This window comes from Staurois parvus, unplaced genomic scaffold (genome assembly GCF_062004578.1).
Source record: "Staurois parvus isolate SC_StPar_1 unplaced genomic scaffold, SC_StPar_1.0 ptg000362l, whole genome shotgun sequence".
NCBI classification, from domain to species: domain Eukaryota; kingdom Metazoa; phylum Chordata; class Amphibia; order Anura; family Ranidae; genus Staurois; species Staurois parvus.
Genome location: NW_028318158.1, coordinates 7,131,226 through 7,419,583, shown reverse-complemented (window position 1 = coordinate 7,419,583; position 288,358 = coordinate 7,131,226). Strand labels below are relative to the sequence as shown.

The 288,358-nt window shown below is 43.4% G+C and overlaps 3 protein-coding genes across 5 annotated transcripts; 2 read left to right on the top strand and 1 right to left on the bottom strand.

The window, feature by feature from the left end:
• The first annotated feature begins 51,806 nt into the window (after positions 1 to 51,806).
• On the top strand, positions 51,807 to 170,978 carry WDR26 (WD repeat domain 26). 2 transcript variants are annotated; one of them, XM_089685070.1, is made up of 15 exons: positions 51,807 to 52,477; positions 95,359 to 95,458; positions 95,610 to 95,666; positions 121,976 to 122,050; positions 129,038 to 129,174; positions 131,081 to 131,178; positions 137,063 to 137,219; positions 139,974 to 140,112; positions 142,880 to 143,020; positions 143,799 to 143,918; positions 147,803 to 147,948; positions 149,167 to 149,245; positions 157,969 to 158,098; positions 159,334 to 159,519; positions 160,353 to 170,978. In XM_089685070.1, exons 1-15 carry the CDS (start codon positions 51,807 to 51,809, stop codon positions 160,376 to 160,378), a joined length of 2,262 nt encoding a protein of 753 aa, XP_089541196.1. In that variant the 3' UTR covers positions 160,379 to 170,978. The 2 variants fall into 2 exon arrangements, with proteins under 2 accessions (XP_089541196.1, XP_089541197.1); XM_089685071.1 differs by lacking the exon at positions 121,976 to 122,050 and having other exon boundaries at positions 52,034 to 52,477.
• A 2,431-nt stretch (positions 170,979 to 173,409) lies between these two features.
• Positions 173,410 to 187,429, bottom strand: CNIH4 (cornichon family member 4). Its single transcript, XM_089685073.1, has 5 exons — positions 187,271 to 187,429; positions 179,585 to 179,653; positions 178,945 to 179,057; positions 177,456 to 177,596; positions 173,410 to 175,928 (listed from the first exon to the last, which is right to left on the bottom strand). The coding sequence occupies exons 1-5, from the start codon at positions 187,337 to 187,339 to the stop codon at positions 175,901 to 175,903; spliced, it is 420 nt and encodes a 139-aa protein (XP_089541199.1). The 5' UTR covers positions 187,340 to 187,429; the 3' UTR covers positions 173,410 to 175,900.
• A 370-nt stretch (positions 187,430 to 187,799) lies between these two features.
• Positions 187,800 to 268,847, top strand: NVL (nuclear VCP like). Of its 2 annotated transcripts, XM_089685068.1 has the most exons (23): positions 187,800 to 187,936; positions 194,387 to 194,460; positions 197,795 to 197,847; positions 197,962 to 198,049; positions 201,475 to 201,532; positions 204,938 to 205,201; positions 207,936 to 208,062; positions 208,204 to 208,280; positions 210,346 to 210,480; positions 213,626 to 213,727; positions 219,526 to 219,643; positions 219,731 to 219,875; positions 226,435 to 226,681; positions 227,163 to 227,381; positions 227,673 to 227,777; positions 228,113 to 228,175; positions 229,558 to 229,677; positions 236,105 to 236,204; positions 249,151 to 249,257; positions 252,927 to 253,003; positions 258,403 to 258,491; positions 265,973 to 266,043; positions 268,577 to 268,847. In XM_089685068.1, the coding sequence occupies exons 1-23, from the start codon at positions 187,835 to 187,837 to the stop codon at positions 268,619 to 268,621; spliced, it is 2,586 nt and encodes an 861-aa protein (XP_089541194.1). In that variant the 5' UTR covers positions 187,800 to 187,834; the 3' UTR covers positions 268,622 to 268,847. The 2 variants fall into 2 exon arrangements, with proteins under 2 accessions (XP_089541194.1, XP_089541195.1); XM_089685069.1 differs by lacking the exons at positions 187,800 to 187,936; positions 194,387 to 194,460; positions 197,795 to 197,847; positions 201,475 to 201,532 and having other exon boundaries at positions 197,964 to 198,049.
• The last annotated feature ends 19,511 nt before the right edge of the window (positions 268,848 to 288,358 follow it).

The following is a 288,358-nucleotide window of genomic DNA, read 5'->3' as shown; positions in this document are numbered from 1 at the left end:
TGATATACTAAAGGCAAATAGACTGTGCAGTCTGCAAGTACAGCTGCTCCAGAGCTTAGTAAATGAGGTAAAGCTTGCAAAGAATACCCAATCACATGCAAGGAAAATTAAAAAAACAGCATTTTTTTCTTGCACATGAGTGGGTGATCGAAGGCAGCCAAGCTTCTGCTCATTTACTAAGCTCTGGAGCAACTGCACTTGCAAAGTACACAGTCTATTTGTCTTTAGTATATCAACCCCCTTGAATCATCAAAGTAACATTTAACCACTTGCTGACCGCGCTATAGCCAAATGACATCATAGGGTGTCATGTGACATTCTCCCAGAACCGCGCCCACTGCAGCGTGCTTGTTGTGCTCTCTGTGATTGCTGTGTCCTATGCACACAGCTGATCACATGTCATGGTAAAGGGCCAATCACAGAGGCCCTTTACCATGTGATCAGCTGTGTTCAATCATAGTTGATCACAATGTTAACATACTTGTCACTTATCAGCAGTACTTTCCTCACGCTGTCACAGCATGAAGATAGTACTGCTGATAACCGGCAAATGTGAAAGGAGACATCTACACTGATAATAAGGGCACTGATAATTAGTGCCCTGACTAACAGTGCAGCCCCAACAGTGCCCATCAGTGCTGACAATTAATGCCAATCAGGGTCCATCAGTGCTGCCAATCAGTGCCCATCAGTGCTGCCAATCAGTGCCCATCAGTGCTGCCAGTCAGTGCCACCTATCAGTGCTGCCTATTAGTGCCCTTCAGTGCTGCCTATTAGTGCCCTTCAGTGCTGCCTATCGGTGGCCATCAGTGCCAGTCAGTGCTACCAATCAGTGCCCATCAGTGCTGCCAGACAGTGCCACCTATCACTGCAGCCTCATCAGTGCCTCCTCATCAATGCCTATGAGTGCCCATCAGTGCTGCCTATCAGTGCAGCCTCATAAATTCACATCAATGAAGGAGAAAAATTACCTGTTTGCAAAATTTTATAATAAAAATGAAAAAAACTTTTTGTTTTGTTTTTTTTAATTTTCAAGCTTTTTTCATTTGTTTAGCAAAAATAAAACACCCAGTGGTGATTAAATACCACCAAAAAAAAAGCTCTATTTGTGTGAAAAAAATTATAAAAATGTCATATGGGTACAGTGTTGTCATTAAAGTTGCAACAGTGTTGAAAGCTGAAAATTGGCCTGTGCAGGAAGGGAGTATAAGTGCCCAGTAGGCGAGTGGTTAAACATTTATTGATCACATCATACTGGTAAAAGTGCAATGTTTAGAGACCACGCAGGACCCGTTCTTCAGGCACGTGACCCCAAAACATTGGAAGGAATTTACTAAAACTGGAGAGTGCAAAATCTGGTGCAGCTGTGCATAGAAACCAATCAGATTCCAAGTTTCATCGTCAAAGCTAAATTGAACAAACTGAAGTTAGAAGCAGATTGGCTACCATGTACAGCTGCTCCAGATTCTGAGGGCACCAGTTTTAGTAAATCTCCCCCATGATGTTACAAGTTCTCTGCTGGAAGTTGCTACAGCGCCTGCTTACTTCTTGCCATTTCTAGGAACGTGTGGATGGGAATATTATACAAGGTACAATTTGGGAACACTTTTTTTGTTAAAAAGGTGCCATGCGCTGGAAATGTTTCATACCACCATGAAATACCCAGACCCTTTTTAGCTGGAAAAAACAAAGGCAGCCTTTTTTGTTCTTTACTCTCCTGGTGTAAGCTGCCAAATGACAGGTGCACTTTAATTTTTTGGGGGGGAGATTTACATACAACACAGACAGTAATAACACAGACACCTTGGGTTGTAGGACCATTGTACCCCCTGGTTCTGTCTCTGCGTTGCGAAGTTACACTAGCAGCAGGTGTTACCATAAAAGCGGTGTCTGCCGTGCGTTACCTCCGGCAATGATCAGCACTATAAAGTTCACTGCTGGGATCTGTCTGTCCTACTTTTTTTTTCTCTGCACTGATGTCAGTCCAGAAGTGAGAGTATGTGCTGTTTCATCTTCCTCTGTCCTCTGTATCTAACCTGAGAGAAGCCTAATCACCAATCAGTTCTGCTTCCAAAGCTGAAATCACCAGCGCATTGACACAGCGGGAACCAAAGACAAAAACTGGAGCTGTTACATGAAGCTAAAAAATAAAAAATAATTATTTAAGGCACCAACTGTGACAGAAAGAAAATATATATAAATACATATAAAGTATGACGCTGCTCCTAATTTAGTGGATGCCTATGGTAGTGTAAATGTGTAATATAAGTAGGTAGGCGCTACAGAAAAATAAAATAAAAATAAATAAATAAAATAAAAATAAATGAAATGTGCAATTATTAAAAGACTAGTATCACTATATGCCTCTAAATAGAACCATCAGAGTTTAAATCGGCCCGCGGTCAGTAGGGGGCCCCATGAGATGCCCCTGGTACCTTTTTCATAGGCTTTTTTGAGTTTCGGCAAGGACACAGGGGCCCCATGATCCCTTATTGCCCGGGGGCCCCATGAGTTGTCAGTCCACCCCTGGATCTTACTTTATCATCATACGTTACTTTTATTACTTTTATAACGCCGCACATCACTTTTATATTAGTATCACTACATGCCCCTAAATAGAACCATTAGAGTTTAAATGGATTTCTCAAGGTGAGCACAGACAAACACACATGTGAAGGAATCAAGAGCAGCAAGGAGTTATCCTAACCTCCAGAGAGGGAGCCTCCATTAGATCTAGAGGAATGCACCCACCTATCCCATTCAAGGGAACTCTGGAGCATCCTGATCACAACCAGCTTACACCTTAGGATCCATCTACCCACAGAGGAGAGGCACCAGATCCCTGCCATCACCCCATGATGACCATTTGATGACATCAGGATAAATTTATAACGCGCATTTATTTGCGCTTTCTGGTGCGTGCGCATTGCTTTTACACCTATATTCACCTTCTCCAGGAAGACACAGGAGTAATGAGCACCTTGGTCACCTGATGAACTTATTTATGACTTATTATGATCAGTGATACTTGATCTTACCAGGGGCGGCCTCACCATTTGGAAACTCGGGCACTGCCCGAGGGCCCGGGGCAGGGGCGGTCTGACAACTCATGGGGCCCCCAGGCAATAGGGGATCATGGGGCCCCTGTGTCATCGCCCACACCCAAAAAAACCTATGAAAAAGCCAATGAAAGGTACCAGGGGCATCTCATGGGACCCCCTACTGACCCCGGGCCCTCGGGCAGTGCCTAAGTGCTCCAATGGTCAGTCCGCCACTGCCCCGGGGTCAGTAGGGGGTTCCATGAGATGCCCCTTGTACCTTTTTCATAGGCTTTTTTGAGTTTGGGCAAGGACACGGGGGCCCCATGATCCCCTATTTCCCGGGGGCCCCATGAGTTGTCAGTCCGCCCCTGGATCTTACTTTATCATCTTACGTTACTTTTATTACTTTCTTAGCGCCGCACATCACTTTTATATTATCAATTTCAGGGTTATTTTGGTTACCTTGTGCTTGGCTGCTTCCACTTTTAATGTGATTTGTGTACTCACATTTACCTATTTTACACATGTAGTGATACTAGTCTCCTAAATAATTGCACATTTGACTTATTTTTATTTTATTTTTATGTAGCGCCTACCTATTTATGTTACATGAAGCTGTTCATTAGATTTCTGGCTTACAGTTTCATTGTTAAAGCTGAACTCCAGGCAGACAGCGAAATACATTTGTGTTTATAAGGAAAACAATGTCTGCTCATGGTGACTGGTTTTGGAAATTTCCTACAGCGGAACTTAACTGTATCTGAGCACCACAAACTGAAAACACTATTTAATTCATTTTTAATACTCAAAGCAAACTCGCCCATCCATCCATGTCTCTGTTCTTTAATTAATTGACAAAACACTTAAAAAAACACCCCTCTAGCATTTGAGCCTGTGGCCATCTTGAGTAAGGGCAGATGATTCACGCAGCATTTACTTCCTGAAATCCATCTGCCCTTAGCTCAGGCATTCAGGCAACCCTCCCACTGCCCTCCTCCAGATAAAAGAATAAAGTGGCCATGAAGACTCCTGGGATATATGACATTATATTGGCCTAGGCCAGAAACCAGGAAGCAACTGAAGAAATGTAAACATAAAGTTTAAAACAAGTAAATATAATATACCTTTCTATTTACTAAGCCTAGCAGCATATGGATTAAAAATAGATAATGTTGATTGAGAACGTTTAGTTCTGCTTTAAAAACAATTAGGAGGAAATTCACTATGAAAGAGATCTTGGCATTATTGTAAGCATATCCTCCCACTACAAGCCCAGCAGATCAGGAGAGGAATGGCTAGTAAACAATATCTTACCTGCACCCCTGAGTGTCAGTCCTGATTCTCCAGGTTCAGTGGCGTACAGGGAATGAAGCAGCTGAGGTTTCAAATGATTATTTTTTTAAAAAAGACTCCACCTTTTATTCTTAAAGTATTACTAAACCCACAACAGTAAAATCAGTCTGTATATGCAGTAAAGCATGCTTGTTATACTCACTGTGGAACCTAAGGGGTTAATCCTCTGCATTGCGTAAAAGGGCTGATGATGCTGTCTTCTCTGATCCTCCCCTTCTTCCACAGTCCCCAATCCATGTCCAGACAGAGGGTCAGGGGTTATGCAGTCTTATAGGACAATCAGGGGAGAATGCAAACTCTTCGTACAAGCTTTAACCAGTGCTCTGCTGGACACTGATAGAAGTCACAAGACTGCTATATACTGCTAATGAGAAAAGGTATTTAGCAGTTTATACTGTATTTATTGAAATAACTGCATTTACATGTTCTGTGTACTGTGGGAGACCAAATCTATTGAATGCAGGGTGCTGGGTTTAATATAACTTTAAAGAGCAGGCCTTGATCTCCATGTCAGCGATTTTGCCTAGGCTGAGATGATGTCATCAGTTTGCTGCCTACAGGTTTTCTATTAAAAATTGAAATTCTTTACCAAGGTGCTGACAACACATGCATTGCACTTAGCTGTTTGTGACCTAATTACTTTAAAGCAGACCCAGGAGTATTTTTCAATTGTGAATGAAATATATATATATAGGAAAGGTTGCTGACTTTGGGTGATTTCTGAGCAAAGGTGGCCATGCACATTGTTTAGATCTGTATTTTAGGAGCTTAAGAGCAGCATTTAGAGGTATAAGAAATAATGCCCTAAAGCTGCTTTTGGAGAAAAGATTATGAGCATAATTTATGCACAAATGTGCATAAATGAGCCTAAACACACATAAACACATGTTTAAGCATATAAATGTATTCTAGTGGCTAGAATAAATGAATATTCAAGCCAATAAATGTGTTTACGCTCATACATTTCTAAACGTCATACAGCTGTAAGCACACATAAATGCACATAAACACGTGCATAAACGCGCACAAAATTGCAACACTAAAGGATTTTCTTCTAACTTCTGGCAGTATTTTGGAGCATAAACCCATACTCCCCTGTGTATAAGGCCTAAACGCTATGTAATGCCAGTTTTATGATTTAGGCACTCTATTGCGTATGAGAATACTAAATACAATACCTGGTTGTCATGCTGATCTTTCTGTCCACAAGAAGACAGACAAGGAATACTGACTTTTTTGTAACCCTTTACTTAGCTGCTTGCTTCATCTAGATCAGTGACTCAGAAGTACTAAAACCAGGCACATCCCATCAACTAATATTTTCCGAAGAAAATCACAATGTCATCTCAGTATCGCTTCTGGCAAGGTGTACTTACAGTATATGTAAACCAAATCATTTAAATCTCATATAAGGTTTAACATGTTGATATTAATGTAAAAGTTGTTTCAATCTTTCAATATGCAGTGTAGCACTACCCCCTTAGGAGTCGCTGAGTTTTTTGGTCCCCCTTAAGCTGTGCACAATCAGGCAACACACATTTTCTTCCACACTTTACACACTGGAGACAGTAAACGGTCCCTGAGCTTGGTGTTGTTGTTTTATTAAAGGGTTAACAACTTGGATGGGGTCTAGGGGTATATGGGATGCCCAAGGAAACTGTAAACTTAGAGCAACTATGTACAAAAATGTGAGTCAAAAATAGTCTCTCCTCTAAGAGCATCCAAAGCTCTTTGGTGTACCTCCTCGGACCCCAGATAAATCCTCCTCTTCACCCAGCTGCCTGAGGGTATTCCCTGGGCAAGGGGACCCAAGAGCTGTAATTTTAGAACAGTCCCAGATGAAGACTAGTTGAGTATTGCGTCTGACCACCCTCCCCCCTTATCTGGCCAAGGGAGTGTTAGAGTACTCACTCAGGCTTTCCCTGTTTGTTTGATGGGTTGGTGGTTGCCTTTAGGCCTTATGCTGGGCTGGCTCCTTCCCTGCTTCACAAGACGTCCTCCCAAGGAGAATATGAGACAGAGGAGATCCTCCCTTCCAGAATCCTGCCTGCAGGTTGGCTCCCCTCCCTCGGGCCCCTTCCCAGGTTTCTCACTCTAACTTTCCTCTCAGTCCATCTTCCACCTGAAACTGCCTTCACTCTTCCTAGGCTCTGTGATACTTAAAGGTTGCTTTGGTCATCATGCTCAGCCTCCTGCCAGGGGATTGGCCAAGGTCCCTCAAGCATGCGGATCCAAGAATCCTCCATCCCTCCCCCAAAAAGTTCTCAGATTTCTGGAGAAGTGGGAGGACTCCAGAAGTTCTGACCTTCAGAACCTCCTTACCCTGTCCTGAGGTGAACTCCTGCCCAGGGGTGGACTGGCCATTTGGAAACTCGGGCACTGCCCGAGGGCCCGGGGTCAGTAGGGGGCCCCATGAGATGCCCCTGGTACCTTTTTCTAGGCTTTTTTGAGTTTGGGCAAGGACACAGGGGCCCCATGATCCCCTATTGCCCGGGGGCCCCATGAGATGTCAGTCCGCCCCTGCTCCTGCCTCACCCACAGGCTGACTCATCCCAGACTGATACTTATCCTTTGCCTAAAAAGAAAACAACAAACAGCTATCTAGCTAACCTGGAGAGTGTTACAGCAGCTTATATAAATAATAAAACCTGGTTATCCTACCATGAAGGTCGCCAGGATGACAGCACTTTGTCCTGGTCTCCTAATTCTGCTCCTGTGTTATCACCCTATTGCATGGGGTCTATGAGCTTGATTCACTACAGGCAAATAGACTGTGCACTCTACAAGTCTATTGCAGAGCTTAGTGAATGTGGTGAAGCTCTGTTGGTTTCCATCATCCAGTCCTCTTTCACCTGACTGGGTATTCTTTACAAAGTGAAGCTTCACAACATTCATTAAGCTCTGAGGAAAATTAGTGCATCTGTACTGTCAAAGTGCATAAAGTGACCATTTTAACACACATTACTCAGGCACTGTTGTCACCATCACGACATTCGCTCTGAGAAATTAGTGATGGGCCGAACATCCCTCTATTCATGTCATGGTTGAACATTTGAACCTAATGAATGTTTGACCACGAACTTCGAACTTAATGCAAGTCTATGGGACCCGAACTTGTAAATTCAGAAGTGCTCATTTTGAAGGCTTATATGCAAGCTATTGGCCATAAAAGGGGTATGGGGACTTGGGTACTACCCTGAGGGATATGAATCAGTGAAAAGAAATGCAAAAAGTACCATTTTTAAAGGGGTAGTCATTTTTCATTGCTTAAAGTAAAAAAAAAATTAAAAAGTAATTTAAATATCATGCCTGGGGGTCCCCTTATACTACCTGCAAAGTTGCATATCTGTCAGAGGAAAAGACGAGGAAGCCTGGGCAAATGCGCCAATGCACAATATGGCCACGCCAATTCGCGCAAAGAAGTGGGCATGTGCATAGGCGGGCAACACATAATAAAGCATTCCTGTGCACGAAAACACACCAGCACACGCAGGGTGCACTAATTGCTGACACTCAGTGGCCTTTATAAGGACCGTAGCTCTGCTCAGTGATTGCTGGATTATTGTCAGCCCCTCCTGTTCCTGTGTTCCTGAGTTTCCTGCTGATTACCCTTACTGACCCGACTTGATCCTGACCTTGTTCCTGTCTGCTGCCCTGTGTATGATCCCGGCTTGCTCCTGACCTTGTTCCTGTCTGTTGCCCTGTGTATGATCCCGGCTTGATCCTGACCTTGTTCCTGTCTGCTGCTCTGTGTATGATCCCGGCTTGATCCTGACCTTGTTCCTGTCTGCTGCCCTGTGTATGATCCCGGCTTGCTCCTGACCTTGTTCCTGTCTGCTGCCCTGTGTATGATCCCGGCTTGGTCCTGACCTTGTTCCTGTCTGCTGCCCTGTGTATGATCCTGGCTTGCTCCTAACCTTGTTCCTGTCTGCTGCCCTGTGTATGATCCCGGCTTGCTCCTGACCTTGTTCCTGTCTGCTGCCCTGTGTATGATCCTGGCTTGCTCCTGACCTTGTTCCTGTCTGCTGCTCTGTGTATGACCCTGGCTTGATCCTGACCTTGCTCCTATCTGCTGCTACTCTGTGTATGACCCTGGCTTGATCCTAACGTTGGTCTTGTCTGCTGTTCCATATTGATCCTGGCTCTGGCTACTGACTACTCTACGCATCCTATGGGATCCACGTGTTCTCTGGAGAAACGCATCCTGCAACTAGAGCACTCACAGGTTCCATCTCATCAGGCATTGCCAAGCAGCAACACCACTGGCAACCCGTGCTTCTTTGGGCACTGCACCTCCTGTTTTCACCTCCAGGGGCGCACTGCACTTAGCCGTAAGCGGAGCCCTCTCTCTATTGCAGCCTCCGGTCAGGTACGTGACATCTGTACAATGTATAGAACCTACTTCAGCAGGACTGACATTTTTTTTTTAATTAAATTTTTATTAAAAACAAAAACAGTGTGGGTCACCCCTAATCCTTACCAGACTCTTTAGGACCGTACAGTAAGATTTTTTTTTTAAAGTGCGTGGGGTTCCCCCTAAAAGCCATTGCAGGCTCTTTAGGCTTGGTAGGACTTTTAAGGGGAACCCCACTTCCCAAAAATAGGGGGGGAGTGCATGGGGTTTCCCCCTAAAATCCATACCAGGCCCTTTAGGCCTGGTAGGACGTTTAAGGGGAACCTCACCCCCAAAAAATGGGGAAAGAAAGGGTTGGTCAACCCTAAATTCCTACCAGACCCTTGATCGGAGCACAGAAAAGGAAACAGGAAAAGGAGGGGAGAACAAGCGCTCTCCCTCTGGCTTACCAGGCCATGTACCCTGGTCATGTGCGTTGCTTTGGCCAATCACAATGCACTGTGAGAGTGCAGTGCATTGTGGGGCATGGCAAACAGCCCGCTGAATGCCCATACTGTTCATACATTCAACTCAAACATCAAGGCCATCACTATGAGAAATGACATGCAACCAGCATTGGGGTACATGTAGACAGGATGGCACTGCAGAGAGCATGCAGATCAGCAGCACTAAGATGCAACACAGATCTGTGTATCATAAAATATGTGATTCATTTATGTTACACAGTGCTTTAGAAAAAAAGGGGTTGATCTACTAAGGGCAAATAGATTATGTACTTTGCAAGTGCAGTTGTTCCGGAGCTTAGCAAATGAGGTGAAGCTCTGCTGACTTCCATCATCCAATCAATTGCAAGAAAAAAATGCTGTTTTAAAAATGTCCTTGCATATAATTAGGTATTTGTAAATTGAAGCTTTACCACCTTTACTAAACTCTGCAGCAACTGCACTTGCAAAGGGCACTGTCTTTAGTAAATCAACCCCTCAGTGTCACTTAGGGTTTACATCTAACTGTTTTCAACATAATTCAGCACCATGGACAGTCCAGTCCAATGTATGTGTTGTATGGTTTGCTTGTCTCTTCGCCTCAGGTTGGAAGTTATGCAGCATCAGGGCTAGAACCAACAGGTTGAGGAACAGCTTCTCTCTGATGCTGGGAGATTGACCAATTCCTACTGAATAACTGCTACATTCTTAGAAATTATTATTATTCATCCTTCCATTCCTTTTTTTTACTTATGTTTACATATTTATTCATTTTTATTTTAAATATTTATTAAGCCTCCTTCACACAAGTTTCTTTGAAAATAGACTGGTTGGGGGTATAAATGCAGCTGAACCAGCCATTTTTACTGCTCCCTAATCATCCAACTTCAAAGGAACATGTTGGTCACTGGGTTGAGTACACAATGCTGTGGCCACAATGCTTCGCATCATAGTATTGCAATTTGAACTCAGGAGACAGAGTTTGGATTGTGGAACTCCTTGCCAATCTTGCCCTTTGAAGTCAATGGGAGTGTTCTGTTATGTTGTGATGTAGTAGTTCAATCAAAAATCCCTGTTGTGCTGTACAGAAAAAAAACAGTCATTCTGGAGACGGTATTATCACCTGAACACCAGCAAACCATCCTTGCTGTGGTCTGTTTAATGAAAATAATGAAAATAAAAAGCATTCCCCCGAGATCTCTAGAAGCTTTTTATTTAAACAGATGAATGTAATGTTGAATGTAACATATCTAGGTGAAATGTGAACTGGCATGACAGTTTGATTTAGTTTTTTTTTAAATGCACCTGGTGTGAATTTTCCCTTTAAATGTAATAAAGGTCTTTTTTTTATAACCCCTGTCAGTTTTTTTTTTTGCTATCTGAAGGGAAGATTTCCCTTCACTTCCTATCCCATAGCCAAAATGGAAAGTGAGAAGAAATCCCTCCAAAATGATAGAATTCCAGAGTGTCACCAGTGTCCCCATTGGAAGATTTTCACTCTATTACTGTTCCAGTGCCAACCCAAAATTTGGTATTTTCTTTTAAATTCACTTTCGTTGATAATGGTAAACAGGACAAATAGAGAGGGGAATCTCCCTAACAGGGGCACAGACAACATTAAAACCTGACAGTGTTCTGATCTCTCTTCACTCTATCCAAAACTAAAAAAAAAAAGTTTTGCCTTTAGTTACAATTTAATTACTAGATGTTTATATACTAATGTTAGGTTCTCTCTACGGTTTCAACGTTCAAAATTTTAACCATACTAGGGGGAGTACAACTGGGGGAATCAATGGTGGTGAACGATCTGGGGATTCTGGTAGATCACAAGCTTAATAATGGCATGCAATGCCAAGCTGCGGTTTCTAAAGCGAGCAAAATCCTCTCTTGTACTAAAAGAGGTATAGACTCCAGAGAGAGAGATATCATATTACCCCGGTACAAATCATTAGTAAGACCTCATCTGGAATATGAAGTTCAATTTTGGGCAACAATTCACAAAAAGAACATTGGGGAACTGGAGAAAGTACAGAGAAGGGCAACCAAACTGATAAGAGGCATGGAGGAGCTCAGCTATGAGGAAAGATTAGAGGAACTGAATGTATTCTCTCATGAGAAGAGGAGAATAAGGGGGGATATGATCAACATGTATAAATACATCAGTGGTTCATATAGTGAACTCGGTGTAGAGTTAATCACCCTGAGGTCATCACAGAGGACTAGGGGGCACTCCTTACGTCTGGAGGAAAAGATATTTAATCTCCAAACACAGAAAGGTTTCTTCACAGTAAGAGCTGTGACAATGTGGAATGGACTCCCTCAAGAGTTGGTTCTGGCCAGCTCAGTGGATTGCTTTAAAAAAAGTCCTGGATTCTTTCCTAGATACACAGAATATAACTGGATACTAACATTTATAGGTAAAGTTGATCCAGGGAATATCCGATTGCCTCTCGAGAGATCGGGAAGGAGTTTTTTTCCCTGCAGGAGCAAATTGGATCATGCTTTGCTGGGTTTTTTTGCTTTCCTCTGGATCAACTTTGGGTGTAGGATTATAACTTTTTTTTTTTAATGGTTGAACTGGAAGGACTTTTGTCTTTTTCAGCCATACTAATTATGTAACCATTAGGCGAGGTTGTCGCTTTCCTTATTACCGTGTCCTTTTTGAACAGGTGAGTTAAAGCCAAGTTTTCCATGGCAGTAGAATCAGATCTGCAGAGACAGTAAAATAAAATGGGATCTTTCATGCAGTTTATCATTTGTGCAGCAATTAAAGCCCATCCTATATATTACTGACACAGAGTAATGCTACTTTCAGAATGATGTCATTTAAATCGGTCCAGAGACACCAACTGGAGGATGCCGAGCCAGAGGCCTGAAACAGCTGCTTTATTTACATACCACAGTATGACGATCTGATTTGTTTTCCTCGATAGGACAGCTCAATCTGCATAATGACCAGCTACAGTTCTGGCACTCTCTGAATTATGTGACTGAGCCAGGCTTACCAGTGTATCAGATTATACCGTCTAGTAGACAAAAGAATTACAAAACAACTTGAAGCATTAAAAGATAAAAGTGACCATAAACAGCCCAACATTTACAAGAGTTGCTCCCAATGTAGAGCCGTTCAGGCTACCAGTCTGAATCACCTAGATCTGTGTATGTGTGGACAGGGCCACTCACCCTGTATGTAGGGGTGCCTTTTTTTGCATGTGTGCGGACTTGTCAATGCCCGGGACCAGGTGAAGTTCTGTTCATGTGACATCAACATTATGGCAGTACCCCGGATTAGAGGCGAGCCACACACTTTGCATAGCAGTAAACTGTACAAGACTGGATCTAGCTTATCTGATCTGGGAGTGCAGTAAAAACAGTCAGGGGGCATTATATCAATAGTGAGACAGAGATGCATGGAACCAATATTCCCTGTCTGCTCAGCACGCTTCTGTACCAGGGATTCATAACCTGGAAGTAACATCTGATAGGTAGTGCAGATGTGGTGCAGCAGTGAACAAGGAATGCTAGCATGTATTAGGCTGTCATTAGTTTAGGCTGAACCTGTGCCCTCTTATATCAAGTGTCCTTATCAGAGTCCCTTCTTATATCAGGAGTTTTCCTCAGAGTTCCTCCTTACATTAGGGCTCCTTTAGGAGTCCCCCCTTACATCATGTCTCCTCCCCAGAGTGCCCCTTATATAAAATGCCGATATCAGAGTCCCCCCTTAACCAGTTGCCGCCCAGCCTATAGCTAGATGGTGGCAGGGCAAACAGCTCATCCCTCCAGGTGGATGCCATATGGTGTCTTTCCAGGCATGCACATTGCGCATGCCCGCAGGGCCGCGCAGTGGCGCGATCTGTCACCGGCTGTGTACCTCTGACACGGCTGATGACAGATCTGTGTACCGGCCCCCGTTGCCAGTACCATGTGACCTGCTGTAATCAATCACAGCAGGTCACATGACAGTTGTATACAATGGATGGCTTCCTTTCATGCCATCCATTGTATACTAGTGTGTCTAGCTGTGAATGGTCACAGCAATCACATGCACAAGCTGGGCCAATCACAGCCCAGCTGTGTCATGTGATTAGCCGTGGCCAAATCACAGCTAAGCACAAAAAAAAAATTTCATTCAGGTAAATGCTTGCTTATAGCAAATAAATCCTTTGATATAAGCAAATTGTGTGAAATAAAAAAATACTGATCACTTCCCCAAAGTTGTACAATGTTACTATGGTAACATTATACTACTTTGGTTATAGTGAAATATGAAAAAGAAATCTTAAAAAAGAGAAATAATTGTAATAAAAAATTAAAAATAATAAAACAATGAAAAAAAATTATCGATTTTTTTTTTTCGTACTGTCACCAGTCAGTGTCCCTGATCACCACCATGCCAGTTATATGATGACGCTGTACTGCACTGGTGACAGTATGTAAAAAAAAAATAGTGAAAATCATTTTTTTAATTTCTTCATTTCCGAAAAATTATGACAAATAAATTACAACTTCAAAAAACTCGCCATGCCTCCTACGAAATATGTTGGACTGTCTACTTTGCAAAAAGGGGTCATTTGGGGGATATCTGTACTGTTCTGATATTCTTGGACCTCAAGAAATTAGATTGGCTGTCAGTACTTCAGGATTGATCAATATTCAGATCTATACCATAGTTTGTGAACTCTATAACTTTCCTACAGACTAAATAATACGTCCCAATTTGGGTTATTTTCACCAAAGAAATGTAGCAGAATTCATCGTGGCCTAAATTTATGAAGAACAATTATTTATTTGCAAACGTTTATAACAGAAACAAAGAAAACGTGGGGTTTTTTCTTTTCAAAATTGTCGGTCTTTTTTTGTTAATTTAGCAAAAAATAAAAACCCCAGCGGTGACTAAATATACAAAAAATAGTGCAGCGCTAACAACCTATACTAAAATACAAATGAGATAAATGGAAATATCACATATAGAATGCACAATAAATATTCAGTGTTAAGTGCTCATAAAATGAATACTATGTGCAGCAGTCCATAAATGCCAATGATGGTGAAAAATCACAGCAAAACTCCGTGAGGTGATCACAGTGCCACTCTGTGTGCGGTCAATCCACAGATGGCCAAGATGGCCCCTCACCTCCTTCATGCGACCCTCTGGGCCAAACAGCTATGTAGGTGACCTTATACACCCAATAAGGTATCATCAAAGGATGGAACGTTGGGATAGATCCCTCCAATATCTTCTCCTATCTCCTAGGTACTCGATTCCACAAAACCGTTTAAGATACCATTAAAAACAAAGAAGATCCTCCATAGTGTAATCCAGTTTTAATAATAACATGAATATAAATAAAACTCTGAGGTCACTCTGAGGAAGTCACGTGGATCGTGACGTAAACGCGTTAAGGTACACACTGACATCATTTCCGGCGGCGCGGTGACGTCATTTCCGGCGTTGCCGCCATTTCTGGAGGGATTGTGGAGCAAGTGGAGCTGCATGCATTTCTTAGCATGAGAACCATGGAAACACACCCATGATATGGGAAAAAGCTGATCTTTGTCATTTTACATGTGAGTGGGCATTTTATTTATATTCATGTTATTATTAAAACTGGACTACCACAAAGGGAGGGGGGGGGGAATCAATCGGGGGGAGAGGGGTCTGAGGCTGAATATGTTACACCCTAAATATGGGTGTAACATGTAACATGTTCAGAAAGGTGAATTTATCCTATAAATGTGTTTAATAGGAGACAAGGTCAGAAACTTTAAAAAAAAAAATAGGCCCCCAGATGGGTTATCCCATAATGTGCTAATTTGCACCACATACTATCACATTATAGCAGGCTTACACATCATAAGGTGCCCCCTAATGCTACACTGTCACTGATCCTCTGGGTCTTAAAGATAAAACAGACAGAGGCACGGGATCCTAATTAAAATTCACAGTAGTATTTATTCAAATATTTAAAAAAAATCACACTTACATCTAAAGTATCTGTATATCAGCAAGGAGTGTAGAGACCAAGTTGGCCCATCAGTGAGGCTGTATACAACAACAGTTGTATACATCAGAATCCCAAAGCCATCTCAGAGGGATATGCTCAGTGAATAATCAGATGTCCCCCTAATCCCCCCTCCCTGCACATATACCCCCTAATCCCCTTCCTTGCACATATTTCCCCTAATCCCCCCTCCTTGCACATATCCCCCCCTAATCCCCCCTCCTTGCACATATCCCCCCAATCCCTCCTCCTTGCACATATCCCCCCTAATCCCCCCTCCTTGCACATATCCCCCCCTAATCTCTCCTCCTTGCACATATCCCCCCTAATCCCTCCTCCTTGCACATATCCCCCCAATCCTTCCTCCTTGCACATATCCCCCCCAATCCCTCCTCCTTGCACATATCCCCCCTAATCCCTCCTCCTTGCACACATCCCCCCTAATCCCTCCTCCTTGCACATATCCCCCCCCAATCCTTCCTCCTTGCACATATCCCCCCAATCCCTCCTCCTTGCACATATCCCCCCCAATCCTTCCTCCTGGCACATGCCCCTCCCCCAATCCTTCCTCCTTGCACATGTCCCCCCCAATCCTTCCTCCTTGCAAATGTCCCCCCAATCCTTCCTCCTTGCACATATCCCCCCCAATCCTTCCTCCTTGCACATGTCCCCCCTAATCCCTCCTCCTTGCACATATCCCCCCAATCCTTCCTCCTTGCACATGTCCCCCCCAATCCTTCCTCCTTGCACATGCCCCTCCCCCAATCCTTCCTCCTTGCACATATCCCCCCCAATCCTTCCTCCTTGCACATGTCCCCCCCAATCCTTCCTCCTTGCACATGTCCTCCTAATCCCTCCTCCTTGCACATATCCCCCCCCAATCCTTCCTCCTGGCACATGCCCCCCCCAATCCTTCCTCCTTGCACATGTCCCCCCTAATCCCTCCTCCTTGCACATATCCCCCCCAAATCCTTCCTCCTTGCACATGCCCCCCCCAATCCTTCCTCCTTGCACATGCCCCTCCCCCAATCCTTCCTCCTTGCACATGTCCCCCCCAATCCTTCCTCCTTGCAAATGTCCCCCTAATCCTTCCTCCTTGCACATATCCCCCCCAATCCTTCCTCCTTGCACATGTCCCCCCCAATCCTTCCTCCTTGCAAATGTCCCCCTAATCCTTCCTCCTTGCACATATCCCCCCCAATCCTTCCTCCTTGCACATGTCCCCCCTAATCCCTCCTCCTTGCACATACCCCCCCCAATCCTTCCTCCTTGCAGATATCCCCCCCAATCCTTCCTCCTTGCAGATATCCCCCCCAATCCTTCCTTCTGACACTCGTCCCCCCAATCGCCCCTTCTTGTACATATCACCCCCCCCCCATCCCTACACACACACACACACAGTTTACCTGCACCCTGCCTCCTCCAAGTCCCTGCAGAAGGAAATGTGTGCAGGGTGCAGGTAGTTAAACTATGTCCAGTCCGCTCCTGTGTGTGTGATGTGCTCAGTGGAAGTGTGCAGCACTGACAGTGAGAGGGCACAGTACAGCCTCTCTCCTGAACACAGATCACTGCACTAGGATGTGCCCTCACGTCCTGGGCCGGCCCTGGGCACAGTACAGCCTCTCTCCTGAACACAGATCACTGCACTAGGATGTACCCTCACGTCCTGGGCCGGCCCTGGGCACAGTGCAGCCTCTCTCCTGAACACAGATCACTGCACTAGGATGTGCCCTCACGTCCTGGGCCGGCCCTGGGCACAGTGCAGCCTCTCTCCTGAACACAGATCACTGCACTAGGATGTGCCCTCACGTCCTGGGCCGGCCCTGGGCACAGTACAGCCTCTCTCCTGAACACAGATCATTGCACTAGGATGTACCCTCACGTCCTGGGCCGGCCCTGGGCACAGTACAGCCTCTCTCCTGAACACAGATCACTGCACTAGGATGTGCCCTCACGTCCTGGGCCGGCCCTGAGTGTAGGAATGAGAGATGATACTTGGCCTTCAGCCGTCAGCCAGGGGAGGCACAACAGAAATCTGGGGGGGTGTAGCCCACCCCAGCACCCCCCTAGATCCAGCCATGGTCATGAGGATAGGAAGTAAATCTCCGCAAAGCTCATTAAAAAAAACCCTTTGTTTTCCAGAGATGGGCTTTGGCCATCTGAATCCCACACATTTCCCTGTCATCTGTGCCCATTAGAAAGATTATCAAGGAACACAATACTTTGAATAAAGAAATCTCTCACTGGAGATCACATAACCCCAGTCATTCCAGCAGCAAGAATCCATTTGAAAGAGGCCTTACATTGATCTAGCATGGACCTAAATGCTAGTATGCATTTGCCTTACCTGTGGGAGAGCTGTGGAAATGGAATATCACTGTAGTAGTTGCCGCTACTACAGTGATCGCTGCTGTCTTCAGGGTTCCATGCCAAGCAGCCTGGGCAGCTGATAATGGGGAACCGCTGGCACCCCTATACATGTCCTGGAATCCATAAGTTCAACATGGGGACCCATGCAGCTTATAAGCAGAAGGAGGGGTGGCATTTACTAGAACCAATCCCCTGTAGCTCCCCCCTTCAGCAGCTAAGCTGGTGGGGGGGAGAAGAGGGGAAGCCAGCTTGTAGCTGCTGCAAGGTGATTGGTTCCAATAAATTCCACCCCCACCACCCTTATCTGTCCCAGTTTCTCTTCCTTCTGCTGCCTGGGCCCCCCTGTGTGCTTCACTGGTCCCCCACAATGCTACTGGCTTCCTTTCCTCTCCTTCCTGCCAGCTGCTGCTGGAATTATTTAAGGATGGAGAGCAGAGGAAAAGGCAAGAAAATATGTCATTTACCAGCCCCTACCTTTTCTGAATGACTACAGTGAGTGATCAGTAGTGATCACTCACTGTGTTCATTTATATCTGAAGCATAGTAAGCTGTGCTTACTATGTTTTAGTTTGTGAATATACAGGAAACTCTGAGTTATTCCTGTTCATTCATTTTGTGTAGCTGAGGCTGCAGAGATAAAGATTGAGGATTGTGTCCTCAATCTCTTTCTCTGTCTTAAAAGTGAGACATCAGGGGTCTGTTTAGGCCCTAATATTTCACCAAATCCCCCCCAACAGGGCTGTTAAAAACAGTTATAAAAAATAAAGTTGTATAAAATAATAAAGCAATAAAACTAAAAAATAACTAAAATTTAAATTTAAATTTTAAAACATAGTAAATTTTTTTTAAATAATAAAAAATAAAAAATGTAATTAAGAGCTAATTCACATGGGTTCTCTGGCCCATACAGTGTGAAGGAGTGGTTTGTTTGTGTGGCTGGAGCCGCTGTTTCTCCATGGGGATGCAGCGACTGTATGAACACAACTGCAGGTCCTAACTATGACAGGTATGCAGGTGTGGGTGAGTGGCCCCAAATGCACACTGTCTGTGTTTGGGGCTGTACACCTGCACCCACATACCAGTCAAATCAGGACCTGCAGCTGTGTTCATACAGCTAACAGATAACATTGGTGGTCTGCACACAGCCACATAAAACAAAACAAGGATTCACACTACAGAGGCCACAGTGTCCATGTAAAACATTTATCTTTTAAATTTAGCAGGAATTTTGTAAGTTATGTTGTGTTTGTGTCCAATAATAATGATTTTAGTGTATTTTTTGGGAAAATATTGTTTTGATATTTTTGAGAAGTGGGGCCCTGTCAGGTACGCTGTACAGGGTCCTGTGATTTCCAACCGCGGCCCTGCAAGCAGCTGCCCTGCTGCATAGTAATTACACGGGGTCTCTCGAGCAGAATGGGTGCCATTCACAGAACACCTTACATTTTGTAAAATGAATGCTGTCCTGTCCTCTTTTCTAGGATGGACCAGCCATTAAGATGAGTGTACCCTAGACAAGAGCTAATGCTGCACATGCGCAAGGCTCAGAAGGATGGTGCTCACACTTGTACCACTAGGGGCCATTTTTCCTTCTGTCTGGTCCATCCTAGAGAAGAGGACAGGCCAGAGCTGTGAACACTATCAGAAGTCTTTGGGGCAGACGTCACTCCATGCGCAAATTAATTACAGGTATGGGAAGAGCATAAATGTATATTTAAAAAAAAAATTGGATTAGTTTAGCATTATGGAATGGTGTTCATAGACCATATAGGGTATTTTTAACCCTTTATCAGGTAAAAGTACCTTCTAAGTCTGTTGGAAATGGTATATTAGAGTACCTGAGAGTGGTTTAACCAACTTGTACAAGTGGCATGCTGCAGACAGAGCCAAATCCACCCTGACAGCAGTGACATATCATGTGTGGGTAAAGAGCGTGAGCGAGACTGCAGAGGACAGAAAGATTCTCAGCTTAACATCATCTCTCTGAACACAATCGCATCACCTCCTCCCCATCTTCTGTACTAGCGGGATGAATCAAATGTTCCCAACCTGGAGATTAAAACAATCTGTAAGACTCAAACAGGACAGATTCCAGACCAACACTATCAATACTCAGCTCACGTTTCTTTTTTGTTTAATGACAATTTTTAGAAAATAGAATAATGGCCTGTCACAAGTTTGAGTTTGAAAAGGGTGAATTACAGTTCTAAAGGAAGTATTTAACATCCCTTAAATTAAAATGAACCCTTCTCCCATTGGGGAGATTTCCTATCATTTTCTGTCCTGGAGGTACAACAGAGTGGAAAAAAATATCTCCTAATTTGAGGGAAATCTCTTTTTCTTTTTTAATTCTTTATTAATTTTCAGCATAAAAAAAGAACACAAACCAACAAAAACAATAGGCTATTCGTGTTGCCAGCGCTGGACGTTTCACACTATTGTATTTTTTAGCCTCTGCCCTCTCACCATCTGTGTCTGTGTCCATGAGATCTTGAAGTATATCTGGAGCACAAACTTTTAATTTTAGTTTCGGATAGAGTAGGGGAGGGTTAAACCACTGTCACGTTTTCTTGTTTGCCACCTGTGTCCAATTGAAGAGATTTCCCTTAATTTCTTGACCTGACAGAAGGTGACGGAAATATTATTTAGCCCTGGTTAACACTAATTCTTGACTCCATGCTCTGAGACAACAAATTATGTGTTTCTGTATTCAGGTGCCTCAGAGGATGATGATTCAGTGGGCCCTACAGCAGGAGCTCTTCCCGGAGGTCTGGAATGTAAAGGTAGAAGAGTAAGAGGCGCTTGTGGTTCATGGACCTAAACAGGCTGTTTGAAAGCTGTAGGCCAAAAAATTACACTCCTTGTTCCACCCATGACCAACCTTCAATAAACTATTGGACCTCAGAGTGTGCAAGTCAAAGATGGAATATGGTCCTCAACCTCCTGCGACCACGCAGTTTTGGCAGACTTGATCAACCACTGAAACAGACCCACTCACGTGTCTTGCCTCTTGAACCAGGTGTATGTTTTGTGTACACTCTAGTGTTCTGCTTCCACATGGATTATTTCTGCAACAGAGGGTACCCAAGCTCTTGACAATATGAACTGCCAGGCCACTGACTAGTCAAGAGGAAATATTGTTCTATGATACTCTATGACAGGGGTCTCCAACATTTCTAAGCAAAGGGTCAGTCTACTGTCCTTCAGATTTTATGGGGGGGCTGAACTGTGGCCATCAGTGGGAGTAAACAATTCCTCAGGCTTGGTGGTCAGTAGGAGCATGTGGTTAGTAGGAGGAGGGATAATGCCCATCTTTGTATTGGTGGGAGGAATAGTAGACTATCATTAGTGATGGTGGGGGAATAGTGCCCCATCGTTGGTATTGTTGGGAGGAATAGTACCCTATCATTTGTGTCAGTGGAAGAAATAGTGCCCCATCATTGTTGTCATTGGGAAGAATAGTGCCCCATTGTTGGTTTCGGTGAAAGAAAGAGTGCCCCATCATTGGTGTCAGTGGGAGGAATTATGCCCTACTACTGGTGTCAGTAGAAGGAATGGTGCCTCAACCTTATGACAGTGGAAGGAATACTGCTTCCTATCAGTGGGAGAAATAGTGACCCGAAGGCTGGATAAAGGCAAGCAACGAGCAGCATCCAGCCCGCGGGCCGCAGTGTGGAGACCGCTGCTTTATACCATACCCCAGTATAAGACAAGACCATTCTTCCAGCAGTGTCTTGTAATAGCTTCAGTCTTTCTCTAGGACTGGGCCACCACCATGGCCTCTATATGAGAGCTGATTCACACGTGTATGGTGCAAACTTAAGCTCAGGTTTCACAGCTAATTGATACAATAGCTGTTCACAGGTTCATGTCAGGTTTACATCAGGTTCAGGACAAGATTAGCTAAGGATCTTATCTTGTTCACACATAAGCAGTTTAGAAACTGTTCCCATAGATGTCAATAGCCTGTAATCTGCACCTGAACTGGACCGCACTGCTCAGAAATCGGACAGGACTCTTTTTAAAACCTCACTAAATCAGCACAGCCAGTGCACCGGACATATGTGAATAGGCTCCATAGAAAGCAATGTTTTTTCACATGTCATGCATATTGGATGTGGTTCAAACCGCATTCAATCCGCATATATGTGAATGGACACTTAGGAGGGCAACCACTGATTACTCTTTCTGTGTCTCTGCTAAGTTATTCTTTTCCAGTACAAAGATGAGGTCCATCCAAGGCCTGCCCTTAGATCTTCCTGCAGCCAAGCTAGAGATTTCCGTCTCTTCATTTCACATGACTGTCCTAAAGACTTATGAGAAAAGGTAAGCATAAAAAGTAGGAAAAAAAACATAGCAGGTGGAGCCTCAGAGGCAAGAGGAGAGTTCTAGGGAGCAGGAGGGGAGAAGGTAGAGGTGAACTTTAAAACAGAGACATAAAAACTTGCTTACAAAATTCATAAGTAAAGTAATCAGAGTGGACTTTCTAGCTTTGGCAGCATTGCAATGTTTACTGGATAGCATTAGCAGTTGATTAAACCTGTTGCCTGGAGTTTCTTGTTAATCTGACTTTGATAAAAAGAGCCACTGGCAGATGTTTTGTGTTTCAGAACAGCAGCAGGAGATATGCTGACACAGAAGAGATTCTATTCAGCCGCATGCCTTCCTAATATGCGTCCCAGGAGGTCTGAACGGCCAATAAATTAGGCAGGTGCCCAGAACTCTCCCCAATGTTTAATATTGCGGCGCCCCAAGGGATTATAATAAGGTTCACTTTCACAGAAGAAGATGAAATGAACTTTAGCAGGAAATATTCTTGTGTCGGCTTTCCTATATTGAAGTTTTTAAAAAAGAAAAAACATTAAAACTGATTTCATCTTCCATCAGAGTTCAAGAACAGGATGCTCAGCAAATGAGGACGACGACACAGGGTAAGGAAGGGTAAGGAAGTAAGCATGTCATTTCCAAGGACACTTATGTTGTAATAATAAAAATAATTGTGTCTTATGTTCCCGACTGAGCAATGGTGTGTAGATTAAGAATGATAAGAATGCTAAAACAAGCTTGAAGTGGAACTTGAGTTGTAAAACCAGGATATTGTTATAAAGTATATGTAAACCCTAACAATGAACTCTTATTTGTTGGGTGGGTGTGCCACCAATGAGGCAGATTGAGGCAACTGCCTCAGGTTACACTCATCAAGACATGGTGGAGGGCAGAATTGTCTGGGCCCCAATACTGTGGTTCCAGGCTGTCCACCCACCTAGCCCAAACACAATGGGGTCATGGGTTTTCTTTAAAAGGGTTCATTTTTAGGAACTCTAGTTACTTTGTTCCTATGGACATTATCCATCACAGGTATGGACCACACTATGGCTTATGTGTGTTATCTTGTCGGAAACCGTGAGGAAGAATGTTATGTTGCTGCAGCACAGCCCAATTCAACCTAAGCCAAATTATGTGAATTGATTCTACATGTATGAGAAGATTGATGAGCCATGTATCTGTATTTCTCAAGTGCCTCAGTAAAAAGAACTACATTGGTCAGGGTCCTTTACTTATGGAGCATTAATGTAAAGTCAGTGTAACCTTGGTGTATTTGAAGATCCTTTACAATGGGAGTTGAAGCCATTTAAATCTCAGGGTTAAGCAGCTTTGGGTTGCAGTGAGAACATTTGTACAAGGTAGCCCCCATGGTTGAGAACATTTAAAGAGAAATTACTTTAATCTTAAAAGCTGGGATACAATCTCAAGTGATGGTGGCCAGTGGTGAATGTGGTGCGAAACGGTGGTCTTGTTAGGTGGGACGATAGGTGCGCATTATGTCCCTCACCTTGTTTCAGGATACTCATAATGGGACCCACTGTGGCACAGGGTTAACCTAGGAACCTGACCTGGGTAGTTACAAGAGCAAGGCCTTGCGGTAACATAAAGTGGTGGCTTCCCACTGTTCCTTAATGTATCAAATGTTGTGTGTTCAAGGAGGGACATGGGTGACTGGTGGAGTATGGAGAATGCTTTGCACCCCCAACCTAAAACAGGTAATCATTTTCAGAAGATGAACATGGAACACTGGTTTCTGTTGGTTCCGGGTGTGAAGAGCTTAAGTGCCTAGGAACAAAAGTGTGGCTAATGACTTTAATGGCTGGTGGTTTTTAACCTGCCCTCTAGAGGGTGAACTCCCTGTCTCAGTAGCGCAGCCCACATGCTGTCAGATAAGCCATGTGGTGGCACCACCAGCTCCAGTGGTGTCCCCCATGTTAGGGCCAGGAGGCTGATATAGTGAGTCTCTTGTGTCCTAACCTGGACACAAGCACTTGACCCATATTATTACTCTATGTTGTTGTTATTATTATTATTATTATACAGGATTTGTATAGCGCCAACAGTTTGCTCAGTGCTGTACATTATAATGGGAGACAGTACACGAGACAGTACAGTAACAATACAATTCAATACACAAAGGGTTCGAGGGCCCTGCTCCTTGGAGCTTACAATCTAAGAGGGAGGGGATAGTGGTACAGGAGGAAATAGCTGTGGGGGATGGAGTGGTAGGAAGAGTGGAGGAGATCGGTAATTATCTGAGGGCGGGGTAGGCTTCCCTGAAGAGATAGGTTTTCAGAGTGCGCCTAAAGGTGAGGAGAGTAGGTGATAGTCTGATGGATTGGGGTAGGGAGTTCCAGAGGATGGGGGAAGCCCTGGAGAAGTCCTGGAGACTGACATGGGAGGGGGAGACCAGGGAACTAGAGAGCAGGAGGTCTTGTGAGGAGCGGAGAGTACGTTTTGGGTGGTATTTGGATACCAGATCGGTGATGTAGTTTGGGGCAGTATTATGAACAGCTGGATGTTATAGATTCTCTTCGCCATAAAGACTCAAACCACATGAAGTCACCTCTTTATGATTAACACAAGGCCTTGCTCTCTTGATTTCCTGGCAAGGTCCATGAGCTAGCCCTGCTCCACACCAGGTACCAATATGAGTACTGCATCGTGAGATGAGGGACATAAAGGGAACCTGTCCCCCCACCGAACAGGACCACCATCACCCTCCACAGTTCCTCGCTTTCTCTTCATTGTGCCATCACTTGAGACTGTATGCCAACCTTGAAGGTTAAAATATGTGTTCTTCAAATATACTTTACCACAAGGATTACCTGGTACAAACGTTTTTACAGCAGCACAAGGTTACATAAGCTGGAGGGTTACATGGCTTTAACTCCCAATATAAAGTTTCTCAGACACATCAAGATTACACTGACTCTATGTTAGTCCTTCCATAGAGATACTGATCACTCCTACTCTCTTTTAAAGCTCCTTTTTATTGAGACACTTGAAAATACAGGTACATCTTTCGTCAATCTTTACATAATTTGGCTGAGGTAGCACTGGCTGTGCTGCAGTAACATTACAATGACTGTCCCTAATGGTTTCACCAAGGATAATGTACAAATAGAACACACTGCGACCCATACCCATGATAATGTCCATAGCAAGTGGAATCCCTGAAGATGGGCTCTTTTAAAGGGTACCGAGCAGTAGAGAAGAAATCACATTGCAGCAGTCTATCTTGACCAATGAACTTCCATGGGTCAACAGCAACCCCAAGGCCGGTCTTCTGCCAATGTATTTATACCTATACTGTATACACAGGGTATCATGACACATTTGCTGAAGAAAAAGTCAAACAAGACCTGACATGGCAATCAGCCAAAAAAATTTACAGCGGCAGTACACCATAAATGCATTAACAGTGACAAAACCTAAAAAATAAAGACACATACAGTAGTAAGCACCTGCCTACACCCATAATGCAACTTTTCCAGCTGCCAGAAGACTGACTCATTGTTCCATGAAGGATATGTAGCATACCTTACCATGCTTACTGGACCATGTGTCTGACAGGGTCATATGTACCCTGCCATCGACAGTGTGGTTCAGGGACACAGACCCATTATATTCCCCATGCTGGTGGGTAGAGGACAAGGTTGGCTATCTGAGCAAAAAGTCTGTTATCACTGCAATCCACTTTGCACCAGTATCCTGGCCCTGATGAAGGGGTTATTTGTTGGCTTGACCTGTTGGCTTTCTTTTTATTCATTGGCATTGCTTTTCTTCTAAATTTCTTGGATAGAAGATAGTGGTGTCACTCTGCTACCTGTTCGGAGTGACAGAGGCCTGTGAATGAGAAGTTGAACACAATTAGAAATCCTTTGATAGATAACCATTTCAAAAACATGTATTTCCACTGCATTTTTAGCGACTAGTCTGGAGTTCTGCTCCAATAGCAATAATAAGATAGTAATAAATAAAATGTTAGATGAATACATATGTCACAGCTGTCAGATAAAAAAAAAAAAGACAGATCGTTTAAGTAAGAGAAGAGCCTGCGGAATGGACTGGTTTTAGCACCTTTCCATCAGGGAACTGAATTGGACATTGCAGTGTAGTTTTGCACTCTTCACATGTGATAAAAGCCTTTTGTCTTCCCATGAAATAGGACTCTAGACTCCACACAGAAATGTGGTATTGATGGAAAAGCAATAAACCGTAAACTTGCTTTCTCTATTATTTATCACTATTTAAGCAGGAATTGGCCTGATGTAGACTTTAAAAGCAAAATTATATGGCCCCAAAAAATTGCAAGGTACACGTCTATCTTTACTAAAATTAAACTTTAGAGTGTTACTACACCCACAACAGTAAAATCAGTCTGTATATGCAGTAAAGCATGCTTGTTATACTCACTGTGGAACATAAGGGGTTAATCTTCTGCAGTATGTAAAAAGGCCATTTGATCCTTCTTCTCTGCTCCTCTTGTTCAAATGTCCAGGTCTTATCTCCTGATAAGACAAACTGAACCCTTAGCCATTCTGTATATGCTCAGTTTAGTGTGTATTGCTAGAGAGGTTTTTGTTTTCTTGGGAGAGTGCATGTGATCAGCACAGGGCCAATCAGCACTGTCCAGACAGAGGTCAGGGTTTTGCATCCTCCTGGAGCAGAAAGAAAACTCCTATAAGCTTTAACCAATGCTCTGCTGAACACTGATAGAAGTCACAAGACTGCTCTAACTGCTGATGAGAAAAGGTATTTAGCAGTTTATATTTACTAAAATAATTGCATTTCCATGTTATGTGTACTGTGGGAGATCAGATATAGTGAATGCAGGATCCTGGGTTTAGTAACACTTTAAAGCCCATTTAAACATTCAGTTTAAATTACCTGCACATATTCCAGATGTATCACTACAAAAAGTGTACAATGATAGTTAATTTTCTTTGTAAAGAAGACACAGCCTGAGAATAAAAACTTGAAATCTACCAACAGCACCAGAGTGGGACTTTCCTCTCTGTGTCTAAGCAGTGGCCTTTCTGCCACTGAGTGAGACATATGGCTCTGCAATCAGCAGAGCACATACATTCTACTGATTGGAGAATGCTGACTGTGACTTAGCCGAGGGTCTCAGAGCTTGGTAGAGAGACCATTGCTTTCCCAAAAGAGAGCAAAGGTCCCACTCTGCCGCATGCTGGCACGGGACATGCTATTTTTTGTACACTTTTTAAATTGATACACCTGGTATGTATTTAGCTAGTTAAAACAGAAAATGTAATTGAGTTTTCATTTAGGTCAGCTAAATACATTTATGGGGTATCAAAACTTCCATGTGTGCTGTCTTCAGATGAGCCATACAGACTTTCAGCTGAAAACATGGAGGCAAAAAAAAGTTTACATCTCTTTAGACAGAACTTCCCATTTTCTGGTGGAATTGGAGAAATCTGCAGATAATGTTTGAGGAAGATACTGCTTTGTCCAGATTGACTACATAAGAAGAAGATCGTGATTTGTTACAGCTAATAGAGGCCATCGTTGGAGACCTGGTATAAAGTTTGTGGGATAATCCTGATGATTGATGACCCACTGGATTATTCTCTTAGAAGCTTTTTTATCACGTATTTAAGTTAAGGGTATTTACTTTAGCCACATCGAAGTGTCCACGGAGTGTTCACGGAGAAGTGTTTATACAGGAGTGTACACGGAGTGCCTCACTATTTCAAGTGTTTTCATGTTGTTTTTTGTGTTTGCACAATTTTTCACATATGTACAGTATATATGATTTAATCAATGATATATTGAGGATAATACACTATCTAGTTTTATTTCTATTTTTTGGAGGTACACGGCGATTATGGATCAGATTTTGGGACTATTATATTGAAGAATATATTTGGATGAATTCACTGACACTAAAGATGATTTATGATTTATAATTTTGGACTTTCAAGGGTGAAAGTGTGACTTTTAAGTGTCAATATATAGGGTATTAATTTATTCACAAGTTTGTTATTGTTTTTGGATACTGATTTTGCATTTATTAAAACTAAAGATGAGCAAATAATTCCAGTTCATTTTCTTAATAAAACAGCCACAGACTGAATAGAAAAGCCTGTCCCCTGCCAGCATGTTCCACTTCTGTGTGTAAGCAGTGGTCTCTCTGTAGAGTTTCAATACACCTCTTGCTGTGTCAGATCTAAAGATTTGCAATCAGCAAAGCTCATGCTCCCCACTGTCTGGGGGAGCTACTTGTCTCTGTAACAAGAAATGTTTTTTTAACTCCCTTTGACATCACCAGGCTTGTAAAGTTTGTACAGGAGCATCAGCTGGGGGCTAATTTTCTACTGAGGTGGGCATCCCCCTAGAACTATATCTGTGTGTAGAGACAGGGCTCTTGAGAGTCAGATTAGAAGCATTGTGTCGCTGGGAAAGAAATCAATGCATGCATGTGGAGAGGGACAGAGAGATGGATAGGGATTCTGTTGTCTAGCAGGCAATGATGACATCTCTCACAGGGATTTCAGTGCAGCAGGAATATTATGTAATAGTTGTAGAGTTTAGTTTTCTTCCATTGTTAATATTGTGTTTTCTTGCAAATGCATTTTCACTTATCTCCCCTGAGAAGGACTATGTGTAAATGAAATCCGTTGGAGCTTAGTATCAACTGTGATCATCTATTGGGCATTTATCATGTAACATTCATTTCATATGACATGTTATTTCATCCACTTCGTACCTTTACTTACTTGCTGATTAATGAGTGAATTAGTGATGTTTATATACTTTTTTTCCACATGTTGCGCCCCTCACATTTAGCTAGGGGGAGCTAGTTAGTATTTTTAGATAGAGGCTGAGTAGCAGCCTGGATGTAAGTCAGCCAGGTTATTTTATGTCAGGACTGAGGGCTCTGCAGGTCAGTTCCCAGATATCTCCCCCTGCTCTAGAAGCTGGAGAAGTTTCTAGAAGGCAGTGGGTGCGGGTTAGGAGGGGCTGATCTGCAGGAGGCTTGGCATAGGACCAGGATTGATGGCTGGAGTGTGGTTGGGCAGGGATAGGGACTACCTACAGGCTGGTGCTGGACAAGGGAGTCTCCATTGTGCCAATGTCTTCCAGGAAGGACAACCTGAACAGCAGGGAAGGAGCCAGCCCAGCAAAAGGCCTGAAGGGAGCCACCTACCCATTGAGCTTATCAGTGTGAGTAACCTTACACCCCCTGGGCTGGATAAGGGGAGAGGGCAGTTAGGTGGAGAACCCAGCTAGCCCCTCATCTGGAGCTGTTTCCTAAGTTGGCAGTTTCTGGGTCCCCTTGCCCAGGGATACCCTCAGGAAGCTGGGAGAAGAGGAGGATTCATCTGGGGTCTGAGGAGGTTTACTAGAGAGCTGAAGATCTCTTTAAAGGAGAGACTTTTTGTCCATGGACTTGTACATAGTTGCTAAGGAGTTGTCCTCACAGTTCACAGTTTCCTTGGGCATGCCATACACCCCTCAACCCCATTCATGTTCTAAACCTCTTTAAATAAATCACAAAACCAAGCTCGAGGACTGTTTACTGTCTCCAGTGTGCAGGTCTGGAAGAAAATGTGTGTTACCTGGCTGTGCAGAGCTGTAGGTGGACCCAAAACTCAGCGACTCCTAAGGTGGTAGTGCTACACACGTAATAGTGGTTCATTTTGATGGATGGGATTACCACCAGTGATCTACAAGGTTACAATGTGAAATTTAGTATATTCTGTTTATGTATTGTGAGAACATTAACGGTCCATCCAACACTTCATTATCAGCCATTGTACCATCTTTAATCATTTTTATGGTATTTGCAATAAAGTTTGTAAAAATCTTTTATAATTATTTTTCTTCTGACTTGGGTGCCTAAAAAGTCCTACATTTATCCCAAAAAGGTTTATATGATTCCATTGGATGTGGCACATCAAATGATCATGTGGTCTTTCTGTTTCACGGGCATTATGTTGACAGTTCACTTCAGAAAGTTAAGTGTATGTCAGCCCCAGTGTTGGATTAAGCTGTGTGGAGGCCTTTGGGCAGTTGAAACCTTGGGGTCCCCCTTGCAGGTTTATGGAGGCTTCTTGTGCATGCACTCCAGTGAGTTAACATCAGCCCCTAGATGGAACTGGCCATCACTGCTGTACATTACATGTACGTAGGTTGCACCAAATTTTTTTTACAAACTGGTGGTTGAAAGAAGACGAGCTTTTAAGAGACAAACTGCAATGTGAACCTGATGTCTATGGTTTATGTACTTTAAGTTGTTATTGGGTATATTACATTAATACAGTATTTTCTCTATAGAGTCTTTTATGTAAAGTTTTATTTTCTTTGAGTTGATTTGTTTTTTTCTATCTTTTGTAAACAAGTTAATAAAGATTCATTTTAATTTTCTTCATTTTAATTTTCAGTGCCTACTCTGTCTATCTGGTAATCCAGCACTCGTAAACGGTCAATAACGAACCTCTTTTATTTGCTTCCTTTTTGATCTTCAAATATACCATTTAACGTGTTTATATATCTAAAAAAAACCTGTTGATCCTACCAGAAATCTTGTAAGCAGATTCCTGTGCTCTCTGCCTCTGCTAACTGCCATCATTTAGCATTGTGCCCAATTCACTCTCTCTAGAATACAGAACACTTCCCCTATATGTTATGGAAGGGCAGGTGTTCTGTACTTCCAACACATTATCCTGTAATAAGGTGACCTTAATAGATACAGTGCAGAGAGTGTCACCCTAAGACAGGAAGTGTTACTGGCTGGATTACCAGGTGAAAATAAAGGAGAAAACGCACACACACACAAAACTAATGCAGCCCCCAATTTAAAGGCTGGTGTGCTACAGTATTTTACATTTTTGGTCTTGAGTTTAAATAAAATACTAAGCTAATTGCTACAAGCCTGCAACGTTATGGGACAAGAGGACTTTCTTTACCCTAGGTTCACACCTAAGCGTTTTCTGCAGGGTTTTGCGTTTTGCAGAAATGCAGTACAATAAATTTAACATATTTAACATATAATATTTTACTATATTTAACATATAATAAACAAACAAGTGATGCCGCGCTGCTGACACACTGTACAAAAAAGCGTAACTAAATAAAATGTCCCAAATTTAGATCATACATTGTGAGATCAAACATTCTTGATAAAATAACAATTCTTCAATAAATCTTGTGGTTTCTTCTTATATTAATGTCCCAAAGCCCATCAAGTGAGATTAAGCAAAATCAAAAAACTTTGCCACCTCCGTGCTCACAGAACTCTCACCTTAGAGCACATGAAAATGCGCTTTGATAATGAATAGACAGGAAGATTTTCCACTTTCTTAATCCATAGTCATATGGTAGTAATCAGACATCTTAAGTGTGCATTTGACTGTCAGATCAGAGCTAGGGATGGATCCCTTTAAGAACAATGGAGGTCTCATATATCCATCTTAAAAAGAACAAGAAAAACTCCCATGGTGCAGTAAATACTATCAGTAATATTTATTTAAAAACAGTGTTACACTCACATGTACTCAAAGATAAAAACGCCTTAAAGCATAAAATCACCAAATGCAGACTGTGAATCCCATCAGCTGGTTTCAGTAATCTCCTCTGCTCAGAACCACACCCCTGACACATTACGTCATGCCCACGTGACTTCATCAGAGGGATCCATTTAACATGATTTGCTAAGGGACATCTCTGCGTTTTCACCCGGTGCATTTTTTGGAAAGGTTCAGGGACTTTTATGAATGCAAAATGTAGCGTTTTTGGTTCTATCGACTTCAATGGGAACGCTGCAGAAAAGTATTGCATTTTGCTGCATTTAAAATCTGCGTAGCAACAAGCAAAATAAAAAAAATAAGAAAAAACCCCCCCGCAAAAGGCATCAAAAACACGGTGCAAAAACGCAACGCAAAACACAATTCAGAAACGCCTCAAAGGCAACCTGCATAGGTGTGAACCTAGACTAATGCAGGCCATAGATGGGTCGAAAACTGGCCTTTTTTTTAAAAAAATGAAAAATCGGTCGTTCAATTGGCCGACGTTACCACCATTGGCAAAAAAAATCAGCTGATTTTTGTTCCGTCTACAGCCAGCAAATATAATAGTGGAGTGTCCCTGCAGAGAGCTCCGCTATTATATTTGACATTTAAAAGTATAGCAAAGTTGCAACATTGTATCTATTTGTATCCATTTTGGATACAAATGGTTCTGTTTGGATACAAATAGATACAATGTTGCAACCGCTACACTTTTAAATGTCAAATATAATAGCGGAGCTCTCTGCAGGGACACTCTGCTATTCTATTTGACATTTAAAAGTATTGCGGTTGCAACATTGTATCTATTTGTATCCGAATAGAAACATCTGTATCCGAAATGGATACAAATAGATACAGATGTTCTTTTTCTTTGTCTTCATCTTCTTTTTCTGTTTCTTCTTTTTCTTCTTCTTGCAGGTCACGGCTCATGCGCATTTTTTTAATCGGTAAAAAGATCGCCGATTTGCCCATCATTGCCATGAAAATCGGCTGATCGACAAAATCTGACTTTTTTTTTGCAACATAACCGATTAAAAAAATGTGTCAAAATCACGAAAAACGGCCGACAAATTCACCCGCTAACAATCCGAAAATCGGCCGATTATTCTTTTGGACGTATTTTCGGCCGATTTTCGACCCATCTATGGCCTGCATTACTGAAGATGTGTCAGAATTACAGCATTTATGACTGATCTCCATGTTGAAATGAAGTAGTGATTCTTAGCTGTCAAGAATTTGTGTTTTTTAGATGCTTTAAAAGGTTGCTAATTGTCTCATTCCCGAAATTCACAATTTAGCTATGAAGATGCCAACATATGATTGGGAAACTTTCAATTACTTGTCTATTAAAAGATGATGTTACATTGCCATCTAGTGTTCGTAATTTGAACTGTTTGCACATTTTGTTACTTTGTATCAAAGTGAGCTCAAAAATCTTTAAAGCAGAGCTCCAGTCTCCTATGTAAAAATTAAAGTCAGCAGATACAAAAACTGTAGCTGCTGACATCTAATAAACAGCCATTCACCTTTCCTGAGTTCCAGCCGTTTTCACCCTGTGTGTCTCTCTCCCCAGCGCCAGCAGCTTTACTATGTGACAGCTTGTGGCTTCACAGCCGGGTGCCCACTGCGCATGTGTGAGCTGCACTGTGCACTGTGAATGGTCTAGCAGTCTTCTGGGACCTGTCATGTGTCCCAGAAGACTGCAGCAGGAAGGGGAGGGGGGGAGAACTTCCACTTTTGATCGTCTAGGCCAATGATGGCGAACCTTTTTGAGCCCGAGTGCCCAAACTGCAACCCAAAACCAACTTATTTCTTTCAAAGTGCCAACACTGCAATGAAACCTGAATATCGAGCTTTTGGTTTAGAAAAAACAACTCGTACAGTAGTGCAAACTAATTAACAGTACAGGGATGACCAGAGACTGCGGACACAGTACAGGGATGACCAGAGACTGCGGACACAGTACAGGGATGACCAGAGACTGCGGACAGTACAGGGATGACCAGAGACTGCGGACACAGTACAGGGATGACCAGAGACTGCGGACACAGTACAGGAGATGACCAGAGACTGCGGACACAGTACAGGAGATGACCAGAGACTGCGGACACAGTACAGGAGATGACCAGAGACTGCGGACACAGTACAGGAGATGACCAGAGACTGCGAACAGTACAGGAGATGACCAGAGACTGCGGACAGTACAGGGATGACCAGAGACTGCGGACAGTACAGGGATGACCAGAGACTGCGGACACAGTACAGGGATGACCAGAGACTGCAGACACAGTACAGGGATGACCAGAGACTGCAGACACAGTACAGGGATGACCAGAGACTGCAGACACAGTACAGGGATGACCAGAGACTGCAGACACAGTACAGGGATGACCAGAGACTGCGGACAGTACAGGAGATGACCAGAGACTGCGGACACAGTACAGGAGATGACCAGAGACTGCGGACACAGTACAGGAGATGACCAGAGACTGCGGACACAGTACAGGAGATGACCAGAGACTGCGAACAGTACAGGAGATGACCAGAGACTGCGGACAGTACAGGGATGACCAGAGACTGCGGACAGTACAGGGATGACCAGAGACTGCGGACACAGTACAGGGATGACCAGAGACTGCAGACACAGTACAGGGATGACCAGAGACTGCAGACACAGTACAGGGATGACCAGAGACTGCAGACACAGTACAGGGATGACCAGAGACTGCAGACACAGTACAGGGATGACCAGAGACTGCAGACACAGTACAGGGATGACCAGAGACTGCAGACACAGTACAGGGATGACCAGAGACTGCGGACAGTACAGGGATGACCAGAGACTGCGGACACAGTACAGGGATGACCAGAGACTGCGGACACAGTACAGGAGATGACCAGAGACTGCGGACACAGTACAGGGATGACCAGAGACTGCGGACACAGTACAGGGATGACCAGAGACTGCGGACACAGTACAGGGATGACCAGAGACTGCGGACAGTACAGGAGATGACCAGAGACTGCGGACACAGTACAGGAGATGACCAGAGACTGCGGACACAGTACAGGAGATGACCAGAGACTGCGGACACAGTACAGGAGATGACCAGAGACTGCGAACAGTACAGGAGATGACCAGAGACTGCGGACAGTACAGGGATGACCAGAGACTGCGGACAGTACAGGGATGACCAGAGACTGCGGACACAGTACAGGGATGACCAGAGACTGCGGACACAGTACAGGGATGACCAGAGACTGCGGACAGTACAGGGATGACCAGAGACTGCGGACACAGTACAGGGATGACCAGAGACTGCGGACACAGTACAGGAGATGACCAGAGACTGCGGACAGTACAGGGATGACCAGAGACTGCGGACACAGTACAGGAGATGACCAGAGACTGCGGACACAGTACAGGGATGACCAGAGACTGCGGACACAGTACAGGGATGACCAGAGACTGCGGACAGTACAGGAGATGACCAGAGACTGCGGACAGTACAGGAGATGACCAGAGACTGCGGACACAGTACAGGAGATGACCAGAGACTGCGGACACAGTACAGGAGATGACCAGAGACTGCGAACAGTACAGGAGATGACCAGAGACTGCGGACAGTACAGGAGATGACCAGAGACTGCGGACAGTACAGGGATGACCAGAGACTGCGGACAGCACAGGGATGACCAGAGACTGCGGACACAGTACAGGAGATGACCAGAGACTGCGGACACAGTACAGGGATGACCAGAGACTGCGGACAGTACAGGGATGACCAGAGACTGTGGACACAGTACAGGAGATGACCAGAGACTGCGGACACAGTACAGGGATGACCAGTGACTGCGGACAGTACAGGGATGACCAGAGACTGCGGAAAGTACAGGAGATGACCAGAGACTGCGGACAGTACAGGGATGACCAGAGACTGCGGACATAGTACAGGGATGACCAGTGACTGCGGACAGTACAGGGATGACCAGAGACTGCGGACACAGTACAGGGATGACCAGAGACTGCGGACACAGTACAGGGATGACCAGAGACTGCGGACAGTACAGGGATGACCAGAGACTGCGGACACAGTACAGGGATGACCAGAGACTGCGGACACAGTACAGGGATGACCAGAGACTGCGGACACAGTACAGGAGATGACCAGAGACTGCGGACACAGTACAGGGATGACCAGAGACTGCGGACACAGTACAGGAGATGACCAGAGACTGCGGACAGCACAGGGATGACCAGAGACTGCGGACACAGTACAGGGATGACCAGAGACTGCGGACAGTACAGGAGATGACCAGAGACTGCGGACAGCACAGGGATGACCAGAGACTGCGGACAGCACAGGGATGACCAGAGACTGCGGACAGTACAGAGATGACTGCTGACCTTTGGGGAGGGAGGGGGAGCGGGTACCTGAATTTGACAGGTACCCGCTCTTACTTCCGCAGAGTTTTTTTTTTTATCTTACCTGTTCCTTTATCCAGCCGCGCGCTGTCTTCCCGGCTTCTGTAGTGTGGGCGCTCGTCGGACAGCCGGATGCCCAGTGCGCATGCGCGAGAAGCGCTGCGCTTTGTGATTGGTCCGGCGGCTTCTGGGATCTGTCATGTGTCCCAGGTACCGCCTTACCATTCACAAAGAGCACTGTTTCTTGTGCATGCGCACTTGGGACCCAGCTGTCACGCACACTACAGCCGGGAAGACAGCGCGCCGCTGGATTCTCCTGGCGTGCCCACAGATAAGGCTCGGCGTGCCGGCTGTGGCACGCGTGCCACGGGTTCGCCATCACTGGTCTAGGCAGTCGGAGTGGAAGTGGGAGTAGGTACCTGTCAAGATCAGGAATATGCTCCCCCCCACCCAAAAGCGAGATTTAACAAAAGGAGCTGGGGAGGAGGCCTTAAAGTGGAATTTCCCTTTTTGTGTGGAGCTCTGCTTTAAATTCCAGTATTATAGCAGGCCTACATTCTGGATAAAAGCAGATTATTTTAATGCATTTGAACATTTTGTAACAAAAGAGTTTGAAATTAAGAAACAATGGATATCTGTCTTTCTTATCTAGATCAAAATCACTAAATCCATTCTGCTGTTGGAGATTGCAGATGGAAATTTCTACCAGCTCAGCCTTACTCTATGTACTGTATATTCTTTCATTAAACACCTGTCTCTGGGTGCTGGTAACCAGGGACGTATTTACCACAAGGCAAACAAGGCATTTGCCTAGGGTGGCATTTTTCAGGGGGGCAGCACTGCCCCCCGGAAGAAGAGATGGAAGAAGGGACACACACGATCTGGGGACCAGGTGGGATCAGAGAGAGGGTGTGGGCTGCTTGACAGAGTATGCGGAGCCTGAATCTCATTCCAGGGGATGTCCAGAGCTGTGAAGGTGAGTGTCTTTCTCTCTTGCTGGGGGTGGGTGCTGGTGTGGCCAGTGTATGGGTGGTGGTAGTGGGGGGCGGTCAGGGGGGAGGTGGTGGAGAGGGGGTGGTGTTGGTTGATGTCAGGATCTCTCTCTGCGGGGGGGAATGATTTTTGTGTTGCCTATGGCAGCACAAAACCTAAATACACCACTGCTGGTAAGCTATTCCAACTTAGCTATACATATTGTGCTTCACCAGTTAGGCTTCTTTTACACTGATCCATGGCAAAAACACATTTTTCGTTTTTGCCGCATTTTTACTTCGGTTTTGCTATGTTTTTACTGCGTTTGCGCTTCGTTTTTAAAGGACATGTGACTCAAAAAACAACAAAAAAATGCAAAGGGTGTGCGTTTTTGATTTGTTTTTGCCAATTTTCAATTGACTTCAATGGGGAGGTGTGTTTTTGGTGTGTTGTTTTTTTTTAACAAACCAAACCTGCACCAAAAATGCAGCAAGCAGGACTTTGAAAAATGCACCAGACCAGCAGCTGATCAATGTGAAGAGTTCCATAGAAATACATGGTTACACATTTTTCTTCCGCTTTTTTTAATGAAAAAGTGGAATTAAAATGGATCAGCGTTAAAGCAGCCAAAGCAGAAGAAAAATAGACCTGAACATTTTTAAAGCATGTACCAACAAGACCTCCATAATAATCAAAGAAATATATGTCAAGAAGTGTCTATATGTCAAGAAGTACAAAGGGGAGGGGAAAGTAAGGTAAGTGCCAGGGAGTGGATTCCTGAGACGTGGTTCTCAAGAATCTTTTGCCAAGTATTTTATCCATGAAGTCCATTTTTTTTGTTTGTTGTAAAACAAATTATGTCACTGCATTTCTAATCTTTCTTTGTCCTAAAGTATATTTGAATCCCAATGTGTTTTTTCTGTTTTTCAGAATAAGGAAGGGTTAAAACCCCTGCCAGGTTTCGTTTGCCATCTATGCCCCATATAGAAGATTCCCATTTACTTACCATCCTGTAGACACAAAAAGGAAGTAAAAGGAACTCCCTACAAGTGAGGGAAACCTCCTCTTAGACAGTTATCATGAGAACTTGTGTCTCATTGGAAGATTTATCCTCTATTCCTGTTATGGTGACAACTCAAAGTTTGGGGTTTCCACTCAATTTCTGCCTCAATGACAGGACAAACGGAGAGAAAAATCTCCCTAATGGTGACAACTGCCAAATTGTGAACATCTCACAATAGAAATTATAAAAGTAAGGAAAAGCAATGCTAGTATAGCATAACAGACAAATAGATAAAGGACTAACTATAGCCATAGCAGCCTTTGTGGGGTACAACCATCAACGTGCCAAATCTACAAAAGCCAGTGAACTTGTATCTCATAGTGTACTGCCATAGTGCCCCAGTGCCCCGTGGATGATATAGTGCTACTGCATCCTCTGCAAGGAACAGGCTGGATAATGGAAAATTGTGTCAAAATTCATAGTAATTTTCCTTTCCTGGTGCCTAAAGAAGGCAGCATAGTGTCTCCACCCTTGCTGACCCATAAGACTGATATACTGTACATGTGCTAAATGTACATTTTGAAAGAATTTAATGAGAAACAAAATTTTTAAAAAATAGCCAAATTCTGTAGAAGCCCAGGCTGCAGATTCCACGCTGTAAAGTATCACGAACGTATCGAAGGATGACCAAGAGGCTGCTCAACAGATGGTTTTAGGAGAAACACCGGGAAAGGCTGCCACAGAGCTGCCATTCCTCTGGTTGAATGGGCAGTCAGCACTTGAGGAGTATCTCAAGCATTAGCTTTATATGCCCTGCAGTTCAGTTTGGCTATCCACATAACCAGCGTTCCCTTAGATCAGGGGTATTGAATTAAAATTCAAGGAGGTCCGGTCACTAAAATTTTCTTCTGGCAGAGGTCCGAATAGAGTGTGCCCATCAGTGTGCCCCCTTACATCAGTTGTCCCCATCAGAGTGCCTCTTTACATCAGGTATCCCCATCACAGTGCCACCTTACATCAGGTATTCCAGTCAGAGTGCCCCCTTACACTCAAAGTACCCCTTTCCATCATATGTCCCCATCAGAGTGCCCCTGTACATGATATTGCCCATCAGACTGCCCCTTTCCATCACATGTGCCCATCAGAGTGCCGCTTTCCACAGTATGTTCTCATTTGTGCCCCCTTAACATATGCCCATTAGAGTGCCCCCTTAACATAAAAGATGCCCGTCAGAGTGCCCCTTAACATAAAATGTGCCCGTCAGAGTTCCCCCTTAACATAAAAGATGCTCATCAGAGTGCCCCTTGACATAAAATGTGCATGTCAGAGTTCCCCCTTAATATAAAAGATGCCCATAAGAGTGCCCCTTAACCTCATGATGCCGATCGTACGCAAATATGCAGCCTCTCGTGTATGGGCCTTGACACCGAGCGGCCGCATATTTTTGTGCAATTAAAAAAACTCCCTGCGAGCTCCCAGCACATATATCCGCTACTCCTGAAAAAGGTCCCGATCTCCCCTTTCAATTGGGACCTTTTCTGATCATGTGACCGCTGTGATGGCGAATCACGGCGGTCACATGACCCTAAAACCCCGCCCCGCCTCCTGGCTTCTGAAATTCTTAAAGGGCCGGGAGGCGCCGACGCCAAGGGGCTAACATAAAATGTGCCCGTCAGAGTGCCCCTTAACATAAAATAAGGAGCATGATGATGGGCACATTTATATTAAGGGGCACTCTGATTGGGTACATTTCATGTTAAGGAGCACTCTGATGGGCACATTCTATGTTGTGCCCATCAAAGTGCACCTTAACATTAAATGTGCCCATCAGCATGACCCTTTAACATTAAATGTGCCCATCAGAGTGCCCCTACACCCTACCTTGAGGGCAGACAGGAGCTTGCCGGGATCCTTGCTGAAGGATGCTTGTGTACAGGCAGGGAGCGGGAGCCGGAGAGACAGTGAGCTGCAAAGGGTGGGGCGCACACTTGATGTCATCGGTTGCCATGATGAATACCCTGCCCAAAGGTGGATCTGTCATTGCGGGCTGGTGTTCCAGAAGGGAGCACTGCTGGGGCCGTTCTCAGACCGCAGTCCGCCATTTAGTGACCGCTGCCTTAGATGCTTCATTGTTCTTATTCACTCCTCCAGGGAGCACAAAGAGTTTCTCTAATAACCTGAAAGATTCCATTGCTAAGATATTTTGCCAAAGAGATCTTGCTGCATCCAATTTGTGCAGATCCAGCTGGTTGGGATGATCTCCCAAGGTGGGAGAATTCAGTCCTGATTGAGGGTAGTAGCTTGAAGCTACCTTGAACACAAACTAGTGTATTGGTGGCATTATAACATTCTCAGAATGGAATGTGATGTAGGTACCCGGCGATCCAGGACTTGAATCTTAGAGACTCTGTGAGCTGACATCACCGCCATTAGAGATAAGATCTTGGAGGTCACATACGAGATTCAACTGGAGAAAACAGGGCTGGCCAGGATGTTTAGAAGCAGAGAAAGACCCCACTGGGCAAACCTGTTCTTATTGAGGGCTTTAGCCTTACTATAACCTTTAGGATGTGGATCATCAAGGGATTCTCTGTCCTCTTTAAGTTGGTCATTACAGAGATGGCAGTGACTTGTACTTGGAGAGTGCTCAAGCTCAGACCTCAGTTTAGGTCTATCTGAAGAATATCCAGCAACTGGAGAGTCAGAGGATGCACAGGATCAAATCTCTTTCCCACAGCAAAAGCGACAAACCTGTATCAGACTCTATATTAGACCACTCTAGTAGATGGCTTTCTGGTTCTGAGTAAGGTGGTATCTACTGCAGATGATCAGCCTAAGGAAGACAGGCTCCTACTCTCATCACCAGGCCCTTGAGAATTAGACAGTTTTGTGCCTGAAGAGATTGGTTGTGACACAAGATCATTCGAGAATGATTGGAGGGCAGACACTGAGCTGGATCATAAGGGAAAACTACAGTCTCTGAAGCTACTATGGTCTGTCAGCCAGTACCTCCACCTTTTTGAATAGAAGACCAACTAGTAACCTCATGATTAGGACTGGAGGAAAGATGCAGCATAGCTGGAATGACTGGGGTTCAACAAGGGCATCTGTCCCCAATGACCTCAGACTCAGATACCTGTAGAAGAAGTGAGGAGGTTTGTCGTTGTGAGTAGAAATGAATAAGTCCACCTGAGGGTGACTTCACTGGTATGCTAAGTGACTACTTGATGTTGTCTATAAAGTGGTGTGACAATCTGTTCTGATGTTGTCATAGACTGAAACATACATTATACATCATTCAGGTCTTTCAGATTCCTCTCTGCCCACTCTAGAATGGGGAGTTTACCTCCTGGAACAGGCCTGACAATGCATCCTGTATCAGTATTTTATATAAAGCACCATGACCCAGTTGTCCAAGAAGATTCACTTTTCCCTGGAATCTTGGGGCAAAGGTCTTCAGGGCTACCCACAGCATTCTGTGCTCCAAGAGGATGGAGCTCCATTATTCTCGAACCACGAGGTCTTGCAGATGAGTGCCCTGCCCCAGCTGCTGGCATTGGTGGCAAGAATAGTTCAATGTGTTGGACAGAGAAGAAGGTTCATCCACCACTGGGACACTCATTTGCATGGAGGATGACATCTGGATATCCTTATGCAGGTACACTCATTTGCACTGGGCTAAGAATCTTCTCTGATAGGACCTCAGGTGCCTGTGGGCCCATTCCACCACGGCAATGGAAGATGAAGGAACTATTTAACAAGCCCCTATTCATCTTTCACCAATTTTGGATAGAGGGGGATGGGTTATACTCTTTGTAGACTTTGTATTGCTGTCAGTCCCAAATGAAGAGACTTGCCCCTATTTTAGTACTGGTGATCAGGGCTGCTGTTAGAAACAATAGGGCCCCGAACACCCCGCCCCGCCCTTCCCCCCAGAAAAAACTGCTTACTATGCATCGGTTATGAATGAATACAGTGAATGATTGGTCCTGATCACTCATTGTGTTCATTCAGGAAAGGAAGGGCAGGAAAGTGTGACATATTTACTGGACCCATCCCCCACTTTCCTCTGAAGGATCCTATTGTGTGCTTGCAGTTGCCAGTGGGATGGAGAGGAGAGAAGCCAGCAGCACAGCAGGGGTGGGGGCACACAGGGGGACCTGGGCAGCAGGGGGAAATATATGGTGCACAGGGAGGGTGAAGGGTGCAGGGGGGCGGGCAGTTACTGGAACTGATCCCCTGTATACCTTTCTCTGCAGCAGTTGAAAGCCAGCAAAAGGGAGAGGAAAAGAAGCCGGCTGTCAGCTGCTGCAAAGAGAGTCATACAGGGGATCGGTTCCAGTAAAAAATGCCCCCCCTCCACACACACACTTTGTCGATCACCCTCCATACCCACATCTGATTCACCCAGCTGCCTGGGTCCCCCTGCTGGCCTGGGCCCTGCATAGGAGGATGGGTGGTACCCCCTTATCCACAACCCAGCTGGTGACCATTGTCACTAAGAAAGAAGGTGGTGGAAATTCAAAATGTTAGAGTTGTCCCCAGAACAAGAGGCAAGGTGGATATCACAATACAATTGCGCATTAACACACTGCAATGGTGTGCATGGGTCCTTAGTTGGGATGTTTGAAGATTTTAGACATTTAATATGTTCATATTAAAATCAACTAGATAGGTCAGGGACGACTTATTTTAAACCCCTTGTACTACTACTTATGCAGTCATCTGAACGTCTGCTGAAGGGATTAATTTATCCTAGGATCCCTTGGTGAGGAACCTTGATGTAACTGGAAAATGATGGAGAAACATGCAAACAGGATGCAAGAGAGGTAAATAAACTGGATACACAGCTTCCAAACACCCAATGTTAACTCGACAATAAGGAAGGGAAATTTCACTAACAGGCCTGGGAGAGCTGAAAAACCTAACAGGTATCCTAATCTTTCCCCACTTTGCCCAAAAATTAAACAAAGAACTTTTGGCTGGACTTACACTCAAAGGCTGCCATACATGACTTGCATTGCAGGTGATTCATGGTATGATATGGTAGATTCAAGGTATGGTATGGCAGGACTAGTACCTGAATGGTAGAGGTGGTTTGGACTTGAGGTTCAACACCAAGGCTTGGCAGGACTTGTGGTTCAATAATAGAGCTTTCAGTTAGCAGGAATTACATCATTGGACACTGTGATTTTTTTTTTTACAGACAGTCCCTGGTTTTTAGTATTTGTCTCCCCAGACAGCAGAGCAATGGACAATACAATCACATTTAAAATCATTCTGTGTGCGATCACTATAAGGTACCCAGATTCACACAATCTGCTTTTTTGTCCTCTGTTGCAATGTTTCTGTGTATGCAAATATTAAAACTAATATGTGTATTTTACCTTGCAAGGTACATTTCTACCTTTACTCAAATTAAACCTTAAAGTGTTTCTAAACCCAGTAAAATCAGTCTGTATATGCAGCAAAGCATGCATGTTATAGTCACTGTGGAGCCTAAGGGGTTAATCTTCTGTATTGTGTAAAAAGACCTTTGATCCTGTCTTCTCTGCTCCTCTTCTTGTTCAAATGTCCATATCTTATCTCCTGATAAGACAGACTGAACCCATAGCCACATGCACATGCTCAGTTTGGTGTATATTGCTTGAGAGTTTTTTCTTTCTTGAGAGAGTGAATGTGATCAGCACAGGGCCAATCAGCACTGTCCAGACAGAGGGTCAGGGGTTCTGCATCCTCCTAGAGCAGAAAGAAAACTCCTCCTATAATCTTTAACCAATGATCTGCTGGACGCTGATAGAAGTCACAAGACTTCTCTAACTGCTGATGAGAAAAGATATTTAGCAGTTTATATTTTCTAAAATAAATGCATTTCCATGTTCTGTGTACTGTGGGAGATCAGATATAGTGAATGCAGGGTCCTGGGTTTAGTAACACCTTAATGTGGTACAATTGCTACGTGATACGAACACATCAGAAATGCTTTCCTAGGATTGATGTAAATTTTGCATTATCGAATTTATGGGTATGCCTGTTTTTTGTTATAATTGTATAGTGTCTTGGGGTGGGAGTTTAGCATCCTTTTGAATGTATAGAACCCTTATGCATAGGGCACATGTCCTTTATGTATGGGGTACAACGGACATATTAACTGTTTCATATATAGTACATGCACATGCTCAGTTTGGTGTGTATTGCTAGAGAGTTTTTTTTTTCATGGGAGAGTGCATGTGATCAGTTTAGCATCCTTTTGAATGTATAGAACCCTTATGCATAGGGCACATGTCCTTTATGAATGGGGTACAAGGGACCAGGGGCAGACTGACCATTTGGAAACTCGGGCACTGCCCGAGGGCCCGGGGTCAGTAGGGGGCCCCATGAGATGCCTCTGGTACCTTTTTCATAGGCTTGTTTGAGTTTGGGCAAGGACACAGGGGCCCCATGATCCCCTATTGCCCGGGGACCCCATGAGTTGTCAGTCTGCCCCTGCAAGGGACATATTAACTGTTTCATATACAGTAGATGAGACCCACTATAGTTAACAATGTCACATTATTGCAAATAAGTGACAGGTGCTAAGGACAGACTAGTGCTTGGCCATCTGGCAGCCATCCTACCTAACTATAAATGGCTATGGGCTTTAGAAGAAAGCTTTTAGCAGTCATCATATAGCTGGTGACCTGTATAACACAGAACAGACATGGCTGCAGGATGTTTTCTGTGTATGTGCTATGAACACCTCAGCCCCCCCTCCTGTGTGTTTTACAGTATAATCAATGCAACCATGTGTGAAGCAAACATCACAGCTCCAGTGCTGGACACATCAATATATCTTGTGCTAACAGCTTTATAAAAGGATTGCCAAGGACTTCCTTGGGGGAAGGCAAAGGTTCATTTATTAACCCCTTCATGGCTGAGGGGAATTTGTACCTTTATTACTGGAGTGATTCTGGCCCAAGATCATGATTATTTTTCTCAAATGGCTGAGTACTTTTAATATTCTTAAAGCAGAGTTCCACTCAAAAGCTGAAGCTCCACTTATTTGCCTCCTCCCCCCCCCCCCACTGCCATATTTGGCACCTTTTGGGGGGGAGAACGGGTACCTGGTTTTGAAAGGTACCCGCTCCCACTTCTGGCTCAGTTCGCCGCGGCGAAGTGACCCGAAAGTTCGACCCCCATCTTGCTCCCGCTGTCTCCTGGAACTTTCACAGGTTACAGGAGACTGCTGTACCAATCAAGAGGCACGGCGCGACTTGCGCATGCGCAGTGGGCACCAGGTTGTGAAGCCGCAAGCTGTCACAGCCTGGTGCCCACAGTAGAGATGCCGGCACCGTGGAGGACAGAAAGAGAGAAGGGACAGGGTGGGTGAGTACATCGCTAGACCCAGGAACAAGTAAGTGTTGATTAAAAGTCAGCAGCTACAGTTTTTGTAGCTGCTGACTTTTAATAAACACAAAAACGGCTGGAACTCCACTTTAATTTAAAGTGGAAGAACTCTAACTACTCTTAAAGATGTTCCTTCCCCCTCCTCCTACCTATCCTGCTTAATCTGTATAGAAAGGTTTCTGTGTACCTATTTTCAATCCACTCCAATCCGGTCCCATCATTCTACAGCACTTTGCAAGGGAGCGCTCGGCAATGGCTGTGAATTCTGGGAGCCATGATGTCACCCGTAAGCTACCATGGCCCAACTGTTGTTGGTGCTCCCCCCTGCAGCAGCTGCTCACTGACACAGGAGAGCCACAGCTGCGGGATCCCTTGACCAGACTTTAGCAGAATAAAAATAATTAAGCACACAGATCTTTATTTTACAGGTTAGGTTGGATAAGCGGGAGGAGAAAGAAGGAACATTTTTAAGAATAGTCATAGTTAGTTTTTTTCTTCCACTTTAAAGTGGTTATAAACCTCAGACATGGAATATGAACAAAACATATCCCTTTATAGTGTGTACTTGTTCCAATCCAGAGCACTAGGTGTCATTTCTGTCTACTGTCTCGTTCCTTTGCTATCAGCATGAATCGCTTCAGACAAGTTTTCATGACACCAAGAGAAAAATGGTGACAGAAAAGGGACTTTCAGCAGATTGACAGCCTCAACTCTAATCCTGTGAGCTGTGTGAAGGGGTGTGTGTCTCTTTCCTCCAATCAGCTCTCACAACTCTCCTCATTGATCTCTGCAGTGTGAAATTTCCTATCTCTGCCCATGCTTTCTAAACTCTCAGACAAGCTTTATAAATTCAGCATTTTGAACAGATATAGGGAAGAGAAGATTGCAGATAGACATGTACAACCTATGTTGGAGGATTTATTTAATCTCTGTGTATCAACGGAGACCAGTCACTTCACTGGGTATATGTAAGGGTTTACAGCTACTTTAAAAGGGTTCACTGTGGTATATAAACAATAACATTTGGTTGAATAGTCAGAATTGAAACATGTTGCATTGGTATTGTACATTGGAATGCGCATATTTGAAAAAATATTCTCCAGCAACAGGTATTACTTCCTGTCCCACTCCTTCTATGAAAAAAAAGTTCTTCTTAGGGAAGCAGATGATGTCATGATCTCCACCTCAGCCAATCAGAGGAATTTTTGTATTCGCTTATAGAATACAAAGCTTCCAGTCAGGGGCGGACTGACAAATCATGGGGCCCCTGTGCCCTTGCCCAAACTCAAAAAAGCCTATGAAAAAGGTACCGGGGGCATCTCATGGGGCCCCCTACTGACCCCGGGCCCTCGGGCAGTGCCCAAGTTTCCAAATGGTCATTCCGCCCCTGCTTCCAGTGAATGGCTGAGCTCAGCCTGACTTTATTTTGTTCCAGGAGTTGAGCAGGAAGCTCCCGTCTTACTGCCAAAACACAGCTCTGTATACCATATGAAGCTGAGGCTACATGCAATTAATACAGTGCGCAATGCAAGCACGATACCTTGAAAAAGTATTCAGATCTCTTGAAATGTTCCACATTTTGTCATGTTACAACCAAAAACGTAAATGTATTTTATTGGGATTTTATGTGATAGACCAACACAAAGTGGCACATAATTGTGAAGTGGAAGGAAAATGATAAATGCTTTTCAAAATTGTTTACAAATATCTGAAAAGTATGCCGTGCATTTGTATTCAGTCAATACTTTGTAGAACCACCTTTCCCTGAAATTACAGCTGCAGGTCTTTTTGGGGATGTCTCTACCAGCTTTGCACATCTAGAGAGGGACATTTCTGCCCATTCTTCTTTGCAGAATAGCTCAAGCTCTGTCAGATTGGATGGAGAGCGTCTGTGAACAGCAATTTTCATGTCTTGCCACAGATTCCCAATTTTCCCAATTAAATTTAGGTCTGGACTGTGACTGGGCCATTCTAACACTTGAATATGCTTTGATCTAATCCATTCCACTGTAGCTCTGGCTGTATGTTTAGGGTCGTTTTCCTGCTGGAAGGTGAACCTCCTCCCCAGTCTCAAATCTTTTGCAGACTCTAAACAGGTTTTCTTCTACGATTGCCCTGTATTTGGCTCCAACCATCTTCCCATTAACTCCGACCAGCTTCCCTGTCCCTGCTGAAGAAAAGCATCCCCACAATATGATGCTACGACCACGTTTCACAATGGGGATGGTGTGTTTAGAGTGCAGTGTTAGGTTTCCACCCCACAGTGTTTTGCTTTTAGGCCAAAAAATTCCATTTTGGTCTCATCTGACCCGAGCACCTTCTTCGTTTGCTGTGTTCCCCACAAGGCTTCTGGCAAACTGCAAACAGGACTTCTTATGGCTTTCTTTCAACAATGGCTTTCTTCTTGCCACTCTCCCATAAAGGCCAGATTTGTGGAGTGCACGACTAATAGTTGTACTGTGGACAGATTCTCCCACCTGAGCTATGGATCTCTGCAGCTCCTCCAGAGTTACCATGGGCTTCTTGGCTGCTCTCTGATTAATACTCTCCTTACCCGGCCTGTCAGTTTAGGTGGACGGTCATGTCTTGGTGAGTTTGCAGTTTTGCCATACTCTTTCCATTTTTGGTTGATGGATTGAACAAAGCTCTGTGAGATGTTCAAAGCTTGGGATATTTTTAAATAACCTAACCCTTCTTTAAACTTCTCCACAACTTTATCCCTGACCTGTCTGGTGTGTTCCTTGGCCTTCATAATGCTGTTTGTTTACTAATGTTCTCTAACAAACCTCTGAGGGCTACACAAAACAGCTGTATTTATACTGAGATTTAATTACACACAGGTGGACTCCATTTGCTAGTTAGGTGACTTCTGAAGGCAATTGGTTCCACTAGATTTTAGTTAGGGGTATCAGAGTAAAGGGGGCTGAATACAAATGGACGCTACAATTTTCAGATATTTGTAAAACATTTTGAAAACCATTTATTATTTTCCTTCCATTTTACAATTATCTGCAACTTTGTGTTGGTCTATCACATAAAATCCCAATAAAATACTTTTATGTTTTTGGTTGTAACATGACAAAATGTGGAAAATTTCAAGGGGTATGAATACTTTTTCAAAGCACTGTAGTTCATTCAGGCCAGCTTGGTCCAAACAAACTATTTAAAGGGATATTTTAGCCTTTAATTGGCTTCTGTGTATATTGGCTTGAGTATGCATATGCATGGCTTCTTGAGGGCAGGGGCTGATGTGAATGTACAATATGTAAAGTAGTGTGTGAATTGTTGGTGGTATATTGATACCTGTAGTAAAAAAAATCTCATAACTCACAATCTGCTCCATCAACTGGTTCAAATACATGCCTTTTTTTCCAGTAGGTATAGCCTTATGACTTGAAACGTTCTTACTAATATGCAAAATTTTACTTTTTGTAAAATGTCAACAGTTAATACACTATCTTTAATCACTGCTCCTGGGTGCTGAAATATGTAAAGTGAAGTGACACATGACTGAGCAAAGGTGTCTTTGATATGCTGAAGGTGCTTGACAGCTTCGTTGTGCTGTGGGTCAAGATGGTGGCACCCAGCGGGGTTATACCTGGATTGTGAGGAGCAGCCTTGGTTTTTGCCAACCAGTTCTGCACCAGTGAGTTGTTTAGAGACTGAATAGTTCATATTTAGCAGCAGTCTCTAGCAAAGAAAAGGATTGCTTTCAATCACTAGCTCTGCTTCGGTGGGATTTGGTAAAGTGCTAGCCAGCTTGCTGCCATGGCTGTGTTCCAGATGTTTTCTTCCAAGCTCACGATGGACCACTGGTATTCACAGGGCCAGGTTGCCGGCAGTAGATATAAATACTCTAACAGGGTAGGTAGTGGTGCAAGTGTTGTTGGCTGTAGAATTTCAGCTTTTGCACGTTTTCTTTTTGTTTGATAGGGTTTCTATCTTCAAACATGCAGAGCTTCTATGGGAAAACATTTTTGCCCTTCTCTTGCCAACCTATATACGGGTTGTTGGGAGGGGCTCCACACCTTTGCAGGTAGGAACCCCTTTAGCAACCATATTTAATACTATGATCACTGTATTGATGGCCTGTTGTTGCTTTTGCAGGGCGTACAGGATGGGTTCTGCGTATTTATGTAATATTGTATATCAATGATAATCAACTTACAATTTTTTTACAGGTGTCCCCTTAGGGACAAAGCACATGTAATATTTTGTCCCGTGTTGCTAAGTGCTTTCTAACCATAGTTATATGGTCTGATATGCTTCCCTCCCCCTCCTGTTGTGGCAGATCCAACAACAGCGTTGAAGGAGATGGCTGATTCATGATGATCCCTGCTGCTACTGCTCACCCCCCCTATAGCAGGAGTGAGCTCTCTCTGATTGAAATCCCTGCACATGCACAGTTTGCTGTCTCCTCCATCACCACAGCTCTCAGCTCAGAGCTACTGCGACAAGGAAGAGGGAGTATGTGTAGCCCCTGTCTGAGGCACATTCAGGAGTACAGCCACATTGTCACTGACAGTGTCACATGCTGCAGCCATTAACACACAGCCAGTGCTGCAGCTGTTCTCCCTCTCCTTGCCTGCCAATGAGGAGGGGGGGGGGAGAGAGAGACCAAACATAAAACATTTCCAAGACAGTGTGCAGCCACAGAGAGAGCCAGTAAAAATCCCCACCTACCACCGGGAAGTGCAGAGGAAGCTGTAATGTAATGCTGTGCACCCTGGAAGAGAACAAAGACTGCTGGAAGGAGCGAGCACTTGTGGGAAATGTAGTCCCCAGAGGGACTGGGCCTATGTTGCAATTTTGCTTTTGATTAACACTAAATAAAAATCTGCTCTGCTATATCCCAAAATAAACAACTTTTAGTGATAAACCCACCAATTCAGTAGCCACTGTGCAATGTATGCTACTCTCCTGCATGTGAAATTTAATGTACAATACAAGTCAGTTCAGTGTTACTTAACTTTAGTGATCAAATGTCAGCCAAATAACCACAATAGAGAAGGGAGTATTTTAAAGTGTTTGTAAAAGCTGAAGGATTTTTACACATGAAGGTAAAATACCTTCTGTGTGCTACTCTCCCCACAACACCCCTAATACCTACTTAAGCCCGATCTCGGTCAGCGCTATGTAGGGGTGCAGCAGCTCTCCTGAGTCGCTCTCTCCTCTTTGGCTGAGACACAATAGCCATTGGATCCCACTGCTGTCTATCACAGCCGGTGAGGAGAGAGTGGGGGGGTAGGGCTGAGCCTTATTCTGTGTATCTTATAGACACACAGAGTGGGGCTAAGGAGCTAGCACTCACTAGTACCCCCATAGCAAGCGGCTTCAGCAGGGAGAGGGGCTAGGAGCACCAGCGAGGGACCCAAGAGAGGAAAATTGGGGCTGCTTTGTGCAAAACCATTGCATGGAGCAGGCAAGAGATGGTTTCGCGTGAAGAAAAAAATGGTAGAACGTGCCGCATTATGCTCATGATGGGATCCATAGTGAATACAACCAGAAAAGACAGGTCATCTCAACACATACTGCTCTCTCTGCTTCTGCTCTCTCTATTCTTCTCACAATGTCTGAAAAATAGTTCAGTTTTCTGTTTTCAGTGCATTCTGGGCATTTTGGATAATATCTCCTGATATTATCTTTAAAAAACGCTTCTAAACGCAAACACACATAAACGTGGTATGCAAACTCAGCTAAACTGACGGTTTTTAACCTTCATTTTCTAGCAGTCAGTTTCCATCGTTCAGAAGTGTTTTCTAAACGTCTCGTGTACATGGGTGTCACCTTAGGGTGACTTCTACACAGAAACCAATCAGCTTCTAACTTCATCTTGTTCACTAAAGCTTTGACAATAAAACCTGGAAGCGGATTGGTTCCTGTGACGAAGTCAGCCTGATGTTGTGCTCTCCGGCTCCAGTAAATAAACCCCCAAATGCCTCCGTGCTCTCTCCCGCTGACAATGAAAAGAGCATTTCCTTTATATTGATGTCTCTATTCAGCTCTTCCGATCAATATTTGGAAAACAACAGATTGTTGTGGATAAAAAAAAGAAAAACAATCCCAGGAGCCGGAACTCCGCCCATCGCTGGAACCTGCCCGCCCCCTCCTCCAGTGACAGTTCTCCGGCTCTAGTCACGCCGAGTTGTTGACACTGACAGCAACTCCGCCCCTCCTCCTATCCCGCCCCTGCCCCCGCCCACCCATTCTCGCTCCTCCTCAGAGTGTAAAACTCCACCCATATCCAGCCTTCTTGGCCATCGGCCGGCCCCTAACCACGCCTCCATCAGGTCCAATCCACGACGAAGGCTCCGCCTCCAACTTTTCACATGCTTCCTCCAGAACGTTACTCCGTCCCTGTAACGTTCTCCTGCATCTCGAGGCGCCGCCTCTGTCCGTTGTCTTCGCTCCTCCTCTTCAACGTATTTTCGGTCCCGTCAGGAAACTAACGACACCGCCTCCGTTTCTCAACGCTCCTCCCTCCGGTTCCTCCTTCTGGAGGTCCGTTGCTCCTCCCTCGTTACCGCCTTCTCCTCCTCCTCTTCGGTCATGGCCGGAAGTGATCAGTCGTCCAGTATAGGCATTTCCGGTGACGTCACGGCCCGGACTCCATTAGTGCCGCAGCTGAGGGGGGAAGAAGCAGCCGCTGCCTGTGACAGCCCCGGAGCCGAGCAGCGTCGTGTCCCCCCCTCCCTCCCCGCTCCCCCCTCACCTCCCTCTTCCTCCTCCCTGTTCTCCTCCCCGGGAGGGGGACTGCGCCGTGTCCTCCCAACCTCCTCCACCACGGCCGCTCTCGGCGAGGAAAGTCTGGCCTCCGCTTCCTCCGACTCGGACACCGGCCGAGCGTCCCCTCCCCCGCGGAAGAAGCTCCGAGCCTCGGAGGAGGCAGCGGCAGAGGCGGCAGGGCTCGTCACAGGGAACATGCAGGCCAACGGGGCGGCGGCAGGCGGAGCGGAGCCGGGATCCCCCCCTTCCTCCTCCTCCCCCTCCTCATCGTCCACCATGGCCGCCCAGAACGGCGGAGAGCTGCCGGCCCACTCCAATGGCCTCCTCACCAGCAGCAACGGAGACTCCTGTGCCGCCAGCAGCAGCGGTGGCGGTGTTGGCGGAGGAGGCGGGGGCACCGAGCAGCCCGGCCTGAAGAAGAAGAAGAGGCTGAGCCAGGCCGACGAGGACGTCATCCGCCTCATAGGGCAACACCTGCACGGCCTGGGCCTCAAGTGAGTGGGAGCACCGACCTCCGGAGGGGGGCTGATCTGTGTGTGTGTGAGCACCACCGACCTGGGGGGGGCTGATCTGTGTGTGTGTGTGAGCACCACCGACCTGGGGGGGGCTGATCTGTGTGTGTGTGTGAGCACCACCGACCTGGGGGGGGCTGATCTGTGTGTGTGTGTGAGCACCACCGACCTGGGGGGGGCTGATCTGTGTGTGTGTGTGAGCACCACCGACCTGGGGGGGGCTGATCTGTGTGTGTGTGAGCACCACCGACCTGGGGGGGGGGGGACTGATCTGTGTGTGTGAGAGCACCACCGACCTGGGGGGGGGGGGCTGATCTGTGTGTGTGTGAGAGCACCACCGACCTGGGGGGGGGGGCTGATCTGTGTGTGTGTGAGAGCACCACCGACCTGGGGGGGGGGGGCTGATCTGTGTGTGTGTGAGAGCACCACCGACCTGGGGGGGGGGGGCTGATCTGTGTGTGTGTGAGAGCACCACCGACCTGGGGGGGGGGGGCTGATCTGTGTGTGTGTGAGAGCACCACCGACCTGGGGGGGGGGGGGCTGATCTGTGTGTGTGTGTGAGAGCACCACCGACCTGGGGGGGCTGATCTGTGTGTGTGTGAGAGCACCACCGACCTGGGGGGGGCTGATCTGTGTGTGTGTGTGAGAGCACCACCGACCTGGGGGGGGCTGATCTGTGTGTGTGTGTGAGAGCACCACCGACCTGGGGGGGGCTGATCTGTGTGTGTGTGTGAGAGCACCACCGACCTGGGGGGGGCTGATCTGTGTGTGTGTGTGAGAGCACCACCGACCTGGGGGGGGCTGATCTGTGTGTGTGTGTGAGAGCACCACCGACCTGGGGGGGGCTGATCTGTGTGTGTGTGTGAGAGCACCACCGACCTGGGGGGGGCTGATCTGTGTGTGTGTGTGAGAGCACCACCGACCTGGGGGGGGCTGATCTGTGTGTGTGTGTGAGAGCACCACCGACCTGGGGGGGGCTGATCTGTGTGTGTGTGTGAGAGCACCACCGACCTGGGGGGGGCTGATCTGTGTGTGTGTGTGAGAGCACCACCGACCTGGGGGGGGCTGATCTGTGTGTGTGTGTGAGAGCACCACCGACCTGGGGGGGGCTGATCTGTGTGTGTGTGTGTGTGAGAGCACCACCGACCTGGGGGGGGCTGATCTGTGTGTGTGTGTGTGTGAGAGCACCACCGACCTGGGGGGGGCTGATCTGTGTGTGTGTGTGTGTGAGAGCACCACCGACCTGGGGGGGGCTGATCTGTGTGTGTGTGTGTGTGAGAGCACCACCGACCTGGGGGGGGCTGATCTGTGTGTGTGTGTGTGTGAGAGCACCACCGACCTGGGGGGGGCTGATCTGTGTGTGTGTGTGTGAGAGCACCACCGACCTGGGGGGGGCTGATCTGTGTGTGTGTGTGTGAGAGCACCACCGACCTGGGGGGGGCTGATCTGTGTGTGTGTGTGTGAGCACCACCGACCTGGGGGGGGCTGATCTGTGTGTGTGTGTGTGTGAGAGCACCACCGACCTGGGGGGGGCTGATCTGTGTGTGTGTGTGAGAGCACCACCGACCTGGGGGGGGCTGATCTGTGTGTGTGTGTGTGTGAGAGCACCACCGACCTGGGGGGGGCTGATCTGTGTGTGTGTGTGTGAGAGCACCACCGACCTGGGGGGGGCTGATCTGTGTGTGTGTGTGTGTGAGAGCACCACCGACCTGGGGGGGGCTGATCTGTGTGTGTGTGTGTGTGAGAGCACCACCGACCTGGGGGGGGCTGATCTGTGTGTGTGTGTGTGAGAGCACCACCGACCTGGGGGGGGCTGATCTGTGTGTGTGTGTGTGAGAGCACCACCGACCTGGGGGGGGGCTGATCTGTGTGTGTGTGTGTGTGTGTGTGTGAGAGCACCACCGACCGGGGGGGGGGCTGATCTGTGTGTGTGTGTGAGAGCACCACCGACCGGGGGGGGGGGCTGATCTGTGTGTGAGAGCACCACCGTCCTGGGGGGGCTGATCTGTGTGTGTGTGTGTGTGTGCACCACCGACCTGGGGGGGGGGGGCTGGTGTGTGTGGGTGCACCACCGACCTGGGGGGGGGGGGCTGATCTGTGTGTGTGGGAGCACCACCGACCTGGGGGGGGGGCTGATCTGTGTGTGTGGGAGCACCACCGACCTGGGGGGGGGGCTGATCTGTGTGTGTGGGAGCACCACCGACCTGGGGGGGGGGGGGGCTGATCTGTGTGTGTGAGAGCACCACCGACCTAGGGGGGGGGGGCTGATCTGTGTGTGTGTGAGAGCACCACCGACCTAGGGGGGGGGGCTGATCTGTGTGTGTGTGAGAGCACCACCGACCTAGGGGGGGGGGGGCTGATCTGTGTGTGTGTGAGAGCACCACCGACCTAGGGGGGGGGGGGCTGATCTGTGTGTGTGTGAGATCACCACCGACCTAGGGGGGGGGGGGCTGATCTGTGTGTGTGTGAGATCACCACCGACCTAGGGGGGGGGGGGCTGATCTGTGTGTGTGTGAGATCACCACCGACCAGGGGGGGGGGCGCTGATCTGTGTGTGTGTGAGATCACCACCGACCTGGGGGGGGGGGCGCTGATCTGTGTGTGTGTGAGAGCACCACCGACCTGGGGGGGGGGGCTGATCTGTGTGTGTGTGGGAGCACCACCGACCTGGGGGGGGGGGGCTGATCTGTGTGTGTGAGAGCACCAGACAGCCCGATCGGTGGGTGTGTTCAGATACCTGGGTCCCCCGCCCCCCGATCGGTGTGTGGACAAGGGCACCTGGACCGATGATGGCCCGATTGGTGTGTGTGTGTGTGTGTGTGTGGAGCGGACACCTGGACCGGTGGCGGCCCGATCGGTGGGTGTGTTAAGATACCTGGGTCCCCCACCCCCGATCGGTGTGTGGACAAGGGCACCTGGACCGGTAAAGGTCCGATCGGTGTGTGTGCGCGCACGAGCGGACACCTGGACCGGTAAAGGTCCGATCGGTGTGTGTGCGCGCACGAGCGGACACCTGGACCGGTAAAGGTCCGATCGGTGTGTGTGCGTGCGCGCACGAGCGGACACCTGGACCGGTAAAGGTCCGATCGGTGTGTGTGCGTGCGCGCACGAGCGGACACCTGGACCGGTAAAGGTCCGATCGGTGTGTGTGCGTGCGCGCACGAGCGGACACCTGGACCGGTAAAGGTCCGATCGGTGTGTGTGCGTGCGCGCACGAGCGGACACCTGGACCGGTAAAGGTCCGATCGGTGTGTGTGCGTGCGCGCACGAGCGGACACCTGGGCCGGTAAAGGTCCGATCGGTGTGTGTGTGTGTGTGTGTGTGTGTGTGTGCGCGCACGAGCGGACACCTGGGCCGGTAAAGGTCCGATCGGTGTTTGTGTGTGCGCGCACGAGCGGACACCTGGGCCGGTAAAGGTCCGATCGGTGTGTGTGTGTGTGTGTGTGTGTGTGTGTGTGTGTGTGTGCGCGCACGAGCGGACACCTGGGCCGGTAAAGGTCCGATCGGTGTTTGTGTGTGCGCGCACGAGCGGACACCTGGGCCGTTAAAGGTCCGATCGGTGTGTGTGCGTACGAGCGGACACCTGGGCCGGTAAAGGTCCGATCGGTGTGTGTGTGTGCGCGTGCGCACGAGCGGACACCTGGGCCAGTAAAGGTCCAATCGGTGTGTGTGTGTGTGTGTGTGTGCGCACGAGCGGACACCTGGGCCGGTAAAGGTCCGATCGGTGTTTTTGTGTGCGCGCACGAGCGGACACCTGGGCCGGTAAAGGTCCGATCGGTGTGTGTGTGTGTGTGTGTGCGCGCGCACGAGCGGACACCTGGGCCGGTAAAGGTCCGATCGGTGTGTGTGTGCACCTGTGGACACCTGGACCGATGACTGCCTGATCTGTGTGTACGAGCGGACACCTGGACCGATGATAGCCTGGTGTGTGTGTACACCTGGACCGATGACGGCCCGATCGGTTGTGTATTCATGAGCGGACACCTGGACCGATGACGGGCCGATCTTGTGTGTGTGTGTGTACGAGCGGACACCTGGACCGATGATGGCCCAGTGTGTGTGTGTGTGTGTGTACGCGCACGCGCAGACACCTGGACCGATGACTGCCCAATGGGGGAGTGTGTGCACACCTGGACCGATTATGGCCCTGTGTGTGCGCGCGCGCGGACACCTGGACCGATCACGGCCCGATAGGTGTGTGTGGACACCTGGACTGTTGACAGCCCGATCGGTGTGTGTATGAGTGGACCCCTGGACCGATGATGGCCTGATCAGTTGTGTGTGCATGCGTGGACACCTGGACCGATGACGGCCCGATCTGTGTGTACGAGCGGACACCTGGACCGGTGACAGCCCGATCTGTGTGTACGAGCGGACACCTGGACCGGTGACAGCCCGAACGGTGGGTGTGTGCGCATGCGCGGACACCTGGACCGGTGACGGCCCGATCGGTGGGTGTGTGTTCAGATACCTGGGTTCCCCCCACGATCTGTGTGTATGGACAAGGGCACCTGGACCGATGGCGGCCTAGTCGGTGTGTGGACACCTGGACTGTTGACAGCCCGATCGGTGTGTGTGCGCATGAGCGGACCCCTGGACCGATGATGGCCTGATCGGTTGTGTGTGTATGAGCGGACACCTGGACCGATGACGGCCCGATCGGGGGTGTGTGTGTGTGTGTGTGTGTGTGTGTGTGTGTGTGTGTGTGTGTGTACTGATGACTGCCCGATCTGTGTGTGTGCACGCGTGGACACCTGGACTGATGACTGCCTGATCGGTGTGTGTGTGTGTGGACACCTGGACCGATGACGGCCCGATTGATGGGTGTACGTGCGCGAGCAGACACCTGGACCGTTGACGGCCCGATCGGTGTGTGTGTGTGGACAAGGGCACCTGGACCAATGGCGGCCCGATCTGTGTGTGTGGACAAGGGCACCTGGACCAATGGTGGCCCGATCTGTGTGTGTGGACAATGGCGGCCCGATCTGTGTGTGTGGACAAGGGCACCTGGACCAATGACGGCCCGATCGGTGTGTGCCGACACCTGGACTGATGACAGTCTGATCAGTGGGTGTGTGTTCAGATACCTGGGTCCCCCCCCAAATTGTCGTGTGTGGACAACGGCACCTGGACCGATGACTGCCCGATCTGTGTGTGTGTACGAGAGGACACCTGGACCGATGGCGGCCCGATCGGTTTGTGTGCATGGAGACCTAAATACGATCCAAAAACAATGATATGGTGCTACAACCCTGACCCAGTTAAACGATTCCCAAGGTTGGAGCTTGTTCTTCACTGTGCTGGGCTAGCAGTCTCCATCTGCTTGTATATAGTCATCCAAAGCATGATAAAGTCCGCAACAAGGTGAATATAAAAACTTGTCTTGTTTCAAAGGGGTGTAAGGTTCCATACAACAGCCAACACTAACGCGTTTCAGTCTGAAAAGACCTTACAGCTTTAGTATGTGTACCAACCTGGGGGGTACCAATATATGCATGTGTACTGACCAGAGACAGACCGCTCTCTGTGTACATGTCCCTACCAGAGATACCAATCTATCTGTGTACACCAATCAGTGTATGTTTGCTGACATCTATACCAGTTATAGCCCAATCTATGTGCTGCCACAGATTATCATATAAACACAACGATCAGACTATCTATGGCACTGACATTTCTAATCAGTGTGTACTGACACCTATACCAATGACAGGCCAATCAGTGTGTTCTGACATCTATACAGTTAACAGCCCGATCAGTGTATACTGATATTTATGGCACTGACAGTCTGATCAGTATGCACACATCTATTCCAATGATGGCCTGATCAGTTTGTACTGACGTTTATTGCATGGTCAGTCTGGTCAATGTATACTGATATCCATGGCATTGACATCTGGATGGGTGTGTACTGGCACCTGTGGCACTGATGTCCTGATCATTGTGTATACAGATTGATCCGTATTTGTGTACGGTTATGTAGAGCACTCGCCTATCTGGCACTAACAGCCTGATCAGTATGTGTTTATGGACAACTGTGACTGATTTAGTGTGTGTCTGTGTTTGCATCTGTCACTGTATACAGACTTCCATGGCACTAACAGCCTGATCAGAGAGATCTGTAGCACTGACACTCAGTAGTGCATATATACTGGCAAGTGATTACCGACACCAAGCAGTGTGTGTATACCAACAGGTGATTGCTGATACTGAGCAGTATATGCGTACTTTGAGGTCTGACGCATTGATGACCTGAGCAATTGTCTGACTGTACTGACCTTGCACTGGCTGACCAGTGATAAGCAGCGGGTGTAGAGTGCGGGTGTAGAGTGCGGGTGTAGAGTGCGGGTGTAGGACACTTATCGGTTAGATCTTTGAATACTGATATCTGAGGGACTGACAGTGGGGAGTGTGTGTGGCAGGTGAAGTGTTGACCCTGAACTGATTTCTGAGGAGCTGGCAATGAGTAGAGGTTGTACATTTTCGGCACTGATAGTCTGTTCTCAGTGTATATATCACTATCTGAGTCTTTCAGGCCACTCATTGTGTCTGTGCTCCATCCTCTGAGGCAATGTTTCTCGACTTTTTTTTTTTTCAGTCAAGACACCTTTTAAAATGGATAATTTCATGGCACCCTTTAAAATACTGCACAATCTAAAGGCATCCCATTCTAAAATGTAAAGAACAATTCTACACACATCCAGTACATCCAACGTGTGAGGTGATTTATTCTTCCAAAGCAAATACACCTTTGCACACTGGTACTGACTAGTATTCATGTCTTTTCTCTCTCTGCTAATGTGACTCCAGTGCTGACAGGAGCATACAAGAATGATGTGCATGCACTCCACGTCCTCCTTATCAATTGACAATGTCATTGGTTGTTAGGATGCTGGCGGCTAGGTCATAAAAGTGCACAATGAAAACCTGTGGCTTTGTGTACTAAAAGGCAGGCTTGATCCACTTGCTGGCTTGTATAAAATTTTTGGAGATTTTGCCAAGGCACCCCTGAAGAAGCCTGGAGGCACACCAGGGTGCCTGGGCACCCTGGTTGACAGAGGCTGCTCTGAGACACCAATATGCATGATGCGTCTGTGCTCAGTCCTCTGAGGCACAGATATCCTGATCAGTGTATCTGCGTCGTCCTCTGAGGAACTGATCCTGGATGTGTGTGCTCTGTCCTCTGAGGAACCGATATCCTGGATGTGTGCGCTCTGTCCCCTGAGGAACCGATATCCTGGATGTGTGCGCTCCTTCCCCTGAGGAACCGATATCCTGGATGTGTGCGCTCCGTCCCCTGAGGAACCGATATCCTGGATGTGTGCGCTCCGTCCCCTGAGGAACCGATATCCTGGATGTGTGCGCTCCGTCCCCTGAGGAACCGATATCCTGGATGTGTGCGCTCCGTCCCCTGAGGAACCGATATCCTGGATGTGTGCGCTCCGTCCCCTGAGGAACCGATATCCTGGATGTGTGCGCTCCGTCCCCTGAGGAACCGATATCCTGGATGTGTGCGCTCCGTCCCCTGAGGAACCGATATCCTGGATGTGTGCGCTCCGTCCCCTGAGGAACCGATATCCTGGATGTGTGCGCTCCGTCCTCTGAGGAGCCGATATCCTGGATGACGTGTCTGTGCTCCGTCCTCTGAGGAGCCGATATCCTGGATGTGTGTGCTCCGTCCTCTGAGGAACCGATATCCTGGATGTGTGTGCTCCGTCCTCTGAGGAGCCGATATCCTGGATGTCTGTGCTCCGTCCTCTGAGGAGCCGATATCCTGGATGTCTGTGCTCCGTCCTCTGAGGAGCCGATATCCTGGATGTCTGTGCTCCGTCCTCTGAGGAGCCGATATCCTGGATGTCTGTGCTCCATCCTCTGAGGAGCCGATATCCTGGATGTCTGTGCTCCGTCCTCTGAGGAGCCGATATCCTGGATGTCTGTGCTCCGTCCTCTGAGGAGCCGATATCCTGGATGTCTGTGCTCCGTCCTCTGAGGAGCCGATATCCTGGATGTCTGTGCTCCGTCCTCTGAGGAGCCGATATCCTGGATGTCTGTGCTCCGTCCTCTGAGGAGCCGATATCCTGGATGTCTGTGCTCCGTCCTCTGAGGAGCCGATATCCTGGATGTCTGTGCTCCGTCCTCTGAGGAGCCGATATCCTGGATGACGTGTCTGTGCTCCGTCCTCTGAGGAGCCGATATCCTGGATGACGTGTCTGTGCTCCGTCCTCTGAGGAGCCGATATCCTGGATGACGTGTCTGTGCTCCGTCCTCTGAGGAGCCGATATCCTGGATGACGTGTCTGTGCTCCGTCCTCTGAGGCACTGAGATCTTGGATGTGTGTGCTTCATCTCTTGAGGCACCAATGTCCTAATCAGTGTAACTCTACGCCGTTCTCTAAGGCACCGATATCCGGGATAATGTGTCTGTGTGCTTTGTCCTCTGAGGCACCGATATTCCAGGTGATATGTCTGCCCTCCGGTCCCCAAGGCACCGATATCCTGGGTGATTTGTCTGTGCGCCATCCTGGTGTGTGTGTTCTGACACTTTAGACGCAGAAACGAATTGGCATGTTTATACTGACATGTGAGTCACTGACAGGTTAGCCCGCATTTGTGTACTAAAATCGGAGACGCTGATATGCTTGCCATTGTTCACATACTGACTTGAGAGCCACTGGCTGCCTGTCTAGAATGTACATTCTGACTTGAGACACTGAAAGCCTTGGCATTTGTGTAATGATGTTTATCGAGTATGCACTGACCTGCTAAGTGTTTGTATTGGTATCTGAGGCAATGGCACCAATTAAGGTGTGTGTATACTGTCATAAATAGGTGCAAACTGACTTTAGAGCATATTTACTGAAATCAGGGACACTGATATATAGATTTTAGAATCTAATAATTTGACCTCTGGAAGATTTTACCTCCTTCATAACCAGGCCGTGTTTTGCTATTCAGTACTGTGCTAATTTAACTTACAATTGTTCTGTCATGCAGCACTGTACACAAATTAAATTTTTTATTTTTTTCACACAAATAGAGCTTTCTTTTGGCGGTAGTAGATCACCACTGGGTTTTTTATTTTTCTTCAGTATATAAATGAAAAAAGACCAAAAATTTAGAAATAAAAAAACTATTTTTTATTCTTTTGCCGTAAAACCCTATCCAACTAAATAAAAAATGAAATGCCTTCATAAATTTAGGCCAAAATTAATTCTGCTACGTCTTTGATTTAAAAAAAAAAAAAAAAAAAAAATTCCATTAAGTGTATATTGGTTTGCATGAAACTTATAGCATCTACAAGTGTGTATGTGTGTAATAAATATATATATTATATTGGATATGTACACTTCTCAAAAAAATTAAAGAACACTTTGAAAACACATCAGATCTCAATGGGGAAAAATATGCTGGATATCTATACTGATATAGTCTGGGTAATGTGTTAGGAATGTAAGGATGCCCCATTGTTTGATGAAAATTATCAAAGACCCCCCAAAAATCAGAGGGGAAAAAAATAATGCAGCAGGCTAGTCAACTTTGCTGAAATTTAATTGCAGCAACTAAAAATGGTACTTAGTAGTTTGGCCCCCACGTGCTTGTATGCATGCCTGTATGCTTGTATGTATCCTAATGAGACAATGAATGGTGTCCTGGGGTATTTCCTCCCAGATCTGGACCAGGGCATCACTGAGCTCCTGGACAGTCTGAGGTGCAACCTGGCGGGGTCGGATGGACAGAAACATGATATCCCAGAGGTGTTCTATTGGATTTAGGTCAGGCGAGCGTGGGGGCCATTCAATTGTATGAATTCCTTCATCCTCCAGGAACTGCCTGCATACTCTCACCACATGAGGCCGGGCATTGTCGTGCACCAAGAGGAACCCAAGACCCACTGCACCAGTGTAGGGTCTGACAATGGGTCCAAGGATTTCATTCCGATACCTAATTGCACTCGGGTGCCATTGTCTAGCCTGTAGAGGTCTGTGCGTCCCTCCATGGATATGCCTCCCCAGACCGTCACTGATCCACCACCAAAACGGTCATGCTGAATGATGTTACAGGCAGCATAACATTCGCCACGACTTCTCCAGAGCTTTTCATGTCTGGCACATGTGCTCAGGGTGAACCTGCTCTCATCTGTGAAAAGCAGAGTACCACTGGTGGACCTGCCAATTCTGGTGTTCAATGGCAAATACCAATCAAGCTCTATGGTGCAGTGAGCACAGGGCCCACTAGAGGATGTCGGGCCCTCAGGCCACCCTCCATGAAGTCTGTTTCTGATTGTTTAGTCAGAGAGATTCACACCAGTAGCCTGCTGGAGGTAATGTTGTAGGGCTCTGGCAGTGCTGATCCTATTCCTTCTCGCAAAAAGGAGCAGATACCAGTCCTGATGGTTTAAGGAACTTTTACGGCCCTGTCCAGCTCTCCTGGAGTAACTGCCTGTCTCCTGGATTCTCCTCTATGCTCTTGAGACTGTCCTGGGAGACACGGCAAGCCTTCTGACAATGGCACGTATTGATGTGCCATCCTGAAGTAGTTGTACTGCTTGTGCAAAATCTGTAGGGTCCAGGCATCGCCTCATGCTACCAGTAGTGACACTGATCCTAACCAAATGCAAAACTAGTGAAAAACAGTCAAACGATGAGTAGGGTAAAAAAATGTCAGTAGCCTCCACCTGTAAAACCATTCCTGTTTTGGGGGTCGTCTCATTGTTGCCCATCTAGTTCACCTGTTAATTTCATTAACGCCAAAGCAGCTGAAACTGATTACCAACCCTCTCTGCTGCTTAACTGACCAGATCAATATCAGGAGTTTCAGTGACTTAATTCTATATACTCTGATTAAAAAGTGTTCCTTACATTTTTTTTGAGGGGTGTGTGTGTATTAGAATCTTTATTTTATTTTTTTTATCTTTTTATACTGGTAATGGTGGCGATCAACAACTTATAGCGGAACTTGTGATATTGCGATGGGCAATCTGATACTGAGTGGGAACTAACTGATATTACCATTGGCACGAATACAGTGATCAGTGCTAATATTCACTTTACTGATGACATTGTGATTCTGCGCAGCTGACCCGCACTGCAGCACTGTGCACGGTTGGCAAGTGGTTAAGTCCATTCAGATGGAGTCATGTAACATGTAATACAAATCTGTACCCTCAGGGCTGCTTTTGTGCACAAGTTCAGAGGTCTAAGGTGTCAATAGACTGGGGTCCTAAAGCAGACCTTTCACTAAAAATCACAGCAGCGTACAGTGCTGCATGCTGATGAAATCCAGTTACTTTCATTATTGTGTAAACCGTGTATTGCTTTTACTAATACTACTTTTTTTTTTCCACTTATTGAGTGAGGCTCTGGTGATGTAACCCTGGCCTCACAGAAGCTCCATGGGATGTTCCAGGAGGCAGACCTAGAGTTTGACACAGTTTCATGGGTAAAGAGAGATGGATTCATATACCACTTTGTATATCTTCGTTCTCTTTTCCTTCCCATTTTTATAAAGGATAAAAAGACTGCAATTTTTGGTTTGTAGATTGCCATTACTAAATGCTACTAAAGGGGCCTTTGTGCTAAAACAGAACAAAAGTCTGCAATACTTATCTCTTCAACTGTCCGAGGTCCTTTTGCTTGCAGCTTCTTCTGGGGGCAGGGCTGCAGGTGTCTTCCTTGGCTGATGCGTGATGACATCACTCCTGCATATGTACAGCAGTTCAGTCATCATTGCACACAGGATCAATGCCTAAGTGTAAACTGAGCCACGCATGTGCAGCTCAGTGTACATGCTAAAGACTGCCTGCAGGCACATAGGTTTGCAGAAGAGACATTGCATGTCCTGTAGGTAATAGAGAGCCTGCATGCTCACAGTTTAAAACAGTAGAAAAGTCCATCAACAGAATTCTAAAAAACATCCACCAGCAAGGTAATGCTATAATGTGCTAGTATCTACCACCACATTATGGCATACGTACCTTTAAAACGAAGCCCTCCAGCAATGTGCTGTCACCACTCACAGGGCTTCCATCTTCATCCGGTCTTCCTTCCATCTTCGCGGGCTCCGCTGGTATGAATGGCCAAGCTGTGATAGCTTCACTCCTGTGCATGTGCGCGGAAGTCATAGCACGGAGCTCTGAAGGGATGACGTGAGTATGCTGTCCCTTCAGAAACATGCGCTGGTGATGTCACTGGCTGCATCCTGTGTGAATATCTCCTAAACACTGTAAGTTTAGGAGATAGTCACTGTACCTACAGGTAAGCCTTTAACCAGTTCCCACCCAGCCAATAGCACATAGGCGGCCGGGCGAGCAGCTCATCCCTCCGGGTGGACGCCATATGGTGTCCTTTTAGGCATGTGCAGTTTGCCTGCCTGCTGGGCCCATCTGCAGCGCGATCTGTCACCGGCCGTCTACCTCGGACACGGCCGTTGACAGATCTGTGTACCGGCACCGTTTCCAGTACTATGTGACCTGCTGTGACCAATCACAGCAGGTCACATGACAGTTGTATACAATGGATGGCTTCCTTTCATGCTATCCATTGTATACTAGTGTCTAGCTGTGAATGGTCACAGCGATCACATGGACAAGCTGGGCTAATCACAGCCCAGCTGTCGTGATTAGCCGTGGCCAAATCACAATTAAGCAAAAAAAAAAAAAACCCTGAATGAATCGGTCATTCAGGTAAATGCTTGCTTATAGCAAAGTAATTCTTTGCTATAAGCAAATTGTGGAAAAAAAAAAAAACAAAAACCTGATTACTTCCCCAATTACTATGGTAACATTATACTACTTTGGTCATAGTGAAATATGAAAAAAATCTTAAATAGAAAACAGCGTGCAGGGGTTCTTCTCTCTCGCAGCCACTCACATTTCAAATTGACATGGTTATGTGGGACTCCAGATGCATTGTTCATTCAGAGATCTGTGAATGAATAAACTAAAAGTCCCACCAGCCATCCCTAGCAGCAGATAGATTTGCAGTTATCCATGGACCCCAAGTGTGTTGACCGCTGCACTAAGCATATTGAGATTTCCTCCATCTCAGTAACTGAAGAGGTACAGCCAGAGAGCTGGAGGAAATGTTGGCAGGAGCCTGACATTGCAGCTGTGATCCACTGTTTGTAGGTGCAATGCTCTGCAGCCTGAGTGTATGTGTGTGTCACAATTTTTTGTATAGGTGAATTTTCCTCACAATTTGTTAGTCACTTCTGTGAAGTCGTTACCCTCTCCATGGGTTGACAGCACTGCTGTCCAAGGGTGGGCTACACCACTCCTTCTTGGATACAGTGGAGGCGTGAACATGGCTGGCCTAAGACGGGAAGTGTTACGGACAGGATCACCCAATAAAAATGAGGGGTGAAGTCTAACAAAAAAGTTAATGCAGCTACTACTTCTAAAGACTGGTAAACTGCACTATATTTTTTATTTTTGGATTTAGAAAATGCTTTAGCGCAGACTGATCAGCATTTATATAGTGTAATCTAAGGCACCAGTTGGCTGTATGGTGGGATGGCATGTGTTTACAATGTGATTGGGGTCAGGGGTGTCTCTGTACCATGCCTGGTATGTAAATACTGTGACTGAGCAATTGACTTCAGTGTGCCTAATCTGGGAAGGACACAAGATTTTGGAGTGGATCTGTGGATCTGTAACCATTTTTCTCCATCAAAAAATGATTCACAGTGCCAGAGTTGGAGGTGTAGTATCTGATCCCTGTGTTCAAAATGGGGCATGATCACTGACAGGCTGAGCAGTGTGTGTATATACTAAAGCTGGTCATACATGGGTTGAAATTCCCTGCTGAACGAGCCAAATATTGATCAATGTATGGGCAGACTGGTTGTACACAAGTCAATTTGTTGACTGACTTGTGTACAACCTGCCTGTCTGCTTTGTCCTGAAGGATCCCTGCCCCCTGCCTATATCCAGCAACACTTATTTTTGTATTCTGTGGGGAAGGCTCCCTGTTGTCAGAGTATAATACCAAAGGAGGGATTCCCCCCATTCACCTCAAATGTGTGGATGGGAGGAATCGAGGCATTTTTCTTTCATTCAGCCTGCTGGTTGAACGAAACAAAATGCATAATGTATGCACTGCCTTATATATACAGACTGCCCTTACGACGTATTTATTCAGAGTTTAGGTGCAAGTACGTTTCCTTTTTTTTTTTTTTTATTAGGTGGTTTACCCACTGCCTTTTTCAGCTACTTGATATCTGCTCAAAAGTCCCATTTTGATAATTCTTCCTTGTGCTTTTCCCATTCAGAAACACTTGACATCTGAAACCAAAGACCCAGGGCATCTTCCTTTTGTGTGAAAAAATTTGACACGTTTCCCTGACCTAGTGTGTCTATAACAACATTGGTGTCAGACATTCTGCTTGGTATATTTACTCCGATGTGAGTCACGTGCTGATCTCCTGGTGTTTTCTGTATTGGGATCAGAGACAGACACCCTGCCATGGTGTATATAGCGGCCTCTGAGTCATTGCTACCCTGCCCGGTGTGGTAATAATGAGGTCTGACTCAGACACTCTTTCAATGTGTTTTATGAATTCAGTCGGGCACCCCTGATCTGTGTCTGTGATTAGAAATGTGGCTTCCAGGTTCAGCATTCTGATTCAAAGGCTTTTGTAAGGCTGGTACACCCATACATGTGTGTAAGGAAAACATTTCAAGGATCCCTTTATAATGTGTTGATATTCTCATCTATGTGGAAGGCAATGTTTTGTAGTGGAGGCCTCTGTTTTTATCAGTGTATGTAGTAGGTTTTAATTAGGTCTAGTTTACATGGTTAAGTTCTGAGGATCTTTTTATTATATGTACAGTAAATTGTGCTTTCCTTTGGCTGCAGACCGGAGACCTGTTGGCCATTTTCCCTCTTTGCTGTATATAATGATATTGTGATAAGGCAAATCTTGGCAGGAATATGGATTAGACTGCTGCTAAGGTTACTGCTGACTTCTTCTCTACTTCTATGTAACAGGATGTTATTTGGGTACTCTCCATGTTTATATATTAGGTTCTGGTAGCCTTTTATGTAGATAAAAACGACGGCCCTGGAATGCTTACGTTTATCCCAACCACTAATAAGCTGGGGTGTGTGTTGCCATCACCCAAAGTGGATTGGCAAAATACCTAAAGGCCAATTGATGAGTATCCGCAGAAATTGTAGACTTGTGAAAGATTATGATGAACAGGCAGAAATATTAACACACAGATTTCTGGAAAAAAGACTTTGGACAGGAGAAACTACAGGTAGTTGGGGAAAAAAGTAAAAGATATGAATAGGGAAGTACTACTGAAGATAGTAAAGAGCGACAAAAACAAACAAGCTTTTGATGTTCCATTCATTAAGGTGTTCAACCGATAATATAAAAAGGTAGACTAAATAAACACTGGCACATCTTGAACGAAACTGTGTTAGCAAAAATATTACCTAACAGACCAAAGTTTATCTATAAAAGAGCTCCAAACCTTAGAAACCATCTGGTACACAATGTAGGAGAGCCACCAAAACCATATTTTGTTATTCCAGGAATTTAAAGGCTTTTACAGGTGTCAAAATTGTCTACCGTTCAGGACCAGTAGATGGCAAGCGGGTACATTTTGAATCAGTTACTAAGCAACAGTATAAAATCAATACATTCATCACATGCACTAGTACCCATGTCACATATGTCATCGAGTGCCCATGTTGACTTCAATATATAGGGCACACCACTAGACAGTTTTCCACCAGAATTAGAAAACATTAATATCAAAAGGGTTTATAAAAGGCAGTTTGTCAAGACACTTTAGGGAAGTACATGAAAAAAATCCTAGCAAAATGACCTTCTATGGTATTGACAGGGTCACATCACATTGGAGGGGTAGCAATATGAGCATTTTAATTTCCCAGAATGAAACGAAGTGGATACATGAAATGGCATCTATGGCGCCAGGAGGCCTCATTGTGGTTATTTGACTTTTAATTGTTTCATTGACTATGATTATTGACTTGATTCTTGGTACCAGTGAATCCCATTGATATGCCATCTGGACTAGATTTCATATATGTAACCAATTATACTATAAAGGATCTGTTTTCTCCAGGTCCATGCATCTACATATGGTTTCCCACATATTTGGGTGGAGAGGTCTATTTCTATATTTAAAGGCATATCTCACCTTCGTATAGTCCCAAACAATGTATTGAACATGTGTTCTATGCTATTTTATTTCCCTTTTTTGTTATTTTATGGTATTTTAATATATTATTGATATTTATCATGGAATTGGATAGACCTCACCCGTTGGGATATTTAAACATAGGTTCCCCCCTTCCTGTTTTCCATCAAGGCATTTGGCAGATTGGCAACCTGGGAGGTTGGGGATGGATATTGCTCTGGAGGCGGTGTTCAAAAGTATTGTTTGCTCATTGGGTGTGCGTTTTCCTCAATACCGGTATGCCATATTAATTTAGTTATATGGCGCCCAGCATCATATGGAGTGGGTGTCATAATTAACATCCCAAAGTTTTATAAGCGGGTTCTTCAACACACTGGGACAGTTTGATGACTCGGCTGTGTATATTTGGTTTGGTCCCAGGGATACATACATGTTTGGGTCAGTTAGGAATGGAAAGTTTACCCTGTAGCAATTTGGCTTCCAGCAGTTGCATTAAGTTGTATGGATGGACCATTATATCATGGCGACCGCTATAAGAACATTGCAGCCGCCAGGACTACAATATCATGGTGGTCTTCAGGAAATTATCTTTATTAGGTGTGCCATGATTTACAGATCAGCGCTGCATTGATCTGAGGATGAACTATTGGGATATCTGCCCACCTGCTTTATTTGCTGGGTTTTAAGTACTGTTGGGCCAGCTGGGGATATGAAGGTTCTTCCCCAGCAACATGGTTTTAGAATCCAGATTAAGAAGTAGAGGCGGACTAACACATCATGGTGACCGACCATGATTGCAACATCATGGCGGGTATTAGGTAGTTTACTTGTTGCTAGGAGACTAGCCTGCATATATAGAACTCCAGTGGGGCGATCTAGCTCTGCTCCTGATGTCATATGACGAAACGCGTTGGGCGGAGATAGCAGCGTCACATCCGGTCTACACAAGCGTCCTGGGACACATTTGTTTTTAAAGTGCCAAATATATGGAATACATGTTAAGTGCATTTTTAAGTGGTTTTTATGCAATAAAAATGGTATAACGCTATGGAAGTCTCCCTTTTTGATTGCTTTACTGCGGAGGAGTATTGTGACTGTTTAAGTTTCCTTACAAGAGGACTCCGGTTGTTAAAGGGCACAGGAGATTGCATCGCCCTAGGGGCTGGTTAAAGCGCCTTTTGACCTACCTTCACATAGGGGTCAATACCTTGCGGTGAGTGGGGCACTGGAGGGGGAGCACGAGTGGAGCACTTATCACCGTTGTCTGCTGGCAATATCACCAAATTGTCACTATATCATGTTCCTCATTTTGGTGAGGAAGGTGTTTTTATAGCACCAGGACTTTATTTTCATGAACTGATCTGCACATTCGATTTTGTACGTTTTCAGGATTACGTTTGTTTGCCGTAGTAGGTTTGCACACTGGCGTTCACAACACTGTGCACCAGGTTCATATCTACTTAGGGGGAGGTGTATTATAGTCCCCATCACAATATTATATAATTTTCATGGTTTAAGGTTATTTGTATGCACAAATCACTACAAGCAACAATACTTTAGAGGTATACCCCCTATAGAGGGAGGTGTATTATAGTACCCATTAGGTGCATTCACATAAAATAGGTTTACATTTTTTTTTTTCATTATACATTCACAATAGGAAATGGAACACATAAGAACACATTGATTAGGGAGGTGCATTGTAGTATTTCACAACACTACATTAGTAGCACCTCCAGACTTCCACAGTAATAGCACTGCAGCTCAGCAAATTAATTTTTTTATATTGATACACATTTATTTGTAGTTCATTGCTAGCAGTAGCCTCAGGATTGCCGTCTAACTGCTGCGCAGAATTTCGCAGGTGTGTGTTTGTGTGTATATATTTATATATTTTTTTTTTTTGTATTATAGGAGAGAACATACATTTTATCTATAAAATAAGATAGTGCAGTGCTAAAGATATAAACTGAATAAATAGTATAAATTTGGATAACTCCAAACAAAACGCTCAATGACTATGTATGCGTTTTAAAACAAAAAATTCTAGAAGGTGCGTCATACGTTCAAATAAATGTAGTCAAAGTTCAAATCAACATCAACGGTTATCGCTAGGTGACATTTCCAGTATAATATAATGCTCCAGTTGGTGTGCAGGAAAATAGATAAAATGCGCACTCACCAGATGCGCATATAAATAGCGTGTTGTATGTAATAAATAATGGTCTGTCGGGGATCCCTCTTAGGGTGGTACTGGATACAGCCTGGAGTTAGACGGCCCTCCTTTAAGTTACAGGATGATGGTAAGCCGGAGTTTCCCTTTAGGAGCTGTATGGATCAAAAAACTTCCAGGCACTGAGATGGTCACCAAGGAGATGCTTTACTTGTTCTTGTTCACTTTTTTTTTTTGTTTAACCTTCCTGCTTGCAAGCTGCACAGGAGTTATGTCATCCCACTGAACCAATCCAGATGGCTGAAGATGTTGAATCCTGAAGAGGATGGGGTGAAGATGTTGGTGCTGGGGGAGGTTCATTGATGTTCACTGCAGTCTACTCTGAGGTTCATTGATCTTCATCACTGCAGTCTACCCGGAGGTTCATTGATCTTCATCACTGCAGTCTACCCGGAGGCCAGAATTCTTCCTCGCTGCTCACTGCACTTTCAGATAAGCAAGATCCAGCACCAACATCTTCACCCCCTCCCCCTAGGGAGCGTGAAGATATTTAATCCAGGGGGTCCACAATTTTTCAAACCTGACTTGCTGATCTTTAAGAATGCTTATCAATTTTTCATTGATCATAATCCAGGATATTTTGTCAACCATCGTGATATTGACCACGGGAGACTTCCATGCTTGCGCTATGGTTATTTTAGCAGCTAGGAAAATGAAGGTGATAAGGGTTCATACATGTCTGGGTATCTCATCCAAAAGGTCAGTGAACAATGCTGTATTGGGTATTTTCCTGCCCGTCGCGGAGTAGACGAGATTGAACATTCTAATCCAGAATTGCTGGACCTTTGGACAGGACCACAGCTATATACGTAAATTGCGGATTAGGGACTGATGTGAATGTACAATATATATGTAAAGCACTGCGTAAATTGATGGCGCTATATAAGTGCCTGTAATAATAATAATAGAATTACACGTGTTCATCTTTGCGTGCTAGGACAGAGGTGCTTAAAAAAATGTTTTATTTTTATACTGTTTGCTTTTTTTTTTTTTTTGTCACAAAGTATATGAACATCCATTGTGAGAGCAATAGGCAGTGGCATAAAAATGAAAAAGAATGGTGCAGCGCTAACTACAAAGGTGAATAAAAATAAATGTGTATCCTTACAATCATAAAGTGCTAATAAATCAACAAACCAAAAATATACATAACAATATAGTGCTAATTGAAACCATAACAAAGTGAACAATACTAGTGTATGGGTCACCTTAGTGACCTAAAAATGGTGATAAACACACACAATATAAAATGAAATAAACTGGTGTTAAGTGTCCTTGATAATAATCAAAAAACCTTTTAAAGCAAGTAATAAGTCCATAAAGTAACAAGTGCTGATAAAACGTGATAAAACACCATGCAATGTGTTAAACGTGAACACTTCGTGCAAGTGCCGGCACACTTTAAATCCACTCCAGCTGCAGTGCCTCCTCACCTCCTTCCTGCGACCCAAAAGGGCCCAACAGGCATTCAGGATCACTCTGGATCCTTTATATCTCCGGCTAATACCTCTCCAGAAAGCTGTGGATCATAAACGGTCTCCTATTCAGCCTCCAAATGCTTCCTCCTCTGCCTTTTATAAGGATACTCTGTAGGGTATATTACTCACAATCCCAGTGAGTAATCGAAAAGATCCTCCATAGTGTAGTATTAATAATAATGCAGTCTTTATTTAAACATAGGAAGTACACTCACATGAACCTGCAGTCCCTTCCTCCTGCTATATGTGGGTATGCTGCATCCATGTTGTACTTCCTGGGTGTACTAAGATGGCGTCCTCCACTGGAAGTGCGTCACTCGTACTGGAAGCTGCGTATCGGCGTTACGTCATGTGGTCTCGTGACTTCCTTTCGATTAGCACTATATTGTTATGTATATTTTTGGTTTGTTGATTTATTAGCACTTTATGATTGTAAGGATACACATTTTTTTTTTTCATTTTTATTCACCTTTGTAGTTAGCGCTGCACCATTCTTTTTCATTTTTTTGTTCTGATAGGTATTATCATTGGGTGTTGGCCGCTATTGGTTAGGGTATTTCAGTATCAGCGCAGGAGGATTTTTAGTTTTTCTTTTCATCTTAATAGGCAGTGACAGGTACTCTTTATGGAGAGAGCTGGGGTCAATAAGACCTCCGATCCCTTCTCTGCCCTTTTAAAGCATTTGATCACAACAAAATCCGTATTATCAATTTTCCATTTTTAAAAATAGCACAGTTTATATCCAGGGAAACCATAAGTGATGTATGCTCATCACTTGTTTCCTGTATCAGAGGTGTACAGAGTGGTTCTGGTCTTTGTATGCCATTATGATCAACCAGCAGAAGCGCCAGCTGGTTGATCGGGTGTCCCAGTGGGACGGGACTAGGACTGGCACTGACCTTTTGGATGGTCCAAGGAGGAGGGTGGCCAAATTGTACAGCGCTGAGCAATCCTTTTGGCACTATATAAACATGTATAATAATAATAAGACATGAAAGTGGCCCATTCAAGTGAATGGGGGTTTCCGCATTCATGTGAAATGCATGCAGTTGCTGTGTGCTGCTATTTGGTTTAAACAAGTGGTGAGGAGGTGACTTAACACTTAACTCACTGCCTGTCAAGTGCTCTCTGAAGAGCACTTGCTCAGCATTGTCACCATTCATGTATGTGTGTGTTTTTAATTAAATTGAATATAAGGCATTCTCTGAGGTGAAGAGGAGTGGCAGTGCTGTCATGGGACTCACAGGGCCTGAAACCGCATTTATCACTGTAGTAGCATGAGCTACCACAGTGATTGTCACCTTTCACAGCGGTCTATCAGTTGTGGCTTATGCAAAGCTGGACCATTGTAAGTATACATTTGTACCTGAAGTTCAGCTTTAAAGCAGTATTAAACCCAAAACCAAAAATGTAACCGATTGCAAATTAACAATCCTTAGACGTGGTGGCTGCATTTAGTTTTGTTTTTTTTCCCCCTCTCTTTTGCACCTGAGGTGTGCCAGCAACACCTCCTGTATGGCTCTGGATGATGGAGCACAGAGGGTACCTTTTTTGGACCGCAGCACTTTTATTGTAGGGGAAAGGGAGTGTTAGATGTACTATCAGACTTAAATACAGTAACAATTTGAAGTTGAACTCCAACTAACATTTTAAAGGCACTTTCAGCACAGCAGTTTTTTTTTTTCCTTCTGTGATAAAGGTTTTGCATAAAGAAATAGGGTTGTTGGTTCGAATCCCAACCACAGCATTACCTGTCTGGAGGTTTGTTGTTTTTTTTTTTTTTTTTTCTTAAACAAACACAATCCAGTAACGTAAAAAATTTTTTATTAAGTTATTCTTAGGGCTTGACAAATACCAGGTCACATGGAAATTAGAAATTGCATCCTGGTGCCTGGGATTTTTGTCAGCCCATTTACTGTTGGCAGAGGATGAGAGTCCAGCCAAACCCAGTGTCCCAGTGTGAGGAGCATATATGTGAGGGCCCCTCCATTTTTTTGGGGGGGGGGTGGGTGGATTTTACGTGCTTGGGTGTAACTTTAATTTTTTACAGTTTGAGAAACTTTTATCACACAGTCCCCCGTGTAATTTTTTTTTTCCTTCAGTGACCGGTTCTCTTGTGACTGAGTCACCCGGAGTCTTAAAGAATCTGCATGTCTCCTCTGTGCTCCACTGAATGTGATGCAATGCAGATCACACCGCATTACATTCTTTGGTGGCCAGGGAAACGGTCAACAGGGACCCCGACATTACGTCATACACGGAAGGAACAAGATGGGGAGGACAGCAGGATACATAGCAGGGGCGTGCACACTTTACTGGGTTGTGTGCCCACAGTAGGACTAAATGTGTAAAACAAAACCTGCAGGCGATATAAATTGCACATCCCTGTACTATATAGGGGGGCATAAGTCTATTGAGGATGGGGCTGTATTATGTAGGAGTCGTACTTCCATGATACAAGAGATTTTTTGGGAGGTGATAAGCAAACATTATGTTGCAGTTTAACACTTTTTAAATGTGCATTCATTTTTTCTTTAAGGCTTTTTCTTTTTCCTATTTTTCATCACCAATGATTGGCTGTCAACTTTGATTGCTTCCAAGCAGCATAGTTCAGATAGGTTTGAACCCTCCTGAGCTCATTGGTGGTTGCCATGTACAGCTGCTGCAGATTCTGGCTACACCAGTTTTGATAAATTCCTGCAGTTCTGCCTGTGAACTACAGAATGCCTTTGTGTTCTGTAGTTCTAACATCCTGTCCTAAAATGACACCACTGATTCTCCATATACAGTGCATCCAGAAAGTGTTCACAGCACTTAACTTTTGCCACATTTTATGTTACAGCCTTATTCCAAAATGGGTTAAATTTTTTTTTTTCCCTCAACATTCTACAAACAATACCCCATAACAACATGTAAGAAGTTACTTTTGAAATTTTTTCAATGTATTAAAAATAAAAATTAAAAAAACACATATACATAAATATTCACAGCCTTTGCCATAACACTCAAAATTGAGCTCTGGTGCATCCTGTTCCCACTGATCATTCATGAGATGTTTCCGCAACTTGATTGGAGTCCACCTGTGGGAAATTCAGTTGATTTGGACATGATTAGGAAAGGCATAAATCTATCTAGATAAGGTCCCACAGTTAACCATGCATGTCCGAGCACAAACCAAGCCATGAAGTCCAAGGAATTTTCCATAGACCTCCAAGACAGGATTGTATCAAGGCACAGATCTGAGGAAGGGTACAGAAAAATTTCTGCAGCATTAAAGGTCCCAATGAGCACAGTGGCTTCCATCATGGAAGAAGTTTGGAACCACCTAGAGTGGGCCACTCAGCCAAAATGAGCGATCAAAGGAGAAGGGCCTTAGCCAGGGAGGTAACCAAGCACCCCGATTGGTCACTCTGAAAGAGCTCCAGTGTTTCTCTGTGGAGAGAGGAGAACCTTCCAGAAGAACAATCTCTGCAGCACCCCACCAATCAGGCCTGTATGGTAGAGTGGCCAGACGGAAGCCACTCCTCAGTAAAGGGCAAATGGCAGCCCACCTGGAGTTTGCCAAAAGGCACCTGAGGGACTCTCAGACCATGAGAAACAAAACTCTGGTCTGATGAAACAAAGATTGAACTCTTTGGCCTGAATGCCAAGCATCATATCTGGAGGAAACCAGGCACTGCTCACCACCTGGCCAATACCATCCCTACAGTGCAGCATGGAGGTGGCAGCATCATGCTGTGGGGATGGTTTTCAGTGGCAGGAACTGGGAGACTAGTCTGGATCGAAAGAAAGATGAATGCAGCAATGTACAGAGACATCCTTGATGAAAACCTGTTCCAGAGCGCTCTGGACCTTAGACTGGGGTGACGGTTCATCTTTCAACAGGACAACAACCCTAAGCACACAGCCCACATAACAAAGGAGTGGCTACGGACCAACTCTGTGAATGTTCTGGAGTGGCCCAGACTTGAACCTGATTGGAACATCTCTGGAGAGATCTGAAAATGGCTGTGCACCGATGCTCCCCATCCAGTTTGATGGATCTTGAGAGGTACTGCAAAGAAGAATGGGTGAAATTGCTCAAAAATAGGTGTGCCAAGCTTGTATTATTTTTAATAAATTGCAAAGATTTCAAAACTAACTTTTCACATTGTCATTATGGGGTATGGTTTGTAGAGTGTTGAGGAAAAAAATTAATTCATTTTGGAATAAGGCTGTAACATAACAAAAGGTGGCAAAAGTTAAGTGCTGTGATGTGTTGTATATGGACAAGAAGTATGTGAAAATAAAGGAGAGCCGGAAAAAAAAATCGGCCACCATATCTAAGGACTAATAGGTGGTAATACATTATAGTTTTATTGTGGGTTTTGATGACCTCAGACCTGTGACACTTGGGGATAGAGGTGGTACATGACCAGTCACCATCTTCACTTCAGTGGTTTGACACCCACATTTGTGGTTCATTGTCAATGTCTAGGTAAGGAATTGTAAGTGTGTGTGTCAGCTGACAGTCCTTCATGCACCTTAAACCAGTTTCGACACTAATCGTTCAGAAATACATTGATTGTCCTGAAAACTAGTTGTTTATGTATTCAGACTTGCTGCTTATATATTGATTAAATTACCTCAAGTGGCTCCATTTAGCAGTATATTATTTTTGTTGTGCACCTAATACACCATTAAGTTTGTATGTACAGCTGCCTCTTGAATGGCTGTGTACAGTGTGCGGCCTGTGTAGTAGACCTGAAAATACATGCCCGCTTGTAGTGGCAGGGCCTTGGCTACATGTCAGTGTCTGTTTATAGACAGGCTTATCTTTGTGCTGCAGTGCCTGTTTCCAGGCCTAGCTCTCAGGTGGCAGATACATTTCTGTAATGATTAGCTAGTTGTCTGCTGTTTATATTGCATGCTCAGTATGTCATAAGAGTGGGAATTAACTCAAAGTATACATCAACACAAATTTTTTTTATTTCTGTCTGAGTCCCCAGTAGGAAGATTAACCCATACTTTTTGGCCCTAGTTAGCATTTTTGTCTCCGTATAGAAAATTGTACATTTGAGGTGAGGGGACATCATTTTAGTTGGGGGGGGGGGGGGATGATTATGTATGTGTTCTGGTGACAGCTGTCTAAGAGGGGATTTGCCCTCTGTATGGTGTATTCTCTTGCCAGATCACTGCAGAGTCTTCTAAGCGCTTTATAACCGTGTTAGGCATATGTGGCAGCCTTAAAGTGAGTCTAGAGGTTATTTTCCCAAGTCGTCTTCCAGGACAGCCCATGAGACTTAGAGCTCCTCCCATGGGACAGGAAACACATTACCCCACACAGATTAAAAGGCAGTCCTCCAGGCCCTAACCTCAGTTATTAGCGTTTCCTCTGGACAGGGGTAACATGTTTCTTTGAACTGTTTGGAAAAGTTCTCCCTAGGGATGACTGGAAGCTCTGTCGGGGGGGGGGGGGGGGGGGGGAACTTATCCAGGAAATTCTTGTCTTGCCCTGCAGAGCAATCCCCTCCATATAGTAATTACAATGGAAGAAGCTTGCACAGTCTTTGCCTTTCCAGGGGCCAGGGAGGATTGGACTGGCGTTTGGCATGCCTTTTTTGCCAGTTTTTTCCCTTATGCCGGAGGAGGAATGGGGGCCGCAATCGGAAGCAGTTGAAGGGCTTCGCTGTGCCTGCCTGGGCTTCCGCCTCATACAGCGGTGGGCCAATGCTTCTGTGCTCCATACTTGCCCCAGATGTGCAGTGGCATTTCTGGGAGGCGAGTGACTTCATCGCCTAGAGACACTGGTTCCATTCCATTCCCCCAGGCATAAGGGAGACTGAAGGGTGGCTGGTGCGGGCGGTCTTCAGTGGCAGAATTGGCTGATTTAGAAGACCGGAACCTATGGATCCTCCCGCAGCTCCTGTTTTTAGGCAGTTGATCCCGGTAATGCAGGTACCAGCTCCTCACAGGTATTTACAGTGGGGAGGGCTCCTGGATGTACACCTGTGGTTTTCTTCACCTGTCATGTGCAGCTCCTGGGGTGGAGGGCTGTTTTGTTTTACTGACTGTGCACTTTTTTCTTCTCTCAAGAACACGGGGTGTGTTTTCCTAGTTGGATAGAGCCCGAGGGTCTCTTTTTTTTTTTTTTTTTTTTTTTTTTTTTTTTTTCTGTCATTTACAGACTAAAGCTGAGGACAAAGGTCCAGACCCTGGCTCCAAGAAAGGAACTGTGCTGTTTTGTGTGGCCAAACTGGGATCTGCCTGGAATAAGCCCTTATGCTGCCCTTGTATTAATAGTCTTGTATAGGAAGACTCTACTTCAGCGTGTGTAAAATTGCTGTCATAAATCAAAAATGAACTTGTAACTGTGTTCAGCTCCTTTTAAGACCTTTTTGTATTAGAAGTCCTACCCCACCTCTGCAGCCCCTGGACAAACCAGGCCTTTCCATAGCCAAGGCCCCCTCACCCATAGAAGTGAAGGTATCAAAGGGCTTCTGGGATACTTTCTTCACCCTCGACTGGGAACGGAGAAAAGGGGAATTCTTCAGAAGAGGGGTATGGGTCCATTTACTAGGTTTTCTATGTACAAGCTCTCAGATGAAGTGGATGAGTTGTTGAAGGCCATTTTACAAGACTTTAGAAATAGACAAGATCCAGCTCTCTAGACATGACTTAATGTATGAAGGTCTGCAGAGCAAAAAGTGTAGGGTTTTTCCTGTTCATCAATCTCTGAGGCTATTGAGTTGAAATGGAAGAGTCAGTGCGCAAGCCTTTTTTCCAATACTCTTAAAAGGAAGCTTCCCTATTATTATTATTATTATTCTACAGTATTTATATAGCGCCAGAAGGTTTGCTCAGCGCTGTACATTATAGTGGGGGACAGAACATGAGACAATACAGTAACAAAAAATACACGAGGGGTTCGAGGGCCCTGCTCTTTCGAGCTTACAATCTAGGAGGGAGGGGATAGTGGTACAGGAAGAAGTGGCTGTGGGGGATGGAGTGGTAGGAGTGGAGGAGATCGGCTGTTAAGTGAGGGTGGGGTAGGCTTCCCTGAAGAGATGGGTTTTCAGGGTTGCGCCTAAAGGTGAGGGTAGGTGACAGTCTGATGGATTGGGGTAGTGAGTTCCAGAGGATGGGGGAAGTCCTGCGGTTGGACATGGGAGGAGGAGACCAGGGAGCTAGAAAGTAGGAGGTCTTGTGAGGAGCGAAGAGTACAGGTTGGGTGGTATTTGGGTATCAGGTCGGTGAGGTAGTTTGGGGCAGCGTTATGGATGGCTTTGTACGTCAGTGTTAGTATTTTGAATTTAATGCGTTGGGCAATCAGAAGCCAGTGGAGGGAATGACAGAGTGGGGTGGCAGAAGCGGAGTGGTTGGTAAGGTGGACGAGTCTGGCCGCTGAGTTCAGGATAGACTGAAGCGGGGATAGCCTGTGTTGGGGTAGGCCAGTGAGAAGGGAGTTGCAGTAGTCCAGACGTGAGATAATGAAGGAGTGAATGAGTTTAGTAGTGTCTGGGGTTAGGAACGTACGTATTTTTGAGATGTTGCGGAGGTGGAGCCTGTATGAGTTTGCCAGCGATTGTACATGGTGTTGGGAGGAGAGGTTTGAGTCTAGAATGACACCTAGGACTTTGGCTTGCGGAGTGGGACTGATGGTGGCGTTGGTCGTGATGGAGAGGATGGGGGGGGGGGGGGGCGCGGGCTGGGGGGAAAATTAGCTCAGTTTTGGAAAGGTTCAATTTGAGGAAATGGAGCAACATCCAGTCTGATACGTCGTTCAGTAGGTGGGCGGAGACTGAAGGGGTGAGGTGGGGGATGGAGAGGTAAATTTGCGTTTCATCGGCGTAGGGGTGATAGTTGAAGCCGTGGGAGTGTATCAGTTTGCCGAGGGAGGAGTTGTAGATGAAGAAGAGAGGGCTTGAGGACAGAGCCTTGGGGGACCCCAACAGAGAGGGGGGAGGTGGTAGCGTTATAGGTAATGCTGAAGGAGCGTTGGGATAGATAGGAGAGCCAGGAGAGAGCAGAGTCTCTGATGCCAAGGGATCAGAGCCAGGAGAGAGCGGCGTCAGACCCCAGCCCTTCTCACCAAACTCGTGACCGAAGGACTAGCCGATCTAAAACCGCGATGTCACGTGTGTAACAATGCCACACCCAGCTGCACCCTGCACAACGATTTTCCAGCTAATTGGACCACAGTCAATGTACCGGCAGCCTGAGAGATTGTTACTGGGTCAGGTTAATTACGCAATTAACCCTTCACACTGCCACCACCTCCTTTTTGTACAGAGAAAGCTGATATTGCCGAGTTTCTTTTAAAACACTATAATGGTTGAGATAATCGTCTGCATAATATGGTCACCGCAGGCCGATTATGCAGAGGGTTAAACACACACAGTAGAGTATCTTTAGAGGCAGGAATTTGTAAATTGCAATACAGAGCTACAGAAACAGTTCAACACTTTCAAAAGGAAAGATTTATTACTAAAAGATCAAAGGGGTGCAATAAAAATATTTACAGAAAAAGATGTAACTGATATATATCATACAGAGACCAACAGCACAGCAAAGAGATATCAGAGAGGTGAAAGGGTTAAGGTACTTGCCAAAGTCCTGGGTTAGCAGATCCAAGTTTCAGAGCAAAAGGGCACGGGTCTCCCCAGGTGGTATTGATGTTAAAATGAGGAAGCCTTTTGAGGAAGGCTTTGAGCATCCTTGGGAAAAAAATCCTATATTAGCTGCACCTTTTTGTTAAAGGATTCAAAGAAATCCGACCTGTCATTCGAGGACATGGGAGTCCTTAGGGACCCTATAGACAAGAAAGGAGATGCCTTTTTTTAAAAGAGCCTTGGAGTCTACGGTAAATATTTTCAGGGCAGCCCTTGCTTCAATCTGTGTAGCCAGGAATTTGGATTTTTGGCTTTCCCAACATAGGTCCCACTTAGCTGGGGGTACGTTGAGGGAGGAGATTTTAATTTCTTTCTCTATGCTTTTGAAGGCGGTGGCCTTTTTGGGCAATTCTTCCGTGGAGGCAGTAAGAATGACTGCTAGATCTTCAGCCCTGCTGAATTCGGCTAGGTAGTCTCTTTAGCTGAAGACCTGGTTCGGGGATTCGGCCCCTAAGGCTCGTTTTATGCGCTTTGCCTTTTTCAGGAGACAATCTGTTTGGACTTGGATTGCAAGAAGCTTTAGAGTGCACGGCTGATAAGAAAAAGGACTTCTCAGAAAAAGACACCTGGTTTCAGAAAGCTTTTTCAAGGCCCGCAGGGCAGACTTCCAGCTGACCACAGTAAGGAGGCTAGACCAAAGAAGCATTGGTTAGTCCACAAAAATAGGGGCAAGACAGGAATCCTGATCAATTCTCACCCCTCCCCCAAATCCCAATGACCCCTTCCTCCTGGGGGGGGGTGATTGGGGGCCTTCCTCCCAACATCGCCTCCAGTCCTTTCGTTTTTCGCCTGATAGCTCAGGGTTACAGGTTGGGGTTCGACTCATTGCCCCCTCAAAGATTTTTGATCTACCTTTGGATCGAGCTAGCAAGGGCACTGTGTCTGCAATTTTTATTCTCACGTTTTTGTGGTGAAAAAACCCTCAGGCAATTTCCATCTGATTCTGAATTTACGACCTCCCAACAGATCGATTTTAAAATACAAGCACTTTTGTATGGAATCGATATTCTCGCTCAGGTTTATCTTGCGTCGGGTGTTTTTTATGGTGTCCCTGGATCTGAAGGATTCTTACCTTCACATACCCATCAATGCCTCTTTTCAGAAGTACTTGAGAGTGGCTGTAAACTTGGGGAAAAGGTTCAGCATGTGCAGTGCAGGGCGCTCCCTTTTGGACTATCCTCTGCTCCAATGATATTCTCCAAGGTCCTGGGAGAAGCTCTGGCTCCACTGAGGCTGAAAGGCATTTTGGTTGTTCCTTATTTAGACGACCTCCTATTGGCTGCGTCTTCCGAGCAGCAGTTGTGGAAGGATCTCGAGGTTACACAGACCACCTACAATCGCTGGGCTGGATGATCGGTTGGGAAAAATCGAACCTGATTCCATCTCAGTTGCTAAAGTTCCTCGGGTGCATAATAGATTTGAGGTTTCAAAAAGTGTTTCTCCCCGTAGACAAACAGTACAGGGTCCGCTTCCAAGTAGCCCAGCTGCAATCAAATCTCCCGGTTTTCCTGAGGAAGATCTCGGAGGTTGTAGGTCTCATGACAGCATGTTTTCCAGCAGCTCCTTGGAGCACTTTCTGCTCAAGACCTGGGATGGGACAAGGGGCAGCCTAGAGAACAAGGTTCTCCTTCCTTAGAGTCAAGCAGTCCCTTTGACGGTGGAGAACGGAAGCTTCTCTCACTAGGGGTCTAGATTAAATCTGGCCGATCTCCCTGAGGATGACTACAGATGCCAGCTGTTTGGGTTGGGTGGCGCACATGCAAGACCGTCTGGCCCAGGGCCAGTGGTGAAGGACCGAGGCCAGGTTTTCCTCCAACCAAAGAGCTCTTGGCTGTGGAAAGGGCTATGCTTGAATTTTGAGGTCAGTTAAAAGGTCATCATCTGCAAGTCCTCTCAAACAACTGCACTACAGTGGCTTATATCAACAAACTGAGTCACCAGAAGTCCACAATTACAGGCGATTGCGAAGAAATTGGTTTGGGCAGAAGCCAGCCTAGCCTCAATCTTGGCAGTGCACCTAAAGGGCTCTCAGAATGTGTTAGCGGATTTCTTCAGCCGTCAGGCAGTGTGCCAAGAGGAATGGGCTCTCACCGAGGAGGCTTTCTCCTGGCTCACAAGTGTGTGGAGCCAGCTAGAAATAGACCCTTTTGCCTCTCAAGCAAATACAAAGGTTCTGAAATTCTTATCCATGGATCCGGGGTACATGGTGGTAGCCATAGATGCTCTGGCGATTCCATGGCCTTACAGTCTTGCTTATGCCTTCCCACCATCAAGATCATTCCAATAGTTTTACAGAAGTTTCAACTAGAGAAATTGGATCTCGTTCTGATAGCTCCATATTGGCCAAAATATCCTTGGTTTGCTCTTCTGAAATCCTTGGCAGTTGGTCCTCCAGTATTTCTTCCGAAGAAAAAAGACCTCTTATCCCAGGGTCCTGTTCATTGTCCAGGCTTGGACACATTAAATGTTTCAACGTGATATCTGAGGAGCAGTTATTAAAACAGGAGGGGTTTTCGGATAGAGTGGTACAGACATTAGTTAACTGCCGAAAGCAGGTTACCAGGGCTATCTATTTCAAAGTATGGAAGAAGTTTAATTCTTGGTTAGTTGAACAAAAACATTCTGAAGCCTGAATTCAAACAATCCTGGAGTTTTTCCAAGAGGGTATAGACAAAGGGTTATCACTCAGCACCATTAAATTACAAGCAGCAGGTTTAGGAGTTTTTTTTTTTTTTCTAAGTTTCCCTCCTGGAAGATACTATAATTTCTTGCTTCTTTAAATCAGTGGCCAGAATAAGACCTCCACTGTTGAAGTCTTGTCTTTCCTGGGACCTTTCGCTAGTCTTGCAAGTATTGACATCCAGTCCTTTTGAGCCTTTGGAGCAGGCATCCGTTAAACTTGCTACTCGGAAGACGGTATTTTTAGTGTCCATTACCACGGCATGTAGGATTGGTAAACTACAATCTCTATCAATCAAAGAACCATTCTTTTTGATTTTTGATGACAGGATAGTTCTCAGGACGGATCCTGTTTTTTTGCCTAAAGTAGCCATGTCTTTTCATAGGTTGCAGGATATTGTTCTACCCTCCTTCTTTTTTGTATCTCCCCCCTCAAATGAAAATGAAAAGAAGTTCGGTTTGCTTTGTCAGGAGCTGTCTCTTACTTGTGTCTGTCTAGACAATTCAGAGAGTCTGATGCTCTATTTGCCTTTTCCAGCAAACCACGAGTGTTTCAGGCCTCTAAGCCATCTATTGCCAGATGGATCAAACAGGCTATTTCACTCTACCAGTTTAAGGGCCAGTCAGTATCTTTTCATTAATGCACATTCTGCTAGGGCCTTATTTACTTCTTGGGTAGAGAGAGCTGGTGCCTCCCCCAGATCAAATATGTAAGGTAGCAACCTGGTCGAGTTTCTCCACCTTTTATCAGGCACTACCGTTTTTGGATCTCTTGAGCAGTCTAGAGAAGGCTTTTTGTCGTAAGGTCCTCCAGCCAGTGGTCCCACCCTAAGCTGTTAAGTTATTGCTTATTCTTGTGGGCTGCCCTGGAAGACAACTTGGGAAAACATGAGTTAGACTTAACGGTCTTTTTTGGTAGTCTTCCAGGAAAGCCAGATTCCAGCCCCTTGCATTGTTATGCTGTTTTTATGCTATATTTTTCAGTCCCGTCCTTCGGTTCTTGTGGTTATGTGGCTAGGGCCTGGAGGACTGCCTTTTAATCTGTGGGGGCAATGCGTTTCCTGTCCCTTGGGAGGAGCTCCACGTCTTGTGGGCTGTCCTGGAAGACTCCCAGAACTAGAGTTACCGGTAAGTCTAGCTCTGGTGTTTGGTGGGAAAATAAACATGCTACGCTTACCTACTCTGTGCAGTGCTTTTGCACAGAGTGCCTGGATCCTCCTTGGGTCCTCCACAGGCGCTCCTGCTGTCTATCGGGCTCCTCTGCAGCAAGCAGCTTGCTATGCTCTGTGTCCATACACACACACACACACACACACACTGAGCCGTGGCTTGGCCCCACCCCCTCTCTCTCCTTATTGGCTGACTGGCTGTGATTGACAGCAGAAACAGCTCCTGTTTGCTGTCTCAGCCAATGAGGAGGCAGGGACCCGGGACAGTCGAGGCTGTTGTTCACATTGCTGGATCATGATGAGGCTCAGGTAAGTTATTGAGGGGGCTGGGGCAATGCTGCACACAGAAGGGTTTTTAACTTCATGCATATAGAGTGCATGAAGGTAAAAAACCTTGAGCCTTTACAACCACTTTAAGCTGGCCATACATAGATTGGAATTTGGCTGGTTCAGCAGGATCTGGCTGAATTTGAATCCATGTATGGGCTCTGTGGTTGAAAAGTCTATCTACCAATCGACTTCCATACAGAGGCCCTGTTGAAGAAAAATTTGCTTGACAGGCGCTGCAGTCTATAGTCTGCAGCACTGATCAGTGTATTCTGATGGCAGGGAAGTCTTGCCAATGTCAGAATACAAGTGTGTAGATGGTTGTGTGTGTGGTGTTGTGTTTTTTGGAGTCGCAATGCGCATGCCACGGTGATCTCACCGGCTGCCAAATATATGTATATCTCCTAAGTCAGTGGTTCTCAACCTTCCTAATGCCGTGACCCTTTAATACAGTTCCTCATGTTATGGTGACCCCCAACCATAAAATTATTTACCCAGTAATTATAATTCATGAGTGTCGTTTTACCTCCAATACTGCTGCTTTCAACACAGTAGCTGCTTTCTACACAGTAGCTGCTCTTTACACATCGGAAATGTGTTTTCTGATGGTCTTAGGGGATCCCTGTGAAAGGGTCGTTCAACCCCCAAAGGGGTCGCGACCCACAGGTTGAGAACCACTGTCCTAAGTGATGTATGTTTAGGAGATAATCATTTTGCCTACAGGTAAACGTTATTATAACCTTACCTGTAGGTAAAAGCGACCAAGTGGACTTTAACCCCTTGCCAGGGAAAGCCAGCTCTTTAAAGCGGTAGTAATGCCCCTATTTTTCTTTAAGCCAGCTCTTACTGCAGAAGTACCCCCCCCCCCCCCAATCCTTGGCCATTCCCCAAACACCGTGTATTCTGTAAGTGCTTTGCAGAATACATGGCAGATTGTGAATGGCCAAGGGGAGATTGTGGAGCGGATAAACACTAGCACATCTGTGTGTGACAACGGGAGCAGGCCAGAAGTACAGCAGAAGTCCAGCCTGTGTGCCTGGCTGCCCCCTCAGATACAAAGGAATGAGTGTAGACAGGAAGTTTGATATTTTGCAGGATCATCAGGTGAAAGATAATGCATCCACCTCATCGGAGGCCTGGAAAGTTGCAAAGTGTGGTGTGTGGTTTTTTTTTTTTAATATTTTTGTTTGTGTTTAGATATACCTTAACCACTTGCCCTCCCAGAGGATTTACCCCCCTTCCTGACCAGGCCATTTTTTTTGTTATGGCGCTGCGTTACTTTGGCAATTGTGTGGTCATGCAACACTGCTCCCAAATTAAATTTACATCTTTTTTTTTTTCCCCCCCACAAATAGAGCTTTCTTTTGGTGCTATTTGATCACCTGTGCTTTTTATTTTTTGCGCTATAGGAAAAAAAACATTTTTAGTAAAAAATATTTTTTGACTTTTTGCTATTAAACATGTCCAGTAAAAAAAATTTAAATCAAATTAGGCCAAAATGTATTCTGCTACATGTGTTTGCTAAAAAAAAAAAAAAAAAAGAGAATCCCAATACGTGTAAATTGGTTTACGTGAAAGCTATAGCGTTAAAATTAAAAAAAAAGTGTGTTCATTCAATCACCATTTTGTAATTTTTGCTAGTAATGGCGGCGATCAGCGACTTATAGCGGGACTGCGGCGGGCATTCTAACACTGGGGGGAACTGGCTTGGTGTCACTGACATCCCCAGTGACACCAAAACAGTGATCAGTGCTAATAAAAAGCACTAACACTGTGCTAATGGCACTGGGCGGGAAGGGGTTAACATCTGGGGCGATCAAAGGGTTAACTGCTGTTTTACTGTAAACTGTGTGCGGTTCACTGTAAGCACACTGCTTTGCATGGCTCTGTTTACTTACAGTTCTCTCCTGCTGTCGCTAATGCTATGATCACCGGGTACCAGCGAGTAATCACTGGTTGTGATTGACAGCCGCAAATAGCAGGGCGGATAGGGCGTATGTGTGTACATTATATATAATACTATAAAACATAGTACAACCGGCTTGGTCTTCATGATTGAGGCCATTAGGTAAAACTGAACCAAGACATCTGCGTTTGGTAGAACATCTTGCCGTCTTGTTATCATACCACTGATCAGCTTGTAGGCATGCAATTTGCCCTGTTTGTATTCACTTGGCAAGGTAGTAACCTGAAAAAACAAACACACTGTTAAACATGGCCCAATTGTCCTTTTGTAAACATGAGGTTGTATTCTTTCATCCACAGAGATGAGCAGAGGGGTAGGTGCTGTAGTCCTGTCCTGGGTAACAACACTGCTCCTTTTATAGATGCAGGACATTGAAGGAGTCACCCTAGGACAAGACGTTTTACTGGTAGGGTCATCGGGAAAAAACAGGTGCAACCACCACATCTAAGGACTGGTGTCTGCATTGTATTACATTTTAGATTTTGGGTTTAGATATTCCTGGTGTTTTATCTACTGATGTGCCCATTAATGAACTTCCCAACACCCCTTTTTATAGGTTGATTTTATTGCATGACTGCTCTTGTATCCATCCTCCTTGTTGAGATGTAGGCTAATGTTTACTAGTACCAACCTGCCAGTTGTGATCTCCACTCTTATACAGACTATACTACTAGTTGTCTAGCATCCCCGTGTCATCCCCGCCATGCTTCAGTGCTGCTGGGGATCTGTCTCTGCCTATGTTTAGCCTGTGTCAGAAGATTATAAATATGTCTTCACCGTGATAGACACGACATACTGCTGCTATATGCAGACTCCTCCAGACAGAAAAGGGTTTTTTTTTTTTTGGCAGACACTAACATCATCTTCCATATTGTGGTTCACTAGATGGAGAAAGGTGTATTGTGACAGGTTTCTGGCCTATAAGGGGTTAAGATTTGCCTGCCTTGGGGTGTTTAAGGGAGGGTGATGTTTACATCCAGTACTGGGCTGAGGAATTAAAGTGCTCCAATGACACAAGGGAGGGAGGGGGCTGTTAGTGGTGGGGGAGGTGCGGACTTGGGAGGAAGCCTTGGGCCCAGGGGGTCTGCTAACAGTCTGAGGGAGTATAGGATCTTGTTATTGCATAAGAAGCTTGAACTGTGTTTTCACAGAACAATACTTGTGTGAAGGCCTAAAATCCAGCCTTCCTAGTCACTTTCTGCTGCTCCCCTGTTCTTCTCACCCAGAGGTGGCAGTAAACAATGGTAGAATCCAGGCCCTGCTGTACTGAGAGATTAACTCTTTGCAGCCAAGTCTTCAGATTTCTTAAAGGGATAGTTTACCCTTTGTTTCATTTTTTTGGTGGATGCTGGAGAGTTAAACCACCTGCAAGTTTCTTTTGTCTCCTGTGCGCTATTTTGGTTGGATCTCTCAGCCCTTGAGCTCCCTAATGAATTTTTATTTCCTATAAAATGTTAAATGCAACAGGAGATGCTAGAACAGAAGGGTTGGGGGTGAGGCAGAAACATGACCCTAGCGTATGTGGGCGCCCAGTATTTGTATGTTTGAGGGATAGGAACCTTATGCTAGGTACACATAATCTAGAGGTCGCCATATGGTTAGCACTTCTACCTGGCAGTACTAAGGTCGTTGGTTCCAATCCCAACCACGGCACCACCTGCCTGGAGTTTGCATGTTCTCCCTGTGCCTGCGTGGGTTTCCTCCGGGTAATCCGGTTTCCTCCCACACTCCAAAGACATGCTGGTAGGTTAATTGGCTCCTGTCTAAATTGTCCCTAGTATGTCTATGTATGAATATGAGTTAAGGACCTTAGATTGTACACCCCTTGAAGGTTAGGGACCGATGTGAATGAGAGGTATGTGTGTATATAGATGTATGTATGTATGTATGTATAGATAGATAGATATGTGTGTGTATATATCGATCGCTGAATAAATTGACAGCGCTATATAAATATAAGTACCTGAAAGAAATACTAACTATGTTAGTGCAGTGATCTCCCCCGCCAAGGTATTGTTTGACAAGGGGACCCCCCACCCAAAAGCCGGACACACTGATCAGCACTCGTAGCCATTGGCTAGCAGCGCTGATCGATGTTGGTTTTCCAGCATGCCCGTTTGACAGAAGATGTGCATCAGACCAGCTTTTGTTGGATAGGCTGCTGTACTCATTTGTTGAATGTCGGCCTGCTTCTGTTAAACCGTCCGATATTCAGCCCACGTTTACTAGTCTTTAGATTGCAAGCTCCTACACTAGGCAGGGACTGATGTGAAGGAATAGTGCCACGTAAATTGTCAGCATTATATAAATGTCTGTATAAGTTTATAACCCCTCAGATCAAATAAATGCAGCTGTCATCACTTGTTTACAATTTACATACCTACTGCAAGAAGAGTTGCTGTACTTTTCCAGCAGCTGGTTTGTTCAAAAGGCTTCTGCTTCACTGCTCACTGGCTTTTGCAGGTATGTGATAGGTCAGATGGTCCGTATACCTTTTTGCCTCCCCCAACCATACACTGTGGTTCCTCCTGGCTCATACATACTATTGTGATATAGAAGCCAATGGGAGAAACCATGGCATGCAGGGGGAGGACAGGTATTCCACACATCTGGAAATGTGTAAAATACCTGCAATGGCCTGCAAGCAGCAAAGAGGTGGTATGTCAACCAATGGGCTGCCAGAAAGGCAAGTACAGGGTCTCTTCTTTAGCAGTTATGTGATTCTTTACAAGTATACAGGACATTTTAATGTCCTTCAGGTACAGGAAAGCATGCCATAGCCCAGTAGTGTGGATTGAGCCTAGGAGCTCATCCACACAACATAATAAGCACAGTGCAATGCATTCTGGTGCCATTTATTTTGCATTGCAACCCAGGGCATCTGCAGCAATGGCTGCTGTGGTTAAAAAGTTAGAGCATGTGTGATTAATTAAACTAAATGAGCTGCGGTGATTGCACCACAATGTGCAATGAAGAACTGCAACACAGGCCTTTTAGGCATGGCTTTTCCTGTCATGTCTGTATGGTAATTTGGCACTTCTAATGGTGACAGCTTATCTTAGTAGATGAAAGACCCAAGATGAACATAAATCTTATTCCAGAATAACTGCATATTGCTTTTTTTTTTTTCTTTTTTTTTTTCTTTTAAATCTGTGTAGCATCATAAAAACTTAAACCACATCAATACCAAACAGTTTCACCCCCTTCCTGCCCAGGTCAATTTTCAGATTTCAGCGATGTTACATCTTTGGATGACAATTACTGAGTCACGCAACACTGCACCCAAATTACATTTTTTGGCCCTCTCCTACATGTACAAATCAGCTGTGGGGTTTTTTTTTTTTGTTTTTTTTTTGTGGTAGAAAATGACTTAACCCCCAAACATTTTTATATATACGATGGGTGTTCAAGTCAAACCGGGACTTTTGAGTTTATATAATAGAACAAATTTCAAGAAATGAAAACTGCATTTATTTTTCGACATACTCCCCTGGATTTTATACACTTATCCCAGTGTTCAGAGGAGAAGTACAGCTAAAGCTCATTTGGCTGTACTTCTCTGGATCACAGGAGTTCAGTTCGTTCTGCACTTCTGTGACCCGTTTTAGCCAACAGTGGGCTGAAGCCTGCTGTCAGCTGACGACACTCAGCTGGTTCAGGCTGAGGAAAGATCCCAACTTCAGAGTTGGGATGCACCCCAGAGTGGAGTGGCACCTGGCTCAGCCTCTCAGTGAGCCACTGAGAGCCTGAGCCAGCTACTCCCTCCCCCTCCACAGCCCAGCGCTCCAGTAAGCGCTGAGGACGGGGGGCATAGCAGACAGCTGTGACTGACATTCACTGCTCAAAGCGGCTTTGAGAACTCAGTGATCAGCAGTCATGTGATTGCTGGGTTCTCACACTTGAAGCTGGCGGGGAACAGATGCAGCATCGGACTGATGCTGCATCCACGTAAGTATAAATGGGTGGAGGGGGGGGTCCCACACTTCTCGTTTTAAAGTGTTCCTAAACCCAGGACCCTGCATTCACTATATATGGTCTCCCACAGTACACAGAACATGGAAATGCAATTATTTTAGTAAACATAAACTGCTAAATACCTTTTCTCATCCACAGAGCAGTCTTGTGACTTCTATTGGTGTCCAGCCGAGCACATGTTAAAGCTTGTAGGAGGAGTTTTCATTCTTCTCTAGGAAGATGCAGAACCTCTGACCTCTGTCGGGACAGTGCTGATTGGCCCTGTGCTGATCACATGCACTCTAGCAATACACACCAAAATGAGCATGTGCAGAGTGACTCAACATGATATGTCTCATAAGGAGATAAGAGGGGGGCACTGGATGAAGGGGAGGATCAGAGAAGTCGGGATCAAACTGTCTTTTTACACAATACGAAGGATTAACCCCTTAGGTTCCACATTGAGTATAACAATCATGCTTTACTGCATACACAGACTGATGTTGTTGTGGGTTTAATACGTTAATGCCTGGAAAGTTTCGGCATAGAAAGATTTGTTAGTATGCCTGAACCATCTTAAGACAGCCTGCTTCACTTCGTCATCATTGTGTTCACTGTTCCCACAGAAAGATTTCACAACAGGTTATGTGTCAATTATCCAGGATCAGGCGTTCCACACACTGAATGTTCATAGGAATGACTGCTGTGGGCTAAGAACCACCACGGCCGGGATTGTCAATGACTGATGTGCAGCCATCTTTGAAACATTTATACCTTTTCAAATGTCTTATTGCAGTTGAGCATCTAATCATTGTACTGTGCCTGAAGTCTTCTGTAGATATCTGCGGGTTTTATACCTTTTGTTCATGAGAAACTTCATTATCGTCTCTGGACTGGCCCACAACATGAGTGCCGCCTTTCAGTAATGGGACTTGCCACTTACTACTGCATATAGTACTGCCACGCTGGAATCCTTTTTTTTTTTTTTTTTTTTTTTTTTTTACATGTAAAATGAAGTATGTATGTAATGTGTGTGTATATATATTTCATTACGCTGTATTGGGGCACCCCTCTAAATCATTGGATTCAGGTTCCAATCACCTCCATGGCCACAGGTGTATAAAATCAAGCCCCTAGGCATGCAAACTGCTTCTACAAACATTTATGAAAGAATGGGTCGCTCTCAGGAGCTCAGTCAATTCAAGCGTGGTACCGTGATAGGTTGCCACCTGTGCAATAAGTCCATCCGTAAAATTTCCTTGCTACAAAATATTCCATAGTCAACTGTTAGTGGTATTATAACAAAGTGGAAGCAACTGGGAACAACAGCAACGAAGTGGTAGGCCACGTAAAATGGCTGAGCGGGGTCAGCACATGCTGAAGCGCACAGTGCGCAGATGTTGCCAACTGTCTGCAGAGTCAATAGCTAAAGATCTCCAAACTTTGTGTGGCCTTCTGATTAGAGAGGTTCATGGAATGGGTTTCCATGGCCGAGCAGCTGCACCCAAGCTTTACATCACCAAGTGCAATGCAAAGCGTCGGATGCAGTGACATAAAGCATGCCGCCACTGGACTCTAGAGCAGTGGAGACGTGTTCTCTGGATTGGCGAACCACGCTTCTCTGTTTGGTAATCCGATGGACGTCTGGGTTTGGCTGTTGAACAGTACTTGCCTGGCTGCATTGTGCCAAATGTAAAGTTTTTGGTGGGGGGGGGGGGATTTGGTGTGGGGTTGCGTTTCAGGGGTTGGGCTTGGCCCCCTAGATCCAGTGAAAGGAGCTCTTAAGGCGTAAGCATACCAAGGCATTTTGGACAATTTCATGCTCCCAACTTTGTGGGAACAGTTTGGGGATGGCCCCTTCCTGTTCCAACATGACTGCACACCAGTGCACAAAGCAGGTCCATAAAGACATGGATGAGCAAGTTTGGGGTGGAGGAACTTTACTGGCCTTCACAGTGTCCTGACCTCAAGTCGATTAGAACACCTTTGGGATGAATTAGAGCAGAGACTGCGAGCCAGTCCTTCTCGTCCAACATCCGTGCCTTACCTCACAAATGACCAACTCAAAATTGAACCCTACGGACTAAGACTGGGATGCTATTAAAGTTCATGTGTGTGTGTGTAAAGGTTGGCGGCCCAATACTTTTGGCAATATAGTGTGTGTTTGTTGCTAACACAGCTGGCTTGGGAAGGCTGCTTTCTAAGCAGGTTGGGAACAGAAGCGCTGCAAAAGAGAAAAGGGATGGGGAGAGAGATGCCAAGCTGCCAATAGTGTAGCAAAGTTTATTAAATGGAAAAGGGTATAAAATACAATAATTATTCACTCAGACATCGCCGTTAATGAGCACTGAATCAAGCTCCAAATGGAGACTTCAGTCCAGAGTCCAGTCCACCTCAGTGCCACTGTCAGGAATATTGTGATGCTGAAGCAGGGATCCTAGCAAGCTGCTGGGGAGCCCCGCTGGAGGTCAGAACTGTCCAAGGAGCTGTCAAACGTCCAGGGTGCTGTGACCAGTCAGAACGTGTTTCGAAGGTAAAAATCACACTGCCTTCATCAGCCTGCTGAAGGATGTGTGGTTTGGCCTACACTGGATTAGAGTGCACTGTAAGGGATTGGCTGAGGTACAGCGTCTCTTAAGAGTTACCTCTTTAAGCAAAGGGACAAGGCCTCAGGGCAGCAGATGTTAGGGACAGACTTTAGTCCTGACTCTTCATCCAGCTAAGTGTTGGGGTCTGGTAACTGTTGGTGCTCTATAAAGCAGTCAGTAAGGCCTGCAGGCTGTATTAGAGCTATAGGGTAGCTGGTTGGTAGCTCCTAACTGCTCAGTCTCTAGTGGTGGTAACAAGTAGTGGCTACAAGACCCTCTCACCAGACACGGCAGCAGTGATCCCTCTGATCAGGTGTCCGCTCACTGTGGTAGGCGGCAGCACAACAGGTCTGTACCCCTGCAGCAGCTTCATCCCTCCATACTCTGGTCATGCTCTAGACTCTGGTAGTACCACACATGGCAGTGGGCTTTCGCTGTCAGATTCTCTTTCCCTAAGAGGGTGTCCCCCAGTACAGTCCTCGCACACTCTGCCTGGATAGCACTGAACTGAGGAGAAAACATTTTCCAGAAAAACGTGGTTCTCTACTCCTAGTGGATTGGTCCACTGCTTTTGCTAGCAGAGAGGGGGAAGAGAGTCCACATACATAGTCCTCTCTTGTCACTAAACTCTGGGCTGCTGACTGGAGGAGGAGGGGGGTGAGCAGGGAGCTAGATAACCTGCACCTTACCTCTTCCTTGGAGACTCCCAAGCCGAAGTTGTGATTCTGCCTATGCTGACATGCATGGGTAGCCAGAGAAGCCTAGATGAAGTGTGTAGGTTTGTTAGCACTTGGAACTATGGGATTTATTTCTAAAGCTGATCAGGGACTTTCTGTGAAGTTGTGTACGCGCTCATTTACTGAAGGCCAGCGGTTGTAAACTTACCGAGTTGTATTGTGTCCTGGACTCTCTAAAGCAATTTAATGTCCTATGTCGGGGTCTGCAACCCAACAATCATGATCCACCTGTCGAACGCAGACAGGTGACTGGTAGATCGTGCCACATTGCCGACACCAGACTGCTCCTCCCATACATGCAGAGCCACTCCTTTGACAAGCAAAATGAAGGGTAACCTGGAAAGTAGGCGTGCGAGAAGTGGCATTTACTGAAACCCCCTCCCCAGCAGGTGAAAAGGTGAAAGTCTGTTCCTCTCCAAAGTTTCATTATTAAATATTACATATTGATATGGGCTTCATTAAAGTGAATCTTCAGGACCCCCCCATCCTTCTTGTTATGCTCACATTTTTTGGTTTACATTTCCCCCTACTTCGCTTAGGCCTCAGCACAGCATCCTGGAAGGGAGGTCAATTGCCGATCTGTTCCCAAAAGGGGAAAAGTATTTACTAAGAGCTCTGGAAGTGGTGTTATGGGTGAGTACCAGCGGGTGGGAAGTTCTTACAAGGAGGACCTTTCATTTTGCCCATTCAAGGCAAAATGGCAGACTCCTTAAATGGGAGCCACTGCCTTGTTTATCTTGTAAGTTGAATGGAGCCCATAATGGCAAGGCAACAGCTCTAACTACTGCGTCGCCTGTAGGCCGTGTGTGTGTGTGTGTGTGTGTGTGTGTGTGTGTGTGTGTGTGTGTGTGTTTACAGTCCATGTTGCTGCAGCCCTTTGTAAGGTTTCTGACACTGTATCTCTCTTGCAGCCAGACTGTTGATCTCCTCATGCAAGAATCAGGATGTCGCTTAGAGCATTCTGCGGCTACCAAGTTCCGCAACCATGTCATGGAAGGAGAGTGGGACAAGGTAATGCTGCTACTGCCACTCCATTTAACCTTTCATAGCAGTTAATGGGTATACAGATCCTAGCTGATGAGACTCCCTGTATATAGGGGATTGTTGGCTGTGGTGAAAAACTTTGGTAACTCACTGAAGCTGTTTGGTTCGATCTTTGCAGGCGGAGAACGATCTTAATGAACTCAAGTCCTTAGTGCACACTCCTCATTCAGTAATGGTAAGTAACCTTTGATAATTTATGGTATTTGTAGCTGGTTAATATTCCTGGTGTTTTCATTTTATTCTTTGGGTATTGGAAACAATACATGCTTTTTGTTTAGCTACCCTGTCACCAATTTAAACATTAGCAGCTGAGGTCTTCCAGAGTTCCAAGTTTGGACCACCTCCCATGGCCATTGTGAAAACACTGCTCAAGCCCATTCAGACTTTAAAGAACTGTAGGCAAAACTTTTTTCCATTTTGGATGGAGCAAGAGAGGGTTATAACACCTGTCCAAACTTTTTTTTTTTTTATTATTTTTTATTTTTTTTATACTTTTGCCATGTGCCATTTACATTTACCTTCACTTCCCATCCCATAGCCAAACCGGAAGCGAGAGGAACTCCTGTGAATTTCGGGAATTCCTTGGGGACCCCCAGGTCACCAGAAATAGTGTCTCCATTGGAGGATTTCCCCTCTAGTACTTTTTTTTAGGGGACAACCCAAAACTTTGGATTTTCTTTTTACTTTCATTTTTGATGATAATGGTAAACAAGACAAATGAAGAGGGCAATAATTAATGGGGGCAATAAGAACTGACAGGGGTTCTAATCCCTCTCCACGGTGTCAAAAACGGGGAAAAAAAAAAGTTTTGCCTATAGTTATACTTTAAATTTAATTCCAGACAAAACCTATTTATTGCATTGGGGTGCATTTTTTTATTTTTTATTTATTTTTTTTGAATGCAACAGTCTAAGTGGGCCTTCTGTTTATATTATTATTTTTTTATTTTTTTTTTGAGCTTTATAGTTTGGCATGCAAATGACTGAAAACCGTGGCAAGGTTGGCTGCTTTGTGGGCTAAACAGGATGGCACATGTGACCTGAGCGTTCTGTTTAGTGCTAAAATTGTAGCAGCTAGCTGTATGCTACTGTGATTGTTCTCTGACTGTTGCCAGGTTTGTGACACAAGGCTTTCTGTGTTTGTTCAGGGACCATACTAGTCACTGCAGACTGTATTATGGGAGCTAAAAATAGTCCCACAAGTTTAGTACTGGCAAGAAGTACAGCAGCTGGGAATACATCATTATTTCTCATGTGGTGCGTTTCTTGGGGTATGTCTGCCTGTTACAAGTAAACTTCAGAATGCTGATTTTTATAGAGCTTGTTGTTTATTAAACAAGAATCTCAATGTTCATTCTTAAAGCGGAGCTCCACCCAAAAGGGGAAGTTATGCTTTAAGCCTTTGTCTCCCACACCCCGTTAAGAATTGGCACCATTTGGGGAGAGTACCCAAATTTGACAGGTACCCGCTCCCACTTGCTGTGATCGCCTAAGGTGATCGGAAGAGAAAGTTGTCCTCCCCCCCTCCCTCCCCGTAGTATTCTGGGACACATGACAGGTCCCAGAAGACTACGGGGCCATTCACAAAGCGCAGTGGGCACCTGACTGTGTAGCCACAAGCTGTCATTGCCTGGATGCTGGGGAGAGGAGACCGCTGGTGAAACCAGCCATCAGGAGGACACTGCTGGACCAAGGGACAGGTAGGTGTCTGTATTTTAAAAGTCGGCAGCAGCTTTTGTAGCTGCTGACTTTTATTTTTATTCAACTGGAACTCTGCTTCAAAGTGTATCATAACCAAATCCTTTTATTTAGAAAGCGTGGGGAAGGCTTAGAACCTCTTATCTGTGTTTTCTTTATTGCTGTCTGCTAGAGGGATTAATCCCCTCTTTGCCCAGAACCATTGCGACTGGGACTGAAATTTATGGACAGTTTTAACATTTTACAGCTGTTTATCAGAATAAAGTGTGCGTGTGTGACACCTGCTTGATGATGACCGCTAAAACTGGCCATAGATGGTTAGAGAGTTGAATGAAAAATCGAGTCGTTAGGCTGACTATTCGGTTTTCGTATGGCTTGTGTGCTTACCGCGACAATCGATTTTCGTGTCAAGATTAAAAATGGACCATTGATGGCCCATATTGAGTTTTGTTTGAATTTTCTTTTTCTATACATCTGTAGCCAGCTTTTGAGGGATTACTGATAACTTTCACTTCTGTTTATCTTCAGGTGATTTAGAGCCCACTCACATATAAAGGCAGCTTTCGCACAGTAAATTTCAGTGATCCGGTGGTAGGGGGTGGTTTGATTTTTAATATATTTTTTTTTCACACACTGTGAATTGGCTCTCCGCTCCCACTTCCGGGTCAGATTGCCTTGGCAAAGTGAGCCAGATGTTTGGCCCCCTCCTTCCCGCAGTCTCCTGGGAACCTTCACAGGTCCCAGAAGACTGCCGGACCAATCAGCGCAACACTCGTCTGTGAAGGCGCAAGCTGTCACAGCCTGGTGCCCACAGTTGAGATGCTGGCGCCAGGGAGAGAAAAAAGAGAAGGGACAGCTGGGGTGAGCACATCGCTGCATCCTAGGACAGGTAAGTGTGTGTTTATTAAGTCAGTAGCTACAGTTTTTGTAGCTGCTGACTTTTAATAAACACAGACTGCTGGAACTCTGCTTTAAGGGATATTTTCCTAACAAACAAGATAAAACTGTGCTCAAATGCATGTACAGTTCATCCAGAAAGTTTTCACAACGCGTAACTTTTGCCTCATTTTCTTACATTACAGCCTTTCTCCAAAATGGATTAAATTCTTTTTTTTCCTCAACATTCTACAAACAATACCCCATAATGACAACGTGAAAGATATTCGTTTTGAAATCTTTGCAATTTAATAAAAATAAAAAACATTAAAAAAACCTCCACATGTACATAAGTATTCAAAGCCTTTGCCATGACACTCAAAATTGAGCTCTGGTGCATCCTGTTCCCACTGATCATTCTTGAGATGTTTCCACAACTTGATTGGAGTCCACCTGTGGGAAATTCAGTTGAGTGGACATGATTGGGAAAGGCATAAACCTGTCTGTATAAGGTCCCACAGTTAACAGTGCATGTCAGAGCACAAACCAAGCCATGAAGTCCACGGAATTTCCCATAGACCTCCATGACAGGATTGTATCAAGGCACAGATCTGGGGAAGGGTACAGAAATATTTCTGCAGCATTGAAGGTCCCAGTGAGCACAGTGGCTTCCATCATCTGTAAATGGAAGAAGTTTGGAACCACTAGGAATCTTCCTAGAGCAGGCCGCTCGGCCAAAATGAGTGATCGAGGGAGAAGGGCCTTAGCCAGGGAGATGACTAAGCACCCAATGGTCACTCTGAAAGAGCTTCAGCGTTTTTCTGTGCAGAGAGGAGAACCTTCCAGAAGAACAACAATCTCTGCAGCACTCCACCAATCAGGCCTGTATGGTAAAGTGGCCAGACGGAAGCCACTCCTCAGTAAAAGGAAAATGGCAGCCCGCCTGGAGTTTGCCAAAAGTCACCTGAAGGACTCTCAGACCATGAGAAACAAAACACTCTGGTCTGATGAAACAAAGATTGAACTCTTTGGCCTGAATGCCAAGCGTCATGTCTGGAGGAAACCAGGCACCGCTCACCACCTAGCCAATACCATCCCTACATTGAAGCATGGTGGTGGCAGCATCATGCTGTGGGGATGGTTTTCAGCGGCAGGAACTGGGAGACTAGTCCGGATTGAAGGAAAGATGAATGCAGCAATGTACAGACACATCCTTGATGAAAACCTGTTCCAGAGCACTCTGGACCTTAGACTGGGGCGATGGTTCACCTTTCAACAGGACAATGATCATAAGCACACAGCCCACATAACAAATGAGTGGCTACCGACCAACTCTGTGAATGTCCTGGAGTGGCCCAGCCAGAGCCCAGACTTGAACCTGATTTAAACATCTCTGGAGAGATCTGAAAATGGCTGTGCTCCCCATCCAACCTGATGGAGCTTGAGAGGTACTGCAAAGAAGAATGGGAGAAATTGCTCAAAAATAGGTATGCCAAGCTTGTAGCATCATACTCAAAAATGACTTGAGGCTCTAATTGGTGCTAAAGGGGCTTCAACAAAGTATTGAGCAAAAGGCTGTGAATACTTGCATACATGTGGTTTTTCGTTTTTTATTTTTAATAAATTACAAAGATTTCAAAACAAACTTTTCTTGTCATTATGGGGTATTTTTTTTGAGAATGTTGAGGAAAAAAATTACTCCATTTTGGAATAAGGCTGTAACATAAAATACTTTCTGGATGCACTGTACAAGCTATAGGTATTTGAGCACATGGATATCTCGTTTCTGTTGCATAGCAGGTTAGTGGCCAGACCTAAACCTAGTAGCTCTCCCCCCACTTTGTGTCTGTTTGCCCCAGGTTGGAATTGTGTCCACAGTAGCATTTGTGTTGGCAGAGTAGGACTGGTCATAGATTTGCTTTGAATCTAGGGGCCAGCTAAAGTTGGGAGCCCTTTTTACTTTACCTGATACATTCTGCTGCGAGACAATCACGGCAAAACATGTTTATAGGCACCATAAAACACAAAATGACCCCTGAACCTGCATTTTGCAATCATGGCAATTTTGTCGCACTCACAAAATGCCCTGGTGTGTATGGAGCTGTTCTGGTTCACATATATACAATTCTGGATGCATTTTCGGACTCCGATTCACTTGACAAGCTAGATATTGTATTCCTATTGAGGTGGTTCACACAGATGCAACCCACACGCATTGCGTTCTGAGTGGCATTATGAAGAGGGTCCTGTGCAAGTTTGAAGTGATGCATTCCAGACTCGCAAGTGATAGAGTATAGTGGCATGCAGAGAAAAGCATTCACATAGGATTGCTATTAACAGGGTTTTTGCATTGAAGTCTATGGGAGGCAGTGTGTGAATCCAGGCGCCAGGATGCAATTTCTAGTTGCTATGGCAACCTAGCACCTGAGATTTGCCAAGCCATGGTTTAAGATTAGATGGATTTAGATTGGAATTCCACTTTAAAGCAATCCTCCACTGTGGAGTAATTTTAAAGATCTACAGTCACAGCATATACTTTAATTTTGTAACCGCAGTGTCATTGCAATAAAAACAATAGTTATTTTTGATAATGCAATATAGGCTTAATTGAAAAATCCCGTCTCATTGGGAGTGCTGTCTGTCTGCCGGCCATCTTTCAACAGCTTCCTGCATGCGTTGCAGCTTCCTCTCCGCTCATTCCTTTGCTTTACTTGCACATGCTGACACATACGAAGGACTACATATCTCATGGTACCTTGCTGCCCACAATCAGTGATGTGGTGTTTTTCCTGTACTGACTGTTTCCTGAAACTCTGGTTCCAGTACCTACTGTAGTTGAGACAGTAGGCTCTGTGAATTGTATAACTCATCAGTGCATATTCACAGGTCATTGTGAATGTTTCACAGAACTCAAGGACATGTGCATGATCGTTCAGAGTAAGTTCACGAACTTTAAAAGCAATAAGAGTAGGCTAGAGATAATTAAAGCGATACTAAATGCTTAATAACAAACATGTCTATACTTACCTACTGTGTGCAGTGGTTTTGCACAGAGCAGCCTGGATAATCCTCTTCTCGGGCCCCCCACAAGCTCTCCTGGCTCCTCCCTCCTCGGGCCCCCCACAAGCTCTCCTGGCTCCTCCCTCCTTATCACAGTTCTACTTCCTTTTATACCTGTACTTTCAGTACATATGTCGACTGCATATAGTTATCAGAATACTATGTAAATCAATACAAGACTTTTTATTTGACATGCTTATGCACTTGAGAATTGGGTGACATTTGTATAATTTAAGTTGATTATGCACTCAGGAATTGGGTGACGTATAATTTAAGTTGACAGACTTATTGTCAGATTTAATTTTGAAATTGATATTCGAGGTCAAAAGAAACTTGTACTGTGAGAAATGGGGATGCTGAAATTTTTGCCTTTTTCCTGAAAGTGCCAATTGCCTATCTATTTTTGACCAACTGGCTTCAGTGCTTTCTGAGTAACTGACATGTAAGTATGTAGACCAGGAAAGTCCAAACCTATTTGTTTGCACACTTGTCTGGGTCAGTGACATAAAATACTAAAGCAGTAGGGGCAGTATAATAGCCGGGCAGCTAGCATTTTGAGGAAGACCAAACTGTAGAAGCTTTGCCCAAAAACGTTAAGCAGAGAATAAAGGAATATTGACAGGTATTGCCTGTAGTCTCCCTGCAGATCTTTTCCCCATTCCTGGCTTAACCATGCCTCCTTGTTCATTACATTCTCTGTATGAAGGGTGGCATCTTGATAGAAGCAGGGGTTTTCTTCATCATACGATAGCTGCCCCATTGTGACAGGAAGATTCAAGAAGCAGCAGGAGAGGTGAATGAAGCACAGATCCACAGAATAAATGAAGAGGGGAGATCCTTGAATTGCAAGTCCACAGCTACATTTTCACCTATAGCAAAGAGAACGATGAGCAAGCACTGTAGTGACATGACCAAATCTGAGACTTGAAGTCAGAGGCAGTACATTCACATATCAGAATGTGCACTGCTCCTTTTTCCAGATGAACTGCATAGGCACCATCAAAGCATTCTCTGGCTGAAGAGGAGATTGTGATTTCATCTGCCTGTCTCTCCGCCAATCAGAGGAAACTTTATATTCAGAGGTTACAAAGCTGCAAATTGCTTAGCCCTGCTCAGCCTGACACTATTTTGTAGTGTGTGATGAAGTCTCGTTTCACATCTGAAATACAAGGTTGTATTCTGTATGTAACTGAGGCCACGTTCAGTTTATACAGTTTGCCCAGCAAGTGCTTGTAGCGATGTCCCTGTTTTCAGTTTTCCAGGACATCCTATGGACCATTCTAAAGCTCTTGCATGGGGTTTTCTTTAGCCTACACAAAGTGCATACTGAAGCTGAACACAATTAACTTTTCCAGTTCACTCTCTGGATGTGTTTTAGATGCTGCATACACAACAGGCATGATTCTGTGTAAGTAAAATGAGCAGACCTGGCCCCTTGCACCAATGTTTCAAGGAGCTCTTTGCACATGTTCCTTAAGCCCATTGTCCATTTGACTAATGCAGAATTTAGAAGCCCAAAGTATTTGCCTTGCTGCTCCAATTGTACATTGAAATACTTAAACTCCAGTGGGGGCATACACTGTTCCAACCAAAGGGTACAGCACACTGCTAACACCGTTCCTGTTTCAGCAAGGGCCTAATGGTAATTTGTTGGCAGGCTATGTCTCAGCAGTGGCAAAGGGGAAGAGAATTCAGAGGGAGAGGGTGCCCTAATTCTGTAATCAGACAGAGGAACTTGGAGTTAGCCCCCTTTGCACTGTATCCCTCTGGGGGTTAGTTCCTTGCGGCTCAGACTCTCTCCACTTCTGACTTCCTTCACTTGTCTGGTCTTTCCTGTCTGGAGTCCTTTCCAGCTTGTACCGCCTTTGTTGCAAATGGAAATGTTACCCCTTCCTCTTCCTCCATCTTTATTGATGGAGGTACCAGCTGAAAAAGAATTGGAAGGGGAAACCACTTATTTTTGGAGGATGGGGATGTGGAAGGTTCCTTGATTGAAGACTCCCAGGGTCCAGTTTTATCTCGGATCCAAAAGGCCTTTGTAGATTTAAAGTTGGTCCAGACTACTTCCACAACAAAACCCACAGATACTTGAGTCCTTTGTACCAAAGATTACAGGATTAGGGTTATAGTATCTGCAGCATATCTAATCCTCCCCTGTGCATCCTCATACCCTATGGAAAATGAGTTTACTAAGAAATTGTCTATGCCTGCAGTGGATCTGGTGGTTCTGTTCAGTATTACCCTCCTGGTCCTAGTGGATGAGGTCCCAGTATTTAGAGCTGTGTACTTTACTCATAGTATGCCTGCATTTTGTAAAGTCCAACAAGATGTATGCCACCTCCTGGAATTATATCTATTATTTATATCTGGTATATTTCTGAGACCAAAAGGTCCTGTGTTGGAGCTCCTGGAACTATATTGGTAGTTGTCATCTGGGTGCTCCATAAACCTTTCAGAGATAAATCCAGGAGGAGGCATGCACCTCGTTTGGCTTAGCAGGGGTGTGGAAATTTTTTAAAAAACTACTATACTTTATCCCTTTCACTGCCAGTCGTTTTTCGTTTTCGCTGCCAGCCATTTTTATGTTTTTTCACAGGTTTAAAAAAATAATTTTAGGCCTGAAGATTACATAAAACCCGCATGATTTTACCGCAAAATTTTAGTAAAAAAAATACAAGCAAGTTAATTTTAGGGCACAAAAAAGCAATAAATTTCCCTATTTTTTTTGTAAAATATAAAAGATGAGGTTGCAGCAAGTAAATAGATATCCAACTTGTCAAACCTTAAATTTGTGTTTGCTCGTGAAATGGTGACGAACTTCAGTACCCCATATTTTCTATAGGTCGACACTTTCAAAGCTCCTTATAGGTTACTAGTTTAGTGTTGCGGAGGAGGTCTGGTGCTAAAATTATTGCTCTCATACTGGTGTGCGTGGCGATATTTGACATGAGTATCGCAATCAACTGTTTCATGCTTAGGCGTCCCAGCGTATGCTTTTTACATTTGTACGTGCGTATATGTGGGGGACTCAATATTTTTTTTTTGGGGGGGGGGGGTGGTATGTGATTGGGTGTAAATGTTTTATTTTTTAAAATAAAAACAAAACATTTTCTCTCATCGGGGGACCTGCAAGTGACGTAACGTCGCTTCCGGGTCAGCACAAGGCGAAGGGAGCGGACTTGTCTGCTCTTCTTCCTCCCCTCTAGCTGACGGCGAGCCAGGCCTGCAGATGGGCAAGCGGAGCCCAGGAAACCTCACGAAGGGGGCGCAGAGAGGCTGGCACTGACAGGTGAGTCCGCTGCTTGCCCGCAGCAGGGCTAATGGAGAAAAAAAAAAAAACTACCTGCCCGGCGCCCGGAACTACAGGAATTCAACATCCTTGCTTAACTACTTGCCAACCGCAGATAGCCGAATGACAGCTACACTGTGGCTGGCTAGTTCTGGGAGGAGGGCGTCATATGACGTCCTCCCAGAACGCGCTCTACTGCACGCCCCCAGCGATCTCCTATGGACACAGCTGATCACGTGATGTGGTAAAAGGCCAATCACAGTGGCCTTTTACCATGTGATCAGCCGTGCCCAATGACACGCTGATCACTGGGAAATGCAATTGCCGGTTCTTGGCTGCACTTTCCTCACTCTGCCAGAGCGTGAGGAAAGTACTGCCGAGAACCGGCAGTTGTCAGAGCGGGGATCGGCACTGATAATCCTTTGCACTGATGATTAGTGCCCGGATGATCGGGGCCCAGCAGCGCCACCCAGCAGTGCCGCCCACCTGTGCACACCAGTGCCACCCACCTGTGCCCAGCAGTGCTGCCATCAGTCAGTGCCACCTATCAGTGCTGCCTCAACGCACATCAGTGTAGGATAAAAATTACCTATTTGAAAAATTTTATAATAGGAACAAAAACTTTTTTTTTTCTTTCAAATTTTTTGCACACTTTTTGTTTATAGCACAAAAAGTAAAGTGCCCAGCGGCGATTAAATACCACCAAAAAAAAGCTCTATTTGTGAGGGAAAAAAATGATAAAAATTTCATATGGGTATAATCTTGCATGACCGCACAATTGTCAATCAAAGTGCGACAGCTGAAAGCTGAAAATTGGCCTGCTAAAGAAGGGGGTATAAGTGCCGGTAGGCAAGTAGTGTTTGGTAGTCTTGTGACTATCCGTGTCCAGCAGAGCTCTGGTTACAGATTGGAGGAGGAGTTCTCATTCTCCCCGGATTGTGCTATGAGGCTGCAGGACCCTTAACCCCTCTGGATGGCTCTGTGCTGATTACATGCGCTCTCTCCCAAGAAAAATCTAGCAACACACACCAAACTAAGCATGTGCAGCTTGCCTCCAAGGCTCTGTTCTATCAGCAGATGGATTGGGGACTGTGGAAGAAGGGGAGGATCAGAGAAGACAGGATCAAACGTCCTTTTTACACAATGTGGAGGATTCACCCCTTAGGTCCCACAGTGAGTATAACACGCATGCCTTACTGCATATACAGACTGATTTTACTGTTGTGGGTTTAGTAACATTTTAACTCGTAACAAGCCTCCACTTTTTACAAAGTAGCTTCATTCCTGGAGTCTAACTTTAAGGATGCTTCAGATAAACATCTGGAGGCCTTATTTGAAGCCTCCTTGGCTCTTCTGGGGGCAGCCTTACAATTGCGGTTGTAGGAGTGTGTCAGCCTCAATATTCAGGCCTGTTGAATGAAGAGATGGGGACCATGACCACAAGGATATAAAGTTTGGTACCAGAATGTGTAAGCTTAGGGGATCCCACTCCCAGCAGTCTCCAGCTTGTCTCTGCCTCACTGTGCAGTTCTGTATCTTCCCGTCGGGTTTCACTCGGACCTGGAATTGTACAGTTCTATTGTAGGACCTTTCTGCTGTGTGTTCTCTGCATCTGCCGGTCTCCTTGTGCTGATTTATCAATAGCACTGGGCTGGTCAGAGCCAAGAACAAAAGGCAGAGCATACATGCCCATCAGTCGATCATGTAGTTTCCCAAATTGGGGAGAAGCGATGGATTGCTTATGTCAGATCACCGAACTATGAATTAAGCATTTTTGTTAGCTAAAACGTGGTGGTGGAAAACAGCAGCTTGGGCAGTTTTAATACTGGGCACATTCTTTTGTATTGTGCTTTTCTATAGCTCTGTCTTATCTCAACGATCCCAGTTTTTACCATTGCTGTGTACATTTGTGTGTGTTGGGGTTTTTTTCTTTTTTTTTCTTTTTTTGCTTGCTAAAAGTTTATGTATTTAATACTGCTTGGACCATGAAAAAGGGGACATATTCTGAAAGCTTGTCCTGAAAAATAGTACTGTCTGTGATACTTTATTAACACAAACATACAAAGTTGTTTCTGTTGCAAGTGCACTAATACAGCTACATTCACCTAATAAGGACCAGGAACTCCTGAGCATTTATGGTGGATAGGTCTGGTGACGCCATGGGATTGGTTCATCCTAATTTTTGGTCTCCCTTGTTGCGGATTTAACCTTGTCTGCTTTGTGGGATTCTGGTTGAAGGCATTTCGGTGGTTTTGATTTTTGTCAGCCTGCCCAAGGGAACGTGGTACTCCATCATCAAAATCTTGTTGGGTTGAGCTGTAGACACTGCTGATTGACCTGGCTTCCTGACAGTCTTCTCTTCCATCCTTTTACAGTTGCTGGATTTAATGGCATGGCTGTTGAAGCCAGGGTCTTGAGAGACAGGGGTATTGGATTTGGTTATCCCTGTGTTTCTGAAGGCTAGGAAGGTGACTTCATAGAATGTATCAGGCTTGGAAGACTTATTTCACCTGGTGTGAGGTTCAAGGACTTCATCCTCGTAAGCACATCCTGGCATTTGTTCAGTCTGGAGTTGATTTCGACTGGCCTAGAGTACAATCAGGCGTCCGCTTTTGGCCTTGATGTTTCTCTTTTAGAAACACTCATTGGGTTAGTCAGCTCATTTCTCCAAGTTTGTGATCTGAAGGGCAAAGTTCTACTGGTTAACTTCCTGGAACTTTTCAGCATCAGGCTTTGGTAGCACAAGTTTGTAAGGCTGCTACCTGGTCTTCGGTTCATACCAAGTGGATGTTTGGGCCTCTGCAGATGTGAGTTTTGGTTGACAGGTACTGCAGGCCACTGTGTGAGGTTCTGGTGTGGTCATTTGAGGTGTATTGGCTTGTTGCCCTCCCCTAATGCTCAGTGCTTTGTGACATCCGTATTGTAATGGATATGAAAATACCCTGTGTCCTGAGATGTACAATAAAGAAAATGGGATTTTTCATTTACTTGTAAAATCCTTTTCTTGGAGTACATCACAGGACACGGACTCCACCCTTCTTGTTTCATGGCTTGCAACAAAACTGCAGCTATGCCTGGGAAGGGGAATTCCTGCCTTTTTTTGCCAGGATCCAATCACCTGATGGCAGCATTTGATCCCTGTTTTTAATATGAAGATACCCTGTTTCTTGCAAAGAAAGACTTCTTACACCTAGAAAGTAAAACTATTTTGAGGTTGGTTGTAATAGTCAATGTTCCCTTTATTGTAAACCTTTTCTACAGCTCATTGCTAGACAGGCAGATGGACCCATGAGAATGATGGGCAGCTTGGCAAATGCCAGTTGCTAGATGGAGGTAGGGTAGAATATAGACATTCCATATTTCATTTTCATCAGACTCTTGTATCACCAAAAGTGTATTTCCAGGGTTTAAAGGTGCCCTTTAGTCAGCACTTGCTACTATTGATGGATGTGTGTAGTATGCTGATGAGCGTGAGGGTTTCTGAAAGGTAATTAGTATGATTCCCCCCCCCATGCTGATTGAACCTTTAACCACTTAATTACTGGGCACTTTCACCCCCTTCCTGCCCAAGCCATTTGTGAGGTCATGCAACACTGAACCTACATTTTTATCTTTGACCAATAGAGCTTTCTTTTGGGAGTATTTTAATCAACACTGGGTTTTATATTTTTGCTAAACAAACGAAAAAAGACTGAACACTTAGAAAATGGAAAAAAGTTTTGTTTTTTTCTTCATTTATAAAATTTTGCAGATGAGTAATTTTCCTTCCTCGATTAGGCAGCACTGATAATCAGGGCATTGATCAGTGCCCTGATTATCAGTTTAAATGTCCCTTGTCACAGAAAAGCTGGTTATCGGCTTTCCTTTCCTCAGATAGTGACAACGCTGAGGAAAGGAAATGCCGATACCCGACATTTGTTTACATGTGTACAGCTGTGATTGGACATTGGCTCTTTACCCTGATCGGTGATTTGCGGTGCTGAGGGACACAGCTCACCACTGATCACCATGCCACTCACAGAACTCATGAATGATGCAGGTGGAGCCCCACATGGCCACTTTTTTTTTTTTTTTAATAAAATTAACCGCTAGAGGGGGGAGAAATTCCCCTGCTACTTGTCGCTAGATGCAGCGGAGCGTGCCGGAGCTGCAGAAGTGGTAACATGTAACCTAAAAACAGGTGGAACATGTAACCTGTTCCCAAAGGTGAACTTGTCCTTTTAAGGTGGTTTTAGGAGGAGATTCACCTTCATTATTAGTCCTGGTGATAATTGTCCTTGATGCAGAGTGATGGGAAATCCAAAATGAGTTTTTACTGAAACAGGGTTTGAGGGGACATCTGTTCTAGTCACAGCAGTTTGAAGGATATCCCCTCATTTTGGGGAGATGGCCTCAAACTTCTCACTGTCTTTGGGGCAGAAAGTGAAATCTCCCTAATAGGACCTTCCCTACTCTTTACTAAGCTTTAACCACTTGCCCTCCAGAGGATTTACCCCCCTTACTGACCAGGCCATTTTTTGCGATACAGCGCTGCGTTACTTTAACTGACAATTGCGTGGTCGTATAATTCTGTACATAAATGAAATTTTATGTCCCTTTTTTTTTTTACCCACAAATAGAGCTTTCTTTCGGTTGTATTTGATCACCTCTGCGATTTTTAATTTTTTGCACTATAAACAAAAAAAGACCGATATTGGAAAAAAAAACAATATTTTTGACTTTTTGCTATAAAACCTATCCAATAAGAAATACAATTTCTTGATAAATTTAGGCCAAAATGTATTCTGCTACATGTCTTTGCTAAAACAAAATCCCAATACTTGTAAATGAATTGGTTTAAGTGAATGTTTTAGCGTCTACAAATGGCGGTATATATACTGGAATTTTTATTTATTTTTATACTAGTAATGGCGGCGATCAGTGGGACTGCGGGGGGCATTCTGGCACTAGGTGGGAACTGACTTAACTGCCACTGACATCCCCAGTGACACGAATACAGTAATCGGTGCTAATAAAAAGCACGGACACACTACGAATGACATTGGGCAGGAAGGGGTTAACATCTGGGACGATCAAAGGGTTAACTGTGCGGTGTGTTTTGGTGTGTGCTGTGTTTTACTAGGGAGACATGCTGTTTTGTATGTCTGTTTTGCATGACCATGCTGACAGGAGAGAGACCTATTTACATACAGGTCTTTCCCCTGTCAGCTTTACCGGACAAGCGCCGAGCGTGTGTCCTGTAGCAGTACTCCTGCTATATGGCGACAGGTAAGTGGTAAAAAAACAAAAAACAAAACTAATGCCTTAACGTTGACATTGCTTTCATATCCAGACAGCAGCAACACCTGTGGCTGCCTGAATACCCGACAAGTGACTACATTTGATAAGGTTGCATTTTCTGAGCCAAGTGGTGCTCACGGCTGTTTATCTTTTTAGTATCTTTATAAATTTGTGTTTTGTTTTTTTTTTTCATGGTATAGAGAATGTGTATTTTTTTTTTTCCTACCAGTTTTTAGATTGCATTTGTCTCTTTGTTTGGTGGTGTTTCTGGTTCTGTTACTTACCATGCTTTTATAGAAAAAAGGGTCAGAGTAGTTTGTAACAAGGATTGCATTTGGCTGGTTTATTGTAAACGGATATTACTAATCTGATTTTAGTTCTTGCATGCTAAATGAAAAATTAAACCCTATTTAAAACCTGTTATCAGATTAATTTTCAGAAATGTGACAATACATATGACAGGGTGGGGGAAAACATTGTTAAAATGTTGGTGTGAAATGACAATTAACCTCATATTTATCTCTAAATGAGTGCCCCACCCTTTGTGTGACTAGAACACTCTTAGTCATTGTGTCAGTACAAATGTGTGTTGCTAATTCTAGCTATTTGTTCCACAGCACTAAAGACAATGTTGTCTAAAGTGCTAGATCTCAATTTTTCTAGAGCACACGGATGGTTTTGTGCCTTTGTGTGTTTTTTGTTTTTGTTTTTGTTTTTTTTCTTTTCTTTTTTCTTTCTGTGGCCTGTGTGGTCAGCAAACATATTACTGGTTCAAAAGTGTTTTTATATTGTATTATAGTGTTTATTTTTCCTAATCCTTCCCAAAACTAAAATGGATGGTGTTTTTGGTTAGTGTTTAACTTTAATATCTCCATTGTAGTATGGCTCTAAAAATGGTTTAGACATTCATGAATATGTTGATGTGTATATTGTATGTAGATGTGTCAATTGATCAGAAGATGTTTAAAATGAACGTTGAAGTAATTTTTCAGCACCTAGCCAACGTTCTGTTCTGCCAACCTTTTTTTAAAGAAATTTCTACGTTCTGTCACTTAGTTGCCTGCTGTTGGTTAGCTAGTGTAGAACAAGAGGCTGTACACAAAAGTTTCATTTAATGTTAAATGCAGGCCTTTTCAGCCAGGATTCAATGAAGTTCCTAGGCTCCTCCACAGGTTGCTAAGGGTTGTCTGAGCATTGGCAGATTCATCTACCACCTACAATGATCACCAATGTTAGGAGTAATTTTCCACTGACATCCATTGTAAGGTTCACTTCTTTTATGACTGCCTTTGTTGGAAGGCTTTTTTCCCCTCTTTACAACCTATATAAGAGGGCACTATGCTGTCCACCAATGTAAGGGTGCATGTGTCCACTCGCAACAAATGTAGGACACATCTCCACTGACTGCTTGTAAAAGGGGACTGTCTGTTTCTTGTATTGCTGTACCAGAGACCTAATTTTTGACAGGTACCAGCTCCCCATGCTGCACCAACTGCCTAGGTGATTAGAGTGTAAGTTCACCCCCCCATCTCTCCCCGCATCCTCTTGGGACACGTTGCAGAGCTGGGTCAAATAAAAACAGTGCAAGAACTGTATGCGGCGGACGTGTCATTCAGGTCCCAAGTCACCCATGCAATTTTGTCAGAATAAGAGACATTAGCTGCAGTGACCTTCCCTCTCCCCTCCCTTCTTAAGTTAATTCAATAAACAAATGGTTAGCCGATGCCAGAACCTTCTTCATCAGCTCCTTGAGAGGGTAGATGCAGCCCCCTACATGCCTATTAGCCAAATCCACACTTCAGTCTCCTAAACCCATCATATTTGCAAGCTTGAGCAATCTGAAAAACTTACCAGATTTCCATGCCCCCCCCCCCCCAATACACATTTCTGTCTTGGCAGTATCAGGATGTTTCATAACTCAAGAAATAGCAGTATACCCAGAATAAGGACATTCACTATATTGCCAAATGTATTGGAACACCCCTCCAAATCATTGTATTCAGGTGTTCCAATCACCTCCATGGCCACAGGTGTATAAAATCAAACACCTAGACTTGCAGACTGCTTCTGCAAACATTTTGTAAAAAAAATGGGTCGCTCTTCAGGAGCTCGGTGAAATCAAGCGTAGTACTGTGATAGGTTGCCACTTGTGCAAGAAGTCCATCCATGAAATGTTCTTGCTACTAAATATTCCATGATCAACTGTTAGTGGTATTATAACAAAGTAGAAGCAACTGGGAACGGCATCTCAGCCACAAACTGGTAGGCCATGTAAACTGACAGCGGGGTCAGCGCATGCTGAAGCGCACAGTGCGCAGAAGTCACCAACTGACTGTAGAGTCAATAGCTAAAGATCTCCAAGTTTGGCTTCCACGAAGTTTGGCTTCATGTGGTCTTCAGATTAGCACAAGAGTGTGTACATCACCAAATGCAATGCCAAGCGTCGGATGCAGTGGTGTAAAGCAATGTTTCTCAACCTTTTTTCAGTGAAGGCACCCTTTTAAAGTTCTGCACAATCTGAAGGCACCCTTTAAAATTCTGCACACTCTCAGGCCCCCACCAATCTAAAAACCTATTGTACACGCATCCAGTACACCCAACGTTGGAGGTGATTTGAAAGCAAATACACCTGTGCACACTGGTACCGACTAGTATTCCAGTGTGTCTCTCATTTATCTCTCCCTCACTCTGCTAATGTGACCACCGAGAGGGCCAAACAAGGATGATGTGCATGTACCCGATGTCCTCCTCAACTGATTATGTCATTTGTTGTTAGGATGCAGGCAGCTAGAAGGTCATAAAAGTGCATAATGAAAACCTGTGGCTTTGTGTACTAAAAGGCAGGATTGATCCACCTGCTGGCTTGTGTACAATTTTTGAGCTTTTTCCTCACAAATGCATTTCTGGAAGAATGGTCAAACATTCCCATAGACACACTCCTAAACCTTGTGGACAGCCTTCCCAGAAGAGTTGAAGCTGTTATAGCTGCAAAGGGTGGGCCAACTCAGTATTGAACCCTACAGACTAAGACTGGGATTCCATTAAAGTTCATGTACGTGTAAAGGCAGGCGTCCCAATACTTTTGGCAATATGGTGTATTCACCTTTATCAGTTAATTAGTAAAGTTTTAAGTCCTAACACCCCTATCTTAGATGAGATGGGGAGCTAACGGAACACATCACTCCTAGGTAAATTAGACATCCAAAACCTGTCATATTTATTTCCATTCCAAAGGTAATCCATTGCTTGACAATAATATGCAGGGTAGCAGACTGTAACCTGTAGGTATTCAAATATAGAAAGCTCTGTCTGGGACATGGTCTTTAACACAGTGACATCCCAGTAGCTACACCTTAGGTGAGGGAATGGGCAGAGTAGCTGGGCCAGCACTTAGTGGATTAAAGACAGTCCCAGAAGATGAGAGGACTGTGTGCAAGGAGAAAGGGGGCTGTGCTAGGTAATTGACTGACTCTTCTGAAGTAGCCAAATGTATTAGCGAGTTCATAAGGCACACTGCAATTGATTTAAAGAAAAAAAAAAGTTTATGGAAAAACACTGCAAATAAAATACATTTTCTATGCCTTTTCTTAATAGCAATTTTTAAGTTGGTAACGTATGGGGTGTTTTCTTTTTTTTTTTCTAATACTGCTTTTATGCCCTGGTTTTTCAGGGACTTGTTTAATGCAATCAAACTTACTACAATAGTAGTTGTTTAGCAATTTTCCTGGCTATAAGGCACACTTGTTTTTCCATGGCCAAATCACATTTAGGTGATCCTTCAACTTCTCAGGAAAAATTTGCTTTCTGCAAAAGCGTTTGCTTTAGTTCCTCTGTTTCTCTTAAGCAGACCATAAATTGTTGGAATCTCGGCCGGTTCAGAAGGAGTTGGCTGAGATTTGATCCATGTATTTGCTGGCTGATTGTACCCAAGTTGATCCATTGATCAACTTTGGTATAACCACTGTGTTCTCCTGGGGGCAGCCATCCCAGCCAGTAGAACACAATAGCTCTGCAACACTGACCTGTGATCCATGATCCCTTTTGTACAGGGACTGCAAGAGGCATATGCTAAGTTAAATAGGTACTTGCGCTGTTCAAATTTAAAACAAATACAATCAAAGTGGTAATAAAGCCCACACATTTTTTTTTTTTTTTTTTTAACCTTAAAGTGGTTCTAAAGGCAGAAGGTTTTTCCCTTCATGCCTCCTACGCATAAAAATAAAACCACCAGGGTGCAGCCCCCCTTCCCCCTTCTTATACTTACCTGAGCCCCATCTCAATCCACAGGATTCACAGGAGCCTTGGCTATCGCTGGACATTCTCTGCTAGTGTAAGCCATTGGCTCCTGCTGCTGTCAATCTTAGTCAGAGGAGAGAGCAGAGCCAAGCCGTGCTCTGTGTCAATTGACAATGTCCATTCGCAGTAGCGCGGCTCGGGAGCTAGACTACTTGAGATCCCCCATAGGAAGACGCTTGCTATTGGGGGTACTCAGCAGGGGGAGGAGCCATGACTGCTGGCAGGAGACCAAAAAGAGTACTGGAGCTCCTCTGTGCAAAAACATTGCACAGAGCAGGTATGACATGTTTGCTTTTTATTATTATAACCTTTTTAGAATCATTTTAATGTATTCTTTGCATTAAAGTAAGACATGTTTAGGCATCAGTATACCTCTTTTACTTACCTGAACACTCATTCTATCCAACACTGTGCCCGTTTACAGCTCTTCTCTCCCCTCACTTCCTGGTCTCCGAGCCATTGGCTTCCTCTGTCAATGAAAGACGGGAGCGGTCTGCGGGACAGAGTCACTGTTTTTTTGTTTGCTTTTTTTTTTTCTTTCATCACTTTAATGGTATAGTAGTGAATACAGATCTACATGCCTAGGGCTTGACAAGTTTGCTTTGAATCTAGGAGCCAGCTAAAAAAAGTTACAAGCCAATTTTTTTTTTTTTTTAAGCATAATGTGGGTTGTCAGCTTTCAGGGCAAGGCAACTTTTTGGGCTACAAGCTTCACGTGATCCGATTTTTGCTGCACAACAATCATGGCAAAACCACCCCAGGTTTTAGATACCAGCACCCAAACCTGTGTTTTGCGATCACAGCGGTTCTGCTGCGACCCCCAAAATGCCCAAGTGTGAATGGAGGCGCCCTGGTTCACACACATGCGACTCTGGATGCGTTTTCAAACTCAGATTCTCATGACAGGCTAGATATTATCTGTTCTTATTGAGGTGGTTTGCACAGATGTGATCCACATGCATTGTGTTTTGAGTGCCATTATGAAAAGTGTGCGAGTTTGTAGCGGTGCGTTCCAGACTTGCAAGAGTAGAGTGGTATGCAGAGAAAAGTGTTCATAGGATTGCTATTGACAGGAGTTTTTTGCATTGAAGTCAATGGGAGGTGTTTTTGCATTGAAGTTAATGGAAGACCGTTTGCGAACCCAGGTGCCAGGATGTAATTTCTAGATGCCATGGCGACCTGGCACCTGGGATTTGTCGAGCCCTATACATGCTTATCTGCCTGGAGTTAAGCTGTAATGAAGGACTGACGGGTGGAGAGGACTGGCTAAAGACAACAGTTGATACCTGTGCTCCGTTTTGTAACCTGTGAGCCAGCTGCATGTATGGGCACCCACAGACAGACATGAATCACCAACACTTGCAAGATGGGGTAATGCAGCTCATTCCTATGGGTGTTTTAGAGATGGGCAAATGTCCCGTAGTTTGACCTTTTCAGTCTGCCTTTCAGCAGTTTTTTTTTTTTTTCTTCTTTTCTTTTCAGAATCCTGGAATCAGCTGACTGCAAGGTTGGCTTCCAGCTGTTTAGTTTTGTTTATATGCGATCTGCTTCCTATGCTGTTGGGGGAGGGGGGCCTGCACAGGAAGTGAGGTAACACCACAGACATTTGTCAATTGTGGCCTTTTAAAAGCATGGTGTCCCCGTAACCATAACAAACAAAAAAGCCCTTTTGACATCGTGTTTGGTCTGTGTGGAACACTCATCTGTATTTTTAGTGTTCTAGCCTCTCTGCGGTTTGGCTCGGGTAATTGTTTAATTTCCTCCAGCTCTTGTCCGCATTCCAGGTCACTCTACAGACAGAGGCCCATAATCTTTATGCCTTCAGCAGACACTGTGAGACTGTCAAACTCTCCTTAGGCTGAATTTTCCTCTATTCCCAAGGCTTTAAAAGTGAATGTGTTTTTGTGTGTTTTTTTTTTTTTTTTCCTTTTTCTGGTCCTCCAAGTTTGAGAAAAATACAAACTAGGAGCTTTGGTTAAGCTGACAACTATAGTTCCACCAAAGCTGCTTAGACAAAGCTTGGCTACTCATGGCTGGATTTCTGTCTTGGGCTGTTGGCCAAACAGGAGAAAATCAATCGATTCCTCCATCCATGCTAGACAGTATGGTTGGCAAAATCTGCTCTGCGGGTTGTTTAGTTTCAAGAGCTGCAGCAGCAGACAAGGCCACCTGCACCTCGAGTTTAGACCAAGGGACTGGCTGAAATTTGAGCCAAAGTGAAAGTTAAATGGCTCACATTTTGGCCTGTAAATTGAAGTTCTGCAAGGTGTGTTTTTTCAGTTTTGTTTTTTTTTCCCACTTGCCTACTAGACTGATTCTGACATTTTTCTGGTATGTAAAAACTTAATTTTTTTTTTTCTGGAAGAAAATTACTTGGAACCCTCCATACGTGTAAAATCATTTTTAAGCTGAGGCCCTAAAAATAAAATGGTGGGTGTTGCAATATTTTGTCACATGGTATTTGCATAGTTTTTTGTAAAAATACACTTTAATGAATTTTAGTGAACACATTCATAATATAGTACCCAATTTTTTTTTTTAAAAATATAAAAGATGAGTAAATACCAGACCTGTCACTTTTTAAAATTGTGCATTCCTGTGGAATGGCAGAAAACTACGTTCCATTAAATTGTTCATAGGCGACACTTTAACTCCAGACTGGTAACCTGCAAAGGCTTTTACACAGAAATTTTGGCACTAGAATTATTGCTTTCGATCTGACATTTGCGGCAACACCTCACGTGTGGTTCAATCATCGTTTACACATACTTTCGAGAGGGGGCATTACATTTTTTTATTTAATTTAAATTTATTTTTTAAACATGAACGTTGTGTTTTTTGTTTTGTTTTTTTAAATCAACTTTATTGCTATCAGGGATGAACAGCATCCCTTGTGATAGCATGGGCTGTGACAGATCCTCTTTATGGAGAGATCTGGGGTCTATTAGTTCAGATGCTTTCACAAGCCAGTAATGGCTTGTTTAAATCAAACCAAACTGGAAATGACAAAATCCTTGTTGCTTCCATTTTCTGATCTCGCAGAGAGGGAGGAACAATATCTGTTCCTCTCTCTGTGCAGTGCATTAGATGCTGCCGGCCAGAGTAGTCCCAGGGTCCACTTTTTTCCTGCTGTAGAGGTGATTTGAGTGCTTCTACTCTGAAGAGAATTGACCGCTGAAAAGTTTAATCCTGTGGTAACAACTGCAACCCAAGAATGTTATATGATGATCCTGTAGATGGGAAATGGTTAAATATAGTGGCAAAAGAAGTATATAAACCCCTTGTAATTTTGGCTTTTGACGTAAATTGCCATAAATTGTAATCTGATCCTCATCTAAGTCAGACAAACACAATGTGCTTAAACTGATAACAATCAGTTCTAATTTTGTGTCTTTTATTAAACACACCAACTAAACATTCAGCATCAGTGTGGGAGGAGAAAATAAGTGAACCTTGGAGTTAATAGCTGGTTGAAGCTCCTTTTCTTTTGGCAGCAATGACTTAAGTGTTTTGTGGTAGCTCTGGATCAAACCTGCACAACGTTCAGTAGGACCATTCCTCTTCACAAAACTGCTTCCGCTCAGACACATTTGTAGAATGGCTCTCTTGAGGTCAGTCCACAGCAGTTCTACGGAGTTAAGTTCTGGAGTCTGATTGGTCACTCCAAAAGGCACACTTTTTCTGAAGCTAGCCTCTGGTGGACTTACTTTGATACTTATGGTCATTGTCCTGCTGCATCACACAACTTCTACCAAGCTTCAGCTAGTGAACTGCCACCCTGACATCTTGTTGGGATATTTTGATTAACTTAGAAATTCATTTCCCCTCTGGTGGCAATTTGGTCCAGGCTCTGAGGCAGCAAAGTAAGCCCAAACCATGGTGTTCCCTTCACCATTGAGATGATGTTTGGATGTAAGTAAGCTGTGCACTTTTTTCAACACTCCCCAACTCGCAAACACATTGCATTTGCCTGTCCCAGATCTGGTTGCAGTGTTTTTAAAATTAGTGGGTGCACCACATTTGGTGCTATTCATTGCAATTTTAGCCCAGTTTAAATGAATGGGCTGAATCTCATCGCACTGAATCGCACATTAACGCTGTCCTCGTTCTGTTTTCCATGTGTGAACCACCCTTAAATCGGAGTTCCCCTCAAAAGCGGAAGATCCGCTTATTTGCCGCCTCCTCCCTGCACTGCCATATTTGGCAACTTTTGGGGGGTGGGGGGAGCAGATACCTGTTTTTGACAGGTACTCACTCCCACTTCTGGCGCAGTGAGCCGGAAGTTCGGCCCCCTCCTTCCTCCCACAGGCTCCTGGGAACTTTCACAGGTCCCAGAAGTCTGCCAGACGAATTAGGAAGAGTAGCGCGACTCGTGAAGCCGCAAGCTGTCACAGCCTAGTGCCCACAGTAGAGATGCCGGCGCCGTGGACAAGAAAAACGATGTTTTTGTAGCTGCTGACTTTTAATAAACAAAAAAATGGCTGGAACTCTGCTTTAAGTATTACCTCTGAGATTATAAATACTGGGAGAATTCTGCAGAGGTCAGAAAGTAGTCCCATTGAAACCAGAAAACTGGATAAGGCCCAGACTTGTGCCTCCTCTCTCTGCATCATCTCTTGCATGGATTTAGGCCGGTTGCACACGGGAGTAAAAAATGCTGAGTTTTTTTACTGATCTGAAATGAGATGCATTGTTGTCTATGGGACAATGCACGCAGCTGAGTCAGTAATACAGTGTTGAGTACAGAGCAGTAAAACAAAATGGGTAAGAAGGAAAAAAAGAACATGGGACTTTACTGGTACAGTATAGGACAGACTCGTATTTATAAATGTACATATTTATTTGAAATGCATCTTGCAATGACATTGTAAAAAAATAATGCATGGCTAACCAGCCCAAATAGTAACGGCATAATCTTCTATAGCATGATATCCCCCAAAGGCTGACACTTTTCGCTTGTTGGCTTCTTCAGAACCCAAAAATTGGAGGAAAAGAGATCAGATGCCTTTGCTAAGAAAAAAAAAAAATATATATATATATATATATATATATATCTATCTAAATCATTAATCGTATAATATGTTTCACAAAACACCATAATCCTTAAAAAAAAGAAAACTGTTCTCCGCAAACTCACATATCGTCATGGACGGTGATGCGGGGCAACAGCACCCACACAGGAAGTCAACAAAGTGGTCTTGAATGCGCGTCCATAGCCAAAGCCCCTCCCAATGTCCCAAATCAAATGGTATCCTCTACCAAAGATCAAAGAGACCATCCCAGTGACGGGGAAGATAAAGGAGAGGGATGGTACATCCAAACCACAAGCGACAATAGGTCACTCAGGAGACAAGTAGCAGTTATATTCGTATGTAGATTAGTCCATACCAGATATATGCCATAGATGTGTTCAACAATATAATCTAAATACAATACATAAAAATCAATATGGAATTATCCGTTTCTTAAAGTATTCAAATAAATCTGGCAAGCCTTTCCCAAACACCCACCCAATATTGCTAATAAGGCAAGAGAACGTGCATAGAAGGTACAATGCCAAGCCTCAATATTTCGTAATATGAACAGTCTCCTTTAAATGACCACATATATCCGTACAAGATATCTTCTAAATCGGTGGCTCCAGTAATCAAACAAAGAAAAGCCATGCTCAAGAATCCCCCAATATCTCCTCTGTCATGTCAGCCAGTTTGTCTCATATCTCCTAGATCACTCCATATCATAATCTGCCCGCCGCAGTGCTTTCCAAGAGCAGCATGTGGCGGGGCGCTTAAATGGCGTCATCTGCCGGAAACACAACATGGATCCCTTAATCACTTTTCGCCCTGATAGCCACGGGGTGGAAGTGAACCACATCCACAAACAAGATTGCGCATACACAATCCTACATCACTTCCGCCCTGGTCAGACACGGCGGAAGTACAGCGCATGTGCGCCCAATCTAAAATTCACTACACGGCTTCACAGTATTATCTATTGCATACAGTGGTTTTAGAGCAGAGCACTGCCAGGCAACCACCACCTCAGGTCCACCACCTCGGGAGTCCCTAGGCTAAAATAGTCCAGTCTCCTAGATATTAACCATAGCCAACAGCCCCTGTTGCTCATAATATCTTTTGACAAACAAAGGAAGGAGAGACAGATATACTGTATTTTTCGCTCCATAAGACGCACCTAGATTTTAGAGGAGGAAAACAAGAAAAATATTCTGAACCAATGGACTGCAGACATAGTACAGGAGATGACCAGAGACTGCGGAGCTTTGGGGGGGGTACCCAAATTTGACAGGTACCCACTCCCACTTAAGTGGAGTTGTCCTCCCCGTAGTCTTGTGGGACACGTGACAGGTCCCAGAAGACTACAGGTGGCCATTCAAAAAGTGCAGCACAAGCTGTCAAAGCCGGGTGACCACACTGAAGATGCCGGCGAGAGAAGATGGCTGGTGAAAGCAGGACACCGCTGGACCGAGGAACAGGTTCTTCTGCAAAGTAGAACCAAGCGGCCGGCCTGGTATTCTAACGCGGCGGAAATACCGGGTCGGTCGCTCTATATTTTGCTCTATATTTTGCTCCATAAGACACACACAGACCTTTTCACCCATTTTTGGGGGGGAAAAAGTGCGTCTTATGGAGCGAAAAATACGGTAATTATATTCCCCATAAATCAACATACTCTGGCTGAATGTCCTGCGCTCTTCTACTGTTCTTATGGACAGACAGTCCAATAAATGGCTCAGCAACCACACCACCGTACTGCACCACATGTTAGAAAGTACAATGCGGAAAACTGCTTATTATATACATACAAACATAAAGATAAAGCCCCGTACAAACTTGATGTACAGCATCGGCATAGATAAAACAAATAGAAAATTTTTCATGTAAGCGCAGTAATTTATTCGCGTGTTTACTTGTTTAAGCCCCTTGCACATGAGCACCATAATTTACTGATGGTTACTCAGGAATTTGTGTCGCCCATGTGCAAGGGGCCACATTACTAGCAATGAAGAACACCGGTTTATGCCCCTTGCACAAAGGCATCACAAGTTCCTGAGTAAACATCAGTAAATTATGGAGCCCGTATGCAAGGTCCCTTAATCTCATTCATCTCTCACACCCAATTCAGTCATAGAGGGCGGATCAGTTTATGCCAATGTCTTATGATGGTGGGGGCAGCAGAAAGCATATGGCGTTGAAGGTCTGTCTTAATAGAGTTGACTGAGCTAGGGAGATGTATCCCTAATTTTTAATAAAGATTTCCCAGTTCCTGACCATGCTATAGCCAAAAGATGGCTACAGCGCGGTCAGCTAGTTCTGGGAGGGTGTCCATGGATGGTACTCCCAGAACATCGCCCTTCTGGGGTGGGCATCGGGCGCGATCTGTGATCGCTTTGTCCTTCAGACAATGGAGTCCAGACTGCGTATACTTTTACTATAGATACAGTCAGGCTTTGTGTGATGTGCAGCATTTGTGGAAACTTCTGTTTTCCTTTTTATGCCGTTCCCTTCACTGTCTAATCACAGGCTGGGGAGGGACCAGACAGTTGAATTACTTAAATACAACAGACAACAGGATGGCTGTGCAAATCTCAGAAATTAATGTAAATTTCAAATCCTTTGGCAGGTGACTCTCATATGCATATTGTCTGTGTATTTAGCAGTTTATCTGATATTCAACTTTCACTCTCCTTGGTAGTTTATCTGGTATTCAACTTTTAATCTTTTTGGTAGGATTATGTGAACTGTGATCCCATTGACATTGTATAGCTAAAACTGTAAAAAGGCCATGGCTTTCTTTTGATGCACTTGAGTCCAGAAGAGGAATGTCAGTGACCTGACTTCTGTATGTACTTTGTGTTGTCTGGTATGGGTATGCTTTCACAAAATGTAATCCTACTCTTCGAGCAAAGGCGGCTCCACCAATAACATGAACGCCTGTTGGTTAAAGAAAGTAAATTTTTCTTCACAGGCATGTCGTCCTGCTGCTGGAGGTTCGGGGAGTGATCATTCCTCCTCATCCTGCCCCACTACGGATGTCATCCGGGTGAGTGAATTCTTTATGCATATTGGAGAAAATAGTGGATATTTTAGGAAATAAGGAAGGAAACGAAGTGTGTTCACAAGCGTCATTTTGTTTTAGTTTAGGTAGAACTGATGCCGAGATGCTCTGTGTCTCAGAGAATCCTTTTATAGGGCTAGGTAATTTAGAAGGCTGTTATCTGCTAGTATATTACAGTATACACAGCTTCTTCTGCATTCGTGCACCATTGCCTCCATTGCACAGCCCTCAGAGCTGCTGTAAATCATGCCTCTTGCTGCTCAGTGAAGGCAGAAAGTGTTGTTGGCACGATTGGCCTGTAGCTCTTGGGAATGTGCGCAGCACTAGGTGACCCTGCACCCTGAAGCAAGAAGTGCATTCACAGGCAGGTTCACCAGTTAAAATTATAGAAAGTAAATTAAATTTAAAAAAGTGCAAAATTAAAGTTGCATATCATGTATTTCATTTTCATTTCTGCTTTAAATACACTTTGTTGGCTGTACTGGCTGCTCTGATAGTTGCTTTGATTTTTATCTGTGTGACTTAAAATTAAACTTGTAATATGTTGCCAAAGCCTCTTACTGGTCTGAAAATATCCTTGTTGCATTGTGGGATAAACTGTGCATTGTCTTTCGTTTTTTTTTTTTTTTTTTTTTTTTCTCTATTATTTATCCCTTTTTAGTTTAATCTGTCTGAGATCTCTGTGTACAAGCTACAAAAGCAGATAATGAAACATTAAATGAGGCCATGTGATGGGTCAGAGTCTCTAACAAGATGTATAAATTAGCAAAGTGAACTGTGAACATTCAGAATCACTACTTAACTCCATAATCAGAAGCCTTGTTTTCTTGTCTAGCTTGAATGCTAACGAGGCTGAGCAATCTTTAAAAGCAAATGGATGGACTTCAAGAAATATACAGGGATCAAAGAAAGTTGTTCTCGTGTATGAAAGCATCCTAATATCAAACTTCAGGCAAATGCTTACGTAGCATTGGAATCTATATCTGTTATTACTGTCAAGGGATATCTAATTCTGCCTTGTGATTTAGGGTGCATTCACACCTTTGAATGCATCCTGGCTGCAATTAGATGCGAGAACCCCAGCCTGGATTCCTGCTTTTATATGCAAGTATGCAGCCCCATTGAAAACCACATAAAACGGTCTGCTTTCCCAGCTAATCACTGCCACTTGCATGTGAGTGATCGGCCCTGGACTCCGATTGCCTGTGTCCAGAGCCGATCACACGCATGTGCAGCAGATTCTGATTGCTCCAGTTTTAGCAAATCTCCCCCTATATGTGTGGCTGTGATTAGGTGCGAAAACCAGCAGCCTCCCATTGCTATCAATGGAGCTGACTGTTCACAGGAACCCCCACTAGGATGCTTGCATCCAATCGCTGGTAGGGTGCATTTACAGGTGTGAATGCACCCTTATGCATATTCACCCCCTACTGCCTCCACCCACCAGTTTACTTACTGCCCTGGAGATTGCCAATCATTTCAGGAACAAGATCAACAAAATTTGTGATGAGATCTCCAGTGGCAAGCTTTCTCCTCCAACCAACATACCAAGTCCAACACCACACTGAATACTCTCCTCCTTTGACGCTGTTGCCACTGAGGACGTTGCCAAACTCCTTTCCGAGGCCCACCTCACCAACTGTCCCCTCACATTTGTGAAGGCCTCCTTCCTGCTCTATCCTAAACTCTCTAACCCACATCAACCTCCCCCTCTCCACTGGCTCCTTTCCCTCCCTACTCAGACAGGCACTGGTTACCCCCATACTTGCTACCTCCCCAACAACAACCTTCTCAATCCCCTAGAGTCTGGCTTCCGTCCTCAACATTCCACTGAAACTGCTTAAAGTCACTAACGACCTACTACTTGCTAAAACCAATGGCCATTACTTTATATTCTTACCCTAGGTTCACACCTAAACGTTTCCTGCAGTGTTTTTGCAGAAACACAGTACAGTCCATTTAACATGATTTCCTATGGGACATGTTCACATCTGAGCGTTTTTCACCCGTGTGTTTTTTGGAAAGGGTCAGGGACTTTTTTGAGCGCAAAACGTTGCCTTTATGGTTCTATAGACTTCAGTGGGAACACTGCAGAAAAGCATGTATCACGTTTTTGTTGCATTTTCGCTGCGTTTTTGCAAAACTGTAAGCGCAAAAAGCACTGCAGAAACGGATCAAATGCAACCTGCATAGGTGTGAACCTAGACTTGGACCTTTTCGCTGCCTTTTAACACAAACACCCGCTTCTCCTCATTAAACTCCACTCCCTTGGCCTCCTTGACTCTGCTCTTCCCTGGTTCTCCTCTTAACTATCTCCTCTTAACTATCTCAGCGTAACCTACAACACCAACGCCTCCGCTCCCCTTCCTCTATCTGTTGGAGCACCCCAAGGCTCTGTCCTTGGGCCCCTCTTATTCTCTCTACATCTCCTCCCTGGGTCAGTTGACAACCTCCCATAGCTTCCAATACCACCTCTATGCTGATGACACCCAGGTTTATTTCTCCACTCCCCAGCTTACACCCTCGTTATCCTCACATATCACAAATCTACTGAGCGATATATCGGTATAAATGTCACACCGTTTCCTCAAACTCAATCTTTCTAAAAACAAGTTTGTAATATTTCCTCCTCATTGATTTCCCCATCTCCCCCCCCCACCTCACCTCATGACTTTACCATTTTAGATCAACCGCACAACCTTTGAACCCTCCCCACATGCCAGGGTGCCATGTGTAATCCTAGACTCTGACCTCTCCTTACGGGTCCCACATCCAATCACTGGCTAAATCCTGCCTCCTCAACCTCCACAGCATTTTCAAAATGCGCCCCTTCCTAACGACACCATAAAACTTATCCACGCATTTTTTATATCCCACCTTAATTACTACAACTCCCTCCTTACCGGCCTACCTTTTTATACCAGCTATCCCCCCTCCAGTCTATTATGAATGCTGCTGCTAGATTTATACACCTTACCAACTGAGCAGCGACTGCTGCCCCTCTCTGCCAATCCCTTCACTGGCTTCCACTAGCCCAATGTATAACATTGAAAATACTAACCACGTACAAAGCCATCCACAACACTGCCCACAGCTACATCACCAACCTCATCCACAGATATCCGCTCCACTCCTCCCAACACATCTTACTCTCTAGCTCCCTTGTCACCTCCTCCCATGCTTGCCTCCAGGACTTCTCCAGAACCTCTTCCATCCTCGAACTCCCTACCCTAGTATGTCAAGTCAGCACCCACCCTGTCTGCCTTTAGGTAATCTTTGAAAACTCACTTATCCTCCTAGATTGTAAGCTCCGAGGAGCAGGGCCCTCCTATCCCTCTTGTATTGAACTGTATTGTTACTGTATTGTCTCCCATTATATTGTTAGGATTTGATTTGGGATGGGGTTGTGTGGTTTGGGGGGGTGGGATGGAGGGTGGGGCATTTGCACCCATTAAATATTATATCCCTGTATACTGGTGTTACATGGCGCAAAAGATTAAATTAAGCAGCACATCTTGGCCAACATGCACTAGGTAAAGTCAAGTGTTTTTTAGATGCTTACTTGCAGTGTTCCTTGTTTCCAAAAGTTAAACACAGTGACTAAGTGGTTAGCACTTTTATGTAGCAGCACTGGGGTGGTCTGTTTGGATACCAACCATGGCACTACCTGCACAGAGTTTGTTCTCCCTTTGCCAAATGGGTTTCCTCTTGGTACTCTGGTTTCCTCCCACGTTCCAAAGGCATGCTGATAGGTTAATTGGCCCTGATATGTGTATAATATGTATGAATGTGCGGGACCTTAGATTGTAAGCTCCTTGAGGGCAGAGACTGATGTGAATGTACATTTATATATGTAAAGCGCTGTGTAAATTGAGGGCGCTATATAAGTACTTGAAAGAGATGAAATCCATAAAAGACTTGTATTCACTTGCAAGATGCCATTGAACTTGTGGCAAATAAGGTTTAATGTTGATAAATGTAAAGTTATGCACTTTTGGGCTAAGAATATGCATGCATCATACATACTAAGGGGAGTACAACTTTTTGTTTTCACCTGCAGGAGCAAATTGGATCAGGCTTTGCTGGGGTTTTTTTGCCTTCCATTGGGTCAATTGTGGGTATAGGATTTATAACCTTTTTTGGTTGAACTGGATGGATTTTTGTCTTTTTTTTTTTTTTTTTTTTTTTTTTTCAGCCAGACTAACTATGTAACTTGGTAGATTTTTTTTTCTTTTTTAATTTTTATTTGCGTTTGTTTTAAAAGGTGGTATAAAACAGAGCCTCTGGGCATTCCTCAGCTCACTTGGTACAATCTTAAGAACAAAACAACAAAAATGAACTACAGCTCACACAATCCTGTAACAAATGACATTGGTTAGGTATTATATACGGCTAAATAGAGGTCCTGGCAGTTATAGGAGAATAAAAAGGATATATGTTGGGAGGGTACTCCGGTCCAGGCATTACTTCCTGGAGGCATTCAGGAAACCCTGGGGATCATTGGAAAGGTCAGGAGGATGGTGAAGCATTAGACAAGCAGAAGTAAAGGGGACGTCTCAGTTCACCTTAAATCGGCCAAAACTGTAAAGGAGGATACTAAACACACATCCCAAATTTTATTAAACTTTAATTTTTTTTTTTTTTTTTTCGGACAGCCCCTTGATATATATGTCCATTTGTAGGATGGCACCACAAAATTGACCAGTGTCTTTCAATAACTTAAGGAAGGGGATTGGGCCGCCTTCCCAGTTCAGAACAATGGTCTTTCTTGCATAAAGAGTAATAGACCAAGGAGCGTCCTAACAGCTCTGGTATGAGCCAGAGAATTGATCAGGTCTGAGAGGCACACATCCACCGTCTGCAGAATGGTTATGGTTTTCAGGGAGCGGATAAACTCCTGGATCTCCTTCCATATATTTTAGTTCTGTCCCTTCACCTCTGCTTTCTGGATGAAGTTCTCTGAGGCGGTACCACAGAGTCAACAATTGGATGCCCCTTCTGGAAACATTCTATGTAGCCTGGCTAGCGTTAAATAGGCCATATGCAAAATTTTAAATTGTATCAGTTTGTCTCTGGTGGCCACTAAGTGTGCAAAAGGGGTAGTCCCAAGCATCTTCCCAATCCTCCCCCTCAAGCTCTGCAATCTCCGCCTGCCATTTTAATTGTAAGGGATGTAGACCTATGTGAATTGTAGGTAGCATTGCTTTATAAATAGCTGACAGTGGCTTCTTTAGGGATGGGTCACGTAAAAGGGACTCCAGATCAACTGCCAACAGATGGATTGGAACTTGCTAGAAAATTTGACTACTTGCATGTCATAGCCCTCTTCTCCTCTGGCAGTCTCTACTGTTTTTGCTAGCTGATCTCCTCCACCCCTCACTTCCCTTCATTAACTTTTATGTAGCTGCTGTAGCAGGATCAAAAAGGGAATGTTATAGTGTCTTTTGGGTGATGGCTCTGTGTATGCTGGGACTACTGACCTCACATCCACGATGGCGGCACCCAGCAGCAGTCTCCAGCCTTTTTGATGTACACCAAAAGGAGACCTTTACTGCTGGTTCACACTGATGCAAATTGTCATGCGATTTGACAGTTTTAAATTGCATGAGGAATCGCATCCAATGTTCGGCAATGAAACCATTCTAATCTAACTTTCTTGGAGTCGCACTGATTAGAAAAGTAGTTCCTGTACTACTTTTGTAGTTTTTTAAGTGTCTTGCATGGATATCTGTGCATGAAGTCGCACAGAGGTCTATGAAGTTGCACCCAAAGTCTCACTGCCATCTGACTTTGGATTGAACTTTGAAATCATGCGACTTCATTTCAGTGTGAACCATGACTTGCATTTAACATTTTATGCATGTTTGTTATTTCCCTGCAAGTATCTTATGGGAAGATTTTTGTTGAAATGAATGGCCTGGCAATAGGATTTCTGTGAAGTCATAAGTGAGGGATGAAGATGCAGTTATAGCCTGTAAATGATATACTTGCACTTTGGAGTACCTATACAGAGACACTATCCTCTTGCTCATTTTAAGCAAAATGACATTGTAAAGCCCACACTCCTGAACACTTTACACTGTCCTCTCCAGTGCTCCACATTGCGTGTTCCTCAATCGCTACCAAAACACCTGGTATCAACGCTGTTGTTGATTGCCTCCTTTGTCGTCTGGACGTATGTGGGTCTATTGACTGCCTTCTATGCCAGAACACTGCATCATAGTAACTCACATGGTCCCTGCCCCCCATGCCCAAATCCCAAAAATGAAAAGTATTTTGCTATAGTGGTCACAGAGCAGTTGGGAGGAGTGCTGGAGAGGAGTGTTTTACAGTGATCACGGGGCTGTCACTTGCCTGATGAAGGGGCCCTGCGTGGCTCCGAAACGTTGCCTCAGCGCTATGTGACCTTGGAACAAAACCTTACCTCTTTGAGGAATCCTTGGTGTGCTGGTGACCTTTCTTCACACTGAGTCTATATTTTCCAGCCTGTGATCACTGCAGTACCCAGCAATTCTGAACAGCCACTGTCAGGAACGTGTGCATTGGGATTATTGTGATTGGGCTTGTTCTTTCACAGTTGCCTGCTAAAACACCTGGTGTCAATGCTGCTATTGCTGTGACATCGCCTCCCTCGTCGTGGGAGTATGTGGGTCTAGCGACTGGCTTCTATGCCTGAACTCTGCATCACAGTAGCTCAAGTGGTCCCTGCTCCGCACCTCATCCCAGAAGCACAAGGTATTTTGCAGTAGTGGTCGCAGAGCAGTGGGGTGGAGTGTTGGAGAGGAGTGTATAAAGTGTACAAGGGTTGCCCTTTATTGCCGTAAATGGGCAAGTTGGTAGTATCTTTTTAGTGTAAGAATATCTGAGGCAAGGTCCACTTTGACAGGTATTTTGCTCACACCTCACCTTTTTTTTATATTTTGTCTGTTGTGCATTGCTGTTTGTAATCATCATTGTCCTCCTTTCCTCCAGCGGATGAAGTTCTTATTGCTGCAGCAGAAGTACCTGGAATACTTGGAAGACGGCAAAGTCCTGGAAGCACTGCAAGTCTTACGCTGTGAGCTGACACCACTGAAATACAATACAGAGAGGATTCATGTCCTCAGTGGGTAAGAGGTTGTTGTTCATTCATCCACTAGCTCTAGGCACTCTGTGTATATGCAATGAATGGGTAACACAACGCAGCATTCGGGTTATAACAAATCATCTGAAGTGTAAATTTCTAGTTTGTTTGTCACTGGTGGTTTATTTTAGTTGGTGCTTTTTTGCCATTATCACAATGTTTACAATGGAGTACTACCTCTATAAGTGTGTTTCCCTAAAATGAAGATTGCTGTAAAGGTTAACCGCTTGCTGACCGTCCAGAGTACATTATACATTTAACACATGTACATCTTCCAGCCTGCACAGGTTAAGAGATGACTAAGGGCTCCCAGTACCCTGTGGGATCACAATGTCAACAGCTCTGCTTCCAATACCAGTGAGCTGTGAATGGCCCACAGCTATCACAAGGTACCTGGGTCAATTACCGCACTCTGTACCTTGTGATTAGCTGTAGCCAATTACAGATACAGCAATCAAAGTGTTAAAAAAAAAAAAAAAATGATTTCCCATCTTCCCCAAGACCAGAGTAGTACAGGGTGGGTTACAGGAACTACTGATGAAAATTATTTACGAAAAAATTAAATTAAATTCCCCCCCCCCCGCAATGTCACCAGTTGATGTCCTTGATCACTATGATCACCACCACACCAGTCATATAATATGCTGTACTGCACTAGTGTCAGTATGTAAAAAAAAAATAAAATTGTGAAAAAAATACTTTAATTTGTTAACTTAAAGAGGAATTTAAAGAGTCCAGACTCCCCACCAACACTCTAGAAGTGAAAGCCATCAAATTAATTCTGCAACACTGGACCCCCCTAGTCACCTAGTCACTGTCGGTGGACAACACCACAGCAGTGGGCTACATAAACCAGGGTGGCACCAGAAGGTGCACTGCCCTAAGAGAAACACATTTGTTACCTGCCTGGGTGGAAAATAACATTACAACACTTTCTGCTGTCCATATTCTTGGCATGGACCAAGTGGCAGACCTCTTAAGCCTCTGATGCCTAGACCAACCAGGGGAGTGGTCTGTTCACTCTGAGATCTTACTGCTGTGCAAGATAGAGCTAGAAAGGATTCGGTGATCCCCATTGAATCAGTTTGGCCCATAAGAGTGTGGTACTCAAACTCCTAGCAGATGAGCCTTGGCCTCTTCCGAACAGACCAGATTTGCTGGCACAAGGATCCCTTATTCCACCCTGCTTCTCTAGTTGCTGGTTGTAATAGACCTTTTGAGACCAAGGCCCTGAAAAATAGGGGTATCTCCTGACTCACTTTTTCCCCATCTTGCTTTTGCACGATCTACCATCACACATGGAAGGCTTACTTTGCCTGTTGTGAGAACAGACATCTGAGTCCCAGAGAGTACCGTTTTTGTATTTTGACCTTTTCCCCCCCCTTCAAGCATTGCAGTAGCTTGGAAATTAAAAAAATAAAGTTTTGCAAAATAATTTTAATTTCATTTAATTTCCATAGTCCTTCTACAGTCCATGTTTTTGCACACAACAGTCTCATATATTGCAGGTAAACTCACACATACAGGTGGAGTGATCAATATTCCAGCAAGATAGAAATGGTAGGGGCAACTTCACAACCAAAACTCTGTTTGGAGAGATTTGTGGCAGCTACAAGTCTGTTTTCTGTGGCAGTTTTGTAGATACCTAAAGAATTTGCCACTTTAGCTGGCTATAAAACTTGATATGCAACTAGAAATCACTGGGATACCTTGACCAGCAGCCGCTGCATTGGATGAGTCAGTAGCTTGTCTATTCAAAACACTTAAATGTTGTGCAGTGACCAAGCTGTAAGTTGTAGGATTGCTGTGACAGTCCTTTCACTGCATTTTTTTCTAGGGACAAATCTACAGAATTTGTAAATACTAATTTACAACTAATATTTGTGTCTTAGGTATTTAATGTGTAGTCATGCTGAAGACCTTCGTGCAAAAGCAGAGTGGGAAGGTAAAGGGGCAACATCACGCTCTAAACTTCTCGATAAACTACAGAGTAAGTACAATTTTCTTAAAATTTTATTTCAGCTTGCCATTTGCGGCTTTAGAAAGTCCAGCTTCAGCCAAAGCTATTTATTTTGTTTTGAAAGAGAGCTGACTGGTTAGAGCCATGTCTGTCAGCTTAAATGTATAGGATGCTTCAGCTGCAGCCCCTGATATCACCGAAAGGCTGCACATAATATTCAGTAGATGTAATCCTAGTGAGGATAGACTACAGATATACTAGAGGAAATTATGGTCAGAGACTGTGGAGATGCAACAGCTTTAGGCTGAAGACTGGAGATTTACTGAAAAAAACGGTGGGGTTGATTCTCTAAAACTGGGGAGTACAAAATCTGGTGCAGCTCTGCATAGAAATCAATCAGCTTCTAGGTTTTTGTCAAAACTTAACCTCTTCACGCCGGCCGAACGCAAATATGCGGCCTCCCGGCGTCTGAGCCTAGACACCGAGCGGCCGCACATTTGCGTTCTATTAAAAAAGAACATATGTGCTGAGAGTTCGCGCCCTGCGTGCTCTGAGCACACATGTCCGGTACTCCCGATCTCCTTCGAGCGGTCACATGACCCTAAAACCCGCCCCACCTCCTGGCTTCTGAAACCCTTAAAGGGCTGGGAGGCGCCCGCGCGAAGGGGTTAAGGTCTTTGGGAACATGTTCCCTGTACCTGCAAAAAAAGTGGTGTGTGTGTGTGTGTGTGTGTGTGTGTGTGTGTGTGTGTGTGTGTGTGTGTGTGTGTGTGTGTGTGTGTGTGTGTGTGTGTGTGTGTGTGTGTGTGTGTGTGTGTGTGTGTGTGTGTGTGTGTGTGTGTGTGTGTGTGTGTGTGTTTATTAAAAAAAAAAGTGAACTTGTCCTTTATTGAACAACCTGACATTAGAAGCTGATTTGGCTACCATGCACAATCTCACCAGGTTTTACACTCTCCAGTCAATGAACCCCAGTGAGAATCTGAGGACATAACATGAAGCTAGCAGATATCCTGCTATTACCCCTTTTACAAATCGATGTTCTTCCTCCAACTCCAGAATGCTAGGGTCCAAGGGTTGCACAACAAATACCAAAGGGCTGCAGGTTGGGCACTAAGGGAATTAGAGCTTCCCTCAGGCTTTAATTACTGTCTGTGTTCTGTAATAGTTGATTTACCTTCAGTTTCTGACACAACTGGAATAGATGGGAAATTCAGCTGAGGCGCTAACAAAATCATATTTTTAGTACAGTGAAGCACTAGGACGGCTGACAATGTTTTGTTGCGATATGTGGTTTCCTGTCCTGGTGAAAACCACAGTACTCTTCTTATAGGCATCACATGGACGAGGTCACACCACTTACCTCTGTCCCACTTGGGTGAGATACAGGAGAGTTTACAGCCTTACACTCTGCCTGGGAAAAGATAACTGGCTGTCTCTGGGTAAACTTGATATTAGTGATATTAGAGGTGTGTGTGGGAGAAAAAAAACAAAAAAAAAACACACACAGACGCCATACTTGCTCTATGCAGTTGTTTTTCGCAGAGCAGCCCCGATCCTCCTCTTCTCGGGTCCCCTGCCGGTGTGTTCCCATAGTAAGCGGCTTGCTATGGAGGCATGTGAGCAGGCTCCGCCCCTGCTATTTTCTCACTGGCTGGTGATTGACAGCAGGAGCCAATGGCTACCGCTGCTGTCTCAGCCAATGAGGAGGGAGACACCTGGGAGAGTCGAGGCTCTCATGCACATCGCTGGATTGGTATGTGGTTCAGGTAAGTTTTGGGAGAGCTGGGGGTGCTGCTGCACACAGTGTTGTTTTTTGTTTTTGTTCATGCATAAAATGCATTTAAGGTTAAAAGAAAAAAAACCCTAAGCCTTTTCAACTACTTTAATAAAATGCAGGACAGTGGAAAATTATAATACAGGATTTATGTAGCGACAACAGTTTGCGCAGCGCTTTACACTATAAAGGGAGACCGTATAATTACAATACATTTCAATACAGAAGGAATAAGATACCCTGCTCATGGAGCTAACAATCTAAAGGAAGGAGGAGGGGTGATACAAAAGGTGATAGCTACAGGGGATGGAAGTGGCTCAAGTATAGTGGGGTAGGCTTCCCTGAATAAGTGAGTCTTCAAAGATTGCCTAAAGCCAGGCAGGGTGCGGGCTGACCAGACATACTGGGGTAGGGAGTCCTCAGAGGATGGGAGAGGCTCTGGAGAAGAGTAGGGAGGAGGTGACGAGGGAGCTAGAGAGCAGGATGTCTTGGGAGGAGTGGAGTGGACAATTTTTGGACAATATCTGTGGATGAGGTTGGTGATGTTGCTGGGGGCAGTGTTATAGGTGGCTTTGTATGTTGTGGTTAGTATTTTGAATTTTATAAGTCAAGTTAGTGGAAGCCAATAAAGGGATTGGCAGAGAGGGGCAGCAGTCGCTGATCGGTTGGTAAGGTGTATGAGTCTAGCAGCAGCATTCAAAATAGACTGAAGGGGGGATAGCCTGTGTAACGGTAGACCAGTGAGGAGGGAGTTGCAGTAATCAAGGTGGGATAAAACCAAGACGTGGATAAGTTGTTTTGTGGTGTCATTGGTCAAAAACGGGCAGAATTTTGAAATGTTGCGCAGGTTGAGGTGGCAGGATTTAGTCAGTGATTGGATGTGGGGCCCAGGAGAGAGGTCAGTGTCTAGAATTACACAGAGCACCCTGGCATAAGGGGAAGGACCAATGGTTGTGCTGTTGATCTTGGTGGTAAAGTCATGAGTGGGTGTCAGGGAGGAGGAAATGTTACAAGCTTGTTTTTAGAAAGATTGAGTTTAAGGGAGTGATGTGACATCCATGCTGATGTGTCGCTTAGTAGATTTGTGATATGTGAGCTAGGGAGTGGAGAGATGGATCTGGCTGTCATCAGCATAGAGGTTGTATTGTAAGCCATGGGAGGTTATCAGTTGGCCCAGGGAGGAGGTGTAGAGAGAGAAAAGGAGGGGCCCAAGGACAGGAAATTGTGCTCATTCATCCCTGTAAAGACTCTCCAAGTACAGAAAAATACCCACCATCTTGCCAGAAATGCACTGTTTCTATAGGTTCAAGCACACAGAGATTTATAGACATATATTTTTTTATGGAAAGCATACATTTCCTGGCAGTCTTCTGTTCTTGGGGTGCTGCAGGTGTGGTGCACAGCCTGCCATACAAGTGATTAGCTGTGCATAACCATACTCTTGTAAATGCTGAAGCTTCTTGGCCTTGGCGTGTGCTACGCTTTCACCTCTATGTTTCCCGAACATAACCGGTCTACAACCGCCTAAGCGCCCACCTAACTGACAACAACCTCCTTGATCCACTACAGTCCGGCTTCCGTCCCCTACACTCCACCGAAACCGCCCTCCTCAAAATCACCAACGACCTACTTACCGCCAAAGCCAAAGGCGACTACTCTGTCCTCCTCCTCCTGGACCTCTCCGCGGCCTTCGACACAGTTGACCACCCCCTCCTCCTTAATAAACTATTCTCCCTTGGCGTCAGAGACACCGCTCTCTCCTGGTTCTCCTCTTACCTATCCCGACGCTCCTTCAGCGTTTCCTACAATGGTGCCACCTCCCCTTCCCTCCCCCTCTCTGTTGGGGTCCCCCAGGGCTCTGTCCTTGGACCCCTTCTCTTCTCCATCTACACCTCCTCCCTTGGCAAACTCATACACTCCCACGGCTTCAACTACCATCTCTATGCTGATGACACTCAAATTTACCTCTCCACCCCTCACCTCACCTCCACTTTCTCCGCCCGCATCACTCACCTCCTAAACGACATCTCTGACTGGATGTCGCTCCATTTCCTCAAACTCAACCTCTCCAAAACCGAGCTTCTCGTCTTCCCTCCTGCCCGCGCCCCCCCCCCATCCTATCCATCACTACTAACATCACCACCATCAATCCCGCCCCGCAAGCCAAAGTCCTTGGGGTCATTCTGGACTCTAACCTCTCCTTCCAACCTCATGTCAAATCACTGACAAACACATGCAGGCTCCACCTCCGCAATATCGCCAAAATACGCACCTTCCTTACCCCAGACACCGCTAAACTACTTGTGCACTCCCTGATTATCTCACGCCTTGACTACTGCAACTCCCTCCTCACCGGCCTACCCCAGTGCAGGCTCTCCCCGCTTCAGACCATCCTGAACTCAGCTGCCAGACTCATCCACCTCACCAGCCGCTCCACCTCTGCCACCCCCCTCTGCCTCTCCCTCCACTGGCTCCCTATCGCCCAACGCATCAAATTCAAACTACTCACTCTGACCTACAAAGCCATTCACAACACTGCCCCTAACTACCTCACCGACCTGATTCCCAAGTACCACCCTACCCGTACCCTTCGCTCTTCACAGGACCTCCTTCTATCTTGCTCCCTGGTCTCCTCCTCACACGCACGTCTGCAAGACTTCTCCAGGTCCTCCCCCATCCTCTGGAACTCACTACCCCAATCCATCAGACTGTCACCTTCCCTCCTCACCTTCAGGCGCTCCCTGAAAACCCACCTCTTCAGGGAAGCCTACCCCACCCTCACCTAACTGCTGCTCTCCTTCATTCCTCCTACCACTCCATCCCCCACAGCCACTTCCTCCTGTACCACTACCCCCTCCCTCCCAGATTGTACGCTCGAAAGAGTAGGGCCCTCTTACCCCTTGTGTGCTGTTCGTAGCTGCTGTAATGTTTCATGTATTGTCCCCCCCTCTATTGTACAGCGCTGAGCAAACCCTTTGGCGCTATATAAACTCAATGTAATGTAATAATAATGTAATAATAACAAAATGGGTGTTCGGGAAATAATGTTAGGGAACATGTGTGAGTAAGCACAGCCATCTTTTGGCAAGTGTAGGTTTGGTGTTTCAGGGTTCCAGGTAGCTTGTTTATATATACTAGGAATGTTTTGTGTCTCATCAAGGTCTGTCTGCATGCTAAATGCTCCGCTTTAATGTGCGGTCAGCTGGTTCTGTTTCTGCTACCCTGAGGGAGGCAGTGTGAAGTGTGTTTTTTAGTGCATCAGTTTCTTTTTTTTTTCTTTTTTTTTTTTTTTGCAGGTAAAAAATAAATGTACATTTATTATTTTTGTCCACAGGAGCCTGTAAAGCATTGAACCAGCGATCAGGAGATTGCTGTTGCCATGCAGGTCTCCTGCAGATCTGTCAGAATATCTGCTTGCTGTATGGGGATGTACGGCCAAGCAGATATTCTGACAGGAAGCTTCAATGAACTACCACGGCGCTCCACAACACTATGGTAGTTCAGTGAACACTACAAGCCCACAGCCGCTAAGGCTGTCGGGACTTGCAGTTCGTTCATTCACTGAAGTCTGTGAATGAATGATGTGGCCGTGTGGGCGGAGCCCCGCATGGCCACATTGTTTTCAGATCTGACTGATTAGTTACAGGGAAACTTCCCCGTATTATCTGTCAGAGGGGAGGGGTGGTGGACCCGGCTGCAGCTATGGGAACATGATAAATGTTCCACCCTAAAACCAGGAGAAACATGTAACGTTCCCAAAGGTGAACTTCTCCTTTAAACTCTTTTAAAATGCACAAAGCAACACTTTATTCATGTCTCCGCACTACAGAGTGGTGCATTGCGTGTTGTGCTGTGATATGTAGTGCTTACCTGTGCGATGCAGTAAAATGCATCTTGTTTACATCTTTTCACTGCACCTTCAGGCTGTGTTGCAATGTGAGCAGGGAATATAGAAAACTGTGCTGTAGGGGTGACTGTTTAGTGTGTAAAAGCACCAATCATCACACTGTGTGAACAAGCCCTAGCGGTGCAGTATAACAAGTAGAGAGCTGGTGCAGGCTCTTATTAGAAATTATCAGGAAATCGTTTTATGCCATCTCTGTGGATATGTCTGATGCCTGCATTTCTTCTGCCCCCCAGCATACTTGCCACCCTCGGTCATGTTGCCCCCCAGACGCCTGCAAACTCTGCTACGTCAAGCGGTTGAGCTGCAAAGAGACCGGTGCCTCTATCACAATACAAAACTTGACAACAGTCTGGATTCTGTGTCCCTGCTTATTGATCATGTCTGCAGCAGGTAGGCAAATGTTAGGTCAAAACAAAAAAACTAAATAAAAAGGAAGAGCAGCTGTGCATACATTCAATTTTATGAAAGAACATTGTGGATCATGGATGCTCGAACCTGCAGCCATATATTGCTACACTTGTGCATTGTCATGGAACCAGTTTTATGGACATCTAGTGCAGGACTTTTGATGCTCGGATATGGTTGGTAAACATTAGTTTTTAGTACAATTTCCTGACCAAAGGTCGTTTGACAACACATTCACTTTATAAAAGATTTGCCAACATCAGTATGAATGTTATTTTTGAAAAGCATCAGATTCGTTAAAAAAATCCTTTGAACTAGAGAATCTTGTGATTCTGAAAAGCTGCACATGCAGCAAATGCCTTTTTGATTGCACTTGTATGTCCTCAGTGGTTTTATTAATACCCGTGAAAGAGGGCAGAATCCTGTCCCCATGTGTACAGGTGCAGACTTTTTTTTTTTTTTTTTTTTTTTGTCACTTTCATCCACTGCCTCTGTGAGGTGTCTAGGTAAGCAGTGTCCCTAAACTAGGTGCCATTTATTTCAGGTACTTATATAGTGCTGTCAATTTACTCAGCGCTTTACATACACATACTGAACATTCACATCAGTCCCTAACACTCAAGGGGCGTACAATCTAAATTCCCTAACGTACATTCATACATACACATACTAGGGCCAATTTAGACAGGAGCCAATTAACCTGCCAGTATGTCTTTGGAGTGTGGGAGGAAACCAGAGTACCCGAAGGAAACCCACGCAGGCACAGGGAAAACATGCAAACTCCAGGCAGGTGGTTGGAATGTTTTTTGTTTTTTTTGTTTTTTCCTGAAAGCATATTTTACAGAGAACTTCTAGTGAGATGTACTGGGAGTCCCTAGCGTGAAGGGTACCTTGGGATACAACTTCCATAAAATGCATTAAAATGGCGTTGGATTATTGCCACCAGTGGGAGAATAGCCCCTAAAATTGATGTCAGGGGAATCCTGGCCTCCACGACAAATAGCCCATAATCATTTGATGTTGGAGACTTCCTGGCCCCAAGGGAGAAAAGCCCTTCAGTTCCTTTGTGTTGGTCGGATAGTGGCCCTCAAGAAAGAATAACCCCCAAGTTATTGGTTCCTGAAATGGTAGCCACTGGGGATTAATAGCTCCTCAAATCATTGGTATCAGCAAGAAGATAACACCCAGTAAAGAAAAAAAATATCCCTTTAAATAATCTGTGTCAGTGGGACAGTGGCCCTTAGGTCAGAATAATCCATCAAAGCTTTAGTGTCAATGATGGTGCTTGCCACAGTGCTTCCTGCACATTAAGACCGACTATTCCTTACACTGCCTGTCGGCGTCTTTACAGCAGCACTGGACCTTCACATCCTTCAGGAAGAGATCAATCCATCCCGAGTAATTTTAGCAAGGGTACTTTTTTCATAAATTAGTGTCCTGACTTTGACTCAGGTTAGGGACCAGGTGGAGGACCCTTTAGTGTGCCTGTCTGACCCTGTTGTGACAGCAGTAGGTGTCGGCGCAGAGGAGAAGCAGAGGCCCTGGGATTGACATCCACTGTACTAGAAACAGCTGTTGTGATAAGAAAATGACACAGGGAGTATATTGTTTTATGCCAGCTCAGACTTGCATTGTGAGAAGGGGCAGTTAAGAACATCCATGTTGTATATTTGGTCAGCACAGAGGTTCTGCTTTTTTCTTTGTTGTACTACATTACACATTCAACAGAGGTTTTTAAAACCGAACGCATACTAGTAAGCCCACACAGCGGATTATGGATTGGGGTAAAGGGCCAATGTGATCGCTGTGACCAATCACAGCATCACAATGTAAACACAGGCTGCTGGTTGCAGCCTGTGAAGTCTCTCCTCTGACAGTGATTGGCGCAGGGCACTGTACTATGTGCTGAAATGGAGAGAGGGGGGGGGGGGTTACAGCAGTGGTTTGGCACTGATCACTATCACTAGAGCACTGCAATGTCACTTTTTTGAGACCTGGTGCTGTTAATTTTAAAATTGCCCTCTTTTCTTAAAAGTATATATTTTAACATCATAGCATTCTGTTTTCTTATGTAGATTTTACACAGCACCCCAACTGTTCTGAATTTGGGGTTGTACTAACTGAACAAGCCAAGGGTGCATGTACATCTAAATGAATGCAAGGGATGCTTTCTTTACAGGGAACCCTTTAGCTCCATCTTTTGCCCAGTAAACTTGTCTGCAGATTCACCCTGACAGGATCCTTAATGATGCAAGTATGCTTTGAGGGGAAAATTTTAAAGTATATGTAAACCTAATTACTAAAAATATTTCCAAAGTCTACAACTTTCATAAATAACTGGTGATCCTGCAATAAAGGACCATATTTTCCATTTGTGCTCCTCCATTGTTACTCTGACACAAAGGCTTCTGATGGAGATTACAAGTTTCCGTTTCAACATATTATATAGGCATGCTCTACTGTTGTCACCATCGGAACCCATCCTGAGAAATGCCATATTTGACACCGTGGTTCAGCAGACTAAATGTCATGCAGTTCGTTTACATCTGCTTTAAATTTGGAAATCTAGCTGATTTGCCTGCATAGACTAAAGAGGTGTTTGCAAACTACACTGCTTCTTGGCTGAGCTGGCAGCATCAGGCGGGGGATGAACAAATGTTATGCTATGGTTTTTAGTGTATGTGTAATGTTTTAACACTTCACTTTGTGTGTGTATGTGTATTTTATTTTTTTCTTAAGAAAACAGTTTCCGTGCTTCACACAACAAGTCCTCACAGAGCACTGTAACGAAGTGTGGTTCTGCAAGTTCTCCAATGATGGCACTAAACTAGCAACAGGATCAAAAGACACAACTGTTATTATATGGCAGGTTGATCCAGTGAGTATGACTTGCATTTCTGTTCAAAGACACTGTCACTTTGCCTGTTTAAAGCAACTGTGCCTTCTGAGAGCCCATCTCCTTCCTGCAAGCTATACTTGTAATGCACATTCCTTCACCGCTTCCTCGCTGCAGGTCGCATGCTCTCCCATACCTGGGAGCCCCCATTCTGCAAGAGCAACAGAGGGGGAGGTGGAGAGGGAGTGCCGATAGGCGAGTATAGTTCGCTGTGAGGGTGGGTTACCTGGATTCGTGCCATCAGATTGCCTTTAAATCAGCAGAGTGGCAGTGCCTCTTTAAAGCTTAAGGAAATCTAATATCCCCTGCTTTGCCCACTCCTCTTTTTTGTCATGTAAGAGAAATGTGTAAACGTTTCCTGTCTTGCTTTTGTTATGGCCTTGGTTTTATTTGAGTTTTGACATTTGGTGCCAAGCATGTTGACATGTTACAGCACTCAACCTGTTGTAGTGCTGCCCTTTTTTATGTGTTGCAGCCTGGTATCGTAGGCTAAACTAAAAGATTTGTGTCTTTTCAGGTTAAGGAAACCTTGATGGCTTCCTCCCTTCCCTCTCGTGATAGTGTTCGGGCCTAGTGATTGGCTGCTGAGGCCCGAGCACTGCATCCTGGGAAGAACGGGAGGAGTGGACATGCTCCCCCATACTTGGTAGCTCTGGGTATTTCCAGAGGGCTTCAATGGAACGGTGGGGGAACGCGGCTATGGTGAGTATAAGTGGGTGGGGGGTTGTTTGACTTGAATGGGCTATGCAGAGAGCATGTCTGGGAATGATGGGGTGCAGGAAAAAAACTGCTTGCTCAATACTGACATATTTGAGTGTATTCTTGTGTAGCTCTTCCCTTTTTTACTATGTTTTTTTCTAATGGCTTTGCAATGTGTTTATGCAAAAATGTGAATGTTCATCCTTTTAAATTAGAAATTGACAGTCCCATATATGATTAATTCTGCCGTTTTTTTTTTTTGTTTGTTTTTTTTTTAATTGACTCTTCAGCTTGAGAATTACTTGTAGTATGACAGTTGTCAAATGTCTGTCTTAGTCTCCTTAAAAGTGCAAAATTGTCAAGTAACAGAGCCCTGCAGTTAAGAGAACAATTAAAAAAACAAAACACAATAAAAAGTACATGGCGCTGCTTTCTGTTCTATGCACACTCAGGAGCTCGGAGAAAGTTTTCGGGACATTGTCAAACCCAAAACTGGTAACTTTTGATCCCTGATTCTCAAGCTGTGAAGCCACTCTAATAAAGAGGGATATATACAAATCAGCATTGTTAATGATGCAAGAATCTGAGTATTCAGTTCTACACTGGCAGGTGTGATTGTTTAGCGTTCATTCCCTACCCCTCGCTATTAGATTGTGTTTGTGTACGTCTACAATTCTCTTCTGTTTGATCTTATTCTGTCACTACTTGGAAGCTTAGCACATCCTAATTCTTTCAGCACTGACATGGTTGTAGATGTTTAAGTTATTTGAAGTGTTAATTGTAGTATAAAGAGGCCAGTGTTCTTTTATATAAGATGATAGGAATGTTAATTGTACACAGGAATCTTTATAGGAATGATCTCTACAGAGAAAATACACTCCAACAGACCTATATATCCCAGACTCCTTTGCTGTTGGACGTCAATCAGGCACATGGGTTATTGTATATTCCTCCTATACAGGTTTGTCCTGTCTGCCTTTTCACCTGGCAGGCTTGACATTACTAGGTGAGGAGTGTGTCATTGCTTGATCGCAGTTTATATTGTCATCCTTTCCTTTAACCTCTTCCTGCTCATATCTAATTAATAAAATTCCTTCTGTATGATACCCCATGCTGGATATAAGTTTATAAATTTCCCCCTTTTGAGAGCGACCAGCTGACGTCTGGGAATCGGTAGTTCCTGATCTTGTGATCCTATGTTACCTATGACATAGCAGGCGCAATCAGGCCAATGACTTCCCTGTATTAAAAATAAATAAAGCTTGCTTGCCTGCCACCTTGAGGCTTAAGTGGCGTATGCAATGTCATTGAGTTTTTACTGCAGTTGTTGGGTAAGAAGAGGAAAAACAAAAATACAGCATTAAAGAGTGTTTTTGTCAGCCTATTGAAAAAAGAGGTTTGTAGCAAAATGGTGTATACAATAAAGTCCACTTCTAGCAGCATCCTAAAAATGCTAGTTGCTTGTTTATCTCTGCTTGTTTTACTTATAGCGAGTAACAAACAAGAAGACCAAGCATGTTAGTTGGAGCTTATAATGTACTGGATTTAAGTTGGTAAAGCCCCTGGATCAGTGTGATGACCAGGGAATGTTTAATATTTGAATGCATTTTCAGGAGAGGTCTGCAATGGCAGCCTTCCTACTCCAATTTTGGCTCCCTTTTTAACAAACAAATCACAGGCCCCTCTCAGAAAACCTGTGACTTAACTTTTGATTGCTAGTGCGTAATAGGGGATTTAGCCATTGACAGTAGAATGAATGTGTGTGTGTGTGTAAAGGAAAATGGGGGGAGAGGTGTATCAGGGTAGGGAGGGATTAAAGCTAACCCTTCGCTTTGTTCCATTGGGAAGATACTCGTATTGTCAGCTTTAGCTCATGCAACTTGTTGGTCACCCAAGGGAGGATCTGCAAATTCTGATCCTGCTTTTAATTTATCTAAGATGCCCCCCCCCCCCCCCACTTTACATGCAATTACTGCAGTTCTTTGTTATCTTTTAGTATCTTTTAGTTTTGTCTGTGCAGCAAACTATAAAGTAATTTTTTCATTCCCAGGACACACACCAGCTCAAGTTACTCAAGACTTTAGAAGGCCACGCTTATGGAGTTTCCTATCTTGCCTGGAGCCCCGACGACAACTATCTTGTTGCTTGTGGTCCAGATGATTGTTCTGAGCTGTGGCTATGGAATGTACAGGTAAGCTTTAGGCCTCATTCACAAATGTGCAGCAAAACTGATGGAAACTGACGCGCGCACACGTGTTTACATCAGTGTTCATGTACGTTTTATGCATATTGCAGATTCTTGCGCAGAAAAAATCTGCACATGATACTAGTGTTGTGAACAGGACATTTTTTTTTTTTATGCACTTTCAGAATGCATGCAGAAAAACTGATGTCTCTATACATGGGCCTGAACAAGGCCTAACTCTGTAAATTGTACATATAATGCTGTTGTCTGCCATAAATGTGAAACCTGCTAAGTACTTCAGCAGTGAGGTAGATGTGCTGTGAAATTAACACTCGCCTTTGGATCACCACCATTGTGAGGCGTCTCATCAGTTCATGTATTAAAAAAAACCTTAAAGTGGTTTTAAAGCCTAAACATTTTTTACCGTAATGCATTCCTTGCATTAAGGTTAAAAATGTTTAGGGATCAGTATCCCTCTTCACCCTGAGCCCTCATTTGATCCAGTGCTGTGACCATCTGCAGCTTTTCTGTCTTCCTCACTTCTGGTTTCTCAGGCTTTGCTGAGGCAGCGAGTGCCATTGGCTCCTGTTGCTGTCAAAGCCAGTGATGAGGAAGCCTGTGTCAATAGATGCAGACAATGTGGCTCGGGAGTGAGCCTGGACGAGTGCCCCCATAGAACGCAGCTACACAGAACTTGTAGCTTGGTAACAATTTCTGATAATATGATCTGTAAAGACCACTGCCAGTTTTTGTTTGTATTTTTATTTACACCTTTCGTTTCCAGACTGGTGAGTTGAGAACGAAAATGAGCCAGTCCCACGAAGACAGTTTGACAAGTGTGGCCTGGAATCCAGATGGGAAGCGATTTGTAACTGGTGGACAGCGGGGGCAATTCTACCAATGTGTAAGTGATCACATGTATATGCATTCTAGGCTATACTTTAGCTAACAGGGAAATATAGATTAATAGATGCAATTGCCATGTATGCACATGTTTCTTTTTCCTTTATGGCAAATCAACTTATTTTTTTAGACCAGTGTCCCTGCCACAGTCATCCACATATGTGTTTTTACTCACACACACTGTAGGGCCAGGTTCAAATGAATTCAGTCAACCCTTCTGTAGAAACGTACCTCACCATTCGTGGTGGATCCTCCCCATTTCTGAGTTGATTCAAGCTACTATGATACCGGCAGAGGAGTTTCCATCCTTCAGGGCTCCTGCGGTCTGCAGGGTAGAATCGGTTGCCGCTGAAGTTTCCCATTGCCCGCTTGGTGTTGTGGCCTGGGTTGAACATTCTCCTGGTGTCGCTTGCCGAAGATGCCAGGCTTCTGCAGCAAGTTTTCACCTCCTGACACGGAATCCACTGTATGTGGATCTGGTAGCCAGGTTGTCCAGGGCCTGCGATTTGTATGTGAGGCATCCTTGGATGCTGCTCTGTTCCTTCCAAGCATCCTGTCTCGGCAGGGGTGCTTTGACTCAGCTGATGGGATACTGTCCAGTTGTTTCTGAAATGGCCTGGGTGGATCTGTCCTACCAGATAAGGGCTCAGTGCCTTTCTAAGGCTCCTGCGATAGGGCCACATACTCCTGGACCTGCTAATCCTGATTTGCAGGTTGCCCCTCCCGTTTCCTGGGTTGGGGGTCATCTTTGCTGGTTCCTGGGCCGTGGACCTCCCCTTTTCCCGTCAAGTAGGTCCACAACCTCTCTGTGTTCGGCCAACAATAGAATTGCATTCTTATTTCCTAGAGGAATTCTTTCCCTTAGTTTCCCCTTCCACCATCGTGCCGCAGGATCTGATGTGCCAGGGAGTAATTGTACAGGTGGTCGAGCCACAATCTGATTTACTCCATTGACCCCATCCCTTTTTTTTTTTTTTTTTTTTTTTTTTCACCAATCAGACTGCACCTGATCTTGTAGGTCTTGCCTTACTTCGTGCAGGTTCAGGGGTTTGTGCTGGAATCCATCCATTCAGGGATGGCCCCTCTTCCTCCAGAGTGTTCTGTGGTGTCGATTGACATCTGTTGCGCACACTTCTCAGATGCTTGGGACATCAGTTGTTCCAGAGCTTTGCTGTTGGGGACGTATATTATCGATTTAGTGGAGCTTCCTTTCGGGCTGGTCTCAACTCCCTGGATGTGCTGCATAGTGCTAGCTCCAGACTTTCATTGCTGGGACAGCTGTGGATTGCCATTGCTGGCTATTTGGATGACCCGTGGGCGGTCCTCAAGGTCACCCTAATGGTCAGTGTGGAGATTTGAATGTGCTATCTGCCTGATTTCGGAGGGGTCCTGACCCTTAAATAGTCTGCCCCGACCAGGAGACAGGAGTATCAAGGCCTGCCTCTCGTCTAGGGTAGGCCACAGTAGTCTTCTGGTGTACACACTTGGGAAGCTTCGTACTGTGGGCCAACTGCTCTGGTCCCACAAGCGGTCTTCCCTGCAATCTTACATGAAGGCTCTGCGTCTTATGGTTTCCTCCTTCGAGGCGGTCCCATCTGCTCAGTTCCCATGCAAGAGGTCTGCTGTGGGTGATTTCGTCAACATGGGTCAAGCCTAAAGACCTTCTTTTTTTTTTTTTTTTTTTTTTTTTTTTTTTTTTTTACCGTAAAATTCCTTTCTCTGAGTTCATTGGTGGACACAGCACCCATCCCTGGAGTTATACTTCTGACAGTGTTGGTTACAAACTGAATGCCTATAGCAGTGAGGGGGTGTTATATCAGCTGGGACTGCCAGTAGACGGTGCTGTGTTCTTTTCTGCCTAGTGTCCTACTCCTGTAGGTGGCGATATAACCCTGTGGCCAAGGTTCCGAAGAGTTGTGTCTCTCAAACGTAGGAGAAATAGGAATTTTGACTTATCTGTAAATTCCTTACCTTGGAGTACAGTTCAGGACACAGGACTGGTATTCTTAAACTGTTATGTGCTGATAACATCAGAGTATTGAGCACTGGCAAAAAACATTGCTAGGGTCACCCTTTGAGCATTATCACATAGCCCCCACACACTCTTAAAGACTCCACTTTATCACTGCTTATTGCTTGCAAAAAAAAGACACAGAAGAGTTGGAACTGTCTCTTGTACTGTATGATTAAGATAATAGGAGTTTTGACTTGTCTGTAAATTCCTTTTCCTGTTCATAGATCATGTGAGCAATTAAGCTGATGGGTGGGCAACTAGAAATGCCAACAAGAATTGAAAGAATGATTTGAGCAAGTACCTGTAGAAAAGTCCTGATGAGGGTTTGTGAGGCAAGGGGTTTCTGGAAGAGAACAGAAATCTATCCCTTGAGGGCCAAAATGATGTTGAAGACCACCATGCTCCCACCATGCAGAGAAAGCCTTCTAGAAGTGATGGTAAATCTTGCAGGAGTTGGGATTTCCTTACTCTGAGTAAGATGGGAATAACCAGCCTTAATAAGTCGATACCCCTAGCCTTTAGGGCAGGAGTTTCTAAACAAAGTTTATGATTCTTCAGACTTTAGGGGGGCCTGAGTGTAGCCAATGGGAGTAGAAAATAGCCTGGCATCAGTGGGGTTAAACAATGCCCCATCATTAGTGTCAGTGGGAGAAAATGCTCCCCATTGTTAATGTCCATGAAAGGAATAGTGCCTCAAGGGCCGGATGAAAGCAAGCAAAGGGCCACAGGAGATCTCTGCTTTAGGGCTTCAATTTCAACAGCCATGCCTAGCCAGTGCCTGAGAAGCAGGGTTGAACAGGGGGCTTCAGGACGGAAAGCCTGTGGTCAAGATTAAAAAGAGCTGTGTCTGTCAATGAACTCAGAAAGGGATTTTACGGCGAGTAACAAAAAAAAATCCTGTTTTTGTTTTTTTTGGGTTTTTTTTCCTTCATTGTCCATTTAGAGACAGGAATTCTAAGAAATTCTTGGACTGTTAAATTATACTGCTAATTTCCCATAGTAGTATAACCCAGCAGTCTAACCATTCCTGTGTCCTTCAATGAACTCTTAAAAGGGAATTCATTACCAGTACAAAAATTATATTGGCAACCTGGATGAATCGCACAAGGGTGCACAGTTGTCTCGCTTCACTAACTGGTTATCGCTCAGGCCGACTATCATTCAATAGGAAGAAGGGTCAGCCGCACACCGGAGGATAGATGAATATAGTGTATATTTATTGATCCATAGGACACAAAACACCAGGACATGCATACAGGACCTGTTAACGCATTTCACACGATCTCGTGCTTAATCATAAGTTAAGATTGTGTGAAATGCATTAACAGGTCCTGTATTCATGTCCTGGTGTTTTGGTGTCCTATGGATCAATAAATACACACTATATTCATCTATCCTCCGGTGTGCGGCTGACCCTTCTTCCTATTGCACTGTGTGTGGTGGCAGAGCCTGCACCTGTTGTGGATTGATCTGGATTGTTTACCCGAGCGGTATACCTTTTTTTTTGTTCTTTAGACTATCATTCAAGCTTATGGCCTTTGATATGCAGAAGATTTAGGACTTCCTGTATCCCCCAGTGCAGAAGAAAGAAAGTGTTTTGTTTTTGTTTGCTTGCGTTTTTATGGTGACCGTGTTCTTGGTATTACTTTGGGACAAAACTGAGCCATGCTGGTAGTAGGAGTTATTCTGGACTGGCCTACAGATTTTTGTTTGTCCGTGTCCCATTCTCCTGTAGGCAGCAATATATCCAGAAGGTGTTCCTTAATGGACACCAAGAAAATAATTTTATGGTGAGTGTTCACATATTGCAGCACACAGAATAAATGATGTATTAGATGGAGCACATACTCATTTTGTTCTCAAATTTACAGGACCTGGACGGCAACCTGCTGGACTCCTGGGAGGGCGTGAGAGTGCAGTGTCTGTGGTGCTTAAGTGACGGCAAAACTGTTCTGGCATCAGACACGCACCAGCGGATCCGGGGCTATAACTTCGAGGACCTCACAGATAGAAACATGTGAGAGAGGTCATTTTATTCTTTCTGAGGGTTATGCCAGCACAGAGCAATATGGGGACGCAGTTCAACGCCTTGTTTTGTTGCACTGAGCATGTGGGAGGTGAGACGGGAAGGTACTTTCCTTAAGCAAGGTTAAAAGGTTTTCTATACGTTTTTATCATGATCTTTCTGCACTTACTGGGCTTTGACACTGTCCACTGTGCTTCCTTCTGAGGCTAGTTTCACTTTACTGACTGTTACTCTGATGTTGGTAAAAAATTTGTCACCCATCATCCTTGTATCCTGTGAAAATCCTTTTACTGACCACTGAGGGTTTAGTTAGAGGCAGAGTGGCAGTCGCGGGCTCAGATTGACTATAGCTTAGGGTAAATAAGTCACCCCACAACCCACTTGTACTCAACTTTGCCGCTCTCTGTTGGGGCTGGGAGTCCAAACCCTATGTAAGCTCCATGTTGGGCCTGTTTTGCTGCTTAGGCCTGAAGGTTATGCCTCTTGGAAAGAGGTCACATGCTTTCCTGTGTCTGGAAGCATCGGGGGGAGAACTCCCAACAGTTTAGCTTTCAAGGAAACATGTCGCCTTTTCCCGTAGTTTGGTAAATGAAAATAAAGTGAAACTAGTTTCAGGGTTGAGCACACAGGCTAAAATGTTTTGTGACTTAATCTGCAAATGTATCAACTTCTGTCTAAATCTTCTGAATAACTAGTTTCAAGTGACTCAGAAATTAACTTATTTTTGCTATCATTGTAGCCATGCCCTCTGCAGTGTTTTAGATTTGTCCTGCCTGATGGTGGTCAGATCATTCTTGGTTTATTCATGGAGTCCTTTTATGTTCAATAATGAAACTGGAAACAAATCATTGAAACGTCAAATAAGATTTTCTAGAACTATGCCTATGGGTGGAAGTCACTACTAATCTTCAGCCTAATTTCATATGACAGCACTCTCCCTATACCTGTAAGACTCTATACAGCCTTGCCACTTTGGGATCTGCTGCCTGTCGGCAGTTATATGCAGAGTCTTGTGAGAGATCCGTTCTTGAGCAGCTCCTCTAAGATGGTCCTTGGTGGGTAATGTAGAGTCTTTTCCAAGCTACAGCAGCCTGATACTAACACTGCCCATGCACCATTAGAACAATAAAATAAAACTGCAGCTCATCTTGAGTATCCTGATGTCAAGTATAAATGTATGCCTTATATTTTGGCCTTGCCTATTTTCAGAGTACAAGAAGATCATCCTATCATGTCATTCACAATATCAAAAAATGGAAGACTAGCATTGTTAAATGTAGCTACTCAGGTAAGCATCAACTTTTCCACTTCAAAAATGTCCTTGTATCTAATGCATAATTTGTTGTGAGGATAGAATTTTACAGTGACATGGTGCTGCAGACCTAGGAAACCCAGTAACTATCAGTACTAATTTATTTTTTTCCTCGGCTATAAATGGAGATTGATGTGGTTGTAAACCTCAGACCAGAAATTTGAACAAAGCATATCTCTATATAGCAGAGCTCGACAAATCTCAGGCGCCAGGCCGACTAGAAATTGTATCCTGGTGCCTAGGCTGTTGTCAGTCCATTCATTGTTCCGCACCTGAGTGTGCTGTGTGATCACTGAGTGCAGTCAATGCAAGGAGTGACAGGCTGATGCTCAGGCTGCTGCTCTTCATCCAATAGCAGCCTGAGCCTCCCTGGCTTTCCGAGTTCAGCGATGGGCGCCCTGTGATTGGCCGAAGTGGTCAAGTGTAGGGGTGGACAGTTTGCTGGGCTGTTGGGTAATTGCGGTTGGGGCAGTTGCCTGCTCCCACCTCGCTGTCTGGGCCCCTCCGCTCCAGATCTCCTGGTCCTTCACAGTAGAGCATGGGAGGTAAAAAGTCCTACCAGGTGAGTGGCACTCCTGTGCATCTGGCTTCAGGCATGAACAATTCCTATTGCTCATGGCCCTGGGAATGCAGTTTCAGGCACTTGGCTTCTAACTTTTTTTAGTTGGCTCCTACACTCAGAACAAATTTTAAGACTTGCTATGTAGTGAGTACTTGTCTCAATCCAGAGTACAAAGTGTCATTGCTGCCTGTTGCCTTATTCCTCTGCTATAAGTGTGAGTCACTTCTGATTAGTTTTCCTGACGCCTATAGAAAAATGGTGACAGGCTGTCAATCACAGGATGTTCCCTCCCCTAAGGTCTGTTCCTGTGCAATCCAATCAGCTCCTCACTGATGTAACTTCAGCTCCCCGTCCCCTGCTTTTCAGAGCTGGGAGTTCCTGTGTAAATTCAGCACTTCAGTGGATTTAGGGGAAAGACAGCTGTGGATAAACAGGTATAACTTATGTAGGAGGATTTGTTTCAACTGTGTTCGCCACTTGAGGCCCGTCACTTCACTGGGTATAGGTAAGGGTTTACAACCACTTTAAGTTTGAATTTCCCCAAAATTGAACAAGACCAGTGGGTTGAACCATCTGCTTTGTGTCTCAGTTGATGAGATTTCCCGCTCCCACAAGGCTTAGGTTTTTGGTGACATGATAAACACAACCCTTCTGCACCAAGTGCAAAAAATACCCCGAAAATGAAAGTGTGAAATGATCAGCAGAGACAGATAAATATATATATATTTATGCTAGCGTGGCGGTACGACACACAGTAGTAAGTGGCAAGTGTCCTATTACTGGTAGGCAGCGCACATGTCGCGGGCCAGTCCAGAGACCAGTAATCAAGATGGCAGACAACATTGTTGGTGTGTGCATGGAATAGTGTGTGGTGATGAAGTTTCTTATGAGCAAAGGCATAAAACCTGCGAATATCTACAGAAGACTTCAATTACAGTACGGTGATGAAATGTTCAGCCACAATAAGACATTTGAATGGTGTAAACGTTTCAGAGATGGCTGTACATCCGTCAGTAACAATACTGCGGTGGTTCCCAGCGCACAGCAGCCATTCCCATGAACATTCAGCACGTGGAATGCCTAACCCTGGATATTCGATGCATAACTTGTGAAAATGCACAAGAGAAGAATTTCAGCATCGATGACAAAGTGAAGCAGGCTGTTCTAGGATGGTTCAGACGTATTCACAAATTTTTCTATGCCGAAGCTTTCCAGCCATTAGTTAAGTGCTAGGATAATTATATAAATGTAGCAGGGGAGTATGTTGGAAAAATAAGTGCAGTTTCGACTCCTTGAAATTTGTTCTTTTTATTATAAAGTTAATAGTCCCAGTTTGACTTGAACGCCCCTCACAAAACAGTACAGTGCTGATATAAACGAATAACGAATCTATTAACTCTTACGTGATGTATTTAAATGTAAACTCAACATGCACACAAAAAAAATATATGTATGTACAACAGATGTCCAATGGTGTATAGTCCTTTAAATTTTCTCGACTGTGATAATGCAGGAAAGTAATCAACACCAAGTACCCTCCACCGAACTCTGGAAACGCACTTGGTGAAAGTGCATGCCCAACTAAAAAGGATTAGACAAACTCCGCTCAGATGACTCCAGAATCAGAGTAATGGTGGTTCAGGCTTTCCACTTAAAACATAACTTTCTCCAGCAATTCACCACCCAGGACACACATGTGGATATCAAAGACACTCCCTTAGTGTAACACTGCCAAGCATACTTTAAAACCACACAAAATAGAATCACATAAAAACTCTTGTTAATGAGCATACAACATCAATCAAACAAGCGTTCGACTGGCAGAACCAGCCTTCGTTGCTGAACACAGACAGGATCCATAGATGGAAACACAGCAAGGCACATGTCTCCATCCCCAGAGTTTTGTGTGATTTTAATAAAGTATGCTTGACAGTATTAAACTATGGAAGTGTCTTTTTGATATCCACATGTGTATCCTGGGAGACGAATTGTTGATGGGTGAGAAAGTTGTGTTTTAAAGTGATGGTAAACTCCGCTTTTGACCTTGGACCTACAGGTACGTCTATAATCAGGCTTACCTGCAGGTACAGTGAATATATCCTAAATTTGCAGTGTTTAGGAAATATTTACACAGGATTCAGCCAGTGACGTCACTCAGCTCTGTGCGGTTACCGTGACTCCCTCACACGTGTGCGGGAGTGACATCATTGCGGCTCAGCCAGCCAGTCAAACAAACTAGAGATACCTGTGCTCAAATCCCAACAGCTAGTGCATGCATTTATCCATCAGGTGATAAAGGGGTGTAAGCACATATTAACACCAGAAATTCTGAAGGACCCTCTGCACATTGGTATATACCCTTTCAAGCAGACTATGCAATAAATAGGGATATTTAGTTCACACATATTGCAATACATGCTTAAGCCAGTCAGCCACAGCCCGCGAACCTGAAAGGAAGACTGGGTGAAGATGGAAGTTCTGTCTGCGGTGACAGTTCGTCCCTGGAGGGCTTCGTTTTAAGGCAAGTAAACTACTCTGGGCCCATGGTTTGTTTTTGTTTGTTTACTACCACTTTAAGTAGCCTGTACTGCTATTGCTCTGAGCTGTTTGATTCATCTTTTTAGTTTGGAAACGCACTTATCGAAAGTGCATGCTTAAGTGTGGTGGAGGGCACTTGGTGTTGAATATTCCTTTCCTGCATTATCACGTGGTGGAGGAAATTTAAAGACCACAAAATATTGGTGTGTTAGATTTTTTTGTGTGTGCATGTTGCGCTTACACATTATTATTATACAGTATTTATAAAGCGCCAATAGTTCGCTCAGCGCTGTACATTACAAAGGGGGACAGAACATGTGACAGAACAATACCAATACAATGCAAAACATGAGGGGATTGAGGGCCCTGTCTTTCGAGTTTACAATCTAGGACACACAGCACAGCACAGCCATCCCGATCAGTGTACTTACAGTAAAGCACACACCCCCCCCGCCCCCTAGTAAAATACTCCCAGCACATAATTAACCTTTTGATCGCCCTTCACATTAACCCCTTTCTGCCCAGTGGCATTATTACAGTCAGTTTTTTTTTTTTTTTTTTTTTTGTAGCACTGATCACTGTATTTGTGTCACTGGGGATGTCGGTGACATCAAGTTAGTTCTCCCCAGTGTCAGAATATCCGCCGCAGTCCCGCTGAAAGTTGCTGATCGCTGCCATTACTAGTAGGAAAAAAAAATCCCTGTATCTGTACTGCCATTTGTAAACGCTATAACTTTAACGTAAACCAATTAATTTCCCGTATTGGGATTTTTTTTTTTTTTTTTAAGCAAAAACATGTCGCAGAATAGATTTTGGCCTAAATTGATGTCTAAATTTTTTTTGTATTTTTTTTTACTGGACATGTTTAATGGCAAAAATATTTTTTTTTTCTCAAAATTGTCTTTTTTTGCTTATAGCGCAAAAAATAAAACCCGCACAGGCGATCAAATACCACCACAAGAAAGCTCAATTCGTGGGAAAAAAAGAACATAAATTTCATTTGGGTGCAGCGTTGCATGACTGTGCAATTGGCAGTTAAAGTAACGCAGCTGTAATGCAAAACATGGCCTGGTCAGGAAGGGGGGTACAAGAGGGCAAGTGGTTAAGAGTTTAGAGAGTCTTTAGTCATTATTTATCAGCGCTGTATTGTTTTATCTATTTGGTGACATGATCTCTTCAGAAGGAGAGGTTCAGCTAGTTCAGAAGAGGATCTATTGGGATAAAGTTGCTGCTGCTTGCTGTATATGCAACTGCAGCCGCCACTTGCTGGAAAAGCTCAAGTTAGAAAAATGGTTAGGATGATAAACTCAGAGCTTGCACCTTGAAAAACAAGCTAGTTTTATATTTTTGTCTGAACAGGTAACCTTGAACATTCTCCCCTTCAACAAAGAGCATATGATCGAAGGCATAGGCTTTTGACAATGTGATAGTCCCTGACTAGCTGAGTAAATGCAGACCATCTCCAGTACTTCAAAACAAGCCTGTGTATATTGGGCATCCTGGCACATTTCTGCGTGCTGTTTCTAGAATAGGCAGTGACTTATTTGCAAAGCCAGACCCAGCCACATATCCCTGTAGCATGCACCTGTAAAAACAGATCAGAGCAGGGGCTGCTTCCCTTTTTGACCCTTTCATTACCCTGTAGGCATCCATCCCCCCCACCCGTGACAGCAGAACAGGGAGAAGTTCAACTGCCAGCTGTCACTTTTTAAAAAACGCACAGCAGTGTAGGGCTCTGCCTACTACATGGCTGTGTCATTCATTTAGAGTCCTATGCGGCTCTCTGCTTGCAGTTCTCACTGAACTACTGTGGAGCCCCATGGTAGTTCATTGATTCTTTCTGTCAGTATATCTGCTTGCCTGTACATCCCGTACGGGTAAGCCAATATACTGACAGGTCTACAGGAGACCTGCAATGCTTTACATGCTCCTGCAACAAAAAATAAATGGGCATTTTTTTTTTTTTTACCTTCAAAAAAAGTGCTTTTATTTTGTCAAAAGGTGAACTTATCCTTTTAAAGTGTAACTCCAGAAATTACACATCTATTAAACATATGCTGGTTTATAAATTAGAGTAAAAGCAGATGTCCGGTCAAAATCTAAAAAAAGTCAGTAGCTACAAAAACTGTAGCTGCTGACTTTAAAGGAAAAAAAAAGTCATTGGCTTGTCTCCCAATCCAGCGTTGTACTCACCGCAGCCGGTTTCACCAGCCATCCTCTCTCCCTGGTGCCAGCATCTTAAGTGTGGGCACCTGGCTATGACAGCTTAAGGCTTCACAGCCGGGTGCCCACTGCGCATGTACGAGTAGCGCTGCACCTTGCTAATTGTCAAGTAATCTTCTGGGACCTGTCACATGCCCCAGAAGTCTACATCAAGGCTTACAATTTCGAGTCTAGACCTACTAGCCAGGCACAAACCTTACTCTCCACCAGTTGCCCCACCCAACCTTGCCCAAGTCTGCCTCCAACCCCACCCCCGGACCGTCCTCCAACCCTGCCCCCAGCCCTGCCCCCTAACCACGCCCCCCCTTAAAGCTTATGAAATTACATTTTTCTTTAGAATAAAGAGTCCAAAATATAAAAAAATTGCAATTATAACATAGCTTTATTATGTCAATTTAAACATAATAGCAATAGCTTAATAGCAATAGGGTGCAATCAAAATATCAAGTTTTACAGCTTTAAACCTGTAGTGAACATTTTGTATTTTTTTTTGTTTATCTCCTGCATCTTTAAAAAGAGACTTTAGTAACTAAAGTTTAGTTTACAGAAGTGTATCATAAAAGTGCTTATTTTGATGCCAAAAAACATAGAAAATACAACATGTTTATAGTAACTATTATTCCATCTCCAGCAGAGACCTTAGAGAAGTGTGGCATTAATAAAAAAGTGCCTCTTTTAATGGCCAAAAAAACATTGCATAAAATAACAATAGTAAACATTTTGCATTTTTTATCTCCAGCATCTTATTAAAAGAGAGCTTAGAGAAGTAATGCAATAAGAAAAAACAAAAAAGTGCTGATTTAGATGCCAAAAAACATGGCATAACCATAGTAAACATTTTACCAAAGATGTGCTAATAGAGCAGCCATGGTTTGTGCTGTACAGCAGGACCAAGACTTGTGTAATACCCTTTTTCTGATGCAAAATACCACTTCAATGGCTGTGTGCGGATTGCATTCTATTCCATGAAGAAAAAAAACACCATAAAATGATTTTGTGGATGACAAAGCAGTAGGAAGCCAGTTTCACATCAAGATTTGCTATGGTTTTCGTTGTACATTACAGCAGGACCAAGACTTGTGTAATACCCTTTTTCTGATACAAAATACCACTTCAATGGCTGTGTGTGGATTGCAATCTATTCCATGAAGAAAAAACACACCAAAAAATGATTTTTTTGGATGACAAAAAGCAGTAGGAAGCCAGCAGGACCAAGACTTGTGTCCTTTCTGATGAAAAATACCACTTATCAATGGCAGTGTTTGGATTGTAATCTTTTAGTGGTGGTCCATTACCAGCAATCCTCAAAAGATCATCCAAAGTCTCCAGTGTCAGTGATGAACGATAGACTGTCTTTATTCTGTTTTGGTAGCTAAAGCCACGTTCACATGAGGCAGTTGTTGGTGGAAGTACGGCACAGAAATTGAACAGAGGGAGTATGTTGCTTTCTTTTCAGTCTTTTCAGAGTCTCATTAAAAGAGTCCATTTTGAATGGAGAGTTTTAGGTCAGCCCACTCTGCTTTTAACAGGTCAATTTTGTCTTCAAACTGATTATCAAAAACATGTTTTGCAATTCTGTGCAACTCAGTCAATCCAAAGTTGAGGATGTGTGCTTTGTCTAGCCAAGACGCTGTTAAATATATTGAAAGATTGTACAATATCTGAGGAGAATGAGGAAAGCCTCAAAATTAAATATCTTTCTGCTTTGGCCAATACAGATTGGCGTGTAGACTGAAATTCTCTGTCACCAGCTTGAAGGTTGGTCAGCTGCAGCCCATGTAGTTTTAAATCTGTAAAGTTACTAAGAAATTCTAGTTTGTTTTTTCCTTTCCCATCAGGAAGATCCTGAAGAGTTTAACTGCATGTTCTAGTTTTGTTTTTTACCTGACAGATCGTAAGTTCCTTGTTCTGAAGACCCTCTGACAGATTTCAGCTTGCTATACAAATCGAATACGAAATGCAAAAGTTTCACAAACTTCAACTGTTTCAGGTCTTTCAGGATGCCTTTAACTTTAGCAGATTCACATGATCCCTCAGTTGATATCTGCTCAAAATGGATCACTACTGTCTTCCAGTTTTGCTGAAAATACGCAAGGCCTCAACTTTGCTGCATAACCAGCGCACTGGGTGTACATCTTTAATTTTCAAGATTTCCTCACTTAGAGTGTTTGTGAGATCTTTAAGTTGCATAAGGCGTTTTTGCTGAGCAATGATAATATTTGAAAACACGCCGCACCACCTCATCGAATGTTTGTAGGTATGGCATTTCGTTGCAAACATCCAAGGTCGCAAGCTGCAAGAGATGAGCCACACCGTGTATGCTGATCATCTGTGGGCAGACTTCTTTCATCTGGACTGCTAAACCTGACTTGTGGCCAAGCATGCTTGCAGCTCCATCCGTTCCCAAGCCTGCAACCCATGAAGAGCCTCTGTAATTAAGATGCAAATTATCCATAAAGGCAGTCAATCCTTTGAAATAACCTTCGGCACTAGCATTTTCTAGCGCAAATGTACCCAAAAAAATCTTCTTCTAAAACATAACGGACATAAATGTTTGCATGTTCAGTGTAGGTTTGATCTGTAGATCCGTCAATCATGATGCCAACAAAAGGTGACTTTTTAATGTTTGCCACAAGACTTTCTCTGATTATTCTTGCAATGAAATGAATGAATTGCAGAACTGGCACATCTAGCTTGGCACTTAATGTTAATAAATCAGGGAAATCTAGAAATGGCTTTTCACATTTAGCTACGTAATAAGCAATGTTAGACGCGGTGTCATGTGCTGAAACATTGCTGCGTCCATTTTTCTGATACATATAGCTAAAGGTCTTTCTTCAGGGTTGTCTCTAGCCTTTGCCCTATCAATATTCTCTGTGTTTATTAAATTTGTCATGCCATACAAAAGTTTCCCTTTTTAAATGGAGCTTTTACGCCATTTGCTTTTTTTTGTTTTTTTTTGTTTTTTTGTTGTGTCCGTTTCTTAGCAGACTTCAGAGGAAGTTTTCTACTTAACAAAGAATCATTGGTGGTGTGGGCAGAGGGAGACAGCTTTTTGGATAGTTGTTACCTGACAGGGTCACGTTAAGAAGGGACATAGTCAAATATTACCCATGGGCTTGAAGAGAGCGTACCCATGGGCTTGAAGAATGAAATGGGTTCAACAGCAGCTAGCTATCTCTATGACCAGCATTGTTCACTCAAGCAGGGCACAGCAGTAATTTACAGGAACACACATTGAGCAGTGTGAATTGATGATCTGTATGGGTGAGGGTATATACGCACGATGTGCATTTGATGTTGACCGTAGAAACCTGCCTATAGCTGTTCAATACACTCTCTGTCTGCTGTGTAATGTCATCCTTTTTACCTGCAGGGTGTTCATTTATGGGACTTGCAAGATAGAGTTTTAGTGAGAAAATACCAAGGCGTGACGCAAGGCTTTTACACAATACACTCATGTTTTGGCGGTAACAACGAAGACTTCATCGCCAGCGGCAGTGAAGGTAACAGTGACTTTTTGTTTGCTTCTGAATAGATCTTTCTATCCTTCCTTTTGAGTGTGCAGGCTGCAGACGTCCTATGACTGTTTAATAGATCAGTTGGTCAATAGATGTGGTGCAGTGTGATTTGAGACATACAAAATGGCTCAAATCGCACTGCAAAGCAAACAACACCTGCAGGAAAACTGCATGTCATTCAGACAGGAATCACACCGCATTCCTGTTCAAATCATTTGCGATTCTTTGCAGTGGGATTTAAACCCATTAATTTTGTATGGGCTCAAATCCCACTGTAAAGGTATCGGTTTTAGGTATCGGTGCATTAGTATGCGTATTCGCTCAAATACTTGGTACCAGTATTGTTGCAACCCTAAACCGAACCATTTATTAATCTGTCCTAGTGGAAATATAATCACATTTTGAGGTACAAATGGTTTTCCTTTTTAATTGTGTTTAGTCAAGGATTGAATCACTCAAATTTATGATTTTGTTCTTTTGGAGCAAGCAACAGGACACTTTAGCAAACTAAAGCTGTCCAGTAAATGAATTTTATATTTTCCTTTCTGGCAGGCAGTGTGTTAAATCTTCACTTGAAGAGCTCTGTGCAATGCTGCTGTTCAAAACTTGTAGTAAAAGTATAAAATGCATAGTATGCAATAAAAGGAAGCCAGGCAATGACATCTCTCTGCTAGGATAGATAAGGGATTGTTCCTCTTCTGTGCGTCACTCTCTGGTCTGTCATCTGATCTCTCCTGCTTTTCCATTATAAAACAGCTGTAAAATGAGCTGGAGAAAGTTCATATTTACCACATGTAGCTATGAATCACATTGTGTGTTTCTGTGTGCCCCAGTAAACACTCCATCTTTGGTGTAAGCCCTGCTCCTGGAAGGATAGAAGTTAGCCAAAAGCAGGCCATTGCTTCTTTTCTGTGGACAGGAAGAGTATGCTGTAGATAACACATTGTAATTTTTAAAACAAAAATGTGAACCTTCAGTATCACTTTAGGTTCTGGTTAACAAACATGCCATACCTGCCTGCTCGGTGTAATGGTTGTGCACAGAGCAGCTCTGATATATCTTCTTGAATCCCCTGCTGGGGCTCCTGGCCCCTCCCCCATGCTGAGTACCCCCAGAGCAAGCAGCTTGCTCTGGGGGGGGGGGGCGCACCCATCCTGTTAGCTACCTACCAATCTCTTGTTAATTACCATATGGTATTTCTTGTGGTTTCCCAATTACAGATCACAAAGTGTACGTGTGGCACAAGCGCAGCGAACTGCCCATCGCAGAGCTGACCGGACATACGCGCACAGTAAACTGTGTGAGTTGGAACCCTCAGATTCCCTCACTGATGGCCAGTGCTTCTGACGATGGTACTGTTAGAATATGGGGACCAGCACCTTACATAGACAACCAGGACTTTGAAGGTAACTATGTGACATATTAATATTACTATTATTATTATACAGGACTTATATAGCGCCAACAGTTTGCTCAGCGCTTTACAACGGGAGACAATACAGTTCAATACAAGAGGGTTAGGAGGGCCCTGCTCCTTGGAGCTTACAATCTAAGAGGGAGGGGCTGGTGGTACAGAAGGTAATAACTGTGGGGGATGGACTGATAGGAGGAATAGAAGATTCCATTATTAGCTGAAGGCAGGATAGGTTATTGAACAACTGCTATGACTTTACGTTAAGTATGCTTGTTTAACAGAAAAAGGGTTCAATCTTGGTTCCATGCAAATAGTGGGCATATAGTAAACTGCCTCTCTGGCTCTTTGAGAGTGTTTTATTGGGGTGGGTGGCTGGCAATCTGTTGGCAGAGGAAGCTTTAATTTAAGTAATAGTGACCGTAAAGCCAATGTATATTCAGTGGTCACTTTGAGATGCTTCTCAGTGCACATAGCCAAATCAAATTGTTGGTGCAGCCTACTACATAAAGCTTGCAGACCGGATCAGGCAGATGTTAGAATGCGGGGGAATGTGAGATCTTAGTGAAACTGCTTGTAGAATGTGCTCCAAAGTCTGCTGATCAAACCTGTGCCATTGAGAACAATTGTGCAGAACTTTGGTGCAGTTTGTAGATGTGGGAAAGTGAGGCCTTCATGAATCAGCCCTTAACATCCCATCTTGTAGTGATAGGTTGGAAATGAGTGATTTTATTTATTTATTTCTTCTATACTTTAAAAATTAATTGCTTTTTTTTTTTTTGTTTGTCCCCTTTTACCTTCAAAAACTTTTCCGCACTTCTCTTCTAGAGGAAATCAGTAGCATGGACAGTTGATGGTGATCGCTCTGAAGACGACTTCTCTCTAACTTAAAATTAGTCGTATTTTTAAAATGGCTTGGGATTGGTGCAAACAAACAAAAGATTGATAGCTGGACAGATGCTTGTCACAAGAGATTTAAAAAAACAATAAAAACAAGCAAACCTACAAGTCTGATGCCCCGAAGGGGGCAGTCATTTTCCACCCTGCTTCATAGTACCCAGCTCCGATGAAGCACGTCGTTAGATTGTTATTGGACACCGTGTTACCCCCTCCCCCCTTCCATCGGTTGTGAAGAACTGTGCTATACTCCAACTCTTCATCGAACTCAGTATATTTTCCCTTCTGCCTTTTTGTCTGGCAGCCTACCATCCTTGTTGCTCTTCTGTGTAATGAAGTTTAAAAATGCTTGTTTGGAAAAAAAAAAAAAAATTAACAGTTTAGAAGGCTTGATAGATTGCTTTAGTCTGAGTATCCATTTAATAGGAAAGTATTTTTTCCTCATTTCATAAAATTCTCTCTCTCCGCTTTATTTAGCTTGAGATCTTTCCAGCTTGGTTCATGAGAAAAAAAATCGTAGCATTACGATTTCTTTTAATTTTTATTTCCCTCTCGCCCCCCTCCCCTTTCAAGGAGGGGAAAAAAAATGCAAATTTCCGGTTCCAAAACAGTACACGATGTGACATTTCGAGAACATCGCATTTGACAGTAGTAATTTAACAAAAAAAAAAAAAATTGTATTTTTCGAACTATAAAGCATTAAGTGTGTTATACCCCTGTATTGGGTTAACAGCACAATTTTTTTTTAAATAAATTATTTATAGGACTATATCGACTTGATTTGTATAAGTTCAAAACTGAAACCAGCTATTTTATGTAATCATTTAGCAGCTGCATGGAAGCCGTTTTGTTTGCTTGGCAACTATTGTTGGCCATAAAGTCAAGCTGGGTGAAGAACGGGATCAGGTCCCCCCACCCACCACCACCTCCTTTTCTGAAAACGTTATCTTGGCGTCCATTTGTTTTGCTGCTGATGCTTGACTGAACTTTCGTTAACGCACAGGGGATGAACCTTGTTTGGTGACATCCAAGACGCCTTTTATGGAAATGTCAAAAAACAATTCCACGCCACTTTTTTTTTTTTCTCTTTGTGGTTTTGGAGGATGGGGGGTAGGATTCAGTGCTACAATAGGACTTCTCCCTGTTGGACATCAATGGGAGATCTCCCCTTGCTTGGCTGTTGGCACTGGCCCAAGTTCTCCAGATCTGATTCCTTGTAGAGCATGACAGTTGAGCTTCACCAGTTTTAGCAATTTTTAGCCAAGCTAAGGATAAGTTGGGAGGTAGTTTTAAAGAGACCTGGTCACTAGCTAAATTTATATAGGCGCACACAGTGCTATTAAAATATAAAATGAGCATTTACAGTTGATCCCTTTCTGTTATCAATCTTTGCCTCTATTTCTGAATAATCTGTTGTGGGTTCTTTGACAGAAGTGTCAAAGGCTTCCTCTGCAGTTGCTCCCTGCCACCCAGCACTGAGAGCTAGAGACCCCACTGATGAATGCAAAGCCTTGAGTGATCTTGATCACCACCACCACCACCATGAGAGCAATGGATATTAATGTCTGCTCACTCCAGGCACCATGTTTATCTTCACATCAGACAATTGAAGGTGAGCAGAGAGCTGTGCTGTCAGTTCTGGTGGTGGGGTGGTAGCGGCAAGTGGGCTCAGGAAGCCTTCAATACTTTCAGGTAGTGTTGAATGGTTTCACAACTGATTTGCTTAGAAAGAGAGGCAAAGATTGATTAAAGAAAAAGATGCATTGTTATGCTGAAGCTACACATCTGTTTCAGACTTTCCAAACAATTTCCAATTTTTTCTTGTATGTGAACAGAACTATTTTCATTTTCATTTAATGTGTACTGTTTTCGCACAAGAGAAATTGGATATGAAAGACTGCGCATGATTGGAAACCGTAAACTATGCTACAGCATTTCTATGTCAAAGCCTTTGTCAGGTTCAACTTGGTATTAAACGTAGAGGAAAACCGAAGGATGGTATTAATTGTCGGAAAAGTCTCGGACATCGTTCGCCCGATTTTCTTGTAGTGTGTACCCAGCTTTAGAGATCCTCTTCTATGTTTATAGCACTGCGTGTGCCTATATAATTTTAGGTAGTGACAGTCTGGTCTTATTAAATATACAAATTTAACAAATGAGCCCCAGTGAGCTTTACTGGTTTTTTTTATCCAGTGCCAACCAACCTAAACCTAGGTGGCATAGTAAACGTGAGTTCATGAAAATGTTAGGAGACAAGGGGATGTCAACACTTAACCAATTAGATATGCTAGCAAACATTACAGTTTTTATATATCAACAGTGCCAGAGTTTAAATCACACAAGTGTGTCCTGTATAGTTTCTCTGCTGACATTAGCCGCTTTGGTGAGAAACCGAGCTTGGCCTCTCGCCATTAGCGTTGGTTGGGGAGATCTCCCAGACTAGGTCCATGAAAGCAGTACAGACCTGCCTCTCTTCCCCCAGGACAAGAATCTTATCCGAGTGATGTTACTCCTGATAGCACAGTATGTTTATTGCCTGTAACAGCCAATCATATTCTTTATACTGCAGTAAGAAAGCCAAATTCCACATAGGATTGGGCCTCTATGCCCTAACTGTTCCAGTTGGCATTGGAACTGGTAAAGGGAAGGGGGGGGGGGGTGCTTCTACAAGCAGCACAGGCTGAAACTACGGTTCTTTGTGTATTGTTTTCTTTTTTTTGATAAAGCACATTACTTACAATTATATAGTTTTTATTTTATGTTAATAGTTTATTTTTAATACAGTGTAGACAATATCCACTTTTCCTGGGTGTTATATTCAGCAGTTTCCAGCTTCTGCAAAAGCTTTGTGTTTGAGCAAACATACCCCAATGTGTCCATCATAGCAGTGCCCTTTCCAAACTGGAAAGTGCAAAATCTGGTATAGCTCTGCATAGAAACTAATCGGCTTTCAGTTTTTATTCTCAAAGCTTAAATGAACAAACTGCAGTTAGAAGCTGATTGGTTACTATCACTGCTGCACCAAATGTACGCTCCAGTTTTACTAAATCAACCCTATTGCCTACACATGATTACTTTCATTCATGCTTGGTACAAACTCAGAAGTATTTTTTGGAAAAAGTAATTTAGTAATAGATGGCTGTAGATATTTTTGCCTGGGGCCTGGTGTAAGCTGCCTGTATTCACTATACCTAATGTAATTGTCAGCTGCAAACAGTTGTAGTTTTTGTTAATGTAGAAGGCCCATGAACAGCTCTCAGAAGTTTACAAGGGATGGGGAGAAAGTAAGTAGAGAAATATCTGCTTATCATTGTCACTGCCATGACCTGAAGCAATCTCCCTCCTGAACCAGATGTTGAATTTATACAGTTGCTATCCCCCTCCTCTCCCATTGACCAGAGGATGATTGGTATTCAGTCTATTTTCACTTTCTGTTAGAGATTCTGATATTCAGAAGCTCATTATTACTTGGGAGTGAACTCTGACCCAGCTGTTGCTTAGACCTATGCTAGTATTAGGACAGATATAGCCATCCTTCAATTAATGTTCAGCATTTGCCATATCAAATAAGCTGTTTCAGAATATCCTGGGTGTCTGGCCTTTTACATGTCCTGATTTTAACTAAAAATATAAAGCTATCTGATTGGTTGCTGCAGGCAATACAGTTTAGACTCCTTCAGATGCAAAGCTGAAGCTCTGTTCAATAACATTTGGTTAGTAGAGAATTTTTGCCCTGTCTAGCCAACACAACAGGTAATGATGGCTTTGCAGGGAGCAATGGTATGGGTAAGTACCCAGAGTGATTTTATTTGTTAGGGCTCTATAAGGTCGTTTTATTTGGCGTGATGGTGGAATGGTTCCAGCAGATGTCGAATCTCCGTTTTTATTGGCAGAGACCAGCAAGCGTGTCCTTCTGCCTCTTACAGCAAGGAAAATGGACTGTCCCTCCCTTGCCTTCATTGGTTTTCTCTAGAAGATTAAAATATGCTTTTTATGGCTTTTGTTTGTATTTTTTTTGTTTTGTTTACATATGGTTTTATTTTCTGCCTACACCTCATACCAGACAGTATCATTACACAAAGCTTAGCTGTACCATACCATTATGGTGGTGGGAAACATTGTGGATGCTAGGCCTCTATATCGTAACACAAGGAGGGTTATGTATCAATAAATATAGATGCAGATCATAGTCTGTCTTGATAGGTTTTGTGGTGTTTGCTGCCCAGGATTCCACATGCAGGGGGTTGCAAACGTCAGCTTTTCACAGGTCTGCATCAAATTTATGACTGGAGTTGAGACAGATTTTCACTCAAAACAGATGCACAATTAAGTGGTCTGGTTTTATTCTGTAGCAGCAGAGGGAGGAATTGAAAAATGAAGCTCCCTAGTTATAAATTGGTCTCACAGTAGGATGTGTATGGGAGGCTGATAACGAAGCATTCATGTTTCTAATAATGGTTAGCAAGTTAAAGGACATCAGATGTATAAGTTCAGGTACTGAAAGAAAGATCCATTGTAGAATGGGGACATGGAGATTGGTGTTCATATACACTTGCAGTATTGCTCTCTGAGAGTTCAGAGTTTGTGCTGCACAGAATTCCACCCACCACAGGCTTTACATTTTGGCTGGAGAGTTTAAGGGAACCTTTTCAGTGTTGACTGAAATCAAAGCCCTGGATGACTGTAAACACAGCTTGGCTCTTCTCTTTAAAAATCTAGACCCCCCCCCCTTCCAGGAAGACAGTTACCCATATATTCTTTGTCCATTAGTGTGAGTGATACAGCTTTTCTGTCCTGTGTCCTCTAGTGGTTTATTTGTAGAAAGACATGGAGAATGCTGTCCTGATGTTAATGTTGCTCCATTTATCATTGTCAAATCATCTGGAGCAGGGGTGGACTGACAACTCATGGGGCCCCCAGGCAACGGGATCATGGGGCCTGTGTCCTTGCCCAAACTCAAAAAAGCCTATGAAAAAGGTACCAGAGGAATCTCATGGGGCCCCCTACTGACCCTGGGTCCTCGGCCAGTGCCCAGGTTTCCAAATGGTCAGTCTGTCCCTGATCTGGAGTTGCAGTAATCAGGATTAAACCCTCTTCCTCCCTCCCCCCAAGATTGATAGTCTGTTTTGGGTGCAGTTTTGCATTACAATTTTCTCTCAGGCTGATAAACCTGGCAGATTGCTATATAAAGAAGGTCAATCAAGGGTATTCTGATCGAATGGTATAGGGGTGTGCAAGGTAAGAGAACAAATGCCCCATTGCTGATATACAGATGGATTTACACTGGATAATGTTTAGTTATTTTGGCACTGTTTAATCACTTCCACAATTCTTTTTGCATACATGCCACCTTGTGCTGTCATGCCTTGTATTCACAGGAATACCCCAACTTTGGCTGCTTGCAGCCTCCATTTTATTGTCTATTCCTGTTCATTATCCACATAGAAAGGACAACTCTGACCCAAATTAAAGACTGTTACAGTAATTTTATTTTGTGATATCTAACGTATTAGAGTGGCTTTGGCAGCCCTTAGATGCAGTGGAAGTGCTTACGTAGCCATTAAAAGTTAGCCTGTTGACCTGACTTAGGAAAGATATATAAACTGGTCAAGCTGTATTGTTTGGGTTCAGCCCACAAAAATAGATGGGTTCAGTCTGAGTGGTTAACATGATTTTTCTCACAATTGCAGCTGTGTTCCTAATGAACTGAATGGGCTGCTTCTATAGATGCCACTGTGTTCACAGCAATTCCACTACAATATACCTTTTTTTGTATGTAAAAACTTTTTTTTTGTTTCTTCTTCATATGTACAGTTTAGCTTTAAAAAAAATAAAAGCGCCTGAAATTTGTTGAAAACAAATATATACACTTCTACTTGCTGAACATAATACAATTTAGACTTGCTTGGGTGAGATTGGAAGCAGAAAAACTGACGTGTACTGGTTTAGTTGCCAATTGCAGCTGTTCTTGTGGATCTTTGTGGCATGATTAAAAAAAAATTCTTAGTGGGCATAGCTTTTGCAATTATGGTGTGGAATGGACCTGCTTCACAGATATTTAGGCTACAATGGGACTCTGACACTAACTAGTCTATCAAAAAATGTGTGTGAACAATGGCCCCTCCTGTATAACTACCACACAAAGCTTGTCCAGCTGTTTTATACTTATGACCACCTGCAATTCATACAGAATAATAAAACAAATGCACATAATGATATATTTAGTTGCCACTTGCTACAGTTCTGTATTTTTAATGCCATGTATAAATTGCTGCCTCCCTTTTGAAAACCAAAGATACTTTGGAGATTTAGCTGAGGAAGCAAATTAGTTCTCAACTCAGTCTAAATGAAAAGATTTGACATCTTTTTCTGATATAGTTCAACAAGGAAAGAGAGAAAAAAAAAAAAAGATTTGACCATCAGTAAAATCCTTGCCCATGCCTCTATAACCAGTAACAATATTGCTGCTTTAAAACTACCTATGCAGTGACTATGGGGATTGCGCACCATTAGAAGCGCAGCCTGCTGAAGAATGTAAAACAGCTGCACGTTAGGTATGTTTGGGGTAGTAGTTCTCCAGCTAATTCCCTTAAAGGGAATTGGTCGCAAAGCAAAATATCAGTCTTAGATTCTAATCTTTGAGTTCCGGGGTGCATGCTAGAGCCATGGTGTTACTGCCCATACCTGTGCAGGTACCTTGCTTTGTTACAGATTCCCTTTAGAGGTATTATGCTGTTTAATCCACATGCTGCTGTTCTCAATCGCAGTTGCCTGTCATGCTGATCCTCCAGTTTTATGGTTGAGTTGTTGAACTGGAATAGGCATGCTGTCTCACTACTCTTACCATCTACATGATGTTGGTGGCTCAAGTACTGAGGCTTGGGGACTAGCATTATTAGGGAATTAGCATTTTGAAAAGTGAGTGTAGAATGAGGGGACATGACACAGTTCTGAAAAGATGTCAATGCTTCTCCTAAGACCCTGTCCTTTTCTAAAATGCTCATATGTCCTTGGTGATAAAGAACAGGGTTTACAGATCAGGACTGAATGCTACTGGCTGTGTGCATGATCTTATTCTGTGACTTTAAAGTACTGAAGACTAGGATAGCTAGGAAACTTGCACTTGAGTAGTGACAGTCCCAGTCCAGGTTTCCTTTAGTGTCTAGCTTCCTTGTTTAGAATGTGTAGCAGAAACAAAGGTGTTCACGTTGTGGATTGTGCACACCATATCATTAGTGAGCAAGATCTATAGTGATGGGGTGAAGGGACCAGTATAAGACTCTTCAGAATTCATTGATGAGTGAATCGATCTGTAGTTGACTCCCTTCTAACATGCATTCAATCTGCTTCAAACAGGTTTTGTATTCCCATAGACTTCTATGGGGAACCTGTTTTGACATGAACAGAATACCTTTGTGCATGGATTTTTAAAGTGGTTGTAAAGGTGGAAGTTTTTTTTTTTTTTACATTAAGGTGCACTCTGCATTGAAGTTAAAAGAAAACCCCCAAATGGAAGATCAGGGCTGCTCTGTGCAAAACCATAGCACAAAGCAGGTGTGTATAAGATCTGGGGAACAAAAAAAAAAAAATTCAATCATGTTTACAATCACTTTAAGATCACCAATAACCTAAGGTTAAGAGATTTCAGTTGTCATTTAGTTACTTTTAGCTTTGTTTTCTGATTACAGTAAAATGAATACAGAAAATATATAAAACCATGAACATATTAGAGTCCAATCTTTCCCAGAAGTCAATTTAAAAACAAAGTGGGGTTAAGGGAAAGTAATGATTTTGCACAGAAAAAGGGGTCTGGAGATATAATGTTCAACTAGTCCTGCCAAAATGTGATGGTCTACCCCTCACAAAGCTGCCGTATTTAGAACCTAACCCGTAGACAACCTGTCAGAGCACTGTCACACTTACTGGCGGTGGTGGTTTGTCTGCTCTTTATGCATCCATTTTTACTGCTTGATAAGAGGAAAAAAAAAAAAAAAAGCAGTATCTGTGTGAATCTTTTTAATCCCAAGATGTTGGACACAGTTTGGCCTTCCTGCAAGTTCACCCATACAACATTTACTATATACACACACTTTTCTCTGTGCTGTGTCCACCGTCCTACTTTTTCTCAGTGGCCTGTCAGTACAAAACAAAGTTGAAGAGAAATTTTTTTTCCCTGAAGTCCCACTTCTGTGAGAAATTAAAATGTAGACCTATACTGTGAATGAATATGAGAGGATAGAAATAAGTTTCTCCCAAATTCCTTGAATTCTTCTCTTTGTGAATGCCAGTCATGTGACCAAACACTGTGACATTAAGCACATGATCCTAGGTAATGGGGCTGTAATGTTAAGTATGGGGTTTAAAGAAAAAAAAAAATTATATTCACCTAGGAAGATGCAGCATCAATCCGATTCTGCATCTGTCTTCTGCCAGCTCTACATTAAGAAGTGAGCGATCAAACACTAATGATCGCTCAGTTCTCCCCTCTGAACAAACTGTCACTGGCTCTGTGCCCTGCCCCTCCAGCATTCATTTGAGCGCTGGGGAGGGGAGAGAGCAATGCAGCCGATAGGCTGAGCCAGCTGCTAGTTGAGCATCTGGGTAAATCCTGACCATATTGTCGGGATATTTCCGGAGCTTGGACTGGCTCCGTGATGTCTGCTGAAATTGGGTCACAGGAGTAGAGCATGAACTGCACACTGCTGTGGTCCAAATGAGAGGTCGGGCGAAAATGATTTTGGCCATACTTCTATTTAAGGCAGTCTGCCAATCCACAGCTGTCAAAAATTCCTCTTTGAGCAAGATCACATGACCAGTACTTGGCAAACAAGGTCAAGGAGAAATCAAGAACTCTGGCAGTAAGTATTTCTTCTTTGGCTGTAGTGTAAATGCTGAATTTAAAGTCCATTTAGATGTGGAGTACAGGTCCTCCGAAATAAAAGGAAAGTGCAACAACTGAAGCCATTTGATTGGTGAACACGGCTCTAGTGAAGTGTAAATTAGGTCAGCTGGTGAAGACATACTTACCGGTTCCACCACAAATCTGTCTTCCTAGAACAGCATTGGCAACAGAAATAGCTTCTGCATTAGAAACAGGGTTTGATGAATACCTGCCCCCCCCTCCCTTTGGTTTCACCTGCCTGCCCCTACTGCAGTGTTTCTCAACTCCAGTCCTCATGGACCCCCAACAGGTCATGTTGTCAGGATTTCCCTCAGATGAAACAGCTGTGGTAATTACTAAGGCAGTGAAACTGATCAAATCACCTGTGCAAAATAATGGAAATCCTGAAAACATGACCTGTTGGAGGTCCATGAGGACTGGAGTTGAGAAACACTGCCCTACTGCATCTTGTGAAGATGGTAGAGCCAGCTGATGGAACCTCAGTTCAGAGGAAGTATCTGACACTTCTGAAAACATCAGATACTAATGATTTTACAGCCACCCTCACTCTGCAACCGATTGAAGATACAAGGTGGGTAAGTATACCTTTGATTTTATTTTTTCCAGGTTGGACTATTTTACAAATTTACTAATGGCAAAGTTGCTTTGAATGTTAAAGGCACAGTGTGTAGCTACATGAATAAATCAGCAAATATGTAATTGTGGTAAACGTAAATCATGGCCAATCTGGATGCCTGCTTTTACTTAAGCATGTCCAGCATCTTCTGTTGCTTACTGGGCAAAGAGCCTCCATGACTTGCCAAAATCGAATCCTTTATTTTTAATCCAAGCAATGTGGATTCTCTGACCTACAAGTCAGTAAAACTTCTGTGCAATAAAATAAAAAAAAACAAAAAAAAAAAAGCAATCAAGGAACCAACTGCTGTGTTTTCACATGTCCACAGTGGCTCCAGTATATTTTTATAGATAGATTTGCATAAATCACCATCTCATTTACCCCCTTATTTCCTCCCCATTCCTTTTGGGTTAGAATATTCAGAATTTCATACATTTAGAACTGAAGACAAACTTCTATAAAGAAAATCACATTCAACCGAAAGATAGAAGGAAAAAAAAAAAAAAGGTTTTAGGAAAATGATAGACCATAAAAGCATGTATGTACATTACGAACCAAGCTGCAGGGATCGAGAACAAATCTCTTTAATTGATCTCGAGATTTTTTCAATTGTCAAGATTTGTATGGAGTTGTGGTGGAACTAGTTATCAAGTAGAGCTTTTTTGGTATGTTAATGACTATTTGCTATGGACTGATATTAAATGTTTTAAAAAGATTTTGCGTTCTTAAATATTTTTGATTTTTTTTTTCTTTTGAACTATATTACGCAGTTTCAATTTCTTTGTATTATTACCACATTAAAGTATAACTTTTGAGTCTACGCTATTTATTTTCACTGTTTTACTAATTTAGGGAACACCCTTTTATTTCATTTTTGTTTTAATAAAAAATGTGTAGTATTTTAAACTTTTTTTCAGGTCAAATACCTTTTTATTTTAAAAATATTTTTAACTATTTTTTTTCCATGTTGGTGCACTGCACTCAAGAAAATCATTTGTATTCCCTTAATTTCAGTCAATAAACAGAACGAATAACTGGACTAGAAGTGTATTTATTTGCTCTGCAAGTGTCTGTCTGTTGCATGGAGACCGATTGTATTACGTATGCAGGGTGCCTGGGCTTTGAGCATGTGAAAGCAGGAGAGTCTTAAAGCAGCATTAAACCCAAAGCAAACATTTGTTATATTGCAGCTTACCAATTCTTAGATGTGATGGCTGCATTAGTTCTTTTTAGGCTTGCTTTCTTCTATTTTCATCTGGTGATCCAGCCAGTAATTCTGTTCTTTAACTGAAAAGCTCTCTTGCAGTTAGAGGGAAGGGAGAGACCATTTACAACTGGCAGGGGTGCTTAAAACGATCAGCTTTATTTATGTAAAACCTTTATAATCTGTTACAGCTGATTTTTCCTTTTGGGATAAAGTATTTGCTGGAGTTCAGCTTCAATTTGTTAGTGCATTTAAATCTGCTAGTACTTCTAACACTTCCATTCCTGCAGACTGACTATGCTGCTTTCCACATCTGCCCCCTGTGCTCCTTCATCCAGATTGGGAGCACTCTAATACAGGAGATCTCTTACTGGCCAGATCACCAGATGAAAACGGAAAAAGCCTAAAATAGAAAAAAATGTAAATAATAATAAAGCCACCACATGTTTTGATTAGTAAATTACAATGTATTTTTATGTTTTGGGTTTATTATTGCTGTCATTTAAAGAATGCCTTAACTGAGGGATTGATGTAGGCTGCTATTGCAGATCTCCTGAATGCCAGGTTTGTGGCTGGCTCTGATTTTAATACCTGCAGAGTATCTAAACAAGATTGCCATTTAGCTCGTGATGTCTAACTTCTCTACAAAGTAATGACGTTAATGGCCTTTAGTGTAAAGTAAACCTAAAACACAAACTTCATAATTTTTTAGTTTTGAATAGAGTGGAGAGGTCAGATCCCCTTGTCATGTTTTTATTGCGGTCTGTGTATCTGCAGGAAGGAATTACCCTCTAAATGCTGGCAGCCATTTAAAAAAACTAAATTTTTTTGTTCCAGCTGTCACCATAACAGGTGACTTTCAATAAAGATGCCTGTTCCAGTGACAAGTGCTTCATATGTACTTTAGCTGCCCCTTCTGAGGTGGCTGCAGCGTACCGTCAATGGCACCAATTGTTTCAGGAAATGTCGTCACCCTTTCACACAAGTGTTCAGTGGTAACCTGTCAATTTTCAGATGGATGCAGACTGAAGCAATGTATATCTATAGGAACAGATGTATGCTTCGCAGTAAGGCTTCATAGTGTTGGTAGGTGAGGATTGAATGCCAAGAGATGACCATAGTCACTATGTGTGCAGCAGGAATGGATCGAATTTCTACATTCCACTTTGCAAACTGGAGCAACAGAAGGGAAAATGTCTCCTTAATGCTGCTGAATGTTGGGAAAGTGAATGCTGGCACAACACCCAGCAGCTGACTTCAGCCTTCAGTATTAACCCCTTCCACTGCAAAAACCAGTGGAAATGGGGCATAAATACACCCAAGCACATTGAAGCAGTATTACAATGTAACATATTGCAGCTTACCAATACTTGGAGACTGTGGCTGCATTTTGTTTTTTTTTTTTTAAGGCTCCCCCCCACCTACATTACACCTGGTGATTTGGTCAGTAACACGCTTCCTGTCTGCATTTTGGACAGCAGAGTTAGATGCTCTAGCAGATTAAAGGCAGCCATAGTGGGTTCAAATCTCCGCTGTCTCATAAGGGACCGGCCAAGATTCGAACCATGTACACACAGGCCGAATGTACCTAAGTTGATTGGTCAATTTGCATACAACTAGCCGGTCTGATTTACATGCGATTAGTGCTAGCGGCTATTATAGCCGCTAGCAGTAATCACTGTGTTCTCCCTGGGAGGGATTCCACCGCATCACCACTGACTAGGTTGATGGGGAATATTAAGCAATTTTTTTTTTCTTTTCCTTTTTTCACTGGGTTGCAGGAAAGAAAATTGATCTATGACTGGTTTTATATGGACTTGACTAATGAATTGAAGCTGAACTCCAGATAACACATTATCTCAAAAGGGGAAAAAAAAAAAAAAAAAATGCTGTAACTATAAAAGTTTTACATAAATGAATAAAAGTGGATTGTCAGCACAACTATTACTTTGCACAGCTTGGTTTGTTAAAGTAAGTTGAAAAATAATTACTGGCTGTACCACCACGTGGGAAAAAAAATAAATAAAATAAAAATAACTAATACAGGCACCCCATCTAAGATAGTAAGCTGAAATTTAATACATTTCTTTTTGGGTTTATTACCAATCCTAGTTAGTAACCCCCCTGTTGTATTCAAAGGCAGTGGGATTGCAATGTAACTGCATCTTCAATGCAAGAGATTTCAGGGGTTGATATGTTTCTGAGTCTGACACTTGCGTATGGTTTTGCAAACGATAAAATTGATCTCACAACCAGCACAAGTGTCTGAAAAGCAGGTTCTGCATCATAGGCAGATTGAGTTTAATGGGAAACATGAAAAGACATTTAAAAAGGTCCAAACTGCAGATTATTCTTATTCAACTGTGTATTACAAATATCCCACTGAACAGCCATCAACGCAAATATATATTTCTACCTCACATCCAAAACAGTAGGATTAAAAGTGGGCCTCCCATCCAATCAAGGGAGTCCTCTTTTATATTGGTCCACTATAGCAGAAAATGCTATATGACAGGTACACTTAGGGCAGCAGTACTGTATTGCATTGACAATATGGCACCTTTATTTACAGTAACAATGCTCAAACCATAAAACTTATAAGTAAACCCAACATTTCATATTCCTGATATGTGCTTGCTATACCATGTACTTGTATGAAAAAGTATCCTGTTCTCTTTGTATTGCTTCCTGTGTGTGAAATCCCTGGTGTTCCTGCCAGTCCCTCTGCTTTCTTGAAAACTCATCACATTGAGCAGGAAAACACACCGTGGTCAGTTCTCTAGCTGTGCTTGGAACTAAGCCTTCTATCCTCCAATGATCAGACTTATCCTGACACACACCCAAATAGCCAGTCACTGGGAAGACCAGTGTACTGCTGTATCTCCACCCTAACCTCTCTATGCAGCTGAGAACAGAGTCTCCACTCAGGTCATGGAAAAAAGGAAAAATAAGTGTTTATGGCTGGTTTAAAGAGAAGTCCCCTTGCTTCCTGTCTTGTGGATATTGTCACAAGAATGGGAAAGTAAAAGGATGCCTCTCCCTTGACATCACAAGCCCATTCTTGTCCAAAAAAGAAAAGAAAAGAAAAATTGCTTAAAATCAAGCCTAAATTCTGAGATTAAAGTGGTTGTAAAGGCTGAAGATTTTTTCTTACTTTCATGCACCCCCCCCCCCCCAATACTTACCTGAGCCCCATCCAATCCAGCGATGTGCACACGAGCCGTGGTTCTCCTGAGTCTCTCTCTTTCCTCATTGGCTCCCACTGCTGTCATTCACAGCCAGTGATGAGAGAGCAGGCTGCGGCTCTACGTGTCTTATAGAGCGGGGCTCGGGAGCGAGCAAGCACAAGTGCTCCTATAGGAAGTGGCTTGCTATTGGGGGCACTGGTCGGGGGAGGAGCCAGGCGCACCAGTGGGGGATTGGGGCTGCTCTGCAAAAACCAATGCAAAGAGAAGGTAAGCATAACGTTTTTTTTTTCTTTTTAAAGAACAAGCCTTAATATCACTATAAGGCTCCATGCACACGGAGCTTTTTAATAACGCTGGTAATGTTAGCTATTCAGCTATGTAAAATCATGGTAAAAATGTGAATTTTTTAGTGTTTTTGCATTAGCGTTTAGCGGGGTTTTTAGCTTTTTTTTTTTTAACAAAATAAAATATTTTTTTGTTAACAAAATCATCCAAATATGCCGGTTTGCTGCATTTTTCAGCGTTAGAGCATTTTTAAAGCTAAAAAACTCCTCTAGAAACCACTAGTTCTGGGGTTTTTTTCCAGCCAAAAAACACTGATTACAGTCTGTGTGTATGGGCACATAGGATAACATGCTGGGGGGGTTACTAGCTGTAGAAAAAAAAGCATCAAAAGCCAAAAACAGCCGCTGTAAAAACATCCAGTGTGCATGAGGACTTAGAGTCACCTCCACCCAAAAAAAATGTGTGCTATTAAAGTATCTTTCTAATCCTTGAAAAAATGATGTTAATAGCCCTGCTGGGACAGATAAAGTAGGAGAAGGTGCGAGACCATTATTACTGGAGAAAATGCTATTCCAGCTCCCTTCTGTGCCAGACACACACAGCAAGACTCAGATTCTTGTTCACATGATGTGGGCTGAAAGAGGAACAAGTTCCGAAAGGCTCCATATGAACGGTTAGTATTTCAGCCCTTCTCTCACACCCTACGTAACACAGTACTTCAGTAGAGGTCCACTTTAATAATGCATGTATATATGTAAACGTCCCGACACCTTTACACAAGATAAATGTGACATGTATGTCACTGTGCTGTATTGCTGGAACTGGAGGCAAGACAATAACTGGTCATTGTGCAAACAGGAAATCCGCTACATCTCAAAATATCAATCCTTACTATGCCACTTTAGCTTGAAATATAACCTCTTTTGAAAATCTACCAAAATGTTCACATTTTTATAAATTTATATTATCAAAACCACTAGATGGAAATATCGTTTTGGTCAATTGGCACAGCAGTAGTTCTGCAGAGTCCCAGAATCCTTAGTAAGACAAGAACCATAGTGTCCCTCTGTGTTTAAAAAAAAAAAATTAAACACAAGTGATTGGAATTTTTTTTCTATTTAAATATTTTATGTTAAAAATACAGCAAAAAAATATGGAGTTCAAATAGGAAAAGAAAAATACTTTGTGTGTAGCAGTGCGATATTGGTTTGCATTGTTCCTGGTGGCTCTCCTCTCATGAAGCAGGTTAAGGCTCCCATCCTGTTCTTTGGCTCCCGACAAGCCTCAGTTGTTTAACAGGGCAAAAATCATACTGCAAATACAAATACAGAGGATTTAGTACATTCCCCACGATCCCAGCTCATGCTTCTACATTACATATCACAGGCAATATAGTGGGAAATTATTTTTTTCTAAAATAGGCTGTGCTGAATTGAACACACATTAATACAGTTTTTGTGACTGCTCTAGTCCCTGTACAACCTCTCGTTCATCTTCTAAGTGGAGACTAGGTGAATGTAAATCACACAGGCATATGCCTGCAGCCCTCCTCATGTGCATCTGGAGACCTCTGAAACCTTTGGTGTGCTGAATGCTAAGATTTAAGATGTATGTAAATCCAACATTTCACATTCCTGATACCATGTACTTGTATGAAAGTATCCTGTGCTCTTTGTATTGCTGCTATAGTGTGAAATCCCTGGTGTTCCTGCCAGTCCCTCTGCTTTACTATTAAAAACTGTCCACCCTAAGCAAGAGAACAGCGTGGTCAGTTCTCAGTGTTTAAAAGTTGTTTTTTTCTTTTTTTTTCTTTAATGTATACAGAAATGTTTTGCCTTTCACTTCAATTTTAAACCGAATGGGTTATTTTACAAGGCAAAGGTTTACATATACTTTAACACTTTAGTGTTCAAAACTTGCAAAACGTTCCTCCATCGCCTTTTACTGGCCAGTGAGGCCATCCATCCTAGAAACAGGCAAAAGCATGGTGAGGGAGGCAGCCAGCTGAACTCTATTCTGCCAGAAGTAGAGAATCTTGCAGATTATGTTTCAGATTTCAAAGTTCTTTGGCCCATGCACATCTAGTTGCATGTATTTATCTTTACTCTTTAATCTCTCTGTACAGTGACATCTGTGCCTGCTGCGTCCTCAGGACACAGTGGAACACGGATCAGTGTACCAGGCCACCGTGGGCAGCCCCAGTACCATGTAAAATCGCTGACTGGCCAATCAGCGATCACATGCACAGTAGTAAACAAGATGCCATTCCTGGCATCATGGTTTACTACACTGAGTTCTGTGATTGATCACAGAGATCACATGGTACAAGGCCCATTCACAGCAACCTTGTACCAAGTGATAATTTGTAACCAATCACACATCTCACAGTATTTCTCAATGGCTGCAGAAATGCAGCCAGAGAGAGTGACAAAATGATTGCTTTTACAGCCAGCATGACTATAAAAGCAATCTCAGTGCAAAAAAAAAAAAATTTATATATATGTTTTTTATTTTTTTTTTTTTTTTGCTAAATGTTATAAGAAAAAAAATGCATTTTTTAATTTATATAGCAATAAACAAAACCCAGTGGTTATCAAACACCATCAAAAGAAAGCTCCATCTGTCTTAAAAAAAAAAAAAAAAAAAAAAAAAAAAATTTAATTTGGATAGTGTCGCATGCCTGAATAATTGGCATTAAAAATGTGAGAGCGCTGAAAGCCAAAAACGAAGAAGAAAAAGTAGACTTTCCGCTTTCCTAAAGTTTCTGTGAATTAAATGACAACACTCTGGCACTCAGAATTAATGAAAAGGAGTGTGACTGCCAAGTGATGGAATTCACCTGTATAAGTAAATGAAGAAACACAGTAGATGGAATCCTAACTTGATCATAGCCTCCTTCATGTGAGACTTTAACTGTCCTCGATTGTGGATCTCTGTTGGATCAAACACTCCCAAATTTCCACTTGGTACCATGATAAATCTGTGAGAAGAAAAAAAAAGGGGGAAAAAGGTCTTTACATATACCCCGTGAAGTGACTAGCTTTAAGTGATACACAGAGATGAAACAAATCCTCCTACAGAAGTTGTACCTGTTTATCTTCAGCTGTCTTTACTTTACATCCAAAGTGTAGAATTTACACAGGATCTCAGCAATGGGAAGGAGGCGGGGAGCTGAAGTTACATTTCATTAAGGGAGCTCTGATAACTGATTGAAGGAGAGGGAAGGGAAAGGAAGGGAAAGGAAGGGAAGGGAAAGGAAGGGAAAGGCAGGGAAGGGAAAGGCAGGGAAGGGAAAGGAAGGGAAGGGAAAGGAAGGGAAGGGAAAGGAAGGGAAGGGAAAGGAAGGGAAGGGAAAGGAAGGGAAGGGAAAGGAAGGGAAGGGAAAGGAAGGGAAGGGAAAGGAAGGGAAGGGAAGGGAAAGGAAGGGAAAGGAAGGGAAAGGAAGGGAAAGGAAGGGAAAGGAAGGGACGGGAAAGGAAGGGACGGGAAAGGAAGGGAAGGGAAAGGAAGGGAAGGGAAGGGAAAGGACGGGAAGGGAAAGGAAAGGAAGGGACGGGAAGGGAAGGGACGGGAAGGGACGGGAAGGGAAGGGACGGGAAGGGAAAGGACGGGAAGGGAAAGGACGGGAAGGGAAAGGACGGGAAGGGAAAGGACGGGAAGGGAAAGGACGGGAAGGGAAAGGACGGGAAGGGAAAGGACGGGAAGGGAAAGGACCACCCCTCTCCCCCCCCAGTGACCTGGGGGTTCCCAAAGGAATTCCCTTAATTTGCAGGGATTTCCTCTCATTTTCGGTTTGGCTATTGGACAGGAAAGGGAAGGGAAAGGAAGGGAAAGGACGGGAAGGGAAAGGACAGGAAAGGACCACCCCTCTCCCCCCTCCAGTGACCTGGGGGTTCCCAAAGGAATTCCCTTAATTTTTAGGGATTTCCTCTCATTTTCGGTTTGGCTATTGGACAGGAAATGAAAGGAAATCTCTGCAATGGGACACAAATGGCGGAAAAAATCTAACGGGTTATAACTCTCCCTTACTTTATCCAAAATGAAGAAAAAAAAAAACGTTTTGCCTATAGTTCTACTTTAAACATGAACTCAGGGATAAGCAAATCTGAAGCATGTGAAATGCACATTCCTTGTGAAATGTTTCCTCTGTACAGGAGCTTCCTGGAACACAGACCGGTCACTGCTGCTCTCTCTCGGTTTATTGTGACTGCTCTTATTTCAGCCCCCTCCTGTAGTTTCCTACAGGCTGCCTGTTATGGGTGGGGCCTGCTGGATCCTTCCTACAGCTCTACTCAGGCTATGAACAGCACAGGGATGATGTCACTCACCGGTATATATTCCATGTCGCTACAGGAAGATTTAAACAGAAGATGAACCAGTGCAATGACACCAACATCAACACAGTCACCAGTGTATGAGCGATCAGCTCTGGCACTATCCACTATGAAAAAAGAAACAAAAAAAGTGAGGAATATGCTTAATGAGAACTCTCACCTACAACATGTACAACTTCGTTATCTCATTATTAAAGAGACTATAGGGTTAATTTACTAAAACTGGAGAGTGCAAAATCTGATGCAGCTGTGCATGGTAGCCAATCGGCTTCTAACTTCAGCTTGTTCAATGAAGCTTTCACAATAAAACCTGGAAGCTGATTGGTTTCTATGCAGATCTGCACCATTGCATCAGACACATTGCATCAGACACATTGGTAAAAGCTGTGCTATACATTTCCTAGAGTTCCGCTTTAACTGTGTTCAAGAAACATATTTTGAAGACACAGAGAAAGGCAGTATGAGACAAGTTTCCTTTTAATACCAGAAAAACATTCTGCATGTTTGGTTTTAAAATAATCAGGGAAAGCTCTGCTAGGATGCGGAGAAGTATAAAATGTCACTCTGTGAAAGGGGCTGAATACTAATAGAACAGAGCAAAAAACATTCCCCATGACAGCAAATACACAAATACCTTATTTAACTTGGAGCAGCAGGAGCGAGCATTTATGTAGTCACATTCCAAGTCTGACAGAGTAATAATCTAAACAGCAAAAATTAAGGACAATATTTCTTTTATCTACAGAAGCCGCCTTGTAAATTGGAATGCTGCATTAAACCCTGGAATGTGCAAAGTACAGGCAACTTATTGTGCAAGAGGAATGACTGGCAAAGTGACACAATTACAATTGTATGAAGAGCACACTTGTTGGTTTGCTCAATAAAAGAGTGCAAGGAGCAAACTGGCTCGCCCATTACCAAATACTCGATGATACAGATCATACTAGGTAGTAGTCATGCTGCTAGGCTTGTTTTGTAATGTGGAAGATGTCTGACCACTCATCCAAGTATATTCCTCAGCTCTAACAAGTGTCAGGAACATTCTCCACCATTTCCAGCCACACAGGCAACCTGAACTGGCCTTATACTCAGAGTTTTCTCTTGTTCAGCTCCGTGGGTTGAATGTGAGGGACCTGTTTGTTTTCCCATTGACAATAATCTGCATGGATGCAGGAATCTCCCCTGACAGCCAGCACCTGCGGCTACAGAATACCTGAACAGTGACTGCATATAATTGGATGCAGCTGCTGTTCAGCTGACAATTTTACACCCAACTCCTTCAAATTGTAGATAGAAAGATGCCCATAGGGCCACACAGGGCTCGAACTCTGACCGCTTCATCAGGTACCAGCATGTGTCTATTAGGTGTTTGTCCAGCTTTAGTCACCTTCAATCACCATTGAAAGTGCAAAGGCAGATATTGGGCAGCACATTGGCTAAATGGTTAGCATTTCTGCCTGGCAGTACTAGGGTCATTGGTTCAAATCCCAACCACAGCACCACCTGCCTGGAGTTTGCATGTTCTCCCTGTGCCTGCGTGGGTTTTCTCCAGGCACTCTAGTTTCCTCCCACACTCCAAAGACATGCTGGTAGGTGAATTGTTTCCTGTCAAAACGACCCTAGTATGTGTATGTATGAATGTGAGTTAGGGACCTTAGATTGTACACCCCTTGAGGGTTAGGGACTGATGTGAATGTACAATATATATGTGTAAAGCTCGGCATAAATTGATGGCGCTATATAAAAAAATAAATAAATATTGTCCAAGAATAGGATGAAAGGTGAGAAAATCTGTGAAACCGCTTTCCTTGCCAACTAATGATCCCATAGTCCACCTGAGGAATGATACACCAAGTAATGAGCAACATGCTGGACATACAAGAGAAGAGGGACACGCGGGTGATACAGAACTGACACACTGGTAATATACACACATGATCAATAGGTGACATGCCTGACCTACACATCTGTGGGACACATGCCAGAAATACACACAATGAGCGACATGCCGGACAAACAAGAGACCAGGGTCGATAAAAATTGATGATTTAAAAATCGGACTTTAAAAATTGAAATCAAATTTTTTTTTATTTTTATCAAATTTATTTTAATAAAACACTTTTGAAGTAAAAATCTATCTAAAGATAGTTTTCTATTTAAGATACATAATTGAGTTTATTCAGCATGAAATGGAGCGTAGTTATGTAGCATGAGGCTGTATATTCTGCAATATTTTTGGTAAACTCATTCAATGAATCTAAACTCTGCAAGCTGAGATAACATGCACTGCATTGATGCATTCACACAATATCACAGTAACTGAGATAAAACATGAAATACAAGAATTTGAGTCGTTCTCCAGTTATGTGTGATGAACCTATTAACCTAAAATCAGTTCTGATATCGCTGTTTTACTAACCTGACAGCTTATTATTCTATAAAGGAAACCTTCATTTGGTTTGCAAATATTAATGACTAACTACCAGCAAGAATGAGTCGGATTGCTTACATTTAAAGAATACCTGTCATTTTAAATCCACCATTATTTTATTCTACACATTTATATACATTTTATTTTTATTATTTATATTGTTTTATATATATATCTTGATGACTAGTTACTGCACTTTGTTGACACCTGGGCCCCTCCTCCCTGCCCAGGACAGCCCAACCCATCAGGGAGGGCCTTATTTCAGTCTGGGGGCATAAATGGGAACCTACACTCTCAGTCCAGTCAGCTCTGAGGAAGAAGGCATGACCTTCAAAACGCATCAGCTGTACTGAGTGGCTACCCCCATGATGGGATTCGCGCTGGCCTCTTGCCTTTGAAGTCCCTTGGAGGACTTATATACCTGTTTTTATTCGCTGTTTGTGAATACCATTCTTTTACTAAATAAATTTTGGTTACTGAGGTAATGCGCAAGGTTCGTGCGCTTCTTGTTTCACTTCACATCCCTGTTTTACTAACCTGACAGCTTATTATTTTAAAAAGGAAACCTTCATTTGGTTTGCAAATATTAATGACTAACTACCAGCAAGAATGAGTCAGATTGCTTACATTTAAAGAGCACCTGTCATTTTAAATCCATCATGGAAGTGCCTGTTAGCGGGCATCCACTCACCTGCTGCCGCCATGTCCCTCACGTTGTGTCAGTGCCGCATGTCAGTCAGTCACACACACCCGACACACCATAACAACACACAATGGGGGATATGTCTGACATACACATGTGAGGGACAAGGGACATGACTGATAGCTGACATTCCTGACCAACATGCAATAGACAAAGAACGTGCCACTAATATACATACACACATACATATATACACACACACACACACACACACATATACATACACGCACGCACGCACACACACACACGCACGCAACGGGTGACACTTGTGAGAGATGAAGAGTACACAAATAATACACACAGCGGGTGACATGTCTGACATACACATGACAGAGACATGTCCGTGACACACACACAGCCAACATGCCGTAATACTAATATATAGAGAGGATGGGTGGTATATCTGACACACACAACCGATGGGTGGAATACCAGACAGACAAGGCATGCACCAGTAACACACACAAATGCCACATTTGTTTCACACACAATGGGTGACACATCTGACATACTCATATGGTAGACAAGGGACATGTCAGTGACACACAACTCATTGGTGACATGTCAGACATACAAGTGACACACCGGTAACACAAACAACACACTTGTAACACACATGTAATGGGCAACACATCTGACAGCCAGGGATATGCCAGTGTCACACACAACCTACAAGGGACAAGCTGGTAATAAACACACCTTGGCAGACATGTCTGCCATATACATCGATACCTTGGTTCATGAACAACTCGGTTCACATACAGAAGAGTGCGCAAAAATTTGTTTTGGTTCACAAACTCCGCTTCGGTTGACGAACACAAGCCACGGCCATCTTCCCTGCTCTGACATGTTGTTCTGACTTCCTGTAGGTGAGATCGCAGTCACAGACAGACACTGAAAGTGCACTGTGAAGACACTTACAGTACTGAGAAGCTTTTTAGCACATACTATACAGTACTATTCATTCTTGTGCACACTTGCTGGAAAGCTTTTTTGTGTGCTTTTTAGCACATACAAAACCAGACATCCAGTATGGCTTCACAGAAAATTCAGAGCAAGCATGGTGGTAAGAAGAAAGTATGGAGCAATAATGAAGGCGACCGCAACGCGCAGAGCGGTAAAGAAGGCGACCGCAACGCGCAGAGCGCTAAGGAAGGCGACCGCAACGCGCAGAGCGGTAAAGAAGGCGACCGCAACGCGCACAGCGGTAAAGAAGGCGACCGCAACGCGCACAGCGGTAAAGAAGGCGACCGCAACGCGCACAGCGCTAAGGAAGGCGACCGCAACGCGCACAGCGCTAAGGAAGGCGACCGCAACGCGCACAGCGCTAAGGAAGGCGACCGCAACGCGCACAGCGCTAAGGAAGGCGACCGCAACGCGCACAGCGCTAAGGAAGGCGACCGCAACGCGCACAGCGCTAAGGAAGGCGACCGCAACGCGCACAGCGCTAAGGAAGGCGACCGCAACGCGCACAGCGCTAAGGAAGGCGACCGCAACGCGCACAGCGCTAAGGAAGGCGACCGCAACGCGCACAGCGCTAAGGAAGGCGACCGCAACGCGCACAGCGCTAAGGAAGGCGACCGCAACGCGCACAGCGCTAAGGAAGGCGACCGCAACGCGCACAGCGCTAAGGAAGGCGACCGCAACGCGCACAGCGGTAAGGAAGGCGACCGCAACGCGCACAGCGGTAAGGAAGGACCAGAAGCACTGCCCCAACATAACTGTAACGAACAGTGTTGAATCTGATGAACGATAACGTGGTCTCATTTCTGGAGGGTCATGCAGCGCAGGAAAAGACAAGTGACATTGGACAGATTTTTCATCAAAACTAAGTCTGCAGCTAAGAGACAAAGAAGAGAGGAAACCCCTGAATATCTCCCCAATGTCCTTATGGAGGGGGACTCTCCCTCCGAATAACCGCCTCCCACCCGCTTTCCTGTCCTCCATGCCAGAAGTCGTCTCAAGCAAGGTTAGTGTTCTCTCTTCATACTGATTCGGTTCGCGACCAGAGTCATGGAATGAATTAAGTTCGTGAACAGAGGTATTCCTGTACTTGAGACGATGGACATGTCACGGACAAACACAGCCAACACTCTGTAATCATACCTGTAATAATATACAAACAGGATGGGATATATCTGACATACATGACAAAAAGGACACGCCAGTAACACACACAACGAATAGGTGGCATGCCAAACATACAAGAGATGGACTAGTAACACACACAAATGATACACTTGCTTTACACATAATGGGTAACATCTGACATACACATATGGAAGACAAGGGACACATCACCGGCACACACAACCAAGGAGCATGCTGGTTATACACATCTTATATGACATGACCGACAAACATGAACAATGAGGGACAAGTCAGTGACACAAAGAATAACACACATGATGGGGGAATAGGTCTGATAGACACACATGTGAGAGACAAGGGACATGTCTGTGACACAACCAATAGGTGACATTCCTGACCTATATAGTGTATGAGAGACAAGGGACATGTCTGTGACACACACACAACCAATAGGTGACATTCCTGGCCTATATACAGTGTGTGAGAGACAAGGGACATGTCTGTGACACAACCAATAGGTGACATTCCTGGCCTATATACAGTGTGTGAGAGACAAGGAACATAACAGGTATACACAGGTGAGATAAGTAAACTACACCACATCTGAGCCCCACAAACTGAAAACACTATTTAAATCATTTTTATTATGCGCAGCAAACCCCCCATCCATCCAAGTCTTCGTGCTTTATAATGCTGAGAAATCATTTGAAAAAAATGACCATCTTGAGTGAGGGCAGATGATTCATGTATTTACTTCCAGGAATCTGTCTACCTTTGGCTCAGGCAGGCAGGAGTGTATGCTTAGCTGAGAAAGCTCCTCCTCGCCTCCTGAAGACTCCTGGGATGTAGGATGTCATTTGCCTAGGCCTGTAAACCAGGACGTAACTGAAGAAACTTCAGGGAAAAAAAAAGTTTAAAAAAAGTAAATGTGATAAACCTTCCTATTTACTAAAAATAGCAGCATAAGGCCCCATTTACATGGCGTTAAGTTTTTTCATCAGTTTAGTCACGTTTTTTCCAAGAAAAAACAGATCAGTTCACATCAGTTTGTCTGTTTTTCTTCTTTTCTTTTTTTTTTAAAACGGAAGAAAACTAGGGTTTTGTAAAAAAACAAACAAATGTTAACTAGTGGTGCACCAAAATGAAAATTCTGGTCCCAAAACCGATATCGAAAATTCAGAAGGCATGTGGCCAAACACCAAACCGAACCGAAACTGAAATGTCTGCGTATGTGGGGGAAGAGAGGCTCCAATTTGTTTTTGTATTTTTTTCTACTTTCATGTATATTTTTATTTTTTTAATTATGATTTTATTGCTATCACCAATAGTCCCCTATGTGATAGCATATGAGTGACAGGTCCTCTTTGGGGGGCAGTGCCTACAGTGAGGCTCCCTCCCTGGCTGTCACTATATGTTGACCGGCTTTTTTTTTCCTTCACTATAGCTCACAGAATTAGCTGTCATTTTCCCCAAAGCTAAAGGAAACTTTGTTTCTTTTAGCTGGGGGGGAAAGAAACGAAAAGGAAACTTTGTTTCTTTAAGCTAGGGGGGAAAGAAACTAAAAGGAAACCGTTTCTTTTAGCTGGGGGGGACGAAACTAAAAGGAAACATAGTTTCTTTTAGCTGGGGGGGGGGGAAGAAACTAAAAGGAAACATAGTTTCTTTTAGCTGGGGGGGGGGGAGGAACTCAAAGGAAACATAGTTTCTTTTAGCTGGGGGGGGGGGAGGAACTAAAAGGAAACATTGTTTCTTTTAGCTGGGGGGGGAGAAACTAAAAGGAAACATTGTTTCTTTTAGCTGGGGGGGGGAGAAACTAAAAGGAAACATTGTTTCTTTTAGCTGGGGGGGGGAGAAACTAAAAGGAAACATTGTTTCTTTTAGCTGGGGGGGGAACTAAAAGGAAACATTGTTTCTTTTAGCTGGGGGGGAAAGAAACTAAAAGGAAACATTGTTTCTTTTAGCTGGGGGGGAAAGAAACTAAAAGGAAACATTGTTTCTTTTAGCTGGGGGGGGAAACTAAAAGGAAACTTTGTTTATTTTAGCTGGGAAGTGGCAGCTAATTCCGTGAGCTATAGTGAAGAAAAAAAGAAGCCGGAAATTGAATTTAAAAACTGGCACTGACGTATAGTGACAGCCAGTCCCTGTGTACACGGCTCCTCTCCTGCCTTTCTCAGCGGCCCCCCCCCCCCTCACATCTGCAGTACACACAGTCTCCTGTATCGGCTACATTTTTCCGATCGGACTATTTTCGGCCGATATGTTTCAGTGGCTGACATTTCGGTGCATCCCCAATGTTTACGAATACAGACATTAGCAGATGATCATCCGCCAGTCCATAGAAATACATGGGTGTCTGTTTTTCCATCCATAAACAGACAGATGAAGAGCAGACATACGGAATGCCCGTGTGAAAGGGGCCTAAGGATTAAAAATAGTCAATGCATTTTTTTGCTGAGAAATCACTTTGAAAAAAACTGGCTAGACTTTCTGGCTGTGGCCATGTTGAGTAAGGGCAGATGATTCATGTAGCATTTACTTCCTGGAATCCATCTGCTCTTAGCTCAGACATGCAGGCAGGAGGGTGTGCTTAGCTGAGAAAGCCCCTCCTCCTCTCCTGAAGGCTCCTGTGATGTAGGACATAATTTGCCTAGGCAAGAAACCAGGAACTGAAGAAATGTAAAAAAAAAAAAAGTTTAAAACAAGTAAATATAATATAGCCTCCTATGTATACTAATGCTAGCAGCAGAAGGATTAGAAATAGCTCATGGTGACACAGAGCGACGTAACACTTTACCACACACAGCTGACACACCAACACCACCATCATCCTCCTCCTCCTACACAGGATGGGTGATATGGCTGACAGACGAGACACACCTTGCCTGTGCCCCCCCCACACACACACACACACTGATTGGCTGGTGCAAGGAATTACCACACATGCCCAAACTAAGGCTGTTGTCCATAGCAACATCTCTGGTTTCTATGGTCAGCCCCCCCTCCCCCAGCACTCATATACATCACACCCGTTCACCTCCCCCACCCCGGCTCGGAGTTCATACTGCGAACCATCAGCCGCCACACACGAAGGATACGAAGTAGACGGAGAGGAAGATGAGGGCGCAGCAGTCTATGAGAGAGAAGATGAAGAGCGCGGCCTCCATCCCGCCAGCCGCTCCTTCTCCCGCACCACGTGACCCGGAGACCTGTGGAGAAGGGCGTCACGTGATCCCAGGATCCGGCCAGAGCCCCGGTGGAGGGGCGGAGCAATGTTACCATGACTACCGCATACTATTCATAGTTCGCTACTTGTGGAATAAAATATTTCTGCTCATTACTTCTCACTGCGGCTGTGACTTGGATTTGCAAGCAAACTTCACATAATAAAATAAAATCCTACGTAACAGGCAACGTTCATGACAACTGTGGGTAATCACCGAAGCAGGCGGTACAATAGATACCTATACGTTACAGCAAATAACATAGATTGGCACGCTGTGATATAATATGAAGCTGCAGGGTTTCTGTATTCCAATGTGGGTGTAAATGTCGACACCCGTCTGGTCAGGCACATATGTAGACGGCCCGTGTAAAGACATGTGTTGTCAGGCACATCCGGGAACAGCCGCGTGTGAGGACCCCGTCCCACGTGTGTGGTGATGGTGGTAAGCGCTTCCGGGAACAGATATACAGACCGCAATATGAAGATCCGACCGGTATCACCGGGAATAGACCGGAGGCTGAAGCACCGGCTCACCCAGGTAGGGGAGGAGAATATATACCCAGCCATATAGTGACCTTCCTGTATACAGACACCGCTGTCCATGTACAGCACACACAGTACACAAGCTGCTCTCTCTCATGTTACTGGGTGATTTATAACTGAGCCCCCCCTCGGGACGTACTAATATTATTATACAGTATTTATAAAGCGCCAATAGTTCGCTCAGCGCTGTACATTACAAAGGGGGAAAGAACATGTGACAGAACAATACCAATACAATGCAAAACATGAGGGGATTGAGGGCCCTGCTCTTTCGAGCTTACAATCTAGGAGGGAGGGGATGATGGCACAGGAGGAGATAGCTGTGGGGATGGAGTGGTAGGAAGAGTGGAGGTCGGCAGGTTAGCAGGGGGTGGGGTAGGCTTCCCTGAAGAGGTGGGTTTTCAGGGTGCGCCTAAAGGAGAGGAGAGTAGATGATAATCTGATGGGTTGGGGCAGGGAGTTCCAGAGGATGGGTGACACCCTGGAGAAGTCCAGAAGGCGGGCATGGGAGGAGGAGACCAGGGAACTAGAGAGAAGGAGGTTTTGTGAGGAGCCGAGTGTGCGTGCTGGGTGGTACTTGGTTATTGGGGCAGTGTGGTGGACAGCTTTGTACGTCAGTGTTAGGATTTTGAATTTGATCCGTGGGCTAAGCTGCATATTGGGATAATTGGCTGCAATGCTCAGCACTCTCCTTAGGTGTCACAATATTTTTACACACATGTATAGCAATGACTCAGTTTTTGCTCAAAATATGTTTTTATTTTCTGCACTATTTGATACTTTGTTGCAGGAAGTAGTGACTAATGTTTAAAGTGGAGTTCCACCCAAAAGTGGAAGCTCCACGTGTTTGCCTCCTCCCCCCCCCCCCCTCCACTGCCATATGTGGCACCTTTTGGGGGGAGCAGGTACCTGGTTTTGGCAGGTACCCACCCCCACTTCCAGCTCAGTTCAAAGTAAGCCAGAAATTTGGCCCCCCTCCTTCCTCCCACAGTCTCCGGGGAACCTTCATAGGTCCCAGAAGACTGCCTGAGTAATCAGGAGGCGCAGCGCAACTCGTGGAGTGAAGCCGCAAGCTGTCACAGCCTGGTGCCTACAGCTGAGATGCCGGCGCCGTGGAGAGAAGAAAAGGGACGGCACATCACTGGACCCTGCGACAGGTTTTGTAGCAGCTCATTTTTAACCACTCTAGCGCCGCCCCATAGCAGAAATGCTGTTACAGGGCGGCAGCTGTGCGCAAAATCGTGTGTATGTATACGTGATTATGCATTTCCAGGTAGAGGGCACACGTGCCCTAATTGTGCCTCGACTGTCAATCACCTGGTTCCAGCCACTGATTACTCGCCGGCACCCGATGATTGTCAAGCATCTCCGATGGGGGGTAGAAAGTTTTGTAAACAAAACAGTTCTCCTGCACACTGCTTTGCATGGCTGTACATAGCAGACCCATGTAAAGCAGTGTGCTTACAGTGGAGCACTAACACAGCTCCTAGTACACAACACACAGTTAACCCTTTGATCGCCCCACGTGTTAACCCCTTCCTGCCCAGTGCCATTAGTACAGTGTCAGTACTTTTTATTAGCACCGATCACTATATTGGTGTCACTGGGGATGTCAGTGACACAAAGTCAGTTCCCCCCAGTGTCAGAATGCCCTCCACAGTCCCCCTATAAGTCGCTGATCGCTGCCATTACTAGTGAAAAAAAAAAAAAAAGCCCAGTATATATACCGCCATTTGTAGACGCTATAACTTTCATGTAAACCAATTCATTTGCACGTATTGGGATTTTTTTTTTAGCAAAGATATGTAGCAGAATACATTTTGGCGTAAATTTATGACGAAAAGTAATTTGGTCCTTGGCATGTGTATCCACAATAATCCACTCATAATCCCCATGTGTAGAAATAACTATTCTCACATTCTTATCAAAAACAGGTCAAATGTGTTCCTAGGCATGTTTAACCATGATCTTTCACCCATATGTACCATGTAGAAAAATAATTAGTCCCATATTCTTATCAGAAACAGGTTAAATAAGTTCCTTGGAATGTGTAACCATGATATTCCACCCATATAAAAACATAATTATGTGCATATTCGTATCAGAAGTAATACCCATGTAGTAAAAACTATACCCATATCTTTATCAGAAACAGGTCAAATATGGTTCTTGTCATGTGTATCCACAATAATCCACCCATAATCCCCATGTAGAAAAATAACTATGTAAGACAGAAATGCAGCTAAGGAACTGATAAAGTGAAAAATAGTTGCAGGCGCTAAAAGTGATATGCAGTGGTATCATCTAGATATGACCTATCAGTATGGTGTATACATACGTAAAGTAAAATCAAATGAAATAAAGTGACTTTAGTGATTCATAAAAAACATGATAAAGTCCAAATAAAGAGATGATAAATATTGGTGAATTCTGTGACTGAGTGACTGGAAGTTGGTATATACTATTGCACTAACCAGAAGCACAATATAAAAGCACATTTGTGTATAATTATCCCATCATGGTCATCTGGATGTGGATAGGGATGTCAAGAATCATCTGGCACACGTCAGCATACAAGGTGATCAGCAGACCTCACAACCAAACTCCAGGGACATCACGTTCCAATTGGATGGGAACATAGTGGGTATATTGCAGGACTCCACCTTCAGGGCACATTAAATAACGAGCCAAAGAAAGAATTCTTGATAGTGCAGTATTTTTTAATATTAAATTGGTATAGCAAAAGGAATGCACTCACATCTGGCAAAACACATAAGCAAGATGGCCGCTGGCCTTCCTCACGAGCTGTGCGGCGTGACGTCAACAGCTGGGCTCCTCCCTAAAAATAACTATACTTATATTCTTACCAGAAACAGGTCAAATATGGTCCTTGCCATGGGTATCCGCAATATTCCACTCAGAAAAAAAATTATATGTATTTTCTTATCCAAAATAGATTAAATATGTTCATTAAGTGTAACCATCCTATTCCCCTATGATCCCCATATATAAAAGTAATTTTTCCCATATTCTTATCTAAAAAGGTGAAATGTATTACGTGGGATGTGTAACCATTATGTTTCATCCATAATCCCCATGCAGATCAATAATAACTACATTTTTTATCAGAATCGCATCAATTTTTTTCCTTGGCAATTTTTATTTATAATCTTCATTTTTGAAACTTCATTTTCCAGGTTCCTAATAAAACAGTTCAAAATGTAGTACCTCACGCATACATATACTGTATAACATCATTAAATCTATTCTTAGAAATGTATTGAATAATGTCCCCATTATTTCTGTATAATTTACTATGATTACATTGTACAGCTGCATATTTATCAGCAAGTTAAACATTAGCCACTACTGCTAATGAGAGTGTTGAGTATTGTAGCCAATAATCCAGTCATCCCAATATGCAGTTTAGTAAGCCCCCTCCCCTCCCAGCAGTGACTTGCCCTGACCTAGTAAGCCTCTCACACTCTGGGCTCAGACATATTTCATTAGTACAGAATAATAATGCAAGAGACACTTTTCTTTAGTAACACCTCTATATTAGACTTGTTCAAAAGAGTAGGCCACAGGATTAATGGGTTTAGGATATACAACCCCAGTTAACGCATAAAACAGAACACTGGTAAAATAGAAAAAATCAGTTAGCAACATTTAACAGGTTATACAGTCATGAGTAGTAAGCTTCAACAATTAAACTGCAACACCAGCAGCAAGAGGCAGAATAAAAGGCTTGTTGACTTATTTGTTATGTAAATGTATACTCTGAAATGAATAGATGTAAGTATCCCAATTTTAATATTCCTGACCTTAAAAAGAAAAGTTCCCTTTAACTAGAGATTACAACTTGACTTCTGTGATGTTTAAAGTTCCTGATATGGTGGTGTCGTCTTTTTCTAGCAATGGTGGGGCCCATAAACATTAGTGAATACTGGTAATTTAATTAAATTACACAGGCTGTGGTATTGCTCAAAGTAATGATCTCCTGGTAACTGAGGTGTCAAGGTGTCTGCATGCAGTGTCTCTAGAGTCATAACAGAGGTTGGGCATCTGCCCGCTTACCAATCCCATGGATAGCATAACCTTCTAGGAACAGGGTTCTTGCTCAGGCTCTTGGCTGTTTGCAGGGGTGTACAGAGTTACCACCTGATGGCCTGCCAGCGCAGGAAGCAGAGATGTCTGTGTGAAGTTTGGACAGTGACAGTCCCAATGCAGAGAAGCTGATGCGATTCCCGGTTTGGCGATCTGTGCTTAACTGATGTGCAGAGTTCCGCAGTTGTAGGCCATCAAACTGTCTGTGAAGGAGACCAACAGTCCCCAGTGTTCAGCTCTGAATCCCACACCAAGATAGCGAGCCAGGCCCTTGCTGTAGAATATATCTGCTCTCCCAGCATCATGCTGGCGGTTGTAGGTCAGTCAGCAATCAGGAATACAGTATGTGTTGGCTATAGGACTACAGGTCCCAAGATCCTTTGCTGTCAGAAAAACTGAATCCACTCTGCTAACAGGAAGTGGTGAAGCAGTCCTAGTACTGGGCACGGGGGGGGGGGGGGTTGACACCCTCCCCCCCCCGAATTGTATAATGATATAGGCAGCACCTGGCTACAAACTCAATGGTTCAGCATCCTCTGCTTCTCCCTCAGTCGGTCAGAGTGACTCTGTAGGTCAGCCTCCCCCCTCCCGGCAGTGACTCTGTAGGTCAGCTTCCCCCCTCCCGGCAGTGACTCTGTAGGTCAGCTTCCCCCCTCCCGGCAGTGACTCTGTAGGTCAGCTTCCCCCCTCCCGGCAGTGACTCTGTAGGTCAGCTTCCCCCCTCCCGGCAGTGACTCTGTAGGTCAGCTTCCCCCCTCCCGGCAGTGACTCTGTAGGTCAGCTTCCCCCCTCCCGGCAGTGACTCTGTAGGTCAGCTTCCCCCCTCCCGGCAGTGACTCTGTAGGTCAGCTTCCCCCCTCCCGGCAGTGACTCTGTAGGTCAGCTTCCCCCCTCCCGGCAGTGACTCTGTAGGTCAGCTTCCCCTCTCCCGGCAGTGACTCAGGTCAATTTTGATGTTTGGTTCCCCAAGTCACTTAGTTATCACATTTGCCTTATGGCAAGGTGCTCTAATATACTGGAAAAGGCATTGTTAGTCACCAAACTGTTCTTTAATGGTTGAGAGAAGTTGCTTTCGGAGATGTTTTTGTACCATTCTTTATTCATGGCTGTGTTCTTAGGCAAAATTGTGAATGACAAATTGGAGGCTTACCAGATCCTTTGACCCCTTAACTATAGGGGGTCATCAAATGCCTGTTTTGAATACTTCTATCCAGACTCATATAGATCAAGTTAGACCACATATATCGTCAAAGGCTCCTCAGGCTGTCCCGATCTCGTAGGGTTGACATACACTCATATAAAAATAAAAAAGGTGCCTCTCATAGTGCAGATAGTTAAAAGACCATTTATTGGACAAAATGAAACGCATTTACAACCAACATGACTGTATAGTGATCATAAATCCTCAAACAACAAGGAATGGTAAAAATGGCGATTCTTACGAGATGACGTCACAAGGTAGGCTCCTCCTCCGTCCTATAAATGGTGTTTTAACTATCTGCACTATGAGAGGCACTGATGGTGCTCCGATCCCTCAGCTGAATCCACTTTAGATGATGGTCCTGGCGCTTGCTGGACTTTCTTGGGCGCCCTGAAGCCTTCTCCACAACAATTGAACCGCTCTCCTCGATGATCCAATAAATTTTTAATTTAGGTGCAATCATAGTAGTAGCAATATCCTTGCCTGTGAATCCCTTTTAGTGCAAAAAAGACTGCATGTGTTTCCTTGCAGGTAACCATGGTTAACCAAGGAAGAACAATAATTTTAGGCACCACCCTCCTTTTAAAGCTTCCAGTCTTATTCTAACTCAATCAGCATGACAGAGTGATCTCCAGCCTTGTCCTCGTCAACACTGACACCTGTGTTAACGAGAGAATCACTAACATGATGTCAGCTGGTCCTTCTGAGGCAGGGCTGAAATGCAGTGGAAGTGTTTTTTTTTGGGGGGGAATTAAGTTAATTTTCATGGGACTTTGCAATTAATTGCAATTCATCTGATCATTCTTCATAACATTCTGGAGTATATGCAAATTGCCATCATAAAAACTGAGGCAGCAGACTTAATATTTGTGTCCTTCTCAAAATCTTTGACTAGGGCTGTGTCTGAAAGCACACTGTAATCTTGTAATAGTGTGCACTAAAATCGGAGTACGCAATTTCAGTACAAGAGAAGAGCCTCTACAACTGTGCAAGACTGAGAGGAGGACTGGAGTTCAGGCTTTTTATAAGTTGTGAAGTTTCTTTGTATGTTGTATTGTAGATGTTATGTTTCCAGACCTGCTTGAATCCATCGTCCTGAACACACAAGACTTTTATTACCCTGTCTTTGTATTGCAGTATCTGAGCAGTAATCGATGTGGAGGATATGTGGATATTTCAGTTGTAGCTGCTGATCTGCAGAAGACATTCAGGTATCATTGACTTTACATAGTTTTATATGCATGTGTCTCTTTACCAAATAGCAGCTGATACAGACTTCTTTATTGCTGGTTTATATCAATAGATTCCGTCACCCTTGGTACAGTTTTATTAACACCGTTTAATTCAAAACCAATAAAATAAAACCTGCATAGGACGTGTAATCTTTTGTTTCTGAATAGAGTAAGGAATCCATAAAGATAAAAGCAAAATCCCCTTTTTTTTTTATTTTGGATAGAGTAGAGGAAGATTAAAACCACTGTCAGTTTTCTGCTGTCTGTGTCTCATTAGATTTCCATTCAATCACATCCTCTAGACTCAAAAGGAAGTGAGAAGATATCTTTCTAATGTGAGGGAAATCCCTTCTTTTTTCTTTTCTTTTTTTTTAAGTCCACGGAGGTGCGAAAAACAAAAACCCGTAAGTGAACAAAAAACGTGCTAGTGCAACACACAAACACTAAAAAGTGCACTTGGGTGCAGATTAGGACAGTTAGAGAGAGAGAAAATCTCCCTAATGGGGACACAGACTGCACTAAAAAAATGCTGACTGTTCAAACCCCTCACAGCTTCATCTAGATCTAAAAAAGATGTTTTGACTTTAGTTATAATTAAAAACCTCTGCCAGGTTATTTCTTACTGTTTCCCATTGGGGAGTTTTTCCTTACACATTCAGTCCCAGAAGTGCAACAAAAAGTGATAAGTGAAGGTAAATGATATCTTTAATCATATCTATATTAAACAGACTCATGTTACTGCATGCAGAGTTATGATATAACAGTAAAAATAAATAAACCATTAAAGTGACGCCGTCCTATCTTCCACCTTGTTATTCCCTAGTGTTTAATTTTTTTCTGGTTAAAAAAAAAATTAATGTGGGATGTTTGTGTATCAAATTATATTAAGGGCAGCTGCCCCTTTAAGTGTAAACAGCTGCATTAATATGAGACCGCTCTGTTTGCATGAGCTGACATGCGTTCCAATTACTGGGAGTCTAAGACCAGATGTGACGTCACACGGGAATTGGAAATGACAGCAACATGCACTTCAATGCGTTTCATTAAAATAGTCCCTGAATTTCCTGAAGCCGCCATTTTTGTTTACCGTTCTTGCAGAAAGTGAAAGAAAATCCCAAATTTTGGGTTTTCCCTAGAACAGTAATAGAGGGGAAATTTTACATTTGGGACACTAGATCTGGTGACAATCAGGGATTCCCTGCCTTTAGAGAAATTTGTTTCTCATTTGGCATGGAACAGGAGATGAAGCAAAATCTCCCCAGTTGGACACATGGCAGCAAAAAAATAGAGAGGTAATAACCCTCCCTTATACTATTCAAAATGAAAACGTTTTGCCTTCAGTTCTACATTCATTAGTTAAACAAGCATTTTTTTGCTATTACTTTCAAGTACTGCTTTTCGAATTCCTGCTTAAGGGAGGGCACTGGTGACATAGCCCTGGCCTCACAGCTACATCCTGGGGAGGCTGCATTGTTGTCTTGGAAAATGTTATCTGTAAACAGAGATTTTGTGAAATCTTACAAGATTTCTTATGAAGAGGCATTCCCCCCCCCCCCCCCCGATAATGTACAGTTACATGTTCCAGGAAGCAGACCCAGAGTTCTGGAAAGTAAAGGGAGATGGATCCATCTGCCTTCAATGAAACTTATAGTATGTAAACCTCCTGCGCTACTAAGCCTATACTAAGAAGATCTAATAAAGCTGCCAACATCCAATCATATACCTAATGATAGATCAAATTGTAAAAAAGAGAAATGATTTGGCGCTACTACCTGTGAACAATACCCTAAACGTGAAAAAAATATATAATCATAAACGCATGTTAATATCCATAATGTGACATGTTGACTCACTGAATATGATGCATAAAGCAAGTGATAATATGGTGCACGTGATGAATGCCAAATCAATATGAGTGAACAAATAAACACGCATAAACTGATCAATAAAAACAATGCACTCACATATTCCTCCTTCTTGTGAAAAGCATAAACAGAAATCTCCCTCACAATGGGTGTAGCTGAATGGGTGCACAAAGATGGCGTCCGACCAGAAGTACGTCACCTCGTGCCTACGCGTTACGTCACGTGGGTCTCGTGACTTCCTCTGAGCCCAGTTTATGTTTATGCTTTTCACAAGGAGGAATATGTGAGTGTACATTTTGTTGTTACCTATACAAGATAATAAAAGCAGTGTTACACTATTGGAGCTTCTGCTTATATTCTATGCGAGTTACTGGCCATACTTATGGTACTACGGGGAAGAGGTCTGCCATTACATATACCTGTCTGAAAGAGGGATGCCACCCAGGAGAAAGTGACGCAGTTATGGAGGAGCTCTATACATGAAGGATCCATTTCTAGAGATCCCAAAAGCATTGTGACCCTGTGTGGGTCAACGTGGGGAGGTGAGCATGCATTTTTACTATCAGTTGATGCCCTCTTGTCGCTTTCTGCACGTATCACTCAAGTCCACGAGAATTTACATTTTATGTGGATTACACCCATTTTGGACATTTTGTGTTATATTAGAGTGTTTCATATTTTTTCTTGCACGGGATGAGATTTATTCATTGCACTATATGCATGCAGATATATTTGTTTGACATTTGTGTTTTTCATCATCATATTGTGCACTTGCACGGCATGTGTTGGTTTTTTTTCACATATTGGTTTAATTGTTTGGTTCATTTAATATTTTATATATGTGATATATGTTTATGCATTCATTTATGACACTTTATGTGCGGTTACACTATTCTGCTTGATTTATAGCACCTATTGTCCTAATAGGATCATTGGCCAACTCAGGATCACGTGTATATTGGACATTCAGTCCAGATTAGTGGGAGTGTTGTTTAGCTCGGTGCTGTTTATGCACATACACTGTGTTTGGGCATTGTTTTTATTTATCAGTTTATGCATGTTTATTTGTCCACTCATATTGATTTGGCATTTATCATGTGCACCATATTATCACTTGCTTTATGCATTATATTCAGTGAGTCAACATGCCACATTATGGATATTAACATGCTTTTATTATTATATATTTTTTCACGTTTAGGGTATTGTTCACAGGTAGTAGCGTCACATCATTTCTCTTTTTTCTTCAATGAAACTTGCCACTGTGAGAGGAAAAGAACAATAAGTTATGCAAAAAATTTTAAGTTTTGCTTTGGATCATTATGCCACCCCAGTCTTTCACCCTAATACCAGTAATATGCTCTTCTGGAGTACTGTTTGCAGAGTCTTGTGTATGTGTAGTGATGTTAAAACTTGTTCATGACACATGGCTGTGTTTATATGTTTAGTGCCGAGTATGGAAGAAGAAAGCGGAATGCCTTCAGAATCCAGGTAGAGAAAGGTGAGCCTTTATGTCTAATAGGAGTAAAACATTATTCTGCCCTTTTCGTGTGTTTTATGTTTGTATCTTTTTAATACTTGTGTATTAATGTCACCAATTTATGCTTGCTTTTAGTGTTCAAAGTTATCTGTGAGGAAAATGAGGATGTTGAGGCCTTGGAAGATACACATTTGGCAAAACGGGCAAAGATAGGAGCTGATGGGTAAGCTCCATTCTTTACAATAGAACCACTTATTTCCCTTTTCACAGGAGGTCATAAATATATATTTTAGTTAAAAATAAAACAAAAAAGTTTATCTAACGCTAAAACGTCTTTTTAGGTTTCATGTGGAATACAAAGTTTAAAGATGATGTTCAGTCTCCTATTTTTGTCTTTCCTGGTTCCTCATTTCACTTCCGTCAACAGGAGTTAGGAAAATATCAAAATGCCTTGATGAGTGGGTGTCAATCTGGAGGAGTGGGCTTTCCTAAACAGACTGCTATTGCAGACAGACTGCCCTAGGAGTCTCTATAACTGAAAGAATTCAATTCCAGTTAATGAAAGGGGTGGGCTAGGGACAGTCAGGCTGGAAAGGAAAGTGCTAGATGAAGTTGTACATCCTCCAGCCGGGAAAATATTTGACTTTGAGTTGTAATTTTAGTCCAGCCAGTCATGAGATCTATACTTTAGATGGTACAGCCTTTGTATTGATCTGGGTTTTCTGCAGGGCCATCTTAATGCATGGGAACCAGGCGCATGGGGGCTCCATGATAATCTTAAATTAAATATGCGTACTTTGCTGGGGCATTCATAGGCTTTTTACCAAACTGTTCCAGGATGGCCATGTCCCGGACTCTGGGCCATGAGGACAGCAGCTTACATCACAAGAGATGGACAGAAGAGCAAGGCCAGTGGGGATGGGAACAGTACACATCTCGCCCACACAAGCAGTGTCAGTAAAATGCTCCACCTCGGGGGGGGGGGGGATTCTTTCTGAACCAATGCAGGAAACTGCCCGGGGTGGGTAGACGGGGGAGATTTAATTCTGGATTGTTTGTTTAGCCCAATGGCAGCCTGCCATAACAGGTAATATCTGTGCCAGCAGCTTCCCTGCACAGCTCTGCTTCAGGAAACCATTTCTGTATTGTAGATTACTGCCCCATATACTGACCTGACCCACCCACACTGTGCCATACTGCCCCCAGTACTGTGCCCTCCTTAGAGTTGATTCACACATGTGCGGTGCGGATTGAAGCTCAGGTATCACAGATAATTGATACAGAAGTTGTTCACCGGTTCATGTCAGGTTCAGGACAGGATAAGCTCAGGATCTTATCCTGTTCACACATATGCGGTTTAGAAACGGTTCCCATAGAAGTCAATAGCGTGTAATCAGCACCTGAACCGGACCGCACTGCTCAGAAATCGTACAGGACTCTTTTTAAAACCGCTCTGAATCTGCACCGCCAGTGCACCGGACATCTGTGAACAGGCACCATAGAAAGCAATGTTTTTTCACATGTCATGCGGATTGGCTGTGGTTAAAACTGTATTCAATCTGCATATATGTGAACCGGCACTTATCCTCCCACACTGTGCCCTTCTGACTGACCCACACTGTGCCCTACTGTCCCTATACTATGCCCTCCTGACCCACCCACACTGTTCCGTACTGCTTCCCGTATATCCGTGATTCCCCTGTACCTTGCCATGCTGTTCTCCCCTCCCCACCCCCATGATTCTTTTACAATGGCCCTGGTTTCCTGTACTGCAGTTAAGCTCCTTAGCCTAGTCACCTTCCCAACTTTGGACTTTGACTGGTAAATGAAGGAGTACCATTGCACTCATATCTTTCCTCCTTCCTCAAAGTGTATTCCTTGTTTGCAAACAGCAGAGCCCATGGATAGATGAAGGCAGTAAGAGAGCAGCTTTGCGATCCAACCCCCAGCCACTTTGTTGTTCTGTTGTGCACAGATTGTACCAGTATAGTCGTTAGATCATTTGTATTAAAGTGTTCGTAAACCCACTTGTTATACTCACTGTGGAACCTAAGGGGTTAATTATCTGCACTGTGTAAAAAGGTCATTTGATCCTGTCTTCTCTGCCCCTCCTCTAATCAAATGTCCATGTTTTATCTTCTAATAAGACAGACTGAACCCATAGCTACATGCTCAGTTTAGTGTGTATTGCTGGAGAGGTTTTTTTATTTCTTGGGAAAGTGCATGTGATCAGCAGAAGGCTAATCAGTACTGTCCAGACGGAGGTTAAGGGTTTTGCGTCCTCCTAGAGCAGAAAGAAAACTCCTCCTACAAGTTTTAACCAGTAGTCAGCTGAAGTCACAAGACTGCTCTAACTGCTGATGAGAAAAGGTATTTAGCAGTTTATATTTATGAAAATAATTGTATTTTAATTACTGTAGGAGACCAGATATAGTGAATGCAGGGCCCTGGGTTTAGTAACACTTTAAGTAAAAATGTGTGGTGATGAGAATAGTGGTTATCTGTGCCATATTCCAAATGCTAAGTGCCAATGCCTTTAACAGATCGGCATCAGAACACCAGTAAGTATGCATTACAATTTCATGTGAAAATGACATTGTAACACAAATAAACACAAAGGTCTCTGTGCTTTCAGTGTTTGAATTCTACACTACTGAGCTCCTCTCTATATGAGAGTAAGAAGCCTTCCAGAATATCAGTGGCAGGATGAGGTGTGGATGGAATGCAAATGATGTGGTCATAAAAGATGTAAATCAAGAGAACACTTTTTTGTGACATTAAAATTTTGTTCTTTTGAAAACATAGCTGTGCCATAAAAGAATATTTTATTCAGGGCAAAGAGACCGGTTCTATTGCTAACCCTACAACTGCTAAAATTGAAGCACTCAGAATCTGGTGCAGCTGTGCATGGTAGCCAATCGGCTTCTAACTTCAATTTAGCTTTGACAGTAAAACTTGGAAGCTGATTGGTTTCTATACAGAGTTGCACCAGATTTTGCACTCTCCAGTTTTAGTAAATCTCCCCCCCCCCTCTGTTGGAACTGTGGGTCTAGACTTTGTGTAAATTTGATATCGTTCAGAGTTAAAGGTAAACTAAACTCTGGTTTAAAAAAAAATTTTTTTTTCAAGTATGTGTTCTTAACTCAGAAATGTGCCCTCTACTACTCTCTGCCTTCTCCAAATTCCTTTTTGTTTTGTTGCTGTGAATGGAAAGAGTTCAAATGCAACCCTATACCCAGAAATATGGGGTATTTCCTGAGTAAGTGGGACATTGGTCATATTCTCCACTAAAGGCTCTAAAGTGAATGACATTAAGGCAGAGCTGACCAGCCCAACCAGGGTGGGCATCCTGTGTTTTTTTTTTTTTTTGTTTTTTTTTTTTATGAAGGCCCATTGCATTGGTCATTGGAGATAGTGGTGCTTAATCATTCTGATTATTCTTATTTTTTTTTCTTAATAATGCTGCCCCAGATATTCACATTTATTTCCTGCACTGTCTTTGGAATGGAATCCTTTACATAGTAACGCTGTTCCCAGTGTTCATCTACTAGTGTGTGTGCGTGCGTGCGTACAGGTTTGATTCATATGAGGAATATGAGGTGTTTTTTTTTTTTTTTTGTTTTTTTTTTTTTTTTTTTTTTTTTACAGAGATATGGAAAGATCATCTGATGACTCCACAGATACTGATGACTATACAGACCAGCTGGTAAGTGGAAGGGTGCAGAGATCATGTAGTAATATTACTGCAAAAGATGGGAGCAAAAGCTTTAAAATATTAGGGTCTTTTGATAGAGCACCCCTTCTCCACTTTGCCACTCTTCCCCTGCTGCTCCGTTTTCGGCAAGAGTGCTGAGAAAATTAGGGCATTTTTGAGCATGGGGAGCATGTGACCCTATTCCATTCCTCCCAAGAAACCGTTATCTTAGCAGCCAATTGACAGGTCTGAAGTCACACGGGGAGATAGTCATTAATGTGGATGTGAACCCTAACTGAATGATATTTAGATTGCTAAAGCCAATCATTTTTTTTTTTATTATTATTAATTCTTTTCACATTTTTTGTTTTGTTACATCTCATTGCTACTGATCTTTCTCAGTTGCTGCTGTAAGTTGTGGAAAAGTGACCGCATGTAGTCTCTGTTGAAAGCCTATGCGACATGCTTGAGCTGACAGAGCGTTGTCACCCCATAACAGGGAGTGCTTGAACATTGTTCTTTATGGCAGGTATTATTTTAATGAAAACTTTAAGTTAAAAAAAATATATATATATATATGTACCGTATTTTCCGGCGTATAAGACGACTTTTTACCCCTTGAAAATCTTCTCAAAAGTTGGGGGTCGTCTTATACGCCGGTAACGGCATGCTGACACATTTTAGGGGGGCGGCGCGGTGCCGCCGCCGCCCCCCCCCCCCCCTTCCAACAGAAGGGACACTAAGTACAGGGGTGGGCAGGGGGCTGCTGTCTCTTACCTGGCTCCGGTCCCACGACGATCCGGTCCAGGAAGCGCGGCTGCTCCTTCTTTCGGTTCATCCACTGGATGTTTGCGCGGCTGCTCGGCTCCGCCTCCTCACCAGTGATTGGCCGCCAGAACTGTAGCTCAGGAAAGGCACACAGGCGGCCAATCACCGGCGAGGAGGCGGAGCTGAGCGGCCCCGCGAAAATCGAGTGGAGATGCAGGTAAGTGTACCGTGCTTAGGTGCTGCTGCAACCACATATGCTGGCTGCAGCAGCACCATACTGGAACAGGGGTCAGCAAGTGTCAGTGGGAGGAATAGTGCCCCATCGTTGGTGTCACTGATACCAATGATGGGGCATTATTCCTCCCACTGACACCAACGATGGGGCACTTTTCCTCCCCCCCACTGACACCAACGATGGGGCACAATTCCCCCCCCCCACTGACACCAACGATGGGGCACAATTCCCCCCCCCCACTGACACCAACGATGGGGCACTATTCCTCCCCCCCCACTGACACCAACGATGGGGCACTATTCCACCCACCACTGACACCAATGATGGGGCACTATTCCACCCCCCCACTGACACCAATGATGGGATACTATTCCCCCCCCCCCACTGACACCAACGATGGGGCACAATTCCCCCCCCCCACTGACACCAACGATGGGGCACAATTCCCCCCCCCCACTGACACCAACGATGGGGCACAATTCCCCCCCCCCACTGACACCAACGATGGGGCACAATTCCCCCCCCCCACTGACACCAACGATGGGGCACAATTCCCCCCCCCCCACTGACACCAACGATTGGGCACTATTCCACCCCCCACTGACACCAATGATGGGATACTATTCCTCCCCCCCCCCCCACTGACACCAACGATGGGGCACAATTCCCCCCCCCCCCACTGACACCAATGATGGGGCACAATTCCCCCCCCCCCACTGACACCAACGATGGGGCACAATTCCCCCCCCCCCACTGACACCAACGATGGGGCACAATTCCCCCCCCCCACTGACACCAACGATGGGGCACAATTCCCCCCCCCCACTGACACCAACGATTGGGCACTATTCCTCCCCCCCCCCACTGACACCAATGATGGGGCACTATTCCACCCACCACTGACACCAATGATGGGGCACTATTCCACCCCCCCCCCACTGACACCAACGATGGGGCACTATTTCCCCCCCCCCCCCCACTGACACCAATGATGGGATACTATTCCTCCCACTGACACCAAAGATGGGGCACTATTCCACTGACACCAATGATGGGGTGCTATTCCCCCCAATGATACTAATGATGGGGCACTATTCCTGCCACTGATACCAATTATGGGGCACTATTCCTCTCACTGATACCAATGATGGGGCACTATTCCTGCCACTGATACCAATGATGGGGCACTATTTCTCCCACTGATACCAATGATGGGGCACTATTCCTGCCACTGATACCAATGATGGGGCACTATTCCTCCCACTGATACCAATGATGGGACACTATTCCTTCCACTGATACCAATGATGGGACACTATTCCTTCCACTGATACCAATGATGGGACACTATTCCTTCCACTGACACCAATGATGGGACACTATTCCTTCCACTGACACCAATGATGGGGCACTATTCCTGCCACTGATACCAATGATGGGGTGCTATTCCTCCCACTGACACCAATGATGGGGCACAATTCTTCCCACTGGTGTGCACTGGAAGAGGGGTAGTCTTATACGGCGAGTATAGCCCAAACACTACATTTTAAACAGGAAAAGTAGGGGGTCAAAGTATACGCCCAGTCGTCTTATACGCCGGAAAATACGGTATATTGAAAATTATATTAGCATGTTAAAGCTTATATGAGATTTTAGTGATTTGGGTTGATATAAACTTTAACCTGGCATGAGATTCAACACAGAGCTGAGACTTCCACAGGTGAAGTGTTTCTGATTTGTAGGATGTAGGAGATTCCCATTATTTTAAAGTATTTTACTGCCTATCCTGCTTAAATGACATGGAATCTGATTGATGGTAATGTCCAGTACACCGTGTTCTTTCTGTTCAATAAATCGACTCACTTTCTGGCTGTACTTCCATATATCACCAGAAGAGGTTCTGCTTGCACAATGTTACACTGTCTAAACTACATATATTATGAAGTGTCGTAATAAACATCCATTGTTCTAGAACCAATGGTGGGAGCATCCCAGTATTTTTGCAGGTTTATACATTTCTTTTGCACCTTCATAAAGAGAATCTATGTGGATCTGAAACATTGATTTCTATGATGATAGAATAATCGTGAATCATATGTTTGCATTAAAACAGACTGGTGCACTGGCAACCCTACCAATACACATATTAAGTGCAATGTGCAAATTACTGTACCAATATAATAGTCTGATATGAGAAACTTCTAACGGCTTTTGAATACCTAAAGGCCAATTCTATATTTTGGACCATGTTAAACCTATATTTAGGCTCTATATACAAAGGGTTCCCTGAGCGGAATTTAACAAGTCTTCGTAACTTCTGGAGAGACTTCTCTGAATAAATAAAATATCAGAATAGTGATAAAATATTTATTATTTGCTAGTGTATTTTTTGTACTGTTTTTTTTTTTCCCCAGTCCTCAAATCACATGAACTCCTCTCTGCTGTCCTTGTACCGGAAAGGAAACCCTGACTCGGACACACCCTCCAAAAACGAGACTCCGGACACCAGCACACCAGCCCCTTCCATATCTTCTGCACAACCACATACAGCAGGGCACTCAAGAAACCCAGAAGCCGGATGGTTCATTGACAAAACTCCCAGCAAGACCAAGGGGAAGAACCTCTTCATAGACCTGTGTGATGATGGAGAGAAAGAGAAGGGAGCTGGCGATGAAGAGGTTAGTGTCCTTTCCTTAGTACTACTGCTGGGCCTCAGCCTTGTGCTGTTTTATGTATATCTTTTTATAGTAAAATGAGTTGAGTTATGTACCTGCTACTGCTGTAGGCCATTTTGGCCCCTGCAGATACCTTGCCAAAAACTCCCATAACTGGCATTTCCCTTTCCTGACCTGTTGCTAGGACATTGCCGTGATGCTTCAACTAATTCTCCAGCTGTTGATACTCCCCTCCACCATCGAAATGGCATACTTGGATCCACACTTTGTACATGCGCAGTGCACTATTTACTCTGTCCCCATGGTGCTGAGCTCAGAAGTATTGTGATGGATGAAATAGCACATGCATGCGGTTTTTGCAAAGATGAGCTAACCCTTTTAGCTCACCATACATGTGTCAATCTGACTTACAATGTTTTGTACAATCAATTTTAGATTTACCAAAACTGCTGTTTGTTTTATATGAGGACCTTCCTATACTATCCATTTAGGCTGGCCCTTGTTCTTCACAGTTCTTAGTAGATGTAAATGAGATTGTAGTCATTTCAATCTAGAAAGTTAGAAGACAGTGGGTCAGTATAACAGCTGATAAACTAGTGTTTTCAGAAGTAGGTGCTACAGTGGCATCCTTATGTTAGCCTAGTGACAGGTTTCCTTTAAAGATCAAAGCTTTGGCTGTTAGCCTACAGTTCTTGTTTTTTTTTATTCCCCACTTCCTGATTTGGTAAGACACTGGTGACTTAGCCAATGCCTCACAGATGTCAGTGGGAATTATACTCCTCTGTGGAAATTGAGTGTATCTGTGTTCCTTTGACTGACTTGCTGCTTGGTCAAAGACAGTTAGGGGGATGAGGGAATGGGGAATGGATCTTCGCTTGCTGTTCAGGTGTGCTGAAAGTTCCATTAACAACTGAGATTTTTTTTACTGGACATACAGGAAGCAACTTTTGACTAGTTCTTGATAACTCGGCTGAAATTGTACCTATGGGTAGCCCTATTGGCATCCTCCTGCCTGACAGTCTTTGATTTACATAAATCAAAGGCTCTGTATGGGTATTTTTTTAGCTTCAGTGTTGGCTGACAAAATACAATATCCGGCAGGAGAAATTCATCCAATAGGTGAACAGAATTTCCTTCTTGGAGAGTTGTCACAGAAATAAGTGTCCACAATTGGAGGATTTTCCCTCACGTTTTACCCTGGTAACTATACATTTTTGGATTTCCCATTACTTTTTCTCTAGATGACAATAGTCAATAGACCGAGTGGGCTAAATCTACCCAACTGGGACACAGCAAACAAAGAAAACCCAACTTTTAAAATATGGGCATATCTTTCCCTCTTCATTTTTTTGCAACTTTAAACATGTGGTTCTCTTGTATAGTTATACTTCCAATTTCCACTAATTTTGGAAAAAGACCATTGTTAGCCTTTTGATAGTGGTAACACACCATAAGGGTCCATGTACACTAGGCAGCTGAAAAAAATGCTAGAACCTGTGGCAGAAAAAGCAGCATAAACATTCATATAGTGGCTCGTATTGCACAAGAGTTTATACGTGTTTATGGGCATTTTGCTCTTTATAAGCTTTTTTTCCCAAAAATTTCTCCTCTGCTCATTTTGCACTATAATAATCAATGTACACATGAAAACACTGAATGGTCCTTAACCACTTGCCTACCGGGCACTTATACCCCCTTCGTGCCTAGGCCAATTTTCAGCTTTCAGCGCTGTCGCACTTTGACAGTCATCTAACACTGTACCCATATGAAATTTTTATCATTTTTTTTCACACACCAAGAGCTTTCTTTTGGTGGTATTTAATCGCCACTGGGTGTTTTATTTTTTGCACTATAAACAAAGAGCAAAAAAAAAAGTTTTTCTTTGTTTCTGTTATAAAATTTTGCAAACAGGTAATTTTTCTCCTTCACTAATGTGCGTTGATGAGGCAGCACTGATGGGCTCTGATAGGCAGCATTGATGGGCACTGATGAGATGGCAGGGATGGGCTGCACTGACGAGGTGGCACTGGTGGGCATTGATGAGGAGGCATTGATAGATGGCACTGATGAGCACAGCTGCTGGGTGACACTGGTGGGAGGCACTGGCGGGTGACACTTCTGGTCAGCACTGTAGTGTCAATCTGCTTTGTGACAGCTGCCGGTTATCGGCTGTACTTTCCTCACGATGTGACAGCGTGAGTAAAGTGCTTCTGATAACCGGCAACTGTATTTACTCCATGATCTGCTGTGTTATTGAACACAGCTGTTCATGTGGTAAAAAGCCGCTGTGATTGCCTTTCACCTCATCACGTTATCAGCGGTATCCTTAGGACACAGCGATCACGGAGATTGCCGGGTGCGCGCCCGTGGGGATGCGTGGGAGGGTGTCATATGACGCCCTCCCAGAACTGGGTAGCCGTGCTGTAGCTATCATTCGGCTATAGTGCGGTTACCAAGTGGTTAATGCCACATTTATGCACGTTAATGACCGCCAAGCATGTTTCTGCCCAAAAGCTTCTCTCAAAAACACGATTCTGATGTTTTTTTTTTCTGCCTGAAAATGCTCCTCTGCAAATATGCTTGTAAGTGTGCATAAAGGCTAACCCAAAGCTTCTTCTACAGGCAGAAGAAAAAAACGACAAAAGCCTGTATAAGCAGCATTTTTTTATACCCAGTGTGCATAGGCCCTGCATTGTTTTCCTTTGTATTCATTTTAGAAATGTTCTGTGTCTTGTAGAAGTCTGTGGATGTCTCTCTTCTGGAGAGTGAAAAGAAGAAGCGCAAAGGAAAGAAATCCCAAAAGGTGAAGTCGGTGTCTCAAGATGTGGATGAGGAGATAAAGTCTGCTATTATGAAGGCTAAAGGTAAGAAATTAAAGCCAAGAAAATATCTTATCTACATTCGTACAGTTCCTAGTAAATTGCCACTTGGTTTGATATATTTCACCTATGGCTGCCTATACTGATAAGGTAATGATTAATTTTATTTTTTCCTTTTGACCCCAGGTAAAGGAAAGGTTTTTGAGTTGCAGAGGTCATCTCTTCGATTTGCCGATGTAGGAGGAAACGACGAAACCTTGGCAGTATGTTTTTCATAACAACCAATACATTTTTTTCAGTTTTACAGCATGATTAGCATTACACAGTGACTGGTCACTTAGGTTTTCTGCACTTTGCATGATTCATTTTGCCATGTTAATTATGCCTCCATATCACCCATCTGTGAAATCCCTTAAACGTACCCAAGTTATGACTTCTTTTAGTTGGATAAAATGTTTTTTGTTTTGTTTTTTTTCTATGTGTCCCTCCTGGGTAGATTTCCCAGCTTGGACCAATGTAGATATGTATAAAATATCAATACCCAGAATTCCTGTTTAACATTTTTCCCCAGAGATGCCACAGAAAGTGACATCTACAGGCAGGGCGGATGATAAAGGGGCACACCTAGTTGCCCTATACGGGGCCTGGGCCCCCCATTATTTCAACAGGGGGGCCTGGGCAGCTGACAAGCAGAAGGAAGGGGAACATGGACAGGAGGGGCAGCGGGGGTGGCATTTAGTTTAATCGATCCCTTGTATTTCCCCCCCCCCGCCGCCGCCGCCCAGGTTCCCCTTCCTTCGCTGCCTGCTCTAAACCCTCCCACACAGTCCCTATAAATCCATGTAATCATTTTAAATGGTATAAGTCACACTGTGTGTTTACCTGTGTTTAGGCGCATTCAGTTCAGCTGCATTTAGAGAGCATAGAAATTCTGTGCCAGATGCAGATTAGATACGCTGAGTGTGCGTAAATATAATACATTTAAATGCAGGAAGATTTGGGAAGCAGAACGTGTTACACTTAGATAATTCCTTAAAGTGGCTCTAAAGGCTCAAAGTTTTTTACCTCCATGCATTGTATGCCCCCTCAATACTTACCTGAGCTCGATCTCGGGCCAGCGATGTGCACAGGAGATTTGACTTTCCCAGATCTCTCCCTCCTCATTGGCTGAGACACAGCAGCCGGAGCCATTGGCTCCTGGTGCTGTCAATCACAGCCTGTGAGGAGGGAACTGGGGCAGGGGACCTGAGAAAAAGAGGATTGGGGCTACTCTGTGCAAAACCACTGCACAGAGCAGGTAAGTATGACATGTTTGTTGTTAAAAAAAGAATTAGACTTTAAGGCAGGAGGCTAGCATAAATGTAACCTTAGACAGCTGTCATCAGAACACGTGTCCCTAAAGGAAGATTTCTACTCACTTTTTTTTTTGTGAAGTAAGGAAGGATTGTAAAATTTTGGATTTCACATAGCTTTCTGTCTCACTCGCAGTGCCACCAATACAAGAAGAGAGGGGGGATCAACCAAGTGTCTTGTGTGTGGCCTCCCCTCCTCAGCATGTCATAGCTGAACGGGTCTGAACCAAGAATGTAAATCTCTGTTCCTATGGATGTAATATTAATATTTACTAAAGTAAAAAAGGAAAACCATTTAAAAGTATTTTAATAGTCAATATAGTAAAATATATTCAAAATTATACATTCCTTTTAAAAGGAATGATATTTAAAATGATTACATGGTGCAAAAAAGTTAAAATATCTGTTTTCCATGCTGTGGTAAAGCAGCTAATGTGATACCCAAGACCTGGGAAAGGGCTTATCTCATATGTACGAAAACCTATAAAAAGCAGCTGTTCAGTCTGTAGCCCGTGGTGGACTGCAGACTGAACAGCTGCTTTTTACAGGTTTTAAGAAAATTTAATTTTTCATTATACCACCACACATGTATCATGTGAACAGGAGACATAGAAAACATTGCTTTCTGTGCACCCTGTTCACCCCTATACATGTGCAGTAATGGGCACAAAAAAGGCAGGTCACCTGACATGGTTTAAACAAGCCCTTAGAGACCTCAGAGCTGAGTAGCAGGAGAGACTAGATTACACAGACTCGGAGAAGGGGAAAACCTACCCCAGTTGGTTATAAAGACAGTAACCGCAAGCATGCAGGTAGCGCTAAGCTTTCGAATTTAAAGGACTGTCCTCCTCTGCAAACTGTTCTCATGGATGGAATGTGTATTAGATGTTTGCTCTGAAGAAAATGGATTAAAAAAACAATACTGTGTGCGTTTTAATATGAATGTTTACCTGAAATGATGTTGTCACTTTTGCAGGAGGTTTGCAAACTCCTAATTCACATGCGTCACCCTGAGGTGTACCAGCATCTGGGCGTTGTCCCACCTCGTGGCTTCCTGTTACATGGACCTCCTGGGTGTGGGAAGACTTTATTGGCTCAGGCCATCGCTGGAGTAAGTCTCTCTTGTCTGCTTTTAATTTTTATCTAATATATTCTTGGAACTGCTTTCAAGGAACAGAACTAAATTCCAGTTCATTTAAAAAAAAAAAAAGACTTGTTTGAAGAAAATAAAATGTATCTTCACTGTCCACTGCAGCAAATCTGGTTATATCTCTACTGCAGGTAAAATATAAAGAGCTGGTATGTGGCAGGTTAGTATTGGCACTGCCTTTTTTATGCACCTTTTTGTTTCTGAAAATAAGACCTCTGTATGATAAAGTTTTTTGTTTTGAAGTCAATGTTTCTTTTATATAAAATTAATTTTAAAGAAATGTATGTAAAGCTGAACTTTAGTCTAAATACACAGACGAAATACATATATGGGAGCATTTCTTTCTGCCAACGAATGTGCTCATGTCAATCCAGTTCTGAGATAACACAGCTTTGCCACACAGCACAGGCCTGTCTGGTAAGGGAGCCTACCTGATTTTTCTCTGAAGCAGTTTATTCACCTTTGCCTTGTCCCTTCCTCAGCCTGTGACTGGACAGGTAAAAAGGAGCCCAAGCTGTCATTTATATGCCCTTCTCCCTCTTGGGAGGATGTCAACACTTAGGGTACACTAAAAGTACTACATAACTAGATGGTTAATAAAATGCCCACCACCACCTGAAGAACAGGAAGTTCCTGTGACATCACTGGACTGGCAGAAGACTTCGAGAAAAATATCTGAATATTTTTATTTGAAAAAGCCAGGAAGGAATATCTCTCTCATTCTTCTGCACCGGAATTAAATCATTCCAAGAACTCAAGTCAGAATTTCAGCTTCCCAGGTCTGTTTTTTCGCTACCTCCAGCTCCAACACGTGCTGTGTACTAAATTTGCCAACACCACTCCAGATCTGGATTCTTTGCACCCACTGGATGTATTGTTGGGTTTGGAGTCTAAGAAGCTCACCTCCACTTTCTATAACTGTCTCCTTTTGTCGGCTGCCACACGTTTGGCATACCAACTTAAAATTCGTTGGGTGGCAGACGTGAGGGAGCTGGAGGATGAAACCTGGGAAGAGGTGCTGCACCTGTGCAAAGTGTTCTCTCCGAAGCTCTCTGACCATCTTACTCATTTATGCTCCATGCACACTAGCGGGTTTTTTTTTTTTTGCAAGCTCATAAAATTCTGTGAAAAAACGCTGGTAATAGTGTTTTTTTTTTTTGTATCATTTTTGTAGCGTTCAGAAGAGTTTAGGAGCATTAGCATTTTATTAGCCTTTTGACAGTACATGTAGAGAAAAAAAAGCTAGAAAAAAGCCGTTAGGAGCATTTTAGTAGTGTTTAGGAGTGTCTAGCGTTTTTTCTGCTGGAAAAACACTAAAAAAAACTCTTAAGAGAATGCACCCTTGTGGCTTACAAAAGCCGGTGTTCGGAAAAGACTTGAAAATCTTAACGCAATAAATCAACAGGACCAGATGGTTGAACTGACGGACTGTTGTCTTTATTCACCCTTACTAACTATGTAACTCTTCTAGACATTGAACCTCAAAAAAATGCTAATAGCCTATAGTAGTGTGCATGGACACACAGGATAACTCTATTTAGCTCCTAGGAGCAGAAAAAAATATGCTGCTAATAGCTCCTAGGCACTTAAAAAATGCTAGTGTGTATGGAGCCTTGTATATACTTCAAAGGACCTACCTGATGTCTTTTTGTCCAGATACCATCTGCAATATAGCCCTCTTTGTCCCAGATGTGGAGTGGCCAGTGGTACCTTTTATCACCTACTGTGGTCCTGCCCTACTATTCAGGGATATTGGACTCCGGTGATCTGGTTTTTGCATGATCGAATGGGTTCCCATCTCACCCTCTGCACTAAGCAATGCCAACTGGGCCTATTTTACTGTTCGGACAGTGATGAATTTCACAGTTTTTTGGGGGTTTTTTTTTTGCAAGAATTTTTATTTATGGCTAGAATGCTAATTGCTCAAACTTGGCTCAGAGCACTACCACCAACTGTACAAGATGTACAACTGTACATACATAGAGGATGCCCTACCAAATATCATAAAATATGGGACAAATGGTTAGATTCTGACCTCACATGTGATGAGGGTGATAATGTAGATTTATAACTGTATTGCTACTTATATACTGCCTTATTTTAGGTTCTACACATTAGTTCCCTGCAAGGATACGCATAGTCTGAAATTAGGTCCAGTGCCTACTTCCTTGGTACCTAGAGTCATAAATGCCTTCTGTGGATTTAGGTTGTCTATACTGCACTTCTTATATTATATTTCAATCCAGTTTGCGGTATGCATTCGAATTTTACTCCTTAACCAGTTAAACATGGTTCTTATGCTTTTGTTTTGTCTTTATCATGGAACCTGTCATTGCCTTATACTTGAAATTGTAGTGACTTTATTGTATTGCATTGTACTCTGTGCTCTTCTCTAAGTAAAGAGTTTGCCCGAAAACATTCATAAAAACAAAAAAAAATTGGTGTTACTTTTATAACCACAAACGAGGCATATTAAGGTGCATATAAACCTTAAAAACGAACTTATCTTATATGCTTTGTTTTGTTTCTTTAAATTATGCAATTTGAAGCATTTTGTTTGTATCTGTTCAATAAGTGCTGAAAATACCCATTCACCATGCCTTGGGAACTGATAACTTTCTGTCCTCTCTGCCTTGGCTGCCCTCTAGTCAAAATGCTTTCAGCTATCTTTGCAGATTACAGAACCACCCACATGTTATGGAAAAGAGGGGGTTTTCTGTAGTCCTGTACGAGAGTAAAATTGTAGTCGCTATATTTGGTAAAGTGTGACCATTGTCACCCTAGGACCCTGAAGTATGTTACTGGCAGGACCGCTGGGTGAAAATGAAGGGAAAATCCTGAAAGAAAAGAAAACTAATGCAGCCACCACATCTAAGCACTGATTGGTTGCTATATTTAAGATATATGTTCTTGGGGTCACTTGCCCCCTACATTTCAGCTATGTAGGGGCAAGTTACTTTTTTTATTTACAGCATTTTGGGGCTGGCATTTAGGAGTTTCATAGCTATAGTAATAAAGGACTACCCAGAAATTCATATGTATAAAATGGATAGTTCTTTATCCTTTGTATCATTCTTGTACTTCAGTAATCTTTTGATTTTTGCAGGAATTGGATTTACCAATGCTCAAGGTTGCAGCTACAGAAATGGTGTCTGGAGTCTCAGGGGAATCTGAACAAAAGCTGAGGGAACTCTTCGACCAGGCTGTGGTAATGTCTATAATACATTTAGTTCCTGTGCCTTCATACTCAGTGGTTTTGTGCATTGACTAATGTTCTTTGGAGATATACAGTATTGTTGGTATTTTACAGCTGTGATGAAGCTTGTATGCCACATTATTTCCTTTTCTGAGCTCCAAACTGTGGTAAAAATGGAGATGAGGTCTTTTTACTTTGCTGTCCTTTGAGGAGATTGCAAATCACAATCTTACCAACCTGTGGTAGGCCTGGTTAACGTATAACCTGTTGTGTCATCCAATGACCTGGTTGTGGTTGAGGTCTAGATTTGAGTGTGTACCAGCAAGGCAGTAGTTATTCTGGTTTTCTGTGTCCTAAGACTATGACGGATACAGTGACGGATACAGTGGATATAAAAAGTCTACACACCCCTGTTAAAATGTCAGGTTTCTGTGATGTAAAAAAATGAGACAAAGATAAATAATTTCAGAACTTTTTCCACCTTTTATTCTGACCTATAAACTGATTCAGATGAACAACAAACTGAAATCTTATAGGTGGAAGGAAGTAAAAATTAAAAATAAAATAATATGGTTGCATAAGTGTGCACACCCTTAAACTAATACTGTGTTGAAGCACCTTTAGATTTTATTAACGCAGTCTTTTTGGGTATGAGTCTCAGCATGGCACATCTTGATTTGGCAATATTTACCCACTGTTCCTTACAAAAACACTCCAAATCTGTCAGATTGCGAGGGCATCTCCTGTGCACAGCCCTCTTCAGATCACACCACAGATTTTCGATCGGATTCAGGTCTGGGCTATTCCAAAGCTTTAATCTTCTGATGGTGAGGCCATTCCTTTGTTGATTTGGATGTATACTTTGGGTCGTTGTCATACTGAAAGATGACGTTCCTCTTCATGTTCAGCTTTCTAGCAGAAGTCTGAAGGTTTTGTGCCAACATTGACTGGTATTTGGAACGGTTCATAATTCCCTCTACCTTGACTAAGGCCCCAGTTCCAGCTGAAGAAAAACAGCCCAAAGCATGATGCTGTCACCACCATGCTTCACTGTGGGTATGGTGTTCTTTTGGTGATGTGCATTGTTGTTTTTGCGCTAAACATATCTTTTGGAATTATGGCCAAAAAGTTCAACCTTGGTTTCATCAGACCAGAACACATTTTCCCACATGCTTTTGGGAGACTTCAGATGTGTTTTTACAAAATTTAGCCGGGTTTGGATGTTTTTCATCTTAAGAAAATGCTTCCATCTTGCCATAGCCCAGACATATGAAGAATACGGGAGATTGTTGTCACATGTTCCACATAGCTAGTACTTGCAAGATATTCCTGCAGCTCTTTAAGGCTCCATGTACATGAGCCTACCCTGACCATCGGCCACGGGGAAACACAAATCATGGAAAAACCGCAATAACGTGGTTTTGATGCGTTTTTTTTGTTTTTTTTACGTTTTCGCGCGGTCGGCAGTCAAAACGTTCCTATCCTGAACACTATACTGCTGAATTCAAGAGAGGGAGGTTTAACTTCACCTAAACACGGCAGCTCCTAAACACTGCTAAAAGCTTGTGTACATGGACACAAGCTTTTATGGAGTTGAGTTTAGGAGCTGCTCGTGTAAATGAAGCCTTAATTTTGCTGTAGGCCTCTTCGCAGCATCCCAGAGCAGTTTTCTTCTCGTCTTTTCATCAATTTTGGAGGGACGTCACATTCTTGGTAATGTCACTGTTGTACCATATTTACTCCACTTGATGATGACTGTCTTCACTGTGTTCCATGGTATATCTAATGCCTTGGAAATTCTTTTGTACCCTTCTCCTGACTGATACCTTTTAACAATGAAATCCCTCTGATGCTTTGGAAGTTCTCTGCGGATCATGGCTTTTGCTGTAGGATGCGACTAAGAAAATGTCAGGAAATACCTACTAGAACAGCTGAACTTTATTTGGGGTTAATCAGAGGCACTTTAAATGATGGCAGGTGTGTACCGACTCCTATTTAACATGATTTTGAATGTGATTGCTTAATTCTGAACACAGCTACATCCCCAGTTATAAGAGGGTGTGCACACTTATTTTTTTCTGTTTAGGTTTTTCTGTTTACTCCCCACCCCACCCCCCAGAAAAAAAAAAATTTCAGCTTGTTGTTCAATTGAGTTGTACAGTTTAAAGGTCTCATTATAGTGGAAAAAAATCAGAAATTATTTCTTTGTCTCATTGTTTTACATCACAGAAACCTGACATTTTAACAGGGGTGTGTAGACTTTTTATATCCAAAATGAAAAAACTCTGCACAACCAAGATGATAAATCGTAATTGAGGAGAAAGAAAGAAAGCAGAAGAGAGAAAAATAGGTGGGGGGGAAACAGAAAGAAAAAGAAAAGAAGGGGCCAGTGTAAAGGGTATTGAAGGAGAAAAAAGGAGGTGGGGAGCGGGAACGGCAGTAAGCAGCAACGGAATAGCTGCCCATGCGTATCTTATGGAAGCAACCCTGATGTCCATAGCACGGCATGCGCCACAGGTACCAAACGGCGGATAAACCAAAATGGGTTTGAGTCGGGGGGACAAGGCATAGCTCCACTAGAGCGTAGCAGGGACACACATATCACGGAGAGTCGTAGAGAGGAGAAATGAAGCCAGACTGACCACAACAGCTTATGTTTATCATAGGTATGAGTAAACGCCAGCATTTCTTCCATACGCATGGTATCATTAAGCACAGAGACCCACATCGGAAGAGGGGGGGCAGCCGATTTCCAAAAAAGAGGTATTAACTGGCGGGCTGCAGACAGGAAAGAACGCAACAGACATTTCTTCTGTGGTTTTGATTTTAGTAACAACAATAATCTCAGTTTTAGATTTTACTTTTTTTCTTACATGAATCTTTGTGTGAGGAGTTGGGCTTGAAAAGCCAACAGATCAAAGAGGACATTACTGGGAGCATTTCTTAATTAAAGCATTTTTTTTTCTCGCTGTTGGCTGTAGAAGTGCTTCCACCTGCTTGGTAACTCTGAGGGCTGTATATACAGTGAGTGTATTGTATTCCCTGGTGGTGGCCTCACTCTTTTGTTGAACTGCCGCAATGGGGTTATGAACAAGAAATCCTGCAACATTGCGGCTTGATCTTTGTCTCATTGGGACTGTATGGCATTTGTGTATTCTGTTGTCAGTGGCTGTATCCCTATTAATAGCACAAAAGGCTGTATTATGTTCTAGTGGGACCAATTTAGTCTAAAATAATCTATTTATATAAGGAAGAGTTTTACTACATATCAAAGGGTTAGTTTACCTTTTCAGAAAAGGTGAGCTATTACCATACACCCCCTGGTCCACACTGTACTTACGTTTGTGGGTATTGAGCTGTCAATAGCCATGCAGCCAGTGACCTGTCAGGAGATTTGAAATCCCTGCTCTTTTCCCCCTTCTTTCTGCAGTGCTTCTGGGAAAAGATCAGAGCTCTGTGCCAGTGCTGACCAATCAGAATAGCTGTGATATGTCCTGGAAGTTCTGCAGAAAGAAAAGAGAGTAAAGTGGGGATTTCAAATCCCCAGACTACTATACTAGCTGCATGAGCACTGACAGCTCATCACTCACGGTGTTAAGTACAGCGGGGACCGAAAAGGGTTTGGGAGGGTGTATGGTTTTAGTTCACCTTTTTGATTTTTTTCTGATGAGGTGAACTAACCCATTAAGTGATTTATTTAAAAGCTAAGTTCACCTTTTGTTCACTTTTTTTTTATTAATTCCACCTCCCCTATGTACCAGTATCGCATTAATGTACTTCTTTTGCAGAAATAAAAAAAGCTTTCTATTTACTCCAGTGTTCAGATGGCTGTATAAAAAAAGACTTCTCCATTACTTCTCTCTCACTTCCTGGACAGACTTTAGGTCATGACACAGGAAGGAGTTGACCAGGTGACCTCATTAGCACACACCTTGCATCATCTACTCTCCTACCTACCACCCACCTCCAGGTGTACCTTTATCAAGTGAAATGCAGTCAATCAGTGATCAATGTTCTCAAATACACAGCCATCAATTTTTTTTCTTGCACCCTAACTTTCATCTTCTATAGATCGTTCATTTGGCAGAGTGTGCTGAGTGATCAGATAATAGCGTGTGTGGATAGAGCTGTAGTAATGAAAACAGGAGAAGTGTGTCCTCGGTGAGAGAGTTATGGAGATGTGTGGGTTGTTTTGTTTTTTTTTTGTTTTTTTTTTAATACAGCCACGTGAATACTGAGGTAAGGGGTGTGTAAAGTAAATGGAAAGCTTTTTTATTTTTGCAAAAGAAGTACATTAACCACTTAACAGCTTCCCCTATAGCAGATATACTGCTACAGGGTGGCTCTGCTGCGCAAAATCACGTAAATATACGTGATTTTGCATTTCCAGGTAGGGGGTGTGCACGCTGCCTTTCATCACTATTGGCTGTTGGATATGTCAATCACCAAGTCCCGGCCAGGAATCATCGGCAGGGCTGAGAGGGGAGGGATCTGTGTGCAAACAACATAGATCTCTCTAGTGTCAGCATGGATATGCTGCTTTGTATCTCTGCACAACAGAGAGATACAAAGCAGCATGTCTTCCGAGTAAAACTCAACACAGCACACATAGTGAAACACACACAGCACACTGTTAACACTTTGATTGTCCCAGATGTTAACCCCTTCCTGCCTAGTGTCATTAGTACAGTGTCAGTGCTTTTTATTAGCACTGATCACTGTATTAGTGTCACTGGGAATGTCAGTGCCAATTAATCAGTTCCCAACCAGTGTCCGAATGCTTGCCACAGTCCCGCATTCCCGCTATAAGTCGCTGATCACCGCCATTTCTAGTATTAAAAAAAAAAAATGTGTATCTATACTGACATTATGGACAATATAACTTTCACGTAAATGAATTACTGTACACCTATTGGGATTTTTTTTTTAGCAATGACATGTAGCAGAAAACATTTTGGCCTAAATTTATGATGAAATGTTATTTTTTTAAATTATTTTATTGGATACGTTTTTATAGCAAAAATCAAAAAATATTTTTGATTTGCTTGTTTTTTTTGTTTGTTTTTTTTTTTTTGTTTTGTTTTTTTTCAAAATTGTCGGTCTTTTTTGTGCTATATGAAAAAAAAAAATGCAGAGGTGATCAAATACCACCAAAAGAAAGCTCCATTTGTGGAGAAAAAAGGGACGTAAATTTAATTTGGGTGCAACATTGCATGACCATCAGTTAAAGTAATGCGCCGCCATATCGCAAACAAATGGCCTGGTCAGGAAAGGGGGGGGTAAATCTTCTGGAGGGTAAGTGGTTAATGCTATATTGGTACATATGGGAGCTGGAATTTAGAAAAAAAAAAATGGTGAACTTGGACTTTAAGTGGAGTTCCAACCAAAAGTTTTTATTTAGCTAGCAGGGAAGGGTCAGATAGTCTGCTGTTGTTTTGTTGTGGTTTTGTTTTTTTTTTGGGGGGGTTATTTTATTCTGATAGGGAGATTGGACTTTTTATCACCAGGACAGGAAGGTAGAGGAAAGCTTTTGAACAGGCACATGGGCAACAATAACACTTTGTTTAGTAGAGTCAGAATTGCAGTCATATTTTCTGTTTCAATTGAAAATATTTCCTGTTACTTCCTGTCCTATGGACAGTGGGCACCATGTGAGGAAGTGAAGGGGATATCTCCCCAGTTAAACACAAGACAACGTCTACAACCTGCCAGGGGTTTTAACCCAGACACATTCAATTCATTCCAAAACTCATAAAGGTTTAGTGTTTGAATTTGCTGTACCAATATGTGTTTTGTGTTGAATATTTCAGAGTAGCGCCCCTTGTATTCTTTTCATTGATGAGATTGATGCTATAACCCCAAAGAGAGAAGTGGCCTCTAAAGACATGGAGCGGAGGATTGTGGCCCAGCTGCTCACCTGTATGGACGGTGAGTGTTAGTCCTCTTTTGTACTGCTAGTGTTCCGCCAAGGTTTCTTACAAGCTAATTTTTGACCATTTTTTTTTCTCCCACCAGATTTAAATAACCTGGAGGTGACTGCTCAGGTTCTCGTCATTGGGGCCACCAACCGCCCGGATTCTCTGGACCCTGCACTGCGTCGTGCTGGAAGGTTTGACAGAGAAATCTGCCTTGGGATTCCAGATGAGAAAGCCAGGCAGAGGTAGTGCTGATTAAACCACACTACATTCTTGATAACATGTATTGATTAATTTGGAAAATACAGAGTTTAGGTAACACCCTTTATTGGCTAACTTATTGACGAATAAGTTCACCTTTTGGTAAAAAATAATAAATGCCAGTTTTTTGCAGGTAAAATAATGTGCATTTATTATTTTTGCTTTAGGAGCATGTAAAGCATTGCACCAGCGATCAGTAGATCGCTGGTTCCATGTTGGTCTTCTGCAGATCTATCAGTATATGTGCTTGCCCGCACGGAATGTACAAGCAAGCAGATATATTGATCGGAAAATTCAGTGAACTACAGCGCCGTGGTAGTTCATTGAGAACTACTAGCAGACAACCACTAAGTCTGTTGGGACCTGTAGTTCCTCATTCACAAAGAAGTGATGTGGCTGGGAGGTGGAGCCCCGCACAGCCATGTTTATTTTAAATTTGACAGCTCTTTGGGAGGAGAAGATTCCCTGCTAGCTGTCAGAGCGGGGGGCCAGTGCTTTCATAACATGTTACCTCCCTGAATATGGGTGTAATATGTTAGGAAAGGTGAGCTCATCCTTTAAAGATGCAAGCTTTTGGGTTGCTTTTGATTTTTTTTTTTTTTTTTTTTTTTATAGGCTGAAGAAGGGATCACATCTTTAAGCACTTAAAGCCTGTGTCCACTTTTGCTGTTAAATGTGAGAAAACCCCACTTTGTGTTCTCATTCGCACAGCAAAATTAAAAACAAAACATTTCTTACCTTTTCAGATATTTCTAAGAGGTGCCATGGCTGTATTTAGGAATTATTGAAAAGTCTTAAGCAGTACATAGATGAGACAGTTTTTTTGTTTTTTTTTCAGTGAAAAAAAACTGACCTGATTCCCCTATCCCTGCATGCGAGGTGATTGGGGTAATTCTATTCGCTGATACTTTGTATTCTCACAGCGAGGAGACTTCTCCCACCATCAGAATACACTGGTCAGCATTGCAGGCTATACCCTGCAGCGCTGATTGAGTGGGTAAAATCCAGCAGGGCTGTTGTACAAAAGTTGGTAGAGAACAAAAAACGTGCAAGTGCAAAATACCAATACAAAAAAGTGCACTTAGGGGTATGCTTTTGTCCACCCCCCGAAAGGGTAGGACCTCTACCCTGATCCTTTTGGGCACAAGGCTCCTGACTGGGACAAAGGGTTTCCAACATGGCACAACTAGCCAAAAAGCCTGGTGGATCCCTTTCCTTGTGGCTAGCCAAAGCCGATTACAAAGTACTAGGTCAGGGAGCTCTCCCAAAGAGCCCCAAGGAACAGGGGAGGAAGGAACCTAAGGGCCGCACATCCTCCCCCTAGACTTCAGGGCAGGCTCAAGGAAACACACCCTCCATCCAAGTGAGAACAAAACACACACTTAAGTGAAAGGTGACAAACCGTGAGGAAAAAATAAGTTACCGTGCAATTGTGCACTGGCTAGGCCCTGAGGCCTGTGGCAAAAACATTGCCCTGGACTTAGCCAAAAGGCCTAGCCCTAAAAGGCGCTGTGCAGAAAAAGTGTTTAGAGCAGTGACCATGTGCACTTTTCACACTTGGATTGCACCCCCATGTGTTACTAAGAGCACCCCTGGGGCAACCTGCCAATACATTGGTCAAAATTTGGCTGGTCCCTGCACAACCAGACAAACTTCGATGCATGTATGGTCAATTTCACAGTGTCTTGTCCCCACACAGAGTGAGCTGTCCCTCATTAACATACAAGCTGTCCCTCATTAACATACAACATACATATATGGGGGTGGTGGTTTCTACATTTGTAACTCTTTGTTTGGACAGGCAGTGCTAAAATTTAGTTTAGAGCTGATAATGAAGAAATGCAAACACAGTACAGACAGGGCTAATTATGCTAAACATTACTCCACAGCCCCATTCCCAACAATACAAAGCAGGGAGAGCATTAAACATTTTTTTAAAAAATAGCTTGTTACCTTTTTGAGTGCTTAATCTTGCTAAAAAATCTTAAAGTTCATGTTAATGAGAACACAAAATCAATATAGGTGTTACCCCAATTTTGCTGCAAAAGATTAAATACATTTTAAGTTGGCCATAAAAGAGGGTTATCGTTTAAACCTCAAACTTTCTTCAGGAATTTTGCATAAATTGTGTCCTATGGTCCTGTACGTTTATCAGAAATTTCAGACTTTGTCCAGCTCTATTCCTTTAGGCTCCTTGTAAAGGTGTGACTTTCCTGAGTTAGCACTTCACACTCAGACATTGGTGCTTAATGTGACCTTTGCTTTATCTCCTCTGCAGGAAAACAGTAGGCTTGATAGCAAAGCTGCATGAAAATAACATTAGATAAAGAGAAGATTTTAAATGTACTTTGACAAGGGCAGTTTCCAGCATTGCACCATCCTTGACACTTAAAATGAACCCAAATTCTCTAGAAAAGGACCTTATGTAAAATGTGCTAAAGTGCAGGCACCACACTCTGCTTGATCTATGTCTCTGTGGAACAGTTTTACCAATCCCCCCCGAAGTGAAATTTAATGACAGGACCCCCAAAATTTACAAACGGCACCAAAAATTATTTTGTACTGACAGAGTCACAATGTTTACTGACACTTAAAAAAAAAAAAAAAGTACATAAAAACACCATTTTAAGTGGCAATGTTTTCTGGATAAAAGAAAAGTCAAAATCCATATTTATCCATTTCCTTTAAGGTACGGTTAATATAACCCAGGCAGCACAGAGTTCCCCCTTAAATCAGAGTCTGCTGGATTCCCACTTACAGTGCAAGGGGAAATCTGATGTAAAGGGGAACACTGCAGATCATGATGTAAGGGGACTGCTTGCAGACATTTTGCCTAAGGGGGAACTCTGATATAAGGTGGTCTCTGGTCACTAGAGCCCTACCTTAATCAGAGTCCATAGATTTCTCCTTTAAATCATAGGTCCCATTTACATCAGAGTCTGCAGTGTTGCCTTTTACATCAGAGTTCCCCCTTGCACTGTAATGGGGAATCCCGCAGACTCTGATATAAAGGGGAATCAGGACACTGATTTAGGGGGGAACACTGGGAACTCTGATGTGGTGGGGACTGTGTGACCATAGATCATTCCACAGAGTGAATACACTAAGGTAAGGGGTCACTGATAGAAGGGGGAACCTTTATATCAGTGCCCCCCCTTACCTTGCTGTATTTACTTTTCCCTTACATGAGTCAGCCCCCCACTGTGCAGCGTTCAGTAAAAAGGTCCTCTGCTTACTCCAGCTTGGCGGCTCTGGTTTCATGACTCTGGTTGCAGACAATGGTACCGGAGGCGGTCGGAGACCGCAGACAATGGTACAGGAGGCGGTCGGTGACCGCAGACAATGGTACAGGAGGCGGTCGGAGACCGCAGACAATGGTACAGGAGGCGGTCGGAGACCGCAGACAATGGTACAGGAGGCGGTCGGAGACCGCAGACAATGGTACAGGAGGCGGTCGGAGACCGCAGACAATGGTACAGGAGGCGGTCGGAGACCGCAGACAATGGTACAGGAGGCGGTCGGAGACCGCAGACAATGGTACAGGAGGCGGTCGGAGAGGATACAGGAAATGGTGAGTACTCATGGAGTGGTCCAAGTTCCGGACTCAAAAAAGAGACAGTCCTTCCTGTCTGTGTCATAACTCCAGCAGCACACTATAGAGATCATGTTTGATGAGAATTCGTGGCATATGCCGGTCTCCAGGTGGCAAGTCCATTCATTATTGGCGCAAAGCAACGCCATGACATCACTGCGCATATACCCGCCCAAGAACAGCTGAAAATGGCCGGCTTTAAACTGCGCATTCACAGGCCTGCCTGAGAACAGCCTGAAATTGCAGAGCGGGTCGGCTTTAAACGGCGCGTTCGCAGCCCTGCTCGAGCACAGCCGAAAATGTCAGAGCTTGCCCGGGTTGATTTGGAGCTGCACAGTTCCAAAGTCGACCCAAAGCCATGTTTCTTATGGATGGCCAACATCTGGAACGGGCATTTACCGAAAGCCTGTAAATGGGATAAAATTTACGGACTGTCAGTAAATTTACAGACGACGTCAACCCTGCTGTGGAGCCTCTTGGAACTTTACACAAGCTGAACTTTTTCTTCAAGTCGAATTTAAAGTGCACGTAAACCTTACATCCCTTTTGGTCTGTTTAAATATACCATTGATAACATTTTGTTCTACCTGTTCAATAAGTGCAAAAAAGTGCTAATTGATACTCTCAAGTGTGTTCTGCAGTGTTATTTGAAGTAATATTATCATCCCTGTCCAGTTCACCCCTGAACTGTAAAGTCTGTTACACCTGCTCTCATGCTTAATGCTTTTTATCTACAGAGGGACACCACCATCTTGGTTCAGGCATCATCCAGGGTCAGCATATACTTCCTGGACTGAGATGCCAGCTCAGAGATGTATCAAATCCCGGTTGGTTCAGCAGGGACCAGTTGAGATCCAATCCATCTATAGGTAGGCTGGTTGTACCCAAGTCAATCCATTGATCAACTTGGGTATAACCAGTGTTTCAGATGCGGGGGACAAAGACTTAAAGCAGGGCTCCACTCAAAAGAGGAAGTTCCACTTTAACTCCTGGTGCCTGTCGGTACTTGGCAGTGTTCACAAATATCTGAATATCACTTTGTGACTTGCTATAAAGATACAATGTTGCAGTCTTCTGACTGAGGAATTTCTTCCTGCTGCAGACTGACATTTTCTCAGCCAAGCAAAGTCACTGGACTAAAGAAATTTATAGGCTAATGCAGGCCATAGATGGGTCGAAAATCGGCCGATTTTTCGGCCGAAAATAAAATCGGTTGATTTTCGGATCGTTAGTGGGTTAATTGTTCGGCCGTTTTTTGGCATTTTGGCAGATTTTTTTTATTGGTAAAGTTGGAAAAAGATCGGCCGATTCTGCCGATCGGCCGATTTTCGCAGCAATTATGGGCAAACCAATAAAAACTCTGCGCATGAGCAGTGACCTGCGAGAGGAAGGCAAAAAGATGAGGATGAAGAAGAAGAGGATGAGGATGAGGAAGAAGAGGATGATGAGGAAGAGGAGGATGAGGAAGAGGAGGATGAGGAAGAGGAGGATGAGGAAGAGGAGGATGAGGAAGAGGAGGATGAGGAAGAGGAGGATGAGGAAGAGGAGGATGAGGAAGAGGAGGATGAGGAAGAAGAGGATGAGGAAGAAGAGGATGAGGAAGAAGAAGAGGATGAGGAAGAAGAAGAGGATGAAGAAGAAGAAGAGGATGAAGAAGAAGAAGAGGAAGAAGAAGAAGAAGAAGAGGATGAAGAAGAAGAAGAGGATGAAGAAGAAGAAGAAGAAGAAGAAGAGGATGAAGAAGAAGAAGAAGATGATGAAGAAGAAGAAGAAGAAGAGGATGAAGAAGAAGAATTCCAGTCCGGCAAAAAGTGTCCCTGCAGAGAGCTCCGCTATTTCTTTGACAGTGCTTTGACATTTATAGCGGCTGCAACAATGTATCTATTTGTTTCCGAATAAAAACGTGTATCCGAAATGGATACAAATAGATACATTGTTGCAGCTGCTATAAATGTCAAAGCACTGTCAAAGAAATAGCGGAGCTCTCTGCAGGGACACTTTTTTTGCCGGACTGGAATTCTTCTTCTACTTCATCCTCTTCTTCTTCTTCTTCATCCTCTTCTTCTTCTTCTTCTTCATCCTCTTCTTCTTCTTCTTCTTCATCTTCTTCTTCTTCTTCTTCATCCTCTTCTTCTTCTTCATCCTCCTCTTCTTCTTCTTCATCCTCCTCTTCTTCTTCTTCTTCATCCTCTTCTTCTTCTTCTTCTTCATCCTCTTCTTCTTCTTCTTCATCCTCTTCTTCTTCTTCATCCTGGAAGATTAATGTTTCATAATGGAAACATTAAAAAAAGCTTTGTAAAAATGTTAAATTTTCTTATCACACCTGTAAGCTATTTGGTTCCCTAAGACAGCCCCCTCCCAGCTGAAATGCTTTCAGCTGTCAGAACACAACAGCACAGCGGAAGTGTGTGGATGGGGGAATTGGGTCTTTTTTTTTTTTTTTTTTTTTTTTTAATTCAACCTACTGGTTGAACAAAAAATAAAGATTAATTAGCGTATGGCCAGCTTACCGTGCACACTTCAGGACAAAAATGCACTGGAGGCTTGTGACCATAATGTGCTGTCTATGCGCTATTTTATCTTTGGGGGTAAGGGACCATATTTATTCATGATGTGGGCAGGTCTGGGAAGGAGATGTGCACGGATCATGTTATCGATGGGGATGAGGAACCAAGTACTCCTGGTATGAGTTGTCATATGACCTCTACAGTGCGCGCTCCCCAACTGAAAGTTCAAAAAAGCCACATTGGTCCATTAGGACATAGAACAAAATAAGAGACCGTAAGTTACTATGAAAAAAGCAAATACTTTAAAGAAAAAAAAAACAGACAAGAAGGTTGAATGCTACTTTAAAACCTACATAAAAGTAAATTTGTTATAGGTGATTACCATGTGTGAAAAGTGTTTTTCTTAATACAATTTTCTCTTGCACTTCATGTAATCCCGCACAGGATTCTGCAGACCTTGTGCCGGAAGTTGAGGCTCCCTGACTCTTTTGACTACCAGCATCTGGCTCACTTAACGCCAGGGTATGTTGGTGCAGACCTGATGGCACTTTGTCGGGAAGCTGCGATGGGTGCTGTGAACAGAGTATTGATCCAGCTACGGGACTTTAAAGCCAACGAAGTTTCAACTGAACAGAGCTCTCCACTGGAAGAAACATCAGTGTTAAAAGTCAAAAATGGACAACCCAATCAGGTACACTTCCAGTATATAAGCGGTGATGCATTAAAGCTGAAATTTTTAATGTCTATAAGAGACACGCATTAATGCAGCTTTCATTAATACATCATTAAATGTATATTTTTAAATGCATAGAATGTAAGTACTTGAATTTGGCCTGGTATCAACCTCTTGCAGTCTCTGCATAGCATAGCTCATACTTGGGCAGGTAGAAGCAGCACAAGGAGCCATTCAGGTATCATGCATTAGAGAGAAGAATGGCAGAGAGATGAATTTATCAACATGATGCTTTATTATCCAATTACAGGGTGAAAGTGGAGAGGAAGTCCATAAATGAAAGTAAAATTGCAGCTAGTCCAAAATCCGATACCTTTCCCTGGTTGACAGGGTTTTGCTGTGTGGCAGAGCTGTATAAATTGCTATGGTCACAAAGGTTCAAATGCATTCTGTCATAAAGGGATTGAGGATCACCAAGCTGTTTTTTTTTTTTTCCCAGGATGAGCTACAGAGACTCCTTGAAGTCCTCAAGGAGGAGACCCCATTTCCTGAGGAGCATCTCCTTGGCCTCTGTATCGAGATGTCTGACTTCCTGAGTGCCCTGCCTGCTGTACAACCCTCTGCCAAAAGAGAAGGTTTTGCCACAGTGCCTGATGTGACCTGGGCTGACATAGGAGCTCTAGAAGAGATCCGGGAGGAGCTGACGATGGCCATACTGGTGAGTCCTGATGTGGTGGTGGTTTGCTTGCAGCAAATTTCAACTGATAGAAGATATCCTGACTCACAGAGAGAATAGGTTCTCCTCAAAAGAGTCAACTTGTTGTACTTTTAAGGGCTCATTAACATTTGCAGGTGGGTGAATGGTAAAAACATGCAGTTGAGTCATGTTTGTACCCCTCCCACTTAAGCTGCAAAGGTTAAGGAGAAATGAGAAAGGTTGCTCTATCTGATTCTTAAAATTTAGTACAAAAAGTAATTTTTTTATTGTAATTTATTTTTGTCCCTCCAGGCTCCTGTAAGGAATCCAGAACTATTCAAGGCTCTTGGCCTTATGGCTCCAGCTGGTGTTTTGCTTGCAGGGCCCCCTGGCTGTGGGAAAACCTTACTTGCAAAAGTAAGCTAACCTTTGTTTCTTTGTGTTTTTCATTAAGCAGAATCAACTCTTGGCGTTTCTCCAGAAATCTGCTCTTTGTAATGTTAATGTGTCTGAGTTGTTACTATTTAAATAAAATTGATTTGGTGGAAAAACATACAAAAGCCATATTATCGCAAAAGAGGTTCCTGCATACGTTACTGGACATACATCAATCTTTCCCAAAGAAATGTATTTCCATCTGTGTTTTGCCCTATTGCAAGCGCATAGTCTGTTTATCTAGGGTGAGTGTATTTATGTGGAAAGGGGTAAATAAAAATTCAGTTTTCTTACAAGTCATTTTTAAATTATTTTAGGCAGTTGCCAATGAATCTGGACTCAATTTTATCTCTGTGAAGGGCCCTGAGCTGCTGAATATGGTGAGTTTTGTACATGGTAGATCCACTACCGTATTCTATATGGACTGTTAATACCAAAACTGAAACAACCTAAACTCAATTACAGGCAAATTTGCAGACACCCTTAGCAGAACCGCTGTCACTTTGCTCTGCGTTGGCAAGGTGACAGTGTCTCTTTCAAGGGCACTCCCCTTCTCACTATACTTACCTTACCTTGCAGCCCCTTGCTCCTCTGGGGCCAGCCAAAATATCAGAGGTAGTGGGTATGGGGGAAGAATGTGATCTGCTCACATGTTGATGGTACCCAGGCTTAGCAGACAATTGACCTATGGAGTGATGTCATTGCTTCCCTGGGTATCTGACACAGAAAAGTTTAGTGTTCTCTGTACAAGAGGAAGGAGCTTTGAGGGAGCGCAGGTAAGGGGAAGTATAAGGGAGTCAGGCATGTCCATTGCAGAGACCCTATCACTTTGCCCTGCATGGGTAAGGTGACTGTCTCTCTTTAATCCAGTTTTGTACTTTTTATGATTTAAGAGTAGTATATGATAAATCAAGTCTTCTAGCAAACCTGACAAAGAGTCTAACCTCTCACCAATTTATCAAAACTAAAAACTATCCGAAAAGGTTTTTTTTTTTTTGACACACTTAAAAAAAAAAAATACAAATAGCAGAAGGAAAAGGTCTTAGGAGTGTGCAGAGTATTGCACCTGCAATCCGCTCGCTAGTACAGTGTCCGGCTCCTGCAGACTCGCAGTATAGCTGTCTACCCTTACAGGCAGAAAGTTACTAAAGTCCAGGAGGTATCAGTGAACTATGAGCGTTCTCATCCGCGCCCTCACAGTTAATTGAGAACTACAAGCCATCTGCAGTAGTGGAAGCGGGTACATGTAGTTCATTCAAACACAGAACTCTGTGAATGAACGATGCAGTTGTGTGGGCAGAGCAGAGCTGTTTTAAGATTGTGACAGTGGGGAGCAGATCTCCCGCCCACTGTCACAATGAGGGACGGGTCAAGGTGCAGGCAGGTGCTTTAGTAACATGTTACATGTTACACCCTGAATATAGGTGTAACATGTTACTAAAGGTGAACTTATCCTTTAAGCCTGTCCTAGGATGAAAGGCAATTGAGAAGGGGTTCTAGGAGTGGCTTTGATTCACTGGATACTAGATTTTTTTTCGTCTGTGAACTTAACTGAGGGGAGCCTGAATCAGCTTTGATCTGGCACCTGACAGTCAGGAGCAGGAGCCTATATTTGCTTAGGAGCAGTGTCTTCCCAGTCACTCCAAGCCTAAAATGTGTATATTTGGTGTTGCTGGATTTGTACATAGCATTTTATTTTCCGTTACCTTCTGAAATAAGCCAGCTAGTGCTTACTCTTTGAATTGGCTTGTTTTCATTTCAGTACGTTGGTGAAAGTGAGCGAGCTGTTCGGCAGGTTTTCCAGAGAGCTTCAAACTCCTCCCCCTGCGTAATATTTTTTGATGAAATTGATGCCTTGTGTCCCCGAAGGTCAGGCCATGAGGTATGTTTTTGGTTTTTTTTCCCTCTCTTTTGTGTGTTTTTGAGGGGGTTTTTTTTTTCTTTTTTTGGACTTTTTACTTACATTTGCCAGTATGGCTCACAGGTTCACTTAAAGGGTTTCAATGGTCCCTTTTTGTAAAGACTGTTGCTGTCTTGTCATTTTGTGATAGACAGCCTTCCTATAGTGACAGACAGCTTATATTACTCCATTTACATAGTCTTTCAGGGGTACCTGCTTGGAGATAATTTCCTATTGACATAAGTATGCAAAACTACATCACTCAAGATCCCTTTTCCTATATGGTGGGTGTGGGCAGGATCTTGAGAGTCAAGGCAGCAGCATTGTTTTGCTAGAAAATAAATCGAATAATGCACATGGGGAGAGACAGAAAACAGTTCTGTGGTCCAGCAGGCTGCTTGGGGATTTTGATGCAGCAAAGGCATTGTGATGTAAATTAAATAGGAATTTAGGCAATCAAGGGTTTTCTTGCAGATTAACAAGTACTAGCAGTATTTTAAATTAATAAACCATGGGGAAATGTACACATATTGGAGAGTTTTACTGAATATATATTTATTTTGCCCAGACAAAAATTTAAAGTGCTTCTTAAAATTGCAACAAAATGGATCAGGGGTGTTAATGGCTGTCACAAACAACCAAAACATTTTTCCCATCACACTTACCAGCCTTCCTGCAAAGAAACTAAATTGACTCCATTTAGCAGCATACGTTAAAAACAGAGGGTTTAGTTGCAGACATTTGCAAATATATGTGAAAACCGTAGTGCCTTGCAAAGTCTCCTCTGTATACTGCGGTCCTAACTCTATATTTGAGAATCCCTTGTTTGGAGCGCATATGGAGGGGATTTACCAAAACTGAATTGTGCAAAATCTGGTGCAGCTCTACATAGAAACCAATCATTTTCCAGGTTTTATTTTCAATGCTTAAAGTTGTTGTAAAGGCTCAAGGTGGAGTGAAACTGATATTGGAAGGTTTTTAACTTAACCACTTATCAAACAGTTGCGTACCTGGTACGTCACCGGTCTTCAAATGGTTGTACCGGGATGATGCCTGTTATTTGCAGCAGATGGTCGGCTTTCTTGTGATAAACATCAGAGCGGCTTAACTGGCCACTTGATCACTATTACAAGCAGTGGGAGGGGACGTACTGGAGCTGCTATGGACTGGTCATGGAGCCAAACAAAGCAATGCCCTGACATCACTTCCAGTTTACTTGGAAATTCACGGCGCCATTTTTAAAAAAAATAAAAGCATTCAGTCACACCGATCTTGGTGTGATTGAACGCTTTTAAGGGCATAGGAGGGATTTGGGGTCCTATTGACCCCAGATCCTTTCATAAAGAGTACCTTGTCACAAGGGATGTTTACATTTTTTTTTTTTTTTCTTTTTTTAAAGTGACAGTATAAAAAAAAAAAGTATTTTTTCTAGCTAAAATACTGATTCATGTGAACAAAAAGTGCCAGAAAAAGACTGGTCCTTAGAGTGGTTCTAAAGCCTAAACATTTTTTTACCTTAATTTTCCTTGCATTAAGGTAAAAAAATGTTTATGTATCAGCATCCCCCCCCCCACTCCCCCTTTTACACACCTCAGCCCTCATTAGATCCAGCACTGTGCACATCTGAAGCTCTCTCCTCTCACTTCCATGTCTTGCTAGCTTTGCTGGGGCATTGGGAACCATTGGCTCTCAGCACTGTCAATCAAAGCCACTGATGAGGGAGCGGGGAAGAATCCCGCTATGTGTGTCAATGGATGCAGCAGCTGGGCTCAGGATCAAGCATGCATGAGTGCCCACTTGGGAAGCGGCTTCCTGTGGGGGCACTGGATAGAGAGGAGGGGCCAGGAGTGCCGGTGCGGACCTGAGAAGAGAAGGTTTGCGGCCACTCTGCAATTCCATTGTACAGATCTGGTAAGTATTGAGATGTTAGTTAATTTGTTTTTTTGTGGTTAATGCACAGATTGCATTAAAGTAATGTTTCAGGGTGTGCAGAGAGACTCCTATGGTTGGTGTTGAGAATATCAGTTGGAAGTTCTGTTACACAGCAGAGTGACCTGATGCATAGCCATCTTTATTTCATTGTTCATTTCCAATTGTGACTGGGCCATCTTTTGCAAACTAATTTTAGCATTTTTTTTTTTTTTTTTTTAGAAGTTAGTTTGAGACTTGTTTGTAACCAAAGAAGTTACAAGCAGTTAATCTATTTCTTTGTGATCTGAGCTGTAATGTGGCCATAGCATTAAAATTCACTCTTGATATGAATCGGCAAAGCGTCCGTCTCATAATTATTATGGTTTTTATGATTATTTTTATAGGAAGCGTGCATCTTACTGCTAATAAAATTTAAAACTGGCTTCTATTCCCTTGCTCTCAGCCTAGGCAGCTTAGATCACAAATAAAAAAAAAAAACATGTTTTTAGTCATCTTTCATATGTACAGTATATTTAGAGAAACATTTAAAAGACTTTAGTTTCCATTTATGGCTGCAGCCATCAACTATTTTTCGTGTGTGTGTGTGTGTGTGTGTGTGTGTGTATTTTTTGTTCTGTATCTGTACGAGGGACTGGTACACGTTAAGAAAACATTACACAATTTGACAAATAATATTGCTGGAGATTGCATTGTAGTAATACATTTACATACAGCTGGGACATTAGAACTGCAAACACCATTTTGTGAAAATGTCTTTTCTATGAGCAAGGAGTTTAAACAAACCTTGTTTATATTGTAATAGGCAGACTGACATACAATACAGGCTACAGTCTACTGGTGAAAGGATAGGAGACAAAGGTTAATTGTAGCTGAAGCATATAATTCAGGCTAATGATAGCAGCAGTGTACTGCAAAGATTAGTATTTGAACTAGGCCTTTTTATTCTGTTTTTTTTGGTATTTTTTTTTTTTCTTTACTGATCCTGGTGGATGGAATGTAAAGTCCTTTTGGCATTTAAAGAAATCTGTACAAAGCACAGAAGTATGGTAACGTGCAATTAAAGGTCAAGTTTTTAAAAATGTACAGTATCCAAGCCATGGTAAAAATCCCTTATGCAGGAAATTTAAAGTGGTTCTAAAGGCAGAAGGGTTTTTCCTCAATGTATTCTATGCATTACAGTAACAAATAACTTTCTGCATGCATGTCCAATCATAGCCGATCACAAGTGTAAAGAAAGACCAGTAACCCACTGTCACCAGCTTCTTCTCCTCACACACACATCTTGGGAGAGGAGAGCCCAGGGAACCATGAGTTACCGATCTGTCACTGTAAATACTGTGCACAGCATCCAATTGCCCCAGAATACAGAGTACCTGTCACATATTACCCATCAGTGCCCATCAGCAGTATACCTGTCGCCCATCAGCAGTATACTTGTCACACATCACCCATCTGTGCCGCTATCAGCAGTGTACCTGTCGCCCATCAGCAGTATACTTGTCGCCCATCAGCAGTATACTTGTCACACATCACCCATCCGTGCCGCTATCAGCAGTGTACCTGTCGCCCATCAGCAGTATACTTGTCGCCCATCAGCAGTATACTTGTCACACATCACCCATCCGTGCCGCTATCAGCAGTGTACCTGTCGCCTATCAGCAGTATACTTGTCACACATCACCCATCCGTGCCGCTATCAGCAGTGTACCTGTCGCCCATCAGCAGTATACTTGTCACACATCAGCAGTATACTTGTCACACATCACTCATACGTGCCGCTATCAGCAGTGCACCTGTCGCCCATCAGCAGTATACTTGTCACACATCACCCATCCGTGCCGCTATCAGCAGTGTACCTGTCGCCCATCAGTGCCCATCAGCAGTATACTTGTTGCACATCACCCATCCGTGCCGCCATCAGCAGTGTACCTTTCACACATTACCCATTACACAGCCGCCCATCAGTAGTGTACTGGTCGCACAACCTCCTATCAGCAGAGTAACCATTACACAGCCACGAACAGCAGTCTACCTGTCCCAGTGTCACCAGAGCCAGCCATGTCCAAAATTTCTATCAAAAAGGCATTTCAAATCCTGAGTATGATGGATGATAGCAGCAGTAAACTCTCACTGTCCAATTTGGCGTAAAAAACCCATCGAACGTAGTGGATCAACGACTGAATCAGAGGAGGAAACCATCCCTCCTAAAAGAATAAGGTGCTCTGAAAACCAGGCAGCCACCAGCAGCGCCATACACCCCAATGGTGAACTGGCAATCACCAGCAGCTCTAGACCCCTGGATGAAAAGCCCAGTACTAGCGCTGGAATATCACATCAGAGCCTAAGAATTAGGGCCCATACAACTCTCCCAGACACTCTTGCAGACCCATTATGGATGCCCTCTAACTCTGGATCAGCAAGTATTCCCCCCTTTCACTGCCAGGTGTGCAGGCCAACAATGAAAATTTTTCAGAATTTTTTTTATTATTATTTATTTTTGCCTGACCGTTAACTTCAGTTGTTTATGAACCATTCCAATCTTTTTGCCCAGCAATATATTGAAAACAACCCCAATTCATGTTATGTCCATAAAGTTGAATGGAGACATCTCACAGTGGTGAAGTTAACATTATTTTTGGGCCTCACAGTTAACATGGGGCTTACAAAAAGATGAAGGACATGCTTACTGGTCCATCCATCACATGCCCATATATTCAGCTGTAATGCCCTGGTTACGTTATGAGATGATCATTCGCTTTCTTCATTTCATTGACTATACACAAAGCCCTCCCAAGATCAGCCTTGCTGCGACAAACTATACAAAATGTTCCCACTAATTAATTTTTTTTCCCAGAGATTTGCTGAAGTTTATGTCTCTGACCAAAACGTCTGTGTGGATGAGTCCCTTGTCTACTTCACTGGCCAGCTGGGAATTAAGCAATACACTCCCAGTGAGCCAGATATGGAGTAAAGCTCTGCAGGCTTTGTGAAAGAGCCATGGGATATATGTATGCGTTCCGCGTGTACAAAGGCAAATATTCCCAGCTCCAACCCCCTGAGTGCCGAACCTACAGCAGCACAAGTGGAAAAATTTGTCTGGGACCTGGCATTTCCACTTTTCAAAAAGGGGTATTACATCTATGTGGATAACTTCTATACAAGTCTGCCCCTTTTCTGCCACCTCCACCTCTAGAAAACCTTGGCCTGCGGTGCTATCCGAAAGAACAGGCTGGGCTTCCCACAAAGTGTCGTGGCCAGAAGGCTACAAAGGGGGAATCAGTGACTCTGAGGAACGACAAAGTGTTGGCCGTGAAGTGGAGGGATAAAAGATGTGTATGTCCTGTTCACCATCCACAATGACACCTCGGTGGAAATTCCTTTAAGAGACAGTCCCAACCAAAAGCCTGTATGCATCCAAGATTATAATCTCTACATGGGGGGGGGTGAATTTCAACGATCAGATGCTACAGACCTATTTAGCAACAAAAAGGTACCCATTTCTGGTACAAAAAAAGCTGCAATTTACCTTTTTCATTTGGCCATTTGTAATGCGTATGTCACCTACACCAATTCCATGGAACAACCTACTACCACCTTTCTCAAATTTTATATAAAATATCATCACTCCCTTTTCTACCAGCAAGGATCTTCCCCAGAAAACCTTAACTCTGATTGTGTGGGATTTCATGAGTGCCATTTTCCTGAGAACATTTTCATTTTCCCAACTGTCCTTCCCAACCAGGCGAACAGTAAGTTCGCTTTCATAGTGCACTTATCCTTTTTTTTTTCTCCCACTCCAGATGCTCACTTACCTCTACCCGTGGCCTTTGGCAAGGTCATTGCTAAAATCCGCTCTGCATTGGTCACAATTGTGTGGTAGTACCATTAGAGACTTCTCTGGGGCCATGTCACTTGGGTGACAGTCCCACAGAAGCCTCAGGATCTACTGTACAGTCATGTCTGGCACAAGGAAATTTATACGGAAGAATGTAAACATTGTGAAACACTGCAGGTCTGCAGAGCTAAGCATCTGTATGGCAAAGGTGGGTTTCTTTTGGGTCGGGGGGAGGACAAAAGGTAATATACTTTGTTTTAAAGTGCAAATATAGATATTCCTGAAAATGTGTAAATCCATTCTTTTGGCAAACATGTACACTGTGCTTCAGAGTATCTGTGATACATGCTGAAAATTTCCTTATTTGCCTTCCCAGACTGTGGATAGGCAAAGAATGCTCAAGTGCTGTAAACTAATAGCTTTTATTGTGAGATTTTTATTTTTGTTTTTTTGTTTGTTTTTTTTTTTAGGATGGGAGAGATACTTTTTATAGCTGTTGTTTAATATGGAAAAGATTTGTGCCAGTAACTACACATTGCAGTTATTAGATGGAAGAAAGTTTTGATGTTGCATTTATGGGCTCTTTTCTGTCATCCTAGGTTCATATTTATTTTTCTCAGACCCTTTTCTCTTCTCTTTTAGTCGGGAGCCAGTGTGAGAGTTGTTAATCAGTTGCTTACCGAGATGGATGGACTGGAAAGTAGACGTCAAGTTTTTATCATGGCTGCCACTAACCGTCCAGGTAAGCTACAAGCGCTGATAATAAATAGAAATCAACTCAATCTTCCAACGCATTACGGCTAGAGCTTTCAAACAAATTACACTACTAGAAACAAGCAGTTGAGTTGAACTGGTATCCTGCTGCTGTCCCTGGATGAAAAACAAATTCTAGGTTATAACCGTCATTAAAAATTAAAGTTTATGCCTTGTTTACATTGGGCATACTATAAAGTATATGCCCGTGCTAGGGCCGTGTTTGCCTGCATGAGGATGCACAGCTGTTCCATGCATCCCCATGCAGGCAGTCACATTTGTGTCAATTAGGATGCAGCCGCTGCTCCCTGTTTGATAGCTGTGCGAGTGCAGATGCACATCCCCTGCCACAGACAAGAATGGGACTGCCTGCACACTGATGCACGGAACACCTGCGCATCCCTGAGCGGGTGAACACGACCTTTGCATTGACAGACCTCGTTCGCATGAGTGTACTATATAAGGATTAGTCCCATGGAAATACTGGATAGAAGAGTAGTTCCACTAAAGGATTGCATATAAGAGTAGTCCTCTGAAAGGATTGGACTTTGGCATTGTCCCCCAAAATGATTGCATCTGGACATAATGGGACCAATCCAGACACGCCCTGGCTAATCCTGAATCAGCCCAGCAGCATCTTATATCTGTCCCTGCCCACAGCCATTCAAGTGCAACAAACATGCATGCACACGCCACATACATGCAAGGTCAGCTCTGCTGGGTTAGTGCAGAGGGACAAGAAGGGTGGTGTAGGATGTTGGTTCTGACCATCGCTGAGAGAACAGTAGTAATTAAGGCCTAATGTTGTTCACAGTGGGTAGGCAACTGGCAGGTCTTATGCAGGCCATAGATGGGTTGAAAATCGGCCGATTTTTCATCTGAAAAAAAAATCGGCCGATTTTCGCACCATTAATGGGTTAATTGGTCGGCTGTTTCTCTGGATTTTGTCAGATTTCTTCGATCAATAAAGTTGGAAAGTTTTGTTTTTTTTTTAAACTGTTGGTGGTAACATCGGCCTATTGAACGACCGGTTTTTTTTAAAACGGCCAGTTTTCTCCCTGTCTATGGCCTGCATAAGTCTCACATTTTGTGCTGTGTCGTTATGTTCTCAGCTTTTGAAAGGCGAAGTCTAGGAATTTGTTTTACCTGAATTCTGATTTCTTACCAGGGAGAGGCAGAAACAAGTCTGTACTAGTCGCACACTGCAACAGATCAATGAATTCTTTGAAGGAATAAGCTTGTATATTTACCCTGCCTAATAGTGATTATATAATAAATTATACTGAAATAATGCTGAAAAGGGCAGGCAAATCTACAGAACAACGTTCAAGAGCTATTAATGTAATGCATAAGTATATGTGTAAAGGTATTGATGTCTGCAGAACAGTTGACGAATTTGGCATCCCGTGTGATATGTATGTAGGACAGCTCTTTGTTCTAGGTTAGGCTTTCTTAACATTTTTAACTTGAAATAACCCTTGAATAAATATTCTAGTCACAAGGATCATATGCTAACCCCTACATGCACACATAGGCATTTACATGCATATTAGAAGAGAAGCATTTGGAGCCTGAAAAAAAAAAAAAATCACCAGCGCGCTCAGGGGAGATGCTGAAGAGCAGGAAAAACGCTTAATTCACCTATACGCATGTAAACGTATCTAAATGGTAAATGTGTTTAGAGGCATTAGAGCATTATTACGTTCCAGTGAACAGAATAAATTAGTATTCTGGCCAGTGGAATGCATTCAAGTGATTGTACAGGTAAAATGCACTCTCTGCAGTAAACTAAAAACCTTTTTTCATGCTGCTCCGCCCCCCCAAAATACTTATCTGAGCACTATACAGTGCTGTACATGTCTGCATCAGCTCCTCTCCCAGCTCTCACAGGCTTGGCTGAGGGCAGTGGAAGCCATTGGCTCTTGATGCTGTCGGTCAAAACCTGTGAGCAGAGAGCAAGGAGGTAGGGCTGTGCCGGGTTGTGTGTCTTAATAGACACAAGCCTAGCTTGCAAGTACCCACCATAGGAAGCGGCTTCTTATTGTGGGCACTAGGCGGGGGGGGATGCGGAGGAGCCCAGAAGAGGAGGATCGGGGTTGCTCTGTCTAAAACAATTGCACAGAGCAAGTATGTAAAACATGTTTGTAATTAAAAAGAGGGAAACTGTGCAACTCTCAAACTCTTGACACACCTGAGTGCGTCTAAACTCACTTGCAATACGTAGCTTTAGGCACTTTTTTTAGCAGCTTTTTTACTGCCAGGAAGGCATTAGAGAGGCTGAACAAACACCCAATGTGCATGAGACGTAAGGCATCAGAATAAAAAAAGAAGTCTTGGTGGTCTAGACTGGAGATGATTGAAAGGCTGCTCAAGAACCAATAAGGCAGATGTTTATGTGAGGAGAAAAGGGAACGGTTCAGCAGCACAAGACCCTCTTGATCTCCTCTATGGATTATTGATTTACATGTCAGTAAGGTTAAACTGAACTCTTTGCAGTATCATTTCACAATAGATGTCACTTCATCCAGCTGCCTGCATGAACCGTGGATGGCCATATTCTGTGACCATGCTGTCACACACAGGCCCAGAGGTGCTGGGACCATACACACCACTGGGCTGCTCGCTGGCTAAAGCAGCTGGAAGAAGAGTTTCTCAGAGCTGTGTAATGCAAGTTTTGATTGACGTGAGAAGTCATATAGTCACCTCTTAAAGCAACTCTGTCGTAATTTAAAAAGAGGAATACACCAGACTTTGCTCTTTCAGAGCTATGTTGAGCAAAGAGTACTCAGCATTTGACACAATTTTGGTAGTGGATGATGCCTGGTTCCCTGCTGCACATTGTTGTAGCGCCCTCCAGCTGCTGCATCACAAATTTGTATCTGTAGACATAGTGGGCAGCAGGTGAACCACAGCAGGGTACCAGGTATCTGACATTTTCAGAAGTGTGCTGATGGGGTTTTTTGGTCCCTTTTTTTTGTTTTTGGTTTTTTATTTTGTGCTGGCAGAATGAATTTAACCACCTCCCGACCGCCATATAATAATATGACGGACGCAAGGTGGTTCTCTCGTTCTGGGAGGACATCATATGACGTCCTCCCATTCTAAGCGCGCAGTGCGGCGATCGGCGGTGTCCCTCGGACACAGCAGATCACTGATCCACGGAAAGAGCCGAAGATGCCGGCTCGGTCATGTGATCAGCTGTTTCCAATTACGGCTGATCACATGTAAACAGGGAAATGCCGGTTATCGGCATTTCTCTCCCCACAAGATGTCACGCTGACAGCTTGTGAGGAGAGGAGAGACGCTAATCAGCATTCCTCGGAGGGGACATGTACACAGATCATCAGAGCCACCTATCGATGCCAGTCAGTGCCACCTATCAGTGCCAGTCAGTGCCGCCTATCCGTGCCATATATGAGTGCTGCCTTTCAGTGCCCATCAGTGATGCCTGTCAATGCTCATCAATGCCTCCTCATCAGTGCCACCTGTCAGTGCCCATCACTGCAGCCTCATTAGCGCACATCAGTGAAGGAGAAAAATCACTTATTTACAAAATTTTATAACAAAAACTAAGAAAAAACTTTTTTTTTATTTCAAAATTTTCAGTGGTTTTTGATTTAAGAAAAAATAAAAAACCCAGAGGTGATTAAATATCACCAAAATAAAGCTCTGTCATAAAAAAATGATACAAATTTCATATGGGTACAGTGTTGCATGATCGTGCAATTGTCATTCAAAGTGCAACAGCGCTGGAAATTGGCCTGGGCAGGAAGGGGGTAGAAGTGCCCTGTAGGCTAGTGGTTAAACCTAATTCATGTTTATGTAAACAAAGAATTCGTAATTTAACATTTGGTTGCCAAAATGGCTACATAGCAGAGAGCAGTGAGGCGCCATTAGATGAACTGAACTGCTGTGGTCCAATGAGTTGGTAAAGGTTTTAATGATCACCTATTACATAGGTTTACACAGTATAATAAAACCTATACATAAAAGGGGTAGGGCAAGCTGATGGATAAGTTGAAGACTACTGCCATATCATTATCCAAACAATTCGGTACTTGGTGCTGACAAGCACATGGTTGGGTTAGGGTAAGATATCTAGTTTTGAAGGTTAATGTCAAAATAACATTCTTTCAAGCATGTAAAACCACCAGCAACCCCTTATCCCTCTACCCCTAGGGAAAAAAAACTATAATTTAGCTATTGTAGTGTGGAGGGGCCACTAATGAGTGTTTTTTCTTGTGCCCCGATTTGGGCTTTAAAATATTGCTGGTATAACTTCCTTTCTTTATATTTTTTTAGAAATTTATTTGCGTATGAAAAAAAATCATATTTTGTACAAGAGTGAGTGCAGAATTTCCTATCAATAGTGATCGCCCCTTCCAACATGCTCCTCTCCTACTAGACATATATTTAAGCAGACCTAGCATCAGACATACTGTATTTTCATGGTAATTGCATGCATGATCAGTGATTTGTAAGTGTAACACATACAGCTATTACCTCTCACAGAGATCACGTGCTCCCCTGGCAATGCCTTCATCTTTTCTTTTTAGAAAGACAGATCCATCTTTGTCCTCAGCCATCATTCATCATTGTTCAGTCCATTTACTTTCTGGACTTAGGTGCCAGCTGAGAGATAACACAATCATGAAAAAAATGTCAACTCCCCAATTTATAACCTCAAAAATATAGCTGGCCATACAGCAGATCCTATACAGTGCAAATGTGGAACAGTGGCTGCAAATGATTGATGCAGCCTCTTTTAGGCTGACACTTTTCTGCCCGATTCCTTTCATTCTTCAGTCGAGGGTTGAAGGGCTGAGTGGCAGCGGTTCATCAGGACGAAATTTGCACAGTGTATGGCCAGCTTAAGGTGCTCATGGAGGGGCTTTGGGCTGAGCAAACAAAATTACATTTTTGCTGGCTAGCTGGAAAGTTTGCCGGGAAAAATACAAATTACACTAACCATTTTTATTAAAAACAGAGGGTTTAGTTGAACAACATTTGGAATTGTATATGGAAGCCACAATTTAAACTCTAAAACTGGCTGTGTACTTTCTTTTTATTTTCCTGTGCTAGTGGAACAAGGATTTCTCTCCTTGCACACGAGTGAGATGGGTAGAGGAACCCCACCCCCAAAGAAAAATTTTCCAGCATGCTGCTGAACCGGCCAAATTTCAATCATTGCTTTGTCCATGCTTGCTCAACAAACGTCAAGCATCTGATAGACTTCTGCTAAAGCAGTGGTTCTCAACCTTCCTAATGCCGTGACCCTTTAATACAGTTCCTCATGTTGTGGTGACCCCCAACCATAAAATTATTTACCCAGTAATTATAATTCATGAGTGTCGTTTTACCTCCAATACTGCTGCTTTCAACACAGCAGCTGCTCTTTACACATCGGAAAGATGTGTTTTCTGATGGTCTTAGGGGACCCCTGTGAAAGGGTCGTGCGACCCACAGGTTGAGAACCACTGTGTTAAAGGGAGGACTTGCTGGAAACCATTTCTCATTCAGAAGATGCAGCCAGTCGGCTGCAACTGCTGATCAGTGTATTCCAAGAGATGTGGAAGCACTGTCGGAATACAATGCCTTCTTCGGGAAAGGTGGGTGGGATTTCTCAATGCACAGAGCAAGCAAAACTAAATTATTTTTTTTGTGTGTGTCTAGCTGCTAAGTGCAATATAAATTTTGGTGCTTGTGCATTTCTTGACAAATGACTACGAAGATCAATTTCTGCTGCAGCCTCTTGCCCTGTAACTTGCTGCAGACTAAGGAAATTGTTTCTTCTACCTGCAGCAGACTAATAACACCACCTCAGTTTATTGAAGTCACCTGTCATCTTCTGTGTGAATTACAGTTGTGATTGCACTTTGAAAAAAAATATCTGCTATAGTCTGTTTGAATGATTCTTTAGTTTCACTTGTATTTGCTCTCTGGGACGTTGTTTAGTATTTAGCACTGTGGGTTTAGTGTGCCTAGTAGGAGGTGAATGCAAGTTGCCAGCACAGCATTTGCATGCCATTTGCAGCATTTGGTTGCCTCACGTTTTCCTATAGGTCTCTCGCTAATACCGAAAACATGAATAGGTTTATTGAGATCTGTCTAACATTTGACAGCATGCGAGTGTTTTATGAGTGTAAGTGGAATGATAGATTGTAAATTCTAAGGCCAGGCATATATGGCTTTATGTACCCTTTGAAATGCTTAAGAATATGACAAAGTACAAAGCACATTTAGGGAATCTAATCCTAACACTGTCATAGTTAGTAGGGTGTGAGCATTTGTTTGATGAAATATAAAGTGTATTTGGAGAATTCTCCACCCCTTGCTACTTTTCTTTCTGTTTACATGGGAATAGGAGTGTGTTGATTATTTTGACGCTTGCCTAGGCTTCACCTTTCTCACTGACATTCCAGTTCTAGTGACACCTATACCTTCGCAGGCATGCCATGCAGTGAACGTGACCCTCTGCGTGTCAGGCTGAATTGCTTTAAAGAGGAGACTAGTTCCCGAGTGATTAGATTAGGGCGAATTCCAGTAGCTGCTGTTTGCTCTGAAAAAGGACATTGCTAGTTTGGTGAAGTCCTGGCTCATGATGGTGTTTGCTGTGATATGTGAGAGAGAATGTTCAGGCTCTAGTTCCAGTTATCAAAGTGTTACTAAACCCAGGACCCTGCATTCACTATATCTGTTCTCCCACAGTACACACAACATGGTAATGCAATTATTTTAGTAAATGTAAACTGCTAAATACCTTTTCTCATCAGCAGTTAGAGCAGTCTTGTGACTTCTATCAGTGTTCAGCTGAGCACTGGTTAACACTTGTAGGAGGAGTTTTTTTTCTACTCTAGGAGGATGCAGACCTAAGACCTCTGCCTGGCGAGTGCTGACTGACCCTCTGCTGATCACATGAACTCTCCCAAGAAAAAAAAGGCTCTCTAGCAATACACACCAAACTGAGCATCTGCAGAGTGACTCCACACGATATGTCTTATCAGGAGATAAGAGGGGGACACTGGAATTGTTCCCCTCAATTCAGTTTGTCTTTTTTTCAGCGAGACTAACTATGCAACTGTTACTTTTATTCCCAGACCCTATATCATTTATATACAGTGGGGAAAATAATTATCTGATCCCCTAAAGATTTTGTAAGTATACTCAGTTGAAAAGAACTGAAGGGTCTATAATTTTTATCGTAGGTGTATTTTAAATGACAGAGACAGAATATCAACCAAAAATCCAGAAAAAAACATGATGCAAATGTTATAAACTGAGTTGCAGTTCAGTGAGTAAAATGGGTATTTGATCCCCTAACAACCAACAAGAATTCTGGCTCCCACAGACTGGTTATGTGCTCATGTGGTACACAGATTAGTCCTGTCAATTTAAGAAGGTGCTCCTAACAACAACACGTTATGTGTATAAAAGACACCTGTCCACAGAATCTCTTTCTTGGGCACCACAATGGGTAAGACCAAATTGTTGTCAAAGGACGTCAAGGACAAGATTATAGGCCTGCACAAGGCTGGAATAGGCTGCAAGACCATCCGCAAGAAGCTTAGTAAGGAGGAGACAACTGCTGGAGCAATTATTCGCAAATGGAAGAAATACAAAATAACCATCAATCTCCCTCTGTCTGGATTTCGTCTCATGAGAAAAGTGAGGGATCAGCCCAGAACTACACGAGAGGAGCTTGTGAATGATGTCAAGGCAGTTAGGACCACAGTCACCAAACAAAACATTGGTAATACAATATGCCGCCATGGATTGAAATCCTGCAGCACCCGCAAGGTCCCCCTCCTCAAGAAGGCACATGTATAGACCCATCTGAAGTTTGCCAATGAACATCTGAATGATTCAGAGAAGGATTGGGAGAAAGTGCTGTGGTCAGATGAGACTGAAATTGAGCTTGTGGCATTAACTCATTACCATTCCTACAGCCAAGCATGGAAACATGCTTTGGGGTTGTTTCTCTGCTAAAGGTACAGGCTGACTTTGCCCCATTGAGGGGCCAATAGATGGGGCCATGTATTGTAAAATCTTGGATGAGAACCTTCTTCCCTCAGCCAGAACACTGAAGATAGGTCATGGATGGGTCATCCAGCATGACAATGACCTAAAACATACCGCCAAGGCAACAAAGGAGTGGCTCAAGAAGAAGCACATTAAGATCATGGAGTGGCCTAGCCAGTCTCCAGACCCTAATCCTATAGAAAATTTATAGAGGGAGCTGGAACTTTGAGTTGCCAAGCAACAGCCAAGAAACCGTAAGGATTTAGAGAAGATCTGTAAAGAAGAGTGGACCAAAATCCCTCCTGAGATGTGTGCAAACCTGGTAACCAACTACAAGAAACGTCCTATCTCTGTGCTTGCCAACAAGTGTTTCTCTACCAAGTACTAAGTCATGTTTTGCTTGGAGATCAAATACTTATTTTACTCACTGAACTGCAACTCAATATATAACATTTGTATCGTGTTTTTTTTTTTTTCTGGATTTTTGCTCGATATCCTTTCTTTATCATTTAAAATACACATATGGTAAATATTATAGACCCTTCCTTTCTTTGTAAATGTGCAAACTTGTAAAATCTGCAGGGGATTAAATAATTATTTTCCCCACTGTGTGTGTGTGTGTTTGTGTGTGTGTGTATACAGTAGGGCAAAAAAGTATTTAGTCAGCCACCAATTGTGCAAGTTCTCCAACTTAAAAAGATGAGAGAGGCCTGTAATTGGCATCATAGGTAGACCTCAACTATGAGATACAAAATGAGAAAACAAAATCCAGACAATCACATTGGCTGATTTGGAAAGAATTTATTTGCAAATTTTGGTGGAAAATAAGTATTTGGTCACCTACAAACAAGCAAGATTTCTGGCTCTCACAGACCTGTACCTTCTTCTTTAAGAGGCTCCTCTGTCCTGCACTCATTACCTGTATCAATGGCACCTGTTTGAACTTGTTATCAGTAAAAAAGACACCTGTCCACAACCTCAAACAGTCACACTCCAGACTCCACTATTGTGAAGACCAAAGAGCTATCGAAGGACACCAGAAACAAAATTGTAGACCTGCACCAGGCTGGGAAGACTGAATCTACAATAGGCAAGCAGCTTGGTGTGAACAAATCAACTGTGGGAGCAATAATTAGAAAATGGAAGACATACAAGACCACTGATAATCTCCCTCGATCTGGGGCTCCACGCAAGATCTCACCCCGTGGGGTCAAAATGATCACAAGAATAGTGAGCAAAAATCCCAGGACCACACGGGGGGACCTAGTGAATGACCTGCAGAGAGCTGGGACCAACGTAACAAAGGCTACTATCAGTAACACACTACGCCGCCAGGGACTCAGATCCTGCAGTGCCAGACGTGTCCCCCTGCTTAAGGCAGTACATGTCGGGGCCCGTCTGAAGTTTTGCTAGAGAGCATTTGGATGATGCAGAAGAGGATTGGGAAAATGTCATATGGTCAGATGAAACCAAAATAGAACTGTTTGGTAGAAACACAACTCGTGTTTGGAGGAGAGAGAATGCTGAGTTGCATCCAAAGAACACCACACCTACTGTGAAGCATGGGGGTGGCAACATCATGCTTTGGGGCTGTTTCTCCACAAAGGGACCAGGACGACTGATCCAGGTACAGGACAGAATGAATGGGGCCATGTATCGTGAGATTTTGAGTGCAAACCTCCTTCCATCAGCAAGGGCATTGAAGATGAAACGTGGCTGGGTCTTCCAACATGACAATGATCCCAAACATACCACCTGGGCAATGAAGGAGTGGCTTTGTAAGAAGCAATTCAAGGTCCTGGAGTGGCCTAGCCAGTCTCCAGATCTCAACCCCATAGAAAACCTTTGGAGGGAGTTGAAAGTCCGTGTTGCCCAGCGACAGCCCCAAAACATCACTGCTCTAGAGGAGATCTGCATGGAGGAATGGGCCAAAATACCAGCAACAGTGTGTGCCAACCTTGTGAAGACTTACAGGAAACGTTTGACCTCTGTCATTGCCAACAAAGGATATATAACAAAGTATTGAGATGAACTTTTCATATTGACCAAATACTTATGTTCCACCATAATTTGCAAATAAATTCTTTCCAAATCAGCCAATGTGATTGTCTGGATTTTTTTTCTCATTTTGTCTCTCATAGTTGAGGTCTACATATGATGCCAATTACAGGCCTCTCTCATCTTTTTAAGTGGGAGAACAATTGGTGGCTGACTAAATACTTTTTTGCCCCTCTGTATATAGCGCCAACAGTTTGTACTTTCTCCCTTATATTGTTAAGTGCTGCGCAATTACAATACATTTCAGTACAGAAGGAATGTGAGGGCCCTGCTCGTGGAGCTTACAATTTATAATGGGCATGATGGTGGAAAAATATAGCTCAGAAATCCAGTGAGCTGATAACTTACTGTGCTGCACTGTTTTAAGTTAGCATTGTTCCTAGTTCTTTTTGTGGACTACAGAACACCCTCCCCCTATTATGGACATGGCGAAGTGTTTTGTTGTCCAAACACATCTTCTGTCCCTGGGTGGCAATGCTGCTCCTTCATAGACAGGACAGTGAATGAATTTTGTTATCTTAAGACCGGAAGTTTGATTCTTACTTTTTGTAACAAGTACCAACTCACACTTCCGCAATTACCCTCCACCCCTAGAAGCTCCTGGGACATCAGACATTTACAGGAGGCTGTAGGGCACCATCCCACTGTGCTGCTGTGCCTTGTGAATGCGCAGTGGGAATCCGGCTGTGGGACTTCAGGAAGTCACAACCAGCTCCCATATCCAAGATTGCCGCGCTTTGGCTCTCCTCTCAAGTGCTGCTAAGAATCGGCTGTGAGGAAGGTAGCGCTGCACTCAAGGGACTAGTAATTGTCTAGGACACGGGTGTCAAACTGGCAGTCCTCCAGCTGTTGCCAAACTACAAGTCCCATGAGGCATTGCAAGGTTGACAGTTACAAGGCATGATGGGACTTGTAGTTTCGAAACAGCTGGAGGGGCGCCAGTTTGACACCCTTGGTCTAGGAGTATAAGGTGAAGAGCTGGCAACTTGTTCGCCTGATTAAAAGTACTTTATTCATAAAGGGTAGACTGTGCAAGTTACAGCACCTTGCGCGTTTCTGTGAAAAACCTTTTTCATAGCCATAAAACAACTCAGAACAAACATATTTAAATACTAGACACAAAGACAATCTCTGTAAAACTGCACATTATTATTATTATTATTATACAGTATTTATATAACGCTAGAAGGTTTGCTCAGCGCTGTTCATTATAGTGGGAGACAGAACATGAGACAATACAGTAACAAAACACGAGGGGGTCAAGGGCCCTTCTCTTTCGAGCTTACAATCTATCCATCACTTACATTCCAGCATATATACTACAAAGGTGGAACTGCAATTAATAAAATCACGTATAGGAAAAACCTCCCCAGTAGTGCAGGATGGTAATTGTCTGATTCTTAAAAGTCAGCAGCTAGAGCAGGGCCCTCCTAACCCTCTTGTATTGAACTGTATTGTTGCTGTATTGTCTCTCGTTATATTGTAAAGCGCGGTGCAAACTGTTGGCGCTATATAAATCCTGTATAATAATATTAATAACAATACAGCATTTGTAGTTACCAACGTTTGTTTATTTTTTTGGAAAACAAAGTAAAGTTCCTTTTTAGAAAATGTAACAAAAAAAAAGTTTGCTTAAGATACACTTTAGGTATGTCAGGCCCAGACAAATTTTCCAAAAAGTTAGAAGCAACAATGTGACATTGATCGGACAGTAGTGTCGTATGGAACACATGTAGATAGCTACACAGGGTAATAAAACAAAGCAAACAGGTGCGTGGGAGATCTAGCAAACTTGCCTATTTAGTAAATGGCCCCCATTCCCATGGAAATGGAAGTTCCTGAAAGCTGCTAAGTTTGGAAAAGTTTCTGACAACAGATGCCAGTGAGTAATAAGGACATGGAATGGAGATTCCCCAGAATATAAACTCCATGAGAGCAATAGAGAAGTGAAAATGCTGTGTAGGTGGCACTCACAAAACACACTTTAAAAAGGAGCTTCTGGGAAAAGGTTTCCAACAGCAACAATAGCTCTTATTTTGTATTGCGCTTCACTGCGTGTATCAGCAGTTGGAATTGGTTAAAGGGGTCAGTCTAGCTGTCATTTGTTCTGTATTCTTAAGGGCTTCCTGTGTTCGCACATTACCTATCCCAATCAGAAAAATATCAAAGCTGAGCCAAGGGATAAGTACATATTGTCTAAAAGAAAGAGGTGTGTTTTCCTGTTTGAATTTTGGTGTGCTTTGTGTATTTGTTCCAGATCTGTGCAACAATCCATTGTGAACTTTTGGCTCTGTGCAGGAGCTTCCTGTAAACACGACCGGTCAGTGATGCGCTCTCCACTTGAGCAGGTTGACTGGTCTTGAATCCTCCCCCTTCTGTAGTTTTCTACAGGCAGCCTGTGAAGGGTAGAGCAAGGGTGTGCCTTGCCATCCTACGCTAAGTGGCTGTGTACTTCTATTTATAGTGTAGGCTTTCTCAACCAGGGTTCCATGAAACCCTAGGGTTCATCCAGAGGTTGCTAAGGGTTCCTTGAGCAATGAACAAGTTCTGCCTCTCAGATAAGCTCTCACTGTGTTATTTGTTACTTGTGGTAACTTAAAACTTTACGTTCCAGGTCTAATTATTGTCATGCTAAGATGTGTTATATGCCTGACTGTGAAATCATAATTGGGAGTGAACATGATGCTAATTTTGTGGCAAAACGTCATGCTTCTGTCCTGTGCCAGAAGTAACTGTGTCAGTTTTCAGAGGGTGATATGGTGTAAGGGCACTGTAGGATTTCTAATTGTGCAGTCTCAAGTCCCCAGAAATACATTGGCTGCCAAGTCTCACAAATGTCCCCATTTTCATTTCTGCAGATATCATCGACCCAGCTATCCTGCGGCCTGGACGCCTAGACAAAACTCTGTATGTTGGACTTCCACCCCCTGCTGACCGGCTGGCTATCCTAAGAACCATTACCAAAGTAATTTAACTCATAATATTGTGCTTTGAAGTGTCATATAACATGCATTTCAGAATAGATTGCCTTCCTCTTCCTTTGAGGAACACAGGAAGTCTTAAACCTTCAGCTTATAGTGCTGCCTAGAGGAGGATTGGACACTGGTGAGCAAAAAAACCTAAGCAAGACCAGGGTAGAACAACTCCAACTTTCAGTATGCCTTTATATGGCTCTTGTCCTTTTGGAGCACTTTTCTTCAGCTTACCTCCACTTATTGACCAACTCTCAAGTTAGGTCAAAAGCAGACTTCCCAATATCATGGTTATGATCTTTCACTCTTTACAATCTCCTGTCAGCAGCTCAATGGTTCTCATTAAAGCCAATACAGGGGAAAGATTAAAAGTTCTCTCGTAGTGTAGTAACCCCAAGATGTGAAATTTATTCTCGTATATAAAGAAGCATACTCGCAAAATGAGTGCACTAATCCCATGCATAAGAATCATCGCCTGTTTCATTAAAAAACAAGTTACCCCCTTATACAGCAAGTAAGATCTTACTGACTGGGTAAAATTCCTTTACAGGGATCTCACAACCCTTGTGCTAAATATCAGCTGTGATAAATCAAAGAATGCCCCCACCCCCATATGTGTCTCCTGTCAAGGTGTTTGGTGCTTTAACTAAAGAGCCAGACTGCAGCACTGTTTTGTAACAATGGTTTGATTCCCACAACCTTTGAGTTACAGCTCCTCTTTGGAGCAGCTCTAGTAGGATGGATTTTACTGGTGGCAAGTACACTTATCTTCTCCAGCAGGAGAATCCCAAAGAGCAAATTGCAAAGCAGTCTTTCTCTGAGCGTTAAGAAGCATCCCTTAAATTTCTCAATTTTCTCGACTTCAATGTTGAGGCCCTCCAAGCTTTGCTCCTCAACCACCCGCAAAAGGAGTTTTATGCCTTTCTATTTTAGAACTTGAAACCTTCCTTTTGTCTTTTCACAGACTGGCAGATCTCCACTGGTCTCCCAAAGGACTTCAGGACCAAGGTGTCATAGCTCCAGTCCCTGCTGCAGAACAGAGTTTTACTTCAACCTGTTCCCAGATCTTTCTTTGCCTCCCTTCACTAGGGAAACTTTATGGCTTCTGTGGACATAGAAGATGCCTACTTGCGTACAGCAGGTAAAATAAATATTGAACACGTCACCGTTTTTCTCAGTAATAATATTTTTAAAGGTGCTATTGACATGAAAATGTCACCACATATCGGTGGTAACCCATGCAATCCAAACATACAAAAAACACAAAACAAATAAGTTAAAAAATGAAGTTATGTGTAATAAAATGGACTGACACAGAAAAAAGTATTGAACATATGAAGAAAGGGAGGTGCAAAAAGGCATGGAAAGCCAAGACTCCAGCTGAAATCTGTCATTACTTAGAAAGCAATCCTGCCCCTTGTCAGTGCAAATTAATACCAGCTGGTTCATTCTCAACTGATGGCCTATAAAAAGATGCCTCACTACCAAGGTGTCGCACAAGAAACCTCTCATAATGGGTAAAAGCAAAGAGCTCTCTGAAGACCTTCACAACCTTATTGTTGCAAAACATACTGATGGCAGTGGTTACAAAAGGATTTCTAAACTTCTGAATGTTCCAGTGAGCACTGTTGAGGGCAATAATCTGGAAGTGGAAAGAACATCATTTCACCATAAACCAGCCATGACCTAGTGCTCCTCGCAAGATTTCTGACAGGGGAGTGAAAAGAATTATCAGAAGAGTTCTCCAAGAGCCAAGGGCCACCTGTGTTTAGCTTCAGAAAGACCTGGAATTAGTAGGTACAATTGTGTCAAAGAAAACCATAAGTAATGTACGTCATGGCCTGTATACACACTCACTACGCAAACCTCCATTGCCGAAGAAAAAGCTTGTTGAAGCTCGTTTAAAGTTTGCTGCACAACATTTAGGCAAGCCTGTGAAATACTAGGAGAATATAGTCTGGTCAGATGAGACCAAAATTGAACTCGTCAGATGTCATAATACACACTATGTTTGGAGGTCAAATGGCACTGCACATCACCCCAGAAACACCATATCAGCAGTGAAGTTTGGAGGTGGGCAAATCATGGTGTGGGGCTGTTTTTCAGCATACAGCACTAACAAACTTCTTATGATTGAAGGAAGGATGAATAGAGAAATGTATCAAGACATTCTTGATAAAAATCTGCTGCCATCTACCAGAATGATGAAACGAGGGTGGACATTTCAGTAAGACAATGATCCCAAACACAAAGCCAAAAAAAAATGAATTGGTTTCAAAAAGAGAAAATAAAGCTGCTCGAATGGCCCAGCCAATCACCTGACTTGAATACAATAGAAAATGTATGGAAAGATTCCATATTATTACACATAACTTAATTTCTCAACTTATTTGTTCTGGTTTCTTTGTATGTATGGATTGCATGGGTTGCTAATGTGGTGAAAATTTCATGTCAATAGCACTTTTTAAAATATATTTACCTAGAAAAATGGTGACATGTTCAATACTTTACCTGCTGTATGTAAGTAAGCATTTTCTATGTCCACAGAAGCCAAAAAGTTTCCCTATTGAAGGGAGGCAATGACAGGTCTGTGAACAGGTTGAAGCAAAACTCTGTAGGGATTGGAGCTAGGAGACCTTGGTCCTGAAGTCCCAACTTCACAGAAAACATCTGTAATGCAATATTCTATCATCCTGGAACACATCAATACCATCTCTAGACAGACTGATTTGTTTGACGCCAAGGACCAGGCTGTCTACCAAGCAAACATTTCTGCCTCATCTGATGCCATCGGGTGTAAGGTCCTTCATGTTACTCTGAGTATTGGGCAGCCCCATTTTCCTGTTGTCATGCTAGGCTTGTGTGCAGTTCTTTTCTGTTGGCTCACCCCTCGGTACTGAAGGTTTAAGACCCCTTGTGTCCCTCAATGGACGAGAAAGAAAATAGGATCTTTGTACTTGCTGTAAAAAACCTTTTCCATTGGGGGGGGGGGGGCAAGGTCCCATCCCATCGTGTTTATTATGATCATGCGCTCCATACTGCTTTGCTACAAAACTGAGGCATGCTAGTTGTAGGAGGGGATATTCCCTGGGCTGACCTACAATTTTTTTTCCCCCCAGTGTTCAGTCCTCTTGTGGGCAGCAGTATAACCCAACGTTTTAGGACTTCTGTTTCCCCTCAGTGGACTCCAGACAAAGGATTTTATGGTGAATATAAAATCAACTAAAAATCCTGTATAAATGGGAGATCCCCTTAATGGGCACCACATAAGTTCTGCATTGGGAACTCCTCACTGGCATACCCCAAGCGGTGTAATAAACTTTAGGGCCCATGTACATAGATGTTTGCAGGTGCAAATCTGCTTTGCTGTAAAAATACCAGATGTTCCATGCTCGAGGTGCTGAATGTGACACGTACAGCCAGCCGTAGAAGTAAATGACTGTACATGACCATACACAAGAAAACACAGCGGTGTGTGACGTATCGTATTCCAAGAACCTCTGCACCATCTGCAATTTCCCAAGTCCAGGAAATGTTGGGATACTTAAGTTAGAGATTTGCCCCAACTTTCACAGAAAAATAATTTTCTTAAAGAAGACACAGTTTGAGTGTGGTTTAGATTTCCAAAGACTCTTTTTTTTGTTATTCTGTTGTTTTTCTAGAATGGAGCTCGGCCTCCCCTTGCATCTGATGTTGACCTAGAAATGATCGCCTATGACGAGCGTTGTGACTGTTTTACGTAAGTTGTCATTAAATAACTGTTAACTTGATTTGATATAGGCAGATTTCTTTTTTTTGAAGGCAAAATTTACTTTCACTAAAAATGCAGTCGCTTTACTAGAGACCAGAGAGACGGATGAAATCACTGAGAATGCAGCCTATCCATTCACTATAAACCAATGACCTCACTGCAAATGCAACCTATCCATTTATTTTCAACCACCATCACTGAGAATGTAGCCTTTCTGTTCACTAGAGACTATCGATATCACTAAGAATGTAGGCTGTCCTTTTGCTGCCAATATCTCAGAGAATGCAGCTCATTCATTCAATAGAAGTTGGTGATTCACAAGGAGAGATGGATGCCATTCGAATGAACCCACATGGATTGAATAGAGTGTCTCTGTTGGCTTCAGCCCTTGCTCTGGCCACACCCTCTAATGTGTTTCACCCCGCCCATTGGGCCTTGGTCACAGAGCAAGCCCTCGATGGGCAGGGCAAAATGCATCAGAAGCTGGAGCAAGGACTGAGGCCAACACAGACACTCTTTATTCAATGTGGGCTGGTTTGAGCGGCGTCCATCTCTCCTTGTGAATCTAGACCCTTGGATAAGTGTTAGGACGTCCACTCCCATATTGCCACATCACTAAAAGCTGGTGATGTCACTGAGAATGCAGCCTATCCATTCATTGAAGACCAGTGACATTGCTGAGAATTTAGCCTGTCCCTTTACTTGAGACTAGTGACAGCAGTTTAAAAATGAAGTACATATGCTCAAAGTGCATGTCCTAGTATTTTGTATTGCAGAAATGTACTGAATGTGGTTTTTTTTGCCCAGACATACACTTTAAGAAAATGAATTGTCTTTAATTAAAAAGTAGACCATCACTACAGTTAAGTGTGATAAATATGAGATAAGCACCACTCCTCTGCACGGGCTGTTTTGTACAGGCTGTTAAAGCAGATCCTATGATAGTAATGTATGCATATGATGTTTCTAGAGAAGGTGACTACATCCTGTACCTTTTTTCAACTGGGGTGCCTTCAGGTATCTTTAGGGATGCCTTGGCAAAATGCCTAAAGATTGCCAACAAGCCTGGATCAGCCTGCTTTTTAGTGACACACAGCCACAGGTGTTCATTTTGCACTATTACAACATTCTAGCCGCCGGTGTCCTAACAACCAGTGACGTTGTGGTTGATAAGGAGGACATATGGCGCATGCACAGCATCCTTGTTTGGCCCTACTCTGCCCTTCTCCATCAGCACTGGGGTTACATTATCTGAGTGAGGGAGAGAAACTGGGGCAAAAGAGAAACACTGCAATACTCAGTGTACAAAGATGTATTTGCTTTGGAAGAATAAATATCCTCTAATATTTAGTGTCCTACACCTGTGGATGTTGTGTTATGTAAAACTGCAAGTTCAATTTTTTAAATTTTACAATGGGGTGCCTCGAGATTGTGCAGAATTTTAAAGGGTGCCATGACTGAAAAAAATGTTGAGAAACACTGATCTAATAGATCTCTATTAATACCCATGACATCCTAAATCGCAAGATATTTCCCAACACCTACTGCTTCACAGACATGACTTAGCATCATGATTTGCTTTAACCTTTCTTGAAGATTCAGACATCAGAAGAAGGCCTGAAAACCTGTTCTAAATGAGAAATGAAATGAGATTAGCCTTTATACCCTTGGGCGGCATGTGTCAGTACATATTCTTATGCCAGATCCTATGAAAGTAATTATTTAATTTTATGTTGTTTTAAGAAAGGCGGGTATGGTGCAGTCAGCTGACCCACCCTCACTATCAAAGAGAGCTGAGTTAATCCTTTTTTGCATTGGACAAAGAAAACCGATATAAAGATTAATGATATTGATTTCCCAGACTGCTAACTGTGAAGATGGTAACCTCTTTAGCATGTACAATATATTCTGGTGTTTCCAGTGAAGGAATTTGATAATGCGACAGCATACAAAGATATTTTAGAGAATTGTGCATTTCCAACTTTGAAATAGAAAAGGGTCTTCCTCAAACTGTTATTACAGTTTGCCTGTGCACAAAGCCAGTACTATAAAGATATGGTTTTATGAGTTTGGTGTGGAGGAACGTGAGCAGCCTTCAACAGAGGCCTGATCTCAACACTACTGAATGGCTTTGAAATGAATTGGAACACCAATTGCAATCCAGTCCACCTTGTCCTAACTACAGTACCTGACCTCACAAATGTTCTCTTGGACTAATAAGTGCAAATTCCCAAAGGCTCCTTCCAAACTCTTGTGGAAAGCTTTCCTAGAAGCAGTTATAGATGCAAGGGGGGAGGGGGGTAGCTTCATAATAACTCCTATGATTTAGCAATAGGATGTCCAACAACTTGTATAGTTGTGATGGTCAAGTGTCCACAAACTTTTGGCAATAAAGTATACATTGCCAAAGTATAAAGTTTTGATTTTATGTCCTTGGCCATAAACTGCATGGCTATGCATATTACCCTATAAGGAGAGTACCCAGGGCCAGATTTCACTGTAGCATGTAATGTAGCCTTTGGGGCCCTCACCAACATCACACAGAACATTTTATTGTTTTTTTTGGCCCTAGAATATTGTCAGTGTGTAAATAATCTTATATGAAATCACTATATGTCTGCTCGTGATGTAAAACAATACGTAACTAAAAACAATTTGTCTATGGCACCTACAGGCATGGATCTCTTGGGTAAATCGGCATGTTTGCTGTGCTCCCTGATTTTCTGTGTTGGTTGCCATTCTAGACTAAAGGGGCTCAATAGTGTTAGTTGGCAGTATTTATTGGTGGGATTACTAGACTGTAAATTTAGGTTATATTGGAATATTTGGAATAGTCCATCATTTTTAGTATTTTTGATTCTGATCACCTGAAATTTTGTTTTATGCACTCCTAAAGGTACATTCGAGTCATAGTTGCAGAGAGAGATAAAAACAGGCTAAGTCAGTAGATCCAGCCTGGCTACATAACTGCGAGTTATTATGAGTGATCTTAAAGGATAAACATTAAAGTCCGGACCACAAAGGATAGGAAAATGTCAGAGCTGTTAGTTTCATTTTGCACACCGTTGGTTCTTTTGTACCAATATAAATAGTGTGAACCAGCGCTTTGGATGTGATCCCTTAATTCACCACAGCTGCTTTACCAAGTGCTATACTAATCGTATCAGCCCTTATATGTACTCTTATATTTCATACAGCTCTATTGGTTTTTGTTTAAACATGTACAATAACCAAGCATATTCTCTACAATGCTCATATACGCAAATAAAAATTAAACATGATTCAATAAAGTGTCCTTTGTGCTTCAGTAAAGTCTCTCTGTGCATATAAAGTGTCCAAGTGCTTTCAGTTATTCACAGTATAATGCACAATGCTTTCAAACTTGTTAAAGTGTCCATGCTCAAAAAGTGCTCCATTTCCAACAATCAGTGCCATAGTGTTCCTCCACCATAAACACAGAACACAAACCAGATTTATGACTACCTATCACAGGTTAGTCAGACAGCGCTTAGTATCGTGGATCACCACCATCAGCCTTCTCCTTGGGCCAGCTGCACTCTTTTTTTTTTTTTTTTTTTTTTTTTTCCTTTTAAATGTCTCACACAACATGTAGGCAGAGATGGAGGGAGACTACTATAGCGTGAAATCTTTAAAACCTTTTATTTATTAAAAACCATTTCCACAATGCCCATTCACATTGTTAGGTGCATACTCTTGCATCAGGATAAAAAGGCATGTTACGTCATAAGCATAGGGATAAGATGGATCTGGCTCTAGTCTCTCTCACCGCCACCTTCTCCTGTATTAACCACTTCCGTTGTCACTGTGTGGGATGACGTCCCTTCCTGCTACGCCCCAACATATCGTTTTGTCTTCCTGACGTTCTCGAGAGGTAGTACAACCGTTTTAAAATGGAAGTACTGTCAAAATAAGATCCTCTGCTCCCTGCCTGCATCAGCACTCCACAACAATAAGGTCTTAGGTGGTCTTTGCTTAAAGGGTAGATCAGCATTCTGGCCAAACCCTGCCTATAGCACAGGCCATTGTGATCAAATGTATAGGCATATCCTAAAGTGCACCTAGATCAGATATATTTTTTTTTATGTTAAAGGCCAAGTTCACCTTTTTAAGAAAAAAATAATAAATGCAAATATTTTTACAGGATAAAAAAAATGTCTTTATATATATTTTTCCACAGGAGCCTGCAAACAAATGCACACAATCAGTGGTTCGTGGGTGCAATGTCAGCTCTCTCTGGCCATACAGAAGTACAGGCATTCAGTTACAGAGCTGGAGGAAATGTCAGTGGACTACAAGTGCACTGATTGCTGTACTCGTACTTCATTGAGAACTACAAATCTGTCTGCCACAGTGACAGATGGAACTTTTAGTTCATTCACAAATTGCTGTGGAACCCTGCACAGCCTTGCCGATTTTAAATGTGGCGGCAGAGAGAGGAACCCCCACATGCTGTTACAGGGAAGGGGCTCTGTGGGAGGAAAGCGATTGCTTGGAAACAAATTACTTTACACCCTCAATATGGATGTAACAATTTCCTAAAGGTGAACGTAGCCTTTATGTGCATGCTGCTAATTGTGTCATTGTAACACTTCAGATATCTAGAACTCTCTCAGAGATCACCATTCTACCTTGAACAATGCATTCATCTACTTTTCTCTCTAGAAGCGTGTCATTATCTTTTTTTCAAATATCATCCAGAGTCACCATCTATTTCCTACACTGATGTGACTTATGTAAGTCCTGGTGCCTTTGCAGTTCTTGCCTTTTTTTTTTTGCTGCAGCCCTTATATTATTCCTTGCTACAAAGTTAGTATTGCAATCTGATCACTGGGGAGAGGAGACTGAGGAAAGGTTTCCTCCTGTCTGCAGAAGACTGATGTCATGTCTGTTGCTGCATATTATGACACACCAAGAGCGTAATCATGCAGACTTGGAAAGTTAACTGATAGATCCATTATTTGGAGATAATAAGACCAGTTGAAGGGCTTAAATACTATTGACAATTCTTGTAAGACTAGAAGCCTAAGGCTGGCCATACATTATACAATTTTCTTGTACAATTTTCCTTTAGATTTACCAAAGCCATAATGAGGTCAAACCTAACCACTTTCAATTTGCATGCAATCAGGCAGATGCTTGCACAACATAGTTAAAGGTAAATCTAAAGGAAATAGAATAAGAAAATTTGTATAATGTATGGCCAGCTTAATACCTACAAATAAACATCTATCTGCTTTTACAGGCCCCTCACATTGATTATATCAGACCACATCTAAAAAAGACCAATCACTATTTACTGTGTATAAAATCTTTTTGTCCCTGATGTTGTTTGTTCCAGTGCAGTTATACCTTTTCTTGTTACGCAGGGGTGCTGATCTGTCGGCTCTGGTGCGGGAAGCGTCTGTAAGCGCCCTGCGGGCTGAAATGTTGCAACCGGGGTCAATTGGTTGTAAAGGTAAGTTTATGGGTAAGATTTTCTAGCCCTGAAGTGAAACTGTTAATTCATCTTACTGGCTTGATGGTACCCAGCACTCATTAACCACCTAACTCTTCCTATGGCAGTTGCCTGGGAGGCTTTCCTGAACCATTCTTCTAAGGTCAGCAGTTCTTATGAAAACATTTCTGCAAACCATGTTTCTGGAGAAATCTTAAACAAACATCAGCGTGACAGCAAATATTTAAGCACAGCCTGACTATCTTGATAGTAGTAATTTTATGCAACAGGGTTTTTGGGAATGCCTAAATAAAAGAGGTGCAACATGTCTGTGTTTTGGGATTTCTCCAGAAACATGGTTTGCAGTTGCCAAAAAAAGTAATTTCCTTAATGTGATTGTATTAACTATATCACGAACGATTATTCATATGTAGAAGAATTAACTTGGATCTGTAATTTACATAATGTCAACTTTTTCCATGATAACACGTCCATGGTAAAGCATCCCTATCAAAGTGCCAGCAGCAAACAACCATTCACTGAATTGTGTGCCACACACTAATTTCAGGAAAGATACCTTATGCAGAGACAGCTTAAATTGGACCTGGAATTCAAAAGTAGATTTGCTATGCTATTGGGAATATCTAGAAATGTGAACTGTGCTTAAGCAGTAACCAGAAATATCCAACCTTTTTAGTCTGGAATTCCTCCTGAAAATAGCAGTGCACTTTGTGGTATGTGAGGGTGCCTAGGCACTCCTGTGCTATAGATACAGTATCTGTAGTGTGAGATCTAAGGCACTGCTGCCCCTAAATCAAGGGTGGGTACCTGCAGTTCTCCAGCTGTTGTGGAACTTCATGTCCCCTGAAGCATTGCAAGACGAACAGTTGCAAACATGACTCCTAGAGTCATGATGGTCATAAATGCGTATTTAAGCCCAAGGCACCATTAAAAAAAAATTCTACTTATCTTATCCCTGACTCCAGCAGTCTTCCTGACTGTGTAAATGGTGCCCCATAGACGCTTCTCTTCAGCACTCTGACATCACGTACAATTCAGGACAAGCAGTCCTGGATTGTTAAAGAAACAAAAAAAGTTCATTGCTAAAAGGTAAAACCACAATTATATAACAACGATCCATACTTAATAAACAAATCCTAAAGAAGAATTAGTGCAAGACTAGATATACACAAATAAATTACATCCATGAACAATAATCAGTGAAGAGTGAGAACAGCACATACTCATAACCAAGTGTGGACAATTGTGATGTGCTAAAAAAAAACTGCATTCAATTATAAACATAAAGAGTTCCAAGAGTCCAGATGTTAACTCTCATTTTTCCAGTGCAGGGATCCTGGGTATTCAGAACACTTGTGAACACAATTGTGATCAACACTGCCAACACTTATTGCTTAGCGGATCACTATGCCCCCAAAATATGAAAGGTCATACATGCTTATGGGATCTCTTCCAAGTAATCAAGATAGACTGCAGGTTGTCTCTATAAATGAAAGGCAGCCTTACAAACAACAAGAGCAAAAAAAAAAAAAGCAAAACCTCATAGTGCAGTAATATTTAATATTTCCTGTTTATTAAAAATAAAAAATGAACACTTAACATTTTATAAATGGTACCATTAAGCATAAAACAAAGTACAGCCAAGTTCAGGTCTTCTGGTCACAGCCGATGCACGTGGTGGCGTCGCACACCATGTTCAAACTCTGCCCTATGCATTTAATCACATGATGATTTCATCAGGGGCATGGCTAAGTGTACTTCATCGCGCAAGGTATAAATATCAGTCACCTGGCAAAATACTTTCACTGATAGCTGACCTCAATAGACAGCGCCTCAGATTAGAAAACTGGGGTTGTGTACAAAAAGCAGAATGACTGATCGCCATTTCAAAAAATATACATAAAAACCTGCTCAAAAAGGCAAAATGGACAATTAAAAATGTATGATCACAATACTGTGAAATGTGGTTTTATATGCAAAAAAAAAAAAAGACTTGCTACAGTGAAAGGGGATGGTTTTTATATATAGATAATATAAATATAGCTTACTAGCAGAAATATAACATGTAGAAAGATCTATTAAAAATAAATAATATCCTAAATAAAGTAAAATCTGGAATCCCTGATCTATCAAACGGGGACATTTTTATGAACTATTACTAATGAAGCAATTCACATCCCATATAATGTTTAGTTTGAATGGGGTGAGTATCTTCAAATTGTAAATCCAGCGAGTCTACAGCTTGGATATTTCCTGTCTAATATGGCTTCTCCTCCAGTGCAGGGTAAATTTGTCAGTGCCCTTGAAAATAGTACCTTCTAGGTTTTTACAATGATGTCAATCATGTACAGCATAATGCTTTGACACACTGTGTTTTGAAAAGCCTCGTCTAATGTTCCAATACACGATATTGCTGAAAGTATTGGGACACCCTTCCAAATCATTGGATTCAGGTGCTCCAATCACCTCCATGGCTACAGGTGTATAAAATCAAACACCTAGGCATGCAGACTTCTTCTACAAACATTTGTGAAAGAATGGGTCGCTCTCAGGAGCTCAGTGAATTCAAGCGTGGTACTGTGATAGGTTGCCACCTGTGCAAGTCCATTCGTGAAATTTCCTTGCTACTAAATATTCCACAGTCACCTGTTAGTGGTATTATAACAAAGTGGAAGAAACTGGGAACAACAGCAACTCAGCCACAATGTGGTAGGCCACGTAAAATGACAGAGCGCGGTCAGCACATGCTGGAGCGTATAGTGTGCAGAAGTCGCCAACTGTCTGCAGAGTCAATAGCTAAAGACCTCCAAACTTCATGTGGCCTTCAGATTAGCACAACAACCGTGTGTAGAGAGCTTCATGGAATGGATTTCCATGGCCGAGCTGCTGCATCCAAGCCTTACATCACCAAGTGCAATGCAAAACATCCAATGCAGTGGTGTAAAGCACACCGCCACTGGACTCTAGAGCAGTGGAGATGTGTTCTCTGAAGTGACGAATCACGCTTCTCTGTCTGGCAATCCGATGGACATGTCTGGGTTTGGCAGTTGCTAGGAGAACGGTACTTGCCTGACTGCATTGTGCCAAGTGTAAAGTTTGGTGGAGTGGGGATTATGGCATAGGGTTGTTTTTCAGGGGTTGGGCTTGGCCGCTTAGTTCCAGTGAAGGGAACTCTTAAGGTGTCAGCATACCAAGACATTTTGGACAATTTCATGCTCCCAACTTTGTGGGAACAGTTTTTGGATGGCCCCTTCTTGTACCGACATGACTGCACACCAGTGCACAAAGCAAGGTCCATAAAGACATGGATGAGCGAGTTTGGAGTGGAGAAACTTGACTGGCCTGTACAGAGTCCTGACCTCAACCCCATAGAACACCTTTTGGATGAATTGGAGCGAATACTGCAAGCCAAGCCTTCTCGTCGGTGCCTGACCTGAAAAATGCACTTCTGGAAGAATGGTCAAACATTCCCATAGACACCCTCCTAAACCTTGTGGACAGACTCCCCAGAAGAGTTTAAGTTGTTATAGCTGCAAAGGGCGGGCCAACTCAGTATTGAATCCTACGGACTAAGACTGAAATGCCATTAAAGTTCATGTGCTTGTAAAGGCAGGCTGACCAATACTTTTTGCAATATAGTGTACTGTATGTTCATTAAGCTTTACTTGTAGTGCACCCCACATACTATAGACCACATGGGTATTGAAGCGTGTAAACAACATTCTTGGATAAAAATGTTATAAACAAATCAATGTCATATACTCTAGAAGTAGTGACTGGAAACTTGTTAGTTTTCTTCCCTTAAACGTATTAAGCCGACAAACTACACGTGTAGCATAGATCAAATTCCTTTACAGTCTGGAAAAAGGTGGTTTGAATAGGATGATCTATAACCTTAGGGGCTATCTTGTGTCTCAGTGAAGGTACACCCATAAAAATAATAGAGGGTGTTCTGGCCAAAGAAGATCTATTATGTTATCATTCTTCAATATTTGCCAGTGTTTTTTTTTAACCACTTCCCAACCACCTTATAGCAGAAATACTGCTACAGGGCGGCACGGGTGCGCAAAATCACGTGTGTATATATACAGTATTTTGCATTTCCGGGTAGGGGACGCGTGCACACTCTACCCATGCCGCCATCCGCGGCTGTCAATCACCAGGTCCTGGCTGGTGATTGCCCAGAATCTACGACAGGGAGGAGAACTGTTTGTAAACAAAACAGTTCTCCTCCCTGTCGGCTATCGCACACTGCTTTGGATGGCTGTGCACACGGACACAGGACATATTGAAACAGCACACAGTTAACCCTTTGATTTTCCCCCCATGTTAACCCCTTCTTGCCCAGTGCCATTAGTATTGTGTCTTTTTTTTGCACAGGCAATCAAATACCACCGAGAGAAAGCTCAATTTGTGGGAAAAACAGGATGTCTATTTCATTTGGGTGCAGAGTTGCATGACTGCACAATTGTCAGTGAAAGTAACACATCGCTGTAATGCAAAAAATGGTCTGGTCAGGAAGGGGGATAAATCCTCAGGAGGGCAAGTGGTTAAAGATTTTTTAACCTGGTAGTGTTGGGTAGAGCAGGTGGTTAACATGGACCAGGTAAACATATCAGTACTGTGCTCATTCGATCCACCCCTCTTGCTAGTTAATAACTTTTACCTGTTGCTTAGACTGACCCGGGGCGGACTGACCATTTGGAAACTCGGGCACTGCCCGAGGCCCCGGGGTCAGTAGGGGGCCCCATGAGATGCCCCTGGCACCTTTTTTCATAGGCTTTATTGAGTTTGGACAAGGACACGGGCCCCATGATCCTCTATTGCCCGGGGACCCCATGAGTTGTCAGTCCGCCCCTGGACTGACCTCCTGATTTATTTGATCAAGTTCATTAAGTTGATAACATTTTTCCAGAAATCTTGATTTCAAATCCTGAGCTTGTGGGAAAAAAATCCTCTGAAAAGGTGCAATTGTGTCTCAGTCTTTGGAACTGGCTCTTAGGTACAGACTTTAGCCATAATGGCCCCTATACAATGAAATTAAGCCATTCATGTCAGATTCTTTAATGTAAATGTTAGTGAGGATAAAGCTGTCCTCAATCACAAATCTTATATTGAGAAAATGTACCTAATGTTGGCTCATCTCATGTTGTAAGATGATACCCGTATCGTTGTTCAGTTCCTGGATAGAAAGGGGCTTCCCCTTTCCATAGGAGGAGGATGTTACAGTCCTGGATTGTAAATGCGGATACCAAGGGTCCTTCCAGGGCATTGGACAGAAGAGGAGAGCACCAGTCGGTGCAGGTGGGCATAAGCAAAGTAAAACTGCTTTTTACTGGTGCCCTAGACAAAAATGAGCATTTAACCCCTTGCAGCCTCACTGCAAGGGTAAAAGTTTTTTTATTTTTTTTTTTAACCACTTGCCTACCAGGCACTTGTACCCCCTTCCTTACCAGGCCAATTTTCAGCTTTCAGCGCTGCCGCACTTTGATTGACAATTGCGCGGTCATGCAACATTGTACCCATATGAAATTTTGATCATTTTTTTCTCACAAATAGAGCTTTCTTTTGGTGGTATTTAATTGCCACTGGGCACTTTACTTTTTGCGCTATAAATAAAAAAAAATGCAAAAAATTTGAAAAAAAAATAATTTTTCTTTGTTTCTATTATAAAATTTTTCAAACAGGTATTTTTTCTCCTTCATTGATGTGCGTTGATGAGGCAGCACTGATGGGCACTGATAGGCAGCACTAAAGGGCACTGATAGGCAGTACTAATGAGGTGGCACGGATAGGCGGCACTGATAGGCAGCACTAATGAGGTGTCACGGATAGGCGGCACTGATAGACAGCACTAATGAGGTGTCACGGATAGGCGGCACTAATATGCAGCACTGATAGGCGGCACTGATAGGTGACACGGATGATGGGTACTGATAGACGGCACTGACTGGCATCACTGCTGGGCACTGACTGGCACAACCCCTGGGCACTGACTGGTGGCACTGACTGGCAGCACTGCTGGGCTGCACTGGTGGGTGGCACTGGTGGGCAGCACTGGTGGGTGGGCACAGGTGGGTGGCACTTCTGGGCACAGGTGGGTGGCACTTCTGGGCACAGGTAGGTGGCACTTCTGGGCACAGGTGGGTGGCACTTCTGGGCACAGGTGGGTGGCACTTCTGGGCACAGGTGGGTGGCACTTCTGGGCACAGGTGGGTGGCACTGCTGGGCACAGGTGGGTGATCTGCTGGGCACAGGTGGGCGGAGCTAGTGGGCGCACTGCTGGACACAGGTGGGCGGAACTTGCGGGTGGCACTGCTGGGCACCGATCATCAGGGCACTGATCATCAGTGTCCTGATGATCGGTGCCGATCCCCGCTGTGACAACTGCCGGTTCTCGCCAGTACTTTCCTCACGATCTGACAGCGTGAGGAAAGTGCAGCCGAGAACCGGCACTTGCATTTCCTTGTGATCAGCGTGTCATTGGACACTGCTGATCACGTGGTAAAAGGCCGCTGGGATCGGCCTTTTACCACATCACGTGATCAGCTGTGTCCGTAGGACACAGCGATCACGGAGATCGCCGGGTGCGCGCCCCCTGGGGCGCGCAGGAGAGCGCGTTCTGGGCGGATGTCATATGACGTCCACCCAGAACTGGCCGGCCGCAGTGAAGCCGTCATTCGGCTATCTGCGGTCGGCAACTAGTTAACAAAGCCCATCCCCCTCCTGCCTAGTATGGCCTCACACTTGCCTCAGGTGCTGTGCAGACCTGCTCTTTGTTGCGATTATACAATTAGGTAAGTGTTGTCTAGTGCTGACTGCTTCTGCTGTGTTGCAGAAGATGGGTGCACTTAAAGCGGAGCTCCACCCAAAAGGGGAAGTTCCGCTTTAAGCCTTTGTCCCCCGCTTCCTATTAAGGATTGGCACCTTTGGGGAGCGGGTAGCCGAATTTGACAGGTACCCGCTCCCACTTCCGCTGCGATCGCCTAGGCGATCGGAAGCAGAAATTGTCCTCTCCCCTACCTCCCCGTAGTCTTCTGGGACACGTGACAGGTCCCAGAAGACTACGGGGCCATTCACATAGCACAGCATTACTCGCGCATGCACAGTGGGCACCCGGCAGTGAAGCCGCAAGCTGTCACAGCTGGGTGCCCACACTGGAGATGCCAGCACCAGGGTGAAACCAGACGTGGTGAGGACACCAAGGGACAGGTTAGTGGCTGTATTTTAAAAGTCAGCAGCTACAGTTTTTGTAGCTGCTGACTTTTATTTTATTTTTTTCAGGTGGAACTTTAAGCACACAGTATGCATCAGCATGACCTGGAAGAGTGAAAAGTAATAAATAAACTTTGAAAACATTTGGGGAGATTGCATATTTTTCTTCCGCAGTTGTATGCAGACAGCATGTTAAACAAAATTGGTCCAGTGTGACTAAAAGAGTTGTGACTAATGTTGTTTCTGCACTTTTATTGGCTATACAGGACAGATCGAGGTTTATAAAAGACACTTTGAGGATGCGTTCAACAAGGTAAAGCCATCCGTCTCCAAGAAGGTATGTCTCACATCTGTCATTTGTTTGTTGCTTATAAATGAATTTATGAAGGAACAAAATCTGAAGAAACTGTTGTAGTGAATCAAATTTATAATTGCTCAGGCTATTCAGCTGGAAATAAAATGGAATATCCTGGTTGTGTGACCTTTATTTACTGGAGGGTGAAAGTACACTGTGTTAATATGTAAAACCACAAGAGACTGGCTCAGCAAGAAATGGAAACCTCAGAAGTTCTTTAACCATATCATTCCTCTTGGAACCGGCAGCATAGCTCATTTGTGATAGAAGTATTGTTATTCAGGTTTCACCCTATATGTGTATGATCAGCTTAAAGTGGTTGTGGCTGTGCACACCTACAGCCATTCTTCCCTCTCTCCACTCTCACAGGCGTGGCTGAGAGCAGCAGGAGCCAATGGGTCCTGCTGCTGTCAGTCAACACCTATGAGCAGGGGGGGCAGGGCCAAGCTGGGCTGTGTGTCCTAATAGATGCAAACAGCCCAACGCGGGTTCGAGCAAGCATGAGTGCCCCCATAGGAAACGGCTTCCTATGGTGGGCACTCAAGGAGGGGGAAGGAGCCAGGAGTGCTGGCAGGAGACCCAAGAAGAGGATCTGGGCCACTCTGTTGAAAACCATTGCACAAGGGAGGGATGTATGACATGTTTAATTTGCAAAAAAAAAATGTCAAGTTTTACAATCACTTTAAGTGTAACTGTTTTATGGTTATCTCTTTTTGCAAACCTGCCCCAGCAGATGAGTCCTAGGCTCAGCAGGAGACTAGGCAGAGACTGCTGTGCTGTGTCTGAGAGCAGTGGTCTCTCCACAATGGTACAACAGGTCCTCTGTAAGGCTGATTTTCACACTGAGAAATTTTTGAAGTGTTTTTGCGTGAAAAAAAAAAAAAGTACCTAAAAAGCTAAAAAAAAATTCCCTATATATGTGACTATATATCTATGTATATTTTCACACTGAGGCGTTGCGCTTGCGGTGTAAAAACTTCTGCTTGCAGCATCTTTGGGGCATTTATTTACTTATTTCAGGTACTTGTATTGCGCCGTCAATTTACGCAGCGCTTTACATATATATTGTAGATTCATAGCAGTCCCTAACCCTCAAGGGGTGTACAATCTAAGGTCCCTAACTTACATTCATACATACACATACTAGGGCCAATTTAGACAGGATCCAATTAACCTACCAGCATGTCTTTGGAGTGTGGGAGGAACCCGGAGAACCCGGAGAAAACCCACGCAGGCACAGGGAGAACATGCAAACTCCAGGCAGGTGGTGCCATGGCTGGGATTCGAACCAACGACCCTAGTACTGCCAGGCGGAAGTGCTAACCATTTAGCCACTGTACTGCCCCATGCTTGGTGAGTTAAAAAAAAGCCTCAAAAACGCCTCTTCCCATTAAAATCAATGAAAATCACCTGAAAAGCGCCTCAGAAACGCTTCTGAGAAGTGGTTTTGGTGCAGTTTTTAAGTCGTGTTATTTAAAAACGCTCAGCGCGGTAAAAACGCCTATGCGTTTTTGCGGCGGATCAGTGTGAAAGTAGCCTAAGTCAGACCTATAGCAGTACAGCCATCAGCAGGGAGCAACAAGCGTTGTCCGTTGCACTGCAAGTCAGACTGCTGTAGGGAACACCACGGCCTTCACACAATAGGACTGCTCGACTGGAGCTGGGGGTAGGTACACATTGCACAGATTTTTTTTTTTTCCGCTTCAATTCACTGCCGCAGCATTGTGAATTAGTGATTTGTGTTACAACACTCACTGAAATTACTACCGCATGCTGTGTTTTTTTTTTTTTTTCCTTCAGTGCGCACCAACACAACACAGTGATGTGAACTGACTTGATCGAACACAAGGAAAATTGCCTTGTCTTTGCTCTGGAAATGTGCTGGGCAAAGTTACAAATATTGTGAATAGGCCCTAATACAAGAGCTTACTATTTTGAATCACTGATTAGTTTGGTTTGTGTGTTCCTTTTGCCTTTCTTTTGCTCCCACTAGTTGACAATGTAAACTCCTCAAAGATTTAGGCCACTGATAAGGGCAGCCACCTGCCTGTGGTTTCTAGGAGTACAAAAGACGTGACTGTGAGCAGGTCCTATCTAAGTAAGGTTTCTTCCGCCAGGATTAAGTTGCGTTTTGGGAACTAAATGTAACCTGTACCTGGTAAATAAACAGTCTCATGAAAGGGTCTGTCTCCTTGGTTCCTGGCGGAATAGCAGAAGGCGTGACGGAATCACGAGCAGGTTCTTTCAAAGTAATCTTTCTTCTGGGCAGCATTTGGCAACTTACAAAAATGTTTTGTAACTAAATTGTCATCAGCAGCTGGTGGAGGAAAAGTGCCATTGAAAGGAGCTTTGTAGTGCCATCAATGTTTCTTTACTTAGATGTTGGGGCAGTATCCCTTCTCAGATTCCACAGTCCAGTGAACATCTTTGTTCCAGGGAATTTAGGGTTTGGCAACTGCCGTGTGTTCCATAGAAACCATGAAAACAGTGAAATAACACATCTCTTCCTCTGCAGGATCAAGTGATGTATGAGCACCTCCGTCTGTCTCTGAGCTGCTGACAGCCGACCCTGGAGAGAGGATGGAGGGAATTGTTTGGGAACACCACTCAGCAACACAGTACCAAGTGTCTTGTGATCCAGCATGGCATGTGTGAGCCTGACAGTCCATATTCTTCAGCTGAATCCTCAGTATAGACTCTTATGTGGTGTGTATATAGAATTGGAGATCTCTTCCCTCTACACCTCCCAGCTGTAAATAAACAAGACCTGTATTTTTTACACTATACGCCTTCTTGTTTTATTTGTTTTTCTAACTGGTTACACCACCTTGGCCTGTAGCAAATACTTACATGTTACACGTGTGTATTTGCAGGGTGGACAAAATAATAAAGCGATAGCTATGTTTTTATCCATAGACTGATCGGGGCCCTAGGCATAGTAGCTGGTATGCTTCCCCACTCACCATTCATTTGATTGATCTTGATAAGGATTGTAAAAGGTGCAGAGAAGATGCTCTATTTGCATTGTCATAGTCCCCTTGGACTCAACGTCCCACCAGTTCTATCTTCCTTGTGAAGTGGGCAGCACAGTGGCTAAATTGTTAGCACTTCCGCCTGGCAGTACTAGGGTCGCTGGTTCAAATCCCAACCACGGCACCACCTGCCTGGAGTTTTCATGTTCTCCCTGTGACTGCGTGGGTTTCCTCCGGGTACTCCGGTTTCCTCCCACACTCCAAAGACTTGCTGGTAGGTGAATTGGATTCTGTCTAAATTGACCCTAGTATGTGTATGTATGAATGTGAGTTAGGGACCTTAGATTGTACACCCCTTGAGGGTTAGGGACTGATGTGAATGTACAATATATATCTAAAGTGCTACATAAATTGAAGGCGCTATATAAGTACCTGTAATAAATAAAGTGTCAGGCAGGTACACAGCTTTGATCAATTATGTTATCCCCATGGTTAACGGCAGGAGCAAGAAGGTTGTAGCTGTGCCTCCTGGACATTCCCTCGGCCTCAGGCGTCTGCATAGTTTGCCTTGTGGGGTGATCCGAATCTTCTCTGTACATGTTTTATACCAGCTGCTAACAGCCTTTGGTTCACTCGAACACTACTTCATTAAAGTCTGCCAGAAGCTAGTTATTAAAGAAAAATAAAACCAAGAACAAACCATTAAAGCGGAACAATGCTCCCCTCTACTCTAGCATTGCAAAGTCCCGGAGCTCCTTCACTGGCTGCTGACATCTTTGGCCAGTCTTCTTCAGGGTACTGATCTTCATCCTTTTTTATTGGCCAGGCTGAGATAATGTATATCCCACGCATGTGTGAGAGATCATTCATCTTGACAGATGCTCAAATTGAATGCACAGTTCATTGTACAGTTGGGAAAGGCAGGTAAGAAACTTTTAACTACTTACTGTAACCTGGTGGCATCTGGAGGCTCAGCAACATAAATAAACACTGCAAACCTGCTTCTAGGTCTGTAGCGCACATGTGCGTACCTGCTGCTGACTCGCGCTGAGACCTGCTGATTGGCTGTGTCCAATCACAGTACAGAGTCTTGTGTTTACAAACAACACAGGACTCCATACACAGAGCAGCAATATGGCTGGTTTTTCTCCTGAAAAGCAAAAAATTATATTCATTTCATTTGGGTAGTGTTGCACGAACAATTGGCAAAGTAGTACAGTGCTGAATGCCAAAAAAAATTCCTGGTCACTGATGTGTATGAAAGACATGTTATAATGCTTCTTCAAAATAAAGAATTATAAAAAAAAAATTCCCTGGACATGAAGGGGATAAAACCTTTTGGAGTTCAAGTGGTTAATACAGAAGAGACATAGTGAGGTTTATTTACTAAAGCTGGAGAGTCCAAAATCAGACTCCCTTCTGCATAAAAACCAATCAGCTTCTAACCTCAGCTCTTTCAATGAAGCTTTGGCAATGAAACCTGGAAGCTGATTGGTTTCTATGCAGAAGGGAGTCTGATTTTGGACTCTCCAGCTTTAGTAAATAAACCCCAGAATATCAGTAATTCTGCATTACAAAAAATGGTGAACAAGCAGATTTTTTTTTAAACTTACAGTTCAAATTCAGCTCCAAGGGAGAAAAAACTCAATGCATCTGTATGGTGGTTGTTCATATCTCCACTCCAAAATGCCCGAAGCCAAACAACTGAAGCTCAAAAATATTTTAAAGCTACTTTTAAGCTGGATTTGAGAAGATTTATGCATTATTAGGCATTTTGAGTTCCATGTAATTGCAAAACATGCATTCTGTTGCACGTTTTTAAGCTGATATGTTCACACAGCAAGTGATTTCACGAATGACACTGTTTTCTATAGGTTAATACAAGAATCCATGAAGCTCAAACGCAATAACAAAACGCCCATAAATTTGTAAAAGTGCACCTAAGTTCTGCCATACCTAAGATCACAAGTCTAACCTCGCCAGCAGATCTTCAAAGAAAAAGATGCCTTTAGATTGTAAGCTCCATGAGCAGGGCCCTCCTATTCCTTCTGTACTGAAATGTATTGTAATTGTACCATCTCCCTTATATTGTAAACGCTGCGCAGATGTTGTCGCTATATAAATCCTGTATAATAATAATCTTTTAATGTTTCTTTGACTTGCCAGTCCTTTGATGTGGTGGCCATGTTAGTTTTCAGCAAGTACAGAAAACATCTGTTGATTTTTCTAGAAATGCAGTGTCCTCACTTCCTGTGAGCGGTACTGAAAGGGTAGAAAAAGCAACTTGTGTGATCCTCTTGTTTCCCGAGGTAATTTAGTTGAGTACATGCAGACATGTTTGTTTAATCGGGGTGACAACCATAGCTTACTCCATAGATACATTCGAGGAGTGAGCGTAGCCACCCATAGCTCCGCCCCCATTCACAATACTATGGGATCATCAGTGCTGGATGTTAGATCTCTAATATATAAATTGAAAGAATACAGATTTTTTTTTTTTTTTTTTGTAATGAATTGATGATGTCTGGAACTAACCCATTCTAATCTGTTGTCCATTAAAAGACATCTTACATGATAACTGAGACTATAAGGGCTCTTTAATGACACCAGTTGGCTTCACTGGTTATTTTCTGCATTATTAATGAATACAGTTCAACGTCAGCCAGATATATTTATCAGATGACTCAGAACCAAACTCTGGCCTGTATGAGGCACACATAAGCAGTTTAATCTGCGAAATGATTATTAGAATGTTGTTTACCCAGCTTGCTTTGATACGCAGTTGGACAGTGAAAGGAGGGGAGCCTGCTTTTCACCAGCATTTCTGTACCCTCTGATCTGCCAGCTCTCTGGATTTTATATGAGTCACTAAATTGGTGACACCCTTTCTGCACAAAATTCCCAACTGTCTCATTAGTCAACAAAACAAACACTGTCACTGTACATACATTTAATTTTTAGTTGCTGAGTGTAAAGCGGAGTGGGGCCCTAGACAAGGTAGCAGCTTTGAGATACCCACCATCCCTTCAATTAACATTGATAAGGATTGCAGCAGGCACAGAGAAGCCATCCCATTTGCAATGTTTTTATACTAGCATAGCCTCATCAGACACCCCCTGCTTAGGGTTCATGTACACTGTAGCTGATAAACTCACGTTCAGGAGCTTTTCTCCATTTTTTTTCAGCAGCCCCTGAACTCTCCCTAATGTTTTCCTATGTGTCCATGTACACTAAGTCGTTTACAGGCAATTGAGTTTACAGTCATTTTTTTGAACACACCAAACTTGCATTTAGGAGTAGATTTTATCAGCGTTTCAAAGGCCAAACGCTTGATAACGCGGCTAACTGCATTTAGAAGCATTTGCGTTTAGAAGCGGTTTTTAACTTCCATATCCAAATGCTGTGCTGTGCTTTTTTCGTTATTATTATTATTATTATTATACAGGATTTATATAGTGCCAACAGTTTGCTCAGCACTTTACAATATAACAGGAGACAATACAGCAACAATACAGTTCAATACAAGAGGGATTTGAGGGCCCTGCTCCTCGGCGCTTACAATCAAAGAGGGAGGGGCTAGTGGTACAAAAGGTAGTAACTGTGGGGGATGGACTGGTTGGAAGAGTAGAAGATTCCAGTATTAGCTGAGGGCAGGATAGGCTTCCCTGAAGAGAGAGGTTTTCAGAGATTGCCTAAAAGTGAGCAGAGTAGGCGATAGTCTGATAAATTGGGGTAGAGAGTTCCAGAGGATGGGGGAGCTCTGGAGAAGTCCTGGAGACTAGCATGGGAGGAGACAAGGGAGCTAGAGAGCAGGGGGTCTTGCGAGGAGCGGAGAGTATGGTTTGGGTGATATCCTAGAGCGCTTAGTCTATAATCGCCTAAGCTCCCTCCTCACCGACAACAACCTCCTCAATCCCCTACAGTCTGGCTTCCGCCCCCTACACTCCACCGAAACTGCCCTACTCAAATTTCACCAACGACCTACTAACCACCAAAACTAATGGCCACTACACAGAACTCCTACTCCTTGACCTCTCTGCAGCTTTTGACATGGTTGACCACCCCCTCCTCCTCAAAAAACTACACTCTCTTGGCCTCAGAGACTCCGCTCTCTCCTGGCTCTCCTACCTATCACAGCGCTCCTTCAGTGTTACCTATAAAGCTGCCATCTCCTCTTCTCTCTGTTGGGGTCCCTCAAAGTTCTGTCCTCGGACCCCTTCTCTTCTCCATCTACACCTCCTCCCTTGGCCTATTGATAAATTCCCACGGCTTCAATTACCATCTCTACACTGACGACACACAAATCTATCTCTCTACCCCCCACCTCACCCCTTCAGTCTCCTCTCGTATCACAAGCCTACTAAGTGACATATCGGACTGGATGTCACTCTACTTCCTCAAACTCAATGTTTCCAAAAATATGTAGAGACAAGATTGCTGATGTAATTTGGGGCAGAGTTATAAATGGCTTTATACGTTCTTGTTAGTGCTTTGAATTTTATCCGTTGGGCAATGGGAAGCCAGTGGAGGGATTGGCAGAGAGGGGTGGCAGATACAGAACGGTTAGTAAGGTGGATGATTCTGGCAGCATTAATGATAGACTGAAGAGGGAGATCATCATCAGAAATGCATGCAAAGTGTTTTCCATGTATTCAAATGGACCCGGTACACCAGTGCAGTCAGTTCCAGGTTTTGAGTGAAGGGAAAAAATGGTAGAATGTGCTGCATTATGCTCATGATGGGATCCATGGTGAATACAACCAGAAAAGATAGAGAGAGCAGTATGTGTTGAGATTACCTATTTCTCTCAAAATGTCTGAAATAGTTAATTTTTTACTGTTTTTCAGTGCATTCTGGGCATTTGGAAGGTCTCCTGAGGTTATCTTAAAAAACGCTTCTAAACGCAAACTCTCATAAACGTGGTATGCAAACGTGGCTAAACTGACGTTTTTTAACCTACGTTTTCCAGCAGTCAGTTTCCATCGTTCAGAAGTGTTTTCCATGTCCCGTGTACATGGAGCCTTACAGCGTCCTTTGTGAAGTGTCTGCTTTGACCGATTGTGCTATCCCCCCTACAGGCGCACAAAGGTTGTTCCATCATTCCCCACTCCAAAATGTAAAAAAAAATGGGTGGATAGCATATGTGTGGAAATTGGACATAGTACAGGTATATTTCAGCAAAGGGTCACCTCCTCGATTCTATTTCAGACACTCAGATCAAATAGTTTGTTTCCTGTTCGCAAAGACAATGGATCCAGCACAGTCAGTATGATTCCATTGCTTTTCTATGCCGAGATTGTACTACTGACTTTGTGTAATTAAAGCAATGATGTTACAGTCCTTACAGTGAGCTTCTGGGAAATCTCATGAATTGACACCCCTGCAGATTGAGGATTGGGATTCTCTGGTTTCCTTCTCTCCCAGTCTGAGTTCTGCTGCATAGAACAGTGTTTCTCAACTTTCTTTTAAGTCAAGGCACCTTTTAAATTATAGACAGTCCCGAGGCACCCTTTAAAATTATGGACTGTCTTGAGGCACCTGATTCTAATATGTGAAAAACTATTCTAATATTCCTGATTGCGAAAGGCTGGCATAGAAGACTGCAAGAGGCTGATACCAAATCACATTCATGTACTTGCATTTAAAATATACATTTAACCATTTGCCGCCCGCCCTATGGCCGAATGGCGGCCGGCAAATGTCATCAGCGTTCCGGGTGGACGCCAGCAGCAGCGTGATCTGTCACCGGCCACATACCTCGGACATGGCCGATGACACATCTGAGTATCAGCCCCCCCCCCCCGTTGCCAGTACCATGTGACCTGCTGTGACCAATCACAGCAGGTCACATGACAGTTGTATACAATGGATGGCTTCATTCATGCCATCCATTGTATACTAGTGTCTAGCTGTGAATGGTCACAGCAGGTCACATGCACATGTCATGTGATTAGCTGTGGCCAAATCACAGCTAAGCACAAAAAAAAAAAAAAAAAAACAACCCTGAATGAATCAATGTCATTCAGGTAAATGCTTGCTTATAGCAAAGTAATTCTTTGCTATAAGCAAATTGTGTGGAAAAAAAAAAAATACTGATCACTTCCCCAAAGTAGTACAATGTTACTATGGTAACATTGTACTACTTTGGTCATAGTGAAATATGAGAAAACAATCTTGAAAATAAAAAAAATTTAATAAAAAATTAAAAAAATATATATATTTTTTTTCAATTGTCACCAGTCAGTGTCCCTGATCACCGCCATGCCAGTTATATGATGACGCTGTACTGCACTGGTGACAATATGTAAAAAAAAATAGTGAAACTAATTTTTTTAATTTTTTCATTTTCCGAAAAATTATGACAAAAAAAATACAACTTCAAAAAACTCGCCATGCATCTTATGAAGTACGTCGGACTGTCTACTTTACAAAAAGGGGTCATTTGGGGAATATCTGTACTGTTCTGATATTCTTGGACCTCAAGAAATTAGATTGGCTGTCAGTACTTCAGGATTGATCAATATTCAGATCTATCCCATAGTTTGTGAACTCTATAACTTTCCTACAAACTAAAAAATACATCCTAATTTGGGCTATTTTCACCAAAGACATGTAGTAGAATACATCTCGGCCTAAATTTATGAAGAACAATTATTTATTTGCAAAATTTTATAACAGAAACAAAGAAAAACGTGTTTTTTTTCAAAATTTTTGGTATTTTTTTGTTAATTTAGCAAAAAATAAAAACCCCAGCGTTGATTAAATACCACCAAAAGAAAGCTCTAGTTGTGTGAAGAAAATAACATTTTAGTTTGGGTACAATGTTGTATGACTGCGCAATTGTCATTCAAAGTGTGAGAGCGCTGAAACATGAAAACTGGCCTGGGCAGGAAGGTGTAAAATTGCCCGGTATGGAAATGGTTAATGATGTATTCTTGATTATGGAGTGGCATTCATTTGTCCACCAGTAGTTGATCTATAAACACTGCTTGGTGGCAATGAACGGAATAAGAACATTTGACCCTGCAATGTGACACACAGCTATATAATAAATCACTCTTCATTCCTAGCCTGTAGCTGGGGGCAGAGGAAGGTGCTGTGTCTAATGACTATTCAGCACAACTAAACTCACCTCCATGCTTCATTAACAAGGAAAAGATTACAGTGTAACTATATCCAGCCCCCTCCCAACATCTCGAATGACATACTCCAATCTCGTTCTATAATAGTGTGACAGTGCGCTAACCATTGTGTTTTATTGGAAAGAAACTGTTGTGTCTTTATAGTGGACATAAGGTCTGAATTATTGTATTAATGTGCCAAATCTTTAATGAAGAATAAATTGAAACCATCAACCATTAAGATTGCCATGCATGAGCAAACTTTTCTCAGTGGTTGGCCTTGTTGGCCCAACATTCCTTGTTTTAACAATTGAAGGAGCCAGGTGGAGAATTGTTTGCCAAACAGTGCCTGCATCCAATCAGATTTGGGTATTTTGGCAACCGGTGGGGTTGGCTGTCAAAATACAATAGCGTAGCGGAAGATTTGTTCATCCATGCTGTGTAATGGAAATGGTAGAATCTGCTAGATTTTTTTTTTCTGTTTGGGCCGCAAGCTGATCAAAAAAATCGATATGTCTGGTCAGCTTAAGTCGAAAGTATTCTTTCTTGTATAAAAGCACTGCAATGATCAGCAAAAATATAAGGGACCCTTAACATCTAGAAATTGGGAATAGAACCCCAATGCACCTCCAAGCCACCACAGCACAATGAATTGCGTTTCAAAAAACATGTAATCTGCTCCAGACGCTGCATACTGCATTCAGGTGTTAGCAGGCACTGTGGAAAAGGGGTAAGTGCATCGGCTAGCACATTTTCAACTTTTTATTGGTAAAATTACATGGAAGACTTGTGAAGGAAAATGGCTAATGGAGACTGAAAACTGACAGCATTCATGTTGACGGGAACCCTCCTTCATATCCCATTCTCTATAAAATATATCTAAATTCATGGCCAAAAATGTATTATATTGCACAGGGAGGATATGATTTAAATCACTAGTGAAAAGGCTTGATTTAAATCATAATTTTAAAGAGCAACTGTCATCTCTGTCCTGCAGCGGCTCCTCCTCTGACCCGCTGTTGACTCACCGACATTCCCATTCACTTTAATGGGAAGGCTGGTGATGCGGCAGTGACACAAGGTGAGGGACGTGGCGGCAGCAGGTAAGTGGATGCCGCTAACAGGCACTGCCATGATGGATCTAAAATGACAGGTGCTCTTTAAATGTAAGGAATCCGACACATTCTTGATGGTAGTTAGAATCTTTAATATTTGCAAACCAAATGAAGGAATAATAAGCTGTCAGGTTAGTAAAACAGCGATATCGGAACTGATTTTAGGTTAATAGGTTCATCACACATAACTGGAGAACGACTCAAATTCTTGTATTTCAGGTTTTTTCTCATAGCTACTGTGAAATTGTGTGAATGCATCAATACAGTGCATGTTATCTCCACTTGCAGAGCTTGGATTCATTGAATGAGTTTACCAAAAATGTAAATATTGTAGAATATACAGCCTCAGGCTATATAACTAGACTCCATTTCATGCTGAATAAACTAAATTATTACTGTATCTTAAATAGAAAACTATCTTTAGATAGATTTTTACTCCAAAAGCATTTTATTAACCTAAATTTGATGGGAAAAACAAATACAATTTCAATTTTGAAATTCTTTTTTTTTTTTAAATCGATTTTTATCCACCCTGATATTGCAGCTTACCAGACCTTAGATGTTGCCGCTGTGTTTGTTTTCTTTTTTTAGGCTAAGTACATCTGCTGCAAGAACAAAAAAATGAACAGTTGATCCTGATTAAAGAACTTGTAACTTCTTGTGCACTGAACTGAAATCTCAAACAATGTTATTTGCCTTTCCCATTATTCAAAATGAATAGCACAGCAAACACATAAGTGTGAATGGGCCTCTCTACAAGTTACATGTCATTTCAAAGTTGTTTCAATCTTTTTAAAACTGCAGCTTTTACTAAACTGTTGAAATGCTAGAAAAACCTAGTGCAGCAGTCCAAACTGCAGAATGTACTGGGTTTTGTTTTTTCTTTCTTAAAAATTTAATAATTACCCTGGTATGGGCAAAGGGCAGGTTCGCATCAGATTTCAGGCAAAAGACTTTAGTGTTGCCTAATAACATATTTAAACTTTCCTATGAAAAAATAGACTGTTTTTCCAACCATTAGAGATGTGTTTTATAAGCAGAGAATTATCACAAGATGTGTAATTATACATGGTAATTACATGGCTACAGTGACTGTAGTGACGCAAGCTTCCTATTTCTTGTTGTCAGTTTTTTGTATTTAATGAGCTGTTCTTGTGAACTGATAATGGTGGATGCACCCCTCAAGGGGATATTCTTGCCTCTTCTGTCTATTATATAATAAACCTGATACATAAAAAAAAGTTTCCAAGTGGATAACACCCATCTCTGGAGAATTGTCAGCTTTCTACACCTAAATAAGCGAAACCAGCATCAGTCAGGAACTGACACGTAGCAGATTAAAAGGACAAAGTGGGCCTGTCTTGTCTTCACTAAAAAAAAAAGTGCCCTGCTCTTCCAACTAAAAAAAGTTGGAACAGTGACCAGATGTTGGGGGAGGCTTTTTTTGTGCATTACATTTTATTAACCACTTCCAGTCCGGACACTTTTACCCCCTTCCTGTCCAGGCCAATTTTCAGCTTTCAGTGCTATCACACTTTGAATGACAATTGCGCGGTCATGCAACACTGTACCCATATGAATTTTTAAGCATTTTTTGACACAGATAAAGCTTTATTTTGGTGGTATTTATTCACCACTGGGATTTTTATTTTTTTTGCTATGTAAATGAAAAAGTCCAAAAATGTTGAAAAAAGTGTTTTTCTTATAAAATTTTGCAAATAAATAATATTTCATCATAAATCTTGGCCAAAATGTATTCCGCTATCTTTTTAGTAAAAAAGAAAATAACCCAAATTAGTTTATAACCAAAAATTATAATTTTTAAACATTTTTTATATTACTCCTTTTTATTTTTTACATACTGTCACCCTAGCAGTACAGTGTCATCATGGTGAAAATGTATTACTTGTGGGGGGTGATGAAGATTTTCTTTTTTTTTTTTTTTTACACAGATTGCTTTTACTCGCATAAAGGCTGTAAAAGTAATCATTGAGAACTACTGTGTGAGCTGTGATTGGTCACAGCTTGTCACATGGTACAAGGCTGTTGTGAATAGCCTTTTACCATGTGACCTCTGTGATCATTCACAGATTTCACACGTAGTAAGCAATAATGTCAGAAGTGACATCTTGCTTACTACTCTGCATGTGATCACTGATTGGTCAATCAGTGATCACATGATCGGGACCTTTGTGCGAGGTCCCGTACGACGATCTGTATTCCACTGTGTCCAGAGGACACAGTGGGCACCGGATCGCTGTGCTGCACGTTCCCAGGCAGCGTGCACAAGAAGGGGGCAGGGAGGCCGTTTATAAACGTCCACCCGACCCTGCACTGCCACCGTCCGGCCGTTTATATACATTGGCCTGGCGGAAGGTGGTTAAAGTATATATCCAGACAAAATCTTAGTTAGAGTGGGAAAGTTTTAGAACCCATCAGGGTTTTTACTACACTCCAGGGCTCCAAGAGCTGTCCCCTCATTTTCTAGCCCTGTGACAACACTTTTACCAGAAAAGAAGTGAGGAAACACTACAACAGGGCATCATTTAAACACAGGGGTGGGCAAACTTTTTGACTTGAGGGCCGCAATGGGTTCATATATTGGACCCGGGGGCCGGACCAAGAGTAGATGAATGATGTGTATGTGTCATCCATAGTCAGTATAGTAATATTCCCCCATAGTAAGCATAGTAATTAATCCCCCATATAGTAATTCATCCCCCATAGTAATTCACCCCCCATATAGTAATTCATCCCCCATAGTAATTCATCCCCCATACAGTAATTCATCCCCCATAGTAATTCATCCCCCATATAGTAATTCATCCCCCTATAGTAATTCATCCCCCATATAGTAATTCATCCCCCATATAGTAATTCAATCCCCCATAGTAATTCATCCCCCATATAGTAATTCATCCCCCATAGTAATTCATCCCCCATAGTAATTCATCCCCCATATAGTAATTCATCCCCCATATTGTAATTCATCCCCCATATAGTAATTCATCCCCCATATTAAGTCCCCCCTGTGTCAATTCACTTACCTTTGCTCCGCGCCTTCCTCTCGCCATTTTCCCGCGCCGTTCCGGTGTAGCATGAAAATCTGTCTCCTATGAGGATCTGTCCCCCTCGACGTATCTGCGCATGTGCCAGTTTCAGGCATTAGCAGCTGATCGGCGATCTCCGGCACATGCGCAGATACGTCGAGGGGGACAGATCCTCATAGGAGACAGATTTTCATGCTACACCCGGTCTTCAGGGCGGACTGTAAGAGGAGCCTAGCGGGGGCCTAGCTCCGCGGGCCGGATTAAAAGGTCCGCCGGGCCGTAGTTTGCCCATTGCTGATTTAAACATCAGGAGATGGAAAAAAAATATGGGGCTTTTATTTCACGTTTCCCTTAGTTCCTATCTGGGTAACAACCTACACAATGAGATGGTGGGGAAGAGGGATTGTACGGCACAGCATACATGATGAGATGGTGCGGAATAGGGAACGTACGGCACAGCGTACACGATGAGATGGTGGGGAATAGGGAACGTACGGCACAGCGTACACAGATGGTGCGGAATAGGGAACGTACGGCACAGCGTACACGATGAGATGGTGGGGAATAGGGAACGTACGCCACAGCGTACACAGATGGTGCGGAATAGGGAACGTACGGCACAGCGTACACGATGAGATGGTGCGGAATAGGGAACGTACGGCACAGCGTACACGATGAGATGCTGCAGAATAGGGAATGTAGGGCACAACCTACACGATGAGATGGTGGGGAATAGGGAACGTACGGCACAGCGTACATGTTGAGATGGTGCGGAATAGGGAATGTAGGGCACAACCTACACGATGAGATGGTGCGGAATAGGGATTGTACGGCACAGTGTACATGATGAGATGCTGTGGAATAGGGAACGTACGGCACAGCGTACATGATGAGATGCTGTGGAATAGGGAACGTACGGCACAGCGTACATGATGGGATAAACACAAAATTCTATAGTGTCAAATCAGTACGTAGCTGCCTCCATCTTGCTTATATCCTCAAAGTAGAATATAACGATCCTGAACTCAGCGGCGAGACTCATCCACCTCACCAAACGCTCCACATCCGCCACCCCCCTCTGCCAATCCCTCCACTGGCTCCCGATTGCCCAACGCATCAAATTCAAACTGCCAACTCTGACCTACAAAGCCATTCACAATGCCGCCGCAAACTACCTAACCGACCTGATACCCAAATACCACCCTACCCGTGCCCTTCCCTCCTCACAGGACCTCCTACTTTCTAGCTCTCTGGTCTCCTCCTCCCATGCCCGATTGCAGGACTTCTCCAGGACTTCCCCCATCCTCTGGAACTCCCTACCCCAATCCATCAGACTGTCACCTACCCTCCTTACCTTCCCTGAAAACCCACCTCTTCAGGGAAGCCTACCCCACCCTCACCTAACAACTGACCTCCTCCACTCCATCCCCCACAGCCATTTCCTCCTGTACCACCTTCCCCTCCCTCTTAGATTGTAAGCTCGAAAGAGCAGGGCCCTCAAACCCCTCGTGTATTGTATTGTTACTGTCTTGTCTCATGTTATGTCCCCCCTGCTATTGTACAGCGCTGAGCAAACCCTTTGGCGCTATATAAATACTGTATAATAATAATAACAAAGAAATAAAATAGAAAAATGGTGTGGTGCTTACTATATTACTGACTGTAAACAAATAAATTAATACTTTAAATTTATGGTTAAAAAAAACCAAAAACATAGTGCAATCCATCTTATCATGGTTTGTGCATTCATACATTTTTTCCTCTTTTCAGGCCCCTCCTTCCTGCCAAGTGACCCCAGAGCAAGCAGCTTGCTATGAGGGTACCCAAGCAGCCTCACTCCTGAGCCGCTGCTATGGCTGTCTATTTACACAGAGCCATGACTTGGCCCCACCCCCTCTCTCTCGTCATTGGCTCACTGGCTGTGACTGGCAGCAGTGGGAGCCAATGGCTCTTGCTACTGTCTCCGCCAATAAGGAGGGAGAGTTCCCGGAGAGATGAGGGTCTCGTGCACATCGCTGGATCGCGATGGGGCTCAGGTATTAGAGGGGCTAGGGCAGCTGTTGCACACAGGTTTTTTTACCTTCATGCAAAAAGCATGGCTCTTTAAACCCACTTTAAAATATGAAAAAGTCTCTGTATAAAGTGCAACTAAGGTCCAATTCCATAAAGTGCTTTATAAAGTGACTGGTACTCATACTTCTCAATCTTCAGTGCATGCAAATCACTCTGTTCTCCCCTCATCCACCTCTCTCGCCAGGGTTTGATGACCCCCTGTGCAGCAAAAGTGGGTCTCAAGTGCTTGTAGGATGTGTACTGTCTCCTCTAATAGCTCCGATGTCTTCGCAGAATGAAAAATTCACCAGTCACTTTATAAAGCTCTTTATGGAAATTGGACCTTAGTTGCACTTTATACAGACTTCATATTTTAAGAGACTTTTTATTGCTTTCATATATGTATTAATGCACAGCGCATACCATAATGCGATGGATGGCACATGCATACATGGCACTGTAGATTTACGGTAAAAAAAACCCTCACTCAGGTTATTTACTCAGGGTCAGTAATATAGTAAGCATCACACCAATTTTATTGTAGAACATAGTGGGATGGTGTGAAAAAGGAAATGTACAGCACAACGCACAGAATGAGATGATGGGGAATAGAGAAAACTGCAGCACAGTAGAGCACACAAAATGAGGCGGTATGGAATAGAAAATGTTCAACACAGCATTAAATTAAATTACTCATTAGATGTAAAACTGGACCATCAGTCAGCCGACTAAAAGTAAAGTAAATACATACCATAATTTATTGCTGGCTATATCAGAATGCCTATTGTGGTCATGTATAACTTTGATGGTGGATGTCACAAACCATGCCCACAATAGGCATATTCATATATTATATTGCCAAAAGTATTGGGACGCCTGCCTTTACACGCACATGAACTTTAATTGCCTCCCAGTCTTAGTCTGTAGGGTTCAATATTGAGTTGGCCCACCCTTTGCAGCTATAACAGCTTCAAATCTTCTGGGAAGGCCGTCCACAAGGTTTAGGAGGGTGTCTATGGGAAGGTTTGACCATTCTTCCAGAAGCGCATTTGTGAGGTCAGGCACTGATGTCAGATGAGAAGGCCTGACTCGCAGTCTCCACTCTAATTGATCCCAAAGGTGTTCTGTTGGGTTGAGGTCAGGACTCTGTGCAGGTCACTCAAGTTCCTCCACCCCAAAGTTGCTCATCCATGTCTTTATGGACCTTGCTTTGTGCACTGGTGTGCAGTCATGTTGGAACAGGAAGGGGCCATCCCCAAACTGTTCCCACAAAGTTGGGAGCATGAAATTGTCCAAAATGTCTTGGTATACTGACGACTTAAGAGTTCCCTTCACTAGAACTAGGGGTTCAAGCCCAACCCCTGAAAAACAACCCCACACCATAATCCCCCCTCCACCAAACTTTACACTTGGCACAATGCAGTCAGGCAGGTACAGTTCTGGTGGCAACCGCCAAACCAAGATGTCGCAAACGTGCGCACCAGAGACTGACGCAGTCTGCCATTTTGTTAAGAGTAGCCATGTTATTCCCTCCCATCTCCCCCCCCCTCTCACTCTGAGAGGCACAGTGACAGATGTGTGTGTTTTAAAAGTGGCACAGGCCAGATCCCAGCAGGGAGCTATGAGGTGCCTCACTGTCCCAAGACCCTGTGCCATCTCACACCTCCTAAGAGATAAGGCAAGCTTTCTCAAGAGTTGAAAGAGATTCCGACCTCATAAATCTAGCTCAGCATAGGTGATAGAATCAGATAAACACTTCTCAAATCCATTTCTACCCTATGTCTCATATCTTGGAATATGAGAGGCTTACATAAAAACCAGACATAACGTCAGATTGGCTAGGAGGAGCCGAACAGTTTGATTGGTCACTCGACTTGTCTCGCATACACAGGAGAGCAGAAAAATAGATCTCAGGAACCGTTTAGCCTACACTTTCATAATTCCTATCTAATCAATCCTCAAACGTGTCTGCTTAATAATCTACCCGCGGGTGGGATGTCACTTGTGCATAGGAAAAGTTATGAGCCCAAATATGAACTACACAAGATTTTGGCTCTAGTTTAGGTCGACACCCAGACCTCCATGCCTACAGGAGGTATTGGTCCGTGGTGTCAGAGACACCCCCTGCTGGGGACTTTAAAACAGGCTGTCAGGCCTAAGAGAAATGAGTTGAAGACGTCTCCCATTTTAACATCAATACCACCTGGGGGAGACCCGTACCCCTTCTGCTCAGAAACTTGATCTGCTTACATCCAAGGCTTAATGGCAAGTACCTTAACCCTTTAACCTCTCTCTGATATCTCTTTGCTGTGCTGTTATTCTCTGTATAACACTATAGTGTTATAACTAATAACGCGAGTTTCCTCTTTCTCTGTACAAAAAGGAGGTGGTGGCAGTGTGGAGGGTTAGTTGCGTAATTAATCCGACCCAGTAACGATCGCCCAGGCTGCCGGTACATCGATTGTGGTCCATTAGCTGGAAAATCGTTGTGCAGGGTGCAGCTGGGCGTGGCATTGTTATGCACGTCACATTGCGGTTTTCGATTGGCTAGTCCTTCGGTCACGAGTTTGGTGAGAAGGTCTGGGGTCTGACGCTGTGATCGTGACATATTAGACGTTGCGATCGTGAGATTGTCGCCTGTTGGTGGCGGCAATCTGGCGATCGTGACACCAGACATGTTCATCAGATTGCCAGACAGAAAAGTGTGATTGGTCACTTCAGAGAACACGTCTCCACTGCTCTAGAGTCCAGTGGCGGCGTGCTTTATATCACTGCATCCAACGCTTGGCATTGCACTTAGTGATGTAAGCCTTGGATGCAGCTGCTCGGCTATAGAAACCCATTCCATGAACCTCTCTACACACTGTTGTTGTGATAATCTGAAACACACACGAAGTTTGGAGGTCTTTAACTACTGACTCTGCAGACAGTTGGCGATTTCTGTGCACTGTGTGCTTCAGTATGTGCTGACCCCGCTTTTACATTTTATGTGGCCTACCACTTCATGGCTCAGTTACTGTTCCCAGTTTCTTCCACTTTGTTATAATACCACTAATAATTGACTGTGGAATATTTAGTAGCAAGGAAATTTCATGGATGGACTTATTGCACAGGTGGCAACCTATCACGGTATCACGTTTGAATTCACTAAGCTCCATCCACAGCCAGCAACAACAATAAAATCTCATTCGCCTCCATACGTACCACCCCCTTTAGCTGTACCCACTGCCTGTTGCAGACTCTGGTTATGGTTTCCAGCCTGACAGTGCACATACAGCAGTGGTGGTAAGTTGCAGCCAGTCGCTCCTCCGTTGACTACATAAACCTCTGTCATGTGTGATCGCCCCATTGTTGGCAGCTATTGCAACTAGTGAGTATTTGCCACAATCTCTAACAGAACCATAAATAGCAATATAAAACCCCTTCCCCACTCTACCAAAAGCATAAAAAAAAAAAAGGGCTTTGTCTGAACATACACTTAAACCTATATGACATTGCAAATCCCTGAGATCTTACTGGAATCAGATATTGAAACTGATCTCAAATATTGCTAATAGTCTGATCAATCCTTCTATTTAATTGGCTATTCTCCACTCTGCTATAGATTAAATACTTGCCCAATCCAGAATAATTACCTCACACATACTATTGGCAGGGAAATGCAAGCTATTAATGATGACAATCTGCAATGTACCTATAAACGTATATTTGCAGTTAAGAATAATTGCTACTCAAGAGTTCCAGATGGCACGGCACGTCGGGCTAATACACCCTTTATGCAACATAACAATGGCGTAATCTACACATTAGAACTTTACATTCCTCCCATTCTTTATTAGAAAAACCAACACCTGTCACCTGACCTATGTTTGCTTTCTCTTCAGATAAAACTAGAATGTTTGACGTGTATGCTTTCTCATGTAGCTTTGATTACCGTATCCTGTGTTCTATTTTATTTTTTTTTTCCATTATATATTTTATTACATTATTTTTTTTTAAGAAAAAATACCTTACAAAATCATACATTTTTTCTGTGTTCTATTTGATGACTATATCTCACCCTTTGAATTGCACACTTAGTAAAGAACAGGTGCAAAATAAAAATAAACCTAAGCATTTTCATATATGTGGGTTGGAAAGAATTCAAACTGTTAAAGTAGAACTTCACTCTTAGTCAACATTATGTTCAATCCTAAGGCTGGCCATACACTACACAATTTTCTTACAGTTTTCTGCCCAATTTCCTTTAGCTTTACCTTCAACTATGTAGTGCAAGGGCTTGCCTAATTGGATACAATTTAAAGTGTTGTTTAGGTTTGACCTCTTATTATATGGTTTTTGGTAAATGTAAAGAAAACATTCTCAAGAAAATTGTACAATGTATGGCCAGCCTTGGGCTCCATGCACACGGGGGGTTTTAATAACGCTGGTAACGCTGTCTAATGTCACATTAAAAATGTGAGTTTTTCAGTGTTTCTGTATTAGTGTTTAGCGGCATTTTGACACGGTTGCGTTTTTTAGGTTTTTTTTTTTTACCAAAAAACACTGGTTTGACACGATTTATCACGTTTTACCACATTTTTTAGCATTAGAGTGTTTTTACCGCTAAAAAACTCCTCTAGAAACCTACTAGTCCCAGGTTTTTGTTCCTGCCAAAAAATGTTGATTACAGTCTGTGTGCATGGACACATAGGATATCATGCTGAGGGGTTTACTGGCTGTAGAAATAAAACCATCAAAAGCAAAAAACAGCCGCTGTAAAAACGTCCAGTGTGCATGAGGACTTATACTGCATTAGTAAATTAAAATTACTTTTTCTTTTTTTTTTTTTATTTCTTCAGTAACTTCCTGGTTTCCATGTCTTGGTAAATGATATACATCTCAGGAGTCTTTAGGAGGGTAAGGGGGGTTTTCTCAGCTAAGCACACCCTCCTGCCTGAGCTAAGGGCAGATGAATTCCAGGAAGTAAATGCTACATGAATCATCTGCTCTTACTCAAGGTGACCACAGCCAGAAATGCCAGGGGGGTGTTTTTCAAAGTGATTTCTCAGCAAAATAAAAGCATGGAGACATGGATGGGGGAATTTGTTTGAATGTTAAAAGTAATTTAACCACTTGTTGACACAGCTTTGGACACAGCTAATTATATGACACGGTAAAGGGCCGATCCCAGTGGCCTTTTACCACGTGATTAGCTGTGTCCAATCACAGCTGATCACCATATAAACACACTTGCCTGTTATTGGCAGTACTTTCTTCACGCTGTCACAGGGTGTCAAAGTACTGTCGATAACCAGCAAATGTGAAAGGAGACATCTACACTGATAATCAGTGCCGCCCCAAAAGTGCCCATCAGTGCCTTCTCATTATTGCCCATGAGTGCCGCCTCATCAGTGCTGCTTCATCAACGCATCAGTGAAGGAGAGCAATTACCTGTTTGCAAAATTGTATAATACAAACTAGGAAAAAAAAATTTTTTTTCGTTAGCAAAAAATAAAACAGTGGTAATTAAATACTACCAAAACAAAGCTCTATTTATGTGGGGGGAAAAAAGATAAATATGTCCTATGGACACCGTGTTGCATGACCGCACGATTGTCAAACTGTGACTGCACTGAAAGCTGAAAATTGGCCTGGACCGAAAACGAGGTAAAATTGCCCAATAGGCAAGTGGTTAAAAAACATTTTTCTGTGTGGTGCTCAGATGCAGCGTGGTTCCACTTTAAAGTCTCTGATGTGGAGATAATAATGACTCTGGATCCAGAGACTTGCAGGCCTCCCATGATTGTATAAACAGATGCTGTTCTGTAATAATGGATTATACTGTGTTGCCCTGATGTTGACTCCAGGCAGCCAGCCGCCGTGTCCTAACTAATCTAGAACACACTTCAGAAAATCACTGCACTGATTCCTCCTATTGATCTGCCACTGTGATGTGATATTGCGGTTTCTGTACAACCCTGCTAACTATTGTCTAAACACTCATC

Excerpts from the sequence above, each read along its gene's own strand:
- WDR26 (XM_089685070.1), top strand. The coding sequence starts at position 51,807 with ATGGCCGGAAGTGATCAGTCGTCCAGTATAGGCATTTCCGGTGACGTC. Across the intron at positions 143,021-143,798 it reads TGTGGCTATGGAATGTACAG|ACTGGTGAGTTGAGAACGAA; the intron begins GTAAGCTTTAGG and ends TTTCGTTTCCAG. Across the intron at positions 147,949-149,166 it reads GACCTCACAGATAGAAACAT|AGTACAAGAAGATCATCCTA; the intron begins GTGAGAGAGGTC and ends GCCTATTTTCAG.
- CNIH4 (XM_089685073.1), bottom strand. The coding sequence starts at position 187,339 with ATGGAGGCCGCGCTCTTCATCTTCTCTCTCATAGACTGCTGCGCCCTC. Across the intron at positions 179,058-179,584 it reads GCTGCTCCAAGTTAAATAAG|TGGATAGTGCCAGAGCTGAT; the intron begins GTATTTGTGTAT and ends CTTTTTTCATAG. Across the intron at positions 175,929-177,455 it reads TTCTTCATTTACTTATACAG|TATGATTTTTGCCCTGTTAA; the intron begins GTGAATTCCATC and ends TTGTATTTGCAG.
- NVL (XM_089685068.1), top strand. The coding sequence starts at position 187,835 with ATGGTGGTAAGCGCTTCCGGGAACAGATATACAGACCGCAATATGAAG. Across the intron at positions 226,682-227,162 it reads AAAATGGACAACCCAATCAG|GATGAGCTACAGAGACTCCT; the intron begins GTACACTTCCAG and ends TTTTTTTCCCAG. Across the intron at positions 227,778-228,112 it reads GGAAAACCTTACTTGCAAAA|GCAGTTGCCAATGAATCTGG; the intron begins GTAAGCTAACCT and ends AAATTATTTTAG.